The sequence below is a fragment of the Schistocerca nitens genome, chromosome 5, assembly GCF_023898315.1.
Source record: "Schistocerca nitens isolate TAMUIC-IGC-003100 chromosome 5, iqSchNite1.1, whole genome shotgun sequence".
Classification (NCBI taxonomy): domain Eukaryota; kingdom Metazoa; phylum Arthropoda; class Insecta; order Orthoptera; family Acrididae; genus Schistocerca; species Schistocerca nitens.
This window is the reverse complement of record NC_064618.1, coordinates 443,899,838-444,188,195: the sequence shown is the minus strand read 5'-3', so window position 1 is coordinate 444,188,195 and position 288,358 is coordinate 443,899,838. Positions and strand designations below refer to the sequence as shown.

At 39.8% G+C, this 288,358-nt stretch overlaps 1 protein-coding gene across 1 annotated transcript; it reads right to left on the bottom strand.

Annotated features, from left to right (window-relative positions):
- Positions 1 to 116,873: 116,873 nt before the first annotated feature.
- Positions 116,874 to 255,394, bottom strand: LOC126260131 (alpha-aminoadipic semialdehyde dehydrogenase-like). Its single transcript, XM_049957376.1, has 8 exons — positions 255,153 to 255,394; positions 233,398 to 233,614; positions 190,793 to 191,010; positions 183,041 to 183,256; positions 158,000 to 158,179; positions 145,749 to 145,931; positions 121,995 to 122,204; positions 116,874 to 117,625 (listed from the first exon to the last, which is right to left on the bottom strand). The coding sequence occupies exons 1-8, from the start codon at positions 255,315 to 255,317 to the stop codon at positions 117,410 to 117,412; spliced, it is 1,605 nt and encodes a 534-aa protein (XP_049813333.1). The 5' UTR covers positions 255,318 to 255,394; the 3' UTR covers positions 116,874 to 117,409.
- Positions 255,395 to 288,358: the final 32,964 nt, after the last annotated feature.

Below are 288,358 nucleotides of genomic sequence, written 5' to 3'. Positions count from 1 at the left end.
TTAATAATTTGCAGAATTTTTTTACTTTACCTGTTTGTGAAACCTTGCTTCTGACCAAATTTCATGATTCCAGATCAACGGGAAGTATCCTACATATTTTGATGAGTGAGTTTTCAGGTATGAAAATGTATGACATAAATGGCCATATCTTTTGATTGAGTTGACTCATAAGCTTAAAATATTTACACTTCCAAGGAAGCACAGACCTTAGTATGTGACATAAATGTCAATTGATACACCAACCTCTTCAAGAGGAAAAGGGGGTCTTAACAGATGAACAAACAACCAGACAGACAGATAAGAAATGACTAAAAAAATCTTTTTCATGTTCTGTAATTACAAACTGACAATTTCCAGATTTTTCCCATTACTTGTATTGTGAAGCCTTGCTTCCTGCCAAATTTCATGAGTCTAGGTCAATGGGAAGTACCCTATAAGTTTCGATGAGTGTGTTTTATTAGAGTTTCAAAATGTGGGACAAAAATGGGCATATATTGTGATTGTGTTGGCTTAGAAGTCCAAAATATTTGCACTGTAGGGAGACCATAGACCTTAGTATGTGACATAAATTTGAATTTGACACGTCAATCTGTTGAAGAGAAAAAAGGATCTTGAGAGATGAACAGACATATGCCCTCGGAGTCTTTTGTAGTGTCATGCTTCAATAAAATTTTCTTGGTTTACAAGTCACATCATTTTGCATAAAACGCTCAAGCTTTTAATAGCTGTCCCCACCATCATCATCATGAGTTGAACTCATGGACTGCCAGGGCTGGCACAGTGTTCTGCTTATATAGATGTTATGGCAGCATCTGGAACCTTCCAGAGAGGGCCAGAGTGGTGCACATTGCAGAAAGCAGCTTTGGTAGCTCATAGAGTCTTCATCTCACCATGGGACTGAGAGATGTCACATGGTGTGAGTGGCCCTGTCTGAACAAAATTGTGCATCTGCACTGAAAGTGTTAGATTCATTGGCAATTGTGGTAAATCAACTGTATGAATGCATGGTGTCTGTTCTTCTGGACATGCCCAAAACAACAGACACCATGTATTCTTGTAACTGATTCGCCTCAATTGGCAATGAATCCACCACCTTCTTTGTGAATGCACAAGTTTGTTTGATCTCCTGCAGGAATTTCAAAGTTGCGAGCTTGGGGAACATGGACAGGAGGATACGTGGTGCTACATGGCAATTTGGGTCAACTGAGGGGCATATTGATATAGTCCACGCAATTGCAATAACACAGTGTCCAGGTAGCACAGTGGTTAATGCAAATGCCTAATAAGCAGGAGATCCTGGGTCCGAATCTCAGGGCTGCATACATTTTCAGTTGTCTCCACTGTCCCACATGAAATCCTGATGCAGTGGACATTAACTGGTCCTTCCGTTCCTTCCCTTTCCTTTCATTTCGTAATATGTATCACAGCTGTGAATTGCATGTGGTGTTTGTTCTTTCAGACATGTCTGAAAGAACAGAAATGACGTATTCACATAGTTGATTTGCCTCAATGGACAATAAATCCACCACCTTCATTGCAGATGTATGAAGTAGCAAGCATGGAGGACATGGACAGGGACTGCAGATAGGTGGTGCTAGGTGGGAATGTGGGTTGGCTGAAGGGCATACCGAGATAGTTCACACAATTTTGATAAACACTCTGTCCATGTGGGGCAGTGGTTAATGAAACTGGTTAGTAAGCGGGAGACCCTGGGTTCGAATCACAGTGTGATTCATGTTTTTACTCATTGCCACTGTTCTACATTAAGTGCCAATGCTGCTGAAATCAACAGTTCCTTTCCATTCCTTTCCTCCTCCTCCACCATCAAATCACATAAGAGCAATACATGGTATGATCTATTTATGAGCTACAAGTTGTGTGAGATCTGTAACACCCACAACTGTAAATGAAATTGTGTAGAGGAATCATTGTGATTATAATACAGAATAGTTACTGCAAATAGACCTCTTTCAGCATCTTCCCACTGAAGAAGTCTCACATCACGGTCTAGTTGCACTGTATAGCAGGTCCACTGTGACAGAAAGATGTTTGAACAATAAAAGTTGGCACATACATCAACCGGTTGACAGATCATGCATGAAGGAGCAAATAACGAAAACCATTCATATGAGGGTCACTCAATAAGTAATGCTCCACATTTTTGTAAAAAGCCATTAATATATTTAGACGAAAGTCCTTGTTGGTGCTTCACATTTGATGTTTGTTCTGTGTGCCAGTGAAGTTTCAAACCGTTCTGGCAGATGCAGAGCCGTAGTACAGTGTCAAAATGGCGTCTACATATGACTCTCATTACAAGTAGTGTGCTGTTATTGAATTGTTGTGTGCAGCAAAAGAAACAATGGTGAACATCCATAAATGTTTGTGTTGCAGTGTGTGGTGATGCTGCAGTACAGTCGGGCAATGGGTAAAGAAAGTTACAGCCTCAGGGAATGCAGAAACAGAGCTCCATGATCAGCCATGCTCAGGATGTGCTGTCACAGCCACTGCTCCAGACATGCTGAATCATGCAGATGTCATTATTTGTGGCAACTGGCCATCACAACTCAACAATTGGCTCTACAGTTGTCAGTCAGCTTTGGAAGTGCATCTGCTATGATCGAGAGTCTTGGATACTCAAAAGAGGTGCTCACGATAGGTTCCATGAATGCTCACAAAGGACCACAAGATTCAAAGAAAGGCCATGTCATCTGAGTTGTTGGAGGATTTTCAGACCAACAGAAAGGCCTTTCTGTCATGGATTGTTATGCGGGACAAAAGCTAGGTGCACCTCTTAGTGCGGGAAACAAAAAGGCAGTCCATGGAATAGCATCATCTTCATTCACCACAAAAGAAGAAGTTCAAGACAATCCCTGTGGCAGAAAAGTCATGGTGACAGTCTTCTGGGATTGTGATGGCATCATTCTTATGGATGTGATGCCAAGAGGGTCAACCTTCAATTATACGGCATATGTGAAGACTCTGAATAAACTCAAGAACCATTTATGACATGTTTGATTGGACAAGAATCCACCAGAAATCTAACTCCAACATGATAATGCACACCCACACACAAGTCTGAGAACCCAGGAACACATCGCCAAATTGGGTTGGACATCATTGCCTCAGCCACCCTACATTCCAGACCTGACACCCTCAGACCTCCATCTCTTTCGATCGTTTAAAGAGTCTCTTTGGGGAACACATTTTTAAGATGATGAGAGTGTCAGTCATGCAATGAAATTAAACAGGGCTATGCTTACAGGACAAGAGCTTTTACCAGCAGGGAATACATGCTCTTCCACAATGTTGGCCTGCTGCCATAGAACATGTCGGAGACTACATAGAAAAATAGGAGATGGACAAGACATGTTGATATATATTGTCACCAAATTCTGACTCTTGACAATAGATATGTTCTGAGAAAAAAAAGTGGGGCATTACTTACTGGACAACCCTTGTATGTAAAACTTAACAAAGAAGGACAGTAACTGGAGGTTGGCTTTGCTTGTTGAGGAAAAACTGACAATAAGACTGTGAAAAGCATTTTATTTCTTCCAAAAGTCATTAATTTCTACAAATAATATGAAACAACATGAGAGAAATATATCTGTTAAAAAGGGTAGTTGAATGAAAAAGGTACCTACTTATGTAAAATTAATGGAAAAGAACTATATTAGGGAGTTTTTGTTAAAAAAAAGTGCCAGTTCATTACAGATATCAGCTGTTACAGACCGTTCTGGAGCAACAATTTGATCAAATGAATGATGTCATTTTAAAATTTCTTGAGTTGCAAGGTAGCCATATCTTCAAGAGCTGGAAGCAAACTCAATAAAAAATGCTTTCTGGGGGTATCATTTGATGTGATTTTTGACCTGGTGCAATTCACAACTATTTCATCAGTATCAGTTGATTGGATTTTCTTCTTTGCCTTATTTTTATTGGGAAGAGGTCTCATTGTCCCAGTTTCCTCTGAACTTAGAATTATTGTCTTATTTTCTTTTCTCATAATAACATCTTTCACCAAACAAGGATTTATTGCTTCACTTATGGCTTCATTAAGTTCTTCTTCTCCCTGTGTTCCACTGACAGCTGATGAGTCATCAGCTTCTAATAATAGAGAAAGTGGAGACAGAAGATTCCCAAATAGATTGTTTCATTTGGCAGTCACATATGATTTCAGGAACATCAAGATTTACAGCAGAGGCCATGATATCTTTGTGGTTTTATTAAATGTTCTTCCAGGTCTCTTTACATTCTTTCACTGAAAAAGAACTTTGAATTAATTAAAAACTGGTCATTTATTTTACTCACCAAAAAAGTATTATCTACTTTATTTATTTCATTTTACTGTTTTCAGTTATCTAGCTACTGGCAGCTCTTTCAAATCTTTGGGTCAATATTTCATTAGAGGGGGAACAAACTGTTGATATGGCTGTAGCTGAGACAAAAGATGCAATATGGACTTGTTTGCATTCATTGTACATGGCAGTTCCTGATGAGAATATGTGAAAGCATAAAACACAATACTATAATCAACGTTGGAATTTGCCATAATGCATCAGTTCAGTCATCGGTTCAGTACATGGCAAACATGTCGGAACTAAAAAAAGCAGGAGCAAGCTGTTACCATTACAAAGGACATCCCTCTGTTCAGCTTGCATGTACTGATGCAGATGTCTGTTTTACAACCATTGGTCTGTGAGATCTTGGGAAAAACAGTGATGAGGGAGTATTCCGTTCAGGTTTAGGTTGCTGTTTGAATCAAGAGGGGTGAATTTACCATGACCACAGCTGCTACTATCAGATACAAATCAGGTTCCTGACCCCTGTTTCATTGTTGGTGATAACCTCTGTAAACCTACCTCATGCAGCCATACTTGAGCGCTATTCTGACAGATGAAAAATGAATTTTTGATCCTCGATTGACTTTAATTCGCAAGACAGTAGAATATGATTTGGAATTAATGCTCCTGTCAGAACTGTTAAAAACACAGTTAAATCAATAACCAGAAATGCCTGAATGTTGCACAATTATATCCAGAAATCATAAGGTGCTCCATATACAACTAAAAACCCATATTTCACCATTGAAGTCAGTCAGGATATTTGATGTGGATTGATGTGGTCACAAATTTAAATGCAGATAAGGTTGTCAGGGAATGTCTTACAAAATATTTCTTGATTCCCAGCATAACAATTTGGTCACAATTTGAGAGGATTAATGAAAGTGACGAGTAGATACTTCAATTTATTTTTAAGTATTCGTTTATTTTTTTAAAAAGTGTGGTTGTCTTGGATGATGGAAATAATAATATGATGATCAGGTAGTAACTTATTATGTGCCTAGGCATTAATATTGACCTCAAACCTGAACCTTCCATTTCTTGTACCACTGTTTCCCAACACCTTTGGACTTTGTCTCTGTTGCTGTATATCTTGAGGTGGAACAGCTTCTGCCAGCCTCAGGTGAAATGAAATGCTTGTAATTTTTTACATGGAAACAAAGCACAGATGTATCAATACAAACAATGTAGAGCTGACCACTCAAAACTTGAAACTAAAGCCACAGGAAACATTTTTATTAGTTTCAACAAACACAGTTTCACAAAAGTGATGAAATTCAGTGTAGACAGACCTGTTTTATCTTATCTGTGTATGCGTTGCAAGCAATTTAAGTTCCACATTTCATGAAACCAGTTTCATGAAATAGGTCTCTTCATTTTGCACACCACCTTAGAACTGACAGTTTGGCAGGAGGACATGAAAGTGTGGAACAGAGTTGCAACATCCTGCACAGCACTCATTGCATAATCCTATGTTTCATTCATACTTGCTCAAAAAGGCGAACTATTCAATGTACAAAGATGGAGCTATCATCAGTTTGTTCTGGAAGAGTTACATTATGTTTTAATTTTAGCTTTCATTTTCTGTTGATGTTACCAAATTTTTTATATGCAGGAAACTTTTTTGTTATTGTAGTTAGGTAAACATATTATGTGAACACAGTCTTGAGAATACATTATATTGTCATCTGTTCTTAACTGGAGGTCCCTAATGTGAGATAATTTCTGCTAAACATGACACATAATGGTTCACTCATGCATTGAGTACTAATCAACTGCTCATACAGTTCTGTAGTTCTATTATAAGAAATGGATTGCTAGGTTTATAATGAGGCTGTTAAGTGATAGAAAAAGCAGGGCCACTGTATTGCAGTAATTGTATTGTAAACAGTAATATTTACTTTGTGTGATACAGACTGAATTCTTGAAATGAACTAAATTTGGAATTAGTTGCTGATAAGGCATTCTTATTAAAATTTCAAAACTTATGACTATATAATTTTGTTATATAACTACTTACAATTGTAAACTGTGCACACCAAACATGCAGCTGACTCTGAACATACTCCATTTTTATGGTGAAACCTCCACTGGCATCACTCTTGTCGGTATGACAGATGTCTGAAGTGTCTCTATCACTGTGACTGTCAATGTCACTGTTGTTGTTTAATGAAATAAACATCTCCTGCAGTGAATTTTTCAAAACAGCTTTATTCTTCCATCCTGTTTCCATGATGATCTGCATATGTTTGACAGCTTTCTTCCAGTCTTCAGAAGCGACGTTGCTAACAGCTTCTCTTCCCTATTAGTGGATCTTGTACAATTCCAGCCTGCAAGCTCATAGAGAATCATTGCTGGTGATCTGAGATGAGGATGTCATGTGAATTTTAACCATTCTGGATATGACCAAAGCAGTGTTTGAAAATATCTCATGGTTGAAAGGGGTGTCACCTATAAACAATACAAATGAATGAAGTCTAACATTATGGTAATGTATTTGACTTTTCTTTGATAGAACTAAACTAAGTGTTCAAATCCATTCCTTACATATGTTGTTTGTGATAAGGATGTAATTGTTTCTGCAGCATTACTCTCTGCATTTTATTCTTTGAAGTGGACATTTCGTGAGAATGTTAATAGCTGTTTGTTGATGAATCTTCTGTCTCACAATCCTCCACCATCTCTTAAAATTCTACAGTGTGAAGAATTCTTTGTTGGACAAGTTACCTCTGGCAACAATGATCCAGTTATCATTAACTATCTATCCATGGTCAAAATGTTTTTCCAAGTCTGATGGCAGCTGTTCAGAAACAATTTTCTGTGTATATTCATTCAGCTTTCTGGGTACTATGTCCTGCTGCATCGTAGATTAAATGCATGTCTGCAGTTTATTGTAAGGATTAATGCTCCATCTTCAGCAACCATCAATGAACTATAAACAATGTAATCTTCATTACAGATGCACCTCAGATGAATGTGTAATAAGTATTTTTCACAGTAGGGCCACCAACACACCACAACTCTGGAGATAAATACAAAATGTGGAATATATTGAATAAAATCTGAGCATCACTACAAATTCTGTGTAAGCCAACTGATCAGTCTTTTAAAATATATTTAACTTGCATCTACATCTACATTCTACTTCGAAGTGCATGGCAGAGAGTCTATCCCATTGTACCAGTTATTAGCGCTTTTTTCTGGTCCATTCACATATGGAACGTGGGAGAAATGAGTGTTTAAATGACTCTGTGCGTGCTGTAATTGATCTAATCTTATTCTCATGATCCCTATGGAAGCAATATGTAGGAGGTTATAGCATATTTGTAGAGTCATCATTTAAAGCTGGTTCTTGAAACTTTGTCTGTAGAGTTTCTCAGGATAGTTTCTTCTCTTCAAGAGATGTCAGCTCAGTTCTTTCAGCATCTCAATAACACTGTCCCACAGGTCAAACAAACCTGTGATCACATGTGCTGCCCATCTCTGTATATGTTCAGTGTCCTCTGATAATCCCATATGGTATGGGTCCCACACACTTGAGCAGTATTCTAGGAAGGGCCACACAAGTGATCTGTAAGTGATCTCCTTTATAGATTGATTGCATTTCCCTAGTATCCTACTAACAAACTGAAGTCTGATGCCTGCTACATCCATGACTGAGACTGTATGATTGTTCCCCTTCATGTACATGCCAACTGTTACACCCAAATATTTGTATGAGTTTGCAGATTCAAGCTGTGACTTACTTAAAGCAAGCTGCCAGTCATTAATCCAATTTGAAATCTTATCAAGGTCTGACTGAACATTTATTCAGCTTCATTCAGAATGTATTTCACTGTAGATAACTGCATCATTTGCGAAAAAGTCTGGGGTTACTTCCAATATTATCCGCAAGCTCATTAATATATAACATGAACAGAAAGAGAGCCAACACACTTCTCTGTTGTACCCCGAAGTTACTTCTACATCTGTTGATGACCCTCCTTCCAATACAACACACTGTGTTCTCCCTACCAAGAAATCTGCAATCCAGTCACGTATTTTGTCTGATACCCCATATGATCATACTTTTTATAATAAGTGTAGGTATGGTACTAAGTCAAATGCTTTTTGGAAATCAAGAAGTACTGCATTTACATGGCTGCCTTGACCTTTGGCTTTCAGGATTTCATGCGAGAAATGTGTCTGTTCAAGACACCTCATTATATTTGAGCTCAGAATATGGTCTAAGATTCTACAAAAAATGAATGTCAAACATACTGGATGGTAATTTTGTGGATTGCTTCTGCTACCCTTCTTGTAGATAGGTGTGATCTATGCTTTCTTCCAACTACTGAGCATTGTTTTTTGTTTGGGAGATCTATAATATATTATAGTTAACAGAAGGGCTAACTCAGCTGTGAATCAGGTACAGATTCTGATAGGGATTCCATCAGGCTCTGTGGCTTTGTTAAATTTTAATGATTTCAGCTGTTTCTCAGCGCCACTGACATTGATATCTATTTCATGTACCTTTTCAATGGTATGAGAATTAAGTTGGGGCAATATTCTTGGATTTTCCTTTGTAAAGGAACATTTTAAAGCAGGATTAGGCATTTCTTCTTTTGCTTTGCTACTCTCAACACTTCATTTCCAGTCTCATTCATGAGTGACTTGACACCAGCTGTGATGCCACTAACAGCCTTTACATATGAACAGAATTTCTTTGGGTTTTGTAAAAGATCACTGTGTACCAAGAAGGTTCTCTCCCTTTATGAACTGTCCTACAAGGTACATACAAAGGTATCTATGGAAGCACAATCATTTACACTTGAGCCATAGTTCTCTGCATCCCTGTCCTGAGCTAAAAGGTATGACACTGTTGTTTCTCCATCTAGTTTTGCTAAACTTATAAATCTTTCTGCTCATTTTAGTTGTCCTTTGAGTTTTAGTACTTATTGTTGCTATAACTGTGTTATGGCCACTGATACCAGTTTCAAAGAGGTCAGGTCTGTTAGTCCCTATTAGATCTAATACACTGCCATGATGAGTGGGGTTCTGACCTATCTTTTCTAGGTAGTTTTCAGAGAAGGTATTTAGTAGTGTTTCACAGGATGTCTTGTCCTGCCGACCACTAACAAAACTGTAATTATCCCAACTGATTGTTGGATGATTAAAGTCTCCTCAAATGATTACAACATCATTAGGGAACTTATCTACAAGTGAACTGAAGTTTTCTCTAAAGTTTTCAGTACATCAGGAGGCAAATTTGGTTGTCGACAGAAGGACCCTGTTATAATTTTTGCCCGTCCTTGATTCTAAGACTTGCCCAAAAAATCTCACATGTAGCTCCAACTTCTATCTTGGTGGATTAGAATTTCTTGTCTATTGTGCCAAATAAACCTCTTCCGTTTCGTATTTCCCTATCCTTTTGGTATAAACTTAAATTTTCCCAAAATATCTCTGAGCTGTGTTCCTCAATTAGTGATATTCCCGCCGCCAGTATGGGTCATCTATCCAGAGGTGTGCACAGAACACACGGTGGCACCACCTACCAGGCCGATACAGGAGTGAGGGGTACGCTCTAGCAAGTAGCAAGGATTTTTTGCTTTGGGACTCCTAGCAGTAACGTCGTTTGCCAAGTCTGGCAGACAGTATAGGTGCCGTGCGAGGCAGCAGGAAGAGCACATCTAAAAGGGGCTGTTTGCTGTTTACCCGGGTGACGGCACCATAGGAAATATTGCCAGCATGGAAGCAATCACATTACTGGGAAGCCGTTGGTGTATTTCACCTGGTACATGTCTCCTGGCACTGGGATCTGTGGCAGTTGGCTTCATTGAACAAGCAAGAGGGTAAAGGCCTTTCTTGTGCTGTAAATTGTGGCCAGAATTGACTACTGGGTTCTGCTGTTGACTTCATTATCTTGGCAGGCTGTTGCTACTCCTACTGAGTCTGTCCTCGAATGTGTTTAATTTCAACATGCTTAGTATGCAATGTTCTAGTGAGAGCTGTATGTGATGTGATGATTAACATTTACTAGGTCCTGGAGTGCTGATACATTCTGTTTGTAGATTGCTACTATCAGTGTTTAACCATCATTGAAAACAATTTGGCTGGTCCTTGCTAAGTGCTGCCTGGTTATTGTATTTATATCACACAGTGGAGTTAAGCTCGCCAATTGCTATAGATATATATGGAGAAATTTTCCCTGGATATATTTTGCCATGAATTGCAATAACATTACTGTTACATTTCTATCTGAAGTAATAGTGTGCCTGAGAGACACGTGTCTAATTCTAAATGAGTAGTTTCATAAATTCTTACGAGTTACTGAGAGGCCAGTTGTTATTGTGTGTTTAAATAGGTTGAAACTGATTCTATTAATGAAAGTACAAGAATTCCTTCAATGACAGTATGTGGATATTGTAATTAAGAACAAATTTAAGTGTGGCTATTTGCTGTAGATCACTTTGTGTTTTGCATTGGGGGCTGAACTCGATGTACCGTTAGCCTGCACGCTTGTTACTTTCATTTTGATTTCGTTTTATCAGGACTTCTGCTGTTTGTCTTGGTAGTGGGTGCAGGGTCCTGTGTTGTGTCCTGCTTGTGCTATTGTGTATTTTCCACCCCTTTGCCTGCACATGCCGGCTGGATGTGTATCTAGTTTGCTCGCGGCTTAATGTATAATTGCCCTTACACAGATAAGATAATGGATTTGTAGTGCTTAGCTGATGTTCATTAATAGGTTGATTAATTCTACAGATGATGTGCTGTAATGAATTATTGTGTTTCTAGTTACTTATGGCAGATGTCAGTCTGTTGTAGACACCCACTAGTTCTGGGATTTTTCGTGCCTATTCATGACCGTTGCTGCTCCCGTTTGGGGGGTTCCATGCCAAGCCTGTATTGGAAACAGCTGAATGAGCAGGCATCCACTTCTGGGCATAGTTTGTTGAATCCCACAAGGTTGCTTGGTCACATGAAATTTTATATTTTACATCCTACATTGTAAGGTGCCTGCCATTTAAGTAACATGGTTGTGTGGCATGGTATCTGATTTGTTGTTGCCTGTACTCTGAATTACTTTGGTAGTATCAATCACTGCAGTAACAAAGAACTACATTTTCTTGTTAAATTTTAGAAAAATGTTCTTCAGGTTGATCATAGTTTTTGAGTAAATAATTTTTAACTCATTTCACTAAATGTGTAATAGACCATAAGTGCCATGGCTTATGAATATTTAAATTTTGAAGTAACTTGCTCTCATCTAAATGGTAATTTTAAAGATGTGTGGTAATTTTAAAAATGTGCTGATGGTTTTATTTGTTATTTGTCTTGTTTAAATGTGCCAAATAAATGTTCTTTGCAACTGTCGATGGTGATTGCCTGATGTGTCACTTGGTCCAGTCCTACCACCCCACAGCCTATTGTGCTGAGCTTGTGTCATTGTATAAAAGGTTGAATTCCATGGTGTTCTGACACACCAATGTCACTACTGTAAACTTTAGGTTCTAACCAGCTTTCTGTGTCCAATAGTAATGTGAGCTTCAGTGCTTTTTAGGAGTGCTTCAAACTCTGGCACTTCGTCATGAACGCTTCAGCTGTTGACCACTAGGATTTTGATATTCTCATTGTAGGAGGCATTTCTTTGGATCTTACAGTGATACTTCTGGGTTCCCAGTAGCTGTTGTTTTCTGGATTGGATAGAGAGTTGCTTAATCTAAAGTGCCCTTGTGTGCACTCCACACAGAGCCAGCTATTTTGGTAGCTGCCTCTGATGTGTGGTGCCTACCTGACCTGTCTATGGTGACCCTACAACCCTCAGACCTATGGCTCAAGTCTAGGAAGTCACAGCTTAGGTTGTCAAAGAACCCACTGTCTCTGGTTCAAGCCTTCCACTCAACTAAGAATGCTGCAAATTGTGAGCTTCATTGGAACTCCATGAGCACGCATAGTTTGTTCCAAAGTGACACAACTCTTGGCAGCCCTCCCAGTGCATCCATTCAGTGTATCTTCCAGCCACTTCACAGCAGCCAGGGCAATTTCCAGCTGCTTATGTATAGTAACCAACTAATCCCTTGCCTGAGAACAGCAAACACAGTGGGGCTGCACTATTCCTGGTGCAATATTTTTCAGAGTGGTAATCAGTTTGTGACTAGTGCAAGAAATACACACATTGCCAGGATTAACGAACCTTACATGCCAGCAATAGCAACATCTTTATGTGACAAATTGCATTAGTCCAAAATTAACAATAAAATTTCAAAATTCTGAATTTGATGCCTAAACAATAGAGGACTGACATAAATATAGCATTGTTCAGCTACAAGGTAGTGCAGAAAATAACTAGCACTTAAATGTTCTATGTATAACAATTTCTCATAAAGTTCTAATGTCACTTGTGTAGTTTGTGCTTTCAAACAATTACTGCTAATTGTTGCTTGTACAGATTCTAAAGCAGCTCACAGTCCACTATACTATAATTTCCATAGACACTGTAAAGTTCCTCTGCACAATATTAGCAGTTAGGCTTTGGGTTTGACGGTGAAAGAATGTTTTAATGTTCACAAGATTTACCATCCATCCAACACCCAACACAAGCACAATTTACAGTGCATTTAAAATTAGTTGCGACTTTTGATATTTGGTGCATTGGAAGGGTAATACCAATGCTGAGTCAGCTTTCCCTACCATGCCGCCTGTAGTTCGGTTGGCAAAATGCCTCTGTCGCTATGCCGTGGATAAACAGTACCATGTGGTGAGGTGCAGTCTGGAATCGCGCGACTGATACGGTCGCAGGTTTGAATCCTGCCTTGGGCAGGGATGTGTGTGATGTCCTTAGATTAGTTAGGTTTAAGTAGTTCTAAGTTCTAGGGGACTGATGACCTCAGCTGTTATCTCCCATAGTGCCCAGAGCCATTTGAACGATTTTTATGTTAATTAGCTCTCATTGCAAAGTGATATTTTATGGTGTTGAAGTGTTCTACAGTCATCAGGTATTGTGAACAAATGTTTTGTGTTGGTGTTGAGGTAACAATAACAGTGCAGCATATCTGAACATGAGATTCACCATAGAAGTGGTCATCCAAGAACATATTCACTGGATGTAAAGATAATGTTCTGTTGCAAAATATTCCTCTGAAATTGACAATAGTAATGGAAAATGTGCATTACTACTCAGTTGCCTGTTGGATGAAGCTCCAACAGTGCAGCAGAGGAAAGCAGCTATTTTCTCTGGGTACAGAGAAATGTTCGACTGGATAAAGTTGAACCTAGCTTGTGTAAGGAAAAGCTAATGGAACTTGTAGCACTGTACAAGCCAAAAATTCCACACTAGCAGGTTGTCGAAATGGCTGATGCTAAGGAGCATGGTTTAATCAGGCTTACTCCATATCATGCTTATTTAAATCTGACTGTGAATATATGGGCATAGGTGAAAAGTAACGTGGCAAAAAACAACAAGTAATTTATGCTCAGTGAGGTTGAAATGCTGACGAAAGAAGTCATTGCAAATGTTTCAACCACAGGACTGGTCTCGAGTTGTCATCCATACCAAGAATGTAGTTGAGGAGATGTGTGTTCAGGAAGGACTGTGTCAAGTTCTGAGTAATATGTTACTTCTCTTGTTGCTGTGGTAACATCTGCTTCTTTTGTGTAATCACAGCAGAGTTTACAGGTATACATCTCACTAACATTCTAATGCAGTTGAAATTATGGCAGAATCATAAAACAAGTGTGTTATTAAACTAGCAAATGAAGGTGATAATATTAGTAGTTATGAGAAAGCACAGTCTCAGTATAAAAATAAATGTGTAGCTTCTCTACTTATATTGTTGCAAACACCACAGCAATTCTTATTTTAGAGGCTATTGATGGTCCTTATAAATTACATTATTTCAATTAAAGAAAGCTGTTGGTGCTTGAATATCATGGTAGAGATGTAAGTTTCGCATATTAATAATATGGCAAAATACTCTTCTCTTTGCATGCTATCATTTGCCAAAATCTTGTTTCGATATTTCAGACCATTTACGAGATATAGGGATTTTTGAATATTTCATTCTGGCTTTTTAACTGGCGAGTGAGTTTGTGATGGAGCGCTTTACATACATCTAGTTTTCTCAACACTGGAGACAGATAGCAATATACTTTGAGGTTTAAAGACTAATTTAATGTATCTAAATTTCATATGCAGCAACATATGGCCAAACACACACCAAATGTAAATTCATAGTGACACCTACTTTTCACTGCAAGCTTTAATAATTTCTTACAGTATCACAATAAGTATGAACATTGATGAAATGATAGGTAATTCATCATGAAGTCATAAAATGTGCGAGGCTCAGAGTTTATTACCATGCAGTTTCTTTTAAAGCGTTTGAGAAAGACTGCAGATCAGCCAGCTTGCATGGCTGATGAGTTACACATGAAGCAGGCCTGCTGTTATCATTGCCTGATGATGCATTCAGCATAGAATGGCAACTGCACTTCACTCCATTCAATCCGTACTGAAGTGTCAAAAGTTGCAACTAATTTTAAATGCACTGTAGATTATCTAAGGTCATCCTGCATTCCTATAAACAAATTTAGTTTGTATTCAATGGATGAAAACCGTCATATAAGACAGGACTTGCTAAACTACATAGTGATTCGAACAGTCCATGGTTATACTGCCAGTTCATAGTGTCCGACGGGCACAATATTTCGGCAATCAGACATGTCGCCATCGTCAAGTGCACTGACGAACTGCATAGTGATTCCACAAGAATTTATTCATTTTACACTTTCACAGTGAGGTAAAATAGATGGGAAAATATCTGAATTTTGAGTTCAAGACAAAGAATTAAGAAGTCCAGCATGTGGATTTAGGAAGAAGTAGCAAGAGGGAAAAGATTTACTCAAGCTGTAGGCAAGGAAGAAATATCAATGAATAAAAGAAACAGTAAATTCCAAAAAGTAGACGAAAATGTACGGGGGTAGGGCAAAAATGTGGAAACACCTTGATAAATGCATGCCTGAATATAAATGCAGATGCTAGCCAAGCCTGCAGGTTCTGCTGTTGTATTTGACCACAAACAGCATGTGTACAACATCCTCAGTATGTTGCAAGTGTCAGTCATGGCCAGAACAGTGTTCTGTGTAGTTGTGAGTGCTTTATGTTGTAACTAAGTGAATTTAAATATGGGAAAATTGTTGGTGGGTGCTTCAGTAACTGAGGTAGCCAATTGGTGCTTCAGGAGGTGCTGCAGGAAAGATTTATATTGTGTACAGAGAAAGTGGAAAAAAATCATCTGCTTATTAACAATGAGTATGAAAGTGCGTGTTTAGTGGTCGTGACAGATGGCCTATGAAGAAGACTGTTGCAAAAAATAAGAGGACAATAGCTGCAAAAGTCACTGCAGAACTGAATGTCCCACCCATAAACCCTGTCAGAACCAAAAACCACAAATGGGCTCAATAAGCTGAGAATTGCAGGGTGACCTGGAATTCCAAAGTCACACATCAGTGATGCAAACGCCTACAGCAGGAAAATGTGGTGCCAAAGCCCTAAAATCTGGTCTATGTAGTTATGGAAGAAAGTCATTTGGTTGGATTATGATGCCCCTTTGTTTGCTATTGCTAAATAATTTTATTGTTGTAGTTCCTCCATTTTATTTAACACTAAACAATTCTTCACTTTTTAATTATGTCCAGCCGTGCCTTTAAAATGTCAAGACAGTTTTAAAGATTTTCATGAGGTGCTAATATTTTTCTCATGCCAAGCCTACATAATCACACAGTTGTTAGTTACAATGCAGATGTTGACAACAAGCCATGCCCACCTTATACCACAGACCAATATTGAACATAAGTATGTTACATAAATTCCCTGTAGTAATTCTTCAGAATCTTATGCAGTGTACCATCATTAATAAAAGTACAATACATTACAAAAAAATACCAGATACACCCTAATCCATCAACATCATTACATCATCATCACCAACATCATTATAGTGCAGAATATCGCAAACCTCTTTTCAATATAAACGTCATAAAAATTGAAGAATCTCCATAAACTTTGCATAAACATACCTGAAATAGAAAAATGGCTCTGAATATAATCCACATATTCCATCCATAATAATACAACATGTGTTTTAAACCAAGAAATATATTTTTGGTGTTGACCTTTTTTCTCACAGTGACACCACAACAATAAAAGAACAAACATAAGTAGCAAAAATCTTACATTTTTATTCCTCTTAAGCATTTTTTCATGTATCAAGATATTAGATGTTTTGGTGTTACTAAAACAAATTGACTAGAATCACAATGAACACTGAAATATTTTCTGTCTGACAGTCTATTGCTGTAAGATATTTTGATCCTGAAAACGGATTAAAAAATAGACTTCTGGATTTCATTGAACAGGCTAATGAGACAGCTAATGCTGTTCACAGTCTGATCAATTCTTCATTGAGTTTACATAATTTAAATGTAAAGAATATGACTGCATATTGTGCTGATAATGCAAATGTTAATTATGAGAAGCACAATTCTGCATTTAAACTGCTTAGAAAAAACAACAAGCATTTGGTGAAAGCAAATTGCTCAAATCACTTGCTACATAATGCCACAAAAGGTGCTTGTGATGCTTTAGATGTAGATATTGAAATTTTTGTTATGAAACTATATGGCAATTTCTCTGTATCTGCAAAGAGAAGAGAAGAGTTGCAAGCATTTGTCAATTTTGTTGATGCTGAGTGGCTAGAAATTGTTTGTTGTGTTCCTACCCATTGGCTTTCATTAACATCTGCTGTGGACAGACTAATCCTGAACTGGTTACCAATTAAGAGTTAGTTTAAGAGTGTGGATGATTGTCAAAAAATATTTACAAAGTTTTTTGTGAAGAAGATCCAGAAAAGGAATATGTTACTAAGGCATATCAAAATTTCTTTTCCAACATAGATGCTTTACTTGTTCAGTCTGAAAAAATCCTTGAAACTTCAAATTTCTGCATCATGTAGTGCTATGAAGTGATGAAAGATGTGTGTAATAAGATTCAGCAATGGATTAAAGACAGTTTTTTTGGCACTGCCTCTGAAGAATTATTGAACAGTTTAAGTCTATCCATGGAAAAATGTGTCAGAGATGATTTTATTAACTTCTACCATTGCTGAAATAATTACATAACAAAAAATTTTGATCAGCTGCAAATCCATTTCACTGACTTTTACCATTAAAGATGGAAACTGAACTTTCTTTTAGCGAGTTAGAAGCCACTGTTAAATAATTTGTTCTTGATTTTGTAAATGAGGATGCTCTGTATGAGGAGTTCTCTACTGTAAAAAGTGCTGTCAGTGTGATGAAAACAGGAACCACAGCAGAAAGTTGGGTAAAAATTTTTAAAGATTTAAAATTCAAACAAATTGATGTCACAAACCTTAGTAAAATCATAGGCTTTGTATTAAGCATTCCACGATCAAATGCTCACACAGAAAGAGTTTTTTTTCTCTAATGATCAATAAGTGGACAGATCAAAGAAACAGCTGCAGCTTAGAGCTTATTAAGGCAGAGCTTATGATTGAAATTAATTTCGATTATAATTGCAAAGAGTTTTTTAAATTTGCTCAGGAAGATAAAAAACTGCAGAGTTGTGGTGCTTTTGTAAATAAGTATTTGTAAATTTGTTACATTTTATTTCGATTATTTTTGGGCATTGGGCATGCTATGGAAAAAATAAATTGTTTTGTTTAAATTCCTTTTTGATTCCATAGACCAAAAATAAGTGGATCCCTGTATGTGTGAAACATAACAGAAACCATAAGAAACATGCTTAGAACACATCTGTGCAACACATATTTAGGTGACCTTTTAATACACTGAATTTACTCCCCAAATGAGTCTTATTAATTTCATTGCACTCTTTAAAATCTGCTCTCGGCTTGAAGAGCTACCCCAAAATATAATATATGAGTAAAAGTAAGCAAAGTATGTCTTACTTTTTATGTGTACATCCCCATTGTCATCTAGTTCAAGGAAATGCATATAATTGTGTAGCTGAAATTCACTATGATTAAATCCCCCTTATTCTCCCTTATAATCATGGTCAGATTTTAGTCATCTCCCTTAAACCCTTGATCAAAAGTTGGTCGCCCTAGTCTGACTTCTCCTTATGTAAAAATCCAAATTTATTTTCAGTGCACATAAGTTTCCCAAAGTATTCAAGTTTCATCATCCTTGCCTTCAGCACATTCCAAACAGTATCAATATGACATAGCATAGCTTAGTTAGCATAATTCAGATCAACAGTAAATTGTGTTTAGAAAGAAGCATATCACATAAACACCATAAACTCAGGCATAGTAATTTAAAAAAAAAAAAAAAAAAAAAAAAAAAAAAAAAAAAAAATCAAGTTATTTTCTCTTTAAGGGTTCCTTTAGCATAAACTGTAATAGATAATACAATTTCTTTTCAGCTTCTCATTCACAGTTTCAGATTATTTGACCACCACATAACTATATCATGATTATTAGACTAGTAAAGAGAAGAAGGTAGACTGATAGTGAGATAGTTGCAAAAAGGGATAAAGATAAGAGAAGAAGACAAGCAGTGCAGAAATTTGAAAATTTTGAAGAAATACTACAAGAGCATGATGGCTCTGGATTAGCTGAACCCATATCACAAACAATATTTGTGATCCATTGTGGACTGTAATGTAATAGTTCATCTATCTAGTCTATACCACTCTTTTGGTTTCCGTATATTATGTAGACTGTGTCAGTTGCAAATTCTATCGCAACTGTGACTTTTTAATATCTGTTGGCTATAAAACCATCTAAACTTTCTTTCTTGAACACAGTTTGTGACAGAGCACCATAACATACTGCCAGTAATTCTGCCAACAAATTTCCCTCATTTCAAATTGCAAGATCGATTGAACACTCACAAAACCAAAGTTTTCACAGTAGCCTGTTATAGTTGAAGTTTTGTTAATGTTGTTATTTGCCATCAATATGTTACAGTTGCTACTTTCCCTACAACTATTTGCAATGTATAGTTCCGCCTTTAGTTCAGATTTGCTTCTAATAATTTTTTTTCCAAAATATCTGTAAATGTAGTCTAAAGTCTCATAATTTTCTACCACAGGTAAGTTCATAGATGGTGAAGTTAGGCCCACACATTTCCTATACCATGAAAATTATGTCTGTTTCAATGAAAGGATCTTTATTAACAACACGTCTGACTTAAGGAGTGATTTTTTCTAGTATACTCAGCAAAGATAGTTCCCCATGACTTTATTACTAATTTGTTCATTACTACTGTATTTTATGAACTGTAAGATGCTACAGACTATAAGACACACCCTAATTTTCAAGCAGTTTCTTTAAAAAGATAACATTTTTACTGTTTGCATTATTAGGTTGCAAAGCCAGACTAAAAAAAAGAAAAAAAAAGTCAGTTTATAAAATTGAACTCCTCTTTAAAACCCTTGAAAATCGTCATCTGAAGTTTCTCCTCCTTCCTCTTCCTTTTCATCATCATCACCATTGTTCTCTTCATATATAATATGGTCTTCACTGCCATCAACAGTGTTACTTATGCTGCACTTCTTGAGAGATTTAACAATAATGTCTTCTCTCACTCTGGACCACAACTGTTTTATCCACAGACACACTTGTTCGATTGTAGATCATTTCAAAGCTCCCTACGGTGTGAATTCATGTTGGGTTTATTACATCATCCATTTGTTCCATTTCTCTCTCATATACACTTTAAATGTTTTGTTTATCGAGGCACTGAGAGGTTGCAGTGGTAAAATAACTCCTCTTGGAAACTCTGCATTTCTCTGTCTCAGTTTCTCTTTCATGGAATTTTTCGAATGACTACTAAACTGATCTAGCACAACTAGAGAACTCTTCTACAGTAAAGCACATTTCCTTCACTCCCACACTCTGTTAATCTGTAAATTCATACGAGCCTTGTCCATCCTACCCTTGTCATGTACATGAACACCACCATCTGGTGGTATTTCAGAAGGTTTTTGTCATTGTTTTGCACTTGAAAATTATCATTGGGTTAAGTTTAGTATCAGCAGCACAACTTTAAAGGACAATAGTGTAGTGCATTTTTTCATGTCCAATTGTTTTTATAGTGGCAGTTTAAGCACCTTTCATGGCAACAGTTCTATCACACATCACATCAAATGTCAGAGGAGTTTTGCCCATATTTACTATTTGGCTTAGTTCCACTCTGGTTTTCTTTTGATGTTGAATAATAAAGTGATGGAAAGATAATATTTTCTCTTCATAGCCTTGTGGCATTTTGTGAGATATTTTGGTTTTGATTCATGACACTTCATAAACCTGCAGCACAAACCAACTCCATCCTTAAAGTCTGTTAAGTTCCACTGTAATCCTAGCTTAAGAGCATCTATTTGAACCATTTTTATATTAATTCCACTGCCCATTATAATGGTGTTCTTGAATCCATTTCAATATGTCACCATATAGTTTTGTCCATTTTGCATTCAGTCCTCTTTTCACGCATTCAGTCGTCCTCATTTTTTTCAGTTCTTCTTTACTAGCCTACCATTCTTGAAATGCCACTTAGCTGCTCTGTTCCCATATTCTTCTACATATACTATTACTTTCAATTTGCATCCCGCATCAAATGAATACCTTTTATTTTTTTCCCATACGAAAATAGATCCTAACAAAAATATTGTACTGTTACTGATAACACACATCACTTTCAATTCAAGTTCTTTGGCACTTTAGATTGTAATGATGTATCATACGCTAGACAGTCTTCTGGATTTGTGATGGTGGGGCAGGAGGGAGACAAAGTTAGCAAACTTGTGAATGCACGCAACTCACATTTGTCGGATTGTTGGTGCACTGCTGCTGCCAGTCGAATCCAGTGTTGCCAGATAGTGATAGGTTCCCCATGGCATCAAATATAAGGACTTTTTAATAATGGCAGGGATTTTAAGTAGAACACTGGAAACTTTTATATTAATTTTGAATATAAGATGCACCTGAATTTTGGAAACAATTTTTGAAAGAAAGAAGTGGATCTTATAGTCCATAAAATATGGTAGCCTTTATGATGGATTCAGTTTCTGCCAATCTAGACTACATTTTTTCCAGTTTTGAAGCTAAATGTCCACTGTTCTCCTTCACTATGCTTTGTAATTCTATCTTGAGAGTGTCACTGTTAGACTTTATTTGGGTCTCTAAATGAGTATTGTTAGATCTCATTTCTGTCTGTATATCTCCCAGCTCCCCAATATTGTATTTAAAATATCACTTTGGCCTGGCTTTTTTGTCGTTTGATATATCACTTGAGTTATCAAAATATCTTGCCCCCCCACCCCCTTCCTCCATCACCAACACTATTGCTTCACTTTCTACTTCATTAATTACGTTCATACTGATTTTATTTTTAAAGGGTTATAACCCCAAAAAAGTTAAGTTTAATAAATAGTATGCACTTATCTTGTCCTACCTTCCATAGTTTCTTGTGAAGATCGTAATTGCTTGTTGTTTATTATCATTTATTCATGGTTGTTGTATGCATAAAGTTCCTTTGCAGCTCCAAAATGCAAATCAATTTTCCTGCAGCATAAAAGTACTATGTTTCTTCACAGTATATTGCATACATGATATGAAATGAAATGTCATGTGGCTAGGGCATCCCATCGGGTGTAAGTCCTTTTAGTTGCCGCAACTTTGGTGACTTGCATGTCAATGAGGATGATATGATGATGAAGGCCAACACCTGGTCCCTGACTCGAGATCATCTCTGACCTAGCCGGGAATTGAACCCAGGCTGCTTGCATGACATTCTGCCATGCTGGCCACTCAGCTGTTGAGGTGGACTATTGTCTATGTATTATTTAACAACATAAATTTGATCTTTTATGTCTCTATATAACATAAAAACTATTAATACTACTGCCAAAATGTCTGTAATCCCAGCAGCAGCCCCACATGTGATGCCTCCTTCCTTGCTATTGCTAAATAATTTAAGGGCTATATTTCACATTGACATTGCACAAAAACATTTACTGTTTAGCAGACAATGTATATTCAAGTCCAAGGAAGATGACATCAAACATTTTTTAAAAGTTTATTTAGCTTTTCAAGATGGCATCAGTGTCCAAAGGCACTGAAACGTTGTGTAATATCATATATAATGTCCAGGGTGTTAAATGACGTCTGAAATGCTTCCTGTAGATCTTCGTGATAGTCTTTGCTGAATAGTGCTATACTTTAACTGGAGGATAAGCTGTTAATGTCAAAATGCCTTTTTCTCATTACCAACATCTTGACCTGAAAAAATATCTCTGTCTCCACATCGGCTTCCAGCTACACTGCGTATACCTCATATCATTAACTTCTTCTCCATTTTGGCATTTTGCTGAAAACAACACATTATTAAATGAAAGAATTTTCTTCTTTCACAAAACACATTGCGTTTTAACAGCTTTTTACACACAAGAAACACTTCAAACAATTATGTGTCTGCTTGATGAATGTATTTAAACATCATTCACAATGAACCCAGTTACAGTCCATAGCAGCTCTCTTCTCAGACCTCTTTTGTTCCATGACTCTCTTATGCATTTTCATGGACGTCTTCTTCCATGGAGGTTGCTGCCCAGAGAAAACATTAAGAGCAGCAAGTGTGGCCAAAAATGAAGCACCAACAGCATCACCCCATCCAGCAGCAACACTGTCACCCTTACCATTCGATCAACATGAGCATCGTGCAACACTTCACTTTAATGAAGTGATACATCTAAAAACAAAGATGATGTAACTTACCAAATGAAAGCATTGGTCTGTTGATAGAGACACTAACAAACACAAACACACACACAAAATTCAAGCTTTCACAACCCACGGTTGCTTCATCAGGAAAGAGGGAAGGAGAGGGAAAGACGAAAGGATGTGGGTTTTAAGGGAGAGGGTAAGGAGTCATTCCAATCTTGGAAGTGGAAAGACTTACCTTAGGGGGAAAAAGGGACAGGTATACACTCGCACACACACACATATCCATCTGCACATATACAGACACAAGCAGACATATGTAAAGGCAAAGAGTTTGGGCAGAGATGTCAGTCGAGGCGGAAGTACAGAGGCAAAGATGTTGTTGAATGACAGGTGAGGTATGAGTGGCGGCAACTTGAAATTAGTGGATGTTGAGGCCTGGTAGGTAACTTACTTCCCGTTACCCACCAGGCCTCAACCTCCGCTAATTTCAAGTTGCCACCGCTCATACCTCACCTGTCATTCAACAACATCTTTGCCTCTGTACTTCCGCCTTGACTGACATATCTGCCCAAACTCGTTGCCTTTACATATGTCTGCTTGTGTCTGTATATGTGCAGATGGATATGTGTGTATGTGCGAATGTATACCTGTCCCTTTTTCCCCCTAAGGTAAGTCTTTCTGCTCCCGGGATTGGAATGACTCCTTACCCTCTCTCTTAAAACCCACATCCTTTCGTCTTTCCCTCTCCTTCCCTCTTTCCTGATGAAACAACCGTGGGTTGTGAAAGCTTGAATTTTGTGTGTGTGTTTGTGTTTGTTAGTGTCTCTATCAACATACCAATGCTTTCGTTTGGTAAGTTACATCATCTTTGTTTTTAGATATATTTTTCCCACGTGGAATGTTTCCCTCTATTATATTCATATAATGAAGTGATATGTTACACTAAATGTGCCCCACCTCGGATGGATGACAATGTTTCCATTACAAACTCTATGAAACTACATAACCATTATATGGAGAAAACTTGTCACAAAATTTTTAGCTTATCCATTATACATAGCCAGTTTATCAAGTATTAGTTATGCACTCATGTATATAACCTCTTATGCTGTCAGCTGGCTTCATTTCCCATCTGACATTAAACCTGAGGAATGACATACTTCTAAAGAGCAACAACCACACATTACTCTGATTACTAGGTTCCTCTTGTGATACTATTACTAATACACACAAAGCTCAGACACATTCTGTCATGTCATTCATGTTGCACCTGCACTTAAAAGTGCATTACTAAAATCATTACTAAAATCAGTAAAATGCACTTACCCTTCGCAACTTGAGTACCTGCACATAAATTGTCAGCATGCTAACTCTGTAGGCACAGACCATATACTGTCTTCCACAGAAGGCCAACTTCTACATCCTTGTATAAACTCCTGACTGTGATAGTGTCCCAATATACAGTCTTTATACACTCTTGTTTTAGGGTGAGTCATTCTTTCGTTTTGGTTCACCCACACACCCAATCATTCCCCTAATTCATATGGGTATGCTGTCCTGCCCAATATTCTGTCCTCCCTACTGCCCTAAATCTTCCTTCACTTGACTCACTCCTGTTCCTTAAATTATGTTTCAGATGCTTGAACTGATGTTTCTGGTAAATTCCCTTGCCCTCTTCTGTGATCCCATTCACTCTGTCCACTGTTCCTGCTTACTGCTTCTATGCACCATGTGGTAAAGGTATTAGTACTTTATTCTCATATTTTTAATCATTCAGATGTTAGCACACCACCTAATGCAAGTCTGATGTTCTATATTCATCCTTCTCCCTATCAAATTTGATGTAGCTAACATCTAATGATTTCATACCAATTACTAATCTACTCAAGCCACTACATGTACAGAACTTAAAACTTAAAGATACTTGCAATTTCTGTAGCATATGAGGGAAATATTTCAGAATGTGTTGAGCAGAAGTTTTCTACCCTAGTACAGGGTAGCCCAGTTAAAAGTAAACTGACTTCCCTCTGAATGTGAATACAATATTTCGGCTTCTGAAATATAATAAACAGCTACAACTGTGGACAGTTTTCCACAGTGTCAGTTTTTAGCAGTTTTCTGTCAGCATTTCAGTTTATTTAATGAAGTGAGGCATTTCTCTTTTCAGTCCACAAAATGACTTTCTCAATAGAAGGAACTGAAATTGTGGAAGTAGATGTTGAAGCAGGTTTGATTAAGGAAACTCATGAAATTTTTGAGGTCAACTATCTGGATAGAGGACTACCAGCAAAGAGAGCAGTAACAGAGTATGTATAAAAACTAGTGCACCTATGGATCTGTGCAAAATGTAAAACAATAAAGAATTCCTTCAATTCACACACCAAAAGTTATTGCAGACACTCACCAAAGAATTATTCAGAGCCCAAAGATGTCTAAACATAAATTGGCCCAACAGGCATATGTAAATAGGAGGAGGTGCCAGCAGATATAAAAAAGTTTTAATTTGAAACCATATTGTGTGACGGTTGTACAGCACTTATGGGAAGATGATGACAGTCAGAAAGGTGTAGATTACTCCACGTGGGTTTTGAATAATATCAGTGAGGGTTTGTTAGACCCTTTCAATTACATCATGAGTGATGAAGCATTGTTTCGTCTTTCCAGTCATATGAATTCACAGAACACGAGGTCCTGGGCAACAAAGAAGCCTAATATTGTGTGTCAACAATGATTCCATGATGAAAAAATCAGTGTTTGGTGCAGTGTGACAGTAACGAACATCATGGGACTGATATTTTTTGACACTACCCTCAATGTGTGTGAATGTATGGAAATTTTTGATACATTTTGTGCTCAACTTATTGAATATGAAAGACTATACTGCATCTTCCAGCAAGATGAGGCAACATGGCACATGTCTAAGGTATCCTTGGAACGAGACCTTGGGTCTTCACTGAGGACTGAACTGTTGGCAAACATTTATGTTTGTCAGTTCTAACAACATGTAATTTTTTCCTGTGGGGACACTTGAAGAACAAGGTCTATGAAACAAATCCACACACAATACAGGAACTAAAAGGCATCAGCTCTAAAGTTGCTGCCATTGATATCTGAAGTTCATGTCAGGTATAACTGTGTATGGTTAGACGTGCACAGCTGTGTACTGATGTTGCAGGGGGCCACTTTCAGCATCTTCTATAAATGTGTTTTTCACTGTAAATATATGGAAAGTTCATTTCAGCTCTTAGTTTCTGTAATTTCACTGTGTTTCCCTTATACTTACATGGGCTACTTTTATCTGTGACATCCATCATTTTTATGTGTGCTGGGTATCTTCATAACAGTTTTCAATCAGTAATGCATTGACTAGCTGGAAGGTAGGCTGCTGATCTCAAAACACCTTTCTCTTGTTGCCTGCATCTTGACGTTAAAAAATATCTCTCTCCAAATAGGCATACAGCTATACTGTGTATGCTTCATATCACTGAATCTGTCTCCAAATAGGCATCCAGGTATAGTGTGTGCACTTGATATCACTGACTCTTTCTCCTTTTCAGCTTGCTGCCGAGAGCTGAAAACTGCTCCTCTGCACACTACTAAATGAGAGAATTTTCTTCTTTTGTAAACCACATATATTATAACAGCTTTTTACACATAGGAAACGCTTCAAACAGTTGTCTGTCTACTTAACAAGTACATTTTAAAAGCATTGAGAATGAGCTCAGTTACAGTTCGTAGCAACCCACCTCTTGCACCTCTTTTGTTCCTTGACTCTCTTATGCTTCATCACAGCATCTTCTTCCATGGACACAGATGCTATTAGATGGAGAAAACATTAAGCGCAGCAAGTGTGGCCAAATGCTAGTTGCCACCAGCCTCGCCCCATCTAGTAGCAATGCCACCTTCCCTACCATTCAATCAACATATGCATACAAAAAAATCCCATGCTCAACAAACGTCTCCCACTTTGCAAACAGCATTAACCAAGTGTGCTTCACTAGTTTACGATCATCATTCATTGGTCCTAAATAACCTCTACAACACTTCACTTTAATGAAGTGATATGTTACACGTATGCCCCACCACTGATGAATTCATCTCCACTGTAAAATTTACAAAACTACATAACCATAATATGGACAATTCTCGTCAGAAGATTCTTAGCTAATACATTAGAGATAGCAGGTTTATTATACACTCCTGGAAATTGAAATAAGAACACCGTGAATTCATTGTCCCAGGAAGGGGAAACTTTATTGACACATTCCTGGGGTCAGATACATCACATGATCACACTGACAGAACCACAGGCACATAGACACAGGCAACAGAGCACGCACAATGTCAGCACTAGTACAGTGTATACCCACCTTTCGCAGCAATGCAGGCTGCTATTCTCCCATGGAGACGATCGTAGAGATGCTGGATGTAGGTCTGTGGAACGGCTTGCCATGCCATTTCCACCTGGCGCCTCAGTTAGACCAGCGTTCGTGCTGGACGTGCAGACCGCGTGAGACGACGCTTCATCCAGTCCCAAACATGCTCAATGGGGGACAGATCCGGAGATCTTGCTGGCCAGGGTAGTTGACCTTCTAGAGCACGTTGGGTGGCACGGGATACATGCGAACGTGCATTGTCCTGTTGGAACAGCAAGTTCCCTTGCCGGTCTAGGAATGGTAGAACGATGGATTCGATGACGGTTTGGATGTACCGTGCACTATTCAGTGTCCCCTCGACGATCACCAGTGCTGTACGGCCAGTGTAGGAGATCGCTCCCCACACCATGATGCCAGGTGTTGGCCCTGTGTGCCTCGGTCGTATGCAGTCCTGATTGTGGCGCTCACCTGCACGGCGCCAAACACGCATACGACCATCATTGGCACCAAGGCAGAAGCGACTCTCATCGCTGAAGACGACACGTCTCCATTCGTCCCTCCATTCACGCCTGTCGCGACACCACTGGAGGCGGGCTGCATGATGTTGGGGTGTGAGCCGAAGACGGCCTAACGGTGTGCGGGACCGTAGCCCAGCTTCATGGAGACGGTTGCGAATGGTCCTCGCCGATACCCCAGGAGCAACAGTGTCCCTAATTTGCTGGGAAGTGGCGGTGCGGTCCCCTACGGCACTGCGTAGGATCCTACGGTCTTGGCGTGCATCCGTGCGTCGCTGCGGTCCGGTCCCAGGTCGACGGGCACGTGCACCTTCCGCCGACCACTGGCGACAACATCGATGTACTGTGGAGACCTCACGCCCCACGTGTTGAGCAATTCGGCGGTACGTCCACCCGGCCTCCTGCATGCCCACTATACGCCCTCGCTCAAAGTCCGTCAACTGCACATACGGTTCACGTCCACGCTGTCGCGGCATGCTACCAGTGTTAAAGACTGCGATGGAGCTCCGTATGCCACGGCAAACTGGCTGACACTGACAGCGGCAGTGCACAAATGCTGCGCAGCTAGCGCCATTCGACGGCCAACACCGCGGTTCCTGGTGTGTCCGCTGTGCCGTGCGTGTGATCATTGCTTGTACAGCCCTCTCGCAGTGTCCGGAGCAAGTATGGTGGGTCTGACACACCGGTGTCAATGTGTTCTTTTTTCCATTTCCAGGAGTGTATATTAGTTAATGTACTGATATAAAGGTATATAGTCTCTACTGTTCCTTTCCATTTATAAGTTAAGCACCATGAGCTTCAGTTATTTAGTTTTCTTTTTTAGTTTATAAAACATACCATCTTGTTTATGAGAATATAAAACCTTTACTTGTTATTACATCGTCAGCTATTAGTACCTCTTATTTTATTTTCATTCTCTTTCCATGTAAGAGAGATAACTTATATGGTCCTTTTATTTAATGCATCTTATGCTAACCTCCACTACAAAAGTATATATTATGCCAACCATGATGTTTTTCAATCGCAAACAATAAATTATAGATATCGCCAGTATAAGATTTCTTTACAGATATGCTATGTGCTACTTGACCGGGAAGCCATATAAAATTTTACAAATGTATGAAGGTAGATTTCTCTTAGTTTGCCCTTAGTCATGCACTTTAGTACTCACCCTTCTGTCATCGGTCAGCTTCACTCCATTTGTGATACTGAGCCTGAGAAGTTACATACTTCCAAGCAGCAGCAACCACACATAGCCTTTCCTCTGCTGGTATTATTACTAGTACTCACAAAGCTCAGACACATTCCTTCATACCATTCGGCTAGTACCTCAACTTACAAGCAAACTACAAAAATCAGTGAAATGCATTTATCTTTTGCAACCTGGGAGTCAGTCAAACCAATTGTTGACATCCTAACCCTGTAGACACTGACATACACTATGCTCCTCAGAAAACCAATTCCTATATCCTTATATAAACACCTGGCAGAGATAGTGTCCCTGTATAAATTCTATATACTCTCCTTGTAGTGTGGATCATCCTTCCCTTTTGTTTACCCACACATCCAGTCATTCCCTTAATTTATATGTGGGTACACTGTCCTGCCTAATATTCTATCCTCCTTAATACTTTAAACCTTTCTTTTGTTAACTCACTTCTGTTGCTTAAATTAGGTTTCTGAGACTTGAACAAGTGGTTCTAGTGAGTTCCCTTGCGCTCCTGTATGGTCCCATTCACTCTATCCATTACTCCTGCTCAGTATTTCTATGCACTGTTTGCTATAGGTATTAGTACTTTATGTTAGTGCCTCACATAGTGTAAGTCTGACATTTAGTACTTTATTCTTGTATTTTTAATCTTTCACAAGTTAGCACATCACCGAAAGCAAGCCTGAGGTTTTATCTTCATCCTTCTACCCATCATATCTGACATAGCTAACATCTAATCTTCTTCATACCAATTAGTAATCTATTTGAGGCCATTAAATGCTACTTGAACAACTGCTTGTCTGAACTTTAATACCTGCAGTATGTGTTAGAGTATGAGGGAAATATCTCAGAATGTGATGGGCAGTATCTTGTCTACCCTAGTACTGCATTTTTATGTGATATACTTCTTTAATGTTTCAACACTGTAGAGACCTTTTTCTTTCCCATTCAATGGCTCTATAAGAAATACTTCTTTCAGGTGTGGTGTTTCCACTATTTTGTAAGGGCCTTCATATTTTCTCACTTCACATTTGAACTTGGACGATAGGCTCTTACTAGCACTAAGTCATATAATTTAAAATATGGATCTACTGAATTTTGATTATATCGGAACAATCTGTTCCTTGCATATTTCCATAAATGATACTTGATATTCTAGTTTCCTCTTTCTTATTGCCTGAGGTAAGTATATAAATTCATGTCAGTGTGAAGGAAATAATTGTGTACTCATATTGTTGTTGTTGTTGTGGTCTTCAATCCAGAGACTGGTTTGATGCAGCTCTCCATTCTATTCTATCCTTTGCAAGCCTCTCCATCTCCCAGTACCTATTGCAACCTACACCCTTCTGAATCTGTTTAGTGTACTCATCTCTTGGTCTCCCTCTATGATTTTCACCCTCCACACTGCCCTCCAATATTAAATTGGTGATCCCTTGATGCCTCAGAATATGCCCTACCAACTGATCCCTTCTTCTAGTCAAGTTGTGCCACAAATTTCTCTTCTCTTCAATTCTATTCAATACCTCCTCATTAGTTATGTGATCCACCCATCTAATCTTCAGCATTCTTCTGTAGCACCACATTTTGCAAGCTTCTATTCTCTTCTTGGCTAAACTATTTATCGTTCACGTTTCACTTCCATACATGGCTACACTCCAAACAAATTCTTTCAGAAACGACTTCCTGACACTTAAATCTATACTCGATGTTAACAAATGTCTCTTATTCAGAAACGCTTTCCTTGCCATTGCCAATCTACATTTGATATCCTCTCTACTGGGACCATCATCAGTTATTTTGCTCCTCAAATAGCAAAACTCATTTACTACTTTAAGCGTCTCATTTCCTAATCTAATTCCCACAGCATCACCCAATTTAATTAGACTACATTCCATTATCCTCGTTTTGCTTTTGTTGGTGTTCATCTTATATTCTCATTTAAAGACACTGTGCATTCTGTTCAGCTGCTCTTCCAAGTCCTTTGCTGTCTCTGACAGAATTACAATTTCATTGGTGAACCTCAAAGTTTTTGATTCTTCTCCATGGATTTTAATTCCTATTCTGAATTTTTCTTTTGTTTCCTTTACTGCTTTCTCAATATACAGATTGAATAACATCGGGGATAGGCTACAATCCTGTCTCACTCCCTTCCCAACCCTTTCATGCCCCTGAGTCGAGGGGTACTCATATTAACTAAATAAAAGTGCATCCAGTGCTACACCAGGTCATGTGAGAGAGATTTTGCATCAGTAACATTTCATGATGCCACCTAGCTGAAATACTTATAGCCACTTCCTGTGTCGTGAGTGTAAATAAATCTTAAATCTTCTCCACCTTAATCTAATTCCTCCAATAGTTCTGGTGAAAGCCCATTACTTTCATTAAATTTCCATTTACTTCTTCCCTCTTTGGTATTATTAAGTCCCATCCAAAGTTTTCATACTTCTCCTTCTGTTTTTTGTAAACCAACTATAGACAGTGGTGTGCTAACTAATGAATCTATCATTTCTTGTACTGTTTAAGTACTGTAATTAATTTATTTACATGCTCCTTCAAAGCTGTGAAGGTCGAGCCTGGTAAAGCCGTTATGTCTGAATCCTTGCCCTGCTCTAACCTGTTTAACCATAACTGTGTGTCTAAGTTTTGTTAATTTACTCTTGTTAACTTTTATTCAGTTAATTCTGTTATTTGTTTTACAATCTGATCTACCTTCTTATAATGTTACAAAACCTCGTTTCTTACAAAATCATAATGTTGGTTTATCTCTGTGCATAACTCTCCCTGTAAACTGGATAATATTGTTTGCAAGTTGGTTATTTTTGTGTTTTCTCTTTTTTTTCTTATTACAAGATTCCCAGATATACAGTTCAAGGCTACTATTTATTGAAAGATTTCTTGTAGCCTTCAGCTGCCATTCTCTTTATTTCCTGTTCGATAGTACAATTTCGGCCTTAGGCCATTTTCCAGTATTTTATCAATAATTTTTTAGTAGCAGATTATGTCATATACGTCATTGCTCCTATGACATCATGTTATACACATAAAATAATTCAAGATGTTCATGCTATTTTAGGAACATGGTACTTTTGAGCAGTTGTTGCAAAGTACTATTTACATTGTCTACTTTTGCACTTAAATCTTCAATCGAAGTCTTGAGCTTAGCGCTGAGCTCTTACTTAAATCAGTCATTGCTTTGCAACATCTAACTTAGTACTGAAATCTGCATGTAAATATTCCACCATTTGTTGCTACTTAAAAAAGGGGGAGGGGGAAGCTAAGATGGAAGTAGCCACAGCACTGGCCTGCACTGGTCTTTTATGTGCTGTTGATGTTACTGCAGCCAGTCAGCCAGCATGCTATGATGTGGAACTGATGGCTCAAAAACAGCCACCTTCCAGATCATAGTCATGTCTGTTACTCTGCATCATAATTGTTATCAAGTAATTTAGTAGTGATTTCTTGACAACTAAATTTCTTCTTTTCTTTCTGTATTCCTGAGGAATTTAAAGTTTTCTCCTCAACAGCTCAATTCTTGTAAGTGTTTCTCAAATGCAGTATTATTAATGTTGGCTGTACTGAATAATCCTTGCAGTTGACCTTGTTGTCAAGGACAGTGCCCTTTTGTAGTAAAACTTATTATGACAAAAATTATTGGTTTATTTCAAGTATCTTGCTTAATTTTGCAGATTCACCATTCTGTAGCACAGTCACCACAAATGTAATGTTTCCTAGGTATCTTCATGTATCTTCCTGAGTAGTGCAGTACATCAGCTGGAGGTTAGGCTGCTAATGTCAAAATGTCTTTTTCTCTCAATACCGGCATATTGACTAGAAAAAAATCTCTCCTTCCCATCAAATCAGCATCCACCTCTGCCATGTATACCTTGTGTCGTTGCTTCTTCTCCTTCTTAGCATGTTGCTGAGTGATGAAAACTTGACGACAGACTTCTTCTTTGCATACTACTAAATGAAAGAATTTTCTCCTTTTATAAACCACATGTTTATAAGAGATTATTACACACAGGAAACACTTCAGACAATTTCCTATTTGCTTGACTAGTATATTTTAACAAAATTCACAGTGAACTCAATTACATTTCAGAGCAGCCCTCCCTTGAACCTCTTTTGTTCCATGACTTTCTTAGGCATCATCAAAGGCATCTTTTTCCATGGAGGCCAGCTCAACTCTGTGGCAGGGATCCACTGCAGGGAGAAAACATTAAGAGTAGTAGATGTGGCCAAATGTGAACCACTGCCAACATTGCCCCATCCAGTAACAGTGCTGTCTCCTGTACCAGCAATCAACATGCACATACAGAAAAGCTCCACACTCAACACATGTGTCCCACTTTCTAAACTACATTAAATAAATGTGCTTCAGTAGTCCACACATGTCATTTGTCAGTTCTAAATACACTGTGCAACACTTCTTTTTAACTAAGTGAAATGTTACACTATACAGTGCATGAAGATAATAGTTATTCTGTCACATAATATGGTGTATTCATAATTCCACATAACGTTCACACATATTTTCACATTTCCACAAGGAAATATCAAAACATAATACTTAGAGCTCTTTTCATTATCTTGTTGCCTTACATATTGCAAAGAGCTTCTCATATCAAAAACAGTATGAAACTCTTCTGAATGATTCTGAAAACAGTCTGATCTCTACTGATTGCATTGGTGCCAAACAATTGTAATATAAGATGTGTTAATGGTTTTTTAAATCTTCCAGAACATTCCACAAATTAAAATAATACTAAGGTGCCTTCCATTTTTAAATTATACATCAGATTTAATTTACTGAATGTCTCCTGAAGATATGAATTTATGTGAAGATTTTTAGTAATACTAATGAAGGTTGCAAAATTTGCAGATATAAATATTGGAAACTTGCTGTTTGTTGCAATATCAATTTTTATATATGCATCCTTTGTCTGCACTTAATACTGAATGGTAAAAATAGCAGAAACGATGTAACTTTGTTTTTCGAGCATTTTCTATTAATTATTTGCCAAATAATTTTTGTAGTATAATACTGAAATATGAGAACATATCTATATATAAATGGAAAATTATATTTGCAGAAAAAAATGCACCCAACAAGTGGAAAACTACGTGAACATCCACTTTTATGGAATATATGATTTATAAATGAAAATGACTCCAAATCTGGCAGAAATTTATTTGGTATTGCATGGTTTGTTAACTGAGAAAAAGGTTCCATCAGATCTTGATTTATTACAGGATGAGTCTTATTTCATTGTGTTTCCAAACTCTGGCTGAGTTTACATTCCAAGAGTGAAACATTGTTGGGGGTTCAGTGATGATTTGTGCAGCCATATCATGGCATTCCATGGGCCCCATGGTTACTCTGCAAGATTACATTACTGCCAAAGATGATGTGATGATCTTGGCTGATCAAGTCCATCCCACGGTACAATGTTTGTTCCCAAATGGTGATGCTGTGTTTCAAGGTGACAGGGCCCCTGTTCACATACCTTGCATTCTCCACTACTGGTTTTGTGAGCACAAGGATGAATTGTCACTTCTCCCCTGGCCACCATAGTCATCACATCACAGTATTAATGAGCCATTGTGGTCTACTTTGGAGAGAAGGGTGCCTGATCACCATCAACCTCCATCATTGTTACCTGAACTTGCCACTATTTTGTAGGAAGAATGGTATAAGATTCCCTTGAAAATCATATAGGACCTGTATTTATCCTCTCCAAGATGACTATAACTTCAATTGCACCATGCAATGAATTTATTTTTCACCACTTTCTGTCATAAATTTGGCATTTTTCATTTGTACTGCTTTAACCGCAATTAGACAGATATCAGTGCATGTGGGCCTTCACCTTTTGCAGAGATGTATACCAGATGTATGATTAATGGAATACTGAAAATCTGTTTGGGAGACAAATAATGATGTGAGTAAACAGAGTCACTCACCATTTCAAGGAAACATTGAGGAATTGACTGTGAAATAAACAACAAGACGAACAGCATAGTTTCTTGAAATTTAGGATAATACGCCTATTGATGACTCCATACTTATGCTGTATGCTGAACAGTTACATTTACATATTTTATGCTCATAATTTCTGTAAATCTTTGTATGTTTAGTCTTCATGATTCACACAAATCAGTTACTTTTAATATTAGAGGTCAAGCATTTTAATTGTAGTTAGTTGATGAATAAGTGTCTTAAAAGGAAGAATATTAATCTAATATTATTGATGAATGCTTATTAGTTTGTTAAATGATTTTGTGGTGTGAATTTATTGTCAAAAAATTATACTTTGAGTATCAATTTGAAGTTTGTCTTGCATTATATGGAAAAGCAAATTTACGGCAAAGAATGATAACTGATGTTTATTTGTAGGTGACAAATGCCTGGGCTGGATATTATGACACCAATGTTGCAGATGAAAATGGAATTGTTGGACGCCATCCATATTACCATAATCTTTACATTGCGACTGGATTTAGTGGCCATGGTAAGTAAAGCATTAGAAAAAATACATAGCTCTTGCATCACTGTTCTGGCAACAGATAAATAAAATAACATAGTCATGTAATAGATAATTAGAACCCTGTGGACAGAAACATACAAAGTGTTTTGGTTGGCAGGAGAGCCAACACCGTGTTACTAGAGGAGGCCAAAAGGCACGTGTTTTAGCTCACGCAGGCTGGCGTGAGGTCTGGAACAGGACAAGGAAATGAGAATTTAGAAAAAAGGACGTAGCTGGTGGAATACTTAACTTTAATCCATTAATGAAGAACGTCGGTCTTGACGGTACATGATTCATAATATCAATAGTAACTGATAATGGTGCCTTGCTAGGTCGTAGCAAATGACGTAGCTGAAGGCTATGCTAAACTATCGTCTCGGCAAATGAGTGCGTATTTTGTCAGTGAACCATTGCTAGCAAAGTCGGTTGTACAACTGGGGCGAGTGCTAGGAAGTCTCTCTAGACCTGCCGTGTGGCGGCGATCGGTCTGCAATCACTGATAGTGGTGACACGCGGGTCCGACGTATACTAACGGACCGCGGCCAATTTAAAGGCTACCACCTAGCAAGTGTGGTGTCTGGCGGTTACACCACATTCCTCCACCGCACGGATGTGGCATAAGGCTTCCGCCCGCCGTGGGAGGACCCCATGTTGATGTATGCAACGAGGTGGGGAGCCTAACAACAGGCGAGGCTGTGCCACCCACACCCTGCCATTCGGGCCACTGGGAGCTAGGAAACACCTGAAAACCTGCTCCAGGGTGCACACCAACATGCGGTGTAAACGCCCGCAGAGAGACAGGAGGGGCCAAAGGGTCGACCTCCATCGGGTTGGGGCACCCGACAGGCGAAGACGACATATGGTCCGGAGCGGGCAAGAGTTCCATGTCGGAGGACATCCGGTCACAGGAAGCGATCGGCACCACGTGACACAGGGAGGCGCCCGGCGGTTGCAGCGACGCGTCCACTCCGGGTTTGCTGGCGGGAGAACAGGCGGCGGCAGCGGTGGCGGCGGCGCGTCGCCATGGGGCAAAATGGAAGGCAGCGTCGGTAACACCTGGGGCTGAGGCGAGCTAGTAGATGGGTCCCCAGGGCGCTGACCGGACGGCACCGTTGCTGAAAGCAGACAGCGAGCGGCAGATCCCATGTGACGACAGAGGCGCAGCTGGTTGAGATGCCGGCGCTCCTCACCAGAGGCCCCCAAAACCAGACACATAACGCGTCCGAGGCAGCGAAGAATGCGCCCTTCAAGCCAACGCCGTGCACCTCGGTAGTGACGATAGTAGACAACGTCGCCTGGAGCAAAAGCAGGTGTCTGCCACTGCACAGGAACCTGATGTGGCGGATGTAGCAAAGACATCAAGGTTCGATGAGGGCGACCGTGGAGCAACTTAGCCGGCGAGCGACCATCTCAGGGCTGAGAGCGATACGAGGACAAAAAGAGCAATGACGCGTCCTCCCAAGAATGCGACTCTTTCAACTTCAACATGTCGGACTTGCAAGTCCTGACTAATCGTTCAGCGGCACCACTAAAATGTGGCGAAAACGGCGCGGACATCAGATGTTGAATACCATTGGCCTTGCAGAATGACAGAAATTCTGTGGAAATGAAGACCTTCAATGCAAAAGATAGCAGATAACACTTGGATGGTGGCAGATGACGTCATGGAAGACATCCGGACAACAAAAGGAAAATTACTGAATGAATCTACCACAAACAACCATCGAGCATTCCAGAATGGACCAGCAAAATCGATGTGCAAGCGTTGCCAAGAGGAAGTGGCTTTTGGCCATGCAAAGAATTTCCCCGGTGGGGCTGATTGTTGTTCAGCACACACCATGCAAGAAGAGCACATATTCGTAATCGCGGCATCGATTACGAACCAAGTACACTGCTGACGAGCAAGTTGTTTTGTTCTCACTATACCCCAATGTCCTTGGTGGAGAAGCTGTAAGACAGAGGACTGTAACGAACATGGGACCATGACCCTGGACTGATCATTATGAGAACGCAATAGCAAACACCACGTCGAACGAAAAGTCTCTCCTGGTCAGCAAACAATCGGCGAACCAACGGATCCCTGATCTGTGACTTTGACAAGGGCCATTGCATAGCAACAAAACGCAGAATGGTAGCAAGGACAGGGTCAGCATCTGTGGCTGTAGCTACCTGACGAAAATCAATCGGAAACGATTCAACCACGTCATCGGTTTCCGAATCAATGAACATGCAAGCAAGTTCGGAGGAATCAAATGCTCTATCCTCAGCAACAGGCAAATGGGACAACGCATCGGCGTTTCCGTGCTTAGCAGTGGACCGATACAAGATATCGTAGCGGTACTGCGAGAGGAAAATAGACCAGCGAATGAATTTCTGCACTGTACGTGGAGGTACAGTCTTGTTCGGATGAAAAAGCAATGTCAAAGGTTTGTGGTCTGTGATGATGTTAAAGTGACGACCATACAAGAAATCATGAAACTTTGTGACACCAAATACGAGAGCCAATGCTTCTTTCTCGGTCTGTGAATAATTTCTTTGCGCAGACGAGAGCAATTTGGACGCAAAGGCAATAGGGCGATCGTGTGATCCATCTTTGTGCACAAGCACAGCACTGATCCTGAAATCCGATGCATCCATCATCAACAAAAGGGGCTTCTTGGGATCGAATGGCATAAGGCAAGTATTGGAAAGCAACGCCGATTTCAACTGGCGAAAGGCACGTTCGCATTCCGTTGTCCAGACGAATGGAACACCTTGACGGCGTAAGCGATGAAGCAGAGCTGAAATGGAAGAGGCATGTGGGATATAACGGTGATAATAATTAATTTTTCCCAGCACACTCTGTAGCTGCTTCAAATTCTGCGGTGAAGGCAAGTCTTGTATGGCATGGAGGTGCTCGGGACTGGGATGTATACCTTGGGCATTGAGGACATGTCCCAGGTAGGGCAAGTCACGAGCAAAAAACACACATTTGTCCTTCCGCAAGCGAAGACCATTTTGTCGCAAGACCTGAAATAATGTTCTGAGATTGGCCAAATGTTCTTCTTCCGTCTTTCCGGAGATCACAATATCGTCCAGATAGTTTGCTGCAGTAGGGACCGATGCACAAACAGTTTGGAGATATTGCTGAAACAATGCAGGGGCAGATGCACACCCGAATGGCAGTCGTTTGAATAGATACAAACCAAGATGCGTGTTAACCACCAAAACGCGCTGGGATTCTTCGCCGACCGGTAGTTGCAAGTAGGTCCATCTTCAAAAAATATTTACCCGGGCACAGTTTGTCAAAAGATCTTCCGGGTGGGGTAAAGGAAAAGTTGCAATCACTAGTTGTGGATTCACTGTGTCCTTGAAGTCTACACAAAGTCTCAATTTTCTGGAAGGTTTTGGCAAAATTACTAAGGGTGATGCCCAGGAGAAGCCTGCACATGTTCAATCACACCTTGTGATTCCAAATCATGTAATGTTTTTGCGACCTCATCACGCTATGCGTGGGGAACATTGCGGGCTCTGAAAAATTTCGGTTGCACGTTTACTTGCAGTTCCAAATGTGCTTTATAGTTCTTAGCACAACCAAGGCCCGGTGCAAAAATGTCTGCAAAGTCTTCACATAGACGAGAAACACTGTCTGAAGGCACAGTCTGTTTCACTGATAGGACCTGATTTCCTATAGACAAGTTAAACAACTGAAATAAATCGAAACCAAACAAGTTCACTGCAGAAGAACGAAGGACGTAAAATGACACAAGTTTTGTTTGTCCTTTGTATGTTGCGAGAAGGCTGCACTGTCCTAACACATGGATATTTGGACCTGAATAACTAGTTAACTTAACATTTGCAGCACGCAACGGAGGTGTGCCCAGCTGTTTGTACATGTCTTGATTGATCAGCAAAACTGCAGCTCTGGTATTGAGCTGGAATGGTATCACTTTGCCGTTAATGTCCAAGTCTACAAAAAGTTTATTGTCCTGCTGACGACAAGAGCGACTGCCTCGTGCAACGTGAACTGACACTGGTACAAAATCACTTGCGACTTGACGGGATTTCTGGCGATGTCGACGCACACTATTCGTGGGACGAACACAGTCACTGTTAGAGAGAGTGGCACTGGGCGGAGTGGAATGAACTACATGAATTTCCATGGGCGAAGTTTCATGAGCCTGAGTATCCTTGGTTTGAATTCGGCGTGAAGGAAAGGGCCTGGAATGGTTGTGAGTGTCCGATCTGAGCTTTTTCTGGCAAACACCCTGAACATGTCCTTTTTTATTACAGAAAAAGCAAATAGCCTGGTGTGACGGGCAATTCTCACGCGAATTTCTAGTAGCACACCGCAGGCATGATTTTAGCACTGCATTTGCTTGCCTGCGTGGCACACATGGCTGAGAGCCTGGCGGCTGCGGCGCGGCCAAGTGCGAGGGCTGTTTACTGCTCCGTGCAGCTCGCCCGGCGGGCCGGTTAACCTGACACACGGCTGGTGAAGTTTCAAATGATTCCTGAGCATAGTCAAGTGTGTCCTGCCGATCCAATATGTCCTTCACTTGTTGAAGGGAGGGATTGACTAGTTTCAAAATCTGTGCCTTATACGAACATCAGAAACGTTCTGTGCAATTGCATCACGTACCATAGTATCTGAATAAGGGAGTCCACATTGACACTCAAAAGCACAATCACTAGTAAGGCCTTGCAAGGTTGCAACCCACTCCCGATTAGTCTGACCTGCCATACATTTTTTACGAAAGAAGGTACACCTTTTTGCATCTACATTGACTGATTATTTGAAATATGCATCTAATGCAGACAAAATTTCGTCGTAGGACAGAGTGGCTACGTCACGTCGGGGAAATAATTTGATTATCACACGGTACGTGTTCACCCCGACTGATGATAACAAAAAAGGCTGCCGCTCATTACCTTGAATTCTGTAGGCGGCAAGATGGAATCCAAATTGGCGCGACCACTCCATCCAGCTTTCCAGTGCAGCATCAAAAGGTCGAAAAGTTGTTGCAACAGCATGTTGTGGCTGCATTAGCGGTGGAGCGGTGGCTGCCGCATCGTTTTGCATTGCCCGTTGACCCTGGACGAACTGTCCAAGGGCATCCAGTAAGGCCTGCGTCTGCTGATTCTGGAAGCGATAAAATTCGGACAGTACATCTGGAGATTGTGGCGAAGCCATTACACAAGTAATCAGGCCAATATTGATAAGAACGCAGTTTGGCCTCGTCGCCAATGTTTTGGTTGGCAGGAGAGCCAACACCGTGTTACTAGAGGAGGCCGAAAGGCACGCATTTTAGCTCATGCAGGCTGGCGTGAGGTCTGGAACAGGATAATTAGAATTTAGAAAAAATTATGTAGCTGGTGGAATACTTAACTTTAATCCGTTAATGAAGAACGTCGGTCTTGACGGTACATGATTCATAATATCGATAGTAACTGATAATGGCACCTTGCTAGGTCGTAGCAAATGACGTACCTGAAGCCTATGCTAAACTATCGTCTCGACAAATGAGAGCATATTTTGTCAGTGAACCATCACTAGCAAAGTTGGTTGTACAACTGGGGCGAGTGCTAGGAAGTCTCTCTACACCTGCAGTGTGGCGGCGCTCGGTCTGCAATCACTGATAGTGGCGACACGCGGGTCCGACGTATACTAACGGACCGCGGCCAATTTAAAGGCTACCACCTAGCAAGTGTGGTGTCTGGTGGAGACACCACACAAAGTGTGAAACTTTGTAAAGGGATGTGGAGAACAAAGAAAATGGATCCTACAAAATCTATCCATCTGTGCACACTAATCATATTGACACAAAAAATCACCAAGTGAATCCAAACATCAAATTTCGTCTCCTGAAGTTGCTTCAATGAAGAAAAATCACACTCTAGTTCCTCCTTTCAATTGTTTCCTGTAATTTTTTACCTACAGGCAGAGAGAGAATTGTTTACAGAATTGAAAAGCAGAATTGATATTGATGCAGTGTTTTCTTGAGTGTATATTTTATGAAATAATTGGCGTTTCTTCTAGCAGCAGTTTTTCATAGACCTCCTGGTAGCAATATGCCTGACATGACTGGAAAAACTCATAAATTAGACCAGCTTTTGGGAACACTGAGAAGACAGATGAACTTATCTGTGCATCAATGTCTGACTTAAACTGATTCACTTTGGAACATGTTTCTCTCTCTCTCTCTCTCTCTCTCTCTCTCTCTCTCTCTCTCTCTCTCTCTCTCTATCAGTCATTCTTTCTTTAACAATCAAAATGTGTTAGATAATGGAAACAACATTTACGCCATTTTGTCAGACTTTTAGAGAACCCTAAATATAGGCTGTTGCTACCTACTAAACATAACACATACTTACAGAACACCAAACTAGTTATGTGATTAGCCTAAAGACTTATTGAGAATAAATTCTCTTACAATTAGTGGAATATACATTGTATGGATAGTATGTGACAAGTTAAAACAGTGGGAAGCCAACACCAAAACTTGGATCACTGCTTCTTTTGGAAACAGTGCCATTAATTATAATGCCCAAGTATGCCTCACAGATGATCCAGATGGTGGCCATTCATGGTGTATACTAGTCTACCAATTGGCTCAAATTTCCTTTGGTCATAGACATTTTTGTAAGTTTGTGCTTGTGAATGTGCCTTGTTAATGTTCCAGTAAAGAAACTGTTCAAATCCAGACATTCTTTCATGACAGCTACCATGATTTATCATCCCATTTCACCCAACTCAGCTAGTAGTACTTCTTTATCTGCACGTCATGTTCATGGAATGTAGCTCTCACTATGGAAAGGGAAAAAACCCAAGAGAAGATGAGGTATGGATACACTGGTACACTGTGCCGCCAGCGACGATGCCATGCACGTCGCAGAGTCATTGCTGTGGCACATTAACACAAGTGAACGTAGCAAGCCAACGCCCAGTGAGACTTATGGTCGGGCTGATAAGGCGCGCTGGCGTTGTGCAACGCCAGCGCGCCTTATCAGCCCGACCATAAGTGAATTATAGAGCAACACGGGCCTAGTAATACTAGGGCCCGTGTTGCCCGGCAGCCTCGTCCAGCGGCTAAGTCCCGCTTCTTTTGGAAACCTCTGCGACGTGCATGGCGTCGTCGCTGGTGGCGCAGTGTACCAGTGTATCACAGTTTGAAGGCGACTGATATTGACTTGGCTGGGCAGTTTAATAAACAGCAATTGATTGGAGGTCCAAATGTTTTTCGTGGACTGCATCTGAACTTCACTTGTGATGTTCAGGCTGTGTTTGGAGGTAGTACATGGCTCACACTGGCTGTTGTATGGGGCAACCAAGCAGATTATGGTGGCCTTGAAGCTTTTCCAGATGCTAACTTTTTGGCTTGGAAGACGTGGAGTATTGCTGAGACTACAGGACTGTTGGCTAAACAGCCTTATGGTATGCTTGTTCCAAGCATGCCATTTGTTCTGACTATGGCAGTTAGATCTTTGAATCTCTGCATGCTTATCTAATTTATTAGACACAGATCCTTTGTTTTCATCAGGGTTTACAGTAGAGTTGTGCAGCACATGTCAGCAGTCTGTTTATCTGCATAGTTTAATTTTCCATGGTCTTTAGTATGGACAGTTACTGTGATCATTGTGTACGGATATGAGCCAAGTTGGTGACACTTCGCTCTCAGGCTATGATGGCTTTGGTTACACAGCTTGAGGTTGCAGTGGATGGGCACCACTGTTGTGGCCCGGCTGTGGGGATCCAACAGACCTCCAGGATGGCTGAGTCCTCCGATCGGTCCTCACTGGTTGACAGCCCAGTTACTGAGGTTGACCCCTCACCTGTGGTCAAGTGGGAGGTTGCCCCAGGGCATAGCAAGCAGTGAAAAAAATTCCCAGGCGGCCGCATGTAAGGCATCCCCGGTTTGTCTAACAACAGATTACAGGTAGTGTCTGTGGCTGATGCTGTCGCTGAGCCAGATGTTGTCACCTGTCTTGTTTTAGAGGAAACTTCTCAGCCTGCAAGATCCAGACAATCACAGAGGGTGGGATTATTGATAGCTGGGAGCTCCAACGTTAGGTGTGTTATGGGGTCTCTTAGGGACATGGCTGCCAAGAAGGGAAAGAAAACCGATGTGCACTCCGTGTGCATACTGGATGGAGTTATTCCAGATGTGGACTGGGTCCTTCCAGATGCCATGAAGAGCACAGGGTGCAGTCAAATGCAGGTGGTTGCTCACATTGGTATCAATGATGTGTGTCACTTTGGATCAGAAGAGATTCTCCCTGGTTTCGAGCAGCTAACAGAAGTGGTAAAGGCTGCCAGTCTTCCTTGCAAGATGAAAGCAGAGTTGACCTTTTGCAGCATAGATGACAGGACCAATTGTGGATTTCCGGTACAGAACCAAGTGGAAAGTCTGAATCAGAGGCGCAGACAGTTCTGCGAACATGTAGGCTGCAGATTCCTCAACTTGCACCAAAGGGTGATTGGGTTTCAGGTTCCGCTCAATAGATCAGTGTCCACTATATGCAGGAGGTGGCTACATGGGTAGCAGGGGATGTGTGGTGTGGACTCGGTGGATTTTAGGTTAGAGGGTCTCGGGAAAACACAAGAAGAGCTTCAACCACCAAGGGTGCAGGCTGAACACAGGAAGAACGTAGATACAGGAACCATCAGTATCACAATTGTAAATTGTCATAGCTGCGTTGGGAAAGTACCAGAGCTCCAAGTGCTAATAGAAAGCACTGATGCTCAAATCGTTGTAGGCACAGAAAACTGGCTAAAGCCAGAGATAAGCTCAGCCGATATTTTTGTGCGGAACCTAATGGTGTTCCAAAAGGATAGGTTAAACACAGTTGGTGGTGGCGTGTTTGTTTCTGTTAGAAGAAGTTTACCTTGTTTCAAAATTCAAGTAGATAGTGCCTGTGAGTTAGTATGGGCAGAGGTCATTGTTGGCAACTGGAATAAAATAATAATTGGATCTTTTACTGATCTCCCAATTCAGACGATACAGTTGCTGAAAGGTTGAAAGAGTTTGATTTCAAACACGTTTCGTACTCACACAATTATAGTTGGTGGTGACTTTAATTTACCCTAAATATATTGGCAAAAATACATGTTTAATTCCGGAGCTGTGCATAAAACATCATCCGAAATTGTGTTAAATGCATTCTCTGAAAATAATTTCGAGCGATTAGTTCATGAGCCCATGCGAACAGTAAACAGTTGTGAAAACCCACTTGACCTTTTAGTTCATAACGAGTATCAAAATGGATACAGGGATTAGTGAACACAGGGTTTTCATAATGAGATTGAATATTGTAACACCCAAATCCTCTAAAAATAAACGAAAAATATACCTATTTAAAAAAGCAGATAAAAATTCACTTGATGCCTTCTTGAGAGACAATCTCCACTCCTTCCGAATTAATGATGTGAGTGTCGACCAGATGTGGCTTGAATTCAGAGAAATAGCATCAGCAGCAATTAAGGGATGTATACCAAATAAAATAACAAACAATGAAGCTGATACTCTTTAGTACACAAAACGGGCCAGAACACAGTTGCAGAAACAACAAAACAAACATGCCAAATTTAAAACAGATGCAAAATCACGAAGATTGGCGATCTTGTACAGAAGCTCAAAATTTATCATGGACTTCAATGTAATATGCTTATAACAGTTTCCACAATGAAACTTTGTCTCAAAACCTGGCAGAAAATCCAAAGAGATTCTGATCGTATGTGAAGTATGTCAGTGGCAAGAAACAATCAATGCCTTCTCTGCATGGTAGCAATGGAGATACCGTCAAAGACAATGCTGCCAAAGCAGGGTTACTAAACATAGCCTTCTGATATGCCTTCACAAAAGAAGACAAAGTAAATATTCCAGAATTCAAATCAATAACAGCTGCCAACATGAGTAATGTAGAAGTACATATCCTCGGAGTAGTGAAGCAACTTAAATCACTTAATACAAGCAAGTCTTCTGGTCCAGACCGTATACCAATTAGGTTACTTTCAGAGTATGCTGATGCATTAGCTCCATACTTGACAATCATATACAACCATTCACATGACGAAAGATCCATACCCAAAGACTGGAAAGTTGCACAGGTCACACCAATATTCACGAAAGGTAGTAGGAGTAATTCACTTAATTACAGGCCCATATCATTAACGTCAATATGCAGCAGGATTCTGGCACATATATTGTGTTTGAACATAATGAATTACCTCGAAGGAAATAGTCTGTTGACACACAGTCAACATGGGTTTAGAAAACATTGTTCTTGCGAAACACAACCAGCTCTTTATTTGTATGAAGTGTTGAGTGCTATTGACAAGGGATTTCAGATCGATTCCATATTTCTGGATTTAAAGAAGGCTTTTTTGACACTGTACCACTCAAACGGATTATAGCGAAATTCCATGCTTATGGAATATCATCTCAGTTATGTGACTGGATTTGTGACTTCCTGATGGAGAGGTCACAGTTTGTAGTAATTGACAGAAAGTCATCGAGTAAAACAGAAGTGATTTCTCCCACTCCCAAAGCTAGTGTTATAGTCCCTTTGCTGTTCCTTATCTATATAAATGATTTGGGAGACAATCTGAGCAGCCGTCTTAGGTTGTTTGCAGATGACACTGTCATTTATCCACTAATAAAGTCATCAGAAGTTCAAAATAAATAGCAAAACGATTTAGAATAGGTATCTGAATGGTGCAAAAATTGGCAGTTGAACCTAATTAACGAAAAGTGTGAGGTCATCCACATGAGTGCTAAAAGGAATCCATTAAACTTTGGTTACATACTAAATCATTCAAATCTAAAGGCTGTAAATTCAACGAAATACCTAGGAATTACAATTACAAACAACTTAAATTGGAAGGAACACACAGAAAATATTGTGGGGAATGCTAACCAAAGACAGTGTTTTATTGGCAGGACACTTAGAAGATTCAACAGATCTACTAAGGAGACTGCCTACACTATGCTTGTCCGTCCTCTTTTAGAATACTGCTGCATGGTGTGGGATCCTTACCAGATAGGACTGACGGAGTACATCGAAAACATTCAAAGAAAGGCAGCACATTTTGTATTATCGCAAAATATGGGAGAGAGTGTCACTGAAATGATATAGGATTTAGGCTGCACATCATTAAAAGAAAGGCGTCTTTTGTTGCGATGGAATCTTCTCACAAAATTCCGATCACCTACTTTCTCCTCAGAATGTGAAAATATTTTGTTGACACCGACCTGCATAGGGAGAAACTATCACCATGAAAAAATAAGGGAAATTAGAGCTCGTACGGAAAGATACAGGTATTCGTTCTTTCCATATGCTATACGAGATTGGAATAATAGAGAATTGTGAAGGTGGTTCAATGAACCCTCTACCAGGCGCTTAAATGTGATTTGCAGAGTATCCATGTAGATGTAGGTGTAGATCTTTGGAGGAGACTTTAATCACCCTGAACACTGTGTTGGTCTAATTATAATCTTGTTAGTGGTTCGTATGACAAGACATCCTATGAAATATTACTGCCCTCTCTGAGAACTACATAGTACAGAACCCCACTCATGACGGAAATGTATTGGATATAATGGTGACAAATACACCTCACCTCTTTGAGGATGTCTGCACTGAAACTGATATAAATGACCATGAGATAGTTGTAGCAGCAATGATTACCAAAGTTCAAAGTGCAACTCAAGCACATAGAAAGTATATATGATCAGTAAACTATATAAAGGGCCAGTTGTGTTAATTTCAGTGAGGAACTCAAGCATTTAGTTCTGAAGAGAAGCACATTGAAGTACTGTAGCTCAGGTTTAGAGGAATGGTTGACCATGCGGTGAACTGATATGTACCTAGTAGAATAGTTCGTGATGAGAGGGCTCATCTATGGTGTACAGTCACTGCAAAGAAATGTATAAAGAAAACTGTTGCATAATAGATGTAAAATTAAGCATAGGTCTATAGATGGAGAGATGCTGAGTGAAATGTGTTTGGCTATCAAGAGGGCACTTTGTGAACTCTTCAATGACTGCTATAGCCAAATATTATCAAAATATCTTTCATTAAACCTGCAGAAATTCTGGACATATATAAAGGCTGTTACCAATACTGAAGTTAGTGTCCATCCATACATGGTGCCCAGTGGCTGCGAGGAAACACAGGTCACATCCAGATACAAGAAGAGCAGCAGAAGTGATTACGAAACTACTATCCAATATCTGCTAAATCTATTTATAATGTAATCTGAGGTCCATTTAATGAGGTATCCTGAACAAAATGACTTGCTCCATACTAACCAGCATGGTTCCAGGACTATTGATCATGTGAAGCCCAAAACACATTTTTCTTACAAGACATCCTGAAAGCCATGGATCAAGGCAGTCAGGTAGGTGCAGTACATCTTGACTTCCAAAGGACATTTTACTCAGAGCCACAAATACTCTTATTATTGAAAGTGTGACAATGTGCAGAGATTCATCTGCAGGGGTAACTTTGGATGGGCTCCAGAGATGTGTGTTGGGACCCCAGCTGTTCATATTGTTTAGTAATAACCTTGTAGACAATGTTAATAGTAACATCAGACTTTTCACAGATGATTATAGTTGTCTGTCATGAAGTAATGATATCCAGTCATATTTTGATAAGACTTCAAAATGATACAAAAATTGAAAACTTTGTTTTAATATTCAGAAACATAAAACTGTACACTGAACAAAATGGAAAAAAAAAACAAATACAGTATCCTGTGTCTACAACATCAATGAGTAACAGTTCAAATCAGTGAACTCATGCAAATATTTGTGATTAAAATTTTTTGAGGATCTGAAATGTAATAGACTCAGCCATAGGTAAAGCAGATGGCTGACTGTGGTTTGTCGGTAGAATACTACCATGTAAAAGTCTTCTTATAAAGTCCTAGAATCAACTTTTTAAGAGGCAAATCTAGAAACATGTTACAACCCTCTACATAATGCACCCATAGAAATGGGAAATACAAGACTAGACTAGTTAGAGCATGCGCAGGGGTGTTTAAGCAATCATTCTTCCCATTCTCCATATGTGAATGGAGAAGGAAAAAGCCCTAATAACTGGTGCAGTAGATATTACCCTCTGTCATGGAGTGCACAATAGTTAGTAAAGAAATGATCTAGGTGTAGATATAGAAGCACCTTACTAGCAAGTTTCCAAGCTGGCAATTTGAAATGTTTGCACCTGATGTAATTAAATTTATGGTGTAAATTCAGTAAACAATAATTTATCTGTTACAAACTCAAACAGAAACATAATTTATTTGTAACCTGATTTCTGTTATATCTCTTAATTTTTGTGCGTAACACTCCAAATGGTGGCTCATGTCAGTACCAATGATGTGTGTCAGTAGGGATCAGAATAGATTCTCTCTGAGTTCAGGTAGCTAGCTGAAGTGGTAAAGATACCCAACCTTGCTTGCAAGATGAAGGCAGAACTTACCATCTGCAGCATAACTGACAGAACAGATTACAGACATTTGTTACAGGGCCATGTGGAGGGTCTGAATCAAAGACTTAAATGGTGCTGCAACTATGTAGGTTGCGGGTTTCTTGACTTATGCAATAGGGTGGTGGATTTTCAGGTTAAGCTAATAGGTCAGGGGTAAACTACACACAGGAGGCAACTACACTGATAGCGAGGACTGTGTGGAATGGACTAGATGGTTTCATTACTTAGAGGGTCTCTTGAAAGTTGAGAAAGGGCTTCAGTCTCAAACGATGTGGGACAAATGCAGGAAGAATCTAGACACAGCAACTATCAGTATTGTTATAGTGACATTGAAATAGATAGTCCCTGTGACTTAATATGGGTGGAGGTTATACTTGACAACAAGAATAAATTAATAATTAATTGCTTCCTTTTACCAAACCCCTGGCTCAAATGATTCAGTTGATGAACAGTTCAAAGAAAACTTGAGCCTCATTTCAAATAGGTATCCCACTCTTACAATTATAGTTGGTGGTGACTTCAATCTGCCCTTGATATGTTTGTGAAAATTCATGTGCAAATCCAGTGTTAGATATAAAACACTGTCAGAAATTATACTAAATGCTTCCTCTGAAAATACATTTGAGCAGTTAGTTTAGGAGCTGACTTGAAGTGGAAATGATTGTGAAAACATACTTGACCTCTTAGCAACAAATAATAATGAGCAAATAGGGAGCACCATGATGGATTCAGGGATTAGTAACCTCAAGTTCATTGTAGTGACACTGACCACCACAACATCTAAATCAACTAAAAATAAGCACACAATATATCTGTTTAAAGTGCTGATAAAAATTAGCTTGACAACTTCATAAGAGACAGTCTCAACTCTTTCCAAGCTAACTATATAAGTGTAGACCAGATGTGACTTCAACACAAGGAAATAGTGTTTGTGGCAATTGACAGATTTATGCTGAATAAATTGATAAAAGACAGTATTGATCCACCATGGTACACAAAATAGGTTAGAACAGTTGCAGAAGCAATGAAAAAAGGATGCCAAATTTAAAAGGACACACAATGCTTAAGATTGATGATATTTTACTGAAACTTGAAACTTAGCGCAGAATTAATGCATGATTTATTTATTTATTTGTGTTCTGTAGATCCAGCATACAAAAGAATTGCATGGATATGGAACGAGTCACAATATAAATCAGCACAGTAGCCTACTTGTATATGCTAACAAATGTAAATTGCCATTGGTGTTTAAGAAACAAAGTATGTTAACAGTTACATGCTTAAGCGTTTTCTATGGTAAAATAAAGTTATAAAATGATAAAATAATAAATTACAGGTTTACATATTACAAACTATACATTAGCAGGAATTTGATAGAGCCAATTGCCTGAACACGAATTCCCATACTGGTGTAAGATGTATTAAGTTACAAAGTGGCAATAGCAAATATTACAAGTAAAGTATTACATCTAAGTTACAATGTTACATTAAAGAATTGATTAAGATAGTAAAACACTTTTTCCAGAAGATATTCCTTCAATTTACTCTTAAATTTTGGCATTTCACTGGTAAGATTTTTATGTCAGATGGGAGTGCATTAAACACCTTTATGCTTGAGTAGTATACTCCCTTTTGTATCAGACTCAAGTTTTTTCTGTCAACATGAAAGTCATGTTTTGTTCTTGTGTCATAGTCATGATAAGAAGTATTGGTTTTGTAGATGTGTAGATTCTTAGCTGAAAAGCACATTAGGGATAAGATATATTGTGAGGTCATTGTTAATATTTTGTGTGTTTTAAAAAGATTTCTGCATGAATAATTCCTGTTAACTTCACTTATAATTTGAATTGCTCTTTTCTTAGTTACAAATACTTTATTTGCCACTAGTCGGTTATCCCAGAATATTAAGCCAGATGATAACAATGAATGGAAATAGCCAAAATAAGCAGCCTTAAAAGTATTGCTATTAGCAGTTGTTGCTATAATATGTAGTGCATAAGTTGCTGAACTAAGTCTTTTTCTCTAGTCCAAAATATGGCAAGCTTTTGAGCCATCTTCATGATTCAGCAATACCCTCTGCTTTCTGTCAGTGAGGCACGATCTGAGCCACATTCCCACTGTGTCAGTTAAACCATAATAGGCTGCTTTTGAAAGGAGGATTTCATGTCTCACACAGTCCAAGGCTTTGGTTAAGTCGCAAAAAATACCAACTGGAGCCAATTTATTGTTCAGTGCTTCTAGAACATTATTAGTAAAGGAGAATATGGCATCATCAGTTGACAGGCCTGATTGGAAACCAAATTGGCATTGACTAAGAGCCTTGTGGAAATTCAGCTATTAATAGCTTCCATGATAAAACTTTGTCTCAAAATCTGACAGAAAATCCAAAGATATTCTGGTCATATGTGAAATACACCAGCGGCAAGATGCAATCAATACCTTCACTGTGCAATACCAATGGTAATGTTACTGATGACAGCTTCAATAAAGCAGAGTTATTATACTTAGTTTTGTGAAAATCTGTCACTAAAGAAGACAAAGTAAATATCTCAAAACATGAATCTAGAACAGCTACCAACATGAGCTACATAACTGTAGATGTTCATGGAGTAGTGAAGCAGCTTAAATAACTTAATAAAGGCAGGTCTTCTGATTCAGATCAACAGGGATCTCAAACTAATCCATATTTGTAGATTCCCATTAGGCTCGTGATACCATTCCTCACAAGAGATCTCTAATCAAATTGTATGTGTATGGAGTATCAATTCAGTTGTGTGACTGGATCTGTGATTTCCTGTCAGAAAGGTCACAGCACATAGTAATCACTGGAAAATCATTGACTAAAGTAGAAGTGATATCCAGCGTTCCGCTAGGAGGTGTTGTATCGCTTCTGGTGTTCCTCATCTGTAAAATGATTTAGGAGACAATCTGAGAAGCTTTCTTAGATTGTCGGCAGATTATGCTATCATTTACCGTATTGTAAAGTCACCAGAAAATTAAAACAAATTGCAAAATGATTTAGACTAAATATCTGCATGATGCAAAAAGTGGCAGTTGTCTCTGAATAAGGAAAATTGTGAGGTCATCTACAGGTATATGAAAAGAAATACATTAAATTTTGGCTATATAAAAAATTGCACACCTTTAAAGGCTGTCAGTTCAACTAAATGCCTAGGAAAATCAATTATGGACAACTTAAATTGGAACAATGACGTAGATAATGCAATGGGAGAACCAAACCAGAGCCTATTTTTTATTGGCAGAATGCTTAGAAGATGCAACATGTCTACCAAAGAGACTACCTACACTGTCCATGTCCATCCTCTGCGAGAATATTGCTGGGTGGTTTGGGATCCTTACCAGATAGGACTGATGGAGGACCTCAAAAAAACCTAAGGACAGCTCATTTCAAGTCATCACAGAGTAGGGGAGAGAGTGTCATGGACATGATAACCAAGTTGGGGTGGTAATCAGAGAAACATAAGCATTTTTAACTGCAACAAGATCTTTTCATAAAATTTCAGTCACCAACTTTCTCCTCTGAATGAGAAAATATTTTCATGTCATCAACCTAACATAGGGAGGGTTTGAAGAATCCTCTGGCAGGCACTTAAGTGTGAATTGCAGAGTAGTCATTTATATGAAAATCAATGAAAAAATTGTGTGTCTCTAAATTCTCTTATCCAAATGTAATTCCCATTTGACTGTATTCTTTATTTTTTGCTACAGGTATTCAACAATCACCTGCTGTTGGGCGTGCTGTTATGGAAATGATGTTTGAAGGTGGATTCAAGACAATAGACTTGAAGCGTTTTGGATTTGAAAGGCTTATACATAATGAGTTGCTGAGGGAAGTGAACATCATATGATAGCAAATCATTATGTTAAATGTTAATGAGATCTGAATATTAAATAATAATGTAATTATAAAACTCGGAATTTTCTGATCTGAATATAAAAATAAGTTTGTCATTGCAAAACATTGTGTTATAAGAATGTACAAATATTCAAGCAGATGACAAAGAGGAAAATTTCTTCAACATTCTAAAATATAAAATTGCTGATGGAAATGATCATATGAATGCTAATCATTATATTATATGTTCATGAGATCTGAATATTAAATAATAGGATAATTACAAAACTCTTTTTTTCTGATCTGAATATAAACATGTTTGCCATAGTAAAACACTATATTATAAGAATGCACAAATATTCAAACAGATATTAAAGAGGAAAATTTATTCAACATACAACAACAAATAAGTTAGTTTTGTCTTCCTGCTACTGCAGAGTTAATGGGAAGCAAGGAGTGGTAGCAATTTATATAAAGAAAAGTACCAGTTTTACTACCCTACTTGGCGTGACTAGAACGAACATCAAAAAATGACTGTGACATTTAAGCTATAAAAATTACTAAGTTTGACTTGGTTATTGCTGTGGTTTACTGGTCACCACCTGGAATTTTGAACTTTTCATAAATGAATTGAACTTCGCTATACCCTACAAATTAATTGCTAAAGTAAATGCTGCTGCCCACATATCAGACACTTGCAGCACAGTTATAGATCACTCTCTAGTCAAGAAGAGCTTATACAGTACTTCATTAAAAAATTTCATTGTAAGCTTTAGTTACTGTCTGGCTCAAATATTAAGCTCAAAAGGAAAAGGCAGTATTGGGAACAATGTGTCTTTAGAAACCACATGTAAATGCTTTAGTCAGGGTAATATAAACTACTTCTACAGTTTCCTAAACAAAGAAAACTGGTCACAGGTTATAAAATTAATGACCTAAATGTCATAATATTATGAAAAGGGAAGCTGCTTCCCACCACATACCAGATATGCTGAGTCGCAGGTAGGCACAACAAAGAGACTGTCACAAAACTTCCGTTCAGTAAGGTATTTATCAAAAATAGATCACACACACACACACACACACACACACACTAACAGAGGTTGAGGCCAGGAGGGTTACGGGAACATTCCTGTAACCTTCCTGGCCTCAACCTTCATTAGTCACTGTCCTCACCCATCCATCATCCCCTTCCCTGTTCCCATTCCGGTGTTACACAGCCTTCAGTCCACCATCACACCCAGTCTTTTTACTTCTTTTCTGCTAACCCCTCCACCTCCCAACCTCTCCCCTGCCCGCAATCTAAACTACAGCTCTTCACTGTCTGCCACTACTACTCTACTATCCCTCCCCCTCCTCACCCCAGCATCCTCATCCCCACCCAATCGCCACTCCCATCATGCACTACTGCTACTGCTACTTGCAGTGTGACTTCAGCTGCGAGAGACTGCAGTCATGAGTGTGTGTGTGTGTGTGTGTGTGTGTGTGTGTTGTCTATTTTTGACAAAGGCCTTACTGGCTGAAAGCATTGTGACAGTCTTTTTGTTGTGCCTACCTGTGACTCAGCATCTCTGCTATATGGTGAGTAGCAATTTTCCTTTTCATAATATTGTTACACTGCATTCTGGATTTTCCATTGTTTGACCTAAATGGGAAATTTAGCACCATTAATATATTAACCTGAAGAGTCCAGCACCAGAGAAACTAATACCCAGGTACCCAGGTAGACAATGAATGGCCATTTTATTATTAATAACAAAAATTCACTCATCTCCATCTAGGAGCATAAATTCACAAGAACACAAAACTAGTTTATCAGTCAAATTTTATGTATTATTTTACATTTCTGACAGGTTAAGTCAAAGGTCAACTGTTTGCATAGAATGACTGGGTCACTACTATATCATAGAGCCAATGTCTTAAGTATCACCCAGTGAGATAATTGTCTCTAGACACTGTCGCAGTATGGGAGCCAAGATACCAAAGTCTGGGAGGGTGGGGATGTCAAAAGGCCAAATCTTCATGGATCCAGGACAAACACTGGTGGCAGTTCCACGTAGCTCCAGAAGGCAGTGATCTAATGTTGGCTGGCTGACTTCAACTGCTGGATATGAGCCATGTGATGTGGCTGAAGCTAATAGGTCCAATCTATCTCCACCTTAATGCTGTTGCCACTTACTAGTGAGGTAAGCACCATGAGTCACAGTGATGTCATAAGATAGTTGCATGTCTTCTTATTGTTATTATCATTCTAACATGCTTTGTTTTAAGAGCATTGACATGGCTCCTGTACTTTAGTTTGTAGGTAAACCAAGTTGCTGTACCGGTATATTGGTGGGCTTTGTGCACAGACATAGTGTGATCCATCACTTTCAAACTGAATTTCCCCAGAAAACTGTAACCATAAGTGGAAATTCTAGAACAAACAGTTGGATCGCATGGGGAAGAGATTACTACATAAAATACACTGAAGCACCAAAGAAAAATGCATATTCAAATACAGAGATATGTAAACAGGCGGAATATGGCACTGTGGTCAGCAACACCTATATAAGACAACAAGTGTCTAGCACAGTTGATAGACGCTTACTGCTGCTATAATGGCATGTTACCAAGATTTAAGTGAGTTTCAATGTGGTGTTGTAGTCATTGCACGAGTGATGAGACACAGCATCTCCGAGGTAGCAATGAAGTGGGGATTTTCCCATACAACCATTTCATAAGTGTACTGTGAATATGAGGAATGTGGTAAAACATCAAATTTCCAGCATCGCTGTAGCTGGAAAAAGATCCTGCAAGAACAGGACCAATGACAACTGAAAAGAATTGTTGAACATGACAGAAGTGCAACCCTTCTGAAAATTGTTGCAGATTTCCATGCCGGGCCATCAACAAGTGTTAGCATGCAAACCATTCAACAAAATATCATTGATATGGGCTTTTGGAGTCAAAGGCTCACTCATGTGCTGTTGATGACTGAACAACACAAAGCTTTATGCCTCACCTGGACCCATCAACACTGACATTGGACTGTTGATGACTGGAAACATGTTGCCTGGTTGGACAAGCCTCATTTCAAATTGTATCGAGTGGATGAATGTATACAGTTCATGGACCCTGCATGTCAACTGCGGATTGATAAAGCTGGTGGAGACTCTGTAACGGCATGGGGCATGTGCAGTTGAAGTTATGTGGGACCTCTGCTATGTCTAGAAATGACTCTGACAGGTGACATGTACATAAGCATCCTGTCTGATTGCCTGCATCCATTCATGTCCATTATGCATTCTGATGAATTCCAGGATTACAATGTGATATCCCAAATATCAAGAATTGCTACAGAGTGACTCAAGGAACACCCTTCTTAGTTTAAATACATCTGCTCACCACCAAACTCCCTAGAGATGAACATTATTGAGCATATCTGGGATGTCTTGCAATGTGCTGTTCAGAAGAGGTCTCCACCCCCTTGTACTCTTATGGATTTATGGACAGCCCTGAAGGATTCATGACATCAGTTCCGTCCAGCACTACTTCAGAGATTAATCAAGTCCAAGCCACATTGTATTGTGGCACTTCTGTATGGTCATGGGGCCTGTGAACGATATTAGGCATGTCTGCCAGTTTCTTTGCTCTTCAGTGTATGTAACCTGAATAACTGATTGCCTGAATTCCACATACATTACACAAAATATTCCAAAATACTGAAAAAGGTAATAACAGTAACAAAAATATTGCATATTGATAAATGCATTTATAATTCCACAAATAAAGTGAAGGTCCTATGAAATGTTATTAATAAGCAGGTGAAAGCAGAGCATCATGAAAAGAGATAATCCCTTAGAAGTAGCCTACACAATTAACAATGTTTTGCAGGTGTTACAGGTAATATGATAAAATCAGACATAAATAATAATAACCAACCCAATAAATATAAAATAATCACATTTAATAAGTCAGTGTACATCAGCACTATCATACAAGTTTAAGTAGCAAAAGCAGTAAAAGAACTATGACATTGATGGTGTACCTGCAACAATCTCAAAGAAAACTGCTTCAAACGTAGTTGAACTAATTACATACTTATGTGATGGTTCATTTCAGACAGGCATTTTCCTTGATGTATTGAAAACATCCACTGCAATTCAAATACCTAAAAAAAGGTGGGAGAGATAATGTAAATAAGCACAATTCCATAAAAATTACCTGCATCATTTCAAAAATATTAGAAAAGGTATGTATGACAAACTTATGGAATGTATGAGGAGTGTTAAAATGAAAAGGTATGAAATGTTGTAACAACCAAAAATTAGCATATTCCACGTTAGGAAAACATAGTGAGACGGGAATGTGAATGTAGCGCACAGCATGGCCCACTAAAAAATTTAATCTGTACCCTCAGTAGGCAAGGAGATGCTCGCCATCTTTCTCAGTATCTGGGGTCCAATACTTATCAGATTCCTCAAGTATGGAAAAACTGTTAACAATTATGTGTACTGTGAAACACTCTGTAGCCTACACAAGTCCATCAAGAGCAAATGGCTTGGGCTGCTCATGGAGGGAGTGATTCTGCTCCATGATAATGCATGTCCATAAGAAGCACTCTTTGGCCCAAGCTTCTGGAGTTTGCAGTTGTGTGCTCAAGGGCTGCTTGCTCATGTGAATGAATGGTGTGTGTTTCTCATTTTCCAATGAAGGCTGTGGCTGAAAGCTTATGTGTAAGTGATGTAATGGATCTGGGAGATGTGTTATTTTCTACCGGATTTGTCGATACCAAATTGTAAATGTTTTCTTATATTTTTGTCAGAATTTTTTTATTATAATTTGCCTAATTATATGCTAATTTACTTATATTTTTGAGAGTGAAAGCATATTGATTACTATTAGTAAATGTGACGAGAATATCAAAGAGACTGGTTACAAGTGGAAGCTTGTGTGTTGTGTAAAATGTCTTTGACGCTGGAGTCGTCTTTGACTGTAGTCAGTCGGCAGTGAACTCTTGGTGTGTGTTGACGGTAGAACAATGTGCAGGTCGCCGTTATAAATAATTTGCTAGTGAACAGGAAAAAGTGAATTATGTTACAATTTTTTTTTATATAAACATTCGAAGAAGTGGTATTTGAAGCACCAAAAATGAGGCAAACGCATTGAACCAGGTCATTTCTGCAGCCGACAAAACTGCATACTGGAATCATACTTCCACTAGACAACTGAAGCCAAGACAAATATCGCCTTGTAAACATTTCACGGAAAAGGTACTGTCACGAAATATGCCAAATTTAAGTAAATAAAAAATAGTGAGCAATTTCAGTGACTTTTAATGGTATCTGTCTGCAACTTAGTGTGTTATCTTTATGGTAAATAGCAATCTGTCTTTTACTATATTGTTAATTAATAAAACTGATTACTCATCTTGTTTTTGATGAGAAGTGACAATCTTTGTCTAAATTGGTTATGAAGATTCTGCCTGTGGGGCAGAGAAAAAAGATAATTGTATGTATATTATGTGATTTTTCTTTTCTGTTTCATGGATCTTATCTAACTGAACAAAAGAGGAGAAAACCTATATAAAAGGGGGAAATGCTTCATCTCAATGTAAGACTTATTGAGATTGGAATTATGTTTTCAGATGAGGAAAATTTTGTATGATGCTATGCAACAGTGTAAGGAAAAGGTAAGGGACACCAACATAGTGTTAGCCCATCTTTACTTGTTCAACAAATTTCTTAAATTGTTTTTAAATAGCTCTTGGCTCATTTTGGGTTTTTGAGTGGTGAACTTTACTATTTGTAATTTCATTCTGCACATTGCTATAAAGAAGTTGTCAAACATGGCCACTATAGTGCCACCCACTGGCAAGATGGAGTGCTAGCTGATTGTATGTTATTTAAATGAGCATTCATTGTGTCTGTCTGTAGTAGTCCATAAGTATTGCAGCACACTGTTACTGAATAAGTGAACTTAAGTTCTGTGAATCACTTTTTTTTTAAATATTACAGTAATCTGTGAGATTGAAGTTATGACAAAATTTTGGAAACAAAAAATGATGGAAATAGAGCCTGATGCAGAATAACAAGTCCCTGTCAACTGTGACAACATTATCAGTCTGACTATGAACATAGCAGATTCTGATGTGGATACTTAAGAATCTGTAGTTGCTAATGTGAGGGCTTTGTTGAGGGAGGCTAATGTACAATCATAAGTTTGTGTAGAAGTTACACTGACCAGACAACCTCTTACATCCTTTTATGATTTATTTGAAAAATTGACTGAGCTAATGACTTCTCATAATGCTGAACAAGCCAATAAAACTGATCATAGACTAAAGGAATAAATTAAAATTCATCTTGTGTTGGGAGAAGAGTCTACTAGAACCAACGATAGGTTGAAATCAGAATCCACAAGATCCACAGAAAGTTTCACAGAGTAGTTAAGATATAAATAATCAGATTACTGCCACTTTAGATTCAGTGAAGAATCGAATATCTGGTTTTACAGAATCATTTCAAGAAATACCGGGTGTAGTAAACCAGTTGCTGGAGGATGTTGAAGAATGAAGTAGTACTCAGACTACAATGGAAAATAATTTGTTGGAATTGAAATAACAAGTTAACAGATTGTCACGTGAACAACAAAAGATAATACAACAGACCCTGTCTGCTCAAGGTGAACAGTTTAACAAAATGTTCAATGAGTGGATTATATAGAAAAATAGTGATGTTCTTGAAAAAGCCAAAAAGGAAAGCCATGATGCAATACAATCAGTTGACCGGGGGCTTTGAGTGAGAGGATATGAAAAGAGCTCAGTCAAACAAGACAGATATTAACCCATGACTTGCCTGACACAGTTAATATGCGGGCCACTGACCTGAAACAATAACATGAGATGATAAAGAACTCACCACATGAGATAATGCTGACACTGACACATGTGAATGAAATTATTGTAATACAAGGCAATTCATTCAATCTATTCCACATCATCAAGGGTGCAGTAGCCCATGTCTGGAATGTTTGTACTATTTGTTTGGGGCAGCACCCACATTAACCATCAAGCTTTCAGAGGAAAATTTGCTCGGGCACCAGCAGTTCCAGGTTTATATGCCTGTGGAAAAGGTATCAACATCCTGTCATTTTCACTGATAGTTTTACAGTGAACTTACCTAAAATGTGGAGTGAGAGACAAAAATTACAGCTGCAAAATCATACATGCAAGGAGAGTCTGTGCTGTGGACCGCAACAACTTCTGGAGCCTCTTCAACTTTCAATCAGTTTGAACAAGCTTTTCTTATGAAGTACTGGTCAGTGCATGTCAAGCTTGCTTAAGACATGAAGTCTTCGATCCTGAGATGTACAACCTGAAACATGATATCTCAGAAAAGATTTTGAGAAATATCTAGGAGAAACATGCTATGAAATAAGCCAGTAGCACACAGAGATGTCATTGGATACTGAAGTGCAAACTGCCAATCAGCATTTGTGAAAATCGGATTCATGCAGCAGAAGACCCAGTGGAAAACTTTTTGTCTGTGGTAGATTCACTCGATCAAATTCAGGAGGACACCAAATATAGTAACTGACTGGTGCGGTAACACAGCATTCCACGAACCACAACAACAATGGCCAGAATCACGTCACTTCGAGCAGTGCCACTCTGCCTTCATCAGGCCCTAGAATTGAAAATGGACACGATCGAGTGCAAAATACTTAAGGGTATTCGAGGCAAAATACAAATACTAAGTATCAGTACCATCCTGGATACCAGATGGGTGGGAATATCCCAAATGAGTTCAGTAACTCCCTCAAACCATGGAAACCAATGGCAACAGAATTTTTGCTAACCACCACTTAAGCAGTATGCTAATGGTAACTGCAATAGGGCAATAAATTATTCTGAATAACCTCCTTGTTGACCACAACAACATTCTGAACCTATAAGAGTGGCTGAGGTCACTGATGAAGGGCCTTCCATGTCTATTCAGTTAACAAACTAGAGGCAACAAACTAGAGATAAGGCTTTTCCTCTCCCAGATATTGACCAAGGAATGGTATGGGGATACATGTATAATGCAGTAACACGTATGGTACACTATAATGACAGAAAGAATATAAGCGATGAGTTATGTGATGGTCCTTTTTCATGTATGGAACAGTTCAATGACCAGCTTCAGGCTGCAGTCCAAGCTGTTGTGAGTGGAATAACAACCATTGTAGTTATAGACACAGGAGCAAAAATGAATGTCTTGGCAAGCCATTTTTTTTTCAAAAATATCTCAGAGACTGCAAAATTCCAGTGTTGCTGGTGAAAAATTGTATTTTGTTGGGATATATTGTCACCTGTAAACAGAGGGTAGAAAAGTGGGGGCAGGTGGAGCTCAAATTTGAGCACAGAGCTGATGAGTGCATGTTTTTCACTGTGAAGGAGTTATTTGTGGCATTCTTACTGGACATGGAATTTCTATGATTGTGGGTGGGGGTGGGGTGGGGGAAGTTATACAAGATTTGACCTCTGAAGTGGAACTTGCCTATTGAATACTGGAAGGGGGGGGGGGGGGAGAATATAGGATTAAATTTAATTTGAACTCATGCACACCAAGGCAGTTTCTGCCAGAATCTTAAGTTGAAAATAGCAGCCAGTATGGTGTTGCGGGCAGACAGTGACCCTGTTGACTACGCATGTGACAAACCAGTGTCAACAAATGTAGAAAGTCATTTGCCAATAAGATTTACACGAAGGCAAAAGAATCTGCTTGTCTTAGCAACTGTCAAAATCTGAACTGGCCGAGTTATTACTGTCATTTGTTCAGAGTTTCTCCAGCACATGTGGACTAATAAGAAATCATATACATCACATGTATGTTACTCCCCACGATATCTTTTCACACCAAACCTATTCCATTCCAGGGACAGAAAGGGAAGCAGTGAAGCAGGATATACCTAGGATGACATTTTGCAGGTTTTATTTACGGGGTTGTTTATATATGTATTGTATTGTTCTATGATGTGATGTGTTACTTTTAATTTGTAATTATCTACACTGGGATCCTCCTCAAAATATTTTCTGAGACTGTCATGTTTCAGGCTGTACGTCTCAGGATTGTGCACTTCATGTCTTAAGTAAGCATGAACTCCACAGAAATGTAATTTATAGATGACTGTATCACACAAACTAACTGTAAGATTAAACCATAATTTGTTCTCATGTTTAAAAATACTCTATGGTAACATGAAGGTTTGCTGATTGCTCTGAAAGGTTGAGTGATCATAACTATGAAAGTAGAGTCCAAACCATGACATAGTTTAGCTGTATAATGTGAACCAAACATAGCTAGTAGATCATTTAGTGTGGCATTTGTAAATTTCTCTTTGACATAAATATCATTTTTGAATTTATATTTATCTTATTACATGACAGAAAGAATGTTTGTTTTGCAAAGACCTGAACAAGGGAAAAAATTTAAAAATCTGTATGCTATCATGTATCATAATCTATTGATTATACAAAGATATATGCTAAGCACTAGCTAGAATTGAAAATCTTTTGCCAATAGCATGGGATTGTGTGTACACTGAAATGACCATTCAAAAAATTATGCACACTGACATTTCTTTGTTCAAGTAGCAGACCAAAGGAAATAATTACTTAGATAGTAGACTTTATATTGTGTTTTTAGTAATCCACTTTAGATTTAAATACTCACTTGCCTTCTTCTTATAATGTTGCTCCAGTTATTTTCTTCATACTAGAGTTGACATAGTGTCAAAGAGCAAAATGGTCAGGTGTTGTTTCTGTAAAAGTTTGAGCACATGAAATAATAAGGGAATTGGAATTTCTTTTATGCCTTGACCATTTGTGTCTCTTGTGGTATTTGTGATTTGCTATTCGCATCTCTTTCCAAAAGGTTAGGTACCTCAAATCTCGTTATGTGAGTGTCTAGAAAACTAGGTGTCCTAATCCTTTCTGTGTGATTTTTCCATTGTTTAGAGTATTGGATATAAGTGTCTGACCAGTACATTTCACAATTGTAAACACAGTCAAGAAGTAACAGTATCGAGATTTAAAAATATATGTGAACCCTATCATTACACTTTGTAAAAAAAAAAAAAGCATACATACTGTGAAAGTACCTTGTATGTAGAGTTTATCATGATCCAGTGACTAGAATAAAAGAAGTGCTAATTTTTGTGAAGACTATGATGAGTGCATAAATGCACGAATGCTGTACTTCAAGACAACACACTCGATGAATGAAAATGGATGTGCTATAATGCTCTGTCTCACCTGTGTAAAAACAAAGTGCCAGCAAAAAGTATGAATGTGCACAGTGAAGGGGTACTCACCACTGGTCAGCAGTAAGTAGGGTGGAGACAAGGGATGGTTTCGTAAAAAACAGAAAATTCTGTGAATCTCTAGGATGCTAGTAATGCAGATGCTTTTTAAAAGCACATGCATCATGGCTCTGTGTAATATTCCCATGAAGAGTTGGTCATGGAAAATGGCAGCTGACAATACTGGGCTGTGGTATGGACCTAATTAATTGTTCCCACATTGTATTGAGTGTGTGAACAAATTTAAACTGCTCGTTGTGCATGGGTTATACCCATCTGACATGAAAGGACACTCTTGTAGTGCATGTGGCAAACTATTTAGAATAAATAAAGAAACACTAAACCATGGAATCCAGTAGGAGCAAAACAAATCAGTTTACTTTTTGTATAAGTAATTTACAAAGCTAGCAAACATAAATGCTAGTGCCAAAATAAAATCAGTGAATAACACAACACCCTATAGTTACAAACCATGGCCACATTAAGTAATTCGAAGTTCTGTTTAAGACAATAGGCAATTTCCTCAAGGATCAGAACAATGGCAGCTTTGTGCTTTCCAGCCCCTGTCGTGCATGAATCGTGCCTTCTCACTTTGTTTCATAACAACAGTTGCATGTTGATGAGGATGGTTGTTAGCACCCTACCAGTCTGGCTGTCTGTATGTGATTGCCAGCTGTCTATGGAGGCTGCTGCAACTGAATTGACCTTGTGCTGGCGGCTACTTGAAGTCAACGCCTGAGGGAGCAGACCCAAGCATCCTTTCCCATGTTAATCCCGATGCTACTGAACACAAGGAGATGAGTCTACTTTGTTTTCATTCAGTAAAAATTTTCTCAATTTATCTATTGTCACCTGTCTATCTGAAGTCAGTAAATCTACTTTGCTTTGTATTCAGTAAAAAATTTTCAAATTCGTCTATGTTGTATGGATATCAGAAGACATCAAGTCTATTTTGTATTATAGTCAATAAGATATTTGTCAATTCAACTGACATTTGCTCTTTTAAAGGTGTCAAGACTGCTTAGTATCACATGAAATCAAGATTTAATTTTGTCATTTCTCAGAAGTGCCTAACAGTAATACAAGGAACTCTAATGTAAATTACTAACCTTATACTTGGAAAAATCACAAATGCTAGTGAAAAATAGTTTACAATTGACAATTATTCACTTTACATTGCAAAATTATTCAGTAAATATCTGTTTTAAGGATATGTAGAGACAAACAAACAAGAAAGGAGCCTCCATATCTGCAGCCATCGCTTGCTGCAGTTTCACTATTTGACATTTCTTAAAGAAAGAGGTGCATGATGCTTTACTTAATTATGTGCAGTCCCGTGAACATACCACATCTTTTTTCTACCTGTACTTGCGTCACTGTTAATAGGAAAGCAACTGTGTACTTTTATCATTTCCATAATAGTCTCTGTGTACAGCAATAATTGTATTCTGTGACACCATAGGAGAGATTTATCACTGATCAATGATACTGAAATGGCCTGTTGCTGAAACAGAATAGAGTAGGGATAAATGTTCTTTTGTTTTTTGCTTAAGAGTGCAAGCTCACTCCCTCTTACTTTGTCTGTCTCTTGTACAGACATGCTGTGCAATTTGAGTTGAAACCTTTTCTGTTTATCAGTATTAGAGTATGTGGTATCTTTCAAAATTTTTTGTAATTATTTTAAATTTGCCTCCTCCCAATTGGATACCTTAGGTGATTTTTTGCCATAGGATTCGGTGGATTCAGTAGATTGTTGTGAAGAGACACAAAGTCTGAATGTGTACTGTGTTTAATCATTAATTTGTACTTGATCATAGCAATCAGTGACTGAGATTAGAGGCCAGTCGTTTTAATGTACCCTGCAACCACTCGATTCAGGAGATGTTACAAATGATTCAGTCATTCATCTCCAAACAATGATGCTGTTGGTCCTTGCCCATGTCAGGCACTAGTCCATGTTCAGTAATTAGGTGGTTACCCATCTTACAATGACACATTGATCTCCAGTAAGGTTGTAGAGCTAAACAAAAAACATAACCGAAAACTTGAGTTGAAACACGTCATGTTGGCCACTCATCCTGATGGACAGTTGGTTGATAGTCACAAATTATGTACTCAAATATCTGTATATGCTATAAGATTATCAGATTGCATTTGTAAAGAACTGACTCATTCCATGTCCTTGTGAACCAACACAGTTGGACCTATGGAACACGAAATAAATGAAATCAAGTCAAATCAAATCCACTACCAAAAGCTGAGGAGTGATGGCAACAGAGCTGACAGGAAGTGCTGGGTGTGTGTATGGAGTAGGTCTTGCACCTGGGTTCTCCACAGGGATGTAATTTCTGTGCTCTTGACATTGGGAATCGCATAGGGATGAAATAGAATGTTGTAGTTTGGGTGGGTGGTGAAATGATATTTCAAAAGGGGATGGGAAGAATCTCAGGTAGGGTGTCCCATCTTTCCATTGTTCATTGCTGCAACTCAGTGTTTCATCTTTATGATGAGTTTTTGACTTTTCATGAACTTCATAATTTGCTAACCCACAACATTTTCATAAACCAAATTACTATTAATACTTACCGACCTTCCAAAGTAGCAATATATAAGCTTGCCATCTTTCAAATCATTATGTAGGTTTTGAAATAATTTTATGTCTTTACACCAGTCTTTATAAGATCATCTCCCACCCCACAACAGTCTGTTCACATTCAGAAAGCTCACAAGCAACTTCTATGATAAAGTCCCACATGAGCTAGCACACACATAACACCCACTTATCGAAGTTATGAGTATCATGTTATCTTGATGCTGTATATTTGTGAAACTCTTTGTTCTTCAGTTTGTGGCTGAACACCAATCATATAATACTTTAAAGAGTGCCATCTGTTTATATTGTGTTAATGGTTCAGCAAGAACTGTACACATATTTATGAGCATTATTTTCAATCATGGAACAACTTATTGTACCCAATACCTATGTAATTTGAAGGCAATGTTGATCTTCACCTGTGAGTCTTTGTATGATAAAGTAAACTTTGTTTGTCACTGTGTTACTGTGTCATAGGAGTGTGTGCATATCTACCTGTAACCAACTGTTTAATCTGAAGCTAGAGCTAGTCATTGTAATGTTTATTGTGATAATAAATGTAGAGAAACACCACATTACCTGAAAATTTGTTTAGTGTATGTCATTTGCACAGTCCCTGGAAATCAATTTACGGCTGTTCTGCAAGTATCCAAGGGCTTAATCGACAATGCACCTAGACACCACCACAACTTGATATGTTTCAGAATCATATTAATATGCTATTAACTTCCCTGTAGTTCTATCATTGTTGTTAACATTGCTTAGTGTGTAGTTGGTTCGAGCTGTCTGACTAGTAGCTTTATAAAGTCAAACACAGATTTTGATTCAGATGGAAAAATGAAGAGCTGTAAGTAATAGTTTTTTATGTATCAGGTATGACATGTACTTTTTCTTACCTGCAGGTATCACATATAAAAACAAAACTTTATTAGTCCAGATTAAATCCACTGAACATACCTTAATGTATGAGGCAAAAACATGGCTGAAACATAAAGAAAAGTAGACTACAGCAAGAAAAAGGCAATTTTAATTTATGAAACAAATATTTATTCATTTATTAGTCATCTTTAAGCATTTGCAAGCAATATATGTTGTCATGAGTAATGTACAAGAGCTTTTATAAGTATAATTGGCACATTAAGAAATGTAACTATGGTGTCATACATAACGTAAGACCACATTGTTAAAGGAGATACATAATAAAATAATACAGTTGATACATAAAGATTTCTTCATATGGTTAACAGTTAAATAGGGAACCAAAGATTGTTAAGTTACTTACCAAGTTTCATAAAATAGAAAAAAGAGGGCATACACAAAAAATTTCTCAATGTGGTTAGCAGTAAAATGTGATCCGAACATTATTTAATGAATGTATGTTCATTATATACTTAGAACAAGATTCAAGAAGAGAAAAAAAAAACATAGGAAGAGATACAAACAAACAGTTTTATGAGCTGTTTAATAAAGCAGGTCTACTTTTGAAGAGTTTTCAAATTCTTTAAGAGTGTAAAAAGCTTTGTCTTTTAGCCATTTTGCTTCTTACTATTAAAGGTATTAAGTGAGAAATGATGTGCCTGCACAAGCAATAGGTTGAAAAGCCTTATTCCAATGTATTCATAACTGCCTTGTGTTTTTTTTTTTTTTTTTTTTTTCAAGTCAAGTTGTAGGTATGTCTATCATTAATGTTTGATGAGTGCTGTGATTGTGAACAAACTGCCAGATGTTGTAACTCTTAGAAGCTGTCTTTTACGTATAAATGGCTGCTATACATAAAAATAGATGGGACTGTCACTATCTGTAATATAGAAATAACTGTAAGTTGTAATGTTGGTAGTAGCATGACAGCTACTTCAAGAATACCTTTAACATGTAAGTCCCTAACATCAAGAACAGTATACCTTAACCCAAGGTTATCCCTTATATATGTTGAGGAACTCCCATAACCTTCAATGGGTCTTCTGTAACCTGTAACTTAAAACTTGGTGATATATAGAGTTTTATTTCTTCTTTTCTTAACCATTGCTCACTATTCTTTTGTTCCCATTCAATCTATCACCAAGTTCATCAGCTTTATATATCAGAGAACTAATATTTATGTGTACAAATAAAATTGATTTTTCACTGCAAGAGGAAAGATGCATGGTGTCCTGGGCCAAACTGGATGCACATTCAGTGGTTTGCCTTTCGCTGGTCCTTATGTTTGGTGTGGTGATGGTGTTATGTTTCAGTAGCGGCTGGACTTTCTTGAGGCAGGCCATAAAAAATATCATCATTCCTCTGTTATGCTTTTTTGTCATATTTGAGGCTCAGATGACAGACATTTGTATTTCACTTCGTGCACAGTGTATCTGCCATGGGTGATTTGATATACTTGATAACACATTAGTGCGGGATGGCTGATTTGATGCATTAAGTAATACTTCACTGTGGGATGGAGATGATACAGCACTTACTGAGATTGCTATCTTCTTATTTTCTAAAGGAAGTGACATTTTTGTTGTTTGTGTCTCAATGTTCTTGTTTGTTTCACATGCTATACAATTTATGTGGGCAGACTGAGTGGAGGCAGTTGATAACACTTTAGCACATGATTAAGGTCACGATTCAGTACTCCCTTTGGTTTATTTATTTATTTTATCCATCTTTCAGCACTAACATGCAATCGATGTTGTCAGAAGAGTTACAGCTATTTGTACATTATGTTTTACATACCAAAATATTACATAGTAGAAATATAGCAATGTTGTAAACTATTAGCTTACAACAGCCTCTACACCTAGATCCATACATAACAGTAAGCCATAATTTATCAGCATTAACATGCAATCAATGTTGTCAGAAGTATTATAGCTATTTGTACATTATGTTTCATATAACAAAAATATTACATGAAAAAAAAGGACAGTGTTGTACCCTATTAGCTTATAGCTAGCTGCCTCTACATCCATAACTATACATAACAGTAAGCCTTAGTTTATCAAAAAATTAGATCATCTTTACAACTATTCTGAAATTCTTCTACACTGTAGAAAGTATTGTTCTTCATCCACACTTTGGTTTTAGTTTTGAAAATATCCATTGAAACCAATTGAGCCTATACGGGTAAAGTGTTGAATAATTTTATGCCTATGTATTCATAGCTAGATTGGGTTTTCTTAAGCCTGGTTGTGGGTATATCAATCATATTTGTTTGTCGAGTATAGTGTTGATGAACTGATTTCCTTATAGTGTAGTGGTTTAAGTTTTCTTTTATGTTTAATAGGCAACAATATATGTAAAGAGATGGGACTGTGAGAATTTTTAAGTCTCTAAAATAAGGTCTACATGAGGTCCTGTTGTCAGTGATTCCGTAAAAACGTCTAATTGCCTTCTTCTGCCAAGTGAAAATTTTTTTGGCTCCTGGAGAGTTACCCCATAAAAGAATGTCATATTGTAGATGGCAATGAAAGAAGGCATAGTATGATTGAAGCAATAAATCTTGTGTAACACATGTGTGTAGTTTGGCTAGTAGGTAGATAACTCGTGATAGCTTTCGACATACATAATCTGTATGTGTGTCCCAAGTTAATTTTGAGTCAATGTGTATTCCTAGTAGTTTAACAGATGATAACTCCATGTTACTGTTTGATAAACTGAAGATTATCTTGACAGTCTTTTCATGGTTCATAGATAAGTCATCAGCTTTAAACCAGATATTAGATATTTTGAGACACTCTTCACTTTCCTCCTTCAATATGTTTATATCCTTTCCAGAATTAGCTAATGTTGTGTCATCAGCATAGAGGATAGATTTACAGGGTAAGTTATTCGGAAAGTCATTTACAAACAATATAAATAGTAGAGGGCCAAGCACTGAGTCCTGAGGAACACCTCGTTTTATACTTAAAGTCTGTGACTGTTGGTCATTATGCTCTACTATTTGTTTTCTATTGCTGAGGTATGATTCAATTAGTGAGAGTTCCAAGCGTTTGATTCCATAACAACACAGTTTATCTAATAATAATTTGTGGTTAACTGAGTCGAAAGCCTTACTCAAGTCAATTAGAATGGCTTCAGCAGATAATTCTGACTCAAATGCGCTTAGTACAAAAGAGATAAGGTTTTCAACTGCTTTGACTGTTGATAAGTTTGACCTGAATCCATACTGAGAATCATTTAATATATTATTGTCTGATAGGTGTATGCATATTTGCTGCAGTATGCAATGTTCTATTATTTTTGAGAGAATAGGCACAAGTGAAATTGGTCTATAATTATTGATGCAGGAATTGTCACCCTTTTTGTATAATGGTATGACAACTGTTTTTTTGAGACATTCTGGAAAGTGTCCACTCGAGAGCATCCAGTTTATCAGTATGCAAAGAGGATATAGTTGACAAAAAAGTGATTGAAATCGTCAGCAATGACGTTAGCAGCATTTGTGTTGTCTTTGTAGTTTATATCCATACCTAGCTCTGCTTTTATTACTTTCCATGCAGCCTTACATTTATTGTGTGATTTTTTAATGAAATCACCATTTGCCTTACACTTGGCTATTTTAATTTCAGATCTATATTTTCTTTTCAGGTTATTGTAAGTTTCTTTATCTACTGCTCCCTTTTTGACCTTATCATGACAAGTAATTACCAATAGTCTCAGTTTTTGTAATTGGGGTGAAAACCACTTCTGTAAAGTTGAGTGGCTAGGATTCCTAACTTTTTTTTTTTTTTTTTTTTTTTTTTTTTTTGTTTTTTAACCAGTGGACAGCATGTGTGCAAGATTTCAGAAATGATTTTGAGGAAAGTGCCGAAGGCTTCATCAACATTTCTGGAGGAATGTATAACAGTATTCCAATCTATAGACCTTAGTTCTTCTCTATACTTGCTAATATTTGTGTCTGTAGATAGTTTGACACACTGAGTTTGTTCCTCGTCTTCTTTTGGTTTTTAGTAATTAGTTTCACCCATATACCTCTATGGTCCAACAGGTAATCGACATTAAATAAGCCTAGCTCAAAATCACATTTGTATACATTTGTTATTAGATTGTCAAGACAGGAGGAGTGCCTTGTAGGACTTTCATTAGCACAAAAGAGATTATAGGATCTTAACATGTTTACTAAATTAACATTTCTGGCTGTCATTTTCCTAATGTCTATGTTTAGATCCCCAAAGATTAAAATTTTGTATTTAGTATATTTTTGTATACTGATCACAAGTTTTTCTAAATGTTCTATAAATTGTTCTACATTACTTTCAGGAGTGTGATATAAAGACACAGTTATGAGCTGTATACTAGGTATAATAAAAGCAGCTGCTTCAAAAACACCTTTAATCCATAGGTCACTAACTTCAAGAATAGAAAACTTTAAGTCTAGATCATTGCTAATATATATGGATGAACCCCCATAGGATTCACTGGGTCTGCAGAAGTATGTGGCTAATCTGAAACCTGATAGTACATACAGTTTTATATCCTCTTCCTTTAACCAATGTTCATTTATACATAAAATCATTCTTTTGTTACTTTTTAATAGTATACCAAGCTCATCAGCTTTATTTTTCAGAGACCTGACATTTAAGTGCAGAAATAAGATAGAGTTACTGTCACAGGAGGGGAGGAGTACAGTATTATGGGGCAATGGAGAACATTTAATTGTTTTTTCAGCCCTGGAATCTATGTTAAGTGGCGGTTGGACTTCCTTGGGATAAACCATAAAAAATCTTCATTTCTCTTTGGTAATTTTTTGGGTCTGTTTGAAACACGGTTGGAAGTTTGTTTCACTTTACTGTCCACAAGTTTTATAGGAACATGTTTTCCCAAATCATTTGGCATCACTTCATCATGAGACAAAGATGATACTTTACTTACTGTGACTGGTCTATTCTTTTCTGCTACTCTTGAAGGTGATGGAGGAGGAGCTGGTACTGTTTCTGCTGTTGGTGAAGTTGGTTTAGTTCCTGCTGGTGGAGGAGTTGTTTCTGGTATTACTGGTAAAGGAGTTGGTTCTGCTACTGCTGGTGTGGGAGATGGTGCTGCTGCTATAGGAACTGGTTCTACTGCTGGAGGAGTTGCTTCTAATGTTGCTGATGGTGTTTCTTCTGCTATTGCTGGTGAAGTAGTTTGTGCTGCTACTGCTGGTGAGGGAGATGGTGTTACTGCTGTAGGAGCTGGTTCTAATGCTGGAGGAGTTACTTCTGCTGTTACTGAATGTGGTTCTTCTGACACTGCTGTTGATTCTGCTTCTGTTAGTATTGCTTCTTTAGGTACTTCTGCTGTATTTTCTGTTACTGTATCTGATTCTGCATTAGTCACTCCTAGAGATACTTTCTGTGATGATGGTTTCCTTCCTCTTTTCTACAGTGACTGCAGTGAAACTGCTACAGTTGTTGTTGATACCATTTCTGTTTCTGTTGCTTGTGCTGCAGCTGTTATTGGACTTGTTGTTTGAGCAGGTTCAGATGCTACTGGCTTTGTTCATCCTGCAGTTGTTGATGAATTTTATCATGATGTTGTAGCCATTTGCTGTTCTACAGTTGCTATAGTTGTTGCCTCCAAAACAGATTCACTTCTTGTATGCTTACTTACAGCAGTGTATTGGTGGGTCATTACAATGGCTGGTACTGACTCATAGGTACTCTGTTTTTCATATGTTTCTAACATTTCATAAATTGCTTTGTGCAGCAATTACTTGCCTCTTCTATTTAGGTGCAGGCCATGTTTTGTAAAGCTGTGGCTCTTCAGAAAATCAATGCAAAGAAATCTTGCATTTGGGTACACTTTGCATACTGTTTATGTCTGTTTATTTGCTTCCTTAATTTTGGCATTCATACATGAAGCAGATATGAGGTCATACATCCGTGATATACTAATAACAGTTAAATTTTGGTTCTCTACTGAACTCAGGACACATTTTAGATTGAGAATAGTATTTGCTAACTCATTACAATACATGTCATTCGCTCCTCCAATTAATACAACATGATGATTTTTATTTATTCAATAAAACATCCGTGATAATTTCTCACATTGGTGCTCCTGATTTCACATGAGAGTATGCTCTCAGATTGTAATAGTATCAGTGTACTTCTGCAAGTCCACATCCATGGCTATCTGAGTAGATATTTAGCTCACTGAAATTTCCTAAAGACTTCTTATTTATTTCTGGAGACAAATATTTCACTTGGGTGTGGATTCTCATTTTGTTGGATTCACCAGTATTCACTTTCTGTTGAAACTCATCAGTCTCATTGTGTTCTCTATGTGTGTCCTGTCTTTGTAGTTCATTAGTTAACATACTTATTATTGTTTTTGTGTCCTTCAGTTCATTTTTATATCTTAAGACATCAGGTTGTAGGTTTTGTTGTGTTAAGGCATCATATTTATGTTTTAGAATACCAGTCTCATTTAGCAACATTGTTATCACTTTGATTTCACATTCTGCACTGATAAGCTTTTTGTCAATGTCATCTTCAAAACATTTCCAACAAATCCAAAATTTTTGTTTCAGATTAGCACTTACACAACTGTAATGGTGCAAAGTTTTGCATTTAACACACACAATACATTTGCTGCTGACTTGCTGCAGTAGCACTTGTCTGAGTACATATGATAATGTTCACCATGAGGTTGATCAGAAGATGATGTGGATTCTATACTTGCGATTGTGTTAATGAAAATTCTCAATTTTCCCAGTCTTTCTTCTGATATTTTATGATCATATGACATCTAATGCATTTTCCTTCACTATAAACAGTTTTTCACATTTTGCACCCTTTATATCACTGTTTTTATGGACATTTGTGGAGCTACCACACACTAGATCTACACTTTCTGCACTCTTGTACTTGCTGCAGATAATGACCTCACTGATGAACATATTGAGTCTTACAATTTTGCATTTCTTGTCATGGATCCATCTGCTATGTAAGGGCTTCAGAAAATAAGTTACACATGTTGTCCCATGATAAGACAACTGTGCATCTTAATAGGCAGTGCTCATTCCATCATCCAAGATTGTTTGCAGCATTGGAAATTGTGCTCAAACTGTGTTTCCACAATCATTGTCACCTACACCAAAGATGCAGGGTTTATGATGTCTCTGGACTTCTTTGAGTGTTACTCCACGGAAGGCAATGAGTTCCTAAGTGGAATCATTATACACTCCTGGAAATGGAAAAAAGAACACATTGACACCGGTGTGTCAGACCCACCATACTTGCTCTGGACACTGCGAGAGGGCTGTACAAGCAATGATCACATGCACGGCACAGCGGACACACCAGGAACCGCAGTGTTGGCCGTCGAATGGCGCTAGCTGCGCAGCATTTGTGCACCACCGCCGTCAGTGTCAGCCAGTTTGCCGTGGCATACGGAGCTCCATCGCAGTCTTTAACACTGGTAGCATGCTGCGACAGCGTGGACGTGAACCGTATGTGCAGTTGACGGACTTTGAGCGAGGGCGTATAGTGGGCATGCGGGAGGCCGGGTGGACGTACCGCCGAATTGCTCAACACGCTGGTCCAACTGAGGCGCCAGGTGGAAATGGCATGGCAAGCCGTTCCACAGGACTACATCCAGCATGTCTACGATCGTCTCCATGGGAGAATAGCAGCCTGCATTGCTGCGAAAGGTGGATATACACTGTACTAGTGCCGACATTGTGCATGCTCTGTTGCCTGTGTCTATGTGCCTGTGGTTCTGTCAGTGTGATCATGTGATGTATCTGACCCCAGGAATGTGTCAATAAAGTTTCCCCTTCCTGGGACAATGAATTCACGGTGTTCTTATTTCAATTTCCAGGAGTGTAGATGAGACATGAATTCATCATTTCAAATCTGCAACAAACAGACTGTCTGTGGAATAGATATACACCTCCTAACCTCTACAGAAGACACACAAAGTTGCTCCATCAACAGGGAAGGTTACAGCTGACTAGGAAGGACTTGTGTACACAGAGTTTCTGGTAATGGGCACAACCATTAATATCAATTCATACTGCATACCACTACTGCACCATACACTAGAGAACAAAAGACATTGTTCTCCTGTATGACAATCCAACACCCTACAAGTTGTGCACAGCTCAAGCTACACTTCAGCATTTTTGATGCAATATTTGGAAGCATTGATTGTATAGCCCAGATCTTGTACCATGCAATTTCCATCTTTTTGGCAAGCTGACAGATTTTCTGGGGGGAAAGAGATTTTTCAGTGATGAGTACATGTGAATAGTGTGTACCATATTCACAACTATTTATTCTGTGGTGAACTAGCGAAAGTGACTTACACACTTCAGTGGTACAGATATTGTTAATGAAGTTTCTTGTGGAGGTTTTCATATCTTTTCAACTAATTTACCAGTATTGGCTTAATATAAAGTCCATGATTTATTAGTAATCATAACAATGAATTTCTGATTCAAAACTGCATTCAAAATGCTATAAAGATACTGCATTTTCCGGTAACTGTGTTACATAGTGTTGACTGTTTCATCATGTGATGGTGCCTCCATAAGAAGCAATGGTGTCCTGACCACTCTGTGTAGACTTTGAAAGCTTTTATGTGCCATCTTGTCTACCTTTGTTGATGAAATAAATTGCATGAGCAATGAAGTGGCACAAAGATGATGAGATGTTGCTGATAGATTAATATAAATATGCTTCTGGGATCCAAAAGGTCCACAGCACAAATGTTGAAGGAAAAGAAATTAGAGGTAGAAAATTGCCGAGCTGCTCAAAACTCCTACTGGGAGGTATCAGAAAGATGATAAATTCATTAGAGCCCTGTGTCAGGCAGATACAGAATGAATAAGCACAAATGTTGAAATTCAGTTTATTAAAATGGAATAGAATTATAAATTTCCTTGAAAATAAACAAATGTGAATATGTATCCATTATGCTGATTAAAATTAAAATTGTAAACATCTACATCTATATCCTGCAAAACACTGTGAAATTCATAGGAGAGGGTACTCCTATTGCACCAGTTATTTGGACTTTCTCCTGTTCCGTTCGTGTATGGCATGTGGGAAGAATGCTTGCATAAAACCCTCCGTGCACATTGTAATTAATCTGATCTTGTCTTGGCAGTCCTCATGAGAGTGATATGTAGGGAGTTGTAAAATATTCCTAGATTCATCACATAAACTTGGTTCTAGAAACTTTCTAAGTAGGTTTTCACAGGCAGGTTAGCATCTGTCTTCAAGCATCTGTCTGTTCATTTCTTTTTGTAGCTCTATCCCATGGGTCGAACAAACCTGTGACCATCTGTGCTGCCCTTCTTTGTATCCATAAAAGACCATCTTTTAGTTCTGCTTGGTACAAGTCTGAAACATGTGAGCAATATTCTAAAATGGGTTGCACAGGTGATTTTTAAGCAATCTCATTTGCAGACTACATTTTCCCAGTAGTCTACCAATAAATTGAAGTCTACCATCTGCTTTACCTAAACTTGAGCCTATGTGATCTTTGCGTTTCATCCCTTTAAAGTGCTACTGCCAGGTATTTGTACAAGTTGACCAATTGTAACTGTGATTTATTGATATTATAGTTATAGGATACTATGTTTTTTCCCATTTTCTGCGCAATTTTATGTTACTGAACATTTAAAGTAAGTCACCAATCTTTGCAACACTTCGAAATCTTATCAAAGTTTGACTGAGTATTTATGTGGTTCTTTCAGACAGTATTTCATTATAGATAACTGCATCATCTACAAAGAGTGTGAAGTTGCTATTTATGTTGTCTGCACCTTCATTAATATACAACACGAACAGCAACAATCACAATACACTTCCACTGGGCACACCTGAAATTGTTTCTGTATCGGTCAATGCCGTTCCAAGATAACATGCTGTGTGCTCCCTATCAAAAAAATCTTGAATCTAGTCACAAATTTCAATTCCTACAATATATGATACGAACTTTGATAATAACTGTGGATGTAGTAATGTGTCAAATGCCTTTGGAAACTGAGAAATACACCATCCGCCTGACTGCCTTGATCCATGGCTTTCAGTATGTTATGTGAACAAAGTGCAAATTGGGTTTCACATGGTCTATGTTTTCAGAATCCATGTTGGTTGGCACAGAAGAGGTCATTCTGTTTGAGATACCTCGTTATGATTGATCTCAGAATATATACTAAAATTTTGCAACGAATGGGTGTCAAGATATTGGACAGTAGTTTCACAGATCATTTCTGCTACCATTTTTGTATCTGGCTGTGACCTATGCTTTCTTCTAACTGCTGGGCATGATTTTTTGTTCAAATAATCAGTAGTAAACAATAGTTGAAACAGAGGCAAACTCAGTTAAAAATTTGTTATAGAATCAGATAGGGATTCCAAAGGGTCCTGAGCTCAGGTTAGTTTTAACAATCGATTTCAGCTGTTTCTCTACACTAGGGACACTAATATCTATTTCACACATCTTTTCAGTGGTACAGGAGTATAATTGTAACAGTACTCCTGGGTTTTCCTGTATAAAGGAGCATTTGAAAATGGAGTTAAAAATTTCTGCTTTTACTTTGCTATCCTCAGTTTCAGAACCTGTCTCATCTATGAGTGTCTGGTCAGTAACTTTGGGACCACTACCAGCCTTTACATACAAGCAGAATTTCTTTGCCTTGTGAGAGATTTTTCAATAATATTCTGCTACTGTAGTTACTGAAGGGTTCACAAATTGCCCTCTTGACGCCCAAATGCATTTAATTCAGCATCTATCTATAGCCTTATGCTTTGTTTTACAGTTATTACGGAGCAGCCTCTGCTTCTTTAGAAGTTTCTTTGCATTAAATTTATACCATGGAACAGCACTCCCATCATAAACTGTTCTACAGGAAACGTATCTGTTCAGTTCATGGTGAACTACACTTTTAAGCTTGAAACATAGTTTTCCTACATGCTCCTTGCTCCTTTGCTGAGCTAGAAGTTTCAAGTTCCTCTTTTCCAAGACACTACCCTCATATTTTTTTGTCTGGTTTATTGAACATATGTCTTTCTACTTGTTTTACATGCCCTTTGTACTTTGGTGATCATTGTACTGAAAAAATCTTCTATATAGGTTGCTAGAGAGCAGATAGCATGATCCAAGATAGGCAGTATTAATTAATTGCCAAAAACTCTAACATACCAGTGATATATCAGCCATGAAATTAAAAATACCATGAACATAAGCAACAGGTATGATCAGGTCTTTCGTAGTGATCCTAGTGGTTTGTTGGTTGACTACCAAAGCATTCACAACAAAGTTCCAGAGTTTGAAACACTTCTAAAACCAGTGGATCTTGCAAAATACTAGGTAAAGAAAGCTGGCTAAACCCAAAATTAGCAGTAGTGATATTGTAAGGGAAATTTAAGTGTATATAAAAAGGATAGGCTAATGAGAATTGGAGTTGACATATTTGTCACAGTAGATAGGTGGGCATAAAATTATGAATGGCCCCTTCCCATGACAACCAGACTCACATCTTGATGTAACCAAAACATTTAGAGAAAAACTCTGTTTGCTAGTATGTAAGTTTCCCAATCAAACTGTAATCATCAGAGGACACTATAATCAATTGAGATAACAACCTGTGAAGCTTCATAAAAGCCTTCTCTAAAAACTACCTCACCACATAGTAGAGATGCTGAGTCGCATATAGGAACAACAACACGCCTGTCATGAAGGGGCTTTCGGCCACCAAGGCCTTTGTCGAAAAAAGATCACACACACACACACACGCGATTGCAGTCTCTGGCAGCTGAAGCCACACTGCAAACAGCAGCAGCAGTACATGATGGGAGTGGCAGCTGGGTGGGGGTAAGGAGGAGGCACCGTGGATGGGGAGGTATAGTTGAGTAGGGATGGGGGACAGTGAAGTGATGGGAGTGGCAGCTGGGTGGGGCTAAGGAGGAGGCTGTATGGACGGGGAGGTATAGTAGGGTAGGGGTGGGAGACAGTGAAGTGCTGCTGGTTAGCACAGGGATGAGGTGGAGAGGGGATAGGGCAGTTTTGGGGGGGGGGGGGGGGGCTGGGTGGGAAGGGCGTGGTAGTGGATAAGGAGAGAAGTAAGTAAAAAGACTGCATGCATTGGTGGAATGAGGGCTGTGTAGTCTTGGAATGGGACTGGCTGGATAGGTGAGGACAATGACTAACAAAAGTTGAGGTCAGGTGGGTTACAGGAAATAGGATATATTACAGGCAGAGTTCCCACCTGCACAATTCAGAAGAGCTGGTGTTGGTGGGAAGGATTCATATGGTATAGGTTGTCAAGCAGTCACTGAAACGAAGGATGTCACATTGGGCAGCATGCTCAGTGATAGTGTGTTCCACTTGTTTCTTGGCAGCAGTTTGTCAGTGGCAATTCATGTAGACAGACAGCTTGTCAGTTGTTATGCCCATATAGAATGCAGCACAGTGGTAGCAACTTAGCTTGTAGATCACATGACTAGTTTCACAGGTAGCCCTACCTTTGATGGGATAGGTGACGTTCATGACTGGACTGGAGTAGGTGTTGGTGAGAGGATGTATGTGATAGGTCTGGTATCTAGTTCTGTCACAGGGATATGGGCCATTAGATATGGGGTTGGCAGCAGGGATTGTGCAGGGATGGATGAGTATATTTTGTAGGTTCAGTGGACAGCATAATATCACTGTGGGTGGCATGACGAAAGGTAGTCGATATCCTGGCAGAGAATGTAATTCAGTTGCTTCAGTCCTGGGTGGTACTGAGTTACGAGAGGTACACTCCTCTGTGGCTGGATGTTCAGACTTTTGGAGTTGGTGGGAGACTGGAAAGATGAGGCATGGGAGATTTGTTTTTGTACAAGGTTGGGAGGACAATTATGATCTATGAAGGCTTCAATGAGACCCTCAATATATTTTGAGAGGGACCATTTGTCACTGCAGATGCTATGACCAAGTGTGGTTAGGCTGTATGGAAGGAACTTTTTCATATGGAATGGTTGGCTGCTGTCGAAGTGGAGATATTGCCAGTGGTTAGTAGTTTTGATATGAACAGAGGTGCTAATGTAGCCATCTTTGAGGTGGAGGTCAACATCTAGGAAGGTGGCTTGTTGGGTTGAGTAGGACCAGGTGAAGCAAACCAGGGAGAAGCTGTTGAGGTTCTGGAAGTGTCTTCATCCTTGATCCAATTCACAAATATGTCATTAATGGATCTGAAACAGGTGAGGAATTTAGGATTCTGGGTGCTTAGGAAGGATTCCTCTAGATGGCCCATGAATAGGCTGGCATAGGATGGTGCCATGCAGTTGCCCATAGTTGTACCCAGGTTTGTTTGTAGGTAATGTCTCAAAGGAGAAGTAATTGTGGGTGAGAATATACTTGGGCATGGCGACTAGAAAGGTGGTTGTTGGTTTGGAATTCGTTGGGCATTGGGAAAGGTAGCGTTCAGTAGTGGTAAGACCATGGGCATTAGGGATGTTAGTGTAAAGGGAGGCGGGATTGATAGAAATGAACAGAGCACTGTGTAGTAAAGGAACAGAAACTGCGGACAATTAGTGGAGGAAATGGTTAATACCTTTTATATAGGAGGGTAGATTCCAGATAATAGGTTGAAGGTGTTGGTCTACAAAAACAGAGATTCTCTCAGTGGGGGCACAATAACTGGCCATAATGGGGCATTGTGGGTGGGTGGGTTTCTAGACTTCAGGAAGCATGTTGAAGTCGGGTGTGGTCGGCACTTGGATGGGTAACCATCCAGGCCGTCATGCACTATTGCCATTTTTTGGCTTGCACTGAGCCTTGTGATGCCTATTGAGGAGCTACTCAACTGAATAGTAGCAGCTTCGGTCAAGAATACCACCTTACAACTGGGAGAGTGGTGTGCTGACCCCATGCCCCCCCTATCCGCATCCTCCACTGAGGATGACACAGCGGTCAGATGGTCTACTCATGGCCTGAAAATGGAGTGCTATGTTATTTACATAATTTTTTCCACCACCATTGATCCTTACTCCTTCCATCAGCGTCAATACAGAAAAGTTTTCTTATCCCTAGCAACAACTCAGTCCCACATACTGTTCCTGTGTTATTGGCTGGCTCATGGAATCCCCCCAAATGACCTTACCATCGAATTACCCATCTCCATCTGCCATCCCTCCTTTCAGAATGATCTCCAACTGTTCAGATTCCACCAATCCTTAGCCTCACCAACATTGTCCTGCAAAACCATATCAATGAAGTCCAAACCTCCTTGCAGTACCTTCTGTCCATCGACAAAATTCTCTTGCTATGCAATCCCAAATTCCTGGAACCCATAACACACATTGAAACTCTTGCCCTCCAGGAAATAGAGCACCATGCGAAATGCCAACTCAAAAAACTCTCCACCCTGCTCACTTACTACTCCTGCTTTGGCGTACCACTGCCCACAACCCCTATGACAACCTCCAAATGTCTCCCATGTCCCCTGAAAAATCATGTCTCCCAGACCTACTACATTTACTCCATACTTCAAAACTCACTCCCACCACCACACAGAGTCTATAACCTAAACAGGTCCAAAATACAGTCATGAACCTTTCCTCCAGAAACCTTAGCCCTACAGAAATATCAGTCCTTTCCAAAGGCCTCACCTTTTTCCTGACTCCCAAATTCAATCATGCTGGATCCTTTAAAGCCCTTCTCTCCTTCTCCCAGTTCCTACAGTTGAAACACATTTTTGCCACCAACACTACCAATCAGATTCAACTAAACACCAATGTTAAATGCTGCCTGATGCAGTTCACTCCTCCATCCAACCATGATCAACCCCCACTGCTCCCAGATCATCCCCTGTTAACTGTCCAGAATTACTTAACCTCAAATCTTGCCTCTCCATCATTCCCCAAATCCCTCAATATGAAAACTAACCTTACATCTGCAGAAATAACTGTAATCCGCCACCTAAAAACTGATGCAGACCTTATAATCCTACAAGCGGACAAGGGCTCCACCACTGTTACTTTCCACTGCAAGGATTACCTGGCTGAAACTCCACCATCTGTCAGATACATCCACCTACAAACATTACCATAGTGATTCCATTCCAGAAATCCAGCAGTATCTCCAGTCACTCCTCAAATTCTTAAGCCATCCCAGAACCTCTACCAGGAGTCCACATCTCTGCTCACACCTACCACTCCTCACACTCCTACCTTCTACATGCTTCCTTAAGTCTAGAAATCCACCAACCCAGGAAGCCACATTGTGGCTGGTTATTGTGCCCCCACTGAGAGAATCTCTGCTGTCATGGACCAACACCTTCAACCTATTACTTGGAAGCTACCCTCCTATATAAGAGATACCAACCATTTCCTCCACCATCTCTCCACAGTTGCTATCCCTTTACTATATGGTGCCCTGATTGTCACTATTGATGCCACCACCTTTACACTAACATCCCTAATGCCCATGGTCTTGCCACTATTGAGCACTACCTTTCCCAATGCCGGACAGATTCCAAACCAACAACCTCCTTACTAATTGCCATGCCCAAGTATATTCTCACCCACAGATACTTCTCCTTTGAGACATTACGCAGAAACAAATCTGAGTTACAGCTATGGGCACCTGCATGGCACCATCCTATGCCAACCTATTAATGAGCCATCTAGAGAAATCCTTCCTAAACACCCAGAATCCTAAACCCTTCACCTGATTAAAATTCATTGATGATTTCTTTGTGATCTGGATCAAGGTTGAGGACACCTTATCCAAATTCCTCCAGAACCTCAACAGCTTCTCCCCAGTTTGCTTCACCTTGTTCTACTCAATCCAACAAGCCACTTTCCTAGATGTTGACCTCCACTTCAAGGATGGCTACATTACTACTGTCGTGGGCTGGCAGGAGAGCCAACCCGTATTAATAGAGGAAGCCGAAAGGCACGCGTTTAAGCTCACGCAGGCTCGCATGAGGTCTGGAACAGGACAAGGAATTTAGACTAGAAAAAAAAGATGTAGCTGGTGGAATACTTAACTTTAATCCATTAATGTTGAACATAGCTCTTGTCTGTACATTATTTACAATATCAATAGTAACTGAACATGGCACCTTGCTAGGTGATACCAAATGTCGTAGCTGAAGGCTATGCTAACTATCATCTCAGCAAATGAGAGCGTATTTTGTCAGTGAACCATCACTAGCAAAGTCGGCTGTACAACTTGGGCGAGTGCTAGGAAGTCTCTCTAGACCTGCTGTGTGGCGGCGCTCGGTCTGCAATCTCTGATAGTGGCAACATGCGGGTCCAACGTATACTAACGGACCGCGGCTGATTTAAGGCTACCACCTAGCAAGTGTGGTGTCTGGCGGTGACACCACATTCCTCCCCCACAAATCGGCAGACGGTTGTGTTATAAGGCTTCCGCCCACCATGGGGAGGACCCCATGTTGACGTACGTGACGAGGTGTGAGGCTAACAACAGGCGAGGCTGTGCCACCCGCACCCTCCCATTCGGTCCACGGGGAGCTAGGAAATGCATGAAAACCTGCTCCAGGGTGCACGCCAACATGCGGTGTATGCGCCCGCAGAGAGACAGGAGGGGCCGAAGGGTCGACCTCCATTGGGCCATGGCACCCGACGGGCGAAGACGACATATGGTCCGGAGCAGGCAAGATTTCCATGTCAGAGGACAATTGGTCACGGGAAGTGATCGGTGGCACGTGACCCAGGGAGGCGCCCGGCGGTTACAGCGACGCGTCCACTCCAGGTGTCGCCGGCGGGAGAACAGGCGGTGGTGGCGGTGGCAGCGGCGCGTCGCCATGGGGCAAAATGGAAGGCAGTGTCGGTAACACCTAAGGCTGAGGCGAGCCAGTAGATGGGTCCCCCGGGTGCTGACCGGACAGCACCGTCGCTGAAAGCAGATGGGGAGCGGCAGATCCCGTGCGACGACAGAGGCGCAGCTGATTGAGATGCCGATGCACCTCACCAGAGGCCCCCAGAACCAGATACATAGCATGGCCAAGGCCGCGAAGAATGCGCCCTACAAGCCAACGTCGTGAACCTTGATAGTGACGATAGTAGACAACATCGCCTGGGGCAAAAGCAGGTGGCTGCCGCTGCACCGGAACCAGATGTGGCGGATGTAGCAAAGACATCAAGGTTCGATGAGGATGACCGTGGAGCAACTCAGCCGGCGAGCGACCATCTCGGGGCTGAGAGCAATACGAGGACAAAAAGATCAACAACGCGTCCTCCCGAGAATGAGACTCTTTCAACTTCAACATCTGTGACTTGAAAGTCCTGACCAATCATTCAGCAGCACCATTTGAATGTGGCGAAAACGGCGCGGACGTCAGATGTTGAATACCATTGGCCTTGCAGAATGATTGAAATTCTGCGGACATGAATTGTGGGCCATTGTCGGAAACAATAGTCTGTGGCAGACCTTCAATGCAAAAGATAGCAGATAACGCTTGGATGGTGGCAGATGACGTCATGGAAGACATCCGGACAACAAAAGGAAAATTACTGAATGAATCCACCACAACCAACCATCGAGCATTCCGGAATGGACCAGCAAAATCGATGTGCAAGCGTTGCCAAGAGGAAGTGACTTTTGGCCATGCAAAGAATTTCCGCGGTGGGGCTGATTGTTGTTCGGCACACACCATGCAAGAAGAGCACATATTCGTAATCACGGCATCGATTCCAAACCAAGTACAGTGCTGACGAGCAAGTTGTTTCGTTCTCACCATACCCCAATGTCCGTGGTAAAGAAGCCATGAGACTGAGGACTGTAACGAACGTAGGACCATGACCCTGGACTGATCATTATCAGAACGCAACAGCAAAACACCACGTCGTACAAAAAGTTTCTCCTTGTGAGCAAAAAATCGGCGAACCAACGGATCCCTGATCCATGACTTTGACAAGGGCCATTGCGTAGCAACTAAACGCAGAATGGTAGCAAGGACAGGGTCAGCAGCTGTGGCTGTAGCTATACGACGAAAATCAATCGGAAACGATTGGACCACGTCATCGGTTTTCGCATCAATGAACATGCAAGCAAGCTCGGAGGAATCGAATGCCCTATCCTCAACAACAGGCAAACGGGACAATGCATTGGCGTTTCCGTGCTTAGCAGTGGACCGATACAAGATATCGTAGTGGTACTGCGAGAGTAAAATAGACCAGCGAATGAATTTCTGCACTGTACGTGGAGGTACAGGCTTGTTCGGATGAAAAAGCGATGTCAAAGGTTTGTGGTCTGTGATGATGTTAAAGTGATGACCATACAAGAAATCATGAAACTTTGTGACACCAAATACGAGAGCCAATGCTTCTTTCTTGATATGTGAATAATGTCTTTGCGCAGACGAGAGCAATTTGGACGCAAATGCAATAGGGCGATCGTACGATCCATCTTTATGCGCAAGCACAGCACCGATCCCGAAATCCGATGCATCTACCATCAACAAAAGGGGTTTCTGGGGATCGAATGGCATAAGGCAAGTATTGGAAAGCAACGCCGATTTCAACTGGTGAAAGGCACGTTCGCATTCCGTCGTCCAGACGAATGGAACACCTTGACGGCGTAAGCGATGAAGCAGAGCTGAAATGGAAGAGGCATGTGGGATATAACGGTGATAATAATTAATTTTTCCCAGCACACTCTGTAGCTGCTTCAAATTCTGCGGTGAAGGCAAGTCTTGTATGGCATGGAGATGCTCGGGACTGGTATGTATACCTTGGGCATTGAGGACATGTCCTAGGTAGGGCAAGTCACGAGCAAAAAACACACATTTGTCCTTCCGCAAGCGAAGACCATTTTGTCGCAAGACCTGAAATAATGTTCTGAGATTGGCCAAATGTTCTTCTTCCGTCTTTCCAGAGATCACAATATCGTCCAGATAGTTCGCTGCAGTAGGGACCGACGCACAAACAGTTTGGAGATGTTGCTGAAACAATGCAGGGGCAGATGCACACCCGAATGGCAGTCATTTGAATCGATACAAACCAAGATGCGTGTTAACCACCAAAACGCGCTGGGATTCTTCGCCAACTGGTAGTTGCAAGTAGGTCCATCTTCAAAAAATATTTACCCGGGCACAGTTTGTCAAAAAGATCTTCCGGGTGGGATAAAGGAAAAGTTGCAATCACTAGTTGTGGATTCACTGTGTCCTTGAAGTCTACACAAAGTCTCAATTTTCTGGAAGGTTTTGGCAATATTACTAAGGGTGATGCCCAGAGAGAAGCCTGCACACATTCAATCACACCTTGTGATTCCAAATCGTGCAATGATTTTGCGACCTCATCACGCTATGCGTGGGGAACATTGCGCACTCTGAAAAATTTCGGTTGCGCGTTTACTTGCAGTTCCAAATGTGCTTTATAGTTCTTAGCGCAACCAAGGCCCGGTGCAAAAATGTCTGCAAATTCTTCACATAGACGAGAAACACTGTTTGAAGGCACAGTCTGGTTCACTGATAGGACCTGATTTCCTATAGACAAGTTAAACAACTGAAATAAATCGAAACCAAACAAGTTCACTGCAGAAGAAGAACGAAGGACGTAAAATGACACAAGTTTTGTTTGTCCCTTGTATGTTGCAAGAAGGCTGCACTGTCCTAACCCAGGGATATACTGACCGGAATAGCTACTGAGCTTAACATTTGTGGCACGCAACGGAGGTGTGCCTAGCTGCTTGTACATGTCTTGATTGATCAGTGAAACTGCAGCTCCGGTATCGAGCTGGAATGGTATCACTTTGCCGTTAATGTCCAAGTCCACAAAAAGTTTATTGTCCTGCTGACGACAAGAGCGACTGTCTCATGAAACGTGAACTGACACTGGTATAAAATCACTTGCGACTTGACGGGATTTCTGGCGATGTCGACGCACACTATTCGTGGGACAAACACAGTCACTGTTAGAGAGAGTGGCACTGGGCGGAGTGGAATGAACTACATGAATTTCCATGGGCGAAGGTTCACGAGCCGGAGTATCCTTGGTTCGATTCCGATTCCGGCGCGAAGCAAAGGGCCTGGAATGGTTGTAAGTGGCCGATCTGAGCTTTTTCTGGCAAACACTTTGAACATGTCCTTTTTTATTACAGAAAAAGCAAATAGCTTGGCGTGACGGGCAATTCTCATGCGAATGTCTAGTAGCACACCGCAGGCATGATTTTAGCACTGCATTTGCTTGCCTGCGCGGCACACGTGGCTGAGAGCCTGGTGGCAGCTGCACGGCCGGGCGCGAGGGCTGTTTACCGCTCCGTGCAGCTTGCCCAGCAGGCCGGTAAACGTGACTTATGGCTGGTGAACTTTCAAATGATTCCTGAGCAAAGTCAAGTGTGTCCTGCCGATCCAATATGTCCATCACTTGTTGAAGGGAGGGATTGACTAGTTTCAAAATCTGTTCCCTTATATGAACATCAGAAACGTTCTGTGCAATTGCATCACATACCATAGTATCTGACGTGCCGTACGTTTTGTACGAAAGAAGGTATACCTTTTTGCAACTACATTGACTGATTCTTTGAAATATGCATCTAATGCAGACAAAATTTCATCGTAGGACAGAGTTACTACTTCGCGTCGGGGAAATAATTTGACTATCACATGGTATGTGGTCACCCCAATGGAGGAAAGGAGGAAAGGCTGCCACTCATTACCTTGAATTCTGTAGGCGGCGAGATGGAATCCAAATTGGCGCGACCACTCCATCCAGCTTTCCAGTGCAGCATCAAAAGGTCGAAAAGTTGGTGCAACTGCATTGTGTGGCTGCGTTAGCGGTGGAGCGGTGGCCGCAGCATTATTGTGCATTGCATGTTGACCATGGACGAGCTGTCCAAGGGCATCCAATAAGGCCTGCGTCTGCTGATTCTGCAAGCGATAAAATTCGGACAGTACATCTGGAGATGGTGGCGAAGCCATTACACAAGTAAATCAGGGCAGTATAGTTAAGAAAGCAGAAAACCTCGTCACCAAAATGTTGTGGATTGGCAGGAGAGCCAACCCACTAATTTTAGAGGAAGCCGAAAGGCACGCGTTTAAGCTCACGCAGGCTGGCTTGAGGTCTGGAACAGGACAAGGAATTTAGACTAGAAAAAAAAGGATGTAGCTGGTGGAATACTTAACTTTAATCCATTAATGTTGAACGTAGCTCTTGTCTGTACATTATTTACAATATCAATAGTAACTGAACATGGCGCCTTGCTAGGTCGTAGCAAATGTCGTAGCTGAAGGCTATGCTAACTATCATCTCAGCAAATGAGTGCGTATTTTGTCAGTGAACCATCGCCAGCAAAGTTGGCTGTACAACTGGGGAGAGTGCTAGGAAGTCTCTCTAGACCTGCCGTGTGGCGGCGCTCGGTCTGCAATCTCTGATAGTGGCGACACGCGGGTCCGACGTATACTAACGGACCGCGGCCGATTTAAGGCTACCACCTAGCAAGTGTGGTGTCTGGCGGTGACACCACAACTACCTCTGTTCAAATCAAACCTACTAACCACCGGCAATATCTCCACTTCGACAGCAGCCACCTAAACCATACCAAAAAGTCCCTTCCATACAGCATAACCACAAGTGGTCATTGCATCTGCAGTGACGAGTGGTCCCTCTCAAAATATAGTGAGGATCTCACTGAAGCTTTAACAGATCATAATTATCCTCCCAACCTTGTCCAAAAACAAACGTCCCGTGCCTTGTTTTTCCAATCTCCCACCAACTCCAAAAGTCTGAACATCCAGCCACAGAGGAGCAGACCTCTCGTAACTCAGTACCACCCAGACTAGAGCAACTGAATTACATTCTCTACCAGGGTATCGGCTCGTTTCTGGTCCCTTTAATCCCACAAAGCAACCTATCTCTCGTTATGCCCTGAAATGAGAAATGTCCTGCCAACTATCCTTCCCACCCCTACGACAGTGATATTCCACCATCCACTGAACCTACACAATATACTCCTCCATCCCTACGCAAACCCTGCTCCCAACCCCTTATCTCATGGCTCATATCCCTCTGACAGACCTAGATGTGAGACCTGTCCCATACATCCTCCCACCACCACCTACTCCAGTTCGGTCATCAACATCACTTATCCCACCAAAGGCAGTCATGTAATCTACAAGCTAAGCTGGAACCACTGTGCTGCATTCTATGTGAGCATAACAATCGACAAGCTGTCTGTCCACATGAAGTGTCATCGACAAACTGCTGCCAAGAAACAAGTGGAACACCCTGTCGCTGAGCATGCTGCACAACATGACATCCTTCTTTTCAATGACTGCTTGACAACCTATACCACATGGATCATTCCCACCAGCACCAGCTTTTCTGAATTGCACGGGTGGGAACTTTGCCTTTAATACCGGGTGATCAGAAAGTCAGTATAAATTTAAAAACTTAATAAACCACAGAATAATGTAGATAGAGAGGTAAAAATTGAAACACATGCTTGGAATGACATGGGTTTTTATGCTAGATGTGTGAAAGATCTCTTGCGCGAGTCATTTGGTGATGATTGTGTGCTCAGCTGCCACTTTCATCATGCTTGGCCTCCCAGGTCCCCAGACCTCAGTCCACGCAATTATTGGCTTTGGGGTTACCTGAAGTCGCAAGTATATCGTGATCAACCGACATCTCTAGGAATGTTGAAAGACAACATCTGACGCCAATGCCTCACCATAACTCCGGACATGCTTTACAGTGCTGTTCACAACATTATTCCTCGACTACAGCTATTGTTGAGGAATGATGGTGGACATATTGAGCATTTCCTGTAAAGAACATCATCTTTGCCTTGTCTTACTTTGTTATGCTAATTATTGCTATTCTGATCAGATGAAGCGCCATCTGTCGGACATTTTTTGAATTTTGTATTTTTTTGGTTCTAATAAAACCCCACGTCATTCCAAGCATGTGTGTCAATTTGTACCTCTGTGATTACGCTGTGATTTATTCAGTTTTCAAATTTGTACTGACTTTTTGATCAGCCGGTATATCCTATGTTCCTGTACCCCACCTGACCTCAACTTTTGTTAGTCATTGTCCTCACCCATCCAGCCCCTTCCCTGTTCCCATTCCAGGACTACACAGCCCTCATTCCACCAACGCATCCAGTCTTACTTCTCTCCTTATCCACTACCATGCCCCCCCTTCCCCCCCCCCCCCCCAAAGCTGCCCAATCCTCTCTCCACCTCGTCCCTGCCCACTCCCCAACAGCATCTCACTGTCCCTCACTCCTATCCTACTATACCTCCCCCTTCACACAGCCTCCTTCTTACCCCCACCCTGCTGCCACTCCCATCATGTACTGCTGCTGCTGCTTGCAGTGTGGCTTCAGCTGCCAGAGACTACAATCGTGTGTGTGTGTGTGTGTGTGTGTGTGTGTGTGTGTGTGTGTGATCTGTTTTCGACAAAGGCCTTGTTGGCTGAAAGCTCATTCGTGACAGTCGTGTTGTTGTTCCTATATGCGACTCAGCATCTCTACTATATGGTGAGTGGCAACTTTCTTTTCATAAAATTGTTCTAGGTAGTTTTTAGAGAAGGCTTTTATGATGCCTCACAGGTTGTCTTTTCACACTCACTACTAACACAACAGTAATTATATCAGTTGATTATAGTGTCCTCTGATGATTACAGTTTGATTGGGAAACTTACATACTAGCAAACAGAGTTTTTCTCTAAATGTTTTGGTTACATCAAGATGTGCATCTGGTTGTCAATGGAAGCAGCCATTCATAATTTTATGCCCACCTATCTACTATGACAAATACGTCACATCCATTTCCCATTAGCCTATTATTTTTATATACACTTAAATTTCCCTTACAATATCGCTACTGCTAATATTGGGTTTTTGCCATCTTTCCGAACCCAGTATTTTGTAAGCTCCACTGGTTTTAGGAGTGTTTCAAACTCTGGAACTTTGTTGTGAATGCTTTGGTAGTCAACCATCAAACCACTAGGATTACTATGAAAGACCTGATCATACCTGTTGCTTATGTTCATGGTATCTTTAATTACATGGCTGATATATCACTTATGTTAGAGATTTTTGCCAATTAATTAATACTGCCTATCCTGGATCATGCTGTCTGCTCTCTAGCAACCTATATAGCAGATTTTTTCAGTAGCCTGTGTAACACATCATATGTATGTTCACATTTCATTTATCATATTTTACTGACATTATCTTCATTGTACATATGTTAATGAATTCCTTGTAGTGCTTGTTATGGTGGCCCAGAAATTACGTAATATAAAGCAGCTATCTGTGGTAATGCACCTTCACAATCTGTGACTGCACCGTTTCTATCGAGCATCAGTGGTGACCAGCTGTTGCCCACAGCTATCATCCCAGCTGGCAATGGAAACAATTCTGACCACTACCAGTGGGGCCTTGTTCACTTAAATCTTCTCCACCTTATGCAATTTTTTCGAGTCAGACCAGCTCTGTGCCAATGTGCATTCAGTTGTCAGTAGTAGGACTCTGTACTAGGACAGTTAATAGTTGTGTTAATGTTTCTCTAACCTTGTCATTTCTTGGCATGAAGTTATCAGGCAATGTAATTTTGTTTATATAGTGTGTCAATAAAGAGTGTAGGTACAGCAACCTTGGTGATGACGTAGTTTGTTGTGCACATGTTCTTCAAAAGTGAAATGGATCTAGCACTGGTCCAGTTAGTGCAATAGCAGCAGCCATAGCTTGAGCAACAACAGCAGCAGTGAGACTTGTTTCATCAATTATTTTCAAATTTGCTGGGAGCAATGGCCCCATGACCACTGCTGTCTACACTACTGTCCACCCCTCCCCCACCCACCACATAGCTTTTCCATTGTTCCAAGAAGCAAAGGAAGATTGGGACACTTACGTGTGATATCTGCAGCAGCATGTTGCAGCAGTTCTGGAAAGGATCCATTGCTGAAAAAAGCTCTTTTCTTGTCATGCATTGCTCTGAAACTTTTCACTTGCTTTAAAATTGTGCCCCACTGAAATATCTATCGGCATTGTCATTTTCTGAATTGTGTGACTTGCTTAGTGCTTATTATCTTAAGCAAATTCACATGACAGTTTCCTGATGGAGTTCCACCAGTGACAAAAGATACCACACTGGGACTATCAAGCATCTGTATCCAACATTTGTGGGCTTAGTGGGAAGTCCAAATCTGTGTGTGCTTTCCGCCAATGCCAATTCTCTAATTCATGGGTAATTGTTTCTTGTGCCCCAAACATATAGATCCATTGGGAGGTATTGTGTTTAGAAGATCCAATGGTTGAGGAGGTTTTGGCTATAGCTAAGGCTTTTGAAATGTCACAGGCTGTGTCTGAATAGTTTGAGGATGTCACAGATGTTACCCAGTGCACTCGTTGGCACAATATCAGTGGCGTTCCCTGACACACTCAATTTGTTCCCCTAAGGCATTTGAGTCATAATAAGACACTGCTGTTTTCTGGTGCAATTTCCCATCATGTTGATTGTTTCTGTGTATGCTTCCAGCATCGATAACCTTGTAGATGTGCCATGTAGGTTGCTTGCCATAAACAAGGCCTTGTGGCCATAGTCTGTCATAGCTCCCCTCGCAGCCGGGCCTTAGGCACTGATGTGGAGTACATGGTAGTGCATAATGTCACACCAGTCCATGGCTGCGAGTTCAATATCTCCAGTAAGATTTGTATTATGCTCTTGATTCAGCAACAACCATTCCACTTCCAGGTCAACACTGGGTCCTTTGCTTCCCCCCATGAACAGGCAAACATACATAAATAACATGTAATCATCTGTGTTGGCCTGCTCTCTCCTCCCCAAATTATCATTTGGTCAGTTATGGGAAGCAGCTTATTCCTGTTTAAGGAAAGTTCACCATAAATTTCAAGTATTAACTCGTCTCAATTGTGATCACATTTATGGCAGTAGACAGTATGACATAAGAGAACATTTTTGGTCTTAGTGCATTCATGATTTCTGAGTTTCAGATTCAAGACATGGTCCATCTTGTTTCTGACTCTATCCCATTCCAGGAATTAGGTGAGCTCTGCTGTGAGTTTGGTCCCTTGTTTCCATCAGGTCTGGGGTTGGCAAAGGATTTCAGGGCACACATCACCCTAAATCTGATTGCCATACCTAATTTCCATTATGCCTGGCCTCTCCCCTTCACCCTGAGATCAGCAGGCAATGAAGACAGGGTGTATACAACCCGGGACAACCAGGAGATCTGGGGAAAACCCGGGAACTTTTTCATCTGGGAGAAAACCGGGTAAAACCTGGGATTTTTTTAGAATTCCAGGGATTTTTGTTGTTTTAGCTTTCAGTTAAAATGTTGTAATGTTGACTGGTAAGAACTTATACTCTAACAAAGGATATTACTGTATTGTGCTATTGCAGAATAATACTGCAGCATTAAAAAATGAATGAGAGAAAAAGTAAAGTAAAACTTAAATTGCAATGGAAATGCACCACATAACATAACACAGTGCACGTACAAGCATTTTCCAACAACAAAATGTGTCAAAGGCTTTAGGAAGACTATGCAATGCTTCATAACAACAAACTGCCTCCGATGAGCGTGATGTCACAACTGTTTACATTAGATTCATTTTAGGAGTTACGAGTGGGCTGATGCACACGTGCAGTTGAGTTGCATATCAGTAATACCTTCTCCTGCTTCTGGCTACAGAAATGTGGCTGTTGGCTGTGCAAGCAGCAGTAGCAACATCCAGCCACAAAGGGTACACAGACAAATTTTACTGGTGCACCCAAGCTGCCAGATTCACGCGTGAGCAGCAGGCCGTGATCTGGTGGGGGGGAGGGGGAGTTGTAGCTGCAAACTGGGGTATGTGAACCGGGTGGCAGTTTTGGGTGAAGGTGACAAATATATATATTCTTGATGAAAAAAACCTTGTTTCACAAAGCATCCAGCGCGCAACGGTCTATCGATTATTCACATGATTTTGAAACGCACCCCTGCTGGTTTTTGAACATTTTTGAACACATTGTAAGTTGATTTCTGAACGAATTATAAGTTGATTTTTGAATGCATGCATAGTGTACTTGATGTCTCTGCCAAGGGAATCATTGTCACATCTAGAAATGAACTTTCCTTCAGACAAAATGAGATGGGGCTTTACAAGCTGAGCGGAATAAAGCCAAACCGGTGAATGCCAACTGCTGCTTGTTTATGTGGTGATTCGGTTTGCAAATGTTTAGTGTTGTTATAATTACTACTGAAATCCATAGATTCAGACTACCAGAGTGGAAATAAATGACTAACAGAAACAACAGGTAAGAAAGATTATGTATTACCTTCTCGGTGTATCCAAGAAAGTGAAATTCTGACAGACAATTTTTGGCCAGATTGCTACACTAGAGAGGGCCAGTTGTTGTTCCTGGCTAGCAGCCACTAAGTAACATTCTGGGAGTAGCGTGGAATACGCATTGCACGAACAGGTAATAATGCCTAACCAGAAAATAATCGCTGGATAACTAAACCGGTGATTGTGGCAGGGTTAGCAAAATTAACCAGAAAATTAGTTTTGACAGTGGTAGGAATAGTTACAGAATTGGAGATTACAAGATTGTTAGCTAGAATGAGGAAGGAGAAGAAATGGGGATATCACACAAATTATGGAAGAATATGATGATTCCAAATTTATACAAAAATTTCATTCTACTACTTTTCAGTGTTGTGCCTGAGAAACTGGAGCATATGAATGAAATGTGAAACTATTTCCTAACATAAAGCTTTTTGATTGTAGTAAGCCAAATGGTATTTCGTGAATTATATTGTCATAGTATAAAAATGATCATTATTGCCAAAACAATCTCACTTATTTGGTGTGTGTTACAATTGCTTCAATATTAGAAAGGCCTATTTTGTTTTATCCAGCACACAGTGACAAAATAGATCTAATCAGATTGAGAAACCACACCAGTCTTGGATACTATTTGTATTAACAGCTTTTTCAGCGTTAGACGATGACATTTCGATTTTTCATGTAGCAAAACATTTGACGAACTATGGTGAGGTTCTTTTGCAGAAAGGAAACATGCCATATAAAGCTGCAGCAAGATAAGAGAGAAAAATCACTATGACCTAAGGATTGAAGAAATGTTTATTGTTTTGCCTGTGTCTTGTCTTTACTGGTTTTAGGTATCCTATATTTAATTTTATGTCACACAGAAGAGCAAGTTATTAGCTATTAGGCAATAAAGAGTCCAGATTTTATGAAGAGTTCTTGTTCTCCAGGTTACAAATAATCCTATCCAGTATTAATTGCGATTTTTTTTTTAATTTAACAAGATGGATTTGTGTGGCTGGGAGCTGTCAAGTGAATTAAAATATATTCACATAATTACGGAAGGCCAAAATATGTTACTAGTTTCAGATTTTATTTTATTTCCACCTTTCTGACAGTCAAGGATTAATCACCTTGCAGAACAATAATGTTATTTTTGTCTGTTTGCTAAAGAAATTTAGCTTTTATTAAGCTTTTCTGCTGACGCACTAAATTTATTTGAAACAAAGTGTTTAATTCCACACTATTGGCTAGTTTCAATTGTTCACTGCATTTCAAGTGCATGTTCTCAGCTTCTAGCATGTATGGAATTACGTATGACCATAATAAAGAACCAAACATGAGGTAATACAGTGCTGGTACTCCAAGAAAATTTACCTCCTGAAAACCATACTGAAAAGCTTAATATCAGGTTGAGGCCTATGTCATTGGGAATCTGGACATACGAATGTGTACTTCAAGGCAAACTATGCATTTTAGTATGCTTCATGGAATTCTGACACTCTTGGAGTATTGTCTGATGTCTTGTTTCTTTTATGACGTAATGTAAGTAAGATCTTTTAAATGTTTTACACATACGAACATATGGGCTTTCTATATCACCGTAGTTGCGCAAGTGCGATGACGCCTCTTATCTGGCACTCTCTGGCAACTGCAGAGATGAATCTATTTCTAACAGGTTGTGGGAAAATATTGCGAATTGTGGTTTGAAAAGTGTTATTTTCAAAGTAAATTTCCTTTTATGCAAGATGAACTATGGGCGAGAATGTACAATGAATTTCTTAAATCACAGAGCATTTGCTCTCATTTAAAAATCAACTCTTTGATGATAAGCCATTTAGAAGAATTTCGAGCTGAGAAGATCAGATATTTATGTTGGTATTAAAAATTTTACAGCGTATTTGTGTGATTTATCTTAAAGTGCAACATGCACTAAACAGATCAAAATTACATGTGAAAGCTTAGCTTCTCTTGTAGCTTATTAATCGTTGAGACAAATATTATATTCAAAAGCTTTGCTTTTCTTGTTGCAACACTGTATATAGTAACTTAAGCCATTAACTTTTCCTGTTGGTGGAATTCAAATTTATACTTTCGTAATATGAAAATATGCAGTGTACATGTTGCTGCACATCAAAGATCTTTCCAAAACATGTTTTTCCCCCTGAGTTTTGTTTTCTAAAGTGCTGAGTAATTCTTTGCTGCTGTATAAAACCATATCCATTCAAAGGATTAATAAATTTTACAGTTCTGATGGAAAGTGTACTGTCAGTTAACACGGAAAAAGTGTATTTTCATCCAGGAGAAAATGTATTTTTAACCGGGAGATCCTGGAATTATTTTTCCTTGTCCACATATACACCCTGGAGGAACTTGATTGATTGCAGGGCCAAGGTATCATTGAACCTTTTCCCTCTAGCTGATGGGCTGTGTCATTGGTTGTCATTTGAAAATCTTCTGGGGTGCTGTGTTTAATTTTCAGTTGCTAGTGGGTTCTTACCCCATTCCACAGACTGGCAAAATACTTGCAAAACTGACAAGTGGCATGAATATTTTTCAAAAATTGTTTTAGCAGAGGGAGATCCAAAGCTTCATCTGAATTCCACATCCCTACAAATTATGGTTATCAGCATCCTATTCGGCTTATATCATTTCATGTGCTTGCCTTTTTGCATCATGAATGGCTTCACTATTTTTCAACGATTCTTAGAATAGTTAATATGTGACGTCTCCCACTCTGCAAACTGTCTAGATGACATTATTGTCACAGGGTTCCTGACAACAGGATCATCTTGGCAACAGGACTCTTCTCATCAAACTGCAAGAGGCAGGCCTTAAGTGGAATCTGTGGAAGTTCAAGTTTTTTTCAGACAGAAGTAGAATATGTAGACCATCTTCTTTCGAAGGACAGCATCTGTCTGTTGCAGCAGCATCTAGAGGCTATTTCCAACCTTCCTGAAGGAACACCAAGCATTTGTGGGAAAAGCCAGTCACTGTTGAAAGTTTATCCTGAATGCAGCAGATGCCATTCATCCCTTAAACAATCTGCAGAAAAAACATGTTCCTTTTGTTTGGTCTGTGGACTGCAACAAGATGTTCACCCACATAAAGTTGTCTTGGTATCTGTACACCAGGTAAAATGCTGCTTCTTGCCAGAGATGCATCCCAGTTTGGACTTGTGGCAGTTTTGTCTCACAGGGAAGCTAGTAGATCTGAACAACCTCTAGAATATGCCTCAATACAATTATTCGCAAATATAAAGGAAGCATTGGTGGTCCTCTACAAGGTCCACAGGTTCCACATTTTCCATTATGGAAACCCACATCTCATCACCAACCATAAACTGCTTGTGGTGATTTTTTGTCCCTGTTCTCAGCTTCTTGACAGAATCTCACAAAGACTTCAGTGGTGGGCTTTATTTTTTAGTGCATATCAGTACGAGCTTCATTATCATCCCAGTGCTAGACACACTGTCATGCTTACCCACTGCTCCTGACCTAGATTTTGACAAAATGGAAGTTGTGTGTTTCTGAATCCATGATAATGTGCAACTGGCATTGGATAGGCCCCCAGTCACAGCAAAGTGCATAGGGAAAGTCACTCAGCAAAATCTAGTGCTCTCTCAAGTGTCTAATTTTGCGTTGAAAGGTTGGCCCAGCCAGTTGTCTGCTGAGAAGGTGGACTCATTCCATAATTTTCCCTTCTTTGCAATCAGCTGGAGGCAGCTGATGGAATACTCCTCCTTAGTACTGATTCAGATGAAGTCTATATTGTCATCCCGTCTTTCTTGTGGTCCCAGATTCTTGTGCTTCTCCACCTTGGCTGCTGGGGCATAACCCACATGAAAACATTAGCAAGGCATTTTTTGTACTAGCCCGGCATTAATTCAACTTCTCCACAGGTGCAAACAGTGTGCCAACCATCAACTAACTACCTCATGACTTTTGCTCCATGACCCTCTCCTGATCAGCTGTTGGACCATGTCCACATCAATTTTGCGGGTCCTTTCTATCATTTCATCTGCTTATTAGTTGTGGACACACTGTCCAATTACCCATATGTCATGCACGTGTGCTCCACTATGTTAGGCGCTACTGTGTGGGCTCTAACACAGATTTTTGTGATCAAAGGTTTGCCCCAGACGATTGTCTCAAATATCAGACCACAGTTTGCCTCAGTGTTGTTCCACAATTTTTACACCCAGAATGGTATTGCTCAGCTCAAGTCCATACCATTTCACCCCAATCAAATGGTGAGGTAAAACATATGGAGCCAGCTAGTGTGGCCAAGCGGTTCTAGGCGCTTCAGTCTGGAACCGCGCGACAGCTACAGTCGCAGGTTCGTATCCTGCCTTGGGCATGGGCGTGTGTGATGTCCTTAGGTTGGTTAGGTTTAAGTAGTTCTAAGTTCTAGGGGACTGATGACCCCTGATGTTAAGTCCCATAGTGCTCAGGGCATTTGAAAACATATGGTATGTACATTTAAGACAGAATTGACAAAGTGTTTTGTTGGCTTGTCTGCCAATATGGCATTGCCTCTGTTCCTAAGCACCTACTGAATGGCTGCAGCCCAGCAGAAGTTATAAATGGCTGAAAACCCCAGACACTGCTACACGTGCTCCATCAGATTCAGATTCTTTATTGGTCATTCAGCATTATTACATGCAATAGACTTTGTCAGTTCACTTAACCTATTAATTTTACAAAATAAATTTTTACATATTTAAGTTGATATTGGGCATTTCTAAAAATTTTTTCTAATGAATAGAATGGATTAGTTAACAAGAGGTTATGAACATTGTCTTTAAATAATTTGTCGGGCTTGATTGACCCATTTTTAGACAATTTGTTATATATTTTAATTGCCATATACTTATGACTATTGTTAGTTTTAGCTAACCTATTTTGTGGCAACAGCAGAGAGGTACACGTTCTTGTATAGTAGTCATGCCTTTCATTTGTTACACTTAAATTAGGTAGTTCAGCAAGTATGTAGTTAACACTGTCAAGAATATATAAATTAATAACTGTTAAAATTCAATATTTAATGAACAATGGTTTATAATGTGTTCTATTATCTACCTTAGCGATTACTCTGATTGCTTTCTTCTGGATCACCATAATTTCATTTATTTTTCTGCTGTTTCCCCAGAGTATTAACCCATACCTTAAAACAGATTGAAAAAAGGCAAAGTACGCTGTCCTTACATACTCAAATGTCACACAACACATCAGTCTCTTCAACAAATATATAACTCTTGACAACCTAACCACTATGTGATCAACATGAGAGTTTCATGTTAGACTGATGTCAAGTACAATACCTAAAAACTTTGCCTTTTGTTTTTCTATTTTTGTAGTCTTTGATAGACTGAACCACATATTCTGGGTCTTTTCCTCATTTAATAGCAGACCATTGGCATTAAACCATGATGTTGCATTCTCTTTTGCCAATTTCATATAACTTACAAGGTTATCAAGTACATGGTTTACAGATAGAAAAGTTGTGTCATCTGCATACATATATGTCTTTACATCTATATTACCTGGTAAGTCATTTATGTGTACAAGGAAAAGAAGTGGTCCCAATTTAGATCCCTGTGGCACTCCGTGTTGAACCTCGAGTATGTTTGAGAGATGACTTCCTGAACTCACCACCTGTTTCCTTTTATTGTGGTATGATTTGATGAGTTTTAAACTTTTATCACATATTCCATAGTACTCAAGTTTAGAGAGCAGAAGTGAGTGGTCAACACAGTCAAAAGCTTTGCTCAGATCACATAAGGTTACCTGTGTGCGTGCATGGTCCTCAAATGCTGCTAGAATGTCTCTGACTAAGAGCTCTATGGCACGTATAGCTGATCTTCCTTTTCTGTAACCAAACTGTGATGCACTTAACACACCATTTAGTTCTAGGTACTCATACATATGCTGATATATTATGCCTTCAAAGACTTTTCCTAGTACTGGAATTAGTGAAATTGGTCTATAGTTTGCAGGATCTGATTTGACACCTTTCTTAAAGACTGGAGTTACCTTGGATAGTTTGAGAGGATCCAGAAGAAACCCTTCTATGAGACACAGGTTTATAGAATATGTTAATGGTGCTGCAATGTAATGTATGATTTCTTTCAATAGATTGTTTGACATATTAAAAATATCTGTACTGTATGAATTTTTCATTTCTTTGACTATTTAAGAACTTCAAGTTGGCATACCTCTTTAAAGTGTTTCAATGATGATCTGGCCCTATTATGATTTAGGTTTGCTCTCTTAAGATAATCTATACATGTTACATTGGGTTTACTGATCAACTTTTTGACATCATCAGCACAGCTTACAAAATATTTATTGAATGTATCTGCTGGTATTGGGACTGTCTTGTCGAAGTTTCTGACTTCACCTTTAACAGTATTAATTACTGACCAGGCTGTTTTGCATTGGTTTTTACTATTTTTTATGAAATTTGTGTTGTATCTTTGTTTTGCCAATTGCAACTCTTTCTTATACAGTTTCTTAGTGATTTTTTCGAGATCCTTAGTTTCATTAGAATTGTTTACTTTGGCAAGGCGCTTCAACAGCAGTAGCTTATTTTTTAGATTCTCCAGTTCTTTGGTGTACCAAAATTTACCCTTTCTTGTTTTATGGTATTTCTTTTGAACAAGATGGGCTTTTAAAGTACCTGTTAAGTAATTGTGGAATGTTCATAAACTGTTTGGGCACTGGAATCACAGTTTTGAAATAATTTGTCCCAGTTTGTTATGCTCAGCTGGTGTGTTAGTTTTATGAGACTGTGTTTTGTTAATATTAAGTTATTAGATTTTGTTAACTTTTGTGCAGCCTTGCTCTCATCCCCTTTTATAAAATGTCTTAACTCTACTGTTAACATGGAGTGGTCTGAGAAAACAAATTCCTTTACCTTGATGGAGTACATGTCATGAGCACAGTTGACAAAAGCATTATCCAAGCACACTTGTAGTCTTGCTGGTTCTGAATTTACATGATGGAAGTTGTGCTGCCTTAGCATATTCAGTAACTTCTATACACTGGGTTTGTTACATGTTACATCAAAGCTTGAATTAAAGTCTCCCCCAATTACAGTTACATACTGTTTCCATTTTGTTATGTAGCAGAGTACACTGTCTAAATTATCTAAAAAAGTTTTATCATCTGAGTCAGGGGAATGGTAGATACATACTATGATAAGTTTCATTACATCACATATGTTCCCGGTAATTTCAAAGTGTTTCTCTACACATGCCCAACTAAGATCTAGTGCTCTACACTCTATTTCATTTGAAACATAGATAACAGTTCCACCATTACGGTACTGAGATCTGTAAAAACTGTTTCCATGTTTATAATCTTCTGGTACATAGTATTGTATTTGTTCTTGTTTAAGCCAATGTTCTGATAGACATAAGAAAGAATACTTATTCTGTGGCAATGACTCCTCCAGAATTTCAACTTTATTTTCAAGACACTGAATGTTTAAAAATAGGATGTTGTTGTGACTTATCTGTGAGTTAGCAGGCTGGTTTTTCACATTTTTATTTTCTTCTTGGCTTGAAACCATAAAAAAATTATCACTGAATGACACAGATGTATTTTTCCTTTGGCTCCTCCTTAAGCATTGCTGTGTTGCTGCTCCAGTCATTGTTGGTTCTGCTACTACTGCTGCTGTTGCTGCTTCTGCTGATAATGATGATGCTGCTGCTGTTTCACTTATTTCTGGTGTTTGTTGTTCCACAACTGCTTTGCCTTTCTGTGAATTATTAACATTTGGAGTGTTCACTTGCATTAATTAAATTTCCATTTGTCTTGGAGAGGTGTAGCTTCACTGACAGCAGATTTCACATTGGAGTCTACAGGTAACACACACTTCCTGTCCATGAGAGGTATGACATTTCTATCATCACACTGCACATTTGAGATTTTATTTACAAGTTCTAAAATTTTTGTTACTATTATATTTTTTCCAAGTACATTTAGATGAGAACCATGTGTTGTGTGAAATCTTTTCCCTAAATTGCTGATGTTCACAAATGTTACATTTTCAAACCGCTTGCAAATACACTCCTGGAAATGGAAAAAAGAACACATTGACACCGGTGTGTCAGACCCACCATACTTGCTCCAGACACTGCGAGAGGGCTGTACAAGCAATGATCACACGCATGGCACAGCGGACACACCAGGAACCGCGGTGTTGGCCGTCGAATGGCACTAGCTGCGCAGCATTTGTGCACCGCCGCCGTCAGTGTCAGCCAATTTGCCGTGGCATACGGAGCTCCATCGCAGTCTTTAACACTGGTAGCATGCCGCGACAGCGTGGACGTGAACCGTATGTGCAGTTGACGGACTTTGAGCAAGGGCGTATAGTGGGCATGCGGGAGGCCGGGTGGACGTACCGCCGAATTGCTCAACACGTGGGGCGTGAGGTCTCCACAGTACATCGATGTTGTCGCCAGTGGTCGGCGGAAGGTGCACGTGCCCGTCGACCTGGGACCGGACCGCAGCAACGCACGGATGCACGCCAAGACCATAGGATCCTACGCAGTGCCGTAGGGGACCGCACCGCCACTTCCCAGCAAATTAGGGACACTGTTGCTCCTGGGGTATCGGCGAGGACCATTCGCAACCGTCTCCATGAAGCTGAGCTACAGTCCCGCACACCGTTAGGCGATCTTCCGCTCACGCCCCAACATCGTGCAGCCCGCCTCCAGTGGTGTCGCGACAGGTGTGAATGGAGGGACGAATGGAGACGTGTCGTCTTCAGTGATGAGAGTCGCTTCTGCCTTGGTGCCAATGATGGTCGTATGCGTGTTTGGCGCCATGCAGGTGAGCGCCACAATCAGGACTGCATACGACCGAGGCACACAGGGCCAACACCCGGCATCATGGTGTGGGGAGCGATCTCCTACACTGGCCGTACACCACTGGTGATCGTCGAGGGGACACTGAATAGTGCACGGTACATCCAAACCGTCATCGAACCCATCGTTCTACCATTCCTAGACCGGCAAGGGAACTTGCTGTTCCAACAGGACAATGCACGTCCGCATGTATCCCGTGCCACCCAACGTGCTCTAGAAGGTGTAAGTCAACTACCCTGGCCAGCAAGATCTCCGGATCTGTCCCCCACTGAGCATGTTTGGGACTGGATGAAGCGTCGTCTCACGCAGTCTGCACGTCCAGCACGAACGCTGGTCCAACTGAGGCGCCAGGTGGAAATGGCATGGCAAGCCGTTCCACAGGACTACATCCAGCATCTCTACGATCGTCTCCATGGGAGAATAGCAGCCTGCATTGCTGCGAAAGGTGGATATACACTGTACTAGTGCCGACATTGTGCATGCTCTGTTGCCTGTGTCTATGTGCCTGTGGTTGTCAGTGTGATCATGTGATGTATCTGATCCCAGGAATGTGTCAATAAAGTTTCCCCTTCCTGGGACAATGAATTCACGGTGTTCTTATTTCAATTTCCAGGAGTGTATTTTGCATCTCTTTATTTACAGTTTCAATTTCTTTATTTACACAGGACCATTCTATCAAGTCGTAACGGTGTGGCACTGTCAAAACAATAATATTTGTTCCTCTCAGCTCATACAGTTTTCTTTTTAGCGAGATTAAGAGATTGTTTTTTTTCGTTCCTAGCTATATCATTTGATCCCACCAGGAAGATGGAAAAGTCTTGACTCATTGACGTAGCAGCACTGAATTTTGCTCCTGGTTTTATTGTACAGTTAAAATTAAAATTCTAACTACTTGTACACCGAAATTCAGTGGCTATATTTCGTCCTTGGCTGTCGGCATACAGTTCAATTTTACCGGTACTTGCTGTTCCGAGATTACCTGTTATCTGCCTACCTTTGCAGTATGCGAAGTCTTGTTTGGCACTATTTATTATGTCTTTTATTATAACACATGTCGATATTGTCTCAGTAGAACAGCTTAGTGGTGGAAGATTTTTCGTGAGCACTTTCACATATGATCTTTTACTTAACTGCTGCTGAAATATTCCATGTTTTACCTTATTCACAAAGTCGTTTGGTTTTCCACATGGTACACTCACACTGTTAACTTCACTGTCACAATCCGTAGTCAAAAGAGCTTGAAAGTAATTTTTGTTCACTACATTTATGTTTCTTTCGCTGTTTTCTGTATCTTGTATTATATGTTTGCATCTTTTGTACTTCACTTCCGTCCAATTCTCCAACATATTCGTACTTTCATGGTGGGAGTTTTTCATGTTCCGTTCACTTTTTTCTTCCTTAAGTTTCTTGATATCTATCTTCAAGGAAATGATAATAAATTGTAAACTAGACACCCGTTCGCTGAGCTTTGTAATTTCATCCTTACAACTGTCACAATTTTTCTTTTTCACAGCAAAATTCACACTTTTTCTTGGAGGCACACAACAAATTTTTACACTAGCCACCATCCTGTGTGATGGCCTGTGGTGCCACTGTTCCTTCATAATATGCTGGAGACGATACAGTCTGGGCACGCATATTTGCTCAATGGACAGGATGGACACTGGCTGTGGTTTGGGAGAATGTTTACTCTTGCGCCACTGGAATCAGCTACACCCCTGGTGGGGTAATGACCTGCCACAGCTACAGTGGATGCCATTGGAGGGATCTCATGCAGGTGCCGTCCCCTTCCAGGGGCTCCTTCATTGTTCACTGGATGTGCTGGTGGGTATGAATGATGTCAAGATCGAGCCACTGTTTATCTTGGGCTCTCAACCAGTGTCTGCCAGCAGCTGCCTGGATGCCACCCACTCTTCAAAGCACTGGGCAGATGTACCCCTATTGCTGCTGCCTTCATTTATTGCCACTGCACGGTCCACAGAGCCTCCATCTATGGAGTCATCACTGTGACCAGCACACAATTGTCTGGGACACTTCTGCCCATACACCCTGCTGAGCTGGAGATAGCCAGTCCCTATGAGTGTGACTCTTCAGATACTGATAAGCCAATAAGAAGCCAACAATGTTGCCATGCAGTTGCCATTGTGCTGCTGCCATCACCACCGTAGTCATCGCTGGGTTACCTGAGCAGATAAGGTGGCTCCCCTTCCTGTGTTAACTGTTCACCAACAGCAATCTGGCTGGCGTGGGCCTCCTTTTTTGCTAGCAGATGCCTATTGTGTCAGCTGCATGGAAGAGGGCAGGGATGTGTCACTGTGCCCATGCAATGTGTCATCACAGGTTTTATATGTAACACAAGTGGCGACTGGGTGACACAAACACGCCACTGTCACCCACGGCCAGCACCCTGGTTGGCAACTATGAACACGTTGGGCTGCTGACGGTGGGGCCTTGTCCACTTGCATCTTCTCCACTGTATGCAAACGTTCTTGTGTCAGATCAGCTCCGTGTCAGTGTGCATTCAGTTGTCAGTGAGAGGACTCTGTGCTTCAACAGTTAATAGTTGTATTAATGTGGACATGGAGCAGTAGGAGGTTTTTTATGTCTGATCCTGTTACTTCATACTGAGTAAGCATTTTTGCCCATTAAATATGAAATAAGTTCTGTGATATTTTGGAAATGTGCAAGAAAACATTTAACCAGTAAGAGGAAAGAATGCGACCTATGTTACAAGCAGAACAAGGGAGGTAGATGCCATATTGGATTGGGATTGAAGCCCATAATTGGTGAGTTATGTATTATTAATTACATCTTGCAATTACATGCCATTTCAAAGTACCACCATACTGAAGATCTCTTGAAAATGCATTGTTAATAGTACAATTTGTTCTAATAAAATGAAAGGTGATGTCATACTTGCGGTTAAAGTGTTTTCATATTTGGTTATTTCTGTCTTGTAAATTGTGTGTTATGAAAGTATGCCATTTGAAGACAATGGCATATTGAAAATTCATCTTAATGCATTGTTCTTGGACAGTTTGTTACAATTCAATGCCAATTAATAACATGTGGGTGACTATAGCCTTCAGGAAATTGTAACATAAAATACCTGGTTGTGAGTTACATAAATTCAGCATAGTGTAATGGATGCAAGTGCGGAGCAGTGAAGTAGTGTATAGCTGGTTCATGTCTCACCAAATCCAAAAAATTTTTCTTCACCTTCTCATTTTCTAAATGTTCTATAACTTCCTTGCTGATTTAATGGAAGTATGTTATGTAAAGTTCAATGTTACGTAAATATAACTACACTCCCTCCCAGGAGTGGGTTCGTTCGATTTTGTGAACATGCCAAGGAACATGGACACACACACACACACACACACATTTAATTTATTTCAGTTCTGCTGAACAGAAACAATGATTAAGCATAATGACCTTAGGGTTTTACTACAGAGTGAGAATGATAAAATAATTTTTATCTTATGTGGAAGGCTATTGTGCATTTGCAATTGCACTATTTGTAATGCAACTATTATAAGCTGATGTCCTTACTGATTAGGCCAGGAACTTTCCTTTCTGTCTCATAACATGTTCATGGATATTGTAGTTATTATTTATGTATACTAAAGACTGAATGGCATGAAAGTAAATGAACAAGGAAGGAAATATGTGTTTTAATAAAACTAACACATAAATTTTATGCCGGTCCATTTTGTAAATAAACTGTGTGGTTTGTGAGCCAGATACACCCTACCACATAAAGTCTTCTTTTACCATTCCAAGTTGTACATTCCTTTTCTCTATCATGACTATAGTACGCTGTGTAGGATATAAGTTAAGCAATTTTACCACAACATTGTTAATCCCAAAGAACAATACACAGCACACACACAGCACATGTTTTGATGTTTGTTTCCTTGCACTCTCTTCTGTTTGCTCTAATGTGAATGCTTATCTGCAATCCCTGTGCATTGTTTGTGAATATGCATTCATTTCTACATGCTTGTTTCTTTCTTAATTTTTTTTTTATTTTTATATATTTTTTTCCATGTAAATGGGACTTTAAGCCATGCAACACATTTGGTTTTATTGCAGGGGCTTATAACTAAACATAACATCAAAATACACTATTATGAAGTCAAGAAGCGCTGCAGAAGGGGGCAAGAAAGCTATCCATGATGTCAAGAGAACATGGGTGAAAGAAGAAATGAAGAAGTGCTATGTGGTTGGTGCATGATAATGTGTGTCTACATCTGAAAATTGTTCACTTGGTGATTACAACACTCCTCCACCCTTGTTATTTCAACTTATGTGACAATGCACTCTGAGAAGATTCGCTTGCCATAAAAAAATCTGATGTACCTTTGACAGAAACCTAAAATCAAACAGTTATTTAAACAGAAACTAGTACCAACATCAGCTAAATGTCAATAGTTTTTAGAGTATGTCATAAACTGATCAAATGTAAATTTGACTTTTGAAAGATTTTAAATAAGTGAATTAAATGTGCACCAAAATCCAGTATTTTCAAGAAAAATCTAGACAAACTGAAGTGGAGCTTAAATATTCTTTGTCAGACAATGTCTCAAAAACATTTGATAGCATATGAACTAAAAATTGTAAATGTAGATGTTTCCATCAAGTTATAGCGAGCAAAGGGTGTTGACTGTATTAAAGAAAATACTTTCATTTCAAGGTGTGATTGCCATCAAAGTTGACAAGGGAACAGTTTAGTGTTAATTAATAAGACAGAATATACTGAAAAAGTGTTTACATTCCTCGACCCTCCAGAATCCCTTCAGTTATTTAATGACACCGTGATGAAATATTCTATGAAAGTGAAGAATCTTATTAAAACATGCATATCCATATTCACTGATAGTGGCTCCAAACACCTCACAAATATGAATCCAATATTTGCTTGCATTAGCACAAAAACTAAGTTATGCACCTTTTTGAGCTGGTGCTAAACTAGACTAATTTGATATTGCTAGTCCTTTTTCTATTTCTGTTGGACAGGCTATGGAAATGTTAACAGAATTGGTGTATAAAACCAGAACGAATCCAGTGGAGACAGAAGATAGTAACTGAGACATTCCCAATGTCAACAGACTTTACACAGTCAGTCAGATGGGTTTACTTATGGGGTCTGCTCTGAGTCCCTTGCCAGCTGAAATGTTTATGGATACCTTTGAGCAAAGCTTTTTAGTTAAGGAACACTCCAGTTTTAAAATACAATACTGGACAAGGTATGTCGTCAGGTTGTTGTTTTGATCTTCAGTCTGATGACTGATTTGATGCTGCTATCCATGCTTCTCTATCCTGTGCAAGCCTCTTCATCTCTGAATATCTATTGCAACTTACATCCTTCTGAATTTGCTTACTGTATTCATGTATCCCCACACTTCCCTCCAATACTAAGTTGTGTCACAAATTATCTTTCTCCCCAATTCTGTTCAATACCTCTTCATTAGTTACATGATCTACCCATCTAATCTTCAGCACTCTTCTGTAGCACCACATTTCGAAAGCTTATATTCTCTTCTTGTCTAAACTGTTTATTGTACATGTCTCACTTCCATACATGGCCACACTCCATAGAAATACTTTCAGAAAAAATTTCCTGCCACTTCAATCTATATTTGATGTTAATAAATTTCTCTTTTTCAGAAAAACTTTTGTTACCACTGCCAGTCTACATTTTATGTCCTTTTTATTTTGGCAATCAACCATTATTTTACTACCCAAATAACAAAACTCATCTACTGCTTTAAGTGTCTCATTTCCTAATCTTATTCCCTCAGCTTCATCTGATTTAATTTTACTACATTTCATTATCCTTGTTTTGCTTTTGTTGGTCTTTGTCTTATGTCCACCTTTCAAGACACTGCACTTCCCAGTCCTTTGCTGTCTCTAAAAGAATTACAATGTCAGTAGCAAACCTCAAAGTTTTTATTTCTTCTCTCTCAATTTTAATTCCTTCTCCAAATTTTTCTTTGGTTTCCTTTGCTGCTTGCTCAATGTACAGATACAATAACATTGGGTATAGACTACAATTCTGTCTCACTCCCTTCTCAAACATTGCTTGCTTTTCATGCACCTCAACTCTTATGAATGCTGTCTGGTTTGTGCACAAGTTGTAAATATCCTTTTTCTCCCTGTATTTACCCCTGCTACCTTCAAAATATGAAAGAGAGTATTCCAGTCAACACTGACAAAAGCTTTCTCTAAATCTACAGATACTATAAATGTAGGCTTACCTTTCCTTGACCTATTTTCTAAGATAAGTCATAGTGTCAGTATTGCCTTGTGTGTGCCCACATTTCTCCAGTATCCAAATTGATCTTCCCTGAGGGTGGCTTCTACCAGTTTTTTCCATTCTTCTGTAAATAATTTGTGCTACTATTTTGCAACTATGACTTATTAAATTGATAGTTAATTACTATTTACACCTGTCAGCATCTCTTTCTTTGGAACTGGAATTATTACATTCTTCTTGAAGTCTCAGGGCATTTTGTACACCAGATTTAAGAGTTTTGTCATGGCCGGCTCTTCCAAGGCTGTCAGTAGTTATGATGGAATTTCATCTACTCCTGGAGCCTTGTTTCGGCTTAGGTCTATCAGTGCTCTGTCAAATTCTTCTCACAATATCATGTCTCCCCTCTCCTCTTCATCTACATCCTCTTCCATTTCTATAATATTGCCTTTAAGTTCACTTCCCTTGTACAGACCCTCTATATGCTCCTTCCACCTTTCAGCTTTCCCTTCCTTGCTTAGGACTGGTTTTCCATCTGAGCTTTTGATAGGCATACTGCACTTCTCTTTTCTCTAAAGACCTCTTTAATTTTCCTATAGGCAGCATCTTTGTTTTCGCAAGTGATACACGTTTCTAAATCCTTACATTTGTTCTCTAGCCATTCCTACTTAGTCATTTTGCACTTCCTGTCAGTCTCACTTTTTAGACATTTGTGTTTATTTTTACCTGCTCCATTTTTGTTTTCTCCCTTCATAAATTAATTTCAGTATCTCCCATGTGATCCAAGGATTTCTGGTAGGTCTTGTATTTTTATCTATTTGTTCCTCAGCTGCCTTCTCTGTTTCATTTCTCATGGCTACCCATTTGTGTTCTACTGTATTTCTTTCCACTGATCTAGTCAATCGTACCCTAATGCTCCCTGTGAAATGCTCTACAACCTCTGGTTCTTTTAACTTATCCTGGTTTCATCTCCTTAATTTCCTATTTTTTGCAATTTCTTTAGTTTTAATCTGAAGTCATTACAAACAAATTGAGGTCAAATTCGAATCTTCCCCTGGAAATGTCTTACAATTTAAAATCTGGTTCTGAATTCTCTGTCTTACCATCATATAATCAGTCTGAAACATTCCAGTGTGCTTATGTCTCTTCCATGTACACAACCTTTTTTCATGATTCTTAAACCAAGTGTTAGGTGATGATTAAATATTGCTCTGTACAAAATTCCACTAGGGGCTTTCCTTTTTCATTCCTTTCTGCCAGTCCATATTCATCCACTATTTTTCCTTCTCTTCATTTTACTACTATCAAATTTCAGTCCCCCATCGTAATTAAATTTTGTTGGTATATAAACTTGTACTACTGTGGTAGTGTGAGCTTTGTGTCTATCTTGGATATGATAATGTGTTCACTATACTATTCATAGTAGCTTACTTGCATTCTTATTTTCTTATTTATTATTAAACCTACTCCTGCATTACCCTTATTTGAATTTGCATTTATAACCCTGTACTCACCTGACCAGAAGTCTTGTACATGCTGCCACTAAACTTCACTAATCCCCACTATCTTTAACTTCAACTTCTCCAGTTCTCTTTTTAAATTTTCTAGCCTACCGACTCAATTAAGGGATCATACATTCCACGCTCTGATCTGTAGAATGCCAGTTTTGTTTCTTCCAATGACAAAATCTTCCTGAGTAGTTTCAGCCCAGATATTCAAATAGGGGTCTCTCTTGATTTACCTAAGGGAGTGCAATCATCATTTAACCATGCAGTAGCATTCCATGTCCTCAGGAAAAACTATGGCTGTAGTTTCACCTTGCTTTCAGCACAGCAAGGCTATTTTGATTGATGTTACAATCCAAATCAGTTAGTCATTGAGTCTGTTTCCCCTGCAACTACTGAAGAGGCTGCTGCCCCTCCTCAGGAACCACACATCTGTCTGGCCTCTCAACAGATACCCCTCCATTGTGGTTGCACTTACTGTACGGCTATCTGTATTGCTGGGACAGACAAGCCATCCCACCAATGGCAAGGTCCATGGTACAAGGACAATATACTCTTTTTGTGGAGCACAAGACAATCAAATGAATTATTCAAATATTTAAATTCACAACACACTAAAATAAGTTTACAGTTGAGTTGGGAGAAGACTCAATCAACTAGTGGTGTCAATATAAATACTGACCCACAAACGAGGACTCTCTCTCCACTCACAAGTTCTTTGGAGTAATATACGGAGTGATAACTCAGTCTGTTTATGTGACTTGTTGTATGTACACATGTTGTTGCTTGTACTGAAATATACACCTGTTTTGAAATATGAAGTGTAAGTGTTTGATTTTGGGATAGTTGCCGGCTACTATGTCCGAGCGGTTATAGGCGCTTCAGTCCGGAACCGCCCTGCTGCTGCAGTCGCAGTTTCGATTCCTGCCTTGGGCGTGGATGTGTGTGTTGTCCTTAGGTTAGTTAGATTTAAGTAGTTCTAAGTCTAGGGGACTGCTGATCTCAGATGTTAAGTCCCATAGTGCTTAGAGCCATTTGCACCATTTTTTGGGGATAGTAACCCATCCCATTCCCACACTGGTGACCCCATTACGAATTTTGAGCATATTCCATGTCTCCCGTGCTGGTTCATTGTGCTACAAGTGATTGTTTGCTGCCATGATTTCTCCGCACAACACTTTCCCCATGGACCTGAAAGCTCAAACCAACTCTCAAGGTGTATTCATCACGTCTCCCACAGCTGGATTTTCTCCTGCTGACTACAAACCATGTACTACACCCACGTCACATGAGATGTTCATCTCACCACAATGGCTGTTTGCTACACCTATGGCTAGAACAATGGACTCAGGATTTGTATCGCTGGACTGTGTTCATCACCATGTGCATTTCAACTCAGACGATATTCAGAACAGTGTTTCTTGCGATCGTAATCTGAACACACAGGTCAGGTTGCCTCCACAGCTGAATATTCATTCACAGCATGTTCCCACAACTGTTACTTTGGTGCCGTGTTCAATGCTGCCATTACTGCAACATGCAACATGTTTCAATCAGCCATCCTCCACACCTATTATGACTCCCGTGAATACTAGTCAGGACATATCATCACCAATAGTGCACCACAGGCATTCCCAAGGAATTCTCTGCAGGTGGTTGACCATAATAGTGCAAGTTCAGTGTATGGGCCAGCACCTGCTGCTAGTATTGTGCAACTGATGGATGCACACCCCCACCCCCATCCGGCGACATACTATCACCGCGCAACAAACTTTGCTGCCGCTGTGTGTCCTGAACTTTAATTCATGTTGGACACATTCACAATCCGCCCCCCACCCTATCACCCCCCACCCCCCTGCCCCTTCCACCCCTCCTCGCATAAAGTGTTCTTGTTCTTGCCTAACCTTAAAGTTTTTATTTCTTCTCCATGGATTTTAATAACTGCTCCAAATTTTTCTTTTGTTTCCTTTACTGCTTGCTCAATATACAGATTGAACAACATCAGGGAGAGGCTACAACCCTGTCTCACTCCCTTCCCAACCACTGCTTCCCTTTGATGTCCCTTGACTCTTATAACTGTCATCTGGTTTCTGTACAAATTGTAAATAGCCTTTCACTCCCTGTATTTTACCACCGCCACCTTCAGAATTTGAAAGAGAATATTCCAGTCAGCATTGTCAAAAGCTTTCTCTAAGTTTACAAATGCTAGGAATGTAGGTTTGCCTTTCCTTAATCTATTTTCTAAGATAAGTCAGATGGTCAGTATTACCTCACGTGTTCCAATATTTCTACGGAATCCAAACTGATCTTCCCCGAGGTTGGCTTCTACTAGTTTTTCCATTCATCTGTAAAGAATTTTTGCAGCCGTGACTTATTAAACTGATAGTTCGGTAATTTTCACATCTGTCAACACCTGCTTTCTTTGGGATTGGAATTATTATATTCTACTTGAAGTCTGAGGGTATTTCGCCTGTCTCATACATCTTGCTCACCAGATGGTAGAGTTTTGTCAGGACTGGCTCTCCCAAGGCTGTCAGTAGTTCTAATGGAATGTTGTCTACTCCCGGAGCTTTGTTGAGACTCAGGTCTTTCAGTGCTTTGTCAAACTCTTCACGCAGTATCATATCTCCCATTTCATCTTCATCTACATCCTCTTCCATTTCCATAATATTGTCCTCAAGAACATCGCCCTTGTATAGACCCTCTACATACTCCTTCCACCTTTCTGCTTTCCATTCTTTGCTTAGAACTGGGTTTCCATCTCAGCTCTTGATATTCATACAAGTGGCTCTCTTTTCTCCAAAGGTCTCTTTAATTTTCCTGTAGGCAGTATCTATCTTACCCCTAGTCAGATAAGCCTCTACATCCTTACATTTGTCCTCTAGCCATCCCTGCTTAGCCATTTTGCACTTCCTGTTGATTTTATTTTTGAGACGTTTGTATTCCTTTTTACCCGCTTCATTTACTGCATTTTTATATTTTCTCCTTTCATCAATTAAATTCAATATTTCTTCTGTTACCCAAGGATTTCTACTAGCCCTCGTCTTTTTACCTACTTGATCCTCTGCTGCCTTCACCACTTCATCCCTCAAAGCTACCCATTCTTCTTCTTCTACTGTATTTCTTTCCCCCATTCTTGTCAATTGTTCCCTTATGCTCTCCCTGAAACTCTGTACAACCTCTGGTTTAATCAGTTTATCCAGGTCCCATCTCCTTAAATTCCCATCTTTTTGCAGTTTCTTCAGTTTTAATCTACAGTTAATAACAAATAGATTGTGGTCAGAGTCCCCATCTGCCCCTGGAAATGTCTTACAATTTAAAACCTGGTTCCTAAATCTCTGTCTTACCATTATATAATCTATCTGAAACCTGTCAGTATCTCCAGGCTTCTTCCATGTATACAATCTTCTTTTATGATTCTTGAACCAAGTGTTAGCTATGATTAAGTTGTGCTCTGTGCAAAGTTCTACCAGGCGGCTTCCTCTTTCGTTTCTTACCCACAATCCATATTCACCTACTACATTTCCTTCTCTCCATTTTCCTACTGATGAATTCCAGTCACCCATGACTATTAAATTTTCATCTCCCTTCACTATCTGAATAATTTCTTTTATTTCATCATCAATTTCTTCAATTTCTTCGTCATCTGCAGAGCTAGTTGGCATATAAACTTGTACTACTGTGGTAGGCATGGGCTTCGTATCTATCTTGGCCACAATAATGCATTCACTATGCTGTTTGTAGAAGCTTACCCGCATTCCTATTTCCCTATTCATTATTAAACCTACTCCTGCATTACCCCTTTTTGATTTTGTGTTTATAACCCTGTAGTCACCTGACCAGAAGTCTTGTTCCTCCTGCCACTGAACTTCACTAATTCCCACTATATCTAACTTTAACCTATCCATTTCCCTTTTTAAATTTTCTAACCTACCTGCTCGATTAAGGGATCTGACATTCCATGCTCCGATCCATAGAACGCCAGTTTTCTTACTCCTGATAACAACATCCTCTCGAGCAGCCCCCTCCGCAAATCTGAATGGGGGACTACTTTACCTCCGGAATGTTTTACCCAAGAGGACGCCATCATCATTTAACCATACAGTAATGCTCCATGCCCTCGGGAAAAATTACGGCCGTAGTTTCTCCTTGCTTTCAGCCGTTCGCAGTACCAGCACAGCAAGGCCATTTTGGTTAGTGTTACAAGGCCAGATCAGTCAATCATCCAGACTGTTGCCCCTGCAACTACTGAAAATACTGCTGCCCATCTTCAGGAACCACACATTTGTCTGGCCTCTCAACAGATAGCCCTCCATTGTGGTTGCACCTACAGTACGGCTATCTGTATCACTGAGGCACGCAAGCCTCCCCACCAACGGCAAGGTCCATGGTTCATGGGGGTAGGGGTGTATCAATATCTAATTTAAATTCACTGGAGGTTTGGCAGTGTTACAATATTTCTATAAATATTGTTGATTTTTCTAAGCCTGAATTTTTGTCATGATAGTTAAATGCTGGTTGATCAGACAATGTACAAGAAAAAAAAAAGCCAGCCCATGGCATCTTCTGCACAATAATAATTAGATTGTACATGGTCTCTAAATGACTGGTAATAGGCATAGCAATTTCTTACACTATTGAGGAGACCTGCACTTGGAGAGTCACTGACATCCAGTTTGTGATCACTTGTCTTCAAATGGCATAGAGCAGAGTTAAAGATAACCACTGATCAGAATGCAATACACAATTTATTGCTCAGTTGCCTGTAATTGGTGGCTATTTACACTCATTATTTTGCACACTATGATAACAAACATCCAATTACAATCAAAAATCCTGTTACACTAAAAACTTTTTAAATTTATACACTTTTATTTATTGGATAAGTCTGGCAATTTTAATTCTGTCTCATATTGGTTCAGTGTTAAATGTTTTTCATTTAATAAATAATAGTATCTTTGTCCTATTGGACATATTTCTTCATGTACAATTGTGCAAAATGTGGTGAGTCAGTTCAGTTTATGTTTCATATTCGAAGCTGACTAATTTCCATGAGTTGTTGGTAGCAGCATATTCATGATTTATGATGATACAAAAGTCAAAGTATAGGTAACCAACATTGTCAAGACTCATCCTATGCCCCAGGCAGTGGAAATCACTCACAGAAAACCATGGATTCAAGGAAATTATGAAGAAGGTTTCCTGTTTGGTGTTCATTTGCATATGTACATTTGAGGCAGTACTGGAAACAGCTCATTTTAAATTGATGTATTTGAATGGCAGTTGCATCAAGAATTAAATTATGTGATCTTTTCCTATATAATACAAATTTATTCTCCACTAAGAAGCCAATGCAAAACAATTAATTTTGAAACAAAACATTTGTGCTATTGACTACTTATTTTCAGATGGTGATATTTCATTGCATTATTTGTCATCTTCCCACAGGTAATGAAAGAAGTAGGACTAAAACTACTTCCCATCATTTCTACTACCTCAGTTCAGTTGAAGTCCTGAATGGGTAGGTAATGAAAGAAGTAGGACTAAAACTACTTCCCATCATTTCTACTACCTCAGTTCAGTTGAAGTCCTGAATGGGTGAAGAATAATTCAAATGCCAGTGTAAAGAATGAATTATGAAGAAGAGATACCAGTAAGTAGTAATAGTGATGTATTGCTGAAGTTTTCTGCAGTTGGTTTTGTGAAAAAATGTGAGTTACATTGAACTTCGGGAGTCTATGATCAACTATTTATCATAAAATGTAAGAAGTGCAAGGACATTATAACCATAAATGAGATATGTAAAATTAATAGGAAAATTTGCAAAGAGCTGTATCTTCAAAAGTTACAGGTGACTGTAAATTTATACATTTTGTATTTCTTACATTTATATTTTTTCAGTACTTATTAAGGTGAATGACATTTCTTGTCCTTCAACAAATTAAATATTTTCTTGTTACCAGAAATTAAAACTAGAAGTGAGCTTTATATATCTAATATGTGTGTTAGGTAATAAATTTTGTGTAATAATACAATTTTAATTTAGACAATCACTTAAACTTTATTTTCTGAATGTATTCCATAGTAACTCATTCCAATTTAACATAGTTGCCTGTTATCAGTCCACTGTAGTGTACATAATATAAAATGTTTTCTGGTTTCAGTTTCAAAGTAAGTTTAGAAAAAATAAAACTCACCCAGAAAACTATTTCATGCGCCTTAACATAGATAACCTATCTTACATTGTCCAGCCCAATTGTAGATTATGTGAGTATTATTGTACATCTTAAGGTGCATGAAATATTTTCCAGGATGGTTTTATTTTGCCCACCTTGTACCTATAAAAAGTACTTATCAAATGAAATATTTCCTTCAATAAAACAAAAGTTATCATATCAAGACAAACCTGTTTTCATTTTATAAGAGGCTAGTCATAGGTTTTGGATGTGATTCATAATACGAAATTTTCAAACATCTGTTAATGGAGGTCATTTATATCCATTTCTGTTTGATTAAAGGTTTTATTTAATATTATCAGAGATCTGTAGAGTTATTGTAGAACATCATACTACATATTTTACACATATTATATTTCATACATCAAACTTAATGCCCTGAGCAAGAGGCAACTGCTTGCTGTGATTAATAGTCACAGTAGCACGCCTCATGTATTGTTTCCAGGAATCAGAACCAGATTCACGGCCACCACCAGTGTGCTTCTCCCCACCAAATGCTCCTCCAATTTCAGCTCCATTTGTTGGGATGTTCACATTCACAACCCCACAGTCAGAGCCTTTTGGCCCAAGCCACTGAAAAGAAGAAAAATATTTATTTATCTGTCCAACTGAATAATAAATTGTGTTTTTATTTCCACCTAGGCACTTATTATTTAACGGAAGGGATTTGGGTATATTAATGAAGAATTGAAGATGACATTAAAATATCTCACCAGCTTGAAGCAGGCTAGAGCTCCTGCATCAAGCACAAAGCTAACATACAGAGTGCTGTATGAATTTGGAAAACTGCTTTGGCTTGTTTAGTTGGTATTCAGGTGAGTGACTTTAGTTTATTTGTTGCTTCTGTGATTATGAAAGGATTACTACTACAAATTAGGCTGACAGATCATGTGTCTCCTTGCATCTTGTGTTTGTACTTTCAACTGTTGTGGTACCTGAGTTGTTGATAATGACAGAGAATGTAGGGCAAATTTTTACAACATGGCTGCTTAGATGGGTAAGAGTTACAATAATCTGGAGTGATGAACAATTATAGGAACAGACAAATGTATAGTTCAAGTCAGTTGAAGAGAGGAAGTTGATCCTGGGAAGTTTTATGATTTTAGGTAATCTGTTTCTTGTTAAATGGAATGAATAACTGAAGCAGTTGATTAATAAGATTGCAATCTTGAATGATATTGTATAGTGAGAGGCAGAAACACATTCAGTGGAAGAAATGCTTAACTGGTAAAACAGTCAGGATAATCAATTTTGTGCAGGATATGAGGTTAAAGTAGAGTGAAAGAACTGATGGATGCAGAAGTTAACCCTTAGGGGGACATGTGCAGTAGTACATTGAGGTAAACATAGACAGCAGGTGAGATTTTGCAGGAGTTGGAGGGAAAAGACTCCTAAGTCCAGAATTATGGTTATGCTGAAGCTTTTCAGATGAGGATAGCAATCAGATTTGAATAAATGCTTCATGGCATTTACTAAATACTATTCTCATGTGATTTGCTGTATAATGAACAACAGGTACTTGAGAGACTTAATTTGATGAAATGTGAGAGTTAAGATGAAAAGAAGTCCCTTAAACTGCAATGAGAGCTCATATTTCTTTACTTTTAGACTTTTTTGTGATTAGAGATCCAGCAGATTGGAAAAAAGGGGAAAAAACAGCATCCTCAAGTACCTTATGTCATATAGATAGGAGACATAAACTTAAAAAAAAATCCATTAGAATTAAGGAAAGTGAAGAAAGGGCACGGCCGGGGCTTCCTGGCTTGCAGGAACCATATACAAAAATGGTAGCTGGGTTATGAAATTTTCTTCCTGAGGCTAATTAACTGAATGGGGAAAATGATGGTAAGTAGAACAATGACAAAAAGGATTATAACAAACATATTTGTACGAAATGTGCATGCTGTCAGCATTGCAAACCTTGGCAACCTCTGTGTGTATTTCAAAATTCATGAGATCCAAAACTACATCTATGTTGAAAGGAGACTACAAATCTTCCTCATAAAAGTAAGGACATGGTCAATTAAATGGCACAGCTTAGAATGAATGTCACACAAAAATTACTGAACATGTACATCACTAACAAAGAACCTGTATACTACAATGGGGCTGTCCAAAACTTACAGACTTGCTCCAAAGATAGCCTTACCAAATTATGTAACAGCTACCAGAATAGCCTTAAAGCAGGTATAAATAAGGCAGCTTTAGCCCCACCAATTACAATAATACCAAATTCATAATAATAATAAAGGTGGGAATTTAAGTAGATGGGACCTGGATAAACTGACTAAACCAGAGGTTGTACAGAGTTTCAGGGAGAGCACAAGGGAACAATTGACAGGAATGGGGGAAAGAAATACAGTCGAAGAAGAATGGATAGCTCTGAGGGATGAAGTAGTGAGGGCAGCAGAGGATCAAGTAGGTAAAAAGATGAGGGCTAGTAGAAATCCTTGGGTAACAGAAGAAATATTGAATTTAATTGATGAAAGGAGAAAATATAAAAATTCAGTAAATGAAGTGGGCAAAAAGGAATACAAACGTCTCAAAAATGAGATCGACAGGAAGTGCAAAATGGCTAAGCATGGATGGCTAGAGGTCAAATGTAAGGATGTAGAGGCTTATCTCACTAGGGGTAAGATAGATACTGCCTACAGGAAAATTAAAGAGACCTTTGGAGAAAAGAGAGTCACTTGTATGAATATCAAGAGCTCAGATGGAAACCCAGTTCTAAGCAAAGAATGGAAAGCAGAAAGGTGGAAGGAGTATATAGAGGGTCTGTACAAGGATGATGTTCTTGAGGAAAATATAATGGAAATGGTAGAGCATGTAGATGAAGATGAAATGGGAGATATGATACTGCATGAAGAGTTTGACAGAGCACTGAAAGATCTAAATCGAAACAAGGCCCCGGGGGTAGACAATATTCCATTAGAACTACTGATAGCCTTAGGAGAGCCACTTCTGACAAAACTCTATCATCTGGTGAGCAAGATGTATCAGACAGGCAAAATACTCTCAGACTTCAAGAAGAATATAATTATTCCAATCCCAAAGAAAGCAGGTGTTGACAGATGTGAAAATTACCGAACTATCAGTTTAATAAGTCATGGCTGCAAAATACTAAACCGAGCGAGGTGGCGCAGTGGTTAGCACACTGGACTCGCATTCGGGAGGACGACGGTTCAATCCCGTCTCCGGCCATCCTGATTTAGGTTTTCCGTGGTTTCCCTAAATCGCTTCAGGCAAATGCCGGGATGGTTCCTTTGAAAGGGCACGGCCGATTTCCTTCCCCATCCTTACCTCCCCCGAGCTTGCGCTCCGTCTCTAATGACCTCGTTGTCGACGGGACGTTAAACACTAATCTCCTCCTCCTCCTCCAAAATACTAACACGAATTCTTTACAGACGAATGGATAAACTGGTTGAAGCCGACCACAGGGAAGATCAGTTTGGATTCTGTAGAAATGTTGGAACACATGAGGCAATACTGACCTTACTCCTTATCTAAGAAGAAAGATTAAGAAAAGGCAAGTGTATGTTTCTAGCATTTGTAGACTTAGAGAAAGCTATTGACAATATTGACTGGAATACTCTCTTTCAAATTCTGAAGGTGGCAGGGGTAAAATACAGGGAGCAAAAGGCTATTTACAATTTGTACAGAGACCAGATGGCAGTTACAAGAATCGAGGGGCATGAAAGGGAAACAGTGGTTTGGAAGGGAGTGAGACAGGGTTGTAGCCTATCCCCAATATTCAATCTGTATATCGAGCAAGCAGCGAAGGAAACAAAAGAAAAATTTGGAGTAGGAATTAAAATCACTGGAGAAGAAATAAAAACTTTGAGGTTCACCGATGACATTGTAATTCTGTCAGATATAGCAAAGGACCTGGAAGAGCTATTGCACAGAATGGACAGTGTCTTGAAAATAGGATGCAATCTGAACACCAACAAAAGCAAAACGAGGATAATGGAATGTAGTCGAATTAAATGAGGTGATGCTGAGAGAATTAGATTACAAAATGAGAAACTTTAAGTAGTAGATGAGTTTTGCTATTTGGGGAGCATAATAACTGATGATGGTCGTAGTAGAGAGGATATAAAATGTAGACTGTCAATGACAAGGAGAACATTTCTGGAGAAGAGACATTTGTTAACATCGAGTATAGATTTAAATGTCAGGAAGTTGTTACTGAAAGTATTTGTGTGGAGTGTAGCCATGTATGGAAGTGAAACATGGACATAAATAGTTTGAACAAGAAGAGAATAGAAGCTTTTGAAATGTGGTGCTACAGAATAATGCTGAAGATTAGATGGGTAGACCACATAACTAATGAGGAGGTATTGTATAGAATTGGGGAGAAGAGAAACTTGTGGCACAACTTGACTAGAAGAAGGGATCGATTGGTGGGACTTGTTCTGAGGCATCAAGGGATCACCAATTTAGTATTGGAGGGCAGTGTGGATGGTAAAAATCATAGGGGAAGACCAAGAGATGAATACACTAAGCACATTCAGAAGGATGTAGGTTGCAATAGGTACTGGGAGATGAAGAAGCTTGCACAGGATACAGTAGCATGAAGAGCTGGATCAAACCAGTCTCTGGACTGAAGACAACAACAACAACAACAACAACAACAACACAGTATTTTTGCAACCTTAGATCAATTTGGTCAAATGGAAATTAGATACCTGAAACTGCCTAAAAATTAATTCTACAGTGTGTGTATGTGTGTGTGTGTGTGTGTGTGAGAGAGAGAGAGAGAGAGAGAGAGAGAGAAATGCATATAATGAAGTTTTCCAAGAGACAAAGTAACAATCTCCTCTCTGACAAAACTCCTGAATAAAATTGCCTTTTCGTGAAGAATTATGTGAAAAGAAGATACAGAAGTTACATATATTTTAAAGAAAGTCACATGTCATTCAACCAGGATTGATGTGCTTACCTTTGAAAAAACAGTTTCCAGGCTTGATGTGAAAATGCTGGATGATAAACCTTGCTTAACTTCATTATTCCATTTTATTGCCTCATCAACATTTGCAGTTTTCAGGACATAGACAATTGGTGCAAATGTTTCCTTTTGCACTACACTGGCATCATGTGGCAGTCCCGTTACAATTGTTGGTTCAACAAAAAATCCTGGTCTATCCACAACCTGTAAAGTAAATGTCAGTCAACTTATTGTTATTCTGTAAAAGTCTTCCTAGTTATTAGATGATATTGGGTATAACAAGAAAGCAAAAGATTTCCAGGTAATCAAGTATGAAACTAGTAACTGCAATTAATTTGAGGTTTGTGGAAAATACATTAAGGTAGTAATATTTGATGCATGCATAGAGACTTCCAAAAGCAAGTCATTCCACACTACAGCCATTGCCCAACAAGAATGGCACACCATCAGAAGAGAGAACATATTCTGGGTTTCCTGCAGACACAGCTCTGTTACAGTACAAATAACCAGTGCATCACAGTGTGAGAATGAAGTGGCATAGCAATTGGAAACATGCTCCAAAACTGAAGTACATGGGACAGTATGAGTATTGTGGCCAAAATGTCTAAACTGTACACAGATTCTCCATGAAATTCTGGTGCTATATGGACGAAATACAATTTGATGTTCAGGCATACTGAAAGGGCACTAACAATTTGCTCAAGCTTGCACACATGTGGGTGACAGTGATCCATCATAAAAGCCAGATCTTGCACCATGTGTTTTCCATCTTTCTAGCAAGCTGAAGGAACATCTGGATGGAAAGAGATTTTTCTAAGGATGAGGATGTTCTCACAGCAGTACTCGAATGACTCCTTGCCCAAGGAGTGGATTTCTACTATGAAGGAACTGAACAATTTGTAGAACATTCCAGTCATTGTTCTCAGAGTCTTGCTGATTACGTTGAAAAACAGTGTAAGGTATGTGTGTCACTTTGAGGTGTAAAGTGCAGCATTCAATAAAATTTTTTTGTATTGCCGCAATAATGTGTAACTTACTTTTTGAAGTCCACTCATACTTCTACCATAGTGATAACATTGAGCATTTATTTGGGAAAAGGACAAAGTTAGGTAAAATAAAAGAGATAGTTTCCGACAAGTCTTGTATTAGCCCTAATTAACCTCTGAAATTACATTTCTACTACACCAGACACATTTTTGCTTCAGAATAACTTTTGGTCTGTGTTAAGTTATAGTAAGGTGTCTTCTTCACTGGCTGGGTAAATGTAAGACCATAAATCTGTAGGTTCATGGTCCAGTACCTGGTCAGTCCTAGAACTTTCGTATGAAAATAATTAAGTAATTGGATAAATACAAAATCTACTCACCAAGTGGTGGCAGAAAAACAAACATATGAAAATTATTAAAGTTTGTAAGCTTTTATAACCAGTGGCTCCTTATTCTAGCAGAAGGGTTGAAGGGGAAGGAAGTGGGGAGTAGGAAAGGGACTGATTAGGTTTAGGAAAAGGGCCAGAATTCATAAAAGTAATTAAGAACACCAGGTCAGAGAAGATTTACAGGACTGCATGAGAAGGAAAGACTGATTGTTGGGGACTGCACCAGATGAGATTTGAAAACCTGAGCACTTAAAGGTGCCAAAACATTGTGTAAGAGTTAAAAAGGGCAAAGAGATGGCATGTGTGGTGAAACAGGCACTGAGGTCACAATTGTCACATTATAGAGCATGTTCTGCAACAGGATATTGCATTTTGACAATATACACCATCTGCCTATGCCCACTGGTTTTAACTAATAACTTTGTGGTGGTCATGCTGATGTGAAAGACCAAACAGTGTTTTCATAACAGTTGGTATACAACATTTGTCATTTCACAGGTGCTTCACCCTTTGATAGAGTGGCGCCGATGAGATCGACACCAGTATTGATCTGAGCATCATCTTTGAACCTAGCAAAACATTATCTTTGTGTAGTTCCACCAGCCAGTTCTCTGTAAGCCTTACTTGTGTGAAGAGGTAAATAAATGAACTCCTGATTATAAGTTGGTGTTTGGTGTATCACACCCGGGCATCGACCTCACTGGTGACCCAGTGTTGTAATGTATTCTGTTTTTGCCGTTTTACTGTGTCCGCGCCCTCCGCGACAGTTATTGTCGCATATATTACATCAACACAACATTCAAACAATGGCTTCGGCCCAACGCCTAACGCTGGATTTTTGATCGACATGCATTGTGTTGCGGGCAATGTACAGGTCTGCGACATGATGCCTCTCACTCATCGATTACGCCGATTTCGCCAGACGTTTTCGTGCCTGCAACAATAAGTGAGATTAGGAGTGTGCATGACTCCGGCTATCAGATGCCTTTGTTCCCACCACATGTGCCCTCCCTCATCGACAGTGCAGTTACCTCTTACAGATCTCTGTGCAGTGCAGGATTAATGCCGATTTCTGCAAATGCTCCGTCGGATAACCTACCACCGCCAGGACAACAGTTTGCCACGCCACAATCAGTGCAGTACCACACGGATTCCTACCTCATGGCTGGAACTGCTTTGTTCACAGATCAACCTCCTCAGCATGCAACTACGCCCGTGCCTGCCTCAGTTCAGCATCAGCACATGCCTTCCTCCTTCAATACCTTGGCCTGCAACATTAACAATGGCTTGTTATGTGTGCCTTACCTCCATCTCTGTCCTACTGCTACACCTCAGTGTTTTGTGCCACAACATCCACCTTTTCTCCACGCCATTTTGAGTGAAGTGACTATGCACAGTGAACATTAACACATTTTGCCCAACATTCGACATAATTTTCCTCACTGTGCTTCTGGACAGCCCGCACCTCCGCAGCCTCCCTGCAACACAAGTGGCTCCGACTCCGATCGCACGTCAAGTTTTCCGCGGACTGGCACGCATATTCAAACTTTGAACTATTTCTCACCTGTCGCCCCCGCGTCAGCTCCAGTCAAACTTCCACAACCACAATTGACACATTACGGTGTCTCACACATGTCGGCCTTCCGTGTTATGACGGATCGTGCTCAACCACAACGCGTCACCTCCACGCTGCCACCTGACCAGCCATCGTCGCCACATACCCTGGAGACACACTCTCCTGCAATACTGCAGCAACAACAGCTCGTTTCAGGCAGTGCCCTGACGAATTCAACTCACCCTATTCTTCCGAACGTTCTACAGTGCTTACCGATGCTGCCGCCGTTCAATCCCGACAGGGAAACAAGCTGGTTCAAAATTGTGGAAGAAGTGTTTGACCATTTCAAATTCTACAAATCAACCAGATTTATGTGCCTTATCACCCACCTGCAGGACCAGGAGGAGTTGATTGCTGACCTGGTCGATGCCCCGGACTCAGCTAACCAGTACACTCTAGCCAAAAAGATAGTTCTATGTCGGCTTGCGTGCTCAACTGAGACAGCAATACGGCAAGTGCTCCACATCGAGCAACTAGGCAACGACAACCCTTCACAACTTTGGAGATGGCTACGGGCCCTGGTCAGCGATGATCTACTCTCTGACACAGCTCTCCTCACCATCTGGACAGATAAACTACCTCCCCACATCTGCTTTGCTCTGCTCAGAGGTCTCCCGAACCTGTCGAGCAATGAATGACAATTTCTGATAAACTACATGAGGCATCATTGCTCTATTTTGCCAGCCACTGCCTATCTGGCATGTCTCAGGTTCAGGCTCCTCGTCCTGCGGCCGGACGCAGCCAGGGCCGCACTGTACCAACCGTTCCGTTCGCTCCAGGACGCAGTATACAAACAGCTGGGTGATTTCCCTAAATCACTCCAGGCAAATGCCGGGATGGTTCCTCTGAAAGGGCACGGCCGACTTCCTTCCCCATCCTTCCCTAATCCGATGAGACCGATGACCACGCTGTCTGGTCTCCTTCCCCAAAACCAACCAACCAACCAAACAGCTGGGACGTCACCGGCTCCGCCCTCTGTCATGCCTCCTCCTCCAACCGAACGAGCTGCAGCCTCTGAACCTCGGCCACCGCCTCTGGCAATGAACTTTCGGCAGGAAAGGCAGCCGCACTACCCATACTGTTACATCCACACCCAGTTTGGTGAGGCAGCACGGAACTGCAGACCACCCTGCTATTTACCAAACATAAATCGCAGGTAGGTCTGGGTGCCGCCTCCTGGACACAACATGACAGGCACCTCCCAGTGCTCCATTCTGTCTGGGAACAACCAGATGATTACGGACGACTTTATATTAAAGACATTTCGTCAGGATACTTTTTCCTAGTGGACACAGGCGCCAATGTTTCGCTGCTGCCTACATCCTTAGTGTCATCGAACATCCGCCCTCATCATACTTCACTGCAAGCTGTGAATTCTACTAAACTACAATGCTCGCGTTCAACCTCCCACGTCGTCTCACTCTCCACAATCTGCAAACTCAAGTGGACTTTTTTAGTGTGCTATATTGAGGAACCTATACTAGGCATTGACCTCATGCGACACCACAAACTTTCACCAGACCTAGTACAAAACACCATGTTTCATCACCCGTCCAAATCTCACTTCCCCCATGCTCTGTCGAGCAAACACCCCCCCCCCCCCCCCCCCGTAACACGTTGGTCCGAGCTCATCTCATCTGTACATGCTCGGCTCTGTCGACGACATTACAAGAAACAACGCACAAGTGCCTTGTTGAGCTTGAAAACGTCGCTCACCTATGCAAGGAAAACTTCGAGCTCTCCCTCCGGCTCCACGAAACTCAGCTCCAGCTATCCAGTGCAGCAAAGGAATTACAGACATTGCAGCAAGGACAAAGTAAGGTCAGTAAGTGTGCCGGATCTGCTTGTAGTCCCAGCAATCGAGCCTCTGTGCGCTTACCTCCTGTTACCCTCGCAACTGTGCTATCAAGTCTACCATAACGTGTACTGACAGTTCCATAGGACCAGACCCCCCTAACACGGCAGCACTTGACACTGGGCCTGACACGAGTGCGCATGCGCGACAAGTGTCACGTGTTCCTGTAATGACAGCTCCTACCCCTCCCCTCGCGGACAGCACCTCAAACGATGCAACTTCGGCTCCTGCGCACTACCGTGGAACTGCCACTGACAACACAGCCTAGCACTTCTCCCACGACCGTGCTGCCACAGGCCATGCCATCAGACAATGGACTCACTAACACTTCACGAGCTCTACCGAGCTCATCCAACCATTGTGCCACTGCTTCGGGCCGGCGGCCATCTTGTCACGTTGACTCCTGGGACACTTCGCTGCCTCGGCTCCCGTCGGATCCGCCGAGTGGCTCCGAACACCACGACCTCGCCTCGCCTGCCCCGCCCGCCTCACATTGTAAACAAACCACGTCCTGTGCCGCCAGCAACATTTCCGTCATCACCAATGGCATGGTTCACAAGCTTCGCCTCACGCCTGGCCCGCTGATCTGCAGTAAACCACATCGACTTTGTCCCGAGCACCTCTCCGACCTTAAAAAGCAGATTTCTGAACTTCTAAGCTCTGGCATCATCGAACCCTCTGCCAGCAGCTGGTCTACGCCCATTCATATGACACCCAAGAAAGACGGGTCCTGGCGCATGTGAGGAGACTACTGTCGACTAAACGCATGAACAATTATGGACACCTACCCCATTGCCAACATTGCCGTCTTTACCAGTTCCCTCGCAGGTGCGACCACGTTCTCTGTCATTGATTGCAAACAGGCCTACCACAAGATCCCCATGGCTCCTGAAGACATCGAGAAGACAGCAATCACCACCCCAATCGGGTTATTTCAGTTTAGATTCATGCCCTTTGGGCTAAAAAACGCAACCCAGACCTGCAAACCCTTCATCAACGAAGTGCGATTCGGCCTAAAATTCTGCTTTGCATATCTTGATGACATTCTTGTGTTCAGCTCCTCCGTTGAGGACAACATTCAACATGTGCAAACTGTTATGGACACTCTTGTGGCAGCTGGCATCGAGACCAACCAGGACAAATTGCAGCTACATCAACCCGCTGTCACTTTTCTTGGTTTTCGGGTCTCTGCCGATGGCATTTCACTGCCCCACTGACAAAGTACAAACAATACTAAACCTACCCAGACCTTCGGCATTCAAAGAGCTCTGGCCATTTCTGGGGACAGTTAATTATTATCGCCGTCATCTACCTCAGGCTGCGGAGATTCAGGCTCCACTGATGGACGCCTTGGCAGGCACCAAAACTTCTGGATCTCGGCCCATTCCGTGGACCCCTGCTATGACTGACTCTTTCACTGCCCTCAAAAATCTTCTCGCCGAGGCCTGCACCATCGCGCATCCTCATCCCAATGCACAGCTTTTCATCACCACAGACGTAAGCGATACTGCCATTGGTGCTGTCCTTAACCAGACATGTTGATGCCCAAACTTCACCTCTGCAGTTCTTCTCGCGCAAGCTCACCAATGCACAATGGAAATATTCAGCATTTGACAGGGAGTTGCTCGCGGTCTATGAAGTGATCAAGCATTTTAAGACCGATGTTGAGGGACACCCTTTCTATGTCTTAACAGACCACGAACCCCTGGCTGCGGTCATTTCAAACCCGCCAGCTGTCCCACCTCCTCGCCGTTTCAGATACATGGGTTTCATATCTCAGTTCACCACCGATGTCAGACACATAAAGGGTGCTGACAATGTAGTTGCTGATTTCCTTTCAAGAGTCGACGCCGTTCATTCGCTGTTAGACCTCTCTGACTTGCTTAACCTCCAACCCGCAGATGAGGACACACAAAACCTGATTTCAGACTCTACCTCTTCACTACACTTCGTCCGCACCACCTTCCCTGGCATTTCTGGTGAGATCTGGTGTGACGACAGTACAGGTGCGTTACGCCCCCTCATCCCAACCACGCTCCGTCAAGCTGTCTTCAACGCACTGCATAATTTAGCCCACCCCAGTGTTCGTGCATCCGTCTGCCTCCTAGCAGAGCGCTTTGTGTGGAGAAATGTCACCAAGGACTGCCAGCAACGGGCACGCTCCTGCGTCGCGTGCCAACGCTGCAAAGTACACAAGCACCCTTCACCCCCCCCCCCCCCCTCGGCGCCTTTTACGTCCTTCCTGGGCGTTTCCAGCATATTCACATTGACATTGTTGGCCCTCTCCCCTCCCCTCTAATGGCTTTCGTTATGTTCCCTCTTCTATCGACCGAACATCTCGCTGGGTCGAGGCTGTCCCCCTTGTCAATATCATGGCAGAAATTGTTGCACAAGCTTTCGTCGAGTCATGGGTATCGTGTTTCGGATGTCCAGCTATCATCATGACTGACCAGGGCAGACAATTTGACTCAGCCCTGTTCAACGAGATTTGTAACATTTGCGGCATCCGGCGCATCCATACCACAGCATATCACCCACAAAGTAACAGGGTAGTTGAGCGCTGGCACCGCACTTTCAAGGTGGCTCTTCGATGCCACGACTCTCTTTGGGCGGAGGCTCTTCTCTTTGTGCTACTCAGCATCCATGCGATCTATTAGGAAGACCTCAAAGGCACAATAGCAGAGTTCGTATACGGCCAGAACATTGTTCTCCCTGGAGAACTTGTGAGCCCTTCCGCTTCTCTCCCTCAGTCTGACTTACCTTCCTTCGTGGACCATGTCAGACGCCACTTCATCAACCTCCACATCCCTCCACCCACCAGCCATTCCCGCCCTAAGGTTCACGTCCCGAAATCTCTGAACAATTGCGAGTACGCCATGCTCCGAGATGACACTGTCCGTGCTCCCCTCCAACCCCCATATACCGGCCCATACCAAGTTCTCCAGCGCTCAGCCAACACATATGACATCCAGATAAAAGATTCAGCTGTTACAGTCTCTCTCAACAGACTTAAGCCTGCTCATGTCAAGCTCGCTTCTACCCCCCTTCACGCCATGACCACGCCACTCACTGTCGTGGCTCATGACGCTCCGACCACTCCCTCCACGCCGGACTTACTCACTCAGTCGAGTGACTTCCGACTCCATTTGTCGAGCTCTTCTCTGACCTCGCCTTCTACTCCGGTCTCACACACTCCGTCAAGTGATCACATGCTCCCCACATCGAGCTTACCTATGATCATGCCCCCGCTGCCGGGCCCTTCTCCGGTCCCTTTGACCTCTCCCCTGTCGCCTGCCTCGCCCTGTCGAGGTTTCTCACCCCCACCCTCTTGAACGTGCCCTCGCTCGAGGTGTTTGTGCCTGTCCCCCCGGACATAATCCACGACATTTCTATTATACTATGCGATGACACACTGTTCATTGTATGTTTCCCTTCATCTGGTGCTCATGACAACCTCCGCCATTCCCTGCCACCTGGTGAAATGTGTTCCTCTCTCACCTGATGTCGACCTGGACATGCTTCGTGTGTTTACCACGCCCACCGGAGACATCATCATTGTCGCTCCGTTCCTCCCGCAAACCGCCGGCCTACCTGTCGCCGCACGACCAGCACGCCCAGTATCATGCTTGGCGTGCTTCAACGACTTCCAGGTTCGGTGGCCGGACCTTCCTTCACGTCATCTACCAACACAGCTCCCTGACGACGCTGTCGAGCTGACCGTGGTTTGACTCCCGCGGACCACCCCTGCCGACGCCATGGTCACCCCCCCCCCCATACAGCCTCTCAGGAGTACTCCGTACTGCGGGGGAGGGAGGGGGGGGGGCTATGTGGTGCCGATGAGATCAACACCAGTATCAATCTGAGCATCATCTTTGAACCTAGCAAAACATTATCTTTGTGTAGTTCCACCAGCCAGTTCTCTGTAAGCCTTACTTGTGTGAAGAGGTAAATGAACTCCTAATTATAAGGTGTTGTTTGGTGTATCTCACCTGAGCATCCACCTCAATAGCATATGTTTTCCCAGTACTAAGGCTGGTGTAGGTGGTAGTAGGAGAGTGCATATGGTAAGTCTTACAGTGAAGGTGGTAAAAGAGTAAGAGCCATAGGGCAGGGAGATGGGTGCAGAAAGAGTTAGAGTCTGACAAGGATATTGTGGAGATTGTGACAGCAATGAAGAGCTAGTCTAGTTATAGTGGACAAAATGTCAGACAGCGGGCAAAATGTCAGAAGTATGAACCTCACTTCAGGCATGATTTTAGAAAATCATATCCTTGTCAAGTAGCTGATTAATACATTCAAAGTCAGGATAATACTGAGTGGCAAGTTGTGTACTCACTTACAAGCCTTCCTAGAATTCCTCTCATCTAGCATTGCTTCACAATGCTTCCTCAGGTTCCCAACAACATGACCCTAACCTGTCCTCCACAGAACTCCAGGCTCTTTTTACCCTAAAAGCTGATGAATCCATCATTATCCTCTCAGCAGACAAGGGATACTTGACCAACAGGGGTATGTAAGTGAAGATCTATGCCAGCTGTCTGACACCTCTATGTACAGCATCTACAATTAAGATCCCACCCCTGTGATTCAAACTGACTTGCAGTCTCTCCTTAAAATCTCTGGCCCCTCACAAGGACCAAAACCTCATTCCATAGAACTTCTTACCCCACCCAAACCATGCACCCTCAACTCTTACCTTCTTCGTGAGATTCACAAACCTTATCATCCTGGCTGTCCCATAGGTGTGGGCTTCAAAGCACCCACTGAATGTATATCTGCCTTAGTTGATCAACACCTGCAACCCATAGTGCAAAGACTTCCATTTCCTAGATCATCTGAAATTTGTGCCCACTCCCACCACACACCTTGCTTGTCACCATTGGTACCGCTTCCCTCTAGACCAACATCCCAAACATACATGGTCTGTTCATTCAGTCAGTGCCCACCTGATTCCAAACTCATGACATCCTTCCTGCTCGACTTGATCAACTTTATATTTACCAACAACTACTTTACCTTTGAGGGACAGGCATACAAATAGATAAGGGGCACAACCATTGGAAGGAGGATGACTCCTTCCTATGCAACCCTTTTCATGGCTCAGTTGGAAGGGACTTTCCTGGGATCCATAGGCCTTCAGGCCTGGGTTTAGTTTAGATACACTGATGACATCTTTTCCATATGGACTCATGTTGAAGCTGAGCTTTTAAAATTCTTAGAATCTCTAAACAGATTACTCCAATTAAATTTCACATGATCCTATTCCAGACTCATACTGTTACCCTTGAAATTGATCTCATCCTCACTAATGATCAATTGCACACTTCTGTTCACATTAAACCTACTAAAAAACAACAGTATCTGCCTTTGACAGTTGCTATCCTTACCATTTCTAACATTCCCTCCCATACAGCTTTGGGATTCAAGACAAACATATTTGTTCTGATGCAGACTCTTTACAGCAATAGACCATCATTCTCACCTCAGTCTTCAGTGGACATAATTATCCCATGAGCCAAGTTCAAAAGCAGATTTCCTGGACCAGCACATCCAATCCTGGTACTGCTGATCCCTCCAAAAATCAGGTTACGAGTACTCCATTTGTCATTCAGTATTATCCTGGCCTTGAATGTATTGATGAGCTACTTCGACAAGGTTCTGACTTCCTAAAACCATGCCTTGAAATGAGGTTGATTCTGTATGACATGTTGTCCACCATACCTAGAACAGCTTTTTTTAGCCCTCCCAATCTCTGCAATATCCTTGTCAGGTATTATGCTCCTTCTGCACTCATCTCCCTACCCTATGGCTCCTACCGCTGTGCCCATCCCCACTGTAAGACTTGCCCTATGCACCCTCTCCTACCATGGCCTATACCAGGACAGTAACCAGCAAAACATATACTATCAAAGGGAGAGACACCTGTGAAATGACACATCACATACCAGCTGTTACATAAACACTGTTTGGTCTTTAACATTGGCATGACCACCACCTAGTTATCAGTTAGGATGAGTGGGCATAGGCAGTGAATGTATACTGAGAACATACAATATCCTGTTGCAGTGCATGCTCTACAGTGTGACAGTCATGGCCTCAGTTTCTGTTTCATCATACATGCCATCAGGATTCTTTCCCCAGACATGGGTTTCTTATAACATCACTGGTGGGAACAGGTGCTACAATGCGACTGTTGTTTACACCACCCACCTGGCCTTAACTTACGTTAATTTCTTTGGTCTTAGCATTTCTTCACAGTAACTATTCTTTCTTCACTCCCTTTTAGTTTCCCACATCTTTCATTTTCTGTCTTATCTATTTTTCTCCACCCCATCCCACCTCTATCACATGCAATCCACTTAGCTTTCCACTCTTAATAACTTGTCCATAATGTTTTGGTAGTTATGTCTTTCTTGCATATTACCCTGTGTTCCATCTTTAAGCTCTCAGGTTTTCAAACCTCATCTGATGCAGTCCCCAACAGTCAGTCTTTCCTTCTCATCCTGTCTGGTAACTCTCCCGACTCAGAGTTCTCGGCAACTTTTCTGGATTCTATCCTATTCCTAAGCTTCACCAGTCCTTTTCCTTCACCCTTATTCCTTCCCCTTCAAACCATCTGCCATAAGTAGGAGTTACTGGCTCCAAAAGCTTACAAGCTTTAGTACATTTTATGCCACCACCTGGTGAGTAGATTTTGTATCCATCCAATTACATTATGCCAGTATTTTATCTGTCACTTGTCAATTATTCTTTACATCAGGAAACAATCTGTATTTGTGAAAATGATAGGAATACTGTAGTTTGCGTGCCTCAGCGATACAGATGGCCGTACCGTAGGTGCAACCACAACGGAGGGGTATCTGTTGAGAGGCCAGACAAACATGTGGTTCCTGAAGAGGGGCAGCAGCCTTTTCAGTAGTTGCAGGGGCAACAGTCTGGATGATTGACTGATCTGGCCTTGTAACATTAACCAAAACGGCCTTGCTGTGCTGGTACTGCGAACGGCTGAAAGCAAGGGGAAACTACAGCCGTAATTTTTCCCGAGGACATGCAGCTCTACTGTATGATTAAATGATGATGGCGTCCTCTTGGGTAAAATATTCCGGAGGTAAAATAGTCCCCCATTCGGATCTCCGGGCGGGGACTACTCAAGAGGACGTCGTTATCAGGAGAAAGAAAACTGGCGTTCTACGGATCGGAGCGTGGAATGTCAGATCACTTAATCGGGCAGGTAGGTTAGAAAATTTAAAAAGGGAAATGGATAGGTTAAAGTTAGATATAGTGGGAATTAGTGAAGTTCGGTGGCAGGAGGAACAAGACTTTTGGTCAGCTGATTACAGGGTTATAAATACAAAATCAAATAGGGGTAATGCAGGAGTAGGTTTAATAATGAATAAAAAAATAGGAGTGCGGGTTAGCTACTACAAACAGCATAGTGAACGCATTATTGTGGCCAAGATCGACACAAAGCCCATGCCTACTACTGTAGTACAAGTTTATATGCCAACTAGCTCTGCAGATGATGAAGAAATAGATGAAATGTATGATGAGATAAAAGAAATTATTCAGGTAGTGAAGGGAGACGAAAATTTAATAGTCATGGGTGACTGGAATTCGTCAGTAGGAAAAGGGAGAGAAGGAAACATAGTAGGTGAACATGGATTGGGGGGAAGGAATGAAAGAGGAAGCCGCCTTGTAGAATTTTGCACAGAGCATAACTTAATCATAGCTAACACTTGGTTCAAGAATCATGAAAGGAGGCTGTATACATGGAAGAAGCCAGGAGATACTGACAGGTTTCAGATAGATTATATAATGGTAAGACAGAGATTTAGGAACCAGGTTTTAAATTGTAAGACATTTCCTGGGGCAGATGTGGATTCTGACCACAATCTATTGGTTATGAACTGCAGATTGAAACTGAAGAAACTGCAAAAAGGTGGGAATTTAAGGAGATGGGACCTGGATAAACTGAAAGAACCAGAGGTTGTAGAGAGTTTCAGGGAGAGCATAAGGGAACAATTGACAGGAATGGGGGAAAGAAATACAGTAGAAGAAGAATGGGTAGCTCTGAGGGATGAAGTGGTGAAGGCAGCAGACGATCAAGTAGGTAAAAAGACGAGGGCTAATAGAAATCCTTGGGTAACAGAAGAAATATTGAATTTAATTGATGAAAGGAGAAAATATAAAAATGCAGTAAATGAAGCAGGCAAAAAGGAATACAAACGTCTCAAAAATGAGATCGACAGGAAGTGCAAAATGGCTAAGCAGGGATGGCTAGAGGACAAATGTAAGGATGTAGAGGCTTGTCTCACTAGGGGTAAGATAGATACTGCCTACAGGAAAATTAAAGAGACCTTTGGAGAGAAGAGAACCACTTGTATGAATATCAAGAGCTCAGATGGAAACCCAGTTCTAAGCAAAGAAGGGAAAGCAGAAAGGTGGAAGGAGTATATAGAGGGTTTATACAAGGGAGATGTACTTGAGGACAATATTATGGAAATGGAAGAGGATGTAGATGAAGACGAAATGGGAGATAAGATACTGCGTGAAGAGTTTGACAGAGCACTGAAAGACCTGAGTCGAAACAAGGCCCCGGGAGTAGACAACATTCCACTAGAACTACTGATGGCCTCGGGAGAGCCAGTCATGACAAAACTCTACCATCTGGTGAGCACGATGTATGAGACAGGCGAAATACCCTCAGACTTCAAGAAGAATATAATAATTCCAATCCCAAAGAAAGCAGGTGTTGACAGATGTGAAAATTACCGAACTATCAGTTTAATAAGTCACAGCTGCAAAATACTAACGCGAATTCTTTACAGACGAATGGAAAAACTGGTAGAAGCTGACCTCGGGGAAGATCAGTTTGGATTCCGTAGGAATGTTGGAACACGTGAGGCAATACTGACCTTACGACTTATCTTGGAAGAAAGATTAAGAAAAGGCAAACCTACGTTTCTAGCATTTGTAGACTTAGAGAAAGCTTTTGACAATGTTGACTGGAATACTCTCTTTCAAATTCTGAAGGTGGCAGGGGTAAAATACAGGGAGCGAAAGGCTATTTACAATTTGTACAGAAACCAGATGGCAGTTATAAGAGTCGAGGGGCATGAAAGGGAAGCAGTGGTTGGGAAAGGAGTGAGACAGGGTTGTAGCCTCTCCCCGATGTTATTCAATCTGTATATTGAGCAAGCAGTAAAGGAAACAAAAGAAAAATTCGGAGTAGGTATTAAAATTCATGGAGGAGAGGTAAAAACTTTGAGGTTCGCCGATGACATTGTAATTCTGTCAGAGACAGCAAAGGACTTGGAAGAGCAGTTGAACGGAATGGACAGTGTCTTGAAAGGAGGATATAAGATGAACATCAACAAAAGCAAAACGAGGATAATGGAATGTAGTCAAATTAAGTCGGGTGATGCTGAGGGAATTAGATTAGGAAATGAGACACTTAAAGTAGTAAAGGAGTTTTGCTATTTAGGGAGTAAAATAACCGATGATGGTCGAAGTAGAGAGGATATAAAATGTAGACTAGCAATGGCAAGGAAAGCGTTTCTCAAGAAGAGAAATTTGTTAACATCGAGTATAGATTTAGGTGTCAGGAAGTCGTTTCTGAAAGTATTTGTATGGAGTGTAGCCATGTATGGAAGTGAGACATGGACGATAACTAGTTTGGACAAGAAGAGAATAGAAGCTTTCGAAATGTGGTGCTACAGAAGAATGCTGAAGATACGGTGGGTAGATCACGTAACTAATGAGGAGGTATTGAATAGGATTGGAGAGAAGAGAAGTTTGTGGCACAACTTGACTAGAAGAAGGGATCGGTTGGTAGGACATGTTTTGAGGCATCAAGGGATCATAAATTTAGCATTGGAGGGCAGCGTGGAGGGTAAAAATCGTAGAGGGAGACCAAGAGATCAATACACTAAGCAGATTCAGAAGGATGTAGGTTGCAGTAGGTACTGGGAGATGAAGAAGCTTGCACAGGATAGAGTAGCATGGAGAGCTGCATCAAACCAGTCTCAGGACTGAAGACCACAACAACAACAACACTGTAGTTTGGAGTTGACCTGAACTGCAGGTCTCCTTATAATTGGCTAAGCAGGTCATAGGAAGACAAAAATGATAAACCATTTCCAATAGAACATGCCTAGAAAAGCACTTTGGTATTCTAACCAACTATAAGGTTGAGAACAACATTAATTTCTACTTTACGTCACATTATACGTTTACTGTGATAACTGCAACCAAGGTGCTATAACAGGTTGCTTTTTGGGATTTCATTTTAAGACTGAAAGTGTCACTGTGTGTGTCTGTATGTTGTTGTCTACACTAATAAATTAAATGCTTAGGGTAGCTATCTCTCTACTATGCCTTTCTCTGATACTATAGTCTCATTGTTCAAGTAATTTATCTTTGATGTCTTTGCTGTTTTTATCCACAAGAGCTATTTTCATTGCTTTAGATTTTGATATCCATGGAAATGAGCCATACAACAAGCACTATACAAAGTCTTCATGTCCTTTTATTTGTTGAAATATACTGTGCTTTCCATACTTATATTAGTTATATCTTCGCTATAACCATCTGTACAAGGTGACATGCTACATTATTCACCACTAAGGTAATCCTCTCTTTGCCAGATCTAATTAGATCTGCATTATTGTCTCTTTCTTTTTAGCAGAAACTGATGTGATAAAGACTTTATATCTTATCAGGGAAAAAGTCAACAGTTGCTATTGTCCCTAGCTTTTTAAATACCAACTGAAGGAAACATAAATTGTGATTTTGCAATATATGCTGGTTGTCATATAAAACACTGTTTGTTCAAGATAAATCACTCCATATATAGAGTTTCAGGAATTTGCAGTTTACATGTCAGCAATACGGGATTGTAGTTCTGTAGCTCACTGCAGTATACATTGTACAGATCGATCTGACATCATCTGTGAGTCACTGTAGATCAGAAATATATATTTTCACAACAGTAGTGTTAATCTACTTCCAGAGTTCATCTGGAGTGTGAAATAACCCACAGGTTGCAGGGCTTTATGACTTAAGATGTTCTTCAGTGTCACATGTTATAATGTCTGCAGAGTTAATCCTTGAAGCAGATGAGAATTAAGTTGGATCAATACATTATATTTTCCTTTTGTTAATAGAAATAAACTTTAGACTAATAGATTACACTCGAGTTTAAAAAAAAATAAATAAATAAAAATAAAAATGGAACATCAGCAAGTGCCTGAACTCTAAATTTTGTGCAATGATATGTATTAATATACAACCAAAGATTACTGGTGTTCTGTTATATTCTTTTTCTATTTTCACAATCAAGCCTGTTTCAGCTAATACTCCAACTTGTTTCTTTAGTAGTTTATCAACATTGTTAATATTTGAAGGTTTCTTTTCATTGGCTTTAGTTATTCTATCATGTACAAGCATAGAAAAGAAAATTACAGAAATTTATTAATTTGCAGAGAGATAGTTGGGATGGTTAGTACTTACGTCCAGAGCATGTAACTCCTAGCACAGTTGATTGAAACAGATAAATTTTTCACCATGCCAGATCTAGAGACAAATAAGTTGGGTAGAAGGGATTGGGTGGGGGGCTATGGAATATTCTTCTCATGCCAACTTTTGTTTGCATCATGGGAGAGACATCCCTTAGCTTACAGAAGCTGCCCCTGGCTTTGTAGATGTTCAAAATGATTCATATGTTGTTTGGACCCAGGGCAAGTAAGAACTACTCAACTTCCTCCAAGAGCTCATTTTCCTAACTGCATTTTATCTGTTTCTTCTTCAAATTCCAAGCCAACATTCTGGACATTGATTTTCAGATCACTGATGCACATGTAGAAATTCCAGTTTCATGTTTCACACCAAACAAAGTCTAATTGGGATGGAAGAGAGCATGATGCAGGTCACTCTTGAAGTCACCATTTAGTAAAAATTATTCAGAAAGATGGCAATAGTGGAATGATTCCATTGTCAAATCTAACACTTTATCACAAAGTACACTTATTACATTGAAATAGCTGCTGTTGCTTGTTGTGCAGTCCCACTGTAGGAATTTCATGCAAGAGTCTTGCAGAATAAAGATGTGTGCTAGTGAGTGAAGTTAACATGAATTTATTGCCAACAAAAAAATTTACAGATATATTTCCTGCATACAATACAATCATTCACAGCGAACTGAGAATGGCTGTAGTGGCAAAGATATTCCTCCATGAGAGAGCGCTATCTAATATCTGAGAGTTTTATTTGTGTGATATTATGTGTCATGAGTGATTAGGTCTGCAAAGAGCCCCACTCAAATGTATTGTGGAGCCCTAGTGGGAAGAGGCCAATGAACGTACCAGCTGCCCACGTGTTCTTGACACAATTGCTCATGACCAGCCCAGCAATGGCTGGCTGCAAGGCAGATCACATCTAGTCCATTTTATGGTGTAGAAACGCAGTAGTGGTGCCACAGCCCCTCCACCCACCCAACTTTGATCCATGTGGTACTAGCTAAGATTGGAGGGAGCTCATTGGATATGGCTGTAGCGAAACTGTTAGTCATTGCAGAAGTTCTCAAGCTGCAGTGGTGGAAGGGTCATTTATGCCAAATGACTCCTCACATGGTGTAAGGAGTGTAAACACTGGATGACTGAACAGTGGAAAAATGTTGCGTGGAATGACAAATCATGCTACACAATATGGCGATCCGATGGCAGGGTGTGGGTATGGCGAATTCCTGGTGAACGTCATCTGCCAGTGTATGTAGTGCCAACAGTAAAATTTGGAGGCGGTGGTGTTATGGTGAGGTCATGTTTTTCATGGAGGGGGTTTGCATCCCTTGTTGTTTTGTGTGGTACTATCACAGCACAGGCCTACAATGATGTTTTAAGCACTTTCTAGCTTCCCACTGTTGAAGAGCAATTCAGGGTTGGCAATTGCATCTTTGAACATGATCGAACACCCGTTCATAACGCACAGCCTGTGGTGGAGTAGCTACATGACAATAGCATTCATGTAATGGACTGGCCTGCTCAGAGTCCTGACCTGAATCCTATAGAACCCCTTTGGGGTGTTTTGGAATGCCAACTTCGTGCCAGGCCTCACCAAATGACATTGATATCTCTCCTCAGTGTGGTACTCCATGAAGAATGGGCTGCAATTCCCCAAGAAACCTTCCAGCATCTAATTGAACATATGCCTGTGAGAGTGGAAGCTGTCATGAAGGCTAAGGGTAGGCCAACACCAAATTGAATTCCAGCATTAGTGATGGAGGGCACCACAAACTTTTAAGTCATTTTCAGCCAGGTGTCTCAATACTTTTGATCACATAGTGTAAGTGTTGCATTGGGTGTTTCATAACAGAATTTCACATGTCCATTGCTCTGTGGGAGGTAGGCTGTGGTGTGGTGGTACTAGATGCTGCAAAGATAACATAGCTTGAAGAACAATACAGACTTGAACTGGTAGGCCTGATTGGTTGTTATGGATGCTGTGCAGCTGAAACACAGTACCCACAACTCTATGCTCTCAACATCATTCCCACCAGTGTGTATGGCAAGGGTGTTGTTTTGACCCAACACATATTCAACTGTGGAAAGAATATGTCAGTGACCTTCTGACTCTGGGTAAGTTGCCAACCGGATTGAGGTGGACATGTAATGGACCTTTCAGTATTGCTACTACTTTTACTGTGTGTATCAACTAGTCTTGCAACTCTGGCAAGATATGCAGATTTGAGTCAACAGTTTGCACTGTCACTTCACATCAGGCCAGACAAATCATTCTGTAAAAAACTAAGTAGTAGAGCATACATTCGGTGCAACAGTCAATGTAAACTATTGAAGATAGGCTTCCTCATAGCTAACTGAATTAGTGGGCAGAGCCGGTGTTGCGATACATCATACCAGACTTGTGTGGAGGAACAGGAGATGATACACCACTCCATTTTCAATCAGGATGCTGTATCTTGTAGAGGTTTACAGGTTTGTGGATCCTGTTGCACTGCTTTAAGATCCCTGTAGTTGATGCTAACTGACAGTGCACTGGTCAAGACAATTAATACTCCTGAGGTGCTGAAAATCAGTGGTAAATTATTTGACATAATCCATGTGTTGGAACAGATGTGGAAGACAATAGTTTCCAGGATTCCATATTGAACCTGCAAGCAGTCAGTGGTTGTGTAATTTGTTGTTGATGTACCCTAAGTGTCTTCTCTGAATTGCCACATGGCCTCATACATGGCTAGCAGATCCTAATTGTAAATTGACCATTTGTGTTACAACTCTGTTAGCTTCTGTGGAAAGAAAAGTCTTGGTGGCTTGTAGCAAGCTGAGCTTAATTTGGCTGAGCACCTGTTGCATTTTGGGAGTCCAAGTTCGAATCTGTTGGCCAAATGTGTTGTTCCCAGCCAAGGCATCTGTCAATGGTGCTTGTATTGCTGCCACCTGCAGCATCTGTAGAAACTGATCATGCTGAGAAAATGCTGCAACTCCTGGTAGTTTGTTGGCTATGAGAGATGACAAAATAAGTCAAGTGCATTGGGTTGTGGGTCAAACCTCAGCTTGACTGATGGAGTGTCCTAGAAATATTACTTCCATTTGTCAAAGCTGGCATTTGTCTTCATTCATCACAACTCCAAAATGTTCAAGGGTCTCAAAAATAAATCAATTATTATCCAAGTATGAGAAACAGAATGGAAATTTGGGGAAGTGTTGTACATTTGAGCTGCATTTTTTTAACCACAAGACATGAATAAGAATATACAGAGCCCAAACAAAGTTTTCTGCAGTTCTAATTATGCCCTCTGTAGCAGTAGAATGAGTAGAATGCTGAACAAGTAAGCACATGCCAAATTATGAGTAAAGTCTTGGGTATTCCTTATTGGTGATGATCAGATACTGTGTGGAGATTCAGGGTACAATAATCACTAGACAATCTGTATGTTCTGGCTTTTTTAGGAACTGTGTGTATGTATGAAGCCCCTAGACCATACAGCGACCTGACTATGCTTGCCTGCAACAATTCACTGATAATGGTTTTAGATGCTCGTAATCTGTCTGGTACAAGCCTGCATACTTTTTGGTACACTGTTAGGCCTATGTTAATTTTGTGCACTGTGTCATGTCTGACACCTCTCTGTTTATACATTACACACACTGCAGGGGGAAAACAGGGCACAGGTAGTGGGTGCATGCATACTGTTAGGGAGGTACGTAATACTGATCTGTATCTTTGATAGGTCATAGGATGCAGTATGCACTGACTTTCTATATCTGCAGCTCATTGCTACTTCAGCAGGTGCTGTCTCATTTGTGCCAGTATTTGCAGATGGTGTTGCTGTTCCCACATTAACTGCCTTAGATAAGATTGCATAGCATCCAGTTCCCTACCTCAAAAGTGTGTCCAAGCTTCCAACTCAAAATTTTCAAAGTGCACCCTAAGCCTGTCCTTTTTCCTCCTTCATAACTCTTCATCACTGCTTGTAGTCCACACTTTGAAGCCCAGTGGCTATTAAATAGGTGTATGCATATGTCATATGGGACTAGAAGAATCGCAGGCCGGAGCGGCTGAGTAATTCTAGGCGTTACAGTCTGGAACCGCGCGACCACTACGGTCGCAGAATCGAATCCTGCCACGGGCATGGATGTGTGTGATGTCCATAGGTTAGTTAGGTTTAACCAGTTCTAAGTTCCAGGGGACTGATGACCTCAGAAGTTAACTCCCATAGTGCTCAGAGACATTTGAACCATTTTTTTGACTACAATAATCACTTACAAAGCTGCATTGAATGTGCTCGCAGACTGCCAGCAATACTGAATACTGATACCTTAGTACTGATTTTCCTGAGGTTCCCCAGTTTTAGGTCAGGGGAGACATGAAACTAATGGAGAAAACCAATGCCTATGATTGGTTCATGAACATTTGTGACTACATACTGCCATGTAAATTTTTCATGCAGACTGAGGTCCATAGGGCGCACAGACATTCCGCATGGCCTGATACAAGTGTTGTTTGTGATGCGCAGTTCGATTATGGATGTTGTGTGTGCCATTTGTGGCAGTTTCACATGAATGGAGCTCACTTCAGAGCCTGTATCTATATGGGTGGTTAGATTTGTTGCATTGTCTAACAAAGGCCAGCTCCAATGGCAAAGATATTCCTTCCTGCATGAGGGCTAACAAAATCACTACCAGAGTGTTTATTTGTGTGATATCTCTTGTCATTGATGCAACCCAACTTGGGTCCACATCAAAGTAATTGTTGCAATAATATCTCCACTTTGTCAGTTTTCACACCTTCCCTGCCAAACTGTACACTATCTACTGCTTAGGTGTCCATAGTCATCCAAACTGCTTCAGCAATGAATGTCTCAACACTTAAACTAATAACATCTCCTAAGCTTCATTGCCAGCATTCACCCCAATGACACCATCCAGAAATTAGTCTCTTGGGCAGTCTCCTTCCTCCCAACATCTATTTTCTTATAGCAGCAACGTCCATACTTTCAAGTAACTCAGAGCCTCTTCCCATGTCATCCAGTACCAGTAAGGCCTTGGATTGCCTCACTGGAGTAATCCAGCAGAGTTATAATTTTTTTAAAGTAAATCTATTTAATAATATCACATTATTCACCATACCCACACTCTGCCATCGGATCACCACATTGTGTACAATAATTTGTCATGTGATAATCTCTTCCCCATCAGTCTTCTGTTGTCACCACCCTCTGACTTTATCAGGATTCTTGTCAAATCCTATGAAATGCCTAGATCTCCATTCATAACACAAGAACCTACCCTTGCAACTAGCCCTACTGTAAAACTTGCCCTCTGCACCACCCACTACCACCTACTCTGGTCCACAATAGTAAAGTACACAGAATTAGCAAGCAAGGCCACATTCAGAACTGATCTTGTTATTTACTAAAATGTTTTCATAGTATTGTTTTCTATGTAGTAATAGCCTCATCCAAATGTGCAGAACACAAGAATGAACACAGATGAACTATCACCTTGGGAATATCCAATATTCTGTTGCTGAACATGCTCTATACTTGTACAGCATGACGCCAGAGACCTATCTGTGTGAAACACCACTGAGGCCATTTACATCCCCCATTCCTGAAATTCGAATATGAGAAGCTTCAATCTAACACAACCTCTCATCTCACCACACCCTTCCTCCTCAGAGAAGTCTATTCTTTCTTAAACTGTATTTTGCATGGCCTGTTCTCTCTTTCTTACCATCCTCAGCTATTTTCTATTATATTCCATGAAGACAGAACCTGTTGTACAGAAAAACAGGAATGCTGTCATTATTTATTTTGCATGTGTCTATTGGCTGTAGTGGGAGCTGAGCCATCTGAAGGCAAACACTATACTCCTTATGCACATAATCTGCTACAGCTTCATTGAGTACTTACTAGTGAAGATACGTTATGAACGGCTTGCTTGTGAAGTTTACCTGGCATGAAAAATTTCTGCATACCTTTTAGTAGCACTTGTACCTTAGTGACCATTATTATTACAACTGTGGCTTCTATCATAAATCTCAGTTTTAATTAGAGCATCTACATTTATATACATACTCCTCATGACACTGTAAGTCCATGGCAGAGGGCACCATATACTACTATTACTAATCATTTTCGTCCCTGATCTGCTTGCAAACAGAGTGAGGGAAAAAGCCCTAACTTTTTGCGTCTTGCCTTCTTGTTCCTTATGTGAAATATACATTGGCAGCTATAGAAACATTCTGCAGTCAGCCTCGAATGCCAATTCACTAAATTTCCACAAGAGTGCCTCACAAAAAAAGTCATTTTGTCATCTTCCATCCAGGGTTTCCTATTTCAGTTCATCAATTATCTCCATAATACTTCCGTACTGATTGATATTTCCAGTAACAAAACCAGCAGCATGCCTCTGAATTCATTCAGTCTTCTTTAAATCTGTCCTGGTGGGGATCCCAAACACTCAATACTCAAGAAACAACTCAGTAGGTTTCACTAGTGTCCGATGTATTGTCTCCTTTTATGGATGAGCTACACTTTCCCAAAATTCTTGCACTAAAACAAAGTTGAACATTTGTGTCCCTTACTAACAGTCTGATGTAGTCATTCTGTTTCATATAGCATTGCATCATGTATGCCTGGATATTTAATCAATGTTACTGTATCAAGTATCACTTTGCTAATGCTGTATTTGAATGTTACAAGATTATTTTTCCAACTCATTTGCAATAAATTACATTTTCCTACATATATAACAAGCAACCTTTCATCACACCAACTAGAAATTCTTTCTAAGTTGCTCCTATGGTCACTCAATGATGAAATCTTCCTGTACACCACAGCATCATCAGCAGACAGCCATAAATTGCTGCTGACCCTGTCCGTCAGATCATTTACGTGTACAGAAAATAACAGCAGTCCTGTGACACTTCCCTAGGGGCACTCCTGATGATACCTTTGTCTCTGATGAACATTCACCATGGAGGACAACATACTGGGTTTCATTACTTAAAAAGTCCTCAAGCTGCTCACATATCTGGGAACCTAAACTGTGTAGTCAGAACTTTGTCAACAGTGTGCAGTGGAGCACCATGTCAAATGCTTTCCATAAATCTAATAATATAGAATCTACCTCTTATGCTCCATCCATAGCTTGTATGATTATTATGTGAGAAAAGGGCAAGCTGAGTTTTGCAAGAGTGATGATTTGTAAGTCCATGCTGATTTTTGCCATTCCTTCCAAACATTTCTAGTGCTATCCCTTCCCTACCTGTAATCAGTTGTAAGTAACGTATGTAGCATGCCTTCAGAAATATTTGGCAGGAATTTTTGTTTACCTATAACTTTGGAAGTTAATTATGAAGTATTATTTTCTGCATAACACTTACATTTCCACCAAATTCAATTGTACCTCCAGCCGCCAGTGCTTCTTTTATGGTATTCTGGAATGCAGTTACAGTCTGGGAGCTGTGTACTGGTCCGTACAAAACACCTTCCTGCAGAGGGTCTCCCATGTTTTTAATAATCTGAGCATAGGCTTCTTTTAGTCGCTGCAATACTTGTTCATAGATCTGAAATAAAAGTAAAAAAATTCAGTAAATATTTACATAATACATTCAATGTTGTAAATGTACTAACAAATTTTATCTGTGTGGAGGCATCAAATTATTAATCTTGCTGGACTTTTAATGTTTATCAACAAGCAATATGAGGGTGTGTACTTGCATATTTGTATCTCTCTCTCTCTCTCTCTCTCTCTCTCTCTCTGTGTGTGTGTGTGTGTGTGTGTGTGAGAGAGAGAGAGAGAGAGAGAGAGAGAGAGAGAGAGAGAGAGAGAGAGAGAGAAGAGGAAATGGGGGGGAGGGGGGAGGGGGGGCAGATTGGGAGTGTTTCACTTATTTCACCAATTGTTTCTCTATTGCAATTCTGCTGTTGGGTAATAAATTATTGTTATTACCAAAGACAATAATACTCATTTTAGTACTGAACTACACAGGTAAGGGAAGGCCACAAGTCTGTTTCTGAGAAAGAGCAAGTGGCACCAAATAACTGACTGGTCAATGGCAAAAACAGTACACAAATTAAATAGCAGGCAAGAACCATTAACAGTGTACAAACAAAGCAAACAGAGAGAAAAATCAAGTGCAAGCAAGTAACTGTATGTGAAAATAAGATTGACCATCAGAAAGCTTCAGAAACATCAACACAATACCGCAAGGAAAGCCCACAAACTTGCTTTCTCCACCAGTTTTGACAACTGAAGATATGAACGCAAAACAAAACAGTGCTGGATGGCTCATGCTGGCGAATCTTAGTTTCAGTATCTGAGTAAAACAAGGATACTAAAACCCTCCCCCCCCCCCCCCCCCTTTAACAGGTGCCTAGGGCCAAAAATAAACAGACTTGTGTTTTGCACTGTGTGGCAAGAGGTAGGTAGCACTGTGATGGTAGGCTTGCCAGCAGCTCCAGCATCACCTCAATTCTGGGGTTTCCATCACTATGGCATCGTGTTTATCTGCTGACTGATTCATCTGTTGCTATCATTGTTGCTGTTGTTAGTGAAAGTGACTCAGCCTCAATTGGGTGCCAGTTTGTCCTGGTTTGATTCTCGTCTGTTGTCATAGCTGCTGCTGGTAGTGATGGCATGGGTGCAGGCTGTAACAGTGCTGTGGCTGTGGCCATGGTGCAAACCTATGAGCACTCGCAGTCTTTGGATAAGACCTAAAAGTGCTGTTGCTGAGGGTGATGGGGTTGGAGGCCCCTGCACTGGCTTGAGAAAGCTCCTGTATTTGTGATGGCCACAGCTAATATGCTGACAGATAAAGTACTCTGGTATGGCTGCAATGAGGAAAGCTTAGTGGTCGTTGTGCCCGAGAATGATGTGTCCCACCCACCTTCTGGCTGAATGTGGATGCCCACACAGTAGTACCCTTCTAGTAGCAGCATGTGTAACATGGACTCAGTGCTTATCATGTAGGTAACATTGTCCAGTGTCATGCACAGCTTTTGCCTATGCAGTACCTTGGCCAGGCTGCATCCACTGACTGGGATGGTCCAGTATGTTTCCAGAAACATTCTAACATTTCAGTGGGCATTGATGCCACTGCTTTCCTCATATGTGCCTTAATAGACTTCCATTTCAAAGTTCAACACTGAGTGGAAAGGGGTCGTGGTCAGGTGCTGTATGGCACTACATTGGCAGAATGCCTCAAATTCTGCAAAACAACTGGTGTCCATTATCAGATACTAAAGTATATGGTGCTTCCTCCATAGTGAAAATGGAAACTAGAGCTGTGATTATAGTAAGTGTGGTTGCAGAAGTGGTTCATGCCACATAATGAAAATTGGAGAGAGCATCCACCCAGTCCTGGATCTATGGTATTTTCTAACCGGGGAAAAAACTTGGCAGTGGCACCCACCTCTCCTTGAGCATTTGAGATAGGATGTCAAAAACTTAAAAAATGATTGTTAAAAATTATGTTCACTTTGTAGAGTTTGATTTATAAGACATATATGTTTGAGGAAATATAAGATGTGTTGTTTGGTCTCAAGTATGTCAAAGTACAGTGCCATGCCTCCCTCGCACAGCATTCTTCAATTGCACATCATTATATTTTACTCTGTGGAATTGAAAACATGTATATTCTGTAATGGAAGCCATAAAACTTATATTCAGTACAGTGGAAATTAAAATGTCCTGTGATTCCTCTTGTGCTCCTACCCCACTTAAAAACATTCACAATTAATACTGGGTGGGATTATTTGTGACTCAGAGAATAAGAACTCTTCAGAAAATTTTCAGTCTTGATTGCCTATTAGCTAATAACTTTCTTTTTTGTGTCACATAAAATGAAATATAGGAAATATAAAACCAGTATAGACAAGAGGCAAGCAATGCAGTACACATTTCTCCAGTCCTTAGGTCCCAGCACCTTTTTCTCTCTAATCTTGCTACAGCTTTACATGGTGTACTTTTTTCCTGCAAAAGAATCTATTACCTCATCAAAGTTTTTCAAACATTTTATGCATGAAAAATCTAAGTGTCATTGTCTGGCACTGAAAAAGCTGTTAATACAAATAACACCCAAGACTGGTGTGATTTCTTGATCTGATTATGTCTATTTTGTCACTGTCTGCAAGATAAAATGAAATAGGCTTTTCTACTATTACAGCAGTTGTAACACACTCCAAATAAGCGAGACTGTTTTGGCACAAATGATCATTTTATCCCCCTCAGTTATGTAAATGACATGCCAGAATATAATACATGAAGTACCAATATCAATTGACTTTTAGGACTCCTACAAGCATAGAGGGAAACATTCCACGTGGGAAAAATATATCTAAAAACAAAGATGATGTGACTTACCAAATGAAAGTGCTGGCAGGTCGACAGACACACAAACAAACACAAACATACACACAAAATTCAAGCTTTCGCAACAAACTGTTGCCTCATCAGGAAAGAGGGAAGGAGAGGGAAAGACGAAAGGATGTGGGTTTTAAGGGAGAGGGTAAGGAGTCATTCCAATCCCGGGAGCGGAAAGACTTACCTTAGGGGGAAAAAAGGACAGGTATACACTCGCACACACACACATATCCATCCACACATATACAGACACAAGCAGACATATTCTTGTGTCTGCATGATCACTAATGGTATCTGTTCTTTTGGACATGTCCGAAAGAACAGATACCATATATATATATATATATATATATATATATATATATATATATATATATATATATATATGGTATCTGTTCTTTCGGACATGTCCAAAAGAACAGATACCATTAGTGATCATGCAGCTCATTAGAATGAAATTACAATGAAATGAATCCCCTAGTTGCATACAGGCGTTGGTATAAGTCAACGGAGACAGTTGAAAATGTGTGCCCCAACCGGGACTCGAACTCGGGATCTCCTGCTTACATGGCAGACGCTCTATCCATCTGAGCCAACAAGGACACAGATGATAGTGTGACTGCAGGGACTTATCTCTGGCATGCCTCCCATGAGACCCACATTTGCAGGAGATCCCGGGTTTGAGTCCCGGTTGGGGCACACTTTTTCAACTGTCCCCGTTGACTTATATCCACCCCTGTATGCAGCTGGGTGTATTCATTTCATTGTAAGAAAGTTTTATGTTAGGAAACAGTTTCACATTTCATTCATATGATCCAGTTTCTCAAGCGTGAGATTCAGAAGGAGTAGTTGTACAATATTTTTATATAAATTTGGAATTTTTATGTTCTTCCACATAATTTTTATGATGTCACTGTTTCTTCTCCTTCCATGTTCAACAAACAATCTTGTCATCACTAATTCTATAGCTCTTTCTGCCATTGTCAAAACTTATTTTCCAGTTAACTTTATTAACTGTGCCAGAATCACCAGTTTAGTTATCCAACATTCTCCAGTTAGGCATTATTCTGTGTCCATACAATGCATTTTCCACACTGTTCCGAGAATAGAGCTTAAGAAGCTGCTGATCAGGGACTGTACAACTGACCCTTAGTAGTGCAGTGATCTGGCAAAAATTTACCTACAAAATTTTATTTTCTTGGATACATTGAGAAGATAATATGTAATCTTTCTTATCTGCTATTCCTGTTAGCCATTTATTTGCACTCTGGTAGTCTGTATCTGTGGCTTTCAGTAATAATTATAACAATGCTAATCATCTGCACACCCAGCAACCATATAAACAAATAGTGATTGGCATTCACCCGTTCAGATTTCTTTGGCTCAGCTAGTACAGCCCTGTCTATGGGAAAAATTTTTATTTATAGGTGCGACCGGGAATTCCCCTGACAGAGACATCATGTACACTCTGCATCCATTCAAAATCGATTTATGATTCACTCAGAAATCAACTTAGAATGTGTTCAAAAACCAACAGAGATGCATTTCAACATTATACGAATAATTGATAGACCAACAAGTGTTGGATCTACACGCTTTCTGAAACAAGGTTTTTTCCTTCAAGAATATGAATTTGGCACCCTTTGAAATTGCCACCTGGGGCAGATAACCCAATCCCCGCCCCTTGATCCAGGTCTGCATCCGCCAACAGCAAGCACTGTGCACCTTGAAATGGGCCAGTGAAGTCAGCGTACACCTTCTCCCAAGTCTGCTCTGCTTGGGACCACTGTGTAAAACATTTTGCTGAAGATGCTTGGTTAAAAGCTCAAGCCTGACACATAAGCATTGTGTGCTTGATTGTACTGTCTATCAGTGGCCAGTAAACATAACATTGAGTTAAAGCTTTCATCCTTGACATACCCCAGTATGAAGTGTGAAGCAACTGAAGGGTGCAAGCACAGGGGGGAGGTAGCACAATGATGCAACATTCAGTGTACTCTGTAGAAAACAACATTACTCTTGAACAACATTAAGCCTATATTTAGTTGCAAAATAATTTCACAACACAGGATGTGATAGTTTTGGGAGACAAACTGACTAACCATTTTGCACTGTTGACACTACTCTACACAGGAAAGGGTGCTGACTAGTAGCAACTGCGATTTCTTGAGCATTGAATGGGAAATCTAACAAGATGTGAACCTAGTCTTCTCTATGGCAAAACACACTGCTTCCTGGCAGTCAAACTCAATGTTGGAGCTAATGGGGGTACATGATACTGCATTGACATTTGCATGCCATTCAGTGGTATGGAAATCAATATCATAATGATAATTTCTTAAGAAAAATACCTGCCATTGCAAATGCCATGCTATATTGTCTTCTTCTTGCCACAAATGCCTTGCAGCATGGGGTCAGGGCAGTCATGTGCCAAGAGGAGGTAAATGGCTCTGAAAATTCTATTACATTCACGTCCAAGATGCTCAATGCAGTGCAACATTATTACTCCCAAATGGAAAAAGAGGCAGTGGCCATGTTTATGCCATTAAGAAATGTCACCCCTATCTATTTGGCATCAGATTTCAGATGGTAACTGACCACAAGCTATTATGGCATTGTTTGGACCGTGTTCCAGCCTCCTGGACAGGAGAGCCCTAAGGCTGTGACATTGGGCACTGTTCTTATCAGTCTATACCTATGACATACTCAATAAGCCAACCAGCCACCTCACAAATGCAGATGCTAACTTCCAGTAGGCCCCAATCCATGATCTGACAACCAGGAAGTCATTATCTTTCAGCTGGATTCAGATTCTACATCAACCCTGCATGATTTTGCCCTTGATGCTACATTGATCATGGTCCAGACAAAACTGGGTCCTATTCTCAACACCATGGCTAAGTGGATTCAGCATAGGTGGCTGCCACATCTCTCAGTGAAGGAACATGGTCCACTCCCTCCATGATGCTGTTCTCCTGCTGAAAATGGGTCATGAATGGCCTCAGTTTAGTATTTCCCAAGATCTGCACCCAGAGTTCTTGCATTCCTACTTGTGGGTCACAGGGGCATATCCAGCATGAAACAGCAGGCATGCTGCTGCACCTACTGGCCAGCCATCACCAAGGACATTGCTGTGGTTATGCACGATGTGTGCTAAACAGAAATCTGCACCCCCCCGCCCCCCAAATGTTTTCTCATTCTGGCACCAGTCACACCCTCAGGAGTATCCGCAGGTAGGCGTCACTGGTCTCTTCTTGTATCAAATGAGGTTGTTTGCAGTCAATTCATACTCCAAATGTCCATACATCATCCCCAAGGCTCCTCAGTTGCAAATGTGATCAAGTCCCTTTCACATATCTTTGCCACTGAGGGCCTTCTGCAGGCTATGATCTCAGACAACAGCCCCAGTTCACCTCCACTCAATTCACCCACCTCTGTGCATTAAATGGGATAAAACATCTCCTTACCACACAGTTTCACCCGCAGTCCAATGAGGAAGTGGAACAGATGGTACAGACCTTCAAAGAGAAGATGAGGGCCCTGTTACAATCCACACCATCGGACAATGCCATCATCTTGTTCTTGGCCACCTATAGGACCACTCCAATTGCAGGAAAAGCCCAACAACCTCACACCTTTCTCTCTCTGCTCTTACCCCTGGGCCAATATCTTTCCTAGCTCCAGTCTACCCCCAGTGCTCGACCAACACCCTGTGTGGACCCAACTGTTTGGATGCCATCCAAACTGGATATTGGCTGTCATCCAGGGTGCAAATGACCACCAGACATATGACAACTCCATGTAAGGTCACCTCTGGTGACGCCACCAGAACCAGTTGTGCCCCAGGACACTGCCAACATGGCCCTCTTGTCTGTACAACCTACACCCCTGGCCTCATCTGCTACGGATGCCTCCTCTACTCTGCCACAACCCCAGGCCCCTGATGACCTATTGGTCATGGACTGGACTATTGCACCCCCTCCTTCCTCTGTTCATGCCCCACCAATGCAGGCCTGCCTTACACGTTGGTATTGAATCTGCAGCATGGCCCTTGTGCAGCCGGAAGGTATCAAGTTAGAGATGCAGGACCTTCCAGCTTCAGCTCCAGCAGTGGTGCACCCCAATACAGCGTCAGCAGTATGTCTGAAGAAAGTGGACCAAAAAGAGAACTAGTGGTTTATGATCCATCTGTAACTGAAACTTACTCTCATACAGGACAACATGAAGCTTTTTAATGCCATACACAACTGCCAGTGCGTCGTTCTTGATTTCTGAATAATTTTGCTGCACCTTTGGGGATGTCTTACATGCAAAAGCTCTTGATTTTTCTGTGACATTAGCATTCTTGTATGATAAAACTTAACCAATACATATTGTGATGTTTTAGATTTTAGGTCAGGACTTTGCCAAGTGTGAAAGGTGCTAAGCACACAAACAACTTCAGGTGTTTTTTCAACTACAAGGATGCTTGTGACACTCTTGAGACTAAATGAACAGAACACCTTCCTTCCTCAAATGGTTCAATTGATGCATGTGGTGAACAACCTGTGGAATGAACTCTTTGTAGTAGTTCACTTACCCAAAAAAAGATTGTAATTCCTTGATATTTTTTGGGGTTGGAAGTTTCTCAATAACATCAATGTACTCTATCACTGACATAGAAGTTTGTAGTTATGAGCACAATTTATTTGGCTTATTACACTGACACAGTAGAAACAAACAAAGTGCAAAGACTAAAACATACAAATTTGATGCCACGCAAGCAAGTGGTGCACTGAGTTCCCACACTGGTAGGATAGACTGCTGTTGATGTTGTTGTGGTCTTCAGTCCAGAGACTGGTTTGATGCAGCTCTCCATGCTACTCTATCCTGTGCAAGCTTCTTCATCTCCCATTACCTACTGCAACCTACATCCTTCTGAATCTGTTTAGTATATTCATCTCTTGGTCTCCCTCTATGATTTTTACCCTCCACGCTGCCCTCCAATACTAAATTGATGATCCCTTGATGCCTCAGAATGTGCCCTACCAACCGATTCCTTCCTCTAGTCAAGTTGTGCCACAAATTTCTCTTCTCTCCAATTCTATTCAATACCTCCTCATTAGTTATGTGATATACCCATCTAATCCTCAGCATTCTTCTGTAGCACCACATTTCAAAAGCTTCTATTCTCTTATTGTTGAAACTATTTATTGTCCATACATGACTACACTCCATACAAATACTTTCAGAAACAACTTTCTGACATTTAAATCTATACTTGATGTTAACAAATTTCTCTTCTTCAGAAACGCTTTCCTTGCCATTGCCAGTCTATATTTTATATCCTCTCTACTTCAACCATCATCAGTTATTTTTCTCCCCAAATAGCAACACTCATTTACTACTTTAAGCCTCTCATTCCCTAATCTAATTCCCACAGCATCACCCGACTTAATTCGACTACATTCCATAATTGTCGTTTTGCTTTTGTTGATGTTCATCTTACATCCTCCTTTCAAGACACTGTCCATCCCGTTCACCTGCTCTTCCAAGTCCTTTGCTGCCTCTGACAGAATTACAGTATCATCGGTGAACGTCAAAGTTTTTATTTCTTCTCCATGGATTTTAATTCCTACTCCGAATTTTTCTTTTGTTTCCTTTACTGCTTGCTCAATATACAGATTGAATAACATTGGGGATAGGCTACAACCCTGTCTCACTCCCTTCCCAACCACTGCTTCCCTTTTATGCCCCTTGACTCTTATAACTGCCATCTGGTTTCTGTACAAATTGTAAATAGCCTTTTGCTCCATGTATTTTACCCCTGCCACCTTCAGAATTTGAAAGAGAGTATTCCAGTCAACATTGTCAAAAGCTTTCTCTAAGTCTACAAATGCTAGAAATGTAGGTTTGCCTTTCCTTAATCTATTTTCTAAGATAAGTCACAGGGTCAGTATTGCCTCACGTGTTGATAGACTGCTACTCGCCACACAAGGGATGCACTGAATGGCAGACAGGCACACTTAAAAGTAGTTTTAAAAGCAGACTATACAATTGGGCAGATTCATTCTTCAGATACAGCTTAATCTACTCTTATTATGTCTGTCCACCACTCAACATATCCTCTACGTGGTGAGCAGCAATCTTTGCTATTTAATAATGCGGGAATATATAGATTGCTACTTATTGTAAAGATGACATGTTAAGTTGCAGACACTTACACATAAGCTTTCAGCCACAGCCTTTGTCAGAAACAGGAGGAGAAACACACACCACTCACTCACACAAACAAGCACACCTCATGCACATATGACCACCAACTCCAGCAGCTCAGACCAGAATCTCAGGGGCCAAAGTTGGCAGTGATGTGCATGTGAGGTGTGCTTGCTTGTGTGAATGAAAGGCACATGTTTCTTTTTCTGACAAAGGTTGTGGCCAACAGCTTATGTGTAAGTGCCTTTTAATTGTACCTGTCTGCAACTTAACATGATATCTTTATGGTAAGTAGCAATCCATCTTTTCCTACCTAGGGTTTCCATTGTTTAATCTAAGCTAATTCATTTTGTTTGTTGAACAAATCTACATTTTTCCAGGAATAGGTTAAGTATTTGTGACATATTCTCAATGATCACCAACGTCACAGAATTCTATCTAACTACGGAAACTCCAGGTTGGAATATCAACAATGCATGGAAAATACAAGTTGATACTTACTGTAAAGATGACATTCTGAGTTGCAAAAAGACTCAATTAAAAGACACTTACATATTAGCTTCAGCCATAGCTTTCATCAGAAAGCACACCTGGAAAATGCCACTAGACAATGCCACTGACCTTCCAGAGTGGGCACTATTCCAAGACTTCACACAATGGATTCACCAGATCAGACATTAACTCCTCCCCTCCAACATTTTCAACACCTTAGACAACGCACTAATTATAGAGCTTCCAGCACTGTATGCTTATTTCAGGTATGACTGCTAAAATGTTTGAAGATATGACCTATTGATACATCAGAGCCAATGGAAAGTGAACATCTGGAGTGGCCACAATCACTGTGCACCTGATATAATTGGCAATCACAGAGCTACCAGTAAGTCACATGTGACAAGTTACTTTTGATTCATTTCCAGCTGGATGCTCCCATAATGACCTTCTCCATACTTAAACATTGTGTATGGATTCACTTGATGAGAATCGGACGGTCTCAATATTGTGTTATACAATTCTTAATGTTGTAACCTCTTACACAAGTTGGAATGTGGTGAGCTGTATTCGCAATTTATTCTTACAGTTGATAAATGTCTGTCTGCAGCATTTTAAATATGGGAATTTGTTAGGAATTTAAAAAGAAAGAAACAAGAAAAGCTCCTTTGTGTCAAAATCAGTCAGGATTGCCAATCTCAGTAATTCAAGACAGCCTTTTTTTATGAGCTTCAGTCTCACAGTTGGTGACACCTGATATGTTGAGCCACCCAACAAACATGATTACCTGCATTTTGACAGATCCTAGCCATTTCGTGTTAACATTCTCTCCTTTGTAGCTTTCTGTTTCATAGGTAGTGGTTCTGATTTGATAAAGTTCTCTCAACAAGTATAACTTTAATGCAAATGTTTTAGACTCTCTAAACTATGTTAATGAGGTAGTAGGCAAGGAAATTTCACAGGGAGCTGTGCATTAATAGAAGCAATAATGGTGTGTGACGAGGGCCTCCCGTCAGGTAGACGGCTCGCCTGGTGCAAGCCTTTCGATTTGACGCCACTTCGGCGACTTGCACGGCAATGGGGATGAAATGATGATGATTAGGACAGCACAACACCCAGTCCCTGAGTGGAGGAAATCTCTGACCCAGCTGGGAATCGAACCCGGGACCTTAGGATTGACAGCCTGTCGTGCTGACCACTCAGCTACCGGGGGTGGACAGCAAGATAATGTCCATAAGAAACAAGAGAAATTATCTTATCATGGTATACCAACATGGACTTGAATCTGCCAGCCCTGATCCAGGTGTTTCTGTTGCATAGCTGCTAAGTAACTTGTCCTCTTTTCGCATAAATATTTTTCACTTTCATTGTGAGATATATTCTTATTAATACAGTTTGAACAACTTAAAAACTTAAATGCAGAAGGTGGAGACATGCACAGTGAAACATGGTAACTTCATATTATTACTATCAATTAAATTGCATATGTTGCGTGAAAAGGAAAACTATAAGATTAATAACATTGAAGAGGCAAAATTTCAGTATTGCTGATAGACACATATAAAAATACATACACTGTCATACCTATTGGAGCTAATAGTTCCTCCCTCAGGGAAGAGAGAAGGATAGATTGGGAAGGTCAGAAAGGAAGGGCAGGTCACTCACACACCAGGATCAGAGGGAACCAGCTGTTATGAGGATGAAAGGAGACAAAGCTCTCTCATCCAGAGCCCAATGGACCTGCTCTTCCTTTTTAACATTCCTCAACACATTCCGTTTTCCTTCCTGATGGACCAATTATTGGCGTTTCTGAAAGCTAGGATAAGAAATTATATACATTCATTACAGAATATGTTTTACTGTGTGAAACAATGCAAATATTTACTGTCTTTTGAGGCTGTGTTTTTTATTCTGATTTGTAAGTAATGTTTAACACATTCTTTTTTTTATTTCTGACAGATTAATATCACAATTTTCTGTTTGCACTGTTCATTTTATTATCTCTATAAAAACAACCCACGAGAGTGCTTTCAAGTAAGCAAGCCAAAACGTTTTTATTATCTTGGAAGGGAGGAGGAAGAGTGTGGGAAAATGGGCATTTTCTTTGAAATTAAACAGAAACTACTCTTAGGAGTTCAAAAGCGACAAAGCAGGATTGGCTTCCTCGTCTTCAAAATTTAGATGGGAGCATGTGGAACAAATTCATGTTTATTAAAAATTAGACAGAAACTCCTTTTCAGAGTCCAGCTCAAGAGGAAAAAAGCGAGATGAGACAAGATGGAAATTAACTGCAATATTCCAGAAAGCTCATACATTGTCAGTATTGATTTTTAATTTTCATTATATCCCTCCCTACCTCTTTTTTTCAGGTGAAAGAATCTGAAATGCTGTGAGTCTTACTTTTCGTGAATGTGTGTTTGTTGATTGGTTTCCACTGATAAGTAGATATTATGTTTTAATACTTTATACTCTATTAATTGCAGTACAAACACAATAATACCCTATAGATAAGTGATTTTTTTTATTAGACATCTTAATAAGCAAGGTTTTGTGTGATATTAGAAAAAAGATTAAAATATTTACCTTCTCGTGGAGAATCAGTCTCCTGGTGGTCGTACAGCGCTGTCCAGCAGTGCCTACACATGCAAATAACACAGAGCGGACAGCCATTTCAAGATCAGCATCTGCATCTACAATAATAGCGTTGTTTCCTCCAAGTTCTAGTATAAATTTACCAAACCTTTCTTGCACTTGCAATGCAACCTAGAAGTCAAACCAACCAGTAATCAGCTTTTAGGAAGGCAGCAAATCTTGTTCATGCAGAAAAGTGAAACAGATATAAAAAGTATATCAGTAAAATTGTCCCCAAGATTAATAATCAAATATATCACCCTGTCTCTTGTGACCACTGTTCTATATACTGCACTATTCATGAAATATTCTGGGTGCAGTGCACAGCTTCAGTGTGTTGTTTATTCTTTAACTTCCCCAACAATGCTTCTGCAGTGTCGAAAGGTTGGTATTATTAAAGAATAAATCAGGGTCGTATGTAGAGCAAACAGATTTTATGTGACGTTGGATGAAATATTATCAAATATCGATGACCATATGTTTAACCATCTTACTTTCTTTCCTCCCACTTCGACTTTTTTCCTGTTACTATTTCTCAGAAAATAATTAAAAGTTTTGATATTTATATTGTAAATTTGTAAATACAGTAACTGAAGGTCTAGTGTTTGGACATATCCTTCTTCAGAGCCAACAAACACCACACACACGCGCGCGCGCCCACACACACACACACACACACACACAAGGATACATATACTTCTCCTGGCCCACAATGATGAAATAGTATACCTCAACTGGGTTGATGAGTTATGTCAGGCAGAGTGAGTAAGGGCAGAAAAGAGTTGGGGAGGGGGAGGGAGGTTTGGAGAAGGTATCAGACAAATGGGAGAGAGAAGCAGTAGGCTTACAGGATGGGAATGAGGTACCAGTGAGTTCATTCTGGCTAAAGGCTGGGGGGGGGGAGGGGGGGGGGAATTATGTGCAGCACACAGTGATATGGTTTGGAGGGGGAGACAGAACACTGGGAGAGGAAGACTGTGGGGAGAAGGGTGTGAGTACAGGATGAATGAAGTCACAATGTGGTGGCTGTGGAAATGGGTGTTGAGCAGATGACTAGTGCAGATTGAGTCCAGAAGGATTACGTGATCAAATTATGTGTTGCAAAGATACTTCAAAGGAGATGATATTGTGGGGGAGGATTGAGACAGCATTAGCTGCAAAGAATCCATTGAAATAAAGCATACTCATGCCCATATAAAATGTTGTGCAGAAACAGAGCTAGTCGGTCATATGACTGTTTTCATAGGTGGCCCTGCCTCTGATAGCATAGGATAGGATAGGATAGAATAAGATATACCTGTGACAGGACTGGAGTGGGATGTGCTGAGTAGCATTGGAGAAGTATTGCACTTGAGCTTTCCACAGGGACTGTGACTTACATGGCAACTGTCTGGGATAATTTAATGACATGAGGCCTGAATACTGAGCACATCCTTTTAATCACTTTTGGTTGCTAATAATAACGGTTCAAGTTTGTTAAAAAATTTACTTATGCATTTTGGGCATAGTTCATCATCAGAGAATCATTAAAAAGAACTTAATAAAGAGTATCCTGGCAACAAAATACTCTATATTAAATTCTTTTCTCTGACATTTTGAAGATACACTATGTTCAAAATAAGTAAATAAAAAGTTTTAACAACGTGTAGGCTGTTGTTATTAGTGACTAAAAGTAGAGACAATAATGATCTAAGTAGAGGGTTTGGGAGTAAGTGTGATGTTAGGATGGACTAGGATATTTATATAAATTGGATGGACCACGAAATACTGCTGTGGGAGGAGGAGGAAGGATTGTCGGTAGGATGTTCATCTATCAGAGATTATTGGAACAGCGGAAAGATCCACAGGACTGGAAGAAGGCCCAGGTCATAGCAATCTATAAAAAGGTTAGAAAATCGGATGCACATAATTACCGGCCAATTTCACTGACATTGATTTGTTGCAGAATCATGGAACATATTTTGTGTTGAGACATAATGACCTTTCTAGACTCTGAGAAGCTCATCTGCAGAAACCAGCATGGTTTTAGGAAACAGCAGTCACACAAGACACTGCTGGCCCTCTTTGTGCATGATATACAACAGGCTCTAGATACCGGCTCCCAGGTTGATGCCATATTTCTCGACTTTTGAAAGGCGTTCGACTCAGTTCCACACTGTCACTTGCTCCGAAAAGTGTGCGCTTATGGTCTATTGACATATGTGGGTGGATAGACAGTTCTGTAACAGTCATGGAGCAGTACGTCATCCTGAACAGGGTGACTACAACAGGAACAAGTGTAAATTCAGGTGTGCCCCAGGGCAGCCTAATAGGTCCACTGCTTTTTATGATTTACATAAACAATGTGGCTGATGGTACTGACAGTGGCATTACACTGTTTGCCAATGATGCTGTAGTCTACAGGAAAGTAGTATCACATGAAAGTTATGAACAAATCAATGAGGATTTGCAGAAAATAAATGTGTGGACTGTCAGCTATCTATCAATTTTAGTAAGTGTAACCTACTGTGTATAACAAGGTGAAAATCCCGTTTAATGTATGAGTACAAAATAAATGCCCAGTCTTTGGAAGCGGTAACATCTGTCAAGTATTTGGGTGTGACTATTTGAAATGATCTCAAATTGAATGATCAGATTACACAAGTAATGGGTAAAGCAAACTCTAAATTGCGGTTTATTGGTAGAATCCTGAAGAGATGCAGTCCTGCGACAAAGGAAATAGTTTACAATATGTTAGTTCGTCCAGTCTTAGAGTATTGTTCGTCTGTATGGGACCCTTACCAGTTGGGTCGGATTCAAGAGACTGAAAAGGTCCAAAGAAGAGCAGTAAAATTCATGACTGGTACATTTAGCCGTCGTGAGAGTGTTGCAAATCTCATAGAAAGTTTGAAGTGGGACACTCTTGCAGATAGACGGTGCGCCAAACGGAAGGGGCTGCTCACTAAATTCTGAAATCCAATCTTCACCAAGGATGTAGAGTATATATTATTACCACCAACTTTCAAATTGTGCAATGATCACTATTCAAAGATAAGGGAAATTAGAGCTTGTACTGAGGCATTCAGACAGTCGTCTTTCCCTCGCACAATGCGTAAGTGGAAAAGAGGGGTTGCGGGGGAGGGGGGGGGGGGGGGGTAATATGTCTTTGGCGTGATTTGTGCCCTCCGCCACACACTGTTCGGTGGCTAGCAAAGTATGTATGTAGATGCAGATGTAGATGTAGATTTCTATAAGTTGAAGCCCAGGTAAAAGATATGCTTATGATCTTCCAGTCTCAGATAATACTGTGTGATTAGGACAATGCTCCTTCGCAGCTGATTCATTAGGATGGTCAGAGAATTAGGGGTGCGGCATAGGAAGTAGGACTAAGTTTGGGGGGGGGGGGTCATAGGGGGGCGGGGGGTAATGCCTGCCTATGAAGGTCTTAGTAATGTGTATTGATGGCAAAGACATGGGCATTATAGGTTTAGGAGATCCACCATAAGTGGCAGTAACTACATCACAGGACCTCTGGCCATGCTACTCAGCTACCTGAAGAACTACAAACATGACAATCTATCTGGCTGCAGAGTAAGTGGAAGTCAGTTTTCTTTGGGCACCAAACTGAAGCAGATTGTCATCAGCTACACTAAGCCACCATTTGTTTGCTGCCACTGTCACTGGTCTGTGATTGTGGCATCACTCTGGTCTGTTGGATTCTGTCAAAGTCATCATCTTGCCTTGGTGTACTGCTGCAGAATTGGTATTGTTAAGTCTATCACAGGCAGCCTCACAGTGGACAAACTGGTTCAAGATACACCTGGGTTGGTAACATAAAAGTTACCAGATTCTAGTTTGGGAGAAATATTAGTCACTGCATGGTCATTTGAAAGAACACAGACAGCCCAGTGCCCAACACTGCATCTGACATGTTGCCTTCGCAGCTTCAACCAATAGATGCCCCAACCATCCACCAAGACCCTTCTTCCAAGCTCTGAAGGGAGCTTTCCTTCAGCTCTGACACTTCCTGTGGCCACAGCTGCTACACCTAATCCAAACATAGTGCTGTTTGTGTAGCTTTTCATCATTGTCAGTCTCAGATTTACATGGTCATCCATGCACTAAGACGACTATATCAATACTGTAAGTTGCCATTTGTCATAATAACAAGTGCCCCAGCAACATTTCCTAGGTTGCTGGAGCAATTACTGCAGGGAATTCCCCATTGTTCAAATTATTTGGATGACATCACATAACAAGCACTAATAAACAGAAAATGTATGCATTCTTTGGCAAGTTTTCACACTACTGGGGCAAACAAGCCTCTGTTGCAACCATCAAAAGTGCTCATTTTTCATCCATGAATAAAGTACTTAAGACATATTATGGGAATAGATGGAGTGAGCCCAAAAGAATTGTATCTATAGGCCACACAGAAACTACCTAAACTAAATAATCTAAAAGAACTTCAGTAATTGTAAAATGAATTATTACAGATGTTTCACTTCAAATTTTGCCACAGTAACCACACCATTTGTCACAAGGTTATTTCCCTTTTGAGTGGACTTTCGAATACAAGCAAGCATTCTCTTCTCCTAAGCAGTGTCTAATACAGGCTCCATGCCTCATCCATTTTTTCTACTGAGCACCCTCTTATCATTCTCAAAACTGTCTTGAGCAGCTGGTTCAACAGTCAACATGCAATGGAAATATTTTAGACCTTGTAGCTACAAACAGTTCTGACCTTATCAAAGGTGTCAGAATAGAGACTGGGATTAGTGACCATGATGTCATCATAGTGACTAGAGTTACTAAATTTAATAAATCAATCAAGAAGGATAGGAGAGCATTTCTGCCAGAAAGAGTGATAAACAGTTGTTAGCATCTCTTTTAGACAATGAAGTGACAACATGTACTTCCACAATGGTGGATGTAGAGGAATTATGGACATAGTTTAAATGGATTGTAAATCATGTTCTGGAGAAGTACATGCAAAATAAATGGATTAGGGATGGAAAAAAGTCCCACCATGGCGTTTAAAAACAAAATTCAGAAAATTCTGAGGAAGCAAAGGCTGTTTCATTCTCAGTTTAAAAGAAAACACACAAAAGATGACAGGCAAAAGTTATTAGAGTCATCCTTAACATTTATTTGCTGCAGAATTCTCAAAAATTTTCTCAGTTTGAATATAACAAATTTTCTTGAGCCTGAAAAACTTCTATCCATGAATCAGCAGGGTTTTTAGAAAGCACTGCTCAGGCAAAACTCGGCTTGCCCTTTTCTCACATGATATTTGTTAGCTATGGATGAAGAACAATAAGCAGATTCCATAGTCGTAGAGTTCCAAAAAGCATATGACACCCCACTGCACACTGTTAACATAGGTATGAGCATATGGGATAGGTTCCCAGATATGTTCCTCACAGACTTCTTAAGTAACAGAAGCCAGTACCTTGTCTTTGATACTGAGTATTCATAAGAGACAAGGGTGTCATTCAGAGTGCCCCCAGGGAAGTGTTGTAGGACTGCTGTTATTTTCTATACACATAAATGATCTAGTAGATTGGGTCAGTAGCAATCTGCAGCTGTTTGATGATGAAACTGTAATGTGTGGGAGGATGTCATCATTGAATGACTGTAGCAGGATTCAAGTCAACTTATAGAAAATTTCTAGGTGGTGTTGTGAATGGCAGCTAGCTCTAAATGTAGAAAAACTGTAAGTTAATGTGGATGAGTCAGAAAAACAAACTTGTAATTTTCAAATATGACATTAGTAGTGTCTTCTTTGACGCAGTCATGTCAATTAAGTAAATGGGTGTAATGTTGCAAAGTGATACAAAATGTAATGAGCTTGTAAGGATTGTAGTAGCAAAGGAGAATTGTCAACTTTTGTTTATTGGGAGAATTTTAGGAAAGTGTGGTTCATCTGTAAAAGAAACCACATATAGGACACCAATGTGACCCATTCTTGAGTACTGCTTGAGTGTTTGGTATCTGGACCACACTGGATTAAAGGAAGAGATTGAAGCAATTCAGATGCGGGATGCCAGATTTATTACCGGTAGGTTTCAACAATGCACAAGTATAGGGGAGATGGAAAAGAAACTTGTAGCTACCTATTTATAGTTACTGCTAGATGAACAAATGTTACAGATTTTGGTGCATGTCACAGCCTCTGCATGAACTGGTAGAATGACCTGCTTTTTGGTGTAGCTAATGCACCCACCATATTTCATTGGGATTTACAACAGTTAATCCACAGTATCCCTTGTTGTGTGAATTACCTGGATATCATCACTCACACAGGAGCCACTCAGAAGCAGTGTCTGCAGAGCCTAGAGATGTTGTTTAGCCACCTACAGGAAACAGTTTATACTGCCATCTCAAAAGTGCATATTTTTTAGACTAATAGTAGTAAGGAGAACACAGCAAGTGCCTGAACGTGATTTTCCAAAAACTTTGCTCAGTGGAAGAGGATTCAAAATAAATGAACACATGTCTTGGCTTATGTAGATACTTGACTGTTTCTGAGAAAACAATAGTCAAAGGCTTAGACGTACTTTAGATGCCTGTTAGTGTGTGATAATCTCATCTGAAATGGTGACAGAGTGGCTAGCATCTTGGTCTTGTGTCCTACGTTTGACACACTATTTGTCCCCAGCCATGTCTTTTAGATTAGATTAGATTAGTTTACGTTCCATAGATCCGTGCTGAGGAGATGCTCGTAGATGTGGAACATGTCTTTTTTTTTTTTTTTTTTTTAGCTGAAATAACAATACTAATAGTATGAATATACACAATACATCATTTGTTTCTATTAAAAAATTTGTCAATGGAGTAGAAGGAGTTGGCCACTAGTAAGTCTTTCAGGCTCCTTTTAAACTGATCTTTATTTGTAACTAAATGTTTTATGTTTACTGGCAAAGTATTGAAGATGAGTGTTCCCGAGTAGTGGACCCCTTTTTGAACTAAAGTAAGTGCTTTTAAGTCCTTGTGCAGATCATTTTTGTTCCTGGTATTTTATGTATGAACTGAGTTGTTTGTTGGAAAAAGAGATATATTATTTAGGACAAATTTCATTAATGAGTAAATATACTGAGAGGCAGTAGTTAGTATACTCAGTTCTTTGAAGAGGTTTCTACAGGACGTCCGTGAATTTACTCCACAAATAATACATATTACACGCTTTTGGACTCTGAAAACTTTTGTTTGACTTGAAGAGTTACCCCAAAATATTATACCATATGACATTATGGAATGACAGTAGGCAAAGTATGCAAGCTTTTTCATTTTAATGTCGCCTATGTCTGCTAACACTCGAACTGCAAATACAGATTTGTTAAGGCGTTTCTGCAGTTCTGTGGTGTGCTCTTCCCAACTGAATTTATTATCAAGTTGTAATCCCAGGAATTTAAGACTGTCAACCTCTTCTATCTGCTCTTCTTCGTATTTTATGCATACGCTGGGTGGAAACCTCTTACAGGTTCTAAATTGCATATAGTGAGTCTTTTCGAAGTTTAATGTCAGTGAGTTGGCTTTAAACCATTTATTAATATCCATGAAAATATCATTAGCAGATCTTTCTAGAACTACACTTGACATACTATTTATTGCAATACTTGTGTCATCTGCAAACAAAACGAACTCTGCTTCTGGCAGTGTAACTGATGAGAGATCTGTAGAAGGTTACTACATGAATATCTTTTTATCAAGATAGGGTATACAAGGACATTATCTTAATCATAAAATTACAACTGGGTTTCACAGTAAGTGTCATACATTTATTATATATGTGTGTATGGCATTTTCAAGTGCTACAATCTTTCTTAAATTCTTATTTTTTATTCTTATATCAATTATTATATTAATTCTTATATTTTATTCTTATGCTTATTCTACAGGAAGATTTGGTGCCTTCACTTGTATGATACCATTTGAAGAAACATTAAAAACACAGAAATGCCAAAAACTGCAAGCATTATTCAAAGACAGGTTTTCCACAGTGACATTTCTTCATATGAATCTCACTCAGGAAAGAAACATTGTTAATATGGCTGAAGATTTGATGCATTGTCAATAATTTCATGGCAGTTCACGCATAAAGGAACACTTTACTGAAAGTTGGCATTTGCAATTGATTATGAATCAAGATACACTACAGGAATTTCACTGAAAAAAATTTCAAATACTTTCCTCTTTCATTTATTGTATTTTTCTTTTCTTTTAAGTACATTCACCAGTCATTCAATTAGTATGCAAATAAGAGCAACATTACTTCAAATAAGATTAAACACAGGGTGTAAAAGTGTGATGCCATGATGCTAGCCACTATGCCACCGCTTCAGCTAAACTTTTCCTCACTAAAAAGCACATAAAGTACCTCAAAAATGGTCAAGTATCTACGGATAAAGAGATATATGTTTGATTATTTTGAATCCTCTTCCTCTGAGCAAAGTCTCTGGGAAATTGGGTTTTGGCACTTGTCATGTTCTGCTTATAAGCACTAGGTCCACAAATTAAGTCAGAGTGTACTACACCTACTTTAGGCCACACCTTCATTAACCTGTCTGAGCCTAGAAATCCTAAAGGACTTCAATTATTTTTAGGCAAAATTAATTATCATGGCGAATTTCATCATCAAAGTGGCTCAAATTGCTACACCCTTAAAAATTTAGGCAAAAGGAGGTCAAATTCAAGTAGAGACCTACCATAAATTAAAGTGATGTTTCCAGCCTGTATTCAGTCTAGCTGTTTCCACACCACACCACACCAGACATTCATCTTACAGCTAAATAGAGCATTAGCACAGAACTGTTGTACTAGCTAACAAATTCTGAGGTACACTTGATAACATTTGCATTAAAAAATTTGATAATGGCACTAAATGAAACGAGTGAAATGAATGAAATCTGCGGAAGTTCGGCCGTCGAGTGCAAGTCTTATTTCAGTCACTGCCACATAGGTGACTTGCATGGAGGTGATGAGGATGAAATGATGATGAGGACAACAACAATACTCAGTCCACGAGTGGGTAAAATCTCCAACGCGGATGGGAACTGAACCTGGGCCCGCTGTATGGGAGGCAAGCAGGTTACCACTGAGCTAACCAGGTGGACATAACAGCACAAATGAATTATTTGAAGCTTGAGAAACAGACAGTTGCAGTAATTTATGACATCATGTGTTCCTGAGTGCCATAAACTTTCACTTCCTAACAGACCACAGATTCTTGACTCTTTTTTCAACTCTCATAATAAATATCTGCACAAAATGGCACAATAACTATAGAAGTGGACTATTTTCTAAGTGATTATAATTATGAAATCCACTCTGGCCCATAGCCCAATATGGAAAATGTGTACACATTGTGCCAGTTGCCTATGTGGTGAGAAGCTCATTCAATGAAACCAGGTTCTCTGTTTCATCATCAACATCAACATTGAAGCTGCTAGCAAAGTAGCTGCAGTCACAGACTGCCACTCCTTGCCCTATTTGGTCTTATTGACAGTACCACCATGGTATTCAGAGCGTCTGCCTAAAGGGATCACTCTGACATCTTGAATGTTTTTCTCCGTCCACCCTCTGACTCAATGGCATTTTACTACTTTTGAACGGGGATGAAGACTGCTGCTTCACCATACCACCCAAACACCACTTCCACATCCTCAAGGTGCTTCATCAGTTTTATTGTGGGATGTTGTGAATAAAATAATTGACATGTCATTATTTCTACTGGCTCCACAGGATACTGACATAAAACACACAATTTCAGATGGCCTCAGCTCTGCATTTTTCCCCATGACCTACACCCTGAGCATCCTTGGGAATGAGTTCATACATATTTCATTGGAATATTTAAGGAAGACCAGTGGTTGCTACTCATGTAGCAAGATGGGGGTGGTTCCCCCTTGCTACAGTTCTATTCTTTAAATACATAATTTTTTTCTTCTTTTCATATGTATGAAACCATATGCTATAATTATAGTAGGATAGTTCTGATGGAATGTAAATATGTCAGGAGTAAAGGAGACCACTCACTGAAAGCAGAGGCACTGATTCATCGATGGGGACACACAAAAAAGAAAGAAAACTTGGTAGCTTTCAGTGTAAATCCTTTGTCAAGCTAGAGTACAAACACACACACACACACACACACACACACACACACACACCAGCCAGCCAGCACTATGGAGGAGCGCAGCCATCTGTGAGCAGGCACATGGGTGCATGTGCATGTACGTGTGTATGTATGTGTGTTTCTACATCTACATATACAAACATACTCTGTAAACTACCATATGGTGCACGGCAGTGGTATCCTGTACCACTGCCATTCATTTCCTTTCCTGTTACACTTGCAAATAGAGTGAGGGGAAAATGACTGTCAATAGGTCTCCATACATGCCGTAATCTCTCTTATCCTATCTTCATGATCCTTACATGAAAGGTATGTTGGCCACAGCAGAATCATTCTCCAGTTAAACTCAAATGCCAGTTATCTAAATTTTCTCAGTAGTGCTTCTCAAAAAGAATATCACCTTCCCTCTAGTGATTCCCATTTGAGTTCCCAAAGCATATCCGTAAACCTGCGTTGTTTGAACCTAACGGTAACAAATGAAGCAGTGTGCCTCTCAATTTCTTTGATAACTTCCTTTAATCTGACCTTCTGCAGATCCCAAAAACTTAAACAGCACTCAACAAAGGGTCACACTAGTGTCCTATATGCAGTCTCCTTTACAGATGAACCACTCTTTTCCAAAATTCCTGCAATAAAATAAATTTGAGCATTCACGTTCCCTATTACCATCTTGGAGTGCTCATTCTATTTCACATAGCTTTGGAATATTTATGCCTAGATATTTAATCAATGTCACTGTATCAAGCAGCACCCTGCTAATGCTGTGTCCAAGTGTTATAGGATTATTTTCTCCACTCATCGGCATCAGTTTATATTTTTCCTACATTTAGAGCTAGCTGCCATTCATCACAGCCACTAGAAATTTTGTCCAAGTCATCTTGTAATCTCCTACAGTCACTCAATGATGACACCTTCCCATACACCACAACACCATCAGAAAAGAGCCACAGACTGCTGTCTGCAAGATCATTTATGAGTATAGATAATAACAGCAGTCCTGCCACACTTCCGTGGGGCACTCCTGACCATACCCTTGCCTCTAATGAAGACTTTCCATTGTGGACAGCATACGGGGTCTGTTACTTAAGAAGCTTTCACCTGCTCATATACCTAGGAATGTATTCTGAATGCATTTACCTTCATTAACACAGTTGGCAGTAAAGCACCATACTACTGGGAAAGTCATTGATGTATATCAGGAACAGTATTGGTCCTTATATGCTACCTTGCAGGACCCCTATATTAATGTATTTTGATTCTGATAAGTTTTTTACTAAATATTTAGATCTATTTGAAGTATGTGTTATCTCTGCTCTTTGTACCCTATCTGTTAGGTATGACCAAAACCAGTCATTAGCTACCACTATTATTCCTAATGCTTTTAATTTATTTAATAGAATCTTGTGGTCGACTGTATCAGAGGCCTTAGAAAGATCCAAAAATATGCCTGTGATACACTCACATTTATCAAGAGCGTCAAGTACAACTTTTGTGAATTCTGCTATGGCTGAATCTGTATTTTTGCCACTTCAGAAACCAAACTGTGATTTGCTTAAAAGATTGTATTTATTCACGTAATTCATTAATTTGTCTTTCATAATTGCTTCTATTATTTTTGAGAATGGCGACAGCAGGGAAATGGGCCAGTAATTTTCTATGTCTTCTGCATCATCTTTCTTAAACAAAGTTACAACTCTTGCCTGTTTTAACAGCTCTGGAAATGTCCCTTATGTGAAGGATTCATTTATTATATTTGTTAAGGGGGGTTGTATAATCCCTATGCATTGTTTCAGTACACACATTGGTACTTCATCTAAGTCTACTGACTTTTTATTTTTTAGTTTTTGAACAGTTTTATTGACTTCATTCTCTGTGGTTGGAAGCAACATCATTGTATTTAGTGCAACATTATTTACAGGTGTTATATTTGTTTTGGGGAATTTTTGCTGTAACTTCTCTGCAGTACTTGAAAAATGCTCGTTGACTTAGTTTTCTAAGTGTTGTGGATCATTTATTACCTTATCCCCCCTCCCTTAGCAATATGTTATTTTGCGTTTGTTTCCCTCTGCCCATTTCCTTTTTTATAGCATCCCAGACTGCTTTGCTTTAATTATCTGCATTATATATTATTTTGTCATTGAATGACTTTTTTGCAGCAATCAGCACCTTCCTATAGATCGTTTTGTATCTACGATAGAAATTTAAGAATTCTGGATCATTGCGAATCTTTTTCAGGGAACTGAGGTGTTTAAGCGTTTGGGAGGACTTCTTAATATCTGCTGTTATCCATCTGCTTTTGTGAGATGTTGATACAGACATGCATACTTTTGGAAATGCCTTTTCAAAGTTCAATTTAAACAATGCCGAGAACTTAGAGAATTTCATTTCACATTGGTTTCCTTACACACTTCATCCCAGATTTGCTTTGCTTGTTCTTTTGAAAAATCTTTTATTTTGATTTCTGATAAATGTCATTTGTAGGTTTGTAGTTTATGGAGTGATTCAATGCCTGATTTTACTATTGTTATTTGACAGAGATGATCTGATAGTCTGAGATCTTTTACAGCTACATCACATTTTTCCCTATCCATATGTGTGGCCACATGGTTAATTACTGAGGCAGTTGTAGTAGTAACCCTTGTTGCACTATTGACCAATAGGGACATGCCAAAACTTTGAAGGATATTTATGAAGGTGCTGCTGGATTCATTTGTGATATTAGTGTTAATGTTAATGCCCCCTCACATAATTATGTTGACCATTGTACTTGAGACTTTATCTAGAACTTCTGTTAATTTATTGAAAAAAGTGTCCACACTACCACTGTAGTTTCCCAAAACCTTATTGTTTGTTAGATAATTTCAGAATTATTAACAAAAAATGAATAATTGGTTTGTCTAAAAGCAGTTTATTTAAAAGATTATTAAGCATTTTAAATCCCTACAGAATATGTGGAGTTGATATTTTAAATGAGCAAACAGACATTTGTTTATAAAATAATGTACCACAGTCAAAAGCTATCTTGCTACTTATACCACCATTAACAATCTTACTTTTTCCAAAAATTTCCTGTTTCAAAAATTGTTAGCAATTGACATTTTTGTCTTCCAGAACCATCAGTCCTTAATTGGAGATTATTGCCAAATTCAGCTATTTTTATAGCCATAATTTTCCTGATCATGAAAATGTTCACTTCAATTTGTAAAACATGTTAATTTACTAAATCTAATTAGCTATTCTTGATGAGATTTGTGGATTCCTAGTATACATTATATTCACAACAGTCCCTCAAACTGTGGCTTAGCCACGTCTTCACAATATTCTTTCTTTCAGGGGTGCTAGTTGTGCAAGATATGCAGGAGAAACTCTGTGAAATTTGGAAGTTAGGAGATGCACTGGCAGCTTTGAGGCTGGGTCATGAATTGTGTTCAGATAGCTCAGTCAGTACAGCATTTGCTCACAAAAGACAGAGGACCCAGCTTTGAGTCCTGACTTGGTCACATGTATAAACTGCCAAGAAATTTAATAGCTCCTATTATTTTGTCAATTTTCCAATTATTGATTCCATAGTTAAAACAGATTACTTCTTTAACTTATTTAAATTCTATATCCATCATTTTTTGTTCTGTTTATCAAAAATCAAAATATATTTACAAAATTCAATAATTATTATTCACTCTTGTATATGTGGTGGTAAATGGCAATACTTAAAGCAGTCACAAGAATAGCTGCCAATACATGGATGCCTTAGTGTCAAAGTCAACAAGTAGCTAATAGCTAAAGTGCAAACATCATGCAGGCTAAAGTGTTGTGAGCCAATAGCTTCTTGTTGCTAAAAGTCAGTCAGAGGGCAGTTATCTACATGCTGAAGATATGAGTAAATATTTTAGTCAGTTGCTGCTCAGCTATAAAAATGTGACATTCTGTATTATCAGAAATCACTTGATAATCATATTTCTCATAAAAGTGAACAATTCTGTTTCATTTCCTATGTTAATAGTATACATACACATCCACATTATACTCTGAAAACCACTGTGAAGTACATGGCAGATGGCATGTTCCATTGTAGCAGTTATTAGGATTTCTTTTCATTCCATTCACATATGGATCATGGGAAGAACGATTGTTTGAATGCCTTGTGCGTGCTGTAATTATTCTAATCTTGTCCTCATGAACCCTATGCAAGTGATACATAAAGGTTGTAGTATATTCATACAATCATCATTTAAAGCCAGTTCTTATAACTTTTGTTAGCAGACTTTCTCATGATAGTTCACATCTATCTTCACGAGTCTGCCAGTTCAGTTTTTCAGTATCTCTGTAACACTTTCCCACAGGTCAAAAAACCTGTGCCCATTTGTGCTGCCTTTCTCTGAATATGTTGAATATCACCTAGTAATCCTATTTGGATTGTGTACCACACAAATCAGCAATATTCTGGAATAGGTCACACAAGTGATTTGTAAACAATCTCCTTTGTAGACTTACTGCACTTCCTCCATGTTCTACCAATAAACCAAAGTCTACCGCCTGCTTTACCCACAACTGAGCCTCTGTGATTATTCCATTTCATACAGTCAATCAATAATGAAAACTGAACAGTTTTCATGTGAAGTGACTATGTAAATGAACCCAACTTCATGTTATGTGTCAGTCATAATTGGAGAGTGAAAATGTACTGAAAATATGTTGCCACTGTCAAAATACTTCATAGTGTGCTGAAGTGCTAACTTGTAATTAATATATTGTATGAATTCTCACAGACCATCTGATCATCTGAATGTTGTGAGTGACAGTAAAGGTGAACTAATGCATCCATCATTTCAAACTTGTTATAAACCAGATTACAGCAAGCACAGTCAATCTGCTTAGCTGAGTGGTAATGTGTTTGCCTACCACGCAGCAGGCCCAAATTCAGTTCCCAGCCAGGCTTGAGATTTTTTCCACTTGTGGACTGGTTGTTGTGTTGTCCTCATCATCATGATGCACAAGTCACCCAGTGTGGAATCCCCTGAAATAAGACTTGTACCGGGCAGCCATACTTCCCTGTATGGGGCTTCCCGGCCATCAGTGTCACACAGCAAGACTCTGGGAGCAGCAGTGGGACCACTGGGGAAAATCCAGGTTAGTATCACAACAAATTATTATGGTTCAGTTGGTAAAGATAATGGTTTTGCATCCATCATGCCACATTTCTGTAAAATTCTCTTCACATATTAATGCAGACTGGTATATTTGAATATGGTTGTCAAATTTAATGGTTTGTAAGCCCAGGAAGTGATTAATATTTTCTACAGTGAGATGAAAACATTTACCCAATTGTTCAATAAACTTATTTGTTGCATAAACAGAACTGTCAACATGAAAATGTGGCAACTAGTTTCATAAACTAGTTCCCATATTTTATTTTTCTTCAGTGAATCCATTTCTTTCTCCATTTCTTTCTTCAATTCTTCAGAAATTTTTGAGTGCACTACTTGTTTATATGATGAGTCACAAAGGGCCTTCATCTTTGGTCAGTGTGCTGAATCTTCATGGTAACATTATGGTTACTTTGAATTTCACTGACCATATAAACTGAAGTTCCCTTTCTCTTCATTTCATGTTTCCAAGTGGCTCTCAACTTGTCCCCATTATCACACAAATTGTTGTGAACTTTCTGTTACTTGTAACTTCATCTTGATTCCTACTATCTTATCCTCTACAAAATCAAAATCTTTAACTTCAGTTTCTGTAACCTCTTCCTTTTATCTGTATCTAAGATAACAATCCCTTTGGTCTCTTGTGTAAGTGGTTGATGTAATTGTTTGCAGTTGAGTTCCACATTTCTGCATGCACAGACACACTTTTTTCAGAAAAATAAACACATTGCCCACAGTCATGATAACCAACCACATATTCTTTTGAAGATTTAGCATCAGACTTCTTCCATTTTTGCATGAGAATTCCATTCAAAATATCACCAAATTATCAAAATTACCTATGTTCTTCAAGGTCTTACCTTTAATTTTAATAGAACCAATTCAATTCAGAGTAATGGTACATGCAGGATTGTCTCACCACAGAATGCTTTTGGTATGTTTTCAGCAGAGTAGAGCCACATAGGATTCTGCTTTCCCAATCAGCAACTCCTTTCAGTTGGGGAGTATATGGTGCAGTAATTGAATGTTTCAGTCCAGTTGAGTGAGTAAACCAATGAACATTTTTACTATGGAACTTCTTGCCAACATTTGTATGTAATTCCTTCAAAATAATGTACAACCCCTTGGGGGTGTAGTGTGGACTGGAAAGTAATGTGGGCTTGTAATCAATGTATAGCACTCATATGTAGAAAAAAGAAACTGTAGATTTATTTGCTCATGGAGCTTACATGGTGAGGATTACCAGTAGGCTGAGGCAAGGTATCTCCAGTAGCCCCACTCTCATCTTTGAGGAGAAGAGAAATGCAAAGATAAAGAAGACTAGCCATTTAGCATCTGCTCTGGCAATGACAGGATGGAAGAGAATGATGTTCTTCAGCCATGGCTCCAAAAGCACCTCAGTCTGATAAGTTAAGTGATCCTGGGAGCAATCTGATTGATGATGACAATTCCACCTATTCCAGTGCGAAATTGTTGATTATTGTTGCATCAATGGATATGTGATTGATGAAAGAGGCAGCCTCTTTGTAAAATTTAAACAATAAAAATTTCTTATATTTGGGACCTGGGGACATATTTTACATCTCCTGCCCCTGTCCCTGAAAGAAATCACATTTGGTGAATTCAACTACCTTAATGGGGTGTTCAGTCTAGCAGGTAACAATATTTTAATACCATTTAAGAATTCAAATCTTGAAATGTGAGTACAATTGTTACATCACTGTGCTCTGCCTAAGTTGCTAATAGAGGACAGTGATGGGGGTGGCATTACAAATATAGCTGGTACTGGTTTCAGACAGTTTTAAGGAGTAAAAGAAACTGAAACACTTGTATGACAAGGATTAGAACAAAATTAACATTTTTAGTGGTATCAGAGGAGGTAATAGATCCGATGTGATTTGTAATGGAACAGAGGCCACGAGACATTGAAAAGCCTCCCCATCAGAGAGCAGTCAATCTTTTTAAGATGATGTGGGCATGCATTGTCCAATGTCATGGCTCAATAACCACCAGAGTGACACCAATTGGTTGACAATTTGATGATAAGGCAGATCAAAATCAAAGGACAGAATTTTGAAACAACTGTTTGTTTTAGTTGCAAACAGAGAGGACTGATGCACTGTAAGTGGATTTATTTTGAGTTCATTAGCACTACCAATTATATCCTCTAAGTGTGACTGTAACTATTTAACTGACCAAAGAAAAGTTGTACAACTGAAAATATATAATGTGCTGAAAGCATCAAGTCAACTATCTGATTAAATCTTTCTGAGCACCAACCAGAATGATGTACAAGAGTAAATATATTTAACTAACAAAAGTATAAAATGGCACAAATACAAGACATGATGTATCTGTTTGCATTAATGTGTCTTATAAATAAATAATAAAAATTAAAATAAACATCTGAAGGGTGATTCCCTTGACCCACCTTTATTTGCTAACAACAGGAAAGTAATTAAATTCAGTTAAACTGAACAGAAAGAGTGAAAAAATAACTCATGACAAGTGAACATCAAATGAACAAAAATGCACAATAAGTAATTAACTAAGAAAACTATTGTTTGCAGAAGTCACCAGAGTAAACAATTCATAAGACAATTAAAGAATACTAGTTACAATTAAAGCAAACAATCCCAAATGGGATTATAAAATTACAATTCATGACAGTTGGAAAATAAGAGTTGTCATTAACTCTGCACTTCACCTTGATGCAGTCCAGTGGAACTAGGAAAAAACGCTTGATCAAATGCATTTGACTACATAAATAGCATGTGCTGTGCTATAGCAGTATTTAATCTTGCTCATCAGAATATCAAGCAGGGTGGTAGTCATTACAGGAGCAGTTGTTTTAACTAAAATATGGCACTGGTGGAGTGCCAAATATGGATGACAGCGCAGTCTAGAGTGATTTGTTGCTGCTCCTCTGCCATCAACTGACCCAAGGAATTGAGCAATTTGATGTTGGTAATAGCCCGAAGAACTGATGAGACAGAATGTGTACTGAGAGAGAACTTAAATTTCGGTATGAATAACAGGGATGTTTCAATAGCAGCATTCAAAGTTTCTTTCAGTTGTGTGGAGAATCAAACTCCAGGTCCCACAATATCAAAACCAAATGCTTTGAATAGAAGTCCTCTGTTATTCAGCATTATTGACTATGTGTGTGAAGTGATATTCTGATAGGACAGGGTGTGGCAGAACCGACTAAGCAGTTTCTATCGATTACCGCTGGGGCTGTGGTGGTGGTAGGCAGTTGCACTTAGTCTGCCTTTGTTCAGTCATTGGCCCCATTTCAGTAGCTAATATGGTCTGTGGTGCACATCATGGTTTTTCTGTTCATGCTTATTATGAAAACAATAGATCTATGATCGCTACACTTTGAGCTTTTCGGTGACAGTTCAACATTCCATGCAACAATGCCGTTCCTAATGCAAACACAATTTGGTCCTGGGTTCAGCAGTTGGAGGATACACATGGCCAAGGCAGGTCCATCAGAACGCCAGAAAATGTTCAGTGGGTGAGAACTACTGTTCAACAATTGTTGCAATGTTCTGCTCGATGACATTCTGTTGCAGTGGGAATTTTAGACCGCAGTTTGAGAAGGATTCTGCAATGCGATTTGAAGTTCCATCCTCTCAAAATAATGATTGCTCAAGGATTATGCCCAGCAGACTACACCAACCTTCAAAATCTGTGTGAGCAAATGCTTGCTCAGATCCCTCTGAATGCAGCTTTCTCTAGTAGTGATGAGGCACATTTTCATCTTAGTGGGTGTGTAAATGAGCAAAACTTTCGCTACTGGGCTAAAAGTAACCCCTGAATTATTCATGAAAGACCGCAAGATTCTCCTTAAGTGACATTGTGGTGTGCCATATCACAGTTTGGCATGGTAGGCCCTTACTTTTTTGAGGAGGAAGGAGTGACCGTGACAGTGAATTCCACACGTTATGTTTCAATGTTACAGAATTTTCTACAACCCATAAAGGGTGAGACTGTTGAAGAACATGGACTGGGGAATTTGTGGTCCCAACAGGGTGGAGCTACTGCTCACACAGCTCAAATTTCACTTGATGTTTTGAGAGAAATGTTTCCAGGATGCCACGCTTCTTTGAGGGGTGATGTCGGGTGGCCTGCACAGTCACCAGATTTGAGCATTTGTGACTATTTTCTTTGGGGATATCTGAAGGAAAAGGTTTTCAAAAGCCACCTTTACATCCTACCAGAATTAAAAAAATGGATTATTGATGAAGTAAATGCTATACCCTGTGATATGTGTGCAAGAGCTGCTCGAAACTTCACGGATTGTCTACAACAATGTATTGATGCTAACGGCTGCCAACTTGAGTACATTATTTTCAAAACTAAATGAATGTAAAATGGTATATTGTACTAATTTTAATATTCTGTATTATGACAGCTGTTTCAGATTATTACCACTCTCAAGTAACATCTAGTTTGATTTGACATCCATAGTGCATATATAGTAAACTGTCATTGTCTAATTTGTAAAGATTACATGAAAAGCGGTAATAATAAATGTATGGAATACATTTTGTCAATTATTTGATAGTTCATTACTATAAAATACAACTTGACATTTACTTGACAGTTCATTTACTCTGATGGTATATAACATCAGATTAAATGAACAGTCAGGTAAATTTCAAATAGTACTTTATAGTAAAAGCTATACAGGGTGTTACAAAAAGGTACAGCCAAACTTTCAGGAAACATTCCTCGCACACAAAGAAAGAAAATGTGTTATGTGGACATGTGTCCGGAAACGCTTACTTTCCATGTTAGAGCTCATTTTATTACTTCTCTTCAAATCACTTTAATCATGGAAGGGAAACACACAGCAACAGAACATACCAGCGTGACTTCAAACACTTTGTTACAGGAAATGTTCAAAATGTCCTCCGTTAGCGAGGATATATGCCTCCACCCTCTATCGCATGGAATCCCTGATGCGCTGATGCAGCCCAGGAGAATGGCGTATTGTATCACAGCCGTCCACAATACAAGCATGAAGAGTCTCTACATATGGTACCGGAGTTGTATAGACAAGAGCTTTCAAATGCCCCCATAAATGAAAGTCAAGAGGGTTGAGGTCAGGAGAGCGTGGAGGCCATGGAATTGGTCCGCCTCTACCAATCCATCGGTCCCCGAATCTGTTGTTGAGAAGCGTACGAACACTTCGACTGAAATGTGCAGGAGCTCCATCATGCATGAACCACATGTTGTGTCGTACTTGTAAAGGTACATGTTCTAGCAGCACAGGTAGAGTATCCCGTATGAAATCATGGCGGTGAATCGAGGAAGTACAGTACATATTGATGAAACTAAAATGAGCTCTAACATGGAAATTAAGCGTTTCCGGGCACATGTCCACATAACATCTTTTCTTTATTTGTGTGTGAGGAATGTTTCCTGAAAGTTTGGCCATACCTTTTTGTAACACCCTGTATAATGCTATATAACATCAGAGTAAATGAACCACCTGGTAAATCTCAAATTGTGCTTTATAGTAAGTGAAATATCAAATAAGTGATAATACACATTCCATACATTTATACTTGCTATACATAATTTAATCTCTGTGAATTAGACTAAAGATGCAATTTGGATGTCAAATCAAGCTAGGCCTCACTCGAGAATGGCAATAAAGCTAAAACAGCTGTTGTAATAAAGAATATGAAACTTGTTGCAGCTTGTTTGGACCTCTCCTTTTGAAAATTTTATACAGAACACTTGTAGACTGTCAAGTCAGGAAAGTACCTGAAAAAAAACTACCTAAAAACTATGCAATTGTGTTGCATAAGATTTTCATATTCTATCACACTCTGTGTGCAGATTATTAATTCTAGAGAAATAATGACCTTTTTTGCAGGAAATTTAATGTAGTTTAATTTCATACTGACATTTGTGTATATTTTACTTAACATTTTGAGAATTTTGACAGCATAAAATTAACAATTCCAACTATAAAATTACTGTACTTGAAATGGTTAAGTTTTGATCAAATTGTCACTGTAATTAATTTCTGTGTAATGTTTAAAAAATGGTTTTTCTTTGATTAATATCAGGGACACATTTAAATTAATAATGTCAATAAAGTAGCCTGCTTAGCCAATGGCAACAAATTACTAAAAATCATGACTAGTGGGAGGTGAGTGTGGGTATGGCTTTGAATGTCACTCTAAAACTGTGGCCTTTAGTGAAAACATATCACAGAACAAAATTAAATTACATTAAATTTCTTACAAAAAAAGGTCATGTTCTTTTTCTCTAGGACTAATAGTATGCATGCAGAGAGTGAGAGAAGATGTAAATTTCATGTGACCTGCAAGCACTGTGGCCTAGGTGGCTTTTGTGGACTTATTGTTAACAATTACATTTACACCCTATATAATAACATTGAAAACACATGTACTTTCAAACAAATAGTAACACTTCTTGTAAGTCAGCCCTTTTTATCACCCAGTCTTCCCTCTTCTGTATTTTCCAAGATACTAGCAGTACCCAGTTTAACATTCTCGAGATGGGCAATGTGGGTCCTACATCAAACAGATTGTACTGTCGGCCATTTCTCAGCTTTGTTAACATATTCCTACACTTGTCTTCCATCTATTGTCTGTATAAAGGTATTCTATGATGCTCATAATACCACAAAAAATATGGATGGCAGCACCTGTCACTCATATTGGTGGGAAAGGTATACAGGCAATGCACGCACTGTACCTCACGAGGTGATATTAGTGCAAAGGGCATTGACTGTTGTCTGTTACATGCTTTGTATTTGTTTTTAAGATGATCTTACAGTATAATACTGAAAATAGAAACTAGCTAGCTAAATATCTAATTAACCAGGAAAATAAAAAATCCATTTCCTATATGAGATCATTTGCTGTCTGTGAAATGGAAAGACACTAGGAATGTATTTCTTTTACCATCAAAACACAAAATGAGTGCACCCAATGTCAATTCCAGACTAAAATAAGAAATGACAAAAGATGAAACCTGCCTGTCTTTTGTATTATAATAAAAACAATGCTGCTGTTAATCATTTGCCCTGGTAATGGCCTATTAGCTTTTTCAGAGGAAGTGGAAGAAAGCTTTTTTCACTTTGTCATGATGAGGAGTGTAAATTTATAAAACTTATGTAAAAAGCTGATGCCTGCTAGCAAACATGTTGTTGAATTTGCAACAGCTTTGAAAAACAGAGGAGGCAAATTGAAGCAACTTCCAATCAAAGTAGTTCACCTGTAAAAAGACTCAGTGGAAGACATTTTCCTAAATTTTTTCCAGCTACAGAAATGTCAAAATTGCTACAGAGGAGATGTAAGTTTTGTACAAAACAAAACAAGGGAAAGTGGCAAGAAAAGATACTAGATGCTACTTGACAAGAATGCAATGTAGGACTTTGTTTTCCAAAATACTTCAAAATTTAACTTAGTAATAAGTAATAAAACCTACATTTCAAATAGTTTTGTCTTTAGTACCAATGGTTTTAATTCTATCTCCATTTAGGAAACTAAAGATGAAAAAAATTGTTCTTGTGAAATTACATATTTTATTTCAATATAAAAAATAGGTCACTCATGTAGGTCTATGCATCTTTGCAGTGTTTCATAGAAAAAAGCTCCTGTTTCAAATACAATAACCTGAAGTAAATTCTGTGCAGTAGAATCTACTAGACAAAATTGAGAAAAACCTATGAAAAAGTGCAGCATCAACCAGATGAACAACACCTTAGCTGCTCAATCCTCAATGTGCTAATGCCATGTTTGGAAGTGATTTCTTTTTACACCAATGGGCTCTTTTGCATTTACCTGACACATCATACATGCTACTCTTACCAATGGACAGTAGCATTTATAGAGAGAGGAGATGTACATCTGTGAAACATATGTGCATGAACAATATATGTTTGAAAACTGAGCTGCAGTGTGTAGTAATTTTTTCTTTGGACTACACACCTCATTGCATCTTCTAGATCAGAAGTGATTGCCTTCTTGATAGATATTAAACATTATTAGTCTAAACTGGGTGGGCTTCAATACACACTAAAAATAAATGCTTGCAAATTTCACAGACCCTTAAATATTTTGAAGAAATGAAAAGAGAATGGGAAATTTAACACATAAAAGTTTCTGAATTTTTTTCTCATTAGTAGAATACAAGTTATGATCAAAATAAAAGTAGTATTTATGACTGTGCACTTCATAAATGTAGCATGTCACACAGCTACAGTCTCATAAGATCATCAACAGCATATCACCACACCACTACCTAATATTTCTCTCACTGTGTAAATCAATAAAATAACTATTGACAGCAATATGAAAAGGACAGATTGCTGTTCACCATACAGAGGAGAAAGTGAGTTGCAAACAGACAAATGAAAAGACTGCTATAAACTTAAGCGTCCAGTGAAAAGGCCTTCTTCTGAAGCAGAAAACACACACACATTCTCAGAAGCATAACTTGCACATACACGACTTCTGTCTCTGCCCACTGAAGCCAGACTCTTATGAGACCATTGTTTCTGGGCACTGAGGACGTAGCTTACAAAACACTCTTGTAACTACTTCTGGTGTGGAACCCATATTAAATAGGACTGAAAGTGCTTGTTGAACTTACACAAAGAAAGGCAGTATGAATGGTCACAGGTTTTCTAGAACCTCAGAAGAGTGTAACAGAAATACTGAAAAACCTGAACTAACAGACCCTGATTAGACTAAATAGACTAATTACAGCAATCAAACTGGCACTTGAACAGCATTTCTTCCCACAGTCCATATGCAAATGAAACAGGGAGAAAGTCCAATACATTTTACAATGCAAAGTTCCTTCTGCCATGCACTTCACAGTAGTTTGCAGAGCACAGATGTGCTTGTAGAATGTGAATTTAGTAGCACCCATGGCTTTTTCTTGTGAACCATGTATACATATTTGCTTCCTTATTCCATTAATGTGTACTGTAATTTGTACAATGTATTGAGATATTACTAGAGCATGAGCTCATCATAACTAAAAGAAATTTATCTATAAGTAAGATTTGCTCTGAAAATTATACACACCAAAGAGTGTATGAACAGTGGCAAACATAACGAAGGTCAATGAATCTAGCAGCTGTCATATTACTCTGATTCTGTTGAAGTAATCATTGCATCAAAAATACAAAATGTAACTCTGTCATCTACACCAACATCCATCCATTACTTAGTTAATCTGTCATGAAGTGCAATATCAAATGTCTGAGAGTGATGGCACATTAGTAAGACACTGGATTCATGGTTAGGAGGGTGACAGTTTAAGCCTTGTCCAGTCATCCTGATTTAGATAACCCAAAGTTTCCCTAAACTGTTTAAGAGCACAGCTGAGTTCCTCCCTCATCCTTCACTGATCTGAACTGCTACATCTAGTGACCTCGTCATCAATATGACTTCAAATTCTAATTTGCTTTACATTTTTTAAACCAAACAGTTGTCATATGAATATTTACTCTGCAGTTGTGCTGTATATTATAGACTATTACAGTAAAATCACATCTCATTTTGGGTTCATACTCAATATTTCATCTTTATATCAACTTTAAGAAAAAATTGGTGATGAAAATATGAATCCTTCACTTTCCTTGAAAATGAGCTTTATGCTCAGTGTAAATTTCTCTTATTAGCATATGGTAAATTTCTCACAAACACACTTAGAATTATATGCTCTTACCTTATGGCCAGCATTTGTGCTACCAGTAAATGCTACCAGTGGCAGCCTAGTATCTTTTGCAATAGCTTGTCCAATGTCAGTTCCGCCAGTGCACAAAGAACAAATGGCACCAGGAAGATTATTTTTTTCTAATACTGATGCTAAGATCTTGCTAGTAGCAACAGACACAAGAGGGGTTGTTGGAGCCCCCTTCCACAACAAAGCATTTCCACATACCTGAAACATTTTGTGGGTGTTGTAAAATGTGTTCCATTGTTTGAAGATTGCTATTTAACTGCGAGGACTAGGTGTAGCACTACTGCAATTTTTAATAAATTAAATTTACATTGTATCAAAGAAAATACCAAACAGAACAAAAAAGTATTGGAAGCACCTTTATTTACCAAGTTATGTACAGATAGAATATGGATTAAAAATGTTGTCATTGGAGAAGCAGGACATAAATGAAAAAGCTTAGTAATAACATCGTAAAAAGACTTAAAATTTACATTCCAACACTCAGAGTTTCAGAAACAGTGTTGTTTCCTCTATATTAATTGAGTTAAATCATTAAATACTAGTAAATCAAGGAAAGAACAAGCCACATGATTCCATCAGATATAAAAGAAAGGGGGTAGAAAAAACAGTAACTTTGTGAAAGATTTGCAACCAACAATAAATACCAAATATTTTAAAATAACATGAATGTTCTCAATCAGCGGGCAATAAATTGGTGTTTGTGGTTGATTACAGGCTGCAAAAATAACTATTAAATGATAAAATATGAAAATAAATATAGAAGGTAAAAAAAAAGTGAGCGAGAGGTTGGTTGGCTGGTTGATTTTGGGGAGAGGGGACCAAACAGTGATGTCACCAGTCCCATCAAATTAGGTAAGGATGTGGAAGGAAATCATCCATGACTTTTCAAAGGAACCATCCCAGCATTTGCCTGAAGTGATTTAGGGAAATCACGGAAAAGCTAAATCAGGATGGCCAGATGCAGGCTTGAACTGCTGTCCTCCTGAATGTGAGTCCAGTAAGTGAGAAGTGAGAAAACGAATAAAAATCTATCTATAAAGAGAAGTAGTCACAATTGTAAATATGGGTGATAGATAATGGATGGGCAGTGGGCATAGTATGAAACTGTAGGGGGGAAAGAGAGGGGGGGGGGGGGGGGAGAAGGCATGGGAGTTATAAAAACAGTGCATGAAGTGAAGGATTAAAATTAGGTGGAAGACACAAAAGGTAAACATATGGCTGAGACCTTTTTCTACTCCATTGGAAGAAAGCTCAGTTCACACAAATTTAGAAGAAGGGTAGCAGAAGTAATCCACAGAACTACCATCCATTGTGTCTGACATCCATTTTTTGTAGAATCTTACAACACAGAACAGCATCATAAATGAGCTGAAAATTGGTCATGCTAAAACCATCTAGCATTTTTATTATGAAAAGCATAGATTACTACTCACCATATAGAGGAGAAGTTGAGTTGCAGACAGGCACAACAAGTGGTCTACTGTATGTTTGAGATTTTGGCCAAAAGGTAGTCTTCCAAAGTAGAAAATGCACATCCATAGAAGCACAACACACACACACACACACACACACACACACACACACACATGGCCACTGTCTCTGGCCACTGAGGCCAGATCAGGCCACAGACAGTGGTCATGGGAGCTGTGTGCAAGCGCGCGCGCGTGCGCGTTTGTGTGTGTGTGTATGTGTGTGTGTGTGTGTGTGTGTGTTTATATTTTTATATGTTAGAAGGCCTTTAGGCTGAAAGCTCAAATGTACAGCAATCTTTTTGTTGTGTCTGTCTGTGACTCAACATATCCTCTATACAGTGAGTAGCAATCTATCCTTTCATAATATTGGCATTATTCCATTCTGGATTTTTCCATTTTTTGGTTTCAACTAGCATTATTCTTGCATGACATAGATAAAGGCAGTCAGGTGTATGCCATATTGCTTGACTTCTGAAAAAACATTTGACTCAAAGTCATACCAACCACACATTATTAATGAAAGTATGATCATATGGGGGTATCAAAAAAAAATGTTTGATTGGTTTAAGTATTTCCTGGTAGGCAGTATGCAGTGTTATACTGGATGGGGAGTCACTGACAGATGCAACTGAAACTTATAACATGCTCTAGTGAAGTGTGTTGGGACCCTTCTGTTGATAGTGTACATTAATGAGAAAATACTGATAACTTCAGACTTTTTGCAGATTCAGTTACCTATAGTACAGTATTATCTTAAGAAAGCTGCACAAAGGTTCAGTCAGGTACTGATACACGTTCAAAATGGATGGTGCAAGGATTGGCACTTTGCTTTAAATATTCTGAAATGTAAAACATGCACTTTGCAAAATGAAAAAAGTGTAGTATCCTACTACAGTTAGGAGTGGTGTAAGGATGGACTATGATGTTATGTAGATTGGGTGAGAAGCAGGTCACATTAGGAGGAATGAGAAGGATCTTGAGTACGATGTCCCTTGTTTTGGTGGACTCGCGTCTGGGAGGACGACTGTTCAATCCTGCGTCCGGCCATCCTGATTTAGGTTTTCTGTGATTTCCCTAAATTGCTCCAGGCAAATGTCGGGATGGTTCCTTTGAAAGGGCATGGCCAACTTCCTTCCCTGTCCTTCCATAATCCGATGGGACCGATGACTTCGCAGTTTGGTCTCTTCCTCCAAACAACCCAACCCAACCCCTTGTTTTGGGGCATAATTATAGATAATCAAAGTCCTGGCTAAGGATTTGACTCATTTGTTCCAGTCCAGGATGGTACTAGTGATGAGACAGGTGCTTCTTTGTAGTTGATTTTTGGGGGAGTGGTGGGAGAATTAGAAGTGTACAAGAATATGACATGATAAATCTGTTTGCAGATTAGGTATGTGAATTAGGTCCTCTGCGGAGACCTTCAGCACTCTGGGCAAGGGAATTTTCACCCCTGTAAATATGCCATACATAGATCAAGGTTATATGGAAGGGATGGCAGCTGTTGAAATGCTTATACTGTTGGTGGTTAATGGGTTTAATGTGGACCTACCAACCATGAAAAGTACCAGTGTTTTGACAACTGTCAATCCTTCCACACCAAAAAACTTGTCCCATACAACCTCACCACCTGTGGACTGCATGTCTGCAGTGATGAGAACTCCCTTGCCCAGTATAGTGAATGTCTCACAAGGACCTTCACAAACAGGTGCTACCTCCCAAACTTAGTCTACAAGCAGATTTCCCTTTCACCAAGGCCTTATCATTCGTCATGCTCTGAAATAAGGGGCATTCTACCAACGATCCTTTCCACTGCTAGTAAGTCTGTATTCCATTGCTGATGCAACCTGCAGGATATCCTAGTCCATCCCTATGCCACTCTCACTCCTGATCCATTATTACTTGCTCACACAGTTCCTGCTCCATTCTGGTCACTAGCTTATCCCACCCCATCAGAGGCAAGGCCACCTTTGAAACCAGCTATGTCATATATCAGTTCTGCTTCAATCACTGCACAGCGCTTTAAGTCAGTATGACAACCAATCAGGCATCCGCCAGAATAAATGGCTACTGCCAAGCTGGGGCTCAAAATAAATTCAACACCCAGCAGCACAACTTCCAGCTGAGAACGATATGCTCAGTTTCAATGGCTGCTTCACAACCAGGGAAATATGGATCCTTGCATCGCCACCAGCTGTTCTGAACTACACAGATGCGAGATACCCTTGCAACACAAACTCCTTGCTTCAAACTCCTTTAATGCACAGTCCTCCCTTTCACCACCCAACAGTTTCACCTTCCTCTCACTTATCATCTCTTCCCAATTGACATCTCCACATCATATTCATTGTGTGCCACTCACCACCACCTCCAGCATCTGTGAAGCACATGCCTAGCCCATATCTCTGCCACCCCTTCCTCCTGCGTTCTTAGCCAGCAAACTGACTGGCCCCCTATAGCGGCTAGTTAGCCACACAGGTTCAACTCACATGGGGACTTCTAGTAACATGCCTTTGGTTTGTTGCCACACTACTTGAAATGGTGTAAGTTTATCAGTCCATCATCTTGCTTTCTTATTGGTTGATTTTTAGTCTTCTATGTTTTTACTTCATAGTTAACAGAAGCTGGTTTCAGCACAGTGTGCTTCTCATTACGACCTCTCAAATCTACTGCACTCTTTGAATTGTGTTGTATATATGTGGCATGTATTCTGATTGTGTTCTTCTCATGTCCATAACACTAGGTACAGTAAATGATTTCAAATTTGTTTTTGTTTCATATAAAGTAGAAGTTGCTTTCATTGCGTGGTGTTCTGTGGACATATGCGTATCTGTTATTGCCTACAAATCTGAGTGTGAACTGATCAATTTAAATGCATTGCATATTGCTCATATTCTATGTTATTTTTGTTCGTATCTGTTTTCAGTACTTTCTCATATTTAATGTAGAACTCCATATTTGCAGGTTTTAACAGTATTGGTAGTCAAATTTATTATATCTTGCCATGGAATGATTATGTAACTCTGCTTTTAATGAAGTTGCTTCTTGTCATGGAGTGCCATGCATTTCATAGTGTCTTAAAGAGTTTGAATGTGAATCTATATGAGTAGGCCCTATGCTTTGTAGTCTTGGTGACTAGACCATTCTTTCTTGAAATGCAAAAATGCAAAAGTAGTTACACAAATGTTTTCAAACGTTATTGACTGGTACTACAAATAGTACATTTTAGCACAATATACTTAAAGTGCATTTAAATCAAACAATTCACACATGGATTCATAAGAAGTAACAGATAGACATGAGTCCATAGAATACCATATGACTGATGACATCAGCAGTTTGGTCCCATAGAACTTTCCACAATACCATATGATGAAACCATTTTCTATTTCATATGAAATAAAAATAAATATGTAATCATTTACCACACCCACTATTGTGTACAAGGACAAAAATTAAGTGGAATACAAGCAAAATATTTACATTGAAATTCAGAAAGTGCAATACACACAAGAAGGTCATAATCAGGAACATAATTTCCACTTGATAACAGCCACATGGTCAAAATTGCAATATTGTGTTTTACAAATAAATACACTTTTCCACCAGACTAGCAGACCCATACATAAAGCACAAATGAAAAATATTATCATCTAATAGTCACATTTTAAAAAGCAATAATATGGATTTCTGTGTCATATTCCTTGAATTTAAAGTTCACTACCATGGCCACTTGGAGCACTACTCTCACTCTCTGTTTCCATGTCAAAATATGGGCCTTGCACTTCTAATATTTCTGATATTTTGGTCTTCTGTGGTTGCCCACTGCCAGCCCATCTTTCTTCCTCCTGCCTGTTTCTCCCTCTACCCACCCCACCAAACACTACCCCCTTCCTGCCCAGGTCACCTGCTGAATTGCAATCACAGCATTGTGCATCCATCTAGAACTACAGTTTGTATGGTGGACACTCAGTGTGTGTGTGTGTGTGTGGAGAGGGGGGGGGGGTTATGTGTGTACACTTTGTGGATGTACTTGAACTCTAGCTCGAGAAAGGATTGATTCCAAAAGCTATCAAGCTTTCTTTCTTTTCTGTGTGTATCTGTTGACAACTCAATGGTTCTGCTATTTTGTGAGTGGTGTCCTTTAGTCTGAAATTATTAATATTCTATCAGAGCATACCATATTTAATCTCTGTCTCAGGTAGTACTCTTTAGAAAAATGCCAGAAAAGTCTCTGTAATCTTTCTTGCTTGGCAATCTTTGACAGAAATTCACTGTTTTTGCACAACAACCCATTGTCAGAAAAGTTTCTGCAGCTCTCCCTTTCTTTTTGTTCTGTCTGTATTCAGAGGATACCATCTGAAGTATCATAAGAAATTTATGCTGTCAGTCTTTTTTTCTATGTACTAAATTAAAAATCCATGCAGAATATGATAATTCTCATAACACACTTGCTAACTTTTTCCCCTGATCTAAACTGATTAGTATGCTAACTAATCACTGACATATATTTATGCAGTAAAAAATATTCCCTGTAGCATAAAACATGAATAGCCTAGTTCATGTTATCATTTCAATCCTCTGTCAAGGCAGCAACCCTTACAGATCTGTATTGTAATTTTTATTTTTATGTGACAACAGCACTTTGAATCTTTAATCACCAGAAAATTGCAGTTTATGTTTGCCACAACCTTTTAAGACTGACATATACATACACTACTGGTCATTAAAATTGCTACACCAAGAAGAAATGCAGATGATAAACAGGTATTCATTGGACAAATATATTATACTAGAACTGACATATGATTACATTTTCACAGAATTTGGGTGCATAGATCCTGAGAAATCAATACCCAAAACAACCACTTCTGGCCATAATAATGGCCTTGATACACCTGGGCACTGAGTCAAACAGAGCTTGGATGGCATGTACAGGCACAGGTTGCCCATGCAGCTTCAACACAATACCACAGTTCATCAAGAGTAGTGACCGACGTATTGTGACAAACCAGTTACTCGGCCACCATTGACCAGACATTTTCAATTGGTGAGAGATCTGGAGAATGTGCTGGCCAGGGCAGCAGTCGAACATTCTCTGTATCCAGAAAGGTCCATACAGGCCCTGCAACATGCGGTCGTGCATTCTCCTGCTGAAATGTAGGGTTTCGCAGGGATCGAATGAAGGGTAGAGCCATGAGTCGTAGCACATCTGAAAGGTAACGTCCACTGTTCAAAGTGCCGTCAATGTGAACAAGAGGTGAGCGAGACATGTAACCAATGGCACCCCATACCATCATGCCGGGTGATACGCCAGTATGGCGATGATGAATATACGCTTCCAATGTGTGTTCACCGCGATGTCGCCAAACCCAGATGCGACCATCATGATGTTGTCAACAGAACCTGAATTCATCCAAAAAAATGACGTTTTGCCATTCATGCACCCAGGTTTGTCATTGAGTACACCATCACAGGTGCTCCTGCCTGTGATGCAGTGTCAAGGGTAACCGCAGCCATGTCTCCAAGCTGATGGTCCATGCTGCTGCAAATGTCATCGAACTGTTGTTGTCTACGTCTCCATCTGTTGACTCGGGGATTGAGACGTGGCTACACAATACGTTACAGCCATGCGGATAAGATGCCTGTCATCTCGAGTGCTAGTGATATGAGGTTGTTGGGATCCAGCACGGTGTTCCGTATTACCCTCCTGAACCCACTGATTCCATATTCTGCTAACAGTCATTAGATCTTGAGCAATGCAAGCAGTAATGTCATGATATGATAAACCGCAATCGCAGCAGGCTACAATCCAACCTTTATCAAAGTCGGAAACATGATGGTACGCATCTCTCCTCCTTACACGAGGCATCACAACAATGTTACACCAGGCAATGCTGGTCAACTGCTGTTTGTGTATGAGTAATCAGTTGGAAACTTTCCTCATGTCAGCACATTGTAGGTGTCGCCACCGGTGCCAACCTTGTGTGAATGCTCTGAAAAGCTAATCATTTGCATATCACAGCATCTTCTTCCTGTCAGTTAAATTTTGCATCTGTAACATGTCATCTACATGGTGTAGCAGTTTTAATGTCCAGTAGTGTAGGAAAGTGTGTAAACTGTAAATTCTGGCATAGCTCATACATTATACACATTTTGCCATACAATAAAGTTACAGCTTCTTGCTAGTTTGTGTGCAGAAAACAATTTAATTCACTATAACTGTCAGACAGAAAGCTATAATACTCCTGAAACTGAAACTTACCATGGCAATGGCACTGTTCCAACCATATACTGCTACAGGAGAGTTGAATGCACTAATTACTCCAACAACACCCCATGGATTCCATTTTTCAATCAGAAGATGTCCCTCACGCTCAGATGGAAAGAGTTTCCCAGCAAACATACGTGACAGACCAACGGCATAATCACATATATCTATGTATTCTTGTACTTCACCAATTGCTTCTGGCAGTATCTTCCCTAGAGATTTGAAGAAGCAAACAACACTGATTTTAGTCATTGATTTAATATGCAAAAGCTATTGGCAATGTTCAAGATCAGAAAAAAACTGTAGCTGTATATGTGTCTGGCATGATTATAATTAGAAATTAGAAAAAAATTAGATCCACTAATTAAAACAAAAACTAAATTTCAACCAAAATTTGGAATACCTAATTCACTTGCTTTAGTGAAAAAAGTAAGATGTGCCCATTCCACCTAGTGCAAAACTAGCCTCATTGATGTTAGCAGCCAGTTTTCCAACTTTCCACTTGCAGAGCAGTAGAAATTTCAACAGAATTGTTACATCATGTCAGAAAAAAAAACAGTGGAGACAGAAGATATAAAGATGGCAACTGAAAAATGCTTAAAGCAAAATTATTTCCAATTTCAACAACTCTGTAACAGTCAATTAGATGGGTTAGCAATGGAGTCACCACTGAGCCCTGTATTAGCTGAAATGTTTATGGATTATTATGAACAAACATTTTAGATAAAGAGACTCTAAGTTTTAAAATACGATATTTGACTAGGGATGTGGATGATGTGCTGCACTTTTGGACAGGTACGAGTAGACAATTAAATAAATTTTTTCAACATTTGAATTCACACCATAGTAAAACCAAATTTGCAATAGAGTTGGAACAAGATTCTATCAGCTTTTTAGACCTCACCATTGACATCAGTAAGCAACAGCATTTATTTAAGATGTACAGGAAAGTAGCTACAACAGGCCCAGTAATACCTACCAATTCCCCTCATCCCATAACACACAAACATTCAGCCTTCCATTCCATGGTGCACCACCTACTGTATTCTGAAAATAATTAAAGAAATAGCATGCAGCAATGGTTATAATTCTATACTAATTGAGAACATACTCAGCAAAAAGAAGAGATGGGGGATAACAGCACTCCTTTATTCACATCAGACAGCACAAAACAACCCTGATAACAAATAGACCCCTGCTATATGTGGGTAGAACTTCAAAGATTTTTTGCCAGGAAACTAAAATCAAGGAAACATACTCCAGCTTTTTACACTAGTAATACTGCTGCCCACCTTCTGTTCAATAGTAAACACAAGATTCCATCTTCAGAACAGAGTGGAATACATAGAATTTCCTGCCATCTGTTTGGCAAATTATATGTTGCTCAATCAGGACTGACTGAGCACGGAAGGATTCAAATTATGTGAAATGTGATGTTCTCCATAAAGGAACTAATGGTAGAAAACTAACACTACTTGAAATTCTGGCCATTAATAATCACCAATCAAAGAATCCTGACCTGGTCCTTAATGACCACACAGTTCCATTGCTCACCCTTATCAAAATAGCAGCAGCCAGTTATTATTTATCTCACCATTATGTAATAGGCTTGCTATAACTATTCCACAGCCACATTCCATACTTCTGTCTTGCTCTCCCCACCCCTCCCCTCTTTTTTGGTCTATTCATCACATTCACCCATCAAATCGAAAGACTTGCACCCAGATGTAGGGAAGCAGCATACTCACGCCTTATAAAATTCATATTGTGTGCCAGCCTAGTCCGCTGTAACTAGCTCTGACGTCATAAATATTGCGCAATACTTTAAAATGAAGTAAATAACCTGAAACGTTTCTAGAATGTCAGGAGTAATACAAAATTGGTGTTGGATATCAGTTCAATAACTTTAACCATTTTCGCAATTTGGATGTTTTTCTGTAAAAATCATTGGCGCAACAGAAAAGAGCTAGAAACTTAAAAATTTATATTTAGATTCCTTTTGCACAATAATTTAGTAGAAACAGTATTCTGGATCTCACAAATTAAAATTTTAGTTGAAATTCATGATTTTCTGGTTTTTGTCTTAGAAATTAAGGAAGCAAGATAGATTTAGTAGGCGAATAAATAAAGCTAGGATGTTTAAATTTAAGTAGAAGGGAGATCCGCTATAATCATAAAAATGTGAGAAGTTTCAACAGAATAACTATAAAACTTTAGCTATAGCGTATCTCAAAAGAGCAAGTTCAGAGCTCGTCTACTGCGTGTAGTGTAATTAAATTAATTCTCTCACCCAAAATATTTGACTTAGCCACGTCAGACTTTTATTATGATTACTTACTTGTGTGCTGATTGCACATTTAAATTGAGAGCTTCATCGGCCATCAGCAAAGGAAGCAATGATTTATTCGATAACTTAAAGTGGTGCATTAGTAGCCCAGCGGCTAGTCGGGAGAGCAGATTTGATCAGGCATTCCATTAGCCGTCCGCACCGCAGCTTTATATGTAAGAACTCTGTGCAAAAAAAAGAGGAAGGCCCCAGTTCTCTCCAGACGCTGATTAGCACACCACCTGTGCCGGGAGTCGCGTCGGTATCGTTGATATAAACAGCCTCGGATGCAGTAATAAGTTACTTGGGATTCGCGTAATCATGAAATCGTTTTCGAGTGAAGTGTTAATTTTGGGATGACATTAATGATCTATCTTTAGTTTGCGTATGTCGTATTTTCATGTGCCGCTGCAGGACAGACATTCTACAATTATTAGCGTGGCGTTTCATGAACATTATCATCAAATTATGGCGAGCATTCACTTAAACATTTAATTTGAACAGTTGTAGTGGCATCATTGCATTAGACTCTGAACTGCTCTGGTAGTTGGATTGTGTGGATTCTTTTTGGTCTGTGATTTTCAGAATATAGTGAACATTTTAGAGAGAATGGTTTTTGATTATGAATCCCAGACAATCTCCTAATTCCTCAGAGCTATAAGCTGTAGCTATAAATGTACACTTGAGAGGTGGCATGAGCCCCCTCTCATATTTCTATCTTACGATTCTCCTCTCTAGTTGCATGCGGTGGAGGGTTGCTTTTCCTTAACACGCGTACTTCCCACGCAGCGTCTCTCGTCACCCGGGTGGGCCGGTGACAGGCGGGCTCTGTGGAACTGGAGAGAGTTAAGCCGACGTGTGTGAGGCAGTCGAGTGAATGCTTTTCAGACGCCGACATTGTCAAGAGACACGCCCGCTGGGGTGTGAAGTAGCGGCTGGGCTAGAGGTTCCGTTACTTCAGAGAAACTTTGCGAAAACACTTTCTGGCGGGCTACCAGCGAGGCGTGGGAATGACTTGTGTACCCACGCAGTTGTGGCGGGAAAATTCCCGCACTTTCTGCAAAATCAGCACAGAAATTGGCGCCAAGAATCTCCATTGGTGGAATGGTAGTGCTCCGGCAATGGAGTGGAATTTCCGCCGGTTTTCGAGTTGCTGATTGGAACGTAACCACGGCCACTGTCGTGGGGGCGGGAATGTTCGGTGTTCGGCCTGTGCGGGTGCTCTGGGTAGTCGGCAGTCGGCTTTCGGTCGAGGACGTCGGAGCAACCAGCCCTCGCCTGCGGTACGCCAGATCGTGTTCTGGGAGATAAGAAGACTGTTGGTAATGTACGTCCGCAGCACCGGCAGATAGGGATTTTCCTAGGTGATAATCAGAGCTCAGCAGAGCGCGCCTGTTCATCCTTTTCTAACTTTGTTCAGTTTCGAGTAGCAGCAATTACTATTGGGTTAGCTGTGTGTCTCTCTTGAGATTTGAGTGGAAAGGAATTGGCTCCACATACCACTTCGTCTTAAACCTCACGATCTAAGTTAGGGACAACTTCACCTTTACTGTGTTTGTATGAATCTCCAATTTTAGCCAATTTGATGTTTTATATTTCCTGTGTCTCTTTTACTATTCTGCGTTTAATCTTAATAAATCATATTGTTATTTTGGACAGAACTTTCTTTCTGTTAATCAATAGAGCAACCCTATCATTCCTCACTATGCTAATGAAACCTTTGTTTATTTAACTTATTTATCAAATTTAATTATTGCAGGTGCCAAACTCTCTTCTACTCCACTAGCAGGGTTGATTAGAGTCAGTTCGCGTATTTGTTTTATCCTTGTGCAACAGCAAAAGTCGGAGTTAGAATAGGGGGGGCTTAGAGCATGATTTACACATGTGGATTCTAGTAGAATTTAGTGATAAATACACTACTAGCCCCGGCACCTCGCATAATATGGCGACCCTTGGCCTCGGATCTTTCCTGTGAATCTCTGATAAACAAACAGGATTCTTAGTAGGAACATTCAATTTTTTTTTCTCTCTATTTTTTTTAATGATTAATACCCAAGTTTTTTTTGGTAGTTCCGCGTTTAGTTTTAAGTAGCGGCGCATGACTACAGTTTTTGTTTTCAGAGTATATATTTTTTGTTCATTGTTTTTTTTGTGTTTCGCTGATGTGGTGTCTGTACCGCATCGCACTTTGTCGGATTTGTGTGCGGTTTCTGTACCACATCAAATTGTGTTTGTGATTACAGCGTTGGAACAGCGTTGTTGAAATTTTATGTTTATGTGTAAAAAATATATGGAGTAGATTAATTTTATTGTGCATTTTAGATGAATTTGTTTTTATGAATGATAACGAGAAGTAAGGCACGACTATTATCGGGCGAAGCTAAAACAAAAGAGGATAGCATAATGGATAAGGGGCAGTTTACTGACGGGAATAGGTTCGGAGATGAGATGGGCACATTTTTAGCAGGACAGGACGCCAGGGGCATTGATGAGGAAGGTGATTTGGACGCGATCTCAGAGCAGCGTTGCGGCCGTGATTATGATAGTGAAGTAGAGGATGAAACAGAGACAGGCACACAGGTCGAGACGGTAGCAGAAGTTTATAGTCAAACGAACGAGTGCAGACAGAGGCCAGCTCGGTCACGTCAGAGCTCTAGCGCCCAGGTGTCCAGAGTTACATCGCCCATGTTTGAAGAGGATCAAGAAGATGACGTAAACCCAATACTGAGCTTCCTACGATCAATGAAAGAAGAAGCTGACGAAAAGCGTAAGAAGCAGGAAGAAGCTGACGAACAGCGTAAGAGGGAGAAGGAAGAAGAGGAGAAACAACGTAAGAAGGAGAAGGAAGAAGCTGACGAACAGCGTAAGAAGGACACGGAGGCAATAATTTCGCATATAGGGGAAATTCGTGGGGAATTACTAACAATAAAGAAAGAATGTGGAGAAGCAAAACAATTGTCAATGGTAGCACAAAAAGTAGCAGGCCTAGCCCAAACGGCAGCAACAGGGGCAATGAAAATCGCAAAAGTAACTTCTCAACTTGTAGGTCGCTTGCGACGTGCGACACAAGCCCACTCAAAATCCCTAGCGTTCTTAAAAACCCAAGGTAATATTGCGGTTACCAACATCACGAAACGAATGAAAGAAGTAGAGAGTCGGATGGCGAAACTAGAGCGAAACGGGCACACGAGCACTGCGCGTTCGGATACCAATGATGGAGTACACAGAAGTGTGTCTCCGAGGAAAAGCCCGCCGTGCTCTAGCCCAGTGACAGAGGGCGGAACTAACAATGCACACGCAGAAACACCTAGTAATAGCTCCAATAATTGTAGCCCACTTAGGAGAGTGAATTCTGAGTGTCACCGCCACTGTGATACAGAGGTAGCACATCACAGTTATCAGCAAGATAGATCAGGACACTCAGCAGACGTGCAAGTATCGGAAACGAGTGACAACACCAGTGCGAGGATCGGACAGGATTTTGATCACAATCACTTCCTGTCGATACTAAAATTCCAAAAGTTCAGAGATAATGGAGGGTCGATGCATCCGAAGAGCTGGGTGACGCAGTTTACTAATTCATTACCGTCATCATGGCCAACCCACGCAAAATTAGAATTCATGTGTGGACACATCGAGGGCCAAGCCGCGGAAAAGATGCGGGGTGTGGCAGCGACGTGTCGGACCTATCAGGAATTTGTTGATGCATTCCTGCGGACCTACTGGTCAAAGGAAGCGCAAGACAGGATTAAAGAGGAAATAATATTTTGTCCTGAACTGGAAGTGTCCGGGCATAAGAACGCAACCAAATTTTTTGATGATTTACTCAAGAAGAATCAGTTTTTAGATAGTCCATATAGCAACGGAGAAATCATTAAATTTTGCTTTTCCAAATTGCCTATTAGGTATCAACAGACACTTGTCGGAAGGTGTGGATCGGACATAGAAGCATTCAAGAGTCTATTGCGCGAACTCGAAGTAGTCTTCGATAAACAAGACGCAAAGGACAGGAAGAAGGCGCAAAATAACAAATACCACGGGCCAGCAAGGGAAGACGACAACAGATCGCAAAATCGCACTCGTCAGTTAGGAAACCAGGGTTACGGAAATCAAGGTTACGCTACTCAAGGTTATGGAAACCAGAGACACGGAAACCAGAACGTCAGGAAACAGGGTCAATCTAGACAAGGAATCTGGGACAGGAGAAATAACGTACGGCAAAGCGACCGTAATTGGAGAGAGCGAAATCAAGGACAACAGGAGAACCAGGAGATTGAAATTAGACCTGCAAATCCTAATGCACGTCAGAGGAGGGGGAGTCTAACAAGGGATTGGCGCTAGTCCATAGGATTCCACCACATCTCTCACACAAAGAAGTTCGTGGAATAATAGTAGTGTAAGAAATGTACATAGTAGAATAGGCAAATATATGAACCTTTGTTCGGGGAACAATAATCGTTACATTAATAGATTAAGATTGCTAAAGTATTAACACGCTGCGTTGTCTTGCATAAGAATTTACTGCTGCTATCCTCTTTTTGTTTATGTTTGCGATCTCCAATGTCGATGGAGTAGGAGACACTACCTTTTCATGAGCAATGTTTTTGTCCTTTCCTATCTGGTGTCCATGTTAAGGGATAAGGATGAGTGACGAGACGTCGCACAAACGGGCGCATACAAGAACGTGCTCTTAGAAGCGTTCTGAGAGGTCGTGATACGCTCCATAGCGGCCACAACCAGTTCGTGAGACGTTCATACCAATGCTTGCAGGCACGCGTCAGTGCACTGCACGATTGTGGTATATTGCGCGATTTCGAGGGTGAATATGGGCAGTATAGTTTTTGCAGAGCTGCGCCGGTATCGTTGTCTTGCAAGTCGGGGTGAACCTGTGAGCATTTGACTCTAATGGTGCCCTAGACGAGAGAAATGAGGGCATAAAAGCCTACCATGCTAATGTGCTGGTTGGGGATTTAGCGTGCTGCTCGTTTTTGTCACAGATGAATCACCAAGGAATTGTACTTGGATATTCGTGACATACTGTGTAGCTGGCGTGTGTTGGGTGTCTGAATCCTCAACAGGAACCAGTCCTGGCTTGGTCATATTACATTGCTTCTGGAAAGGTGTACTTCGATCGCGAAAACCGCTTCACATAGAGAAGGAAGTTGCAACTATAAATTTATTGTCGTGTATAGCCATGGCTAACCCAGTCTCTGGAGTTTCAGTGAGGCGTAATGAAAACTCGGAGGTCATGTCGTACGGCGCGCACATCACTGTCGTCAATAGCGGCGAGCAGCAAGACATCTCAGCGTAACAGGAACTATGTAAGGGTATTGTATAAGGTAAATAAAAAAATAAATAAATAAATAAATAAATAAATAAATAAAATAAAATAAATAAATAAATAAATAAAAGGGAAAGTACGATACTAGGAAGTTAAACTGTAGGATTTAACAATAACTAGATTAATATTGTGGGGGTTTTCTACCACAAGTGTGGCGCGCGCCTGTTGAGTTGCTATTTTTCAGGTCACCAAACCACAGACCCGAGATGGAGGGACGACGGGCGAGCGAAAGTAGCGTAGTTGCATGTTCTTTATAGCACAGTAAAACTTAGACCTGCATAACAACATAATTTAATTAAAAGACGTAGAATGTAGATCGTTGGGATATGGTAGTTAATTCTTGAAGCATGTCTACTGTCGATCTATATAATTAATAGTAATATTAGTGCGGGCCCGCACATTTAGTTGTTCATCCATTACAAAGCATCAGTTATCACACACCATGTACATACTGAGATCGGTCTCTACACATATATCAAAATAAATTATTTCCATGTCTAGATTAGATGTTATAATGATTGCCATAGATTAATAACTATAAAAGTAAAATAAGAGTGTCTGAAATGACAGACCATCAATGTTTCATTATGTAAATTTATTATAACATAGAAGGTCATGGGAAAAAGTTAGGCATAAGACTTTTGTAAGAATTGTACAGATGACGAGGAACGTGGCAATGCAGAGGCCAGCCAGTGCAAAAACAAGAGGTCTTCGGCTACCTGCTAGAGGGCGAGCATCCCGTCCTACACGCTGACAGTCACCCGGCTGCCTACCTGAGGGATTACACGGGACCCTCGCCCCGCCACAAGCGAAAGTGGGGCTGGCCGTTGACCCTGACACGCGACAGCCTGCTAGCTCTCCGGACGCGGCAGCCGCTTGGAGGGATTCCCTGCGGCAGACCACGTTGTCGTGAGTACACGAAGAACATCACATATCGTGTCAGAACCTGCGCCTCATGTGCCTCAGGACAGAAAGGGACGCTCTATACTCACCTGTTTTGGTTTTTACAACTCACTAGCATTGGCCGATCTGCATACACAAAGCAGTATCGTGCCACACTAACAAATGTATGGTCTCATGTCTTACTTCTCCTCTCTATTAGAGAGCAGTTTTTAACAATAGTCGCTCCTAGTTCGATCCTGTATGGATGACCTCACACACTTGTGGAGTCACTCCACGTGCCATCATCCCTCGTCGAACTGCAATATTGGGAAACATAAAGTTCTGTCCAGCGAGAGAAGAGACCTAGACTAGTGATGTATCCCAACGAGTAGACCTCAGAGACAATTAATCGACGTGAGGAGAGCCTATCACTGTGTCTTCCTACCATACGGCCGTGATCATATGCGTGGGTCTGACTACAATCTCAACAGCGTACTGCAGACACTCCAGAACTCCCTATTGCTGTTGCCACAACGTAGCAACTACAACCGACGTTTAGCCTTATGTGATGTCAGTACAGTGGAATCAGTGAAGTGCCACGGATATTTCTAACAATGTGATTTAGTGCCTCATTCTCAGCACAGTCGTGAACTTTGTGCAATGTGCACGCACAATTTGATGCCCCATGAACCTTGTTTTTTTTGTTTTTCTTAAATTTCTTTCTCTTATGTTGTTTCTGTAATGTATGTTATACCTTGTATGCGTTTGTGTTTTACACTGTAATTCTTATTACAGATTACTGTATTGTTCTCCACATCATGTTTTTTTTGTATTTTGTGTTTATTGTTGTGTGTATGCTAACAGTGTGCCTGAAGTCCCCATAAACTGAAGCAGATACCACCACTGTCATTGTGAATGGACCATCAGTTCAGGGAACATTTTGTAAAGGTTATTCTTGCTGCAGGGAGACAGAATGAATCGGAGGTTGTAACTAGATTCTGAAAACTCACAAAGAGATTGTTAACTTAAATATTATCATGTGTGAGTGAGGTCAGGTTAGTTTAATGATTAAAATTGTTGTAACATCTTGGGCATTTAATTGCGGAGCACTCCAACTCTGATTGTAAAGAATAAACTGCTCCATATTTGGCTCAGATGCCCGGGCCATGTTTAGAGCGTGAATGTCTGCGTGAATCGGTGTTTGGAAGGGGCTCCCTGGGTATGGATGTGTGATGTGAGTGTTAGTGTTCCATATTAAGAAGGTGAAGTTGGCTACATCATAAATAATCCTCCCTCTATGAGTTGCATTTTTCAGTTGCAATGATCTTTTTTATAGAGTGCAGTATGTGGAGTCACTTTGTAAGATTGTTCTTGGGCGATTGACTCACTACCTTGCTCCTAAGTGAGCCAACCGCTCACCAATTACAATCTAAAATGGCGTAGGGGCAATGAGAGGTGGCATGAGCCCCCTCTCATATTTCTATCTTACGATTCTCCTCTCTAGTTGCATGCGGTGGAGGGTTGCTTTTCCTTAACACGCGTACTTCCCACGCAGCGTCTCTCGTCACCCGGGTGGGCCGGTGACAGGCGGGCTCTGTGGAACTGGAGAGAGTTAAGCCGACGTGTGTGAGGCAGTCGAGTGAATGCTTTTCAGACGCCGACATTGTCAAGAGACACGCCCGCTGGGGTGTGAAGTAGCGGCTGGGCTAGAGGTTCCGTTACTTCAGAGAAACTTTGCGAAAACACTTTCTGGCGGGCTACCAGCGAGGCGTGGGAATGACTTGTGTACCCACGCAGTTGTGGCGGGAAAATTCCCGCACTTTCTGCAAAATCAGCACAGAAATTGGCGCCAAGAATCTCCATTGGTGGAATGGTAGTGCTCCGGCAATGGAGTGGAATTTCCGCCGGTTTTCGAGTTGCTGATTGGAACGTAACCACGGCCACTGTCGTGGGGGCGGGAATGTTCGGTGTTCGGCCTGTGCGGGTGCTCTGGGTAGTCGGCAGTCGGCTTTCGGTCGAGGACGTCGGAGCAACCAGCCCTCGCCTGCGGTACGCCAGATCGTGTTCTGGGAGATAAGAAGACTGTTGGTAATGTACGTCCGCAGCACCGGCAGATAGGGATTTTCCTAGGTGATAATCAGAGCTCAGCAGAGCGCGCCTGTTCATCCTTTTCTAACTTTGTTCAGTTTCGAGTAGCAGCAATTACTATTGGGTTAGCTGTGTGTCTCTCTTGAGATTTGAGTGGAAAGGAATTGGCTCCACATACCACTTCGTCTTAAACCTCACGATCTAAGTTAGGGACAACTTCACCTTTACTGTGTTTGTATGAATCTCCAATTTTAGCCAATTTGATGTTTTATATTTCCTGTGTCTCTTTTACTATTCTGCGTTTAATCTTAATAAATCATATTGTTATTTTGGACAGAACTTTCTTTCTGTTAATCAATAGAGCAACCCTATCATTCCTCACTATGCTAATGAAACCTTTGTTTATTTAACTTATTTATCAAATTTAATTATTGCAGGTGCCAAACTCTCTTCTACTCCACTAGCAGGGTTGATTAGAGTCAGTTCGCGTATTTGTTTTATCCTTGTGCAACAGCAAAAGTCGGAGTTAGAATAGGGGGGGCTTAGAGCATGATTTACACATGTGGATTCTAGTAGAATTTAGTGATAAATACACTACTAGCCCCGGCACCTCGCACACTCCTGGAAATGGAAAAAAGAACACATTGACACCGGTGTGTCAGACCCACCATACTTGCTCCGGACACTGCGAGAGGGCTGTACAAGCAATGATCACACGCACGGCACAGCGGACACACCAGGAACCGCGGTGTTGGCCGTTGAATGGCGCTAGCTGCGCAGCATTTGTGCACCGCCGCCGTCAGTGTCAGCCAGTTTGCCATGGCATACAGAGCTCCATCGCAGTCTTTAACACTGGTAGCATGCCGCGACAGCGTGGACGTGAACCGTATGTGCAGTTGACGGACTTTGAGCGAGGGCGTATAGTGGGCATGCGGGAGGCCGGGTGGACGTACCGCCGAATTGCTCAACACGTGGGGCGTGAGGTCTCCACAGTACATCGATGTTGTCGCCAGTGGTCGGCGGAAGGTGCACGTGCCCGTCGACCTGGGACCGGACCGCAGCGACGCACGGATGCACGCCAAGACCGTAGGATCCTACGCAGTGCCGTAGGGGACCGCACCGCCACTTCCCAGCAAATTAGGGACACTGTTGCTCCTGGGGTATCGGCGAGGACCATGTTGCCTGTGTCTATGTGCCTGTGGTTCTGTCAGTGTGATCATGTGATGTATCTGACCCCAGGAATGTGTCAATAAAGTTTCCCCTTCCTGGGACAATGAATTCACGGTGTTCTTATTTCAATTTCCAGGAGTGTATTTCTCAGATGAAGTGGGCACTAGGAATTCTAATTACAGGCTTCACGTTTTGCTAATCACTTTCTGGTTGCCAATATTGTAGTTAGAGAGCCAGTGTTGAGCACGGCAAACAGCATGAATACAAAAAAATTATTCTATTATTCCACCCGCCGCCCCACACAGCGAACAGTCTATCCAACGACAGGCCCTAGTCACATGACGACCAGTTTCCAGAATGAACTTTTCACTCTGCAGCAGATTGTGTGCTGATTTTGAAACTTCCTGGCAGATTAAAACTGTGTGCCAGACCGAGACTCGAACTTGGGACCTTTGCCTTTTGTGGAAAGTGCTCTACCAACTGAGCTATCCAAGCACAACTCACGACCTGTCCTCACAATTTTACTTACGCCAGTGCCTTGTCTCCTACCTTCCAAACTTCACAGATGTTCTCCTGCAAAACCTGCAGGACTAGCACTACTGAAAGAAAGGATATTGTGGAGTCATGGCTTAGCCACAGCCTGGCAGATTTTTCCAGAATGAAATTTTCACTCTGCGGCGGAGTGTGCACTGATTTTGAAACTTCCTGGCAGATTAAAACTTTGTGCCAGTCTGAGACTCAAACTCGGGACCTTTGCCTTTCACAGGCAAGTGCTCTACCAACTGAGTTACCCAAGCACAATTCATGACACATCCTCACAATTTTGCTTCAGCCAGTACCTCATCTCCTACCTTCCAAACTTCACAGAAGTTCCCCTGTGGAACTTGCAGGACTAGCAAAATATAACTTCTGCACAATTTCAGTGCAGTAATGTGTTCATTGTAAATAAGTATTATAGTAGTTCTATTACATGTTTATTACATTATAAATAAAAAAGAACTTTTTTATTTTCTGTTCAGTGCAGTGTTTGTAAAATTATTCTTTCATATAGTGTTCATTACAAAAAAAATGACGATCAGTCCACTTGGGACCTGTGGAAGGTACATTAGCTTATTTGTATCAGCTGTAAATATTTATCATGTATTATTGTTTTTCTGACATGTTGTACATCCTGGAGGACGTCCTCACTGTGGATCAATTGGAATGAAAGTGAATCTAATCTAAGCTAACACATAATTGTTACTCTATGTGTTAAACACTTTGAATTTTAGAAGGCACATTATTCTGGATTTATTTATTTTTGAAAAGCTAGTTCAGTATGCAAGTCAGTGCACGCATGTATTGCTGCAGATCTTGCAAAATATATCCTGTAGTGGAATGGAATGAGCTGAAAACGAAATTTCACGTACTTGACAGAAGGAAAGAGTTTAAAACTCACTGTCACACATCTATAGAACCTGCTCTTCATGAGCATCCGAAAGTGATAGTTACATCACCAGTATCAGTGTATGAAGTAGAGCAGTCTTTCTCTAGCATTAAGAAAATATGCAGATTTCTTTAATAATGTAGTTAAATTACGAAAGTATTCAGCCTGCACAAGTGAACCTTAAGAATATTACATAAAGTAAAGTAGCCTAAAATCTTGCAAAGATCTCTTCAGAAATCTTACAGCCTTTGCACTTACTTACCACTCCACTTAGGCCTAATCTTTAATGCTATCTGCAGTTAATATTACAAATTAATTTAAATGAAAAAAAAAACATGTACACCAAATTACAAGACAAAAAATAATCTTCGTGTAAACTTCAGTTTTATTTCTTTAAGGTACTACACCGTACTCTACTACACTGTATTTTGCAGATCACTGTGAAGTGCGTGGCAGAGAGTACTTCCCATTTAACACATATTAGGGCTTCTTCACATTCCATTTGGATATGGAGCCCCATTATTGAAACTTTGTAAGTTAGGTTTTGCAAGATAACTTACTTCTATATTGAAGTTCAGAGTTTTCGACTTGTGCATGATGCACTCCCATGAATCAAACAAACTTGTGACCATTCATGCTGCCTGTCTTTATAAATGTTAAATATTCCCTGTTAGTCCTGGTCTCAAATGCTTGAGCAACGCTCTAGAATGGGCAACACAAGTGTTTTGTAAGCTTCTTTTTGCAGACTGGTTGCATTTTTCAAGTATCCTACCAATGAATTAAAGTTTGCCACCTACTTTACCTATCACTGAGCCTATTTTATCGTTTGATTCCATATGCCAACGGATTGTTATGCTAATATATTTGTAGGAATTGAGTGATTCCCAATTGTGACTCATTGATATTAATGTCATTGTATACTTTTTTTGTGAAGTGCACAACTTTACATTTCTGACCCTTTAAATAGTTGCCAATTGTTGAATTGGACCTGTCAAGATCTGAAAATATTTTTGCTGCTTTTTACAGACAGTACTTCAATATGAATAACTGCATCATCTGTGAAATATCTTAGGTTACTACTAATATTGTCTGACAGATCATTAATACACAACATAAACAGCAAGGGTCCCAACATACTTATCTGGTGCATGCCTAAAGTTACTTCTACACCGTTTAACAATTGTCCATCCAGAATAATATGCTACATCCTCCCTAATGGAAATCCTTGATTCAAATACAAATTTTGCTTCATACTTTGCATTATCTTACTTATGTTAGTAAGAGTTGGTGTGGTACTGATTTAAATGCATTTCAAAAGTCACAACTTTCAGGATTTCATGTGATAAAAGTGCAAGCTGGCTTTTGCATTTTGTGGATGATTTCCATGACCCCTCTTGTAGATGGAAGTGACTTACACTTTCTTCTAATAATGGGGCACAATTTTTTTGAGGTATCTATTGTTTTTTATATTTCAAAAAGGAACTAATTCAGCCACATATTCAGTACAAAATCTACTGGGGATTGTATAGGGCCCTGGAGCCATCAGTTTTAGCAATTTAAGCTGTTTCTCAGTGCCACTGACACTAATATCTGTCTCATTCATCTTTGTAGTGCATGTCAATGCTCCTGGAGTTTCCTTTGTAAAGGAACATTTGAAACTGAAGTTCAGTATTTCTGCTTTTGCTTTGCTACCCTCAGTTTCAGCTCATGTGGCATCCATGAGTGTCTGAACACCAATTTTGGTTGCACTAATTGCCTTGACACATTGTTTGCATTGTTAGCTGCCCCAAGCAGAAGACAGGCTTTGTTGGTGCTTTATGATTTTTGCAACTTTTAGTATAATAAATTGATGCTAAAATGTTCATCTTCAGCAACGTAGTGCGGAGGATGTCACAAATTCAGCCAAGTAAACAATCGAATTTTGCACATTTATTTTCATATTTATACCACATTCCAAATTTTCATTAAGTTCATGTGACAGACTGATCTGATATGAAATTTTATATTCTAATATTTTACTCATTGTTTAGTTTTCCCACACTCTTCCATTAATTGTGTCACAGCTTGTATGTATGGTAATGTATTCTGTTTTGAAAATTTGATAATGCCTTGCAAAATTAATACAATGTTGTCAATTATAAAATCAATTTGTGCTTCTTAGAAATTTGAGACAATGGTATCCTCATTCAAAAACAATCATCCCATAACTTCATTGTGCATTAATGTGATAAAAATATATTTTTGGAAATTTTCAGATGCTTTTTGTACCATCATGGGTGAAAAATCATCAACATTAACATCAATTTACTTTGAAAATAAGCATGTGATTTAATTGGAATAGTTTTCCAATGCACATCACTGTGAATCAAATACAATGAATGGTAAAATTCAACTAAATTAATTTTGAAAAGGTGCTTACCTGTGGGAATGTAACTTAAATATTGCTTTAGTTGCTGTGAATAATATAATAACCGGACAACTCTTTGCATACATCAAACTATCACTAACTAGTCAGTCTCTGTCATTCGACCATAAATAATGTACAACAATAACAATATTTCATAGTTAGAACATATACACAACTAAAATTATAATCAAAAATTATGAATGTTCAGTGTCCAACAACAGAAGTTAGTTTTACAAAATGTAGTAACACATAAAAAGAATGTTAGTAGACATATCTTCTCAGTATGAAAATTACTGAAATACATTGTTCAAAAGAATTGGAGGAACACATATATCAATGTCTGGTATGTTGAATTTGTTTTCATATAGTTGGTATCTGTGGTCATATTGAATGGCTCTCAAGCCATGTACTTTCAGTGTAAAATCATTCACCATCTGTTGGCTCCCATGCATTACAATATAAGATGACTCCTCAGAAGGAAGGGAACACTAGTGCCCCAGTGCTTTCTAGTGAGGTTGTCATTTATGGATGTTGTATTCAGCCAGTCACATGCAGTTCAGTACCTTAATGCAATGCAAGTTGCAAGTGTGTTCTGTTTGATCCAAAAGGATGGGTAATCTGTCAGGTTGTTGCAGATGCCAATGTCTCTCCATCTGTCATCTGAAGGTTGTGGATATGCTACATAGAGGCAGGTGAGTACACAAGGTGTGTTGAACAAGGTTGCCAATACCTTACAACCCCACATGAAGGCCAACATCCAGTCATCTCTGCATTGCTGCATCATAACATTACAACCAGAGCACTGCAAGATGATCTCAGAAGGGCTGCTGGAGCTGCTGCATCATATCAGACTCTAATGAACAGGTTACAAGAAAGAAATGTATGATCCAGACATCCTGTTCAAGTACCACACTTGACAATACATCATCTCGCAGCTTGCCGTCAGTTCCATTCCCTTGTCAATTGGGATTTTTTTCACTGGTGAAACCTGTTAGTATTCACAGGCAAGTCCAGATACCCTCTGATGCAAGGTGATGGTGATGTTCATGTGTGGAGACACATGGTGAGTAATACCTCTCAAATGTTGTCCAGGAAACTGACAGATTTTCAAGGTTTTGTGATGATGTGGGCTGGCTTCAGGGTTGAGAGCCATATGTATCCCGTCATTGCCCATGGTCACCTTACTGCTAGGCAGCACACCAAACAGATTCTGTTGAACCATGTGGTGGTTGCAGAAAACTGTGATGGCCCAGAATTCCTTCTAATGCCAGGAACCATGCAGGGATATTTTGTGAAGCCTGGACATTAAAGTAATGGAATGGCCCACATTGAGTCCCCACCTAAACTCCATTGATCATATGTGGGATATTCTTGACAGACATGTTTGTGGTCATCCTTTTCCATCACACACTCTCCAAGAACTCTCATGGGCTCTCATTGAGGAATGGGAATAGATACCACAGGATGACCTTGTAATAAAACTGGTTATGATGAGACAAATGTACTAACTGATCTTGGATCATATGAAATGATGGATTCCAGAGTTAAAGACTCAAAACTCAGAAATCCATTGCCATATAGCTATATGAAAATGTATAAACATCAACATATGTAAACACTTAATGCAATTACGATGATGATTCTGGACTTATTAAAAAGACAAGCAATGATAAACAATTATTTGTACTTTATTTTTAAAATGTATGTTTCAAAGATGATTTTGAACAAATAGATCAATATATGATAGTATTTTCTTTGTTATGTGTTGTCAGAGGCAAATCTTTGAGTTTGAAGTCTGGGGTGGAGTACAAGTTATGTGTGTTGTATTAGCATCATGGTTGATGTTGACTTATATTGTGAAATTAAATGACTGATAACATATGTGTTGAACACCAAAAAGTCCACCAGTGTTCGTATTATGTAACAAAATGAGGCGAAGTGTCTTCTAGACCAGTGTAAAATGTTACATTTTATGATGGACTACAATTAATATTTATGCTATTGCATTCCTTCTAATGATAATTGTTATCATTGTGGTTACTATGTTCCTTCATGTTGTGATTATAATGCTGCCAGTTTTGATTACTACCTCTTTCAAAATGTATGTACCCCTTGTGATTGTATTTCCCTGTTTTTTTCCAAAACTATATTTAATTTATTTAAATATTTCAAAAACTGGTCTATCATGTTGTCTGGCCCACAGACAAGGTCCCACTGCACCTCAGCTGGTAATCTCATTTTTAAAGCATCACTCTAGGTGAGTTCATCAAAAGGGTTGCTCAAATGAGCTAGTCTTTTTAGTTGATTTTTGCAAAATTGTTTCATGCTAATATGACCTTCCCTGTAATTTGGTCCATTGAGAAATTCACTTCTTATTCTAGCTTGTTCAATCTCTGACCAAACTCTATCTAAAAATCCTTTCTGAAAATCAGCATAGGTTGTGTCATCTTTAGTACACTGATTAGCCCAATGTAACGCTTCACCTTCCAGAAACTTCTTAACATTCTTGATTTTTATAATATCAGTCTTATTAGACACAAAATTATCTCTACAGTGCTGCAGAAAATGTACAGTGTGTAAACTACCTTCACCTGAGAAGTTTTTTATTGGAATCTGGCAAACCGTGGTACCAACATTGTTTATAAGATTTCTGTTAACTACATCACTGGACAATACTTCACCATTTTTGCACAGAGCAGAAACACTACTGTCTAGGGTGCCAGTTTTGTTGTTAGTTAATAATATATTTTCTGTGAATTTGCTGTCTACTGTCTTCACCTTTTCAACAGATTTGCTTTCAAGAAGTGCAACATTAGTTTTGAAAGCCAAAATTCCACTATTTGCACTTTCATCAACAGTTCTTATTTCCTCATGCACTTTTTAAGCATTTTTTATATCTTCAATTATCTCATATTTGACATTTTTGACTTCAGTGTTAAATTTAAGTTCAATTTCTTTCATTTTATACTTAACAGACTCTACTTGAAAATCTAATCTATCCGTTTTTTGATCAATATCATTTAGTTGAGTTGTATCTTTACCTACACAATCAAATAACACTCCTTTGGAATGACTGAATTCTGTGAACTGTTACTTACTGTCTTGTTTATGGTTTTCAAGTTTCTCATTAATTTTTGCAAACTGGTCATTATTCTTTTTTATTAACAATGTGAATATGGTACTTATATCATTATCATCATCTCGTTTTACTAATTTACTTGATTTATTGTCGTCTTTTTTCTGATCTACTGCTTCATCAATAAAGCTTTCCAGTTCTTGTTTCTCAACACTGTATAATTCTCCCATGTCTGTATTACTTCCCACTGTTCCAGATTCTTGTGCAATAACTGTCATTGTTAATGATTATTCAATGAAATACTTCACCAAAAAAAGAAAAAAATATTTGCAGTACGTAACATTGCTGTTGGATGTCGATGTTGTCAAGTGATCACCTCAATTTTTATTTGTCAGCCTTTTCTTCTTCTCACTTTTGAACTCCTTTTGGTGCTATTGTTGCTGTTTTGTAACTGTGGTTCATATCTGGCTGATCGCTCACATAAAATTTTCACAATATACATACATCAAAAAAAGTTTTTCATCACCTCAGTTCCAAGAGATCCAGAACCTGTACAGAAAATTGGAATAGACATCAACATTGCTCATGAAAACTACACATTGCATGTTGTACTACCGTATAGCAAGACCTTCAGAGGTGGTGGTCCAGATTGCTGAAAACATTGGCACTTCTAATACCCAGAAGCACGTCCTCTTGCATCGATGCATGCCTGTATTCATCATGGCATACTATCCACAAGTTCATCAAGGCACTGTTGGTCTGGATTGTCCTACTCCTCAATGGCGAATTGGCGTAGATCCACCAGATTGTTTGGTGAGTCACGTCATCCATCAACAGCTCTTTTCAGTCTATCCCAGGCATGCTCAATAGGGTTCATGTGTGGAGAACATTCTGGCCACTCCAGTCGAGCGATGTTGTTATCCTGAAGGAAGTCTTTCATAAGATTTGCATGATGGGGGCACGAACTGTCATCCATGAAGATGAATGCCTCGCCAATATGCTGCTGATATGGTTGCACTATTGGACGGAGGATGGGATTCACGTATTGCACAGCTGTTACGGCATCTTCCATGACATCCAGCAGTGTACGTCGGCCCCACATAATGCCACCCCAAAACAGCAGGGAACCTCCACCTTGCTGCACTCACTGGACAGTGTGTCTAAGGCATTCAGCCTGACTGACAATTGTCTGGTTGAAGGCATATGCGACACACATCAATGAAGAGAACATGATGCCAATCCTGAGAGGTCCATTCAGCATGTTGTTGGTCCCAACTGCACTGCATTGCATGGTGTTGTTGTTGCAAAAATGGACCTCGCCATGGGTGTCAGGAGCGAAGTTGTGCATCATGCAGCCTATAGCACACAGTTTGATTCGTAACACAATGTCCTGTGGCTGCATGAAAAGCATTATTCAAACTGGTGGCATTGCTGTCAGGGTTCCTCCAAGCCATAATCCGTAGGTAGAGGTTATCCACTGCAGTAGTAGCCCTTTGGCGGCCTGAGCGAGGCATGTTGTCAACAGTTCCTGTCTCTCTGTATCTCCTCCATGTCTGAACGACATCGCTTTGGTTCACTGTGAGATGCCTCGACACTTCCCTTGTTGAGAGCCCTTCCTAGCACAAAGTAACAATGCAGACATGATTGAACTGCAGATTGACCATCTAGGCATGGTTGAACTACAGACAGCATGAGCCATGTACCTCCTTCCTGGTAGAATGACTGGAACTGGTCGGCTGTCAGAGCCCCTCTGTCTAATAGGTGCTGCTCATGCACAGTTGTTTTCATCTTTGGGTGGGTTTCATAACATCTCTGAACAGTCAAAGGGACTGTGTCTGTGATATAATATCCACAGTCAACATCTATCTTCAGGAGTTCTGGGAACTGGGGCGATGCAAAACTTTTTTTGATGTGTGTATATATACTTTTAATCTGCAACACAGTATTCACATTTCACTTTCAGAACATTCCAGATGGTGCTTCCATATTCCGTGTGTGTGTGTGTGTATGTGTGTGTGTGTGTGTGTGTGTGTGTGTTAAAGAGAAAAGGAAAAAAAAGGTTTGTAGAAACAAAATGTTTTCTACCATATTGCTTATGCAGTGTTACTTCTCTACAGGTTGTAAACAAGTCATGATTTGTATTTTATAATGTTCTTTCAGTAAAAGTACTTAGTCTTTTTACAGTATTATTTATCAATGTTTAGAGTAATGTTTTAACTAACTAATCATTTGAAAAGCTGAAACTTTAAGTACAAATCTCATTCAACCCTGAGAATTTATTCAGTTTGTAATATACCTTTCTTTGCAGTGTATAATCAGTTAGTATTTATGTCATTACCATGTTATTTTTAGTCATGATATTTGTGTAAAAAAGACTCTGGAATCCAAAAATCGACCATTCTGTTTACAATTATTTGTCATCCAATGAAACAGTGATATTTCTTTTGTGGTAGTTTTGGGAAGGTGTGTGGAAAACACAAAACCATTGCTCACAAAATAAGTGCAATTTCTTGTGCTGTGTATAATTTACTTGTTTTTATTATGACAGATATTTTTCTGATGCTTGATATTATTTTTGTATATGTATTGAACTTTCATGTTGTCCCAGTGAATCAGCATATTTTATATGTGTGTGCGTGTGTGTGAATGAAGAATTTAAATGTGACAGTGACAAATAGTTAATGAACAGCACTTTAGACAAATTTTTGGGTTGTTAACATTTTTGGCATAACTTACAGGCATTTTTTACATAAGCAACTAAATAATGCGGTTTTCATGAAAACATGTAAAAATGAACTAGTTGTTTCATCCTGTAACGTAAATTGAAATATTTGAAAAGCAGTATTTATTTTCTGATAATTTTATTTTTGTAATTTAGGACCAAACACTGTGGTAATTTGTGTATCTCCCATGGCTCTTTTGTGAGCTGTAATTTTGGTGGTAAGTGTCTTTCTCACTGTAGAAATGAGACTGTTTTATGTGAGTCAATAAGTGACACCAATAGTGATTTCACAACAAACAGAAACAGATTGCTGTAGCAGTGTTTATACATCTGATATCTTGTACTACCAGATGATGTCAGACACATCCAAAGGTGGTAAGACATATTCTAAAAAGCTTTGTACAAGTTGATGGTAAGTATGCTTCCAAAAGTCCACAAATGATGTACCGATTTTGTACCATACTTCTTGAGCCTCTTGAAGAAACTATTTTGGTGGCAAACGTACTTCCCAAGGGTCTTTACAACAATCTTATTTGATGGGATGTATAATTCCAACAGCCCAAAAAGCTATATTTCACAGCAAACAGAAACCATAGCTCATGCAGCAGACTGTCACTAGATGCCAGGAGCATACAGAAGTGGTAAAAAGTAAAGAAATGCATTTTTTGGTAAGGATATCCCTCACAGCCTATGAGAAGGTTGAATAAAATGTCACTGTTAGACTCATGAGATATGTTATTAAGTGTTAAAAGATAAAATTTTGTTTGAAACCCTTTTTGTTTGTTCCTTCTTCCAGTAAATGAAAATGAATTAATTAAAATAATACTCCAATTAAAAACAAAAAATACTGAAGGGCTAGATGGTATAACAACTAGACTAATTAAATGCTCCTTGTTTCTACCAGGAGGCAGCAGATCGTGCCCCATGCAGGCAGTCTTACTTCTCGCCTCAGAAGACACGAGCCACCCTTGAGCCACCTGTATGTGGCTGTTCAACAGCAGAAGCAGACATGCAGACATAGCCAAGAGAAGAAGCACACCACCGACATCAGAGGTTTGGCCTATTCATAGATCGCTGGCTTGCTGTCCAGTCTCATGTCAGCATCACAGGGTTCCGACGCAAGTATCATTCTCCTGGATGGAGGCCAGCAGTCTGCTGACCATTGCCAGCCCTCCATGCCAGAGTGGGAAGTGTCTCACTCACACTTACAATGGAGAAATGTGTAATTGAAAAGTAATAAAGTATTTTTCTCAATCACTATTCTATCACCGGGCCCTGCCAGCATACCTCTCAGCCATTTTACCCATGGGCCACTACAGTGTGGTGCCAGAGATCACTCCACCAGGTGGTGCCAGAGGTCACTCCACCCACAGTACAGTAGTGTGCTGACAGCACCACCAGTGGACAGTGAAGGTTTGGCCACCCCTCACAGTGTGACATTTGAGCCACCGCCGTCACCTTCATTTCGGGGTGAGTGAAACTGTTGTTCATGTTTTGTGACAATCAAGGGGGCCAAAATTAAGGGTTGTCATAACTACAAACTTCCTTCTGTGAGATTGGAAGAAGTGGTGGATGGCTCCCAATCATGTTTTATGACAGACAAAGGGGCCAAAATTAAGGGTCATCATAACTGCAAAGTTCCTTCTGTAAGATTGGAAGAACCAGTGGATGTCTCCCAATTTGGGGGAAATTGTAAGTATCAGTGGTTAGAACCAGTGTGATGTGCACAGTGTACTTGGGCATTCTTCCCCTTGTGCCGAGTCTATGGCTATTTTACATGTCATCATTTTGGCCATACCGCAACACTTGGGCATTCTTCCCCTTGTGCCGAGTCTATGGCTATTTTACATGTCACCATTTTGGCCATACCGCAACACAGTGCAGAGGATCCAGTTGGCTCATGATTACATGTAAAGAAGAAGTATGGTAGTGTTGTTGACTAAGGATCGTTCTGTTCTTATTGTTGGGTTTGTAAAATATGAATAAGGCTAGTGCAATGGCAGAATCAGAGACACAAGATGTCACCAGTCCAGAAGCTATGCAGTCACTAGTTAATGAAATAGCATGGTTAAGAACAGAAAATACTTCTACAAATAATGAGCTGACAGCAAGGAATGAAGAGCTGGGATTGTTAAAATCACAGATTCTAGGAATAGATCCAGCTGTTGTGAATATCATTCGAGGGCATGTTATTTTTTGTGGAAAACGTCTGTCATCTGCTGATTGGGCAAATAGTTGTTGCAAATAATGTGATTACTCCTTTCAGGACAAGTAATGTCCTTTGTACAAGGCATGAAAGCACTAAACAAGGCAGAGACTTTCAGGCAGCTAAATCAAAGATTATTGGAAAGGAATAAGAAGCAGAATAGTGCACAATTTCTCTGTGAGCAGTTAAGTGTGATTGCTTAGAGGCCTAGTGACGCCATAGAGAACTTTTCACACATATGTAGGAAAATTAATGTCCATAGATACAAATTAATGCAGAATGATGTGGCAAACAAGGTGCTGTTACAAGGAGCCAAGCAAAGGGTTGTTGATGCTTTCCTGAGGGGTTTAGCACTGGAAATATCTAGGAGGCTGCACACTGGTGCACCATGCACCAGTGAGGCTAGCAATGGGATTTGAAGAAATTGATGTTGCCGCAGGAGTAAGAGGTAGACAAAATGTGTCTGCAGTGAATGTAAAATGTTTCAATTGTGGACTTTTGGGGGACATGAAGAGGTAGTGCTGCCAGCCATCTGAACAATAAGGGTGTTTGAACCAGCAGTAGTGTTGTGTGAATAACAATATGGGCAACCTGGGTGATAATAAGTACACATTAAACTCAAAAGGGAACCCTGGAACTGCAGAAAGGTATTCCCAGTAAAAATTAATGCAGGAAGTATGAATGCTGAGGCAGAATGTGCCGTAATAGGTATAATAGGTTGGAAAAGGCATAAGTTTCTGTTGGACACAGGGGCCATGTGTCAGTGGCCTCATGAATTTTAGTGGGTAGGAGGCAGTGGGGCCCACAACATTATTTTCGATTGGAGGCAACCAATTTTATTTGAGGGTTAGATTTCCTGCATCAGCATCATGTCCTAATTGACCTTCAACAATATGTGGTGGAACTTAGTGCGAAGGCAATCCAGCTATGGGAAGCTGCTGGCAGTGGTGATCTGTCATGAGGAGTGTCTGTCATAGTGAGCAATACAGTTAAACCACAAGCATTGACATTGAGCTTTAATTTGCATGATTGTGTGTCAAGTGGCACCAAGAAGTTTCATGTGTAGTGTGGAGCCTGACTTAACAGTATGTTATGTATAGTGCAACCACTAGAAGGTAGTGATGTGTTGGATGCAGTATGTTGTCTAGTGAAACAATGTGTTGTACATGTACAGGAGAAGGACAGAGGCAAGATAATACCTGTCAATGTGTATAATCTTGGTGCTGAGGAAGTTGATAGCAGTAATATTAGAAATTCTGGAAGAAGAAGAATACTGAACAAAGGGTGTAAGCTATGAACAGGCACAGGTTGATGCTTAGACTGCATTGCTTGAGAAGATTAAGTATTTGAGTAGAATAGAGGAAGTGTGTATGTAAGAACTGTTGTTAGAATTTCAAGATTTGTTCTTCCCATTAGGACTGTTGCCTGCATTGCCTATGACACAACATAGGATTCCTGCACAAAATGAACCAATGACATACCAGAAGTCATGCAGAATACTACGGTCCCTGCAGCAAATTTTAGAAGAATTTATCAATCAGCTGTTGGCTGATGGCATAACGGGGAGAGCAGTAGTGCATGGGGGACAGGAATTGTAATCATAATGAAAAGAACTACTGACAGTTGAATGAGGTATTGATACAACAGTAAGATGACCACAGATGCTCACCCCAATCCAAACATCATAGAAACAACTGATAATCTTAATCAGTGCTCGTACTTCTTGATGTGGACCTGAGGAGTAGGTACCATCAGTTTGAGGTGATTCCAGAGGACACACCAAAAATTGTTTTCAATACAATGGGGATATTATCAGTATAGAAAAATGTTGTTTGGTTTGAAAAATGCACCAGCAACATTTCATCATTTGTTAGACAGAATGTTGAAGGGATTAGGTCCTCATCAATGTTCAGCGTATTTTGATGACATAATTGTTCAAGAGATATGCAAGAACAAAGGTAGTGACTGAAAGAAGTATTCAGAGATTACATTTAACATTGAGTAACAAAAAAAAGTGTCGTTTTGCATTGGAAGAAGTAAATTACTTGAGATATGTGGTTAGTAAGGGTGGTAAGAGGAACAATCCAAGGATGACACGTGAAGTGCCACATTTCCCAGCACCAGGGACATATAAAGAATTATAATCTCTTCTCGGTCTCGTGAATTATTGTAGGAAATTTGTGAGGGGTTCACAGATATAGCACAACCACTTATGCAATTGCTGAGAAAGGGTATCAAATTTGCATGGTCTGGGGAGTGTCAGAGAGCATTTGATGAGTTAAAGGAAGTGTTGACACTGAGTAAAGTGTTGGTTTCCTGGATTTTCAGAGGGAATTTATATTATCATGCAAAGCATTGAACAATATTCTCAGGTGCATTTTGGGCTAGGAGGTCAATGGAGAAGAACACCCCATTTCTTTTGTAATGAGACAACTGAATGGAGCTGAGAGAAATTATCTATTACAGAGAGGGACAGGCTTTGCCTGGTGTACAGAGAAACATACTTCTGGCATTACCTTTACAGGAGAAAGTTTAAAATACTGACTGATCATGCTGCTTTCAAGTGGTTACTAGGTTTGAAGGAACCATGCAATGGACTGACAAGATGGGCATTAAAACTCAGTGAATTTGATTATGAAGTAATCCACGAACCTAGGGGGAAGAAACATGGAAATGTGTATGCACTAAGCAGGAAGGTAGTGGTGATACAAGCACAGAGTCCTAACAGAGAATGTAAGCAGTACAGTAAGCAGCAGCCGTTCAACATGTGTGACAGATTGTTATGTAAGGAGACTAAACTGGGACCATCAGTGGTAGTACCAGTGAAGATAATGGAAGATATGCATGATCACATTTTGTCTGGCCATGGAGAGCACAGAGCAACAATTTGATGGGTGGCAGAGAAGTACTTGTGGAAAGGAAGAAAAAGCGAAGTTGATCAGTGCATCAAGAATTACGTGAAGTGTGCGCAACATAGAGATTTAAGTCAAAAATGAGTACTGTGCAGAGATTGCTAGAAGTTATGAAATCATTTCAGTTTATTGGGGTGGATGTGTTAGGACTGTTAAACTGAACACCAGCAGGTAATCATTTTGTGCTGATGGTACTAGTCCATTTCTCTTGTTATTGAGGATGGTACAATGCAGGAGGAACCAGCAACAGCCATAGTCCTGCAAATGTGGATGAATAGATGGGGGCTGAAGTCTGGGGTGCCAGAAACCCTAACAACACATCAAGGCTTGAACTTCATGTTGGACCTGATGATGAGTTGTGTCACATCATCCCCAGTCAAATGGAAGGATGGAGCGGGTTCATCAAAAGATTGGGAGGATGGTTAGTTATCATGTCAGCTCCCACCACACAGGCTGGGATAAATCTTTTGTGATGGGTGTGTGTGATTCAAAAGTATGCACCAGCATGGGGTTGTTGCCATTTGAGATAGTGCATGGTAAAAAGATGTTGTTGGCATTCAATATGATTAAGCAGGAAGGTAGCACATACAGAGAGTTTGTCTGAGAGCTTGCAAGAACTGTGAGAGACATTTGGCTTGCAAGAACTGTGAGAGACATTTGGAAAAGGGTCCAAAAAGCAAACATCAAGGCATTGGAGAGCCAAGAGGAGTAGTGAAGTACATGGGAACTTTACTTCAGAACAAGATGGACCATTTGGTGATGTTGAGTCCATATACTCTGAAAGGAAAAGCAAAGAAGTTTGTGACATGATACAAGGACCTGTAGCAAATGATTGAAATCATGCCACCTGTAAGTGTGAAGGTACAATTACCAATGAGATAAATAATAATACATGCCCAATGTTTATTACTTCTTAAGGATGTGACAGAATTGATCTCAGCAGGAGTACCAGCAGATCCAGTGAAGAGAGCGGAAAATGAACAATGGAACAGGGAGTAACAGGAGGAGGAGGACCATGTACCTCATGTATTTCATACTTTAAGGCCAAGGAGGCAGTGAATTTCTTTTTTACATTGTATTAAGATTCATGTGGCTTTTTAAGTAGCATTGGGTAGGATAGTATGTACAGTATATGTTAATGTAAGAATTATCTTTAATTATTGAGTGAGAGATATTGATTGGAAACAGCAGGCTTCTGGGGGGAGGGTAGATGATATGGTCCCTGACCTCAGGGTGAGGAAGTAATGGTGCTGTTTTTGGCAATACTGTATCTCTTTGCATGGGGCAGAGTAGAGGTGCTGCTAGATAATCACCTGGATGGGTGATTTTTGTTTTCCAGGCAGCAGACTGTGTATTGTCTAGTCACAGGTGGACACTAGGATTGGTATTTAATGTAGGGAAACTATGAAACAAAATAAGGAGATTGGGAGAGGGAATCTCAGGTACATGACACTAGCAAGCAGTAATGGAGTACTTATGAAGGTGTCAGAAGAGTACATGTTGCTCATAGGGTATAAGTGATTGAAGGAGCAATGCAAGACTTCGTGAGAGTGAAGCCACGAAAGTTGTTGTGGAAGAAAAGGGGACGGATAGATGCTGGAGACAGGCTACTCAAGATAACATTTGGAAAAGTGGATGAAAATGATGTGAGTGAGCTAAATAGGACAGCAGAAGCCATGAGAGAGTTGGCAGAAGGGAACAAAGTGACTGTAAAGTGGCATTCCAGACAGATTGCAAGTTTAGAGTGCAGCAAGCTGAACAACATATGCATTCTTCAACAACTAACTAGCAAAGTGATTATTCTACAGCATTAGTTAGTCCTCTAAACAGAAGTTTAGGGACAGTTCAAACACAAATTGAAGTATAGGATGTGAGACTAATGCTAACGGGACTTTTGTAATCACTAGGAAATAGTGTCTGGGATGCAAGAGTGGAGTTAATGAGGCTGCAGGAAGCCATTTGTCAGGCACTGTGTGGACAATTGAGTCTTGTCCTATTGTCACCTGAGAAAGATCTTAAGAGGCTGAGAAAGGTTTAGAAAGAAATTACTGCTGGAACTATACTGATAATAACAGAGCCTAACATTAAACTCTGCGCTTCTACTATCATGGAGTAACTGTAGAAGTGAGAACAGATAGTGCACAGTTGTACGAGGGCAGTTCAATAAGTAATGCAACACATTTTCTTTCTGAAACAGGGGTTGTTTTATTCAGCATTGAAATACACCAGGTTATTCCCCAATCTTTTAGCTACACAACACTATTTTTCAACGTAATCTCCATTCAATGCTACGGCCTTACGCCACCTTGAAATGAGGGCCTGTATGCCTGCACGGTACCATTCCACTGGTCGATGTCGGAGCCAACGTCGTACTGCATCAATAACTTCTTCATCATCCACGTAGTGCGTCCCAAGGATTGCGTCCTTCATTGGGCCAAACATATGGAAATCCGATGGTGCGAGATCGGGGCTGTAGGGTGCATGAGGAAGAACAGTCCACTGAAGTTTGGTGAGCTCCTCTCGGGTGCGAAGACTTGTGTGAGGTCTTGCTTTGTCATGAAGAAGGAGAAGTTCGTTCTGATTTTTGTGCCTACGAACACACTGAAGTCGTTTCTTCAATTTCTGAAGAGTAGCACAATACACTTCAGAGTTGATCGTTTGACCATGGGGAAGGACATTGAACAGAATAACCCCTTCAGCGTCCCAGAAGACTGTAACCATGACTTTACCGGCTGAGGGTATGGCTTTAAACTTTTTCTTGGTAGGGGAGTGGGTGTGGCGCCACTCCATTGATTGCCATTTTGTTTCAGGTTCGAAGTGATGAACCCATGTTTCATCGCCTGTAACAATCTTTGACAAGAAATTGTCACCCTCAGCCACATGACGAGCAAGCAATTCCGCACAGATGGTTCTCCTTTGCTCTTTATGGTGTTCGGTTAGGCAACGAGCGACCCAGCAGGAACAAACCTTTGAATATCCCAACTGGTGAACAATTGTGACAGCACTACCAACAGAGATGTCAAGTTGAGCACTGAGTTGTTTGATGGTGATCCGTCGATCATCTCGAACGAGTGTGTTCGCATGCTCCGCCATTGCAGGAGTCACAGCTGTGCACGGCCGGCCCGCACGCGGGAGATCAGACAGTCTTGCTTGACCTTGCGGCAATGATGACACATGCTTTGCCCAATGACTCACCATGCTTTTGTCCACTGCCAGATCACCGTAGACATTCTGCAAGCGCCTATGAATATCTGAGATGCCCTGGTTTTCCACCAAAAGAAACTCGATCACTGTCCGTTGTTTGCAACGCACATCCGTTACAGACACCATTTTAACAGCTCCGTACAGGGCTGCCACCTGTCGGAAGTCAATGAAACTATACGAGACAAAGCGGGAATGTTTGAAAATATTCCACAAGAAATTTCCGGTTTTTTCAACCAAAATTGGCCGAGAAAAAAAATGTGTTGCATTACTTATTGAACTGCCCTCGTATATGTTAGTGAAAGTACCAGTGGCAGACATATATGCATTGTTTAGGTGTTATATGCTACACACCCATTCCCTAAGGTTAGGAACAGCAGGGAAGTTTTTGCAAATAAGAGAGGGGCACCATATTACTGATAGCAGAAGATGGGGATCAGAATGCAGTAATGCCCAAGGGAGAACTACAAGAATGCCAAACAGGGTGGTCACATATGTCCTACTGTGAGATACAGACAGAAGGAAACTCATGTGTCTTTCAGTTATTCAGGGATAAAGGCAAGGGGTCAGTCATGCCAAAAGGAGGTGATGCAACCAAAGTCAAACTTCCAGCAAGTGGGCCTACTTAGGGTATAACTCGGTGTACAATGATGTAATCTTGGTGATGACATGTTATGAACAAGGGAAGCTCATGGGAGTGAGATGTATGGAGTTAAGAGGCATTGTGTTGTTATTTAATGGTATCATGTGTAATTTATGGGACCAACCTTTCATTTACCAGCTGCAATGATGGGAGTTACTGATGTAAATATAATGTAACCACAGCTATTTTGGCCAGATTAACCCTTAGAGATGTTTCCTAAATGAAACCTCACCTACCTAAATGATACCTGAGAACCAAGTCTAGTTCATTCTCAGAATCAGGTGATAACTGCACAGGAGGATCACATCACTGTGATGCAACTAATGCAGCACATTGAGCAGTATTGGGATGGTAGATGATGGGTAACCATGACCTTGAGTGTTGCAATTCCTAGCATAACAGAAACTTTGTTTTTGTTTTACATAGCTTTAATTTATTTGGGATGGTGAGCCTTTCAGCCACCCAATCTGTGGGTAATCCAGGTTCCAGTAGACTAGATCACCTGATTGTGAGATGGAGAGTACTTTCGTATAAACTGAATTTGTTACTCTTAAGGTGATTAGAAGCATGGAGAAAGCCATGTAAAGGGCAAAGATATACAATGGGCACAAATACAATAAGCAGTAGTAACAAAGTGATTTTCTCAGCTACTAGTCTATCACTGGGCCCCACCAGACCACCTCTCAGCCATCCCCCCCCCCCCCCTCCCTCCAGAGGCCACAACAGGGTGGTTCCAGAGGCCACACCACCCCCAACAGGAATTTGGGGTTACAAAGCTTTTTATGGCTTGAGAGGAGGAAGTGCGAGGAGGTTTGGCCCTGATACATTGTGTTTTGCAGGACTATATTGGTGAGAGCTATGGGCTGACAGAATTTGAACAGATAGAGATCATTATGGAAGGACGGGGTGTAGTCAGAGATGGGCAATTAAATGGTCAGATCACTTCAAGGGATCCTATAAGGTAGACAACAATTCAGGCACAGAATGTGGGACTGGGTTCTTACTATGTATAGGAAAAGATTTTGTGTTGCCACAGATGAAGGGAGCAAGGATCCTTATTGGTGGGAAAATACACGAAAAAATATGCAAAATTGCATAAAAATACATGGAATTATCACAAAAGAGTGAAGTGGAAGAAATATAGTGAAAAAAGATTAAGCCTGAGAAAGTGGAGCCTTTGGCGGAAAACAAAAACCTAATAAAATTGGTGTGGAAATGAGAAGAGTTCAAGAGAAAAAATGTAATAAAAGATGATAAAAGGTCAGTGGGTGTATATGTGTCAAAAAAGAGGGCATCTGGTGTAATTCAGTTGGGTGAGGTTGTAAGGTGTGTGCTTGAATAAGGGAAAAGGAGGAGAGGGCTTGTTAGGTATGGGGTGCAGTGCAGTATATGTGGCACAGGAAGATACAGGGAAACACCCAAAAATACATGAGGGTGAAGGGACATAGAGTATCAATCTGAAGCTCCAGGAATAATTATATCAAATATCTATAATTAAACAATAGACTTGATCGCAAATTTCTTTTAATTGGAGTGACCAGTTTCAATCCTTAGGGATCAATTTAGTGTCATGAATCAGTGCAGCTTGCTCCATGCTAGTCCACCTGCCATTCTGGAGTCTGAAGATGATCCTTAAGGATTGAAACTGGTCACTCCAATTAAAAGAAATTTGTGATCAAGACTGTTGTTTAATTATATGTATTTAATTATATTATATAAGATTGCTGATAATATTTTCAAAAATTTTATAATTATATCAGTTAGAAGGAGAGATTAGAAAGAGTTAAGCAGAATAAAACAATAGAAAGTTTGGGATGGAATAAGAACACTATGGAAAGGAGAGATTGCTACACTCCACAAAGAGCAGGCATTAAGTTGCAGACAGACACAATGAAAAAGAATGCTAGTAATATATCAGTTTTTCAACAAAGTCAGCCTGAACATCAAATTAGCCATCTCCAGGCCTCCTTCCACAATGATGTCTCTGCCTCCTTCCACAATGATGTCTATCTGTTAAAATACCACTAGTACATAGCCCTCACTGACATAGTCCTGCAAAACAATATGAATGGTGCCTAAACCTCTTTGTAATAGCTCCTCTCCAACCATAAAATTCTCCTGAATAGCAATCCCAAGTTCCTGCATCCAATCTCCCAGATTAAAACTCTTGCACTCCAGGAACTAGAACAGCATGCACAACTCCACATCAAAAAACTTTCCAATCCATTCACCTCCTACATCCACCTTGGACTATCACTATCCATTATCACTGCAATAACTAGTAGTTAGTTTCATGTCCCATAGATAATTTGAACTATTCTTTTATGAAGATTATGTGGAACAAGTCAGTTTTACTGGATATGTATAGGTGATTAGTGTTAATACTGATGAAGCCATTATTCTTTTAGTCCTACTCATGCAACTAAACTTAAAAACTAGGAAGTTTTTCCTTCTTTTTCTTCTTCTTCTTTCTTCCAGGCTACTAGGTTTTAGATAAAAATTCATCCTTGGAATAGCAGGAGTTAAATAATTTAGGTTAGATTTAAAACTAGCATTGCTACCTGTCAGGCACTTTATAGTACTGAGCAAATGACAAAAAAATTTTGTTGCTGGATATCGAAATCCTTTCTGAGCCACTGACAGATTTAATAACTGGTAATAAAGGTTAGTGTTGTAACTATGAATATTACTATTCTTCTCAAACTGTGAAGTATAATTTATCATGAATTTCATTGATGACTATGTGTATTGTGGTAGTCTGTACAAATGGCCCACCTCGTTGAAGAGGTACCTGCAAGAGGACTGTCAGTGAACACCATACAGTATTATTACTGCTCACTTTTGAGTAATTTGCACTTTCTTTTTAACAGTTAAAACTCCATCCAAACAGGCCTTGGAAGACCCAATGGTACTGAGTGATCATGATGACATCTTCAGCTGATAGGCATCACTGGAAGCGAATATGGAGGGGCATGTGATCAGGCACACAACTCTTCCAGCTGTCCTTGGTTTTCATGAATAGAGCCACTACTTCACAGTCAAGTAGCTCCTCAATTGGCCTCAGAAGGGCTGAATGCACCCTGCTTGCCAACAGTGCTCATCAGACCCAAGTGGTCACCCATCCAAGCACTAGCCAAGCCCAACAGTGCTTAACTTCGATGGTCTGATGGGAACCAATGTTACCATTGTGGCAAGGCTGTTGGGGTTCTAACAGTTGAGTTACCCCATAAAATTATTCCATGAGAAATTACAGAGCATAAATATGCATAATATGTCAGGAGGTTAATTCATTTGTTTCCAAGACTAGCAATTATATCAACAGGAAAAGCAGCTGAACTTATTGTTTGAAAACTCAGTAATATGCTTCTTCCAGTTCAAGTTTTCATCAAGATGTACACCCACAAATTTGGAGCATTTAACCCTATTTACATACTCCTGTTCATGTGCTATATCAATTGCTGGTATAACTCTGTTGTACAGTATTGAATATAATCTGTTTTCTCAAAATTTAGAGGTAGGCCATTTTTAGAGAACCACTTAACAATTGTTTGTAAAACTTCATTTACTGTCTCTTCTGTTGCTTTCTCTCTTATGGGATTAATTATAACTCTAGTTTTGTCCGCAAAGAGTATCAATTCTTCAAATAACTTATGGGTTTGCTGCCGGGTGACATCATCGACCACCGCCGATATTTCAACAGGAGCACACCCTGCCATTCTCAAGGCACAACTGCAAGGAGGAAGCAATGTGCAAGGGAATTTTGTTGTGACAGTGCCATGACATTCAAAAGTGCCGCTACGTTAGTATGCGAACACGGCGATAGAGGCGTTCCGCAGCTCGGCCGAGCGCGGGAGCGCCACCTGGCTATAACGGCACCGGCCGCATGTCACGGCACGGCAGTCGAATGACGGATACGGAGTTAGTCATATGTAACCCACTAGTGTTTCTACTTTAGCAGATCCACGCAAATTATTAGTGATTAAAGGTTATAACATTTTGGCGACGAGGTCGGATATTTTTTTCCTGCGTTGTGGACTTGGGTGTTCGTGTTGGGGCAGACATGGAACAGCTTCTGCAAGCGCTCATTGAGCAACAAACACAGCTGACGGCTGCTATTCAGGCCCAACAACCACAGCTGACAGCTGTTATTCAGGTGTTGTCGACGTCGCTTACTCATCGTCTGTCTTCCTCTTCTCCGCCTCCGTTCCCTCCTTACGACGAGGCCGCTGAAGACTGGGAGGATTATGAGAAGCGTTTGCGACAACACTTCTTGGCTTTCGGCGTTGTCGACGCTCCTATGTGTAAGTCGTTATTTCTATCTTGGATTTCCCCACGGATCTATCAGCTGCTATCTCAGTTAGCCCCTCTGCGGGAACCTGCCTCTCTGTCCTTCCAAGAAATGTGTGAATTATTGTCTAACTATTACCGAAAAAACACCCACGTCATTGCCGCCCGCGTGGCATTCTACCGGTGTCGTAAACAGCCCCATCAATCTTACCGGGCTAGGGCGGCGGAACTACACGATCTGAGTCGGAAATGTCAGTTTGTCATGGACACTCATCATGAGTCTTATGCTGATTCAATGGTTAGGGACGCTATTCTACAGCTGGCTCCTGATAAAGAAAATTGGCAACGTGCCTTACAATTGCCAAACCGATCGTTGTTGGAAGTTCTCAGCATCGCTCAATCTTTTGAAGTGTCTCATGCTGCTGGTGCGCAAATAGACGCGTGGTGTGATGTAGGCGTTGTACAAACCACTTTTGACACGGACAATTTGCCTGTTTCACAGGGAAACGACGATGTGGCGGCAGTGCACTCACGTCAACAACGTCGTGTTGGGCCGCCACGCTCGCAGCGAAAACAGCAACCACAGAAGCAGGTTCGTTCCGCACTTCCTTCTTGTCCACGTTGTTTCGTACAGCATGACTGGGCCGCGTGTCCAAAATGTTGGGCCACGTGTAATTCATGTAGGAAAAAAGGCCACATTGCTTCTGTGTGTCAGTCCCCTAAAGTTCCTGTCGAGGAGGACGAGGCATCGGACATGGATGTTAACTGTGTGCTTTCTCAAACAAATAAGTTGTTTGTTACTGTTCGTGTTCTGGATAAAGACATTCGCATGCAAGTGGACACTGGCTCTGCAGTAACTCTCATTAATTCTCGCACGTACACTCCTGGAAATGGAAAAAAGAACACATTGACACCGGTGTGTCAGACCCACCATACTTGCTCCGGACACTGCGAGAGGGCTGTACAAGCAATGATCACACGCACGGCACAGCAGACACACCAGGAACCGCAGTGTTGGCCGTCGAATGGCGCTAGCTGCGCAGCATTTGTGCACCGCCGCCGTCAGTGTCAGCCAGTTTGCCATGGCATACGGAGCTCCATCGCAGTCTTTAACACTGGTAGCATGCCGCGACAGCGTGGAAGTGAACCGTATGTGCAGTTGACGGACTTTGAGCGAGGGCGTATAGTGGGCATGCGGGAGGCCAGGTGGACGTACCACCGAATTGCTCAACACGTGGGGCGTGAGGTCTCCACAGTACATCGATGTTGTCGCCAGTGGTCGGCGGAAGGTGCACGTGCCCGTCGACCTGGGACCGGACCGCAGCGACGCACGGATGCACGCCAAGACCGTAGGATCCTACGCAGTGCCGTAGGGGACCGCACCGCCACTTCCCAGCAAATTAGGGACACTGTTGCTCCTGGGGTATCGGCGAGGACCATTCGCAACCGTCTCCATGAAGCTGGGCTACAGTCCTGCACACCGTTAGGCCGTCTTCCGCTCACGCCCCAACATCGTGCAGCCCGCCTCCAGTGGTGTCGCGACAGGTGTGAATGGAGGGACAAATGGAGACATGTCGTCTTCAGCGATGAGAGTCGCTTCTGCCTTGGTGCCAATGATGGTCGTATGCATGTTTGGCGCCGTGCAGGTGAGCGCCACAATCAGGACTGCATACGACCGAGGCACACAGGGCCAACACCCGGCATCATGGTGTGGGGAGCAATCTCCTACACTGGCCGTACACCACTGGTGATCCTCGAGGGGACACTGAATAGTGCACGGTACATCCAAACCGTCATCGAACCCATCGTTCTACCATTCCTAGACCGGCAAGGGAACTTGCTGTTCCAACAGGACAATGCACGTCCGCATGTATCCCGTGCCACCCAACGTGCTCTAGAAGGTGTAAGTCAACTACCCTGGCCAGCAAGATCTCCGGATCTGTCCCCCATTGAGCATGTTTGGGACTGGATGAAGCGTCGTCTCACGCGGTCTGCACGTCCAGCACGAACGCTGGTCCAACTGAGGTGCCAGGTGGAAATGGCATGGCAAGCCGTTCCACAGGACTACATCCAGCATCTCTACGATCGTCTCCATGGGAGAATAGCAGCCTGCATTGCTGCGAAAGGTGGATATACACTGTACTAGTGCCGACATTGTGCATGCTCTGTTGCCTGTGTCTATGTGCCTGTGGTTCTGTCAGTGTGATCATGTGATGTATCTGACCCCAGGAATGTGTCAATAAAGTTTCCCCTTCCTGGGACAATGAATTCACGGTGTTCTTATTTCAATTTCCAGGAGTGTATTTGGAGTTGGGCTCTCCTCCCTTGTCTCCAGTTACGCGAAATCTACGAACTTATAATAAGCAGAAAATTCCTATCGTTGGCCAGTTTGATGCTTCCACTGCCTACAAGTCTGTTGTTAGGCCCCTCACGTTTTATGTGGTGGATCATGCGGGCACTGAAAACCTGTTCGGTTATGATGCTTTCCAGTTGTTTGGGTTCTACATTGATGATGATGTGCACCTCATATCTGAGGATATTCCGTATCAACAGCTGGATGGCTTGTGTTCTGAATTCTCGTCTGTGTTCTCTGCTGGTCTGGGTCATGCCAAGGATTTTGAAGCCCACATTACTCTTAAACCTACAGCTCGCCCTAAATGGATTCCAGGGTTGGTCCAGGCTCTTCGCGGCCGCCGGCTTTGTGACATACGTACGGACGACGGCATGGTTGTTCGCCACTACGACCAGATGCGCCCACGAGTGGTGACCACGCCGGTGCCACCGCCCCTTCTTTTGTCTCCACCAGCCCGAGAAGCCAGTCCTGTCGCTGCTGCCGATCTTCCGGGTGTGTTGCTGCAGCCGACGTCGCTGCCGCTTCCGAGTACGCCGGAACCGGCCCCAGTTGCGACGCCGCCTTCTCCGGGACCCATCTCACTGGAGCACACCCCCAGGTCCACGACACCTATGGATGCTGCTCCGGAGTTTTCACCCATCATCTCGTCCAGGAGGCACGTTCCACGCGCAAGCTTCCATCCTGGACATTTTCGACCATACTCTCGTGTTTCTTCGCGGGATCTTCTCAGGGCCTCCCAAGAGGCCATGGATGTCTCCGCACTGTCCGTGTCTCCAAGGAAGTGAGTGTTTTTTTTTTCTAGGGGGGAAAAGTGTTGTGACAGTGCCACGACATTCAAAAGTGCCGCTACGTTAGTACGAGAACACGGCGATAGAGGCGCTCCGCAGCTCGGCCGAGCGCAGGAGCGCCACCTGGCTATGAACGGCACCGGCCACATGTCACGGCATGGCAGTCGAATGACGGATACAGAGTTAGTCGTATGTAACCCGCTAGTGTTTCTACTTTTGCAGATCCACGCAAATTATTAGTGATTAAAGGTTATAACAAATTTAATACCTCAGTTCACAGAGGAGAAACAATCAAGATACCACAACATAGAACAAGTAACCACAGCAGATGCTGATTAATAGTCACTATCAATATTTCTGATGTTGGTTATCTTTGGTTGTGTGTTGACTCTGTGGTTACTTGTTCTGTGTTGTGGTATCTTCCTTGTTTCTCCTCTGTGAACTGAGGTATTAAATTCCCTTGTACATTTCTTCCTCCTTGCAGTTGTGCCTTGAGAATGGCAGGGTGTGCTGCTGTCAAAATATCGGCGGGGGTCAACAACGTCACCCGGCAGGAAACCTGTAAGTTATTTGAACATTCAATTTCCTGGGAAAAGTTAAGGTCTCACAGTATCAATTCTGTTTGTTGAATGTTCACTGGTAGGTCATCCACATATATAAGAAATAGGAGTGGACCCAAAATTGGAAACTGTGAGTCTCCTCATAGCTGCTAAAACTTGCCTTGCAGACCTTCTGCATTTACTTCACCCCTCAGAAACTCCTTTCTGCTGCCTACAAAACACAAAACCTGAAGAGATCCACAACACAGGCATGAATCTGTGCTCCAGAAGTCTCAGTCTCACAGAAGTATCATTCATACCTTTTATCCCACTTCCAAATTCATTCATGTTGGGCTTATAAATGAACTTCTCTCCTTCTCCCAGTTCTCACAGTGGAAACAATTTTTCACTATTTTTCAGCACTAACCCTACCAATCAGACTCAATCTAAAACCCATACTGAAGTGTGTCTGAAAGCTTATTTCTCCATCCAAACATGACTCAGTCACATAGCTCCCAAAACACCTTCTGCTAATTTTCCATAATTTCCTAACCTTACACTTCACCACACCATCTTTACTCAAATCCCTCAACATGAAAACAAACCTCAAATCCACAGAAAGAACAGCAATCCACCACTTAAAAACTAATCCCAACCTTATAAACCTACCTGCCGACAAAGTCTCCACCAATCTGGTTATGAACTGCAGGAATTACCAAGCAGATGGACTTCACCAGTTATCAGATACATGCACCTACAAGCCCTACCATAATAACCCCATTCCAGAAATACAGCTGGATCTCCTTAAATCCTTAGGACTTCCCCATAACCTCTCCCCTAAGTCTATCTCATCCCTCACCACACAATGTGCCTTACTTTAATTACTGCTTCACAGCCTGTGCCATATGTATTTCTCCCCATCAACACCAGTTTTTTAAATTGTGCAGGTGGGAGCTCTCCCTACAACATATTCTTCAGTCCCATGATGCCCCTGACTCAACCTTTGCAAGTTCCCATACTCCACATACCTATCCCCTTCCTAGCTCCCACTCCAGTACTACACATGCCTTCTATCCCACCAGTACACCTGCACTGTGTTTTCCAGTTTTCTATTTCTCTCCTCTACTTGTCTCTCTACCCCTTCACCCCCACCCTCCAATCACCCCACCCCAGCCTACCCAACCCATTTTACACCTAGCAGTCTTACCATATCCCCACAAGTCCCTGCACACTCTCACAGGCAGCTCTAGCACCTTCACCCACCCATAACATGCTAACCCTCCTCCCTCGCCCCCCATGCACCCCATGCCTCTTCCTTATTCCCACAACTAATCCCAGCTGGATTGCTGCTCACAACAAATGCAGTAAGATGCCCGGAGACCATGGGCATGTGTGAGTAAGTTGTTGTGTGAATGTTTGTATGTGCGTTTTTCCACCATATAGAAGAGATGTTGAGCTGCAGACAGGCATGATGAAAAGACTGCTAAACATTTAAGCTTTTGGCCTAAAGGTCTTCTTCTGAAGTGGAAAAGATACACACACTCATGCAAGCACAACTAATACAGACTGACCACTGTCCTGCCCACTGTACTTGACTGTCCAGCCATGACAGCAATAGACACAGTAGTCATGTGTCTTGTGTGAATGTGTGTGTGTTTTCTATAGCAGAAGAAGGCTTTTTGGCCAAAAGCTTAAATGTATAGCAGTTGTTTCACTGTGCCTATCTGAGACTCAACGTCTTCTCTATAAGGTGCATACCAGTCTATCCTTCTGATAATATTTTTGTCATTTCATCCTGGACTTGCCATTGTTTGTGTGTGTACTTTCTATTTCTGAAGGAGGACTTTGTCTGAAAGCTGAAATATTTGTAGCATTCTTCTTCATTGTGCCCATATGTGACTCAACCATTCCTCTTCTTGGTGACTAGCAATTTATCCTTTACATATGAGAGTAACAATTTGTAAATACATGAAATGGAATCATCACATACAACCAATTTTTGGTTAAGATAGGTGGCAGACTTTGATTCATTGGAAGGATACTGCAAACAAGCAGTTAGTCTATAAAGCAGACTACTTAGAAATCAATGTGCAGGACTCGTACCAAATAGGGCTAATGGGGACATTGAATGTACACAAAGAAGGATGGCACAAATCATTACAGGTTTGTTTGACTCATGGGAGAGCAGCCCAGAAATGTTGAGTGACCTGAATTGTAAGGTATGCTTGAAAACAGACATGAGTTATCCCATGAAAGCCTACTTACAAGGTTCCAAGAATGCATTCAGTATGTGATTATAATGGTGTTCCAAGTGCACTAATAAATTTTCAGAGCTATTATTTGACACAGATGGTAAAAGAACCAAGTGCAACTTAGATTTTATGTCATAACCATAATCTACAGAATGTGGAGAGTGCCAGTACTGCAAAGCAGGGCAATACTCATACCTCATTACTATACAGCAAGCAGAAATACAGTAAGGAGCGCAAGCAATTCAGTATGATGGTACCCAGAATGTCATTCAGCAAACTCCACAATATGGGGAAATAACATGCAACATTCAAGCTCCTCCACTCCAAGGCATACTAGTACTGATGATAAACTGAAAGGTAGGAAAAACTGTCTGTACTTGAGACACCAATAGTGTGGACAGGTTTGCTGACACCTCCACTTAAATGAGAGCAAATGGCCACATAACTTGCTACAGTCATGTGATATCTGACTTTAAATACTCCTGTTTTGGACTGAACACTCTCAGTATGTGTGTTCATTCTGTCTGAATCACTGATCCTGATCGAATGATGGTTTCACTAGTTACAGGTTAGCGCTGTTGGCAAACCATGATGTGCTGCATGCTGCCCGTCTGAGGACTTCAACTACAAAACTGCAGCATGCCTGATATGGGCAGACTTTGTTGCTATGGGCTGTCACTCCTTATAGGTCACATTAATGAGTGATAGAAGACGCAGACCTAGGGGCATTCCTCTGGTGAGGGGTCTAGCTGACCGACTGCAAGATGCCATCTTCTACTTGCTGGGTGTGCACCTGAATGCCATCTCTCAGGCTGTACATGTACCACCTTCCTGGCTGCATGCCATTTGTGCTAAGGGAGTTCTGGGCTTCCAGCTTCAGGGAAGATAATGTTCTGCAGCAGAATATAATTTTCAGGGAAGATAATACAAACACATTAATGGAATGTATTTCGAAAGCTACTGTTTGTGTGCCATATTTAGGCATAGTACTGAAACACTCACCACTACCTGGAGCTCAGCCATCACCCGTTGTCCAATCTCAATGCCCACAGACCTCTTAACTTGAGGAGTGGCTTTTACAATGAGAAGAAGCCCTAACTTGCGGTACCATGCTACATACCCTCTGTCATTCACTTCACAGTGGTTTGCAGAGTATCTACGTAGATGATAAGAGTTTCTTTGGGTTCTTTGAGCCATCTTTTGATAAGAACTTGCTATGGTAGTTAATAAGGGCTTCATCCATTGTGCAATAGGTACTGTTTGTTTAGATGTTTCTTTACTGAGACTGTGTACCATCGGAAGTCCTATCTATCACAAAATGTTTTACAAGGTACATATATATCTGGATCTGTGGGTTGAAAATTCTTATTTGTAGCATGACAAGTAATGATGCTCACTTCAAATAAGCCTTCATTTCAATATTATACAGATACCTTTTAGCATTTGACAGTCAATTTGCACCTAACTACATGTTTATCAAACAGAGGTAGGTAAGCAGCAATAGTAGAACTGGAGAAATAACACATGATATCAAAGCAGGAGGTTTACTTATACTTATATGAAATGTTCATTTGTAGCCTTTTACAAGCAGAGAACACCAGAATATAGTTAGTGAAAGAGTATTGTTTGCAATACTACCTAAGTAGTTTTGAGAGATGCTTCTCTCTGTTAATGAATTTCTACACTTTTCACTTTTTGCTTTAGTGCAATCTCCGAAACCCAGCTAACGAGTGTATAATGTGAAGCATCTTTTGTCAGATAATAGTACACTATCTTCTTTATTTTTCAGTATTGCCAATACTCACCTTTCTTGTCAAAACTTTTTCTACTTTTCAGATTTCAATAAGTTTCAGAAAAAGGCATTTGTGTACTCTTTTATGTTCAATTTTTATCATGCATAGATTCAAGTCACAAAAGTATTACAAAGACATACTTAAAGAGTATAATTTGTACTGAGACACAATCTGCAATTGTATTTACCCATTTCAAGTGATACTAATTTTCCTAGCGGTATCAGCTTTTCTCTTAGAGCATCTCCCATCTGCCGTACAATTTCTCCACGTTTGGGTGCTGGTAAATCAGCCCATATTTGCCAGGCGTTCTCAGCTTCAAGTACACACTCATTGTAGTCCTTTATGTTTCCTTGCTGAACTTCAGCTATAGGTCTCCCATTTGCTGGACAAACTGAAGTTACTACCTGCAAAAGCAGATTCTTGTCAGTAAACATGCTATGTAGCTATACATCTGGTCCAACTATATAACTTGTCCAACAAGATTTCCCCGTGAGCTATGATAGTTGACTCAGAAATTTTACAGTACTATCAATGAGGACATGGGGGCTGCCAGCATAGTCTGTTTCAAACCACTGTCCATGTAATAAAAATATTATTGTAAATATTGTATGCATTTATTTTATGCATTTAGGATCATGTGCATCAGTATCATTTCCCTATAAATCTAATTGAGCACTAAACACAGACTTGCATGATGCAGCAAATAGTAATTATGTAACTGATATTAATTCTGGTATGTTCTGTAGTACAAATAGTCTATACATACCAAACTAGACAATAAGCACACTGTGTGTCCCTTACATTCTTCACTGTTTGTACAGTTACTTTTGCAGCTGCTAGTAAAGCAGACTAATTACATCATAATTCATCATTTGTAACTTCAACAATTTCTGTTACACTGGTTCTTAGTTGTGCCAATAAACTATAAGACTTATATACTCTTATCTGGACAGAAAAACCTATAGCATACTTATGCTTCAGGACAGATGGGTGAGTGGGAGAATAGGGGCAGGAGATGGGCGAGGGGGGAGGGGGACAAGAGGGAGGATTCTCAGCACAGAAATGAAAGACTGCATCTTTCAGGTGAAAAACATATTTATTTTTCATGTAGTGCCCTCTCAAGTCAGTGGACTTTGTGCAACACGTTTCTCGATTTGTAGAATCCAGCTCCGAAGCGTGATTATGGAATGTCTGGAATACAAATGACTGCCGAGACCTCTTCATTGGGCTCAAAATGTTTTACAGCTACAATTTATTTATGTATCTGTACAATTAGAACCTGGTAAAAAAATTTACTTCATTTTTCCACTGCCATAACATATTTCAGGGTAGGCACATCCATTTCACAAATAAACTATGTTTCTTTTGCATTCTAAAATAGTTATCACATATTTTATCATCCATGTACACAAGGATCTCTTTTGCATATCAGAAGACAATGACTGTAAAGGTTTTGCCAGATGAAGTTAATTTCATCATTTTTGGTGCATTGTCATCCTCTTATTTGAGAGCTCATTTATTTGAGCCATGAAATGTTGAACTAGCATCTAATTCATAATAACAGATTAACCGAGAAAGTCAGTAAGGTTACTTTTCCAAAGTTCCCACCATTGCTGAGAAATTACTTTTTGCTTTTGCCTGTGATCAGTATTCAAGAAATGTGAAACACATCTTGCACAAAGCTTTCTCACAGTTCATTCTTCATGTGAAATTACCATTCTTCCTCATCTGCTATCCCTACAGCAACAGTTATTTCAAAAACGTTTAATTTTGACATCCAGTACCATACTGTACATTTTCAAAATGTTTTCACCTGTTTCAGTTCTGGGACTCATTTTGTTTGGAATATTTTCAAGAGAATTACAAAAATTTTTGATTTTAACTGTCAATTTCTTAACTGTTGAAAATGAAGTAGCACACTGCTCATTCACCAACCCTGGATCAATTTCCATTAACAACATACAGTTCAAAACAAAACATTATCATGGCCAAGTCTTCCATTTCATCTAATTGAAAGATACACATAAAGTGACTACTTTGTAAAGCTGGATTAACAAAACCATTCTGTAAATTACTTTGAACTTTACTTAAATTACTATACAAAATGTACTAACATAACATGCACAAAATTTAACAATAATAATAATAATACTTATTATTATTATTATTATTATTATTATTATTATTATTATCACTAACACCAACTCCCCAACACACCAACAGGAAGAGATTCACTGGCAGTATAAACTCAAAAACAACAGACCTTCAGGAAAAGATGGTACCATTGCAGATCTTCTGCAAAATCTTGAACCAAAATCTCTCAAAGAATTCACTCACTGTGACAGAGACTTGGCAGATAGGAAAATTTTTAAAGCCTGGAAACATGCCCAAATTCACCCAGTGCAAAAAGAAGGTGATGAAATGAATTTGAATAACTATTGAGAACTCTTCCCTCTTCAAGTTACATACAAAATCCTGTCAGCATGTTCCCTCTAAGGAATTCATGAACAACTCAGTCAAAAAATCTGACTTCTGCTGTCGTTGAAATCATATAGAGCAAACACTCAATTTAAAAAGAGCTTTAAAATGGAAAGCATCCAGGAACTGCTCAATTATATGCTCTTTTGTGGACTTCAAGAAGTTGTATGATTCAGTTGAGTGTCAATCCATTTTTACTATCCCGTTCAAAAACGTCAGGAACCACATGGGGATAATCTGTGGAATTCTGCACTGAGCTTATAACATTCTGCTGCAGAGTAGGCCTACTGTGCACTGACATGGTTGAACAGTGTTCATGTAAACAATATTAATTTTCTACTTAATAATATGATACATATCATCTTGGAAATAACTAGGTTTGCTCCCACCATATGGCTGCCTGTCCTGGGCCATATCTCCAAACCTGCAAAGTAAGGGAGCCCTGATCAGAGCATAAAACAAGATTCTTCCAAATCCTGAACTACCATCCAATCTGCCATCCCTGGTTTCAGAATCAACAGACTTCATTCAAAATATAGTTGTCTTGCACTTGCAGAGAATCTCACTGGAGTAAACATCATTAATTCCTGGCAGAAGAAATGGCTCCAAAACGCCCCAGTAACATGTCAGTTATTACCTTGTTTTACTGAGACAGTTTGATCAATGCTGTAAGATATGGTCAACTCTTAACCAACTGAGAAGAGGATACAAAAGATTTACAGAATAACTTTTTAAATGAGAACTGCTGCTCTCACCAGCATGCAACTGTGACAAACAGAGGCATACTATCCAACACAACAGGATAGGAAGCAGTTCCACAGCATATAAAGGGGATTCCGAAGAATTTCTGATAACAATTCCAAATTTTATCAAATATGTACAAGGACATGATGATTATAATTGATTATTAAGTGCTTGGAAACAATTTAATGTAATTCAACATTGATCTTTACTTATACAAGACATGCTAGATAAATAAATAAATCCTAAAAGAGCAAGGACTTCACCCAAAAACCCTAAATCTTATCACACACATACTCACCAACACAGCCTCCAAAGTATAATTCATAATTAGGTGTCATAACCATTTCTGATCAAAATCAGTTATCAGCATGGTGACAGTCTGTCTCATACCTTGTTTAATCTGGTTTGAGACAAAGTCATTCAAGAGTGGGAAAACCCATATCACTTGCAATACCTAAGAATTACAACCAAATTTTTAGTGTAGCTCTTGCAGACAATCTGACGATACTAACAGACGATGAGATGATAACAATCAAACACATAGAAACTCTCAAGTAATGTGTTGGAGGAACTGGCCTCAAAATAACCTTCCAAAAAATAAGTACATCTGCTGAAAACATCCCACTCAAAGACCAGTCACAAAATATGGACAGATTGAGAGAATTCCAAACCTCAAGTATTTATGTGAACTCCTTGAAGCTCCTTAGAGGTGAGGGAGGGAGAGTTAGGGGGAAGAGGTCAGGAGAGGGGGGGGGGGGGGGAAGGGGGAGAGGAGAGTGTGGAAATGGCACATAAATCTATAATATTTACGAGAAAAAAAATGTATGTCCATACATATGAAAATAGCTGAAAATCGCATCTGCACAGACAAATCATAGAGTGTAGATGGCAGATGGTTGGTTTGTGGGATTAAAGGGACCAGACTGCTACGGTCATCGGTCCCAGATGGCAGATGGCCACAAATTCAGTGAGTAAAATGTGTTTGGGTCATCTGCTTTATTCAGACTGGTGAATTGTAAAATACTTGATACACATCAGTGCTTTAAGGAAGTCATTGATGAATTTATTAAAATATATGAGAATCACTCATTTTTTACGAAAGTTAAGACCAAGAATTACATTGACTGACATAACAAGTTAGCTACTTACAATTCTAGAACCCACAACAAACAATGAAACTGTAATTTTGAAAAAAGCTCTTACAGGCTGAACCAAAATTATTATTTGTGCCTATTCTGCAGTTAGTAATCTCTGTCATTACACTGACATGCATAAGTGCTAGCATACTTTTACTCAATACTGTCTTTTGCCAAAACCTATTGTGGCACTTTAAATAAAACAAAAATAAAAGTATTTAATCTACAGAAGAGTGCAGTCAGAATATTGTGTTAAATTGATAAAGACACATCTTGCAGCAGTTTCTTTGGGGACATAAGTATTCTTATATGGTACTTGCATGTCAAGACAGTTACTCTCTAATAGAACATGTGGTTCATAAAAAGAGTGGTTCAAAGGTAAGCTGCACAGTTCATTAATGGTTCAAATGGCTCTGAGAACTATGGGACTCAACTTCTGAGGTCATCAGTCCCTTAGAACTTAGAACTACTTAAACCTAACTAACCTAAGGACTTCACACTCATCCATGCCTGAGGCAGGATTCAAACCTGCAACTGTTGCGGTCGCAATGTTCCAGACTGTAGCGCCTAGAACCACTCGGCCATCCCGGCCGGCTGCACAGTTCATTAATGTAACATTAAAAGTAGAACTTTCCAATAGATGATGAATCTTTGTCTATAATTCAGAATGGAGTTTTCTATTCTGGTGCAAGAGTTTATAACAGGTTGCTGGTAGATTTCAGGCAGGAAACTGGAAATCTCTACACACTTACAAGGATACATACCAAATTTCAATTTTGATCACCTTTGAATATGTTGTAGTGCAGGGCAAAATAAGAGACCTTTTTTTGTGCTCACATAGCCATTAAGATGTGAAACATACCCTTGGAGAAAACTGAGTTTAATATTTCTGAATGAATACTTTTTAAATGGTAACAGATATAAGAAAATTTTATAAATAAAAGTTATATGGTATTAATGTAGGTTACAACAGTGCACCCAAATTTATCTAAAAAGACATTTTTTAACAACCCCCCTCCCTTCCCCCTGCTACTTTGTTTTTCATTTCGACAATCGATTAATAGCAAAACTAAAGCACTATTAATATTAAATTCAGTCATTAGTCAGAAATAAACTAGAAGCATATCTACATTTGTGTTTTCTTTTTACATTTAGTTTTTTTAGTTATAATCTTTTCAATTTAATTATCAAGCAGGAAACCCTTTGTAGGACTATCAACAATGAAGGAAAAGACAGATTGCTACTTATGATGAAGATGGTACATTAAGTTGCAGACAAGCACAACTAAAAGACACTTATACCTAAGCTTTTAGCCACAGCCTTCATCAGAAAAAGGGAAATACACACCATTCATTCACACAAGCAAGCACACCTCATGCATACATAATCGCCAACTCTGGCAGCTCGGGCCCAAATTCAACTATCACATGGGATGGAATCATAAATCTGGAGGGGCAGGGAAAGGGAAGGGAAGCGGTAGCAGTGTACAAGTGGATTGGGGGGGGGGGGGGGGGGGGATGAGTGGGCTGTTGGGCAGAGTGTGCAGGAATGAGAATGCCAACAGGTGCAGCATCAGGAGGTTGTGGAGCAGGGAGAGGGGGGTGGGGGGAATGGAGTGAGAAAGGAGAGGAGCAGGGAAATATGGGTGGGTGCATTGGCAGAGGGTGGCAAACAAAGAGGGCAGAAGACGAGAATGGGGAGGAGGTGATAAGGAAGAGTGGATAGACATGAGGCCAGGATAATTATGGGAATGGAGAATGCATTGTAAGGATAACTCCCATCTGCACAGTTCAAAATAGCCAGTAGTGGAGGGGAGGATCCAGATGGCTTGAGTAGAGAAGCAGCCATTGAAATCAAGCATATCATGTTCTGTTGCATCTTGTGCCACAGGGTGGTCTACTTTGCTCTTGGCCACAGTTTGGCAGTGGCAGTATATCTTGGTGGAATAGCTAGTTGATGGTCATACCAATATAAAAAACTGTGGAATTTAGAAACAGAGCTGGTAAATGACGTGGCTGCTTTCACCAGAGGCTCGGCTCCTGTGACAGGACTGGAATAGGAAGTGCTGGGTACATAGATTAGACAGGTCTTGTGCCCTGGTCTTCCACAGTGTATTGATGCTTGTGGCAAGGGGTTGGGATTCGGAGTGGCAAAGGGATGGATTAGGATTCTGTGGAGATTGGATGGGCAAGGGAACACCACTTTAAAAAGATGGAAAGTATCTTGGGGCGAATGTTCCTCATGTCAGGAAAGCATGTGGTTCGGTTGTTCCAGTCCAGGGTGTGGTTCAGTTGTTCCAGTCCAGGGTGGTATTGGAAGACAAAGGGGACACTAGCTCGCTGGGATGGTGGGAGGATTAGGTATGTGAGGGATACGGCACAGGAGATCGGCTTGTGGACTAGGTCTGGGGAAAAGCGCCTGATGAGACACTCAGCATACTGTGCAAGGGAGTTCTTGTCACTGCAGATACACCATCCCCAAGTGGCCAGGCTTGTTGGGAGGTATTATTTGTTGTTAAAAGGGATGACAGCTGTCAAAATGCAGGTACTGTTGATAGTGGACAGAGGTGCAGATGGAGCCATCAGAGAGATGGACGTCATTGTCTAGGAACGTGGCATCCTGGGTTTGAAGGAGATGAGGTGAAGCAGACGGGAGGGAAGGTGTTGAGGCTCTGAAGAAATGGAGATGGGTTGTCTTCACCCTGAGTCCAGATAATGAGGGTAGATTATGGGCAGTTGGTTGGAGGTGGTCAGTAAGGGCCAAGTTAGGGTGAGGAGGGAAATGGATTCAGGGGAGAGGTTCTGACAAGATCCCAAGGCTTAAATAAAGATCAGAGGTTGTGTTGGATTTCTGGGCTGGGGTCACTCTGGCAGAGTTTATAGGTGGGGGAGCAAGATAATCAGCAGAGGCCTTCAGCCAGGTAGTCACTGCAATTCAAAGCAACATTGGTGGAACATTTATCTTTAGGTAGTATGATTAAGGGCTCTGGGCAAGGATATTGAGGGTAAGATGGAGGTAAGGAATTCCTGGAAGGTTACCAGGTGGTGGTTAGATGGTAGGATAGGAGGATCTTGGTTGGATGGTGCTATGAAGTAGGAGAGGCAGGGATCGATATTGGAATGAGTTTGGCTGTGGTTGGAGAGATTGGCAGCAAAGAACTGTTGCCGTTGCAGAGATCAAGGGAAGGAGAGTAAGTCTTTCACAACTCCAACATGGTTAAATTTGGGTGTAGGGCCTTTGAATAAGACTGAAACTTTTGTGGAGCTGATGGGATAGGATAAAACTGTGACAGGTCTGGAATAGGAAGTACTTTTTGCTGAATGGCTTTTCTCCCATCCTACAACCCTGTGATGTTTTCCTTTGTTACTATTCTCTAATAATTACTCTTTTCAGTGTCTGTTCATTCTCTTCTTTCCTGTGTTTATTTACCACCTTCCAAACTGCATCTACTTCCTAGGTACACTGTATCAACGATCATCTGTGCACAAAACAGGCTTCATGACCACATGGACTGTTGATGCTGCATCTGATGCCCCAAATCCTTTCCTCCAATGGTTATAATTATATTTATTCCTACTGATCCCACTTCACCCCTCATCATGATGTACTTTAGCATTTTATTTCCCAAACCTGCTCATACCACATGAACTTGTGATCCTCAACCTAATCCTTCCCCCTTCCCCCCCCCCCTTCTTTCCTTATTGCAACACACACACACACACACACACACACACACACACACACACAAGTACACACTCACTCCCATACTTCATCTGTTCCTTATCTCCCATGTTACTGTATATTTTTAACATATTTGTGCATATTTTTTCGTAGTTTCGTGCATTTTTGCATATTTTTATGTATTTGTGCATATCTCTGCGTGTATTTTTGTGTCTTTACACATTTTTAGTGTGTCTCTTCTGTTGTATTTGAGGCACCATCAACACATATTTTGCCTATTTCCATGTCATCCTTGTTTCCTTTACACCATTCCTGCCACAATGGACCCTTGTTCCATCTTTATGCACCAGTTCAGAAAAGTATCCCCTTTCCTGACTAAAATCCAGTCTTACATCCTACTTCTTAAATGATGCCTAAACTATAAAAACCCACAAACATTTTAACCATGAAAATTCCATTTTCTGGATCCCTTCCCCCCACCCCACAGCACCCCCCTCTCCTTTCACAATGACTTTCACATTTTCAGATTCCGCTAGTCCTTGGATCTCATAAACTTGGTACTGCAAAAACACATCTCCATTGCACAGGCATCCCAGAGTTGCCTCTGCTCCCTCCACAAGATGCTGTTACCATGCATCCTTAATTCACGTATCACATCTCTGAAGCTGAATCTCTTGCTCTCCAGCACCTGGAGGAGCATTCTGGACACCACCTCCACAGATTATCCAATCTGCTGCCATCCTATTGCCACATCAGGACACAACTATCCAACTGCTATACTATCCTATCCACAGTGTTCCTCCTTGTTCACTCCTTACAGCACTTAAACACTTCCTAACTGACCTTTTCAACTTGCCACGTACCCAAAACTCGCTAACAACACTCCGCGCGATCCAGAGTCAACACATTCCTGTAACATTGTGTTGATCACTCTAACAAAACCCTCAGCTCCACAGAAGTGTCAGTCCTATCCAAAGGCCTCCCCTTTAGCCCTACACCCAAATTTAACAATGCTGGACTTGTCAAAGAATTACTCTCCTTCTCCTGATCCCTGCAATGGAAACACTTCTATGCTGCCAATCCCTCCATCCAAAGCCAAACTAATTCCAACATTGAACCCTGCCTCCCCTATTTCATATCACCATCCAACCATGATCCTCTTCTCCTCGCACCTAACCACCCACAGAAGAAAGAATGTCACACACAATTTCTAAACAGGTCCTGACCTAATCATCCTATCTGCAGATTAAGGTTCCTACACTGTTTTTATGAATCACAATGAGTACCTGGCTGAAGAGCTCTGCTAATTATCTGGCTCTTGCACATATAAACTCTGCTGGAGTGACCCCATCCCAGAGGTCCACCCTGCTTAAGCTTGGGCCCTCCCTAGAATTTCTCCCCTGAATCCATTTCCCTCCTCACCTTTATGACACCCCACATTCCCAATGTCGTTCAGACACCAAACCCACTACCTCAATCTTCTTATGAGGGGCATTTGAAAAGTCCGTGCAAAGACTGAGAGATGGCACCACCAACATGTACCGAGGTCATGTTTAGGTAGTAGCATCTTTGGAAAGAACGCACACCAAGTTTCAGCCAAATTGGTCTATTTCTTTGTGTTTGGCATTCATGTGAATCAAGCAAGTCGAGTGATTGTCAAAAAATGGACAAAAAAGAATTTCATGTGGTGATAAACATTACTTTATGAAAGGCAAAGCGCCTCAGGAGACTAAAGAGAAGCTTGATAAACATTGCAGTGACTCTGCACCTTCCATTAGAACAGTTTATAAGTGGTTTCAAAATTTTCGGAGTGGCCATATGGGCACAAGTGATGCTTAACATTCCTGTGGAGGTTACGACTCCAGAAATCATTGATTAAATCCATGATTTGGTGATGGATGACAGAAGAGTTAAGGTGCATGAGATTGCTAGTGCTGTGGGCATCTGGAATGAATGGGTATATAATATTTTGCATAAAAATTTGGACATGAGAAAGCTACCTGCAAGATGGGTTCCGCGATTGCTCACTCTTGACCAAAAATGGAATCGTGTGAAGTGTTGCAAGGATGGTTTGCAGCTGTTCAGGTAGAATCTGCAGGACTTTAAGCATCGTTTCGTCACTGTGGGTGGAACACTGATACATTACTATAATCATGAGACCAAAAAATAATCCAAACAATGGGTTACCAAGGAAGAATCTGCACCAAAAAAGGCGAAGACCATTCCTGCGGCCAGAAAGGTTATGGTGACTGTCTTTTGGGATTTTCAAGGGTTAATCCTCTTCAACTATCTGGAAAAGGGTAAAACTATTACAGGTGCATATTATTCATTGTTATTGGACCGTTTGAAAACCAAGCTGCAAGATAAACGCCGAGGATTTGAGCGCAAAAATGCGCTTTTCAATCAAGACATTGCACCGGCACACACCTCAGCAGTTGTGGTCACAAAATTACTGGAAATAGAATTCCAACTCATTCGCCCCCCCCCCCCCCCACCCACCCATATTCTTCAGACTTGGCTCCCTCAGGCTACTATTTGTTCCCCAATTTGAAGAAATGGTTGGCGAGACTAAGATTTTATTCAAAGGAGGAGGTGATTGCAGCAACTAACAGCTGTTTTGCAGACTTGGATAAATCCTATTATTTGGAAGGGATCAACAAATTAGAACAGCATTGGACAAAGTGTATACTTCTTTATTTTTTGACATAATCTCCTTTTAGACTTAGTTTTTATTTTTGCACAGACTTTTCAAATGCCCCTCGTACACATTACTAACTTTATCCTAAAGCAAAACTACTTCTCCTTTGAAGGGAAGATATACAAAGAAATCTGTAGCACAGCCATGGGGAAACACATAGCACCCTCCTAAGACAGCCTCTTTGTGGGCCATCCAAAGGAGACATTTCTAGCCTTCCGAAATGCCAAACCCCTAGTCTGGTTCAGTTTCATTGATGATATCTTTATGATCTGGACTTTTCTCCCATCAAACAGGTTCATCCTATCCCATAACAGGTCAGGCCATCTGTGAAAGCAAACATGTCATTTACCAGCTATGTTGCAATCATTCCACAGCTTTTTGTATTGGTATGACCACCAACCAACTGTCTACCAGGATGAATCACTACTGCCAAACTGTGACCAAGAGCAAGGTATACCATCCTGTGGTACAACATGCAGCTGAACAGAATACACTTTATTTCAATGGCTCCTTCACTATCCAAGCCAACACCCTCCACCTAACAGTTTCCACCCCCTCTGTCCTACCACCTCCTCCACATTCTCGTCTCTCTCCCTCTTTGTTTGGCACGCTCTGCCACCACACCCATCCATCTCTTCACTCTCTCCTCCTATTTCACTCCATTTTCCTCCATCTCCCTGCTCCATGACCTCCTCACACTGTGCCTGTTGGAGTTCTAGTCCCTGCACACTCTGCCAGACAGTGCTCCTCTCTCCCCTTCACCTACCCCACCCGATCCACACAGCTCCTTCCATCCCAGGTGATATTTGCATTCTGGCCCAAGATGCCGGGGTTTTCAGTCATGTGTTTGTGAGGTGTGCTTGCTTGTTTGAAGACATGATGTGTGTTTCCCTTTTTCTGATGAAGGCTTAATGCATCATCTTTATGGCAAGTAGCATTCTATTTTTTCCTTCATTATTCAGATGTAATTATGTTTTATTCAAAATTGTTTGTACATTATTATTGTAATACAATTGTAAATCTGTACAATAATGAGGAAGCACAGAATTATTTAGGTAAAAAACAATTGCAGTTTCATGACAGGAGCAGGAAGAAAGATATAATTCCACCTCTCTTTCCTTCAGCCAATCAACCTTACTGAAGCGTATGGGCAACAGAGTGGGGAAAAGTGGTGTGAGAGTAATACTGTGTGCCAGGATGCCTAGTTCACTAAGTGTGTTATTGGCTTTGTGAGTCAAAATCAAAGTGCAGTCAGCATTTTTTTCCTGAACAATGCTGCACTTCCTCAATATTAATAAGGTTTACAATAGTGTTACAACAATAATGTACAAAAATTTAATTAAATCTGAACAGGTTGCAACTTGAAAACAAAAAAATGAAGAAAATATACAATGACAACTGCAGACATACATTGGGATGCATACAGTGATACAGATATATTTCTAGCTTATTTCTGACAAATGTGTCTTTGGAATGCCACTTCATCATATGTAATTTAATTTTGTATTAACAATGATACACATTTTACTATTAGTCAATGGTCAAAATGGAAAACAAAATAGTGGGAGAGAGGGGTTTCAAAAAGATGACTTTTTGACAAATATGGTTGCACTGTTGTAACGTACATTAAAAACAATAGAGCTTTTATTTGAAGTTTTTTTTATATATATTTATTTCCGTTTCAGCAACATTCATTCAGAAATATTAAACTCATTATTTTCAAGAGGGTGTTTCACCCCCTTAATGGCTGTGTGGGCATGTATAAAAAAATATGTGTCTCAGTTTGCTGTACACTAGAACTTATTCAAAGTCAGTCAAATGGAAGAGTACCCTTGGGTTGATTTGCACATTAGAAGCAAAGTAAAAGTTACCTCACTTATCAGCCCTATATTTTGTTGGAATACATGCACTTCAAAGCACAACTAAAAATGTTAAAATGCTGTCTGTCACAATCGATATATTACATAACTGACATATGTGACTCGTATTCATGAAATCCATCTCCAGGATGCACATACAGTTTTTAAAGTGTTAGGTATTATTACACTCAATGCTTGTTCAGATACCGATATTAAAAATTTTAAATCTGAAATATCCTTTCAGAGTGGGGTAATTGCTTGCTGCTGAAAGTTCTCTCACTGACTGGCAGATGTCGGCCAGCAGAATATTTTTGTATGAATGCATGGCGTTTGTGGGAATATATTGCATGCTCAGACATTTGTGCAGATAGATCATTGCATGTGGATCAGCTTTTCTGCTTATCTTGCTGTCATGTCTGGGTGTTGGTTTTGATATTATATTACAATAGAGAGACTGTGACAATCTGATGTTTTTAATCACAGATAAACATTATTTTAATGAATTTAAAAGATATTTCTGGAGCACAGACTCATAAATATTCTTAATTTTTAAGTATTTACTATTATAATAGTATTGAACTGAACAACATGAAGAAATGAGAGTTCGTGAACTCTGTAATTTCATATAGGATCTCCTTTTTCCACTTTTGCCCATGGATAAATATTCCCACTTCGTCCAGAAGATCAATTATCCAGCTGTTCTCTAAAGTATCCACTCTATGTTGCACTTAAAGATCATTGTGTACACACTTAGCTTCATAAATGTTCCAGACTTCTACTTGTGGACACCATTTGGAAACATGTTCCAAAACACAGGAACAGCAGTGTCAGTACAGATCAATGGAAACAAAGTTTCAGGGCAGCTACCACAAGACACCAGTGTACAGTGTTATTGTATGTTTACATTCTGCATTTCATCATCATCATCTGCTGTAAAGAGATGTTTCATGTTCTGTTTCTGTTTGTTTTATTAGGATTTTTTCAGAAAAAAATTAAGTCACATTTGTAAGCAATTTCAAAACTGATGACACTACTGAGAAACTAATTTTTGATGATCTGTGTGACATCAAATGAATAAAAATTTGATAATATGTATATTTAATTATGTTTTTCATTTATGGTACTTACCTTTACACAATCCTTCAGGACTTCCACTAGTGTTCCATAAACTTCAGGTACTATTCGAGGTATAGCTTGCTTCATAATACGAAATAAATTTCCAAGGCTCTGGAATGAATCTCTCATTGCCAAAAAATCAAAGAGTAATGGCAAGTCTTTGACTGATAATAATTGCATTACTGAAATTTGTTTTTTGAAACAAACAGTGCTACCATATTTTCCAGAAATTGAGTATCGACAGTTAATATCCAAGTGCAGTTAATAAACAACAGCAAGTTTCTCCTGCCAGTTCTTCTATAATACGTTTTCATCCACCAATGATAATGATGCATTTCATTTTGTCTGTATGAACCTTCAAGTATTATTAAAGCCACCTTCACAATGTCTTTAAAACATGTTTCTGTTCATTGCATTGTTTTCAACATTGTTCCATCTAAGTCAGCAACATGTTGGCAACAATGTTCATTGCTGACATTGCTGCTTACTGTACATACAAACCAAGTTGATACTTGCCACAATGGCTGATGAGAGTGACCATAAATGGAAAATGCCTTTATGCTTGTTCCGATCAGCCACTGTGCCAAGTGTCAACTTACTTTGTGTGGATAGTACACTAGTGACAAACATTTCTGCATATTATGCCATGTTTACACTGAGTTTAAAGACATGTTTCTCTTCACAATATTGTTTCCAACATTGCTTCACCAGAGTCAGCAACATGTTGGCAACAATGTTTGTTGTTCACATCCCCATCTACTGTCCAACCATGTTGAGACTCAGCATGGTGACTGATGGCCAGGCCTTAAACAGGAAATGCTTTTGTGGTCACTCCCACCACACACTGTGCCAAGTGTCAACTTGGTTTGTGGAGACAGTACACTAGCAACAAACATTTCTACATATTACGTATTTGCAGTGTCTGCTACGCTGAACTGGCAGCAAACATTTCACTTGGTGTGCTCACATGGAGAGCTGCACCATGACAAGTGATGAGGAATAATTAGTGATATGTGGTGCTGCATTATTAATGCTTGATGAAATAAGCAGACAAAGAAAAAGACACAGTCATCTTTGGTGGTTAGTATGCTGATATCTGATTTTGAAGTGCTAATGAATATTACTGGAGCTGTTGTTTCGAAGAAAGGCAGTTTCAGAAAATCAATTCCTGTGAACTAAAAGTGCTTTTATTCTTCATTTTGGGCAGTGGGAGATTTCTGTCAAAGACTTGTCAATTTATTCCATATTTCAAAGCCATCCATATCTCAGTTAGTTCCCATGAAGCTTTTTAGTAAAGGACTGTATCACTATGTAAAGGTAATTCATTAATATTTAACTGTTCATATATTTATTTTTTATATGTGTAATAAGAGTAAAAAGTTCAACAATGGAAAATTCTGGATATAATGTGACAATATTATGAAAATGAGATGCAGAGATGCTGAGTCACACATAGGAAGAACAAAAACACTTTCAGAAAATGAACTTTTGGATAACAAGGCCTTCATTGGAGATAGAACTCTCTCTCTCTCTCTCTCTCTCTCTCTCTCTCTCTCTCTCACACACACACACACACACACACACACACACGCAAATGCAACTCACACACCGATGACCATAGTCACTGGCTGCTGGACCTTGCTGGCCAAATATTGACAGTGGAAATTTCATCTACCATCAGGATTTGTACCAGCTTACCTCTGAGTTGAGTGCCACAGCACACACATGTGGATATCAACCTTGGCTACAGAGGTGGGCATGTGAATATGTATGGTCCCAGCAGCCAGAGACTGCAGTCATGTGTATGTGAGTAGCACTTGCACGCACACGTGTGTGTGTGTGTGTGTGTGTGTGTGTTTGTGTTTGTGTTTGTGTGTGTGTTCTATCTCTGACAAAGGCCTTGTTGGCTGAAAACTCATTTTCTAAACAGTCTTTTTGTTGTGCCTATCTGTGTGACTCAGCATTTCGCGTTGGTCGAGATCCAATGACTGTTAGTAAAATATGGAATCCGTGAGTTCAGGAGGGTAATACGGAACACCGTGCTGCATCCCAACGACCTCGTATCACTAGCAGTCAGCATGACAGGCATCTTATCTGCATGGCTGTAATGGATCGTGCAGCCACGTCTTGATCCCTGAGTCAATAGATGGGGACGTATGCAAGACAACAACCATCTGAACAAACAGATTGATGACATTTGCAGCAGCATGGACTATCAGCTCGGAGATCGTGGCTGCAGTTACCCTTGACACTGCATCTCAGAGAGGAGTACCTGGGACGGTGTACTCAGTGACAAACCTGGGTGCACGAATGGCAAAACATAATTTTTTCGGATGAATCCAGGTTCTGTTTACAGCATCATGATGGTCGCATCCATGTTTGGCGACTTCAGGGTGAACGCACATTGGAAGCGTGTATTCGTCATCACCATACTGGCGTAGCACCTGGCGTGATGGTATGGGGTGCCATTGGTTACATGTCTCTGTCACCTCTTGTTCACATTGATGGCACTTTGACCAGTGGACGTTACATTTGAGATGTGTTACAACCCTTGGCTCTACCCTTCATTTGATTCCTGTGAAACCCTACATTTCAGCCGGATAATGCAAGACCGCAAGTTGCAGGTCCTGTACAGGCCTTTCTGGATAGAGAAAATGTTCGAATGCTGCCCTGGCCAGCACATTCTCCAGATCTCTCACCAATTGAAAATGTCTGGTCAATGGTGGCTGAGCAACTGGCTCATCACAGTATGCCAGTCACTACTCTTGATGAACTGTGGTATCACATTGAAGCTGCATGGGCAGCTGTACCTGTAAACGCCATCCAAGCTCTGTTTGACCCAGGCGTGTCAAGGCCGTTATTACGGCCAGAGACGGTTGTTCTGGGTACTGATTTCTCAGAATCTATGCACCCAAATTGCATGAAAATGTAATCACCTGTCAGTTCTAGTATAACATATCTGTCCAATGAATACCTGTTTATCATTGGCATTTTTTCTTGGTGTAGCAATTTTAAGGGCCAGTAGTGTAAATCTCCAGGGTCTGATGCAGTCACTACCAGATGCTATAGCAAATTTTTGGCTGAATAAGTCTCTTTGTTAATGATGGGACAGCATAGAACCCTCTAACAAAAAACTGTGCCCAGTTGTTGGAAGAAAGCACAGATTACACATGTTTACAAGAAGGGTAGCAGAAGTGATCCAGAAAACTACCATCCAGAATCCTTGACATCCTTTTGCTGTAGGATCTTGGAACACCTTCTGAGATCAAACACAATGAGCCATCTTGAACACAATGACCTTTTCCACAGTAACGAGCATGCATTCTGAATACATCAATTATGTGAAATGCAATTCACTCTATCTCACATGACACCCTGGAAGCCATGGATTAAGGCAAAAGTATAATCGTACAGGCTTTGAAAAATTTGTTACTGGACTGAGGAGTTTTTTATTACAGAGGATGCAGCAAGTTATCTCGGATAGAGAGTCACCAGCAGCTTCAGAAGTAACTTCAGGTGTGCTCGTGTGTTGGGACACTTGCTGTCCATGTTGTATATTAATGACCTTATCTATAATGAAGGAGTGTCTGAAACTAGCTGCACAAATATCCAGACAGATTTTGATAATGTTTCAGAGTTTTGCAGAGATTGTCAATTTTCTTTAAATGTTCATAAATGTAAAATGATACACTTCACAAAATAAAAACACATGTATCTCATGACAGTAAAATCAGTAAGTCACAATTTGTATCTATCAACTCATAAAAATATCTGGATGTTTCTGTCTCACAGAAACTTTACAATGGCAAGTGCAGCAGTGTTTTTTGAAGATGATGCTTTGAATGGCATTTCTATTATTAGTATTCAGAACAGCCATTTTCATATCAAAATTGTAGAAGTTTTGTTTTTAATGGCTGTAAAGGTTTTCTGTGGTGCTGAAACCAAATTTTATGTTTGCTGTCTTGTAGAAGGTCAACTTCAAAACAAAAAATGCAAAAGATCTCAAAACCTTTATGCTTTTTCCAGTTTTTCACTAATATCTCAAAAATTATGTTTTTCAAAGGTAACCACTCCATACAGAATTAAACCACACACAATATCCTACAAAATGCACTACTCAGATTTGATTTCCTGATGAGCAGTGGAAGGTCCACTCAAAGCATCAGAGGCTGTGGAAGGTCATGGCTGAAATGTGAGTTGTTACTGTTCTTCACCTGAGAAAATGATAACTGAATGATTAATGTTAAGGGAGATAAAAACTGATTAGTAAAGATACAGAATTCTGCAAAATATCAAATACCTTCTGTCACCTCAACAGGTGCTTTTACAAGATATAACCTGAAGAACCCTCTTGAGAGAGTTTCAGTGTGGTAATAGCAGCCAACCCATTTTCTGTCAATTTCCACCTCCATTGCTCTGGATCCTTGTAGTACAGTATATGTGACTGATGGGGGTTTCTTATTGCACAGATTCATGTGGTCATATGGGCATACCTTCAAACAAATTTTTGACTCATATATCCATTTTGTATGAAGTAAGTACAATCAAGCGTGACAAATGTGTTTGATGGGTACCCTTGATAGTCAGAAGACTACCATGCCCATGGAGTGCTTGAGGGGGTTGACCAAAACGCCGTCTGTGGAGATACAATTTAGCAAAAGCATGACACCAAAAGTTTCACAAATATATTTTCTGTTGAGTGGAAAAACCAGGGATAGTTAATCACAATGATGATGAAAAATGCAATGAAAGTGGAATCACACCCAAGCAGGCAGCTGATGATGTAGACATACTTTTGGTACAGATGACATAATACCTGACTTCAGCTTACAGGAGGTTCACAATTCTGGGAGAAGATATTGATCTTCTGCTCATAATGATGGGTCTCCAAACTTCCCCAACGTGTATTTCCATTAGCCAGGAAGAGGTACAACCCTTAATCCCATCTACCATCTGGTAAGTGCATTGGAGAAGAGTGTTGCCAACCACATGCTCTTCCTCCACAGTGAGTAGTTGAGACTTTACATCATTATTTAACCAAGATAAGGTTAAATTTCTCAAGACCTCTCTGAAAACCCGAACCTCAAATTATGTGTTATTAGTTGCTCTGATCCTTCAACCCATCCAAAGGAAATAACAGCTGTTGGTTAGAAATTCTGGATTGCCTTTTATGGTGGTAGCCATCCAACCACAATACTCAACAAGACGGAGGTATAAGCAGTATATGACATCGACCTACAAGGCATCAGCAGACACAGCAGCCATACCTCCCACTGAAGCTGCAGGTCTCCCACACACCTCCAGAGTTTTCTATCAGATGCAGCAATGGATCAGAAACTACTTGGATCCAGAGCAGTGGAGGCGGAAGCTGCAAAAATGCTTTGCCTACCATTACCACTCTGAAACCTCCAGCTTCTGAAAGGCTTCTGCAGCCTATATCTTGCAAATACAAGACAGACTGCCAGTGTCAGTGGGCTCTTCTTCATGAAAATGTGCCAACAATGTGAAGGTTCACGCTCTAACACTGATGACAATTTTGATATAGAAGATAAAGATAGCCTGGATGAGCCCATTGTAGCTGAGGTGACAGAAGGTATTAATTCATGCAATGGATTCTGCATCTTCACTAAGCAATTTCTCTCTGTCATAACATAAATCATTCAGCTCCAAGTTCCTCAGTGGAGAACAGCAACAGCACTGTTCAGCTTGTACTCTCCATAGCTTGACACTTTGTATGGACCTTCCATTGCCCAAAACCCTTCACAACATTTCCTACGCCACCAACAGATAAATGGAGACAACATTACAGGTATTTCTTCATACATCAATGGTTCACTGTGGAATGTACAGGGTGTTTCAAAAATGACCGGTATATTTGAAACGGCAATAAAAACTAAACGAGCAGCGATAGAAATACACCGTTTGTTGCAATATGCTTGGGACAACAGTACATTTTCAGGCGGACCACCTTTCGAAATTACAGTAGTTACAATTTTCAACAACAGATGGCGCTGCAAGTGATGTGAAAGATATAGAAGACAACGCAGTCTGTGAGTGCGCCATTCTGTACGTTGTCTTTCTGCTGTAAGCGTGTGCTGTTCACAACGTGCAAGTGTGCTGTGGACAACATGGTTTATTCCTTAGCACAGAGGATTTTTCTGGTGTTGGAATTCCACCGCCTAGAACACAGTGTTGTTGCAACAAGACGAAGTTTTCAATGGAGGTTTAATGTAACCAAAGGACCAAAAAGCGATACAATAAAGGATCTGTTTGCAAAATTTCAACAGACTGGGAACGTGACGGATGAACGTGCTGGAAAGGTAGGGCGACCGCGTACGGCAACCACAGAGAGCAACGCGCAGCTAGTGCAGCAGGTGATCCAACAGCGGCCTCGGGTTTCCATTCGCCGTGTTGCAGCTGCGGTCCAAATGACCCAAACGTCCACGTATCGTCTCATGCGCCAGAGTTTACACCTCTATCCATACAAAATTCAAACGAGGCAACCCCTCAGCACCGCTACCATTGCTGCACGAGAGACATTCGCTAACAATATAGTGCACAGGATTGATGACGGCAATATGCATGTGGGCAGCATTTGGTTTACTGACGAAGCTTATTTTTACCTGGACGGCTTTGTCAATAAACAGAACTGGCGCATATGGGGAACCGAAAAGCCCCATGTTGCAGTCCCATCGTCCCTGCATCCTCAAAAAGTACTGGTCTGGGCCGCCATTTCTTCCAAAGGAATCATTGTCCCATTTTTCAGATCCGAAACGATTACTGCATCACGCTATCTGGACATTCTTCGTGAATTTGTGGCGGTACGAACTGCCTTAGACGACACTGCGAACACCTCGTGGTTTATGCAAGATGGTGCCCGGCCACATCGCACGGCCTACGTCTTTAATTTCCTGAATGAATATTTTGATGATCGTGTGATTGCTTTGGGCTATCCGAAACATACAGGAGGCGGCGTGGATTGGCCTCCCTATTCACCAGACATGAACCCCTGTGACTTCTTTCTGTGGGGACACTTGAAAGACCAGGTGTACCGCCAAAATCCAGAAACAATTGAACAGCTGAAGCAGTACATCTCATCTGCATGTGAAGCCATTCCGCCAGACACGTTGTCAAAGGTTTCGGGTAATTTCATTCAGAGACTACGCCATATTATTGCTACGCTTGGTGGATATGTGGAAAATATCGTACTATAGAGTTTCCCAGACTGCAGCGCCATCTGTTGTTGACAATTGTAACTACTGTAATTTCGAAAGTTTGTCTGCCTGAAAATGTACTGTTGTCCCAAGCATATTGCAACAAACGGTGTATTTCTATCGCTCCTCGTTTAGTTCGTATTCCCGTTTCAAATATACCGGTCATTTTTGAAACACCCTGTATCTGTGTTTTGCATATATACTCTATCATTAAATGCCTTCTTTCTTTTCCAGATGGAGAAACTACGTGAAGTGATGACCCAATACTGGGCTCAACATTCACTTACTTCATGACATGTTCATTGCTACATACAGATTTCATTTTCATCTTTCTATTCAGAGTCATGTACTTAATACATTGTAAATATAATTTGTTATTTTTTAATTAAACATGTTTTGTCATTAATCCATTCAAAATAACTTCTTTAAGGCATAATACACTGAAAGTATAGCACTCATGCAAGATAAACAGAGGGGAGGTGCTGTTTGGCTGTAGAATGCAGAAGATATTTTTGGAATTTTTACTTTTCTCCCTCCCCCTTAAGAGAAAACTGAATGTTACAGATGTGTTGTAGGATTTTTTGTTTATAACATGTATATTTTTATAATTGTAGGGGGTGGAAGTAACATTTTTGATATTTTCATAAAAGGGCTAAAAAAATCACTGCTTTTCATCATGCTCTAGGCTGATGCCACTTGTCAGAAAACCAGACTTGCTACTGAATCTTGTAGGAAACTTTGTCTGCTTTAATTCTGTATAGAGTGTTCGTCCTTGAAAAATGCATAGTTTTTGAGATATAAGTAAAACACCACAAAAAGGACAATAATTTTGAAATTATTTGCATTTTACATTTTGAGGCCAACTTCCTATACGGCAGCAGCACAAATTTTGTTTCAACACCCCCAAAAAAATATAGAAATGCTGATAAAAAAACTTCCACAATTTTGTAACCACCATTTGACTGTTCTAGTATTATAGGATGCTGAAGAAGTCATCAAAGACACTCATACGTTACCTCCCCACTAGCAGTCCACTTTCCATTGTAAACTCCTGGGTTTATTTTCTGTAAACCTAGGTCTTGTAGGAATGAATATGAAGATTCTTCAATAAGAAATTTTGGTTTTGACATCATATGTCGAACTTGAATGAGATTGATAAACATGTTCTTAAAAGTCCTCATACTGCCTGAAGCTGTGTCTCCTGTCCAGACCACGTACCTCTAACAGACTGAGTTGTAACACCTCAGACAACTGTTCACAGAGGTCACAGCAGTTACTACCAAGCAACTCACAAACAGCAAATTAGATAAGATAATGTATGAAAATACTGCAGGCTTAAAACAGAGCTGTCTTCAAGACAGATCCAGCATGTTATTCAGTGACCCTCACAGTGTAGCACATCCACTCACAAATATTGAAACAAAAATCAGAATCTTGTGAAATCCAAAACAGCCCTATACAAATATGGGAGCTTTGTGAAAGATGGCTAACTGCCACTGTTACACAAGTAAAGACCTAAGCATATTTACAAACCTGAAAAAACTGCAAAGCCAAGTTTACTGCTTTAGCAACTTTCAGGAATTCCTGGACAAAAATCTCACATTAATATTAAATAATTTATTAATTTAATTTTTATAATGTCAAAATATCTGTTTTTTCTACTGGTATAAACTGTACGACACTAATGGGTGAGATCAATTGTTCTTGAATATCCTTGTTGGGGAGTACTATAAATGTCACCCAAATAATTACATGAGATTGGTGAAGGTTTTGCTCAATGTTCTTCTGATGGCTACATGTGGAGGTGCCACTGGGATAATTTATGCCAGCCTATCAGGGGTGGTACATGGTTGGAAAAGTTGAGACTCAGTCTTTATAGAATAGTTGTGTTACCAGTCCTTCATTAAATATGTCAAGCATGAAACTCATGTTTCTGAATAAACAGTAATTGATTGGTTTTCATTCTGAGAAAGGTTCATGGTACAGATGAGAGGTGGTAAACAAAAATAATGAACTTTTTGAAATATGTAAGGTGTGGTGTATTGCTAACGAGTTACGTATAAACTACACAAAAACAGAGGAAATTTATTTTAATCTGAAGGTACGGAAAGCAGAGAATCACAGTGTCAAACTACTGGGACTAAAAATAGACCAAAGGCTCTCATGGGATGACCATATAAACTATCTGACAGGAAAACTTGCACACATAATATGCCTGCTGTATAAACTAAGATATTTTGTCAGTAAAAGTTTATTGATGCTTTGGTACTATGCATTCTTTCAGTCACAGCTACAAGATGGGATTCTGTTATGAGGTAATTCACCAGGCACAAACTGTGTATTCAAATAGGAAAAAAAAAAAAAAAAAAAAAAAAAAAAAAAAAAAAAAAAAAAGAGAGAGAGAGAGAGAGAGAGAGAGAGAGAGAGAGAGAGAAGCAATTAGATGTTTACAAGGATTGGGTCCAAGAGAAAGCTGTAAGCAGCACTTCAGTATATTAAGCAGAATGACACTCCCAAGTCTCAGTATGTATAACTCCTCAATATACGTAAAAGAAAATATACAACAATTTACACAGAGAATGAATTTACATTTGCACAACACTCGAAACAACTGCATGCTTGAAATACCATATTCTTGGCTGTCACTGACACACAACAGTCACAAACACTCAAGTCTAAAGTTATATAATAAACTGCCACAATCGGTTAAAACCCTCACTCACTTTACACTTAAGGAGCTATTAGACACATAGCTCAAAAATAAATTATATTACTCAATTGAAGAATACCTTGGAAGTAATTTGAAAGGAATGTATGAACAATGAAATAATGTAACTATCATTAACTAAATGTGTAAAACCCTATAATTAATTCTTGAATGTATAATGATTATTGCTGAAATTGTCTGATTAGTAAGAAGTTTGTGTATTTATATGTATTTATGTATATGAAAATGATGATGTGAGTAAAATGTACAAATTACTAACTACTAAAAAGATGTATGTATATGTATGCATAATGTAAAATGTAAAAATAAGTAACAACTATACTTTTTATGAAATACATAAATGTATTTTGACGAAGCCAATTGCATGGTAAACATGCTGAACAGCTAATAAATAAACATATGAAAGATATGAATTCATTAAATCTAGTGAACCACTGAGCAGAGGGGAACTTGGTCTAATTGTGGAAGTGGACAATTCTTGCTCTGTTAAGATGATGACTGGAACATGTTATAAAGTTGTTGGTCTTTTGGTTTTTCAGGCTGTTATTTCGTGTGGGGATTGTGATGATGTTGTATGTCAGGTTGTTTATAATTGCAGTAAAAATGGATTAACTTCACTGATAGATGGACATGTAGCAGAAGGGCTTACAATTATCTTAGACGGTTCTGCTTCACATAAGGGATTGGGCAGTAGGGGCTGTAATCACCTCATCATGAACCACAATGTTGAATTTAAGGATTATGAGACTGGGGCCTGTATTAATATAACTGAGCGAATGGAGGGGAGCATCAAATTTGCAACTGGGAGGGGCAAGAGGGGTATTTTGCATTGCAGGTACATCTTGAGAAGACCTGTTTGTGGAAAAGTGTTCCAGAGGGTAACGGTATTTTTCAGGGAGTAATGAGGTTAATGGGCAAAATGTGTAGACCCTAGCTTGTAAGATAAATGGGAATAGGTGGCAGAGCATTTTATGTTTTGTTTCTTTTTAAGTGACGTGCAAGAGGGTAGGGATGGGCGCTTTTTTCACATTTTGGTTGGGGAAGATGAGGTTGGGATTGGTTCATTCATGTCACTGGTGTTTTTATTGACGTGTGTGTTCTTATTGTTTAATTGTATTATTTTATTATTGCTCATCATTTTTTGTTTTTGTGTTATTTCTGGTCATGAATCTCACTCTCTCTACCTAAGAAAATAAACAGTAATGTAGCTGTAATTTTCTAAAAATGTTTAGAACGGAAATGTGTCATTCAAGATTATATATATGCAAATGATACTACCTTATTTACAAATGTAAAGGGTATAGAAATGTTATTCAAGTGGAAACATCTGATTTATTAAACATATTGTTTGGTTAATACTTACAGATTCATCATATTAAAGCTCTCAATACTCTCTTTTAGTTGTCTTACCACCCCTTTAATGTGTCTCTTCTAAATTACTTGAGATTCAAAGGGGTTAATTAATGTGAGAAGTCAGTGTTCATTGGCTGGATATTTCTGAAGCAAACCTATTGTCTATGTAAGTGACACACTACCAGTAAATCGTACCATGTCCTTTTTCAGTTATTTCACATGCAAATACTGTTAGATACAAATTCACTTGTCACATAATCAATGACAAAAGCAACAGACATGTCTACAGATAAATGTATACAATATTTTCAAATAGTAAAGAATGGATACCACAATCAATAATCCAATCATCGGTATCTTTGTTATGAGTCTTGAAGAGATGCAGAACAACTATGCTATTCAGCAGTTCAACTACTGAATGCATTACTATTACAATCACATAGTATGCTACTGTGGTGTTCCCAAAATGTCACACTGAAAAGACTGGATGTGTTTCTTTTAAGAGAACAAAACAGACACTGATACAATCTAGTAATGTTACAGAATTGTAGATTTTTAAAACTATTGTACCTTACTGTAAATGTTATAAAATGGCCACTTATTTTCATATGCAAGCAGTAGATTAATTTCTGCACTTTCTCTTGACTTTATCTTATTCAAGAATACCACAATGTTTATCAATATATTTTCTTACATTATCATTATTTCAGTGATTGTAAATGTATGTAAAAGCGTGACATCAACAATATGAAAATGCTCAAAGATTTGAAATCAGTATCAAAAGTACTCTGTTGAAACATGACCAGAACTTGTACCAAATAAAGTAAAGACAAGTTTTCATATGCACCTAAAAGTGACACCACCTGAATAACATCAAATTTAATCAAGTAAATTAGAAAAGAAGTTATTACCTTGAAAAAAAAAAAAAAAATAAAATAAAAATAAAAAAAAACCTTATAAGTAGGCCCCTCCATACTGTTTATCTACTTTTGGTAGGTTAGTATTTACTTCATTGCAACGGTGTTTATTTAAAAATATTTACTTAAATATGTAAATGCTGTGTCCTTTCACAATACATTATTACTCGTCATGCAGACTTACAGTGAACTCTGCTACTTACCATATAGCTAACAGAACTTTTCAATCAGCAAATCTAATAATTCAGATAATTTGTTGAAAGAGCTGAATTAACTGAGACTCCCAGTTTCTTAATTTATGTTAGATGCGATATTGTTGAACATCTTCACTCCAGTGCATATAACTCCACTCTGAATCTTATCTGAGAAGGTGAAATCTACACAAAAATTATTTTTACGTTGTCACAATTAATATAAAACTGATTTTTAATGTAAACAACAATTAGTGTTAAGGCGCAGAAGCATTGGAAGTGAATGTAAGTATTCTAAGAGTCCTAAAGTTTTTGAGGGCAAAGGCTTTGCTCAGGTCTCATTCTGTGACCTAATCAAGGCCTTTGACTGTGTTGAGCACACACCGCTACTAGAGAAACTAGAATTCTGTGGCATCAGAGGAAACAGTCTCAGACTATTAAATCCTTATCAGTAACCATAAACAGGTAGTTTGTGTTGGTAAGGAAATGTCAAATATAGAAATTGTTAAAGTAGGTGTGCCTCAGGAATCTGTACTGGGCCCCTTCCTGTTTCTGATAATGATCCACCACTGTATTGTATGCAGATGATACGACTTTTCTACATAGCAGTAACAATCTTAAAGATCTTAAAACCTGTGCTGAAAATACACTCACTCATGCAGCATATTGGTTCAAAGCAAATGGTTCCTTGCCAAATGAAAATAAAACTCAGCAGATAATCTTCACTCTAAGAGACAAGCCACTATCTGATGACCCTAGTTCTGCTAAATTCCTGGGAGTTTATTTAGATGAAAAGTTATCCTGGGGCCAACATGTAAACTATATTAGTTGTAAGATATCTCGAATAATTTATTTATTAAGAAAACTCAGAAATTGTATAACATATGTCAGATCGTCATACTTTGCATTTTTCCAAAGTATAATGTCCTATGGCATTATCTTGTGGGGTAATTGTAGTCATATACATGACATCCTATTATTGCAGAAGAAAACCATTAGGATAATTACAAATTCTTCACATAAGGCTCACTGCAAACCCTTATTGACGGAACAAAAAATTATGACAGTAATAAACCTCTATATATACAATGTCTTAATCTATAAGAAGAAGAACCTGCAAGATGTGAAACATAAAGAAAATGTACATTGCTACCATATAAGAAGCATAAAACACATATACATGCCTTACCACAGGTTATCAAAATCAATAAATAGCCATGAATTCACAGGGCACAAACTATTTAATAAGCTGCCAGATACCATACATGATCTTCCTGAACATACATTGAAAGAAAGACTTCATGAATGGTTAATTGCCCACTCATTCTATGGCATCAATGAATTCTTCAACTGTAAAATGCAGTAATCCAATAGATGGCCCACTGTACATTTATTGTAACATAAGCTAATATATTTCAGTAGTCAATACTTTATCACACTGTATTGTAAATTGTATCTTCATTTGACATTGTCAATTGCTGTAATGGTCTAAAGACAATCAAATCTATACTATTATTATTATTCCTTCCTGTCTCAGACGTTGTGTCTGGTTAAAAATGGAAAGTGAAGCGGACCTTGATCAAGCGTGACTTCCTTTTAACTGTACGGTATATGTTACATTGCATTTAGGAACTTTTGGGTAATTGAACATGTATCAGTAATTACAGATTTCTGTAGTTGTATGTATACGTTTGGATGTAATTGTATTGCGTGGATGTACTGGTGGATATTGGGTGGTATGACTCCTGTAGTTGATTGTATAATTGGTATGATGTCAACTTTATCCTGATGCCACATGTCTTTGACTTCCTCAGCCAGTTGGATGTATTTTTTTATTTTTTCTCCTGTTTTCTTCTGTATATTTGTTGGATTGGGTATGGATATTTCAATTAGTTGTGTTAATTTCTTCTTTATATTGGTGAGTATGATGTCAGGTTTGTTATGTGGTGTTGTTTTATCTGTTATAATGGTTCTGTTCCAGTATAATTTGTATTCATCATTCTCCAGTACATTTTGTGGTGCATACTTGTATGTGGGAACGTGTTGTTTTATAAGTTTATGTTGTAAGGCAAGCTGTTGATGTATTATTTTTGCTACATTGTCATGTCTTCTGGGGTATTGTGTATTTGCTAGTATTGTACATCCGCTTGTGATGTGATCTACTGTTTCTATTTGTTGTTTGCAAAGTCTGCATTTATCTGTTGTGGTATTGGGATCTTTAATAATATGCTTGCTGTAATATCTGGTGTTTATTGTTTGATCCTGTATTGCAATCATGAACCCTTCCGTCTCACTGTATATATTGCCTTTTCTTAGCCATGTGTTGGATGCGTCTTGATCGATGTGTGGCTGTGTTAGATGATACGGGTGCTTGCCATGTAGTGTTTTCTTTTTCCAATTTACTTTCTTCGTATCTGTTGATGTTATGTGATCTAAAGGGTTGTAGAAGTGGTTATGAAATTGCAGTGGTGTAGCCGATGTATTTATATGAGTGATTGCTTTGTGTATTTTGCTAGTTTCTGCTTGTTCTATAAATAATTTTCTTAAATTGTCTACCTGTCCATAATGTAGGTTTTTTATGTCGATAAATCCCCTTCCTCCTTCCTTTCTGCTTAATGTGAATCTTTCAGTTGCTGAATGTATGTGATGTATTCTATATTTGTGGCATTGTGATCGTGTAAGTGTATTGAGTGCTTCTAGGTCTGTGTTACTCCATTTCACTACTTCAAATGAGTAGGTCAATATTGGTATAGCATAAGTATTTATAGCTTTTGTCTTGTTTCTTGCTGTCAATTCTGTTTTCAGTAATTTTGTTAGTCTTTGTCTATATTTTTCTTTTAGTTCTTCTTTAATACTTGTATTATCTATTCCTATTTTTTGTCTGTATCCTAGATATTTATAGTCATCTGTTTTTTCCATCGCTTCTATGCAGTCGCAGTGGTTATCCAATATGTAATCTTCTTGTTTAGTGTGTTTTCCCTTGACAATGCTATTTTTCTTACATTTGTCTGTTCCAAAAGCCATATTTATATCATTGCTGAATACTTCTGTTATCTTTAGTAATTGGTTGAGTTGGTGATTTGTTGCTGCCAGTAGTTTTAGATCATCCATGTATAGCTAATGTGTGATTTTGTGTGGGTATGTTCCAGTAATATTGTATCCAGAATTTGTATTATTTAGCATGTTGGATAGTGGGTTCAGAGCAAGGCAGAACCAGAAAGGACTTCCTTATTATTATTATTATTATTATTATTATTATTATTAAAAGTGTGTCTGTAAGCTGCATGGTTACCTACAGCACACAATTTCTTACTGCTGACTTCGGTTGGATAAACAGTTTATTTACTTTAGGTGTCGAAACCTGTGCAGATAATTCTATTAGACAGAAAGAGGTGAGATATGCCAGCATTCTTGTGTTTATGAATGTCTTTATGACAGTGAAAAATACTTCTAGGGGCAAAAACATTGAACTGATCTTCATGAGTAGTTTATCCATGTGTTGACTCCATTTGAATTTGTTATTCAACTGGACTCCTAGCAATTTTACACACTATTTCATTTAGTGTATGATATGTCTGGTGATAACAGATCATTACTGATTGTATGAAATTGTGTAATATGAATCTTTGTAAGATTAAGACTTAGACTGTTATTTTTGAGCCACTTGTAGTATTGTTCAGCTATCATCTGAGGTGCCTGGTAAGACTGAGTTTGGATCCTTGCTTAGTATGCTAATGTCATCAATAAGTTTAACAGTTATTGGATCACTCTTTACAATTTAGAAGATCATTTTAAGTAGGTTAAGAACAAAAGTGGGCCCAGAATCAATCTTTGTTGGGCCCCACAAGTTATGTTCCCACATTCTGAAATTAGTTATGTGTCTGTGGCACAGTCTGTCAATCAGACCCTCTGAATTTTGTTACTGGGTGGGTATCTAGAAACAGGATAATTTTTCATGTTTAACTCTGCCAGAACTTCATTTGCATGGTCTTCCCAGGAGAGAATCCTTGCAAAAACTTAATAAAGATGGCATTAACAACTTATGCTCAGAAAAATGATTCAGTTTTCTATTATAGCTCTCTTTTTTAAAAACTTTGGAAGAAGCCAGATTAAGTGAAATGCGTCCATAATTAGTTTTATAGATGGGTGTTACTACAGCCTGTTTATGTTTTTCAGGAGATATGCCATGAGTTATTGTCTGTTACAAATATAGCTGTAGGGTAGTCATATCAACTCAGTACAAGATTTTAATACTCTGCTAGAAATACTGTCATAGCCAGCAGAATTATCATTTTCTAATGACCAGATGAACTTTGAAAACTCCTTAAAGGTTATATTAGTGAAACTATTGTCTCTTGGCGACTTAAGCAGTGTCTACCAAAGTGAATCTGATACATTTGTATTTAGTTGGGTCTTGCTAGGTGCAATATTTGCACCCACTCTGTGAATAAAATCATTGAATTTGGTAGCCAATGTTTTCACTGTCATCATTTCTGCCACAGTCATTTTCCAGTACTCAGTTCCAATCATAACATTATTTTCTTTAGTTTTTTTTTTTAAATAAGATCCCTAACTATTTTGGTTCATATTTGGAGCTTCCAATTTTTTGGGCATAGTGGCTACAGATTCCTTTTTGAACAACAGACTGAAGTGGTTTTACTGTAACATAGTAATGGAGTCTCAGCTATTTGGTATTATCCTGTAATTCAGCAAACAAAATTTTAATAATGAGAGCTATTTATCCCTTGTCCGTGCTTCTGTTCAGTTTTACACTTGTGAGTTTCAGCTGCTAAACTCTGTGAAGACAGACACAGAAATCTGACCATGTGAAGTTACTCAATTACTTATTCATATCTCAAACACAATAGAAGCAGGCATGCACATATAGAGAAATGATCCAAAGAAAACTAAAGTCAAAGATCTTCACTTCCTTCATCAAAGTTGTTTGGTTCACTATTGATATTCATCACACCCTTATTTCTTTTAGTGGAAATGAAGACTTAAGGAAATGCTGTAGGCATATGTTTAGGAAAGAGTTCAGATCTAAGCCAACCGGTCAGCATATTGTATCATTAAAATTTGACCATGACTCTGAGATGAACTATTGATTGTCTTTTTTTTTTTACTTTTAAATTAGGAAGCATTATTATTTATCATTGGTTGTTGCACTGTGCTTCAGTCTGTTCAAGGAGTTTACTGTGACAAATAATTCAAATCTGGACATCAACAACTCTAGTCCTTGATCCATGCCATCTGACAGATAACTAACAAAAAAGTTTCCACAAACAATGACTCTTCAGTCAAGTCAGCATAACATTATTAAAACTCCCTTTATGAAGCTTCAAGCACTTTCTACTGTTGGCCTGTAATGCCAGTGCTACTAGCCCATTTGTTTTTAGGTGCATAAATAAATAAATGTGCTTGTGACACAGAATTCAAAGGGCTGTTTGATACAATATTAATGAACTTGAATGGTCTGAGATTTAACTGCATTTTTTGTATGAACATCCATGACTCTTTTCCTCTTACTAAGGATGTAGTACTTGTATCCACCAATTTCAATGATATCCATGTGATGCTCTGATAAGTACATCTCAACAGACCAGTTGTATCCTGTACAATTTCTTTTTTAAATTTATTTATTGGTGTTTGACATACATATGATGCAACTAGCACCATCATAAATAGTACATCTAATGATTCATGGATGCATGCAGAATGTATAGTAGCTGACAACAGATAATAGCACACATCCAGAGCCACTGAGAGCCAGGACCGGCCCAGGGCAAGATGTGTGATTGGGCCCCATCTCCAAATATAGGAATCCAATTTTATTATTATTTTAAAGAATGTTTGACATGATTTAAGCATAATGAAATTTTGGGAATATTGGAGATACACAAAAAATACTTATTAAGATGAAATACAGAATAAATATAATTTCTTATTAACCCCCTGGTTACCAGAAAATCTGTATGGCATTGCCTACCAATCAGGTGTCTCAGACCCATGTTGTTTCAACTGACATAAAATGTCACTATTTTGACTACTTATGATGTGAACGATTTTTGAGGTATAAGTACTTTTAAAATAATTTTATTTATTTAAATTTTACATTTAAACAAACACAATTTTTATATTCCACTGGTGGCTTTTATTCTTATTGTAAATTTGTGCACGGTTTGCAGACCATAGCAGAATGTTCTGGCATGTAGGTTTGGTACACTTATAACATGACTTTTTCATCTTTCTTCTCTATATAATATGAACATTTCCTCCTTTTCTTAGCTTGTGGTTTCACTGCCCTTCCAGGATCTGATGCTACTAATCAATTCATTGACTTCATTACTCTTGCTAGATGCTTTCCCAAATTAATGATGAAAGTCTGCCACCTCATTTTTTTATTAGTAGTCAGCATCATACAAATTATGTATGCATTCATTACACTTACATCAATCATGTTGAAATAAACCACCTATGGCCACCTACTTGTTTTTCTCTTCAGACCGTAGCATCACGTCTTCTGATCCATGGCATCAACATCGCCCTTTGTGGCATTATATGTCATTATAACTTCAGGATTCTTTACTTGTGATGATAACACCATTGGTTGGTCATGAAGGGAGCTAAGGAGAGTAACAATGTTTTTTAGGAATATATCAAATCTAGTTGAAAACCAAGTAATGTAGAGTATACCTCATGTTCTTTAGGTGTAATAAAATTGATAAGTAGTTTACATTTGTTTTTTTTTTTTTTTTTCAGATAGTACCAACTAGTGTCAGATTTTTTTGACAGCAAATAATGAACTAAATTGAGAGATTTGAAAAAAATTATCACAGACGATATTATGTCTAGACTTTTAAAGTTCAGTGACGAGGGTTCTCATGACATTCTCTCCAAGTCACAAGGCTCTGGTATCTTCCTCCTTCCCCAAATACACTTTCATCTTTCAGCAGTAGCTTGGTGCACTGTCACAAATTGTGCAGAACTTTATTCCATATCTACCACATTTTGTTCGGAGGTATTGTTGAAATGGACAGTGTTCTCAAAATGTGGGCTGTTTGCCCATGGTCATGCACCATCCTGGAATGTAGGCATCCTTATAGACAATTTTCCACATCTCAAAAACTTTTCTGATTGGTTCTAATTTGCCTGCCACTTGACCTATGTTCATGTCAGGCTGCTGCATTCTCAGTGTGCATCACCCTCAAAAATTCCATGCAAGCAGTTGCGAGACATAATTTCATTGAAGAGTGGTCAGCCATTTTCAACACTCCAAAGCTAAATGATATCTTCATTTCATGACTTGTAAACTAGAGACAAGATCATAACATCAAGAAACTTTTTCATTTCATGAATGTCTGTTTCAGTCAGTAAACGATTTGATCTTCCTTGTTTGTCCACAATCACACTTTGTCAATGAGGGGTACACCAAAGAACAACATAAAAAAGATTCTTCATTATTGCAGTTCCTATCTGAATAATTTGTATGTCCCTGGTCTTCTTTCAATACATCCTTTTTGTTCCATCTACCAGAAATTCCAGCTTGAGGACCTGTAGCCGATATTTCATTGCCATTATGAGAAAACAATAAGTCACACTCAACAGAATTTGCACTAAACTGTTCTTCTCCATCTTCATAAAAGGATTCTTCATGATCAACATCTTCATGTAGTTCTGGGTTTCCAGCAACATCCACCTCATTATCATCGTCACTGGAAGATTTGCATTCACTAGGTGGGTTTTCAGAATCAGATGACTACTCCAGCAATTCCCTTATCCTCTCATTTGATAGTCCTCCTCTCTGTAACATCTTCACTTTGTAGAACAGACAATTACTATGAAATAATACACCAAAATAAACATGTGCTTATCACAAGAAGGACTGTTGAACACAGAAACAATAACAACATGAGTCAACAATGACATATGACTTAACAGATGCTGTACAGACAAATATCTGGTTGTTTAGAAATTTCTTCTAGCTGCATAGCTCTGCAAGGCCCATATGGGAGGAAACGTGCACCACCACTTTAACACTGAGTCATAGGCAAATCTTTAAATATCTTTTTCCAAAATTACGACCAACTTGACAAATTAGGAAAAGTCATAAAATGTAATAAAAATAAAATGTATAGTTACTAACAGAGAAGATATTAAACATCACAGATAGACCTATGTGGCCTGATGCTAGAGAAAGGGTTAAATACTAAGCAAACCTGCAATTGGTCCATGCATGGACAGTGCACTATACCAATTTGCTCCAAAATGCCATGTGCAAAAATTTGATTTTTCAGGGGCTCATATCTTGGTTTCTATTGATCACAGAGATAAGTGGTCAACTGTTTTTGATGCCCTCAGCTTGGTGACCATAGAATAGAATAGAAGTCTATTGTCTCATAATATATAATTTCAGGTCATTGACTTAATGTACAAGAGACCTGTCAAAACACTAAAATTGGTTTACAATTTTTCTTATAGTATCATTAATGTAATATACTGTACTGGATATGTAATTAATATGCAGCTAATAAGTTTTCTTAAAAAGTAACAAAGCTTCAAAAATTAACAGTCCTGAATACTTGCTCTGTCCTTCTCAAATGTTCAGGTTTCCTTTCGTGAATTCTTCTACTGAATAGTAAAATTTCTGCACTAGTTTCTCATATAACGTTTACTTCAGTGTTTCTGAATTCATACTGAGCAATTCTCTTCCTTTCATTCTGTTATAAATTTTCATACCCATATACTGTGTAGTTTGAGCATAAAGTTTTAAATGGTAGTTGGGGCAGCAAAAAATTATTTTCATTTCTGGTGTTGTAATCACACTGAAAATGATATACTACAAATAAATCAAGGGTACTATCTACAAAGATAATCAGCCCAGCTTGTAGATGTATAGAGAGGAAACACTTAATATACTTAGACTTTTTAGGAGTGGGCAACATGTTTTTCTTCACCCTACACTGTGCATGTCTCTAATGGTGGTTTTCTGAAGTTTTAATATTTGACACATGTGGTTTGAGTTACCCCAAAATACAATTCTGTACCTTATTACAGATTCAAAATAATTGTGATACACTACTTTTCTTATGTCCATACTGGTAGCATTGTACAATATTCTCACTGCAAATGCTAGGCATTTAATTTATTTGGAGGGTGCTGTGTATGTGAATCTCATGATAGATTTTTATCCAATTGCAAGCCCATGAATTTCACACAGGTAGCTTCCTGCAAATCCTGGTTTTTGTAATTGACTTGAACATCCTTTAATTTTGCTAGTTTGTTTTAAACTGCATTAACTGGGTCTTTTCTATGTTTAATTTTAATAAAAAAAATACAGTTTCAGGAATATGGTCAATACTATTCCTTTTAATGATAACAGATGTATCATGTGCAAATAAAACTGAATGACTCGTAGTGGTAGATCATTCACATTAAACAGAAACAGAATGGGACCTAAGACAGAAACTTGGGGTACTCCTTGTGAAATGGCTTACCAATTTGTAGTACAAGTTCCTCTCTGTGATGATATAAACACTCTTTGTATTTTATTGGTTAGGTATGACTTAAACCTACCTAATACAGTGCCCCTAATTCCATATTTTTCCAGTTTACAGGGTAACAAAGAGTGGTTCACACTATCAAAGGCCTTTGATAGGTCACAAAAAATTCCTATGGCATGCAGTGAGTTGTCTAGAGAGGATCTAATTTTACATAGAAAATGGTTTGTAGCAGAATTATCATGCCACCAGCTCATCTAAAGAATTTTTTAGCATCAGGTCTAAAGGGAAGGGCGCCACCAAGATAAGTGGAAACAAATGCCTAACAGTGTTTCACCAAAACATTCAAGCCATAAAGAACAAAACACAACAGCTAGAAGTAGAATTAGAAAATTTTGATAGCCAAATTTTGTGTATCACTGAACACTGGTGCAAAGGGAAGGAAATTGAACACATTGCATTAGCCTCAAATGACCTTGCATGTTACTATAGCAGAATCTCAATGAATGGTGGAGGTTCATGTATCTATGTAAAAAAAGGTATGTCATTTAAAGTTAGATATGATCTTTTAGATCTAGGTGAGGACAAACATTTTGAACTTTCTGCTGTTGAAATAATAGGACCTGGCATAGCAAAAAAATTAGTCATATTTTGTGTGTACCGCTCTCCCAGTGTAGACATTGATATATTCTTCACAAAACTGAATCAAAGCTTAGACAAGGTTTCTGGACCAAAAGCAAATGTAATTATCTGTGGTGACTTAAACATTAATATGATAGAGCCTGATAAGGGTAGCAACATATATGTGAATATTCTAAGCTGTTATGGAATATCCTCCCTTGTTAATTGTCCAACTAGAATAACGAAAGAATCTTCCTCATCTATAGATCATGTAGCTGCAGATATTGATAGTAAAAAATGTCATATTGTTGTCCAAAACCTGGCAACCTCTGCCAGATCTTAAAAACTAACATTCATGTAGAAACTACTCCTGAACTGTGTACATACAAAAGAATGTTTTCCAAATCAGCCCTGTATGAGTTTAAATCCCAGCTAGAATATGAAGATTGGAGGGAAGTCTATGCAAAAACCAATGCAAATCAGAAATTTATCAAGTTCATGTCAATTTTTAAACTCAGATTTGAAGAGATGTTTCCCAAAACTCTTTGTCAAATTAAAACTACAAAGAGAAATCAATGGGTGACTACAGGTATCAAAAAATCCTCAGAAACTCTTAGATATCTCAACTCCATAAAAAATAATCAATCTAACCCAGTTCTGCAATTCTGCAAAAAGTACAGGAAAATATACAGAAAGGTGTTGCTAGCTGCAAAAAAACTTTCAAACAACAAAATATTACTTGAAGCTGAAAACAAGAGCAAAGCAGCCTGGAACATCGTCAAACAGGAAACACCTAACTCTGCTAAAAAGGACCTCAATTCACATATTAAAAACAAAGATGTACCAGTAGGTAACCCTAAAAATTAGCTGATTTTGTAAACTCATATTTCAGTAGTATTGCAAAAAAATTACAACAGAAATTTCCAGATATGTATGATTTACCTACTCAGAACCAGCCAACAAACTCAATGGTGCTCTTGCCAACTACAGAAAGGGAAGTGGCACTAGTAGTACACCAACTAAAAAATAAAACTTCAGTAGGACTTGATGAAATCCCAGTCTGCGTAATTAAAGAATTTATAGACTCCATAAAGGGCCCATTAACAGACATAATTAATGAATCTTTCGAATCTGAATACTTTCCGGAGTACCTAAAACAAGCAAAAGTTATACCTATCCTTAAAAACGGAGATGTGGAAAATGTAGAGAACTACAAGTCGATTTCTATATCGTCTATCATTTCTAAAATAATAGAAATACTAGTCAAAAAGAGGCTGCTAAATTACCTGAATAAATATAGCCTTCTTTCCAATGACCAATTTGGTTTTAGGCCCGGAAAAGCACACAATCTGCTATAGCACAGTTCACTAAAGTAATTTTAGAAGCACTGGACAAAAGTGAAAATGTAAGTGGTATCTTTTTAGACTTGTCCAAGGCCTTTGATACAGTTGACCACAAAATCTTACTTCATAAATTAGGGCAAATAGGAATAAGAGGTGTGACAAAGAAGTGGTTCAAATCATACTTGGAAAACAGAGTTCAACGAGTTGAGATATCACAAGTTTCAAACAATTCCCTTGTAAAACACCTGTCTGACCCAGAACATGTGAATATAGGCGTCCCACAGGGAAGTGTATTAGGCCCAATATTGTTTCTTATATACATTAACGACTTCCCACAAAGTATCAGACATGGAGAAAAAATACTTTTTGCTGATGACAGCAACGTAGTAATAACAGGTGAAAATCCAACACAACTGTCAGAAAGAGCAAACGAGGCTCTCAATTATGTCCACAACTGGTCATTAAAAAATAAAGTAACCCTAAATGTAAAGAAAACTAACTATATTAACTTCCAATTGAACAAAAAACACAATGCCACTAGAATAAAAGTTAATAATAATGAATTAGAATGTGTAACAAGTACCAAATTCTTAGGGATGAATGTAGACAGCCAATTGAAATGGACAAACCATGTCAACATTTTGGCAAAGAAATTATCCACAGCATGCTATGCTCTTAGAATCCTTGCACCGGTATGCAATAATATCTGTCTTAAAATAACGTATTACAGATATCTACACTCAGTCCTCAGCTATGGGGTCATGTTTTGGGGAACAAGTGCCAGTAACATACAAACTGTGTTCAAAGTACAAAAAAGAGCCATAAGGATAATAACAAACAGCAACAACAGGGCCCACTGTCTAGAATTATTTAGAAAGCTAGGCATTCTAACTGTTTCTTGTGAGTATATCTTTCAGAACATAATGTTCATTAAGAAAAATCTCAATATGTACAACACAAACAGCCTAATACATGACCATGAAACAAGAGCTTGTCACCACCTCCATCTAGATAGAAAGAACAAGGCAAAGATGCAAAAAAGTATATTTTATAATGGGATAAAACTGTATAACAAATTACCACAGGAAATTAAAGAAATAAATGAGCCCCTCACTTTCAGACAAAAGCTTAAAACCTTCTTAGTAAGTAAAAGTTGTTATACTGTAAAAGAATATTTAACATAGATGTAGATTATTAGCAACATATGACATTATCACCAAAATATTATGTAATTATAAATGTGTGTATGACTAGTTATAAAAACTACACAAAATATGAGAAACCTGTTTCATTGTAAATGTAAATGTGTGCTCATGTGTAGTAAACTGACGACATCCATACAATATTTATTGTTCCACGGATGAATAAATAAATAAATAAATAGATATTGTAGTTTTGCCTTTTTGAAATGCATGCTGATTTTTTGAGATTAGCTTAATTTTTTCTAGTAAATTTCGAATTTGCATTATGATTACCTATTGGAAGAATTTTAATACTGTAATTATCCTACAGTACATTGTCAAAATTTAAAGATTACACACTTTCTCCAACCCAAGCAAATTTACCAAATCACTTTGCTGTTTTGCATTAGTTGTAGTCTAGTGTGGACCTCAGGTAGCTTACAAAATTGCCATTTTCATTGTGTGATTCCTGAGAAAACTTCAAAAAATCACAATTTTTGGGTATGAAAAGTACCAGTTGTGGGGATGGCCATGTCTATAATTTCTGTTCACAGCAGATTATTGAAAATTTTGCCACATGTTTTGAAGATGATATTCTCAGATAACTTTGAAAGTTCTTTTGATATTGTTATCCATTATAGATCTATAGATTCAAATTTGTCATGCTTATGCAGTAAAATATCCAAGTAATATCCAGTCTGGGGCAGAATTGTAGTTTTAACAGACATGGACACATGGAAAGGGTTCTAAGGTCATCACAAGGATTCTGGGGTCACCAAACTATGTTTTTCATCAGTATTTTTCACCCATAAAAGTTCATGTTGCATTGTCTCTGTATAATGGGTGCTTCACACCTAAACAAATATGTCCAAAGTGGTACTGCAGAAAAAATGGGCTGAAAAGTATTTAACATGGCTAAAAAGCACTAAATGACTGTAAAAAATTACGTAAATCTGGAAAGACTGCAAATGCAGTAAAATATTTCCTATAATTTTTTCATTTGTTTATGATATAAATAATAAATCAGTCATTTTAGATGACCTGCAATCAATGCACAAAGTACTGAGCAAAACGCAAAGCAAAAGATTTTGTACCACCCTTAAATTATGTGCACTTATTTGTTGTTTATATTATGTGTCAAAGTGTATAAATGTCTTGACGTGTGACTGATGGATTTTGTTTTACATATTCTGCACAGAGAAGAGGGGAAGCAACAGAAAAATTCTCAAGCTGGGGCAAAAAACAGCAATAATATTCCTCTCAATGAGAAATAATTGGGGAACCAGCTGCCTCAATTCACATTCTGCCTTCCTCACCAAAGGTATGCAAATATACTCACACTTTTTTATGCTGAAAGAGAACAGCAGAGAGACAGCGGCAGTGGAAGAGAGAGAAGGTAGCTCCAGTGGGAGTGAAAGACAGAGAAGACAGTGATGGCAGTACAGAGAAAAGTGTCAGTGAAAGAGAAAGAGAGGTGGATGAAGACAATAGCAGTGGCAGCCAAAGAGAGAGGAGACATTAATGGTCAGTGAGAGACAGTGGTAGTAAAAGATGAAGAGAGTTGCATTGAGTTAGAAGGAGTTGGACCAAAAAAAGAGAGAAAACAGTGGAGATGAAAAAGAGAGATGAGTGGACACCATACGTAGGCTTGGGGAGGGGGGGTCTGAATCCTGGATAACATGTAGATTTAGGATTTAGGGGAGAGTGCATTTTGGACTGAAATTTTAAGCACGTGAGTGTAGGGGAAACAATAAGTTGGACTCTCCACCCTGTCCTGCCCCCCAATATTTTTGTGATGCCAAGGTATGGTTGAGGCAATGGCAGTGGCAAAGAAAGACAAAAAAGAAGCAGTCCAAGCAAGAGAGGAGACAGTGGCAGTGGCAAGGCAGAAAACTGATATGACAGAAACTTAGAAGTTCAGCTTCAGGTGCTACTCAATAACAAATTAGTATAAAATGCATGTATGCTCTATTTAATTTTATTTTTTAAATTGATTTGATTTGCTTTCACTTCACTTTAAGACAAAAGGCTAAATATTATACTGAATTGTAGCAGTAACACTGTGATATGAAGTGCTCTGTCCCCACTCATCCCATCACATGTCCACACATTTCAATAAACAGACATCAACACCCTCACATACAGACTGCCATGAACTGTGCAGTGGGGAGCATATTATAGCCGACAAGCCTATAACACTGTTAGTGCCATTTTATGAGCTTTTTGTTCAGGAACTGTTTGAATCATAGTGTCAGTGTAGTTGCCTTGCCAAATTATATTCAGTTTCCAAGGTTCCCAAATCCGTGAGATGTTGTTGTGCATAGTTTATCTCAGAAAACTTTTAACATTAGGCAGAATGCTGAAAGACTTTTCTGCTTCACCTACAGTCACTGGAAGAGTGTAAAAGATACACATACATAAACATACATTTGGAAGCAAGCTTATAATTTAAGCTGGTGCATTTTATTCAAGAGTTCTAATGGTTCTAAAGTAATGTATTCAGAGTTTGAAGTATGAGTTGTTTTAAAATATTTGATTTCTACTTCTAAATCTCTTGTGACATCATAATGGTATTCATTGATAAATAACTTGCATGTCCCAGAAATCTGACTGTCAGTCATCTTTAAGTATTTCCATAAAACCCAAATGCTTCATCTAAAATCGTCACTGTTTCTAATCAGATTTTCAAGTTAGACACTAGGCTGTTAGTCATGGCATGAAATGCACATATATTCTGAATTCACATCAGCCACTTCATTCCTGGCTTTGACATGAAATGATTTCTTCTTCTTAGTGCACACCTCTGGAAATTCAGGATTGATATTAATTGCACTGGCAACAATTGTATATCAGAGAGAATGGCATCCCATTTTTTTGTAAAGATATTTAATAAATACTCAACTGTCTTACCTCAACATCAGTTGTGGTATTTTGAGCTTATAATAATATGTTTCTGTAGTCAACTGATACCCATAGCTTTAGTTAAATGGATGCTGTAATTAAACACTTAAATGATATTACTTAATCCAGAACAACCCATGCCACAGAATGTGTTCCAACTGACAAAATAACTTAATGAAAGTTTCAACAACAATGGCAATTTTATCTAAGTGAGCTGCAATTGGTCTTGCAGCATCAGCCTGAGCACTCCAAGGGGTTTCAGACAAGAAGTATAAAGAAGTTCCAACACTGTTTCAGAACAGGTGGACTGCTACTAAACTGGTTGCAAGGACATTGTATCATTCCAAAAAATTTCTGCTTCATGACAACTCTCTGCTGAAGTGTACTCCACATAACGCAATATCCACATAATGCAATAACAAGCATACACAGAAAATTTTATGAGAGAATTTCACTGAAGAAAATGAGTCTGAGCTCCTTTATAAGACCGCGTAATATTGTTTCAGTTATCATAAACTTGTCTGTGGCAACCACTGATTGGAACTGAGAGTTAATATGTGTTGATTGATTTAAATGTGCAATAGTAACTCTCTTTTTCTGATTGCAATTCCAAAACTCTTCAATTATTTCATGTTTGTCAATTTCCTTCTTGAAGTAAATATGTTGTTCACTCAATATGCTTTGAGTCAGGAGTTGTATCAACAATAATTGAATAATAATTCTCAGTTCCTCTCAGTTCTAAGATGGCACCCCTGACACGAAGGGCTCAACTAGAAATAAATTCATTCTGAGTACCAGTTGACAGATAATGCACTTGTAAATGCTTTCCAAATCTTGTAGGTTTCTGACCTTGTTAATGTATTTTGCAAGAACTGGATCATAGTGACTCATGAGCTCTAACATCACAAGGAAGTTTCCATTATTTGCATCTCCAATCTTCTCAGCTGAACCTCTGAAGGCCAAATCTCACTGACCAAGAAATGATGTCACATCAGTTTACAGGGAAGTACCCATGTAACTTGGCTATCCTACTGATGAACAAAACAAGAAGATTACTGGTACCTCTTTTCTTCTGAGCATCAGCACGGCCAATGTACATATTTCATGTCACTTCATTTCATCAGTTTCATGATTCTTCCAAGAAAACTAGCTACAAGTAAAAATATTTTATTTTGTGTTTATTCTCGAATGTAAAATATTTTCTATATACTTGTTTTTCATGTAAAATCACCTTGTGATGGCATCGGAAGTACCTTAACTTTGAATGTTGTTGACAAACCTACCAAATCATAACAACATTTCACAGCTGTTTCCATGTACATTTGTTGAGGAAATGTTTTGGTAGGATTTCAAACAGCATTTAAACAAAGTGCATTTTTGAATCCACCACACTATAGGTTTAGTGCATGATGTCTAAAGAAAATATTGTTTATTGAAGATTAAATGTGAAATTGGCCTGTGTGACACAAAACTGAAGTGGAGGGGAAGAGCTAGATTGGTTACGCTGGTTCTGGGCTAATGTTATTTTATTTATAATATAATATAAAAACTATTTTACAATAACAGGTTGATTTTTGCCAACTTAGCACCTTGGGAGATCTACATCTACATCTACATCTACATTTATACTCCGCAAGCCGCCCAACGGTGTGTGGCGGCGGGTACTTTATGTGCCACTGTCATTACCTCCCTTTCCTGTTCCACTCGCGTATGGTTCGTGGGAAGAACGACTGCCAGAAAGCCCCCATGCACACTCGAATCTCTCTAATTTTACATTCATGATCTCCTCGGGAGGTATAATTAGGGGGAAGCAATATATTCGATACCTCATCCAGAAACGCACCTTCTTGAAACCTGGACAGCAAGCTACAATGCGATGCAGAGTGCCTCTCTTGAAGAGCCTGTTACTTGAGTTTGCCAAACATCTCCGTAACGCTATCACACTTACCAAATAACCCTGTGACAAAACCCTTGAGAGACCTGGCCCACTATGAGGCCTGGGCCCTGGGGATTTTGTGCCCCCCCCCCCCCCCCCCCCCTGCATTAGCATGCACTCATCAAACAGAGTATATAGTAACTAATAATATAAAACATACAGATCATAATAATGACCAACCAACACAGTTCTTTTATATTATTAACGAGCAGCTGCAAAGAAGCACACATACGCCAATTAGTTCTGAAATGATAGTGCAATATTTTCTTCCTGTTATACGATAGCTTCTCTAGTACTTACACAATATGAATATGTGGCACAATAGACAGACAGTCCATGGTATGGTACAAAAGTCCTCTGTGAGAAGAGACTGTCAATTACATGTGCATGTTAAAAGTTTTAAAAAGTCTATGATGATTCTATAAGCTGCATTAGTAGTTATAGTTGAGGTAAACTGTTGTTTCCATTTGCTTAGTCCCTTCCTCAAAGTTATTTGCTGATCGTGATACTTCTCACATGAAATGAATATGTGATGTAGATCACCTTCTAATGATGAGTTATAGGAATAAGGTACCTGTCCTATGTAGATGACTGGGGAAGTTTCTTTCAAAGAAGCTCACTCTTCTGATGGATGTTCGGTGTAATCTACCATATGTCCATTCTGTAAACTACAATGTTTTGGGAAGCCTAGTTTGCACCAGCAACCTCTCTGCCATCATGTTTTTCCCACTTTTCTTTCAATGAATTGTGTGTCCTAGCATTATGTTAAGGGATTTTGTTAAATACACTGAAATTGAGGATAAGTAGGTGCCTGTTTTGCATTGTGTCCTTTGCTAAGGGACTCATGAACTGGAGCACTTATGTGATACCCACGGCATTTGCAGTAAACATTGACTGATTATGAGGGAGGGAATTTGATCTCTTTGCTTAGAGATTAGGAAGAAACCCACCTATAGTTGCTCAGTTATTTTTTGTCTATAAATGAATATTTTAATCATGTCTAGGCATCACATTTGTATGGTTTTCTATATTAATAATAAAACAGCCATGTCTGTCTGAACATGCTAATCTCCAAAACTAATAGACAATTTTTCATGGGGTTTTCACAAGTAAATTCATTGAGCATAGCTTGAGGTAATGTGTGAGCTTTATTTCATGAAAATCAGATCATGGAAGGAAAAGAAACAGTGATTTAAACTTTTATCTTAAATGTTGTGTCTGTCTACTTATTTTCTTGGACACACTACTCTCCAAAATTACTAGACAGATTTTCATGGGATTTTCACAGGTAACTTGAATGTATTTTGGGATAACATATAGACTTTATTTCATCACAGTCATATCATTAAGAAAAAAGGATATCATAATTTAAAGTTCTAGAAGTGTGCTCCACTTAGTAGTTCAGATGTTGACCTCAGTTATAGTGTAGTTGTGGTAAAGAACCAAGAACCAATAGATGAAACTGTTACATTTTTTATTTTTATTTATTTTTTATTTTGTTTCTTATTTTTTACCTCAGTGATGGAAGTATTTTCAGAAGCTTGCACCAGTGACAGAATTAAATGCTGCAATCTTATCTTCATGAATACAAACTAACATTGAATTTACTTGGCTAGCAGTTATGGATTTACTGATTTTGCTTAGTGTCAGTGGTGACTGATCAGAGGAGGCAAGGGAGGTTGAGCCTCCGCACTTTTCTGTAGTAGTAGTAGTAGCAGCAGTAGTAGTAGTAATAACTGTATCTACAGTAAACCTTCATGCACTTCCTCAGTGTGAGCAAAAGACATTACTACATATCATTTCTTCTAAACTGCCAGCAGTAGAGAGCAAGTCAAATTACGAAAGCTTAACCTTAACCTAAGACAGCTGGAGGGCTGAAGCATATGTTGAGGCAGCCAGAACCATTTTAGGCCACCTGCAAACTCTCAGTTGCCATGATGATCTGACATCACTTCAAGGAACAGAAGAGGGATTATAGGCTGTCGTAGTCATGTTGCTGTGCACTTCAGTGCCACGGGAAGTCAGCAGCTGTGGTGCCACAGCATTAGTTGTCACATGTACAGTGAATATGAACAGATAAATGTGCTCCAAACTAAGGTCTGTGCAAATGCCCCTGTCTCACCCCCCACCCCAAGCTCTTTCTACACCCTGTTTTACACACTGCCTAAATTTATTTTTGCAGTGGAGCTGTTCATATATAAAACCAGGATTTTTTCCTCCACACTTCAGGATATTTCTGCTTTCTTCCACTGGGCTTCCAAATGCATAGCAATTCTCAATAATATTGTTGCTAAATGCATTCCTTCCAACGGAGAAATGAAATGGAGCTGTAAAGCCAGAATAATATTTGGCATTTATGAAAACCATCTGGGGCTAATTGAACTCTTAAATTAAATAATTAACGGTCCAGACTCAAATGGAATTACTAAAGAAAAGTCTGTGGTTTCAAAAATAGCCTTCTATACATTGACTTTGTTTTCCTCCTCTCTGTTTTTCAAAACATGTTTTTGAAGAATGAACTGCTTTTCCACATTCTTCAGGTAATAAAACCAATGATGCACAGTTTTGCAATAATGCTGTCTCAGAATGCATAGCTTATATGAAAAACTTAAGAAATGAAGATAAATTGATCGACTATTTCACAATGTGAAGTTTCCATGAATAAAGCTGAAATGATGGATGAATGCATTGGCAATCCACTGATGTCAAAATACAAACAGGTGTATGAGGTAATGGATAATATTGCAATAGGGCTGGAAACAAGATTTTTACATCCTTAAATTAGACAATGCTACTCAGTTCACCATTTATGCTCAGCATTTCCCAGTAGATGGTTTGGTTTCATTATAGTGCATCCTGCAATCACTCACAGGTGCTTGTACATCTAATTGCCTTCATTCTTGAAACAAGTGTTTCAGCTGAAAAGAGTTTTTTGTTTTAAATGTGTAAAAACATATTTGAGGAACAGTGTGGACCAGGATAACTTGCCTGCCTCAGCTGAGAAACCAATACTGCTAACATCTGAAAGAAGAGACACATGATATGATGATGTCATCAAAAATTCGAGAAGAAGGAGGATCATTGAGTTAACTTGCTTTACAAGTAACAATGATCAAACACCCAATCTACCAGTTCATTTATAAATTTGCAGTAATAGTGGTAATCATCATCACTGTCTTAGCAGTAGTAGTAGTAGTAGTAGCACTGCTTTCAAATGGAATTTAAAGAAGCGCCTTTGTGTCTCATTGTTTCTATGAATTCATACTTCCATCAGTAAAAATGGAACTCTTATAGGATTGCTTTGTCAATAAATTTGTATTTTCTAGCCAAGAAGTCAAATACAAATTAAACCTCTACTAGTAGAAGCTGTAGTTGTAGTGGTTGTTAGGAGCACTTGGTGTCTCTACATTAAAAGAGAAGGAAAGGGAATTTTCCAATTTGTTTCCGAACCTCCCTAGAATTTAAGTCCATTATCCGTCACTGCTTTACGTATTAGAAACTTAACGAAGTTGATTTGCTCCTTTTGATAGGTTTAATTTATATTTGACTTCTTGGCTAGAAACAATGAATTTATTGACACAGCAATCCTGCAAGAGCTCCATTTTTACTGACTGAAGTATGGAACCACAAAAACAGAAAGATGCAAAGGCCCTTCTTTAACTTCCATTTCAAAGCACAGTGGTGTAGCTAGTCATGAATATGTTTTCAATGTTTAATATTTCTTATTTGGCGAAAGGATTCATACTGCATAAAGTAAGTAGCTAGGTAGAAGGAATTTTGAAATGCTGGTTGTAATGTAATGACTTTGATCATGTTCATAGTATAAACTTTAATTGTTCTGAAAACTCCAGGAAAAGGCCGGTAAGCAAAATATACAAATTGGTATATATTGCACAGGATTTGCATTCTAACTAGACCTTGTTGAGTACAGTCACTTCATTATAATATTGAAGTAAGCAAATCTTTCTTATGTAGAATAGGTACCACCATGTAGTTTGTTGTAGTGTAGACGGAATGCCATGACCTCAAGTAATTTTGGGGCAATGCAATCCACTTACTGTCTCAAAGGCACGCAGAACTATAATGGTCCAGTGTGATACAAGCACTGTGGAGGGATGGGGAGCCATTCTTCCAGTCAAGTTGGCATTACTGCTCTCCCACTCAGGCATTGTGGGTTCAATAGGCCGGTGAGGACTACCGAGATTTATCAGAGATGAAAGGTGGCCACAGCAAGATAGATTGAGTTCATAAAAACACTTTATTATTCATCAGGCTAATTTAGATACAGGATGCACTTTCTTTGTGGTAGGCACAGCCTGTCATCAATCTCCAATGTCTTTATTTCAGTGCACTGTGAGTGGAAGTGCATAAAAGCTAAACACACTGCTATGAGGCAACATGCTTACACAGCACTGGGTAGGTGGTAGTGGTGGTGGCCAGCTGAAGCTAGTGTAGTATTCTTTGCAGGCTAGATTGATTGCAGTTAGCAACACTGATGGTGGCTAGGTAGAGACCTCAAAGGATTCCACTCAGATCTCCAAAGAACACAGCCAGCAGCTGGCTGATGGAGGCTGGCTGACTCAACACACAGGTCAGTTGCATTGCCCCTTCTAACTCTTCACTGAACCATGGCTCCAATATGTTTTTCTGACCGGTGACAGTGACATGCACTGCCACTAATGTCCTCAAGAAAATTATCTATAAAATTGTTGAACCATTAGCTTGGCAATTAATAAATGTTTCACACTGGTGTATTCCCAGACACTCTGAAACTCACATGAACAGTGCCAGTTTATAAAGCGAGTGACACAGCCATGGTAGCAAGCTTCAGACCAATCTCAGTCATTCCAGTCTTCACTTAAGTCATTGAGACTGCATTGAAAGATTAAACACCAAATTACTTTGAAATTAGTCAACTCTTCACAGATGCACAGCATGGTTTCTGGAAAGGCAAATCTACGCTGGCAACAGTGCTAAATCTGGTTACTAGGATACAGTAGAGGTTTGAGAACAAAGAATCTGTAGCACTGATACTATGCCACCTCAGTAAGGCATCTGACTGCATTCCTCATAAGCTACTCCTAAATAAGCTCAGTAAATATGGAGTTGGAGGCACTGTTCTGGCAACCCTCAAATCTTATTTGGAAAACAGAAGGCAATTTATACCAGTCCAAAGAGCACTATCATGTGAATGGAAGTTAGAATACGTCATGCCACAGGGATTGGTAACAGGCCCCCTCTTGTTCCTGGTATCTGTAAATGATTCAAGCTCTCTTGAACAATACTTGCAGTTTGCAGATGACACAGCTCTAAGCACAAAAGTCATCAATGCCAGAAAGGCTCAAGAAGAAGTATACACTTTGTTTCATGCTACAAAGAAATATTTTGTTACAAACAGAATAAAAATAAATGAGGAAAAAAATGCAAAAATTGATTTTTAGTCTCAGTGACAAAAAATACCTAAAACATACAAGAACTGTGAAGCTTCTGGGATTCATGGCGGATAATAAACTCACTTGGCAAAAACACTATGTACATGTGTGTGACAAACTGTCCCAAATCATGTACCTCCTAAGGAAACTGAAACGTGTTAACTGATCAGTATCTGCTGATGGTATATTATTCACTCTTTCACAGCCATATAAGCTATGGCCTGTTTCTGTGTAGTCACTCTATAGGCTGCAAGAAAATTCTACCACTACTACAAAAAAAGGTAATAGGGATCATAACATCAAACAGGAAACTGGACCATTACAAACACATCTTCACATATCTAAGAGTGATGACAATTTTCAGTCGTGTCTTCACATGTCTCATGTATGTGAAAGAAAACCATGAAACATTCACCAATAGGAGTGATGTCCACAATTATAGCAATCACAGTAAGGGAGACATAGATACCCAAGACTGTCACCTCTCCATGACATTGAACACTTTCCCAACAGCAGCTCTTAAGATGTTCAGCCATCTAAATACTAAGACGTAGTCTTTGGATTTGTTGTAATTTTGAGGTAAGCTGTTGCAAAATCCACAGCAAAAACCACTACACACTTTAAATGAGTTCTTTTATAGTGAAACAGCAAATTGAACTCCCTGAATAATGCTCTGCCATATGAAATGAAGTGAACATGGACTTGTTAAAAAGTTCGCACTCTATAGACCATTAAGTGTTATCCTATACTTATACAAATTGGGTCTTTATTGTTATTATGTGTATTTATTCTCGTTTGCTATTGTATTATAGGGTTTGTGTAATCTTAAGCTTGTAACACTGATGCTGTCTATCCATCAGGGACTGGCAAATGACAGCTATAGCAATAAATGGTACTAATTAGTATGTGGTTGTTATTGACTGCAAGAGTCGACCGCCTCATCTTTGAGCACAAACTTCTTTGAAAACTGTTGATCTCAGTGTGTTCTGAACTCTGTATTCAAGCAGATGTGTTTGTACTGACATGATGAAAATAAAGTTAATTCATTATAAACAAGCGAATACTTAATGTTGGGTTTGATGTTACCATACGTAACATCTCGATCCCCATACTGGTGACCCCGATGCTCACGAACGTCGTTTACGATACCAGAAATGTGTACTGGAACATTGCCATAGACAAACAATGCAGCAACCCTTTGTTGGATTTCTATGTCCATCAACTTCACATCGCGCCGCATCTGGATGCAGTGTACAGGAAGTGTAATTAGTGTGTAAATTCCTGACTTTTGTGTGAATCGTGCTTTTTGGTAACTTTTGTCACTTTCTCACACATCGACAATGCGACCGAGGCGCACACATCATCCGTCGAAACCTGCTCAACGCGTCAGTAATTTCACTTCCAGACAGTGCAGTGCTCATTTTCTGATTAATTTGGACTATTTTGACTAGCTTTTGTGTGATAATTATTACAGTGACATTCGTCAGTGCAGTGCTTCGACACCGGACAATCATGCCAAACAATGACCTGCAACAAACGGGGACTATGTTGCAAATCCCAGTTCGCACAAACTCTGAACTACGGGTAAATCGCATGCCTGGTTGAATTCACAAATGCCCATTGCATCTTCCGCATCACGTGCAAATTCGTTCAACCCGGTTTCCGCACAGCCCATCTTCCAGAGTTCGAATGTTCGCGTCAACTTTTCTGCCACTTCTCTGCGCTTGTCCCTCATTTGCAGCATTCAACTACCAATATTTCTCTCGGACCAACTTCCAATGTGGTTCATGGCTGTAGAGTATATATTCTCCTCTTATGGCATCACCGACGAAAGTGAAAAATACCTCGTACTATTCCGGCACCAAAAGGACTATCATTATATAATTACGGACATTATCTGTGACAATTTGAGTGACAAGTACATCAGAGTGAAAGCCACTTTAATTCAGCACCTGTCACCAATATCACAGGAACAATTTCATCAAGGACATCCTACCAATCAACTACAATGCACCAATTACACCGACGACAATGCCGGCTGTTTCTCAGTGCAACACTGGACATGCCACGCCTCCCTCTATGCAGCACCCGAGCCACACTGACTCTGCTCGACCGCTACCGACCGATGTCACGGCCGCCACCTACTGGCTCACTGACCTCAACCCAGTCAAAACAAACAGCTGCACAATATATGATCCCGCCACGGCTACCACACCTGCATCTTCTCAACAACTCACCGACACTATGCACGCTCACCACCCAGCCGTTCACTACTCGATCACGCCTGCAACTTGTTCACCCACCCCAGAAGACAATTTCAGCCGTATCAATGCTTCATACAGCAGTGAACGTGTTCTCACTCTGCCGCCGCCGAGTGCCAAGTTTCACATTCACAATCGCACACACGATCTCTTCTACTCGAACTATTACGTCAATACTGTGCCGCCGACCTTGTCTTGTACACCAGGTTACCCTTTGATAAAGACAGATTCTGATTTTGACCCCATCTTACTCAGTGATACACAGCAGACTGCTTCATGACATACATTTTCGCCTGAACAGCTGCAACAGCTACATGAGCAAATTGTGACATACAACTTATTGGTGCAAGATCAGTTACACATGCTGCAGCCGACACCGACCGAGCACGACATGTAACGAGATGCTCCTGTCATTGTACCGCCTCTGACTGCTGAAGATCCTTTGCCATTACTACCAGCTACAACTAATACCCTGACGATCACGCTACATGGATCTATGTCCCAGATGTCACAACTGTCATCATCACGCCACCTCAAGTGGAAATTCTACGTTACTAATGTGATACAAGCAACTTATTTACGCTGCTGCCACCTTTCCTTGGTAGTTCCAGACCATTTCTGTACCACAGCATAACCAACCGCAATCCAGTGCCACTTGCTTTGCTGCCCTCTTCACTACCTCTGCAATGTACGACCAACACATCTGCCATTTCAGCTTCAAAGAGTGAGCAGCTTTCCACTCTGAGACACGACCATGCAGCAGTTTTGCGCAAGGAGCTTGCAGCCTTACAACTCGACTGCAGCGCTGAGAGTGACAGCACACATGCAGCTCCAGCTCCGTCGAACTGTGTCGCCTCTTCGCCACGGACCAGTAGTCCATCCGCCGATTCGACTTCTTCACATTCACATTACGTCTCATCGCCTTCCTGCTCCAACCATGGTTTTGCCAACCACGTCTGCCTTCCACCACCTCTCGCCGTCACCATGCCTCATGCACAGGGCTCACGGCCACGCCTCCCAACCTTCAATCACGGCTGTTTTGCACATCAAAACACCGACACAGTCAACTCCACTTGGAACATCCTGCCATCTACCGCTGTAACACACTCACCGTCCACGGACTCTGAGGTGACGCTTCTGTCTACACCAAAGACATCTACTGCCAAGGTCAGTCATGCGCAGCTTGCTGTTTTCTCCCCTGCTGCGACATCAAGCGCCTCTATAACTCCATCATTACTGCAAGTGTTGCTCATCCGGCATCTCTTATGCAACCTGTTAAGCCACAGCATGCTTGTTCCTTTATGTCATATGGCCAATAACAAACTGTTACCAGACACATTGCACTTAGCGCGGCGCTCACAAATACTTTGGCAATACATCACATCGCATCTTCGACGTACTCTGCACCTTTGATCAGATCAAAACACCGCTGCGCCGAATGGCCTCGGCACGACGATGTTCTGCCCACCGACACGCCGTCACTTCCTGCTTCCACCGTGCCATCAGCAGCATGGCATGGACAACCTGTGGACACCTTCCACACCTCCTTCCCTCCGCTTGTCGCGCCTACCAAGACATCGAGAAACGGTCCGATCGCGCCTCGCACTAGCACCTGCCAGTCACGTTCGGTCACGCGCACCTGCACCATCAGCCGTCCAGGTGCACACATGCCTCTCATCATCCTTACCATGGTCCGCACTACCAGCGGGGGACTCTGTGGCGGTTATCGACTGAAAGAGTCAACCGCCTCATCTTTGAGAACGAACTTCTGTGAAAACTGTTGATCTCAGTGTGTTCCAAACTCTGTATTCGAGCGGATGTGTTTGTACTGACATGATGAAAATAAAGTTAATTCATTATAAATGAGTGAATACTTAATGCTGGGTTCGATATTACTGTATGTAACATCTCAATCCCCATAAGTACAATACTGCACCAGTACACTGCTACCGGAGACTTGGCACACATGACGTAAATTGGGGGAGGCTTGCAGTCATGTACCTTTTTGATGGCAAGTGGATCACTGTGTAGCTTTCCCATTTGTTTCCTTCACAAATAGCCTCAGAAGCAGTGTTACCATCTAAACTGGCTGAAAAGTTGATGGCAGGAACAAGCTACTAGCAATAACGTAGTCCACGCCAAAAATTGCAGTTTGTGCATTTTAATTGCAGTTGGGTGCTGAATGAACTACTGTTTATGGCCAATTCAACTCTAATCTATTTTAATTCCTTCTTTTTTTCCTTTGCAGAAAAATTTACCCCCAAACCTGTGTAATGTATAATAATAACACCTTATCCTCTTTCTAAGATGCTCAACATCTCACTTGTTATAGAGGACACAAAATGGAAACCAGGCATTCTTACCATGGTCCTGACATCAGCTGATAGTTGAAACATAGCATGTTGAACCTAATCCAGCTGTTATGATTTCCACTCCCGATAATACATTTTTTTTTTTTTTTTTTTTTTTTTTTTTTTTTTTTTTTTTTGGCCCCCCTACTTGGATACAGGTACTTAAATAATTTATGTGTCTTTGGATGAATATTTAAAAACATTATCTAGGATGAATTGCATTTAGGTTCATTAGTCAGTTTGTTAATTTTAATTTATTGACTCTTCCAGTATGTACAGTTTCTATGAAAGTGTTGCTAATCAAAAGGAATGGATAATTAACCACTTACTGCAATGTGACTCAGCAGATGTTTTAATCTCACAAGAGAACAGCACACAATGACTGCTACAACAAACTTTATAGGTAATTAATTGAAACTCTCAGCTGAAAACAGGTGTTGTTGATATACCTCGATGGGGACAGCTGAAAATGTGTGGCCAGACCAGGACTCCAACCAGGGATCTCCTGCTTACATGGCAGACGCTCTATCCATCTGAGCCACCGAGGACACAGATGAATAGTGGGACAGAAGGGACTTATCCCTTGCACACCTCCCATTAGACCCACATTCCCAACTGTCCACAATCTACATATGTAATGTACCTAATAGATATATGCCCATCCACTCATTACTCACGCACACTAAGGTGACAATTCCTGTAAGAGTTTGGGGGTTGTGGGCATTTGCACAGACGAAGGTCAATGACTGGGTAGCCTTTATAATTTATGAGAGAGAGAGAGAGAGAGAGAGAGAGGAGAGAGATAGTTAAAGGCTACCTAGCTGTTGGACAATCGTCTGTGCGAATGTCGACAGGTTGCCTGAACTCTTACGGGAATCATCACCTAAGTGTGCATGAGTAATGAGTGGATAGGCAAATATCTATTAGGTACGTTACATATGTAGATTGTGGACAGTCGGGAATGTGGGTCTCATGGCAGGCGTGCAAGGGATAAGTCCCTGCAGTCGTGCTATTCATCTGTGTCCTTGGTGGCTCAGATGGATAGAGCATCTGCCATGTAAGCAGGAGATCCTGGGTTTGAGGCCCGGCCAGGGCACTCAATTTCAGCTGTCCCCATCAAGGTGTATCAACAACACCTGTCAGCAGCTGAGGGTTTCAATTAATTATCATTTATTCTAGAGAAGCTGCACATTCATCAGTGGTATCTGTTCTTTTGAGAACAGTTACTATCTTCATATATAAACTTTATTGGGTCTAGAAAACAACTTATTATTATGGGTACACTAGCCATGAGCCACAATAAGAGGCTGATAACACATATGCAGAAATAAACATGTAACTGAGTTAAAGCTGGCCAGGCTCATCTCTAGAAGCTGTCAGCTGGCTGGTGGAATGTGTGCGCAAGAGGCTGCATATGCATTTATGAATGGTAGTCTCGTATGATTGTCGAACTTCTAACTGCATCTGCCAGCTTCTGTGGTGTGTCTTTAACTGTTCATCTGGATCT

What these genes read in the sequence shown, in the direction of transcription:
- LOC126260131 (XM_049957376.1), bottom strand. Translation starts at nt 255,317, where the DNA reads ATGAGGACTTTTAAGAACATGTTTATCAATCTCATTCAAGTTCGACAT. An exon ending in AGTGGACTGCTAGTGGGGAG is followed by an intron (nt 233,615 to 255,152) that starts GTAACGTATGAG and finishes CTGCTTTTGCAG; the next exon opens with GTAGTAACTTCAGTTTGTCC. An exon ending in ATTAGTATCACTTGAAATGG is followed by an intron (nt 191,011 to 233,397) that starts GTAAATACAATT and finishes TCAAATCTCTAG; the next exon opens with GGAAGATACTGCCAGAAGCA.